This window comes from Rhamphochromis longiceps, linkage group LG18 (genome assembly GCF_057381845.1).
Source record: "Rhamphochromis longiceps isolate RC_006_pf linkage group LG18, R_longiceps_female_GT1.1, whole genome shotgun sequence".
Lineage (NCBI taxonomy): Eukaryota > Metazoa > Chordata > Actinopteri > Cichliformes > Cichlidae > Rhamphochromis > Rhamphochromis longiceps.
Window position 1 is genome coordinate 3,942,657 of NC_140574.1, and position 263,281 is coordinate 4,205,937.

Genomic DNA, 263,281 nt, shown 5'->3' on the forward strand with positions numbered 1-263,281 from the left:
CCAAGCACAATTTTGGGTTGCTGGTACCTTACTTGACTGTTTTGTGCAAAAGCATTTAGCTCAATAAAGTCGTACTACTTCGTCCACTGTGTTCATCATGAAGTACAATCTAAAATCTGAGCTTTCTTGTCCTTCACGTTCTTCCTTCCATCTGTCCTGCTGGTTTTCTTTCACTGTCATTTCTTCCTTTTTCACCTCATATGATAATCATCAAAATGTTTCTACTGTAGTATCAATGATAAAAATCCCTCCTTTGTCTTACCTGGGCCGGTGTATTCTATTTTCACTAGTTTGCACTGAGAGTGCTGCATAACTGCACTGTGCTAAAGACACAAGCAGCATGACGCACATGCACACAGGTTTAGTACAAGACAGAGATTTGGGTTACACTTAACCAGTGCATTTAAAAGTGATGCTATGGGGTCTTTAAACGTCCACATGTGGCAAGTTAGAACTGTCTCAGTATCACCGTAAACCTGCACATGTGTGAATCTGAATGGGCTGGTTTTTGCTGGTTGCTGAGAGTTTAAGGATGCTCAGCTCTGTAAAACGCTGTAATGTCACCTTAACTTTTTTAACCAGGTAATTCATTAGTAGCGGAGGATGGGTGGAGTTAACACCATGCCGAACAACCGCCACGTCCTACTCGCACAAGTGATGAACACGACTGAAAAACCAAGAATGGAGTCAATACCACAACTGCTGCTTTCTAAGCATCCATCTCTGTGCAAGATTACTCCCACTAAAAACCCTTAAAGGTCTCCATACATGCAATTTGAGCCACACTGTGCAATGTGGTTCTAATACACTTGGGTAAGACGTCATATTTGATGCATACTGTTGTTGGCATACCCACTGGATCACGTGCCATTTATGTCTCTTCTACTTTCTTCTATGCTACATCGTCCTCCCCTCGTCCATCGCAACTCAACCTAAGTCTCTCCTTTGCTGGAATCCTAAAGTTTTGCTGTGGAAGTTTAGTCCCAAGCTATTTTTGTTTGCAGGACTCCACTGCCATGACCAAAGATATCATGATCCTTTCAAAGTCTCACACTGTTTACGGTTTTACACCAAAGTGTTTTGGCTTTTAAAAAAAGTTCCTCAAGCGGTGGAAGCTGGGTGTTTTCAAAAGTGTGCTTGGTGTTTACAGTAAAAATAAATTTGGGTGGAGACATCTATCAATATTGCTAGTTTTTAATGTATCAAAGGTGTACTTTAGTACTTTTCCTTCCACCACTGCACAGATGTACATACATGTAACCTATATTTCCAAACAGTAAAGGAAAATGCACGAATGGCGATAATGACTAAATCAGAGGCTCCCTTCCATGTGCAAGGCCTTTCCTTCCAGCCTTAGAAACATGGACCATATTACACTGAATTGGTTGCTGATGGCTCTGATCGTTTGCTGAAATCCTGCCTCCTGCCCGTTCTTCAGTGGTATCAGACTGTTAGTGGTGGAAAGCTACACTGATTCAAAACCCAGTAAATCAGACCTGGGTCAAACAGCATTGTGAGCGCTCTCGCTTAAGGCCTTTTCACTGCTTTGATACCAAAAGGGTGAGGTTTGCTCAACAGGGCAGACTGCTTTAGTGCTGTAAGGTTTGCTCTGGTAGGGCCATTAAACTTGAATATGAAACGGCTCTACTAGTTGGATAGTGTCTTTTTTAACTGTTGAAATTTCCGTGTCAGGAGATTGTATGTGAGCATGTAACAATTTTATTTCAAAGTAAAAGAATCCACTGTTGACTTTTTCAGAAACATATTGTGCTGCTAATACTTGAATCGAAAGTGTGTCTTGCAGTCAGTTTTACACCCTTTTACTTTCGCTAAGGAAATGATTTGTCTTCCAGACAATCACAGGATGTTTGAGTGCCAGTCTTGTCTATTTAGGTTACAAAGGCACTAACTGAGCTCTACCCATGAAGGAGCAAACATCACCTTCTTGGTATTTTAAGCAAGTTCAAACAACCTCTAAGATGTGACCGTACTGTCTACTTCACCCAGGTCAGCAAAAGATATGTCTTTTCAAACAAACAAAAAAAACGTATACGATAATTTTTACTCTAATTTGTCTTCAGATTTTGCTCGAGGACGAGAGGCTTGCATTGAACTTTCTAAGAACATTTTAGAGATCTTTTCAGCGAGGCTTTGCAGATTATCTAAGCAATACAAATGTTAAAAAACCCACTTAGTTTACTAACAATATAGCTAAGGGTTTCAGTACAAAATGTAGAAGTTTATCTGAAAAATCCTACAACTGTTTAATGTCTAATGTTGTTTTTTTCTCTGCAAAGCCCACCTTTACCAACCTTGTGAAATGCCTTAGAAAGCCTGAAAATTCCCAGTCCTCACAATGAATCTCCAAGTAAAAGCTCTTCAAAGAAAGTGGGATCTTTTTAGAGAGAAAAATAGGAAGCAACACAACCCGACAATACCACACACAATCACGCACGACCACAACCACGACTCCACAGCACTGAAAAGCTGGAGGTACCAGGCCAGAGCCAAAATCACAATATTCTGACGAGGAGGATGAGAGGAAGAGGGAGAGCCGAAGAGGGGACAGATTCGACTTGAGTCCAGCTGGTAAGGTGTTTTCTTAACCGCTCCCCTTCCCTCCATCAGAACCCCAAAATTTAGACGTCCACAGATCGAATGCAGGAGCCTTCTGTGGGCTGACGTGGGAATCAGGCCAAACTTTGTGGGACTGTATGAGCGAGAGGAATGGCGGATAAATGGCGAGGCGTATGGCCGACATACACTCGTATCAAAGTTCAAATACTACGGCAGAAAAAAAATAGAATAAAACATAACAATAATAATAGCAATAATCATCTGCAGCGGTGGGAAACTTCTCCAGGTGGTTGCTTCAGTCCTCCTCGATCAACAAATCTTCATCATTACAATTATTATTATTATTGTTATTATCATAATATGGGTGGACTAGTAAATTTCTTTCTTTCTTTTTTAATCTTCATCGTTGTTGAGTTAGGTAATTTATTTCTTCATTTCCGAAAAGTGGCTGTCCATTAATCTTGAACTGCTACGGTTTGATCCTTGCTTGGTGCCTCTGTGGCGTTTGCCTCCTTGGGAGGTTCGGCGGCTGGTGTTGAACTAGGAGCAGGGGTGGCCTCCTTTGCTGGGGCGGGAGCTGCCGCTGCCTCTGTAGGCTTGGGGTCGGGGGAGGCAGCGGGGGCCGCTTCGGCTTTGGCTGCTGGTGCCGCAGGGGCCTCAGTCTTTTTGGCGTCGGCCTCATCTTTGCTCTCGGCTGCAGGGGTGGGTGCCGCGGCCTTAGCCTCGGCTTCCTTCGCGGCCGGGGCCGATTCTTTGGCCGGGGCAGGGGCGGCTGGTTTCTCCTCGGCCTTGGCGGGCTCTGCGCTCTTGGGCGCCTCCGTTTTGGGCTCAGCGTTGGCGGCAGGTTTCTCTGCCTCCTTTGCGGCAGGAGCTGCGTTCTTTTCCTCCTCTTTGGGTGCCGCGGCATCAGCTGCTGGCGCCTCCTTGGCTGCCGTGTCATTAGCTATCTCCTTAGCATCACCGGCAGCTGGAGCCCCGTCCTTGTTGTCTTTCGGTGCTTCGCTCTCCTCTGCTGAGGCCCCCTCTGCTTTGGCATCCTTGTCTTTAGCCTTGTCATCATTTACACTGTACCCCTTCTTCTTTTTGCTGAGCTTGCCTCCCATTTTGTATCACTGGCCTCTGAAAGAGAAGGAAAAAATAAGACTTTTAGTAAAAGTAGATATTATATCACAGAGAATGCATTCAGGTGAAAATGCATTAAAGCTATAGCAAAATGTATTAACAGCATGTCAAACAACCGCTATGGCATTCTGTCTGAGACGTATGTGTGTTGTGTTGGAGAGATATCGCCTTAAGTTAAAACTAGGCTGGGTTGCACTTTCATGTAATACCATGTTAAAGCACTAGGAGGTGCAACGAGTCACATTTCCCAGAAATCCAAAATCATCCGCACCAAGTTTTATTCAGGCTAGTCTTAGCTCAATGTTTGTGCACTAACAGAAACCACAGAACTGCAAATGGAAGAAGCATGGATCTGGATCATATTAGTGAGAGGTGTGAATGGGCGGGAACCCTAACCCTGTAGTGTTGGAAGGCATATAATCAAAGACCTGGAAGGGAAATATGAGGTGTGTAGATGCATTGATTGACCAGCCAAAGACCGGAAGTTAGATCAGATTCACATTTACTTTTTAATTAGAGTTTTTATTTTTAGCATTGAAATTTCAAATATTTAAATTTTCTGAAACTATATTTGTTTGGCATGTGGCTAAAATGCAATCTAACCTGAGTCCCAAGAGATTTGCCAGAATCGGGTGGACATTGAGAGGTTATGAGCTAATCTTCATAAGCTATTGGCCACTGAAAGGTTGTTGTTTTGTTGCACCATCAGTCTTCACTTCTTATTTGAGACAAAAAGTGCAAAATCTGGACCGTGTAATGTGTATGCAGAAGCCACGCATTTCTGGAAAACCAGCTCTCAAATTACATTTTTAATGCATTCTTTCAGCATGACCCACATGCCCCCCAGAGAGAAGCACAGCATGATATTTTCATTTTCCACATATTACAACAGAGAAAAAACTAGATGAAGTAATAGTCATCGGAATAATTGATGTTCACTGTAAGAAAAATGCAGAAGCCTTTAAACTACAAGTCCAAAAAAGAGACCTCGCTCATGTATTCCATCATCCTGGACAACACAGAATAGGCACATCTAGTTTTTCAGCTTTCAGATCAGGAACATCTAATTATAAGTGTACAAAAGAGCTTTCAAAGCTCAGATGCCAGCAGTAAGAGGAAATTCAAATAAGTTACTGAGACAACACTCAAATCAAACCGTCTCTTAAGTTCCTCAAATGGCTGCCGAACATGGCTAATTAAATTCTTATCTTGGTTGATGGGAAAGACTATTTTTGCAGAGAAGTAGACATAAAAAAGATCTGTGTTTGACTGGGTAAAATAATAGTTGCTGTTTTAGTGTGCAGAATGAGATTTCTGGGGTTAAATCTTCTCAGTGCAGAGATTAGTATCCTATGGGTAGTGATAAAGCGAGAGAACCGATACCAAGTATGAGTTTCTGTAATTCTGATTAACACGAATTAGCCATACAAGTTCTGCAGTTTGTCTCCCACCTGACTGAAATGTTTTCAGTCTTTAGAATGACCAATTAGTTCATTAGCCTCATATCACCAGTAGGCACACTCCTCAACCTTCTAGCCGCCTGAGTAAGATGTTATCATCCTAGTGGCTCCATGTTGTAGTGATTAATGCATGCACCTTACTCATGGCAGACAGATCCCTGGTTTAAGACCAGGGAGAGACACAAACCCAGCCTCAGGGGATCACGAGACAGTATGCTCCTGGTGCTGATCCCAAGACCGGAGTAATGGAAAGGTTGTGTTGGGAAGGGCAGCCAGTGACAAATCAGACAAGTTAATCTGTCCCCTGTGCTGACTTCGGAAATAAGTGATCAGCTAAAAGTTAACTCTTTGTAGGATAAAATAGTTTTGAAACATCCTCAATACCTGGAGAAGAAGCTGTCATCTTTTCTTAAACCCAACCAACCCAACCAACCCAAAACCCGATGCAAGATACTGGATGTCAAACCTAATGCAACACAAGCTAAATCCAACAGATGAGCCTTGAGAAAACTATGAACACTGCCTCATATTACAGGTCCTGCATATGAATCAAATGATCACAGCCTCAAAAGAAGGTCACCAACTACTGGTGCAGCACTTTTTTGCCCGATAACAATTCATAATGCGAATACAATATTGGTTGATAATGTATGAAATGGGTTATCTGTCCTTGATCATGTATCTCATGAAAATTAATGATAATAGAATAATAAATAGCACCTGGTAGAGAATTTCTTTCCTTATTTTCTGTCATATATCTCATCCCAACAGTGGATTAATTTGAAAACATGGTCAAAACTTCAATGTAATCCTTTTTAATAAAGCCTGACCCCCTGCCACCTTTAAGATGAATCTTTGGGGCAACAAAACTGGCTGATGAACGTTTTCATACCCAGCATTTCTACATTCAAGTTATTCATGAATAAATGAAAATCTCAAATTGTACTGCAGGAAATTCTATCATCAGGATGGAATATTTCCTTGAAATACTCAACCAGGATGTGAAGCACACAGGGAATCTATAAAAAAGGCTGGTTTGGAGCGCTGTAAATCACCAGTCACTAAGCAGGCAGAGAAATGTGTGTGTGCAGGCTCAGTACACACCCCCACCCCCATAGACACACACACCTGCAGATTCCTGGCTCAGTCTTTCAGTTGAAGATTTTTTTCACGAGTGTCACCATCTGCCTGCTTCATAGGGGAGAGGACTTCAATGCCACAATGAATCAAGCTTATTAGGAGCAAAGGATCAAAGATGGAAGCGTGTCGGATAAGATCCCTCTACGCCGATGATTAAAATAGAGAAAAAGAAAGTCGTAATTTTATTAAGCTATTCTTCTTAAAGCAGTTTGAATTCATCAGTGTATGTGAAATATGCAATTCAGCTGCCTTACCAACAAGGTAACGGATAAAGATCACCATCTTAGAAACTTAAATCAAGAGGCTATGTTACGTTACGTGTGCAGACGTTTGCGTTGCCTTTTGAGTTTTACCTCCAGCAGAATGTTTTTGAATTGGCTGAGCAATAAAAAAAACCCCAAATAATTATTTTCTTTTTAAATGATAAAAAAAACTGCCCTCTGTTACTGAATGTCTCAAATGGGGCCATGTTGACGGACCGACTTCACAAGACCTTTTTATTATTCCTCAGTTATGTGGTTAACGCCAAGGCGTCCTCTTTGTGCTGCCACTTGTAAAAGTGTGAAATCTGTCAAAACGGCTCTGAACGCAGACGTGACCTTTTCCTCCCAAACAAACCCGACCACTGAGAGACTCTGCCGGCTACTCACAAATTTGCCCTGCGAACGGGCCGAGCTGACGGTGAATCCACTCAAAATGCTAATCGCCTTGTCGCCACTGACTAAATTACTCCACTATTCACGCAATGTTCCTGCGGGCGTCCAACAGTTGGCATCTGCCAGGGCCAACGTTCCTGCCGCAGCTTTATACGACCCACAATGCAAGTCTCTCTGCCGCATCACATCATTTGACTCCCGGCTTGTGCTGCCAGTACAATGACTCATGATCATCAGGCAAACAATGGCTATTCACACGAAAGGCACGCTTTCTCACTGCTGGGCGTGTGGTTTTAGTATTTGAAGAGCTGGGGCAGGGCTGAGACAACCAGGAGAAAAGGCCCCCAGCTGACAAAAGACTTAATTTAACCTGCACACTGCAGTCACAGAAGCACAAAAGCAAGTGTGAATGGTCCGTTATGACCTTCCAACATGGCTTTGTGTGGACAATAACATCAGTGCTTAGGAAAGGTGGCCACTTCTATCTTAGTGGCTTGAATGGAAGTAAAAAATGAGCAACTAGAAGGCAGAGAGCAAAGGTCCAAAAAACACTGGACAAACTTCCAAGCCACACATAAAAAGAGAATCCTTTGTTATTTTTATCAGTTCATCTTTACGCCGATTCCTTGACATTTTATTTCACACTCTGCAAGGATTTGGAATCAAGTATCTCAATCCACTTAGACACACTTTCATTGTTACGGTTGTAAGAAGCTAATCTTCTAACTGTGGAAATCCCTGATCTCATCACTGTGAAATCGCTTCTTGTGCTCTGACCAGGGTTGATCTGCATTTCCAAATTTCATAACTGTGTTTCGAGATGAGAGAGACTTCACTGGCTTAACTGAAAATGTGTTTAATAGGTGAAACTTTAACCTTTGCGACAGACTAAAAACGCGACAGAGAAGTGAAGGGTACTCACTACATCTGGGGACTCCTACAGTCGCTCAACAAATTGCCATCATTGGATTCTTTTATCTTTGCCCAACAGGAGTCATCCCAGGACTCTGAATAATCTGATGATCCTTCATGACCAAGAGTGGGGAGTTAAAAACTCATTTTTAACAGGAAGAAGCCTCATGCAGGGGACGGCCATATGCCGCAGATGGTTGGGTGAGGGGAAAGGGAAGAGTGTAATTTTACTCTTAAGTTACTGGAATTGTTCAGTCTTCGCCACTGTACATTTGTTTCCAGAAGATGCTGACAAACAGCAAAAAAAGGCTTTCAAGCTCAGCTAAAGTCAAATTAAAGACGCTATTGAAATCCCATAAAAGACCCGCAGTCAGCATGTTTAAAAAGCAGCCCGTAGAGACCTCAGCAAACGTCGATGCATCTTTCTAAGGTCCATTTATTCTTCCTGAGACTGCACACACCCAAGATTAACACACCTGCGCGTTTCTTCTTCTACTATTCCCCACTGTGTTCAGCAGTTGCCTCCTTTAGCCACAGACTTTCCAATCCCTCAGCCTCTCGAGCTGCTGAGTTAACAATACCCACGATTGATTACAGCAGCGGCGCACGGCGAAAAAGCATTTAAAGATTATTAAGTGACGATCATGTCCGTGTCTGGCGAGTCAAAAAGGCGGCAGAGAGGTTTAGGATGAGCAGAAGTCCCTGAAGGAGCAGATGGCTGAGCTTCTCCAGCTCTCACCATCTCTGGCGAGTCATCTGTCACACCCACACATCGACACCACTGCTCAGCTCTGCTCCACTTTTCTCCACATCTTTGCTCCTTTATGCTTCAGCTACAGTCTCCACATAATGCCACCTGGATCAGACATGTATAAAATGTGGCAGTTCTAAAGAGATACTGTATTCCTCTCTACTAAATATCTGAAGTCCCTCTTTTGTCCCTCCGGTCCAGCAGATGGCGGTCTCCAGGAGGTCCCAGGGTCTCCGTGAATCCGCGCCCTGAGAGCAGCAGTGAACCTGCCGGCCTGGCAGGTTCTGCGTTCCTGCCATCCAAGATGACACGTTAAAGGTTAAAGCTGTCACTGTCCGACGCCCTGTCCTGCTCGGACGCTCACTCTGCTGGGAAATCAGCTTGACAGCAGAAAACAGGAAGAACTGCAGGAGCACTAATGGCAGTTTGGTGTTTTTAACCTTTATTAAAGTGAAGAAAATGAACTTTTTTGTGCAGGATGAAGGACAAAAATGGCTAAGGTACAAAAAAAGTACAGTAGTCCCCATTAAATAGATTCCACTAATTCCCCTCATGTTATGAACTTGTTTCCTTGTATTCCTTCTATTTTTTATCCCTTACATTTCATTAAAAGTTCAAAGAATTCTGACAATTTCTGTTTTACATTAGTCAATTTTTGCTTTGTGATTCATTAAATGTCTTATTTATTAATTTGTTTATTATTTAATTTTTCTCCTCTGCAGTTTATTTGTAGTTCTGGCCCTCTACAGAATATTTTATTCAGTTTTCTTTTAAATTGTATGTACACTGAAGCTAATCAGATGATGCAAAAAAAAAAAATCCTATAAATTAGATACCGTATGTGACACAAAAGGAAAAAAAAACTGACTCTAAGGAGAAAAATGCATTGTAGTGATTGCATCACTTGCTGTTTTTCCAGTGAAACTGACATTGAGGACACAGTTCTGGTTTCACAGGACACACTGACAGAGATAGCATCCTCTCCCTGAGGACAATAACAGCAGCTTCTCGTCCTATGTCACACTGACCTCCATTTTAAAACAGTTCTGCGCCATCAGACTGAACAGATCTACGAGTATGCAACAAGCTGCTGCAGCTATCTAATTCAGCCGGACTGCTGTGGATTTAGACTCTGTTGCTGCTCGTTCAGTCAGACTTTTATTCCCGCCCATGCTACTTTTTTTGTGCCGACAGAAACCTTCTGTAGGGGGTCAAGGGTCGTAATTTTTACTATAATTTGTCACTGGTCCAACAAATGCCCAACAACAGTTTGAGAAATGGGTGGTTTAGGTGAAGTATCGGCCATGTGTGTTCATGAATAAATTTTACACGAATGTAACACTATAATTCACAACACAGGCCTGAGCACTGCCTCCCGCTGCCATCCAGCTTGCTGATTTAAAATGACTGATTCACCAATCTGCAGCAGGAGAGTGCAGGAGGCTGAGCGGACAGGCAGAAAAACTGGAGCAGAAAATTTGGCCCAATCACACACACAGACACAAATAAATGAAAAAAAAGCTCTCTGCGCTGAGATGGAAGAAAGAGAAGGGAGCGGAGGATGCTGGGAGTGCACAGTCAGAGGAGCCTGAGTCGAGGTATTCAAGTGGCTGACAGATGGGAGTCCATGACGAGGGTTTTAAGAGACAAAATTTTCACATTGCACCGATACGATTTTCCCACAGCACTGGGCTATTTTAAAAGCTCAGTACCCCAGATCTTGACGAGTACTTCCACATTCGAGTTAAAGATGTTGCAAAAGTATGTTCTCCCTTCACTCCCACCACACGCTCTGCTCTTTTATTTCAGCCTGAATGGACTGAATTTGCACAACGTGTGTCAAAGCTACAGCAGGACCAGCGGCTACGGCTATTTTTGTCCAACAGTAAACACTTTTCATTTTACTGTAGCTTCCAGCTGTGTGGTTATTTTCATGTGTCTGAGGCAAAATTAAAAAATAATGTTCAAAGGTGCTACATATAGAGAATATATATGAAATATAAGATGTGTTTATTCTAAGTTCTACGAAACTAGTCAAGTTAGCTTCGGTACTCTGCTTAATGAAATATTTTTCTATATGAAGACATTAAACAATTAATTGTTTAATAGAACAGATAGAAGGACAACAGCACTCATACAAGGTACATGTTGGACTCTCCAACAACACCGTAAAGTGCATGACAGTAAAAAGTGCAATTTGATAGTCCTTTACAAAAGTGACCATGCACACTCATTTATGAGGAAAGCAGTGCTTGAATGTCTGATGAGCAAGTATTTTAAAACTGCATTCTTTCTAATGGCCAACAGAGGGTACGACTTGTGGTTGTATAAGTCTATACAGTCTCCTTTGTTCTGTGACCTCAGTAAATACTTTCCTAATGGATTTATGGGCTCAACCTGTACTATATAGCCAACATAAAGTTCACGTTGTAAACTACAGTCCTGATTGTATTACAATAAAACAGTTCTAAGGATTTCAAACACCTTGATCACACTCTGAAAAACTTAGGACCAATTAGTGACATCTTTGTTTAAACAATCTATGAAAAGAACTACAGATACAGTAAAATAGTCAAAGAAAAGTACAAGTCATAACCAAGGTCATCCTAGCACACTAAGACTAAAGTAATACAAGGTCTACTGAAGTTTTTGGTTAAATGAAAGTCAAAGTTAAACTAGAGTTGAGATAAAACTAACTAATAGAAACAATTTTGCTTTAATTTCTTTAAAAAAAACTTGTGTAAGAACTTTCAAGCATATATACACCTGTATGCTGATGATACTGTCATTAATACTCATGCTCACTTCGTACATGCCTTGGACATGAGATACACTGTAGCAGGTGACTTTGGGTGAAAGTCTTTATTCTGTAATAAATGTATTTAAGACAGACATGTATCTTATGTCTTATGAAATTGTCATTCATGCATTTGTTTCATCTCGTCTGGACTATTGTAATTCTTTGTTTATTTGTTTATGTAAAGCCTCTTTGGAGCGTCTGCAAGTTGTTCAGAATGCTACTGCAAAGCTTCTGACCAAGTCCTCCAAGTTTTCCCACGTCACACCCCTGCTGATTCAGCTACACTGGCTCCCCGTTAAATTCAGGATCCAGTTTAAGGTTTTGACCTTGACTTTCAGGGCCCTGCATGGACAAGCACCAACGTATATAAGTGAACTTTTGCATCCATACATTCCCAGCAGGTCCCTGAGGTCATGTGACCAGGGCTTGCTTGCTGTCCAGCACACGAGGCTGAAAACAAAAGGCGACAAAGCTTTTGGAACTGTGGCCCCCAGATTGTGGAACTCTCTCCCTTTGAGCCTGAGATCTGTGGACTCAGTGGTCGCTTTTAAAAAACAGCTAAAAACCCATCTTTTTAAACTTGCTTTTAGTTGATTTTTATTTTTAGGTTTTAGCTTCTGTGAAGCACTTTGTGATTTTTATCTTGAAAGGTGCTATATAAATAAAGTTTTTTACTTACTTATAATTCCAAATTAAAACGATAACTGCAAAACCCAATTAAAGTTTACTAAAAGAGGAATTACTGCTTATTCTAACTTCTGTAATTGAGCCACTGTTTATTTTGTCAGCAGAGAGTGGATCATTTTGGGTTTTAAACTGAGGCAGGATCCGATCTAAACAAAGTCGTCACTTTGTTCTGGAGAGCAGTTTAATTACCCAGAGTACACACAAACTGCCCACTGCTTATTCTGGCCTCAGGCTGAAGACACGCACACAAACATGTGCATTGAAACAAATGATAAACACACATGCGCAGGCATGAATAAACACACACTCACATTCAGTCCTGTTTAGACAATCAATCCTCAAATTGACAGAGCTTGAGAAAACTCCTGGGCTGGAAATGGTTATTGATCAGTGCAGCGGGACCACAGAGGGCCGCTGTGTGTTCAGCTGCTGCTTATGAGTCAGAGGACGCACTCAGCAGAGATTAAAGCCAGCGAGACGCTTTGAGACGCTTCTTACCGAGACGTTTAATACTGAATACAAAATCCATCCCGACGCTTTGTTGGCTGCGGAGGAAAGCAACGGCAGACAAAACAAAACAGAACTGAAAGCGATTATGTCCATCTCTGTGGATTAAGTGGCATTTTGCTCTGCTAAATCCTCTCCTCCTCAGATGTTCACATGACCTCCATGTCTGCAAAAGCTGGCGCAAGTTTGTGTGGAAGGGAAGCGACTCGTCACAAATTCTCTGCTTGTCACGTTCCTGCACATTTCAAACATTTGAATTCGAATGATGACCTTGGAAACAGTCAGATGTTATTTTTCATGAATCTACGAATGAAAATTATTCTTTTCAAAATGCATGACTGAATGTGTTCACAACACTGTGCTGAGTCTCAGAGATCTTTGTATTGAACTGGAAAGATTTGAGAACCTTGATGATCCGACAATCCCCTATGAGGAAGCACCTAGCAGCAGTGGGGAGGAAGACTCCCTTTTAGTAGGAAGAGATCTCTGGCAAAACAAACCTCAGAGAGCCATGGGAGAGAGGCTGGAAGGGGTGTCAGACCTATAAAAAACCCGGCTAACTGTTTTGTAATTTGTTTTACAAAAGTGATCCTGTCTTAACTGGTGCATCGATTACAGTATCAACCATACAAGCTGTATTTTTGGTCATTCCCTTGTGATTTACTCTTCTGTAGAAATAAAAAGGGAGCCCGGGAGAGATAAAAGAAAAACTGCAGCTTCATTTGCTGCTGATGGAAAGAAATATCAGAAGCAGCAAATAAAATAAAGCCTGCAGGCTTGTCTTATGAGCACAATTATTTCCCTGTTTCTGTTTTTGATTTCTCTTCTCATTTCATTCTAAGAAACTATAATACAGACTTGTCCTTTCTGCATGCACCGACCTGTAATAATTTTGTCATTCCATCCTGATTTACTGTGCAACGTGGCAAAGCCCCTGGCCTTGTTTCTCCTGTGAAACATTGAAAAGATTTTACTGCTGTGTGACACATCCAGGTCAGCCTCTCAGGCTCTGTTAAGCGATGAAACAGGTGCTCACAAAGTTTCAGCAGCTCCAGCAAATTACCCACAGCTCTCTGCAATACATACATTTACCAAGACAGCTGATGTAACCACAATTTCTGTTTAGTCACTTCCTGTTTTATTTTGGAACCCAAGTGCTTGATTGCATTTGACCTTTTAATTCTTCTGCTGTTTTTCAAAGTTTGCCGTTCCATTTCATTCACCAACTGTCAGCGGTGACCCAATCAACCTCCCCCCCAGATATACTCTCCCCATTTCCCCTTGTCACTTACCAGATTGTCTGGTGTCCCTCAGAGTCAAGCTTTCAATTAACTGCCAAGTTTGCAGCCTTTTCTCCCCTCTGTTTGGAAAGTGTTACTTTCCATGAGTTTCTAGTCAACGCTCCCTGAGAACGACCTTTTGTCTTTTTCTGGACTTCGCTCTTTCCCCAACGCTTGTCTGTACATTGACTGATAACCTGTAGGCCATTTGATTAAAGGTTTGGTTTGAATGAAAGGCTTTAGTGGCATTTAACCAAAAGCTCATGAATAATTCTGGCATTTTTTTGTTAGCCTCATACCTTTCTGATTTTTTGAATTGGTACACTCCTGCAAGATCACTGAGGTCTGTGGATCAAATGCTCCGAGCTGTCCCGAGGCCCAGATTAAAGCACAGAGGAGACCAGGCCTTTGCTGTGACTGCTCCTAAACTGGAGAACAAACTGCCCCTTCCCATCAGGACCCCCCCAATATTAAATATTTCACATCTTTAATTCTCACAGCTTTTCTTTGTTTTTGGCTAAATTACAAACTGGTCAGGAGAGTTGATTCAAATGAAATCTTGACATAAGTACCTTAAAAAAAATGTCATTTATTGTTTTTCTAACAAATTCCAGTTCAGTAAATCTATGTTCTTGGATGTGCTTTACAAAGACATCATGCTGCGTTGCAGATAAAAGAATGATTCCCACTCTTGTCCTCAAAGAGAGGAATGCAGCTAATTAATTTAACTGTGTTACTCTCTGTTAGCAGATACTTGAAGCCACGGTGTTGGAACTGGCATAGGTTATGTCAGTGCGTCCCGTAATGTGGAAACTCCATCTTTTCTAGCAGTGAGTGAGGCACAGCTTGTTGTTTGTGTCTCAACATCATCTGATTTCCCTTCGTACCCGCTTTGACCTGACTTTGATCATTTGTAAAGTTGTTGCTTTTACACTTTTCACCTCTGTCAGACGCACTGCTCTCAGAAATGATTTGTGTTGCAGTACTGCCACAGGGGGCGGCCAAAATGACTCAGACACAGCTGTTGATTATAGAGTAGAAAAACAAGTCATATCGCTGCAAGAGTATGACAGGAATATTTTACAAAAATCTATCAAGCTATCAAAAACACCAGTAGCCCCAAAAGTCTACTGGTGTGAATGACAACAAATGTTCTGTTTTTTTTGTTTATTATTATTATTGTACTTTATTGAGCCCCGTGGGGAAATTGCTCTCTGCATTTAACCCATTCACTCAGTGAAGCAGTGGGCAGCCATTTATAATGTGCAGAAAGATAAAACTACTTAAGGTGACAAAGCAGAAATGTACTTTCATAGCCTCTAGTCTGAAGATGTTATGAGGTTATTGAGTGCATAACGGCACATGAACACAGCACTGCACCTGGTTACTGAGGCTACTTGTAAAAAGAGTCAGTTCCACCAACCCTGCGGTGAGTATGACTGATTGGATTTGTCAGACGCCTTCGCTGCCTTGGCCACTTGCTCTGTTTTCACAGACAGATAAGAGACTTGAGGAGATCCAAGGACGAAAGACAGCGGCTCGTCACTGAACCCCAAGGCGTGTTTGATATTTACATGATCTCAAATCCACCACCTCAGCAGCCAGACACAGACAGTTATGTCTGACCGGTCTGCCTCAGAGGAGCTCTGCCTGAGTCATTCTCAGCCACACTCAGGACTTCAGTGATTTCTGTATGAATACAAATGACTGTCTTTCCTATTTGGAATTCATTCTGGAGAAATTCATTCATGTGATGGCATTCAAACCAAATGCTGACAATACTAAAGAGCCTCAGGTGGATCAGCCTGTGAGCTGTGATGTCCACAGGGACGTGCTTCAGTCTGCAGCCCGGTGAGGAACTGAGTGAAAAGCATGAACCGACTGCCCCCCGCATGGTCTCTGGGACACAACATGAATTAAGTCTAACTGTCACAACTTGTTGTTGACAAGCTATACTGTTAACATAAAGAGAAAGCACGGAGAATCCTTCATCTGACCAAGCTTACATGAGTCCAATCATTACTCCAGTTTCACCAGTTTCTGCAAGGCCTTCTCATCCCTGGACATCAAATACCGATGTTTTGTCAGACGAGGTCACCTTTTGCTTTTATCTGATCTATCCGAAACATTTAAAATGATATTTCAAATATTTCTGGAGTTAATTTTCTCCACATCAAATGTTTAACTTCAGGAGTTTAACTTCATATGTTGCTTATCCTTACTTTTACAGCTGAAGACTTGGGCCATTTTAAACCTGTTGACGTGTAAGAAAGTCAAATCAAAGCTCCTAAAGACATGATTGTTGAGTACATAAGACCTGAACGAATGACCGGATTGCTCTTGTGAGGTAGCCGCAGCATCACATCGAGGACACGTTCTCATCCCAAGGCGCCAGATGTTGATGGTGTAGAAGAAATACATACCAGAAAGATTTTGGGACGATATTAAACGCCAAAAGATGACAATCGTCGTTTTAATTCCAAAGAACTCTTAATTTGAAGTCTGGAAGTTTCACATTTTATGACCACATCAATGAGTTTGTTGGGTGTTCACCTTCAGTCACTGGTTAGGTTTAGAGATCAAAGAAAGCTTGATGTGTAAACAAAGAGTTTCAGGCTAAGATATAGATGGATGCCAAAGGAAATGAGGATTACTTAGTGAGTTTAAATGTGACACCAATGGTTTCTTTAGGAGTTAGAAGGGACACAATGGCACAAATGCCAAAGAACACCTTTCCGGTTCCAGCTACTTTAACAAACTGGCACTGTGGGAGGAAAGTCTATAATGACCCTCTGTATGTACTGTTCAGTCAGCTCAGCTGCTATAAAGAACCTTACAGTGTGTGTCAATATAAGTCTTGACACTTTCACAAGAAAAACATGTTTGGGATGAGTTTTTACAGAATGTGCATCGATTTAACTTTCCTGCCTTGTTCAAACATCATAACATGCTAAATGGGACTTCAATGATTTAGCAGCGTGGAGAACTATGGGGGCCTACAGGAACAAAGGCGTCTTCAATACACCCTCAGAAATCCACACACAGCAAGTAGAAATATCTTTGGAGATCCTTGTGGATTGCATGAATACCGCCACTCAAACCACTATTGAACTTGAAGCACTCAACACAATCCCGATAGCTGACAAGTAGGGTGCAGTTTCAAAGGTTGTGTGGAACCATAATCAGTCTGGAAAATGTATGTATAACATTCAACCTTTGGTCTCCGGCTTTTGAGTCCAAGTTAAGAGCTCACATGTGAGACTTTAGCTCCATTAGCTCACAGCTGATCCAGATAGTGTTGACTGCAAGTAGGAGATAGTTAGTATGTGTAACGGGAGGTTTTGGAAAGTTTATCCTGAACATAGCATAAAGAAATCACTCAAGGTTGCAGATTTTCCAATAAAAATTGTCAAAGTCATTTCATACAAAGTCTGGATCTTCTCAAAAGGTTAAATGCACTTGTTCTGCTTTTGCTTGTTCTCTGTCATATACATACTGCTATGATGCTTGATACCCATATTAAAAATGACCGAAGTGTATATAAGAGTCATGCAAAACAACTCTAGCAGAATCCAACAATAAAAATATGGATATAGCAATAAGTATAATGAATCACCTTCAGGTGACAGTTTCAAAATGAACAGCTTTATCTTCAGCTTATTTATAGAAGTCATATATAGCAGATATTCACAGTTACAAAAGTGAAACAAATAATCATCACACTTCAGAATGACTCAGTAGGTTTTGGCTTCAGAATAGTCCGAGCAACACGAGAATCTAATGAATGCACTGCCCCTACTATATCTCAAACAGTGGTGGAGCATACTCCAACTCCACTATCTTTACTGAAGCTGGAAAGGGTAGTCCTTCTCCTGGAGATCAGCTGTGAGCCTGAGGGCTACAATAAGCTATCAGAGGTGGAGAACTTGGTTCACTCCGGCTGCAGAGCGCAGCAAGCTCCTCTGTTCCTAGCTGCTGTCTAAGATGGTGGCGCCGAAGTTCATCCAGTTTATAAGAGGCAGCTCTTTGTGTCACAAATAAATATTTGCAAAGGAGAAATGGCAGACATGTCATATAACTGTGAACACTTACACCCCCTTTCTTCTACCATCTCCCTTCTACCACTACAAGCAGAAATCAGTTTTAAATCTGTGGGAAACAAAGTGGACTGACTTTATTGGAGCAAGCAGAAATACAGTATAAAACCACGACAGACTTAAATCATTCAAAACATTTCTGAATCTGTTGCAAGAGAACAAAACTGATCAGGAACTGAGTAAAATGGCTGCAGAGGGAAATGGTGAATTTTATTGGGAATAAAACTGCAGTGCAAGGCTGTCAGAAATGCAAGCGATAACTGTACTCCAGGTCAAACCTAGTGAGCGTACAGGGAGGGATTACAAACACAGGAGTAGGCATGAAACAGCTCCCAATCCAGGGCTTGCTTTAGACTCTGCTCTCAGATGTTGGTCTTTCTTAGCATCTGAAAAGACCTTTTGCAACAATTTTTGGCAGACATGTCCGAGGAAGACATCCTTGAATCGGGTTTTTATGGTCGTGGTACCATGAAACACAATAATATTTCAGTTAGCACCGACAAGCAACCACTTAAACTTGCACCAGTTAAATTAGATCCTTTTTTAATGATAAGATATCCGAGGACAGAAAGGAAAAAAAAAAACTTTTTCACTACAAGTTGAAAAGTGTTGACTTTTAAACACGAGCTGTGCTTGATGGTTTTGTCATTGTTTACCTTCACCTGCGCTAAGTACAACATATTGTAAAGATAAGACACAGGAGAGCTGACAAACATGCATTTCAAAAGCAAATATGCAGCTTATCTATATAGGCTGAAGGCTTGGTTTCAATGGCAAACACGTCAGAGTTAATGCAAGTGCCTCTTTATCATCCACAAATATGTAGGCGAGTGATGGCACATTTCCAAAATTTCCATATTTAGTTCTTGCAGCTCATTCAGTATTAAACCTATTTGACAAAGGTTTTTAGAAACTTTGTATTTTCCCTCAACAGATATCACGAAGTCTCTTACTTTTCTTATATTTGCTCTTTCTGCATCAGCCAGAAATTTTGTCCACAATAAATAAGCAATATTCATGGGAGGTGCAATAAGAAGTATTAAAATAAAAGCCCATAATTCCAACACATAGCATAAACATCTGCTGTTTAACAAAAACTTCATCCTAGCAATCATTAGTTTAAGGAACTGCAGGTAAAAAACACCAAAGTTAGAGCTGGGATAGATGTGGCTGATGGTTAAATGCTTATTACCAATAAACTTGATGAATAATTCATTAAATTATCTTCAATTCAAAGTGCTTTAAATTATACAGTCACTGAAGATGCTTTATATTGAAAGCAAAGCACCCTACAACATAAGACAACCTAAATGGTCAGATGACCCTCTGTGAGGAAGGGTGTTTCTGATGGTGGGGAGGAAGATCTCCCTTTTAACAGGAAGTCTTCTTCTAATGGTTGTCTCTTGCAAAAAACAACAGTTAAACAGCAGGTGGGTGGAGTTCTGTACTCACAACCAGTATGACTGAGATGACCATATTGAGGATATTGACTCTCTGGCATGTGACAGAGCCAAATGTAGAAAGAAATGTACAAACTAATTATTTACAGGCATCTGTTCAATATATCTATGTGACAGAAAATGAATAAAAGAAGTTCCTTTTACAACATATTTTTCAAACCTAGACCTCAAGATAACATCTTACGTCCAACCCAAGTTTCAGTTCATTCTTTTAATTAATGAATTAAGTTTTAAAAACCTGAACCACCATTATAGAACAGAAATTGTCTCCACCCATGCAAAACAACAGTGTCAGCAAAACTAACAACAAGAAAACATACTGGCAAGCGCCAGTGCTACCCTTCAGACTCCTAACAGACATACAGATGATTTCAATTTAGAAATCAAAATTCATAAAGACCTTTGTGTGTGTGTGTGTGTGTGTGTGTGTGTATGTGTGTCTGTGTATGTGATAAAGACCTTAAGTGACTTAAGGAATTGCAGCTTTAGTGCTTGGGAGGGAAATCAGAAGGTCAGAGTGGACAGATTTCAACTTTCAACCTGGTTTCTTATGGCCATGCAGACATAATTTGACATCATTTGTGTTTGGGCCTGTATCTAACCAGACTTGAATGTATAGCAGCTTCAAATCAAAACATTTAACGTTTGCAATTACCAGAACTTGAGACGTTTTATGTCTGGTCCATAGAGAATTAAAAGTTTTTCAGAGGACTTCATCAACTCCTGTTGCTTATATTTCCATAGACTTGCCAAAATGTAACCTGACTGTAAATATGCTGTGATGAACTGTACTCACTGAACTGCATGAACATTAAAAGTCTCCTTATTAACCAGCACAGCTGTCGAGATGATTAAACAACACGTCAAGTTTTACTCTTTAACATGCATGGCTGTTTCCAAGCATCTCAGAGGGCTTTAAATGCGACCTTGTACATTCTCATTATGTTAGTGTTACATGGTTTTTTATTCTGAATGGCAAAACTCATTTCACCACCGTGTAATTCTAATATTTGTGCGTAAATCTGCGTGTGTGCAGGTGATTTGTCGAACTCTGCACACACACATACACACACACAGTGCTGAAAAATGTGTGTGTACTGTTTACAAGTGCATTTACATATATTTATGAGCAGTACCAGCAGCTCATTGCAGATGTGGATAGAAAGACTGCAGTGCAACCAGAACATAACTGCAGTTTATTGGCAGGAAATCAGACTGCTGTATTTCCTCCGACAGGGAATGGATCCAATTTCAACACACACACACACACACACACACACACACACACACACACACACACACACACACACACACACACACACACAGCCATTCGTCGGCATGAAGGTTGCCATAGAGAAAACAACAACCTGCAGCATAAAATGATTAACGTTAGATATTCATGAGGAATTCCCAACAGTCAAATCATAAATACACGTAACCACGACAGTTAAAAATAAGTTTTTATTTTAAAACCAAAGCCAAGCCGCCTCCTTCTTCTTTTTTTAACATTTTAAATTCTTGTTAGAATATTTTTGTTATCCACCCACACGTGTCCTCTCTACACTGATGACACTTACTGGCTCTATATTCCTTTTCTAGTTTTTCACTATCAGTTTCAACATTTACCCTACAACACGTTCTGGACTGTATGCAAAAATACAGAAAAATGACACCTATTGTGTTGACGCTTCTGGGTGTTTCTTATATGGATTGCCACAGCACGTTATGTGCCTCCACATCGCCCTAACTCTAGCACGTTTTTCTGCCACACTGTCCTCCTTCAGCACATCCATGAACCTCCTCTGAGGTCGCTCTTTCCTCCTGTTCAGCAGCTCCATCTTCAACATCCTTTGTCTAATATATCCACTATCCCTCTATCTAACTTAAACCAAATCAATGCTAAAGTTGAGTGTTTAGTCCAGGGGTGTCCAACTCCAATCCTCGAGAGCCGGCATCCTGCAGGTTTTAGATCTCACCCTCGGTCAATACACCTGAATCAAATGATTAGTTCATTACCAGGCCTCTGGAGAAATTCGAGGCATGTTGAGGAGGTCATTTAGCATTTAAATCAGCTGTGTTGGATGAAGGACACATCTAAAACCTAAAGGACACCGGCTCTTGAGGCCTGGAGTTGGCCACCCATGGTTTAGTCCCACAAATATCAGAACCGTATATCAAAGATGTAAGTGGCAATCAAGATATTACTCAGCACTGTTCGCAGAAGTAATCATATTTGGTAGAGGGGGTGGACTGTTATCAGCTAATGCTAGCTGGCTTGGTTAGCAATCTGCATTTATAGACTTGCTGTGCAAAACTCGCAGACACACAAACCTCATTTTTCTCCTCTTATAAATTAGTGCATTAACTACAGAGGACATAGAGGATTCCAATTAGCAAATTTATATAGAAATTAATTTCATATTGTTGTCATAAAGTGAGCTATAGAGACCACTGAAGGTGGCTGTAAATATGTTTATTTGTAATTGCATGCTAGATTTAAATTTTGTGCCCTATTTGTATTTTCCTGTGCGTTGCCAACCTGTCACAGTCCACCAGAAAATTCAATTCAATTCAATTCAATTTTATTTATATAGCGCCAAATCACAACATAAGTCGCCTCAAGGCGCTTCATAGATACAGAGAAAAACCCAACAATCATATGACCCCGTATGAGCAGCACTTTGGCGACAGTGGGAAGGAAAAACTCCCTTTTAACAGGAAGAAACCTCCAGCAGAACCAGGCTCAGGGAGGGGCGGGGCCATCTGCTGCGACCGGTTGGGGTGAGAGAAGGAAGACAGGATAAAGACATGCTGTGGAACAAAGACAGAGATTAATAACAGATATGATTCAATGCAGAGAGGTCTGTTAACACATAGTGAGTGAGAAAGGTGACTGGAAAGGAAAAACTCAATGCATCATGGGAATCCCCCGGCAGCCTACGTCTATAGCAGCATAACTAAGAGAGGATTCAGGGTCACCTGGTCCAGCCCTAACTATATGCTTTAGCAAAAAAGAAAGTTTGAAGCCTAATCTTGAAAGTAGAGATAGTGTCTGTCTCCTGAATCCAAACTGGAAGCTGGTTCCACAGAAGAGGGGCCTGAAAACTGAAGGCTCTGCCTCCCATTCTACTTTTAAATACTCTAGGAACAACAAGTAGGCCTGCAGAGCGAGAGCAAAGTGCTCTAATAGGGTGATATGGTACTACAAGGTCATTAAGATAAGATGGGGCCTGATTATTTCAGACCTTGTATGTGAGGAGCAGGAGTTTGAATTCAATTCTGGATTTAAATGATGCTAACACACTGAATATGAGTGAGAGCCCGAGCCAGCCTAATGCATTGCTTTCCAGAATTGCGGTGTGCTCCAGCCACAACATCTGCATGTAAACAGAGTATCCCCGAGACGCCTGTTAAAATTTAAATACGACTTCACAGTTTAGCTATGGCTATTGTAACCATTTACTTTTCGATGCAGACAGGTTTAATTTGAGGCAATAAGGGGCTGCTGTTTGGCAGGCATCCATTTCCTGGGTGGCCTGATGGAAAAGCTGCTTATGCCAAAACCATAAACATAATAAATACTGTACAAACAAAGAAAAATTAAACTGAAAGGTTTCCAAGAAATTAAGATCAGATGCCAATCCGTTCACACATAAGGAGAACAGTGGTGCACGAACAGCTGATGTTTGGGGCATGTGTGGTTCTTGTAGTGCTAATCTGTTACTGGCTTTGTTTTAAATGTATTTTTAAATGACATTTTAATGTAAAACGCCATTATAACTTGTCAACACAATTCAGTCACAGGATATTTGTTCCCACCCTGTTAAACAGAATAAATTACGCTTGACTTTTCATGGGAAAATGAGATCTAATACAAGTGATTTAATAACCAATCTCAAAACAACCATGATGACTAAGGATTTTAAATCCCAGATTTCAGCAGCGTGCTGCAAACTGGGAGGCCTGCTGGGTCCAAGATGGCCCTCATTTAACCTAAGCATCAGAGATTTCTTTTTTATTATATATTATTTAGACAGAAAAACAAGTTTTTAAATCATCTAATGCATCTCATTAAATAAGAACAGCTCAAAAGAGTCAGAAATACAAAGATGTGAAAAAAGGGAAACCAGAACTTCCTCTTTTCTAAAGCAGCTGTAAGTTGTTGAGGTGATTACTTGTGGTAACTGATATTTCAGCCAGCTCTAACACGCAAAACAACAACAACTATGTGTTTGGGTGCACTGACACAAACTGTCCTGCATCTTTATCGGCACGACTTTTTTGCAGTAGGACGCAGGGATTGTGTCTGCAGCCCTGTGCTGTTGTGTCTTCAGTGAGGATGCATCGTCATGGAAACCAAGAAAATGGAGCTTTGAAACAAGTGGGTTAAAATACAACAGCTGTTAGAGATGAACCCAAACTGTTCACCAGGACCTGACTGTGACAGTACTGCATACATAAATATATGGAAAGTTTCAGGGATTCAGAAACTCTATTAATGTGACAGAGTGTGAGTCTGCACAAGGCCACAGCACTGACGCATGTGCTGAGACACACACACACGCGCTGTAGCAGCACAACTTATATGTGCGTAGATAAACAACACTCGGTGTTTATTAATGAGCTTTGTGGATGTTATGGCTGAGAAACACACACACACACACACACAGCCATCCGTCAGCATGAAGGCTGCCATAAAGAAAACAAGAAGGGGCCCTCCTTCACAAAATGTAAGCTGTATGTTCACATTCAGAGAGATAGCTCTGCATCGAGTTTGGATGTTTTTCAGCAAGTCAGCGATAAAGGCAGGAAAATGTAGACGTTTAAAAAGACAGAAACCCCGGACGATAGAGGCCAAACACAGACTGGGTGCTTCCTCAAAATGTGCCCAACTTCTGTCACCTGATAAGGAGATTAAACCCAGTAAGATAAATAAAATATGTAAATTAAAATTTCAAACAGAATAAATCACAAAGAATGTACATCCATCATAAAGAAACGAGAGTCGTGCACGAGGGTGAAAATAAGACTTGCAGTGTGTTACCTTAAAGATAAATTATTCACAGTCATACTGTAAATTAAATACATACATACATACATACATACACACGTTAAATTAAATTATCACCAGAAACAAACCACAAGCCAAATAAATCCTGATCTGAATCACTGAGTTCTGACTTTAAACGCAGGAGGGTGAATTTAGGCTGTGATGCTAAACCTGTTGACATTTCTCAGCTTCGGGCTGCTCTGAGTCATCGGTTGTTTATGACAAAACATGCGATGTAGAATATGCTCAACTAGACACCACAGGGTGGGAGTTAAAGAGTTTTATTCCTCCCTTTTTGTGCTGTTTGCAGTGCACTGGGTCACCGGTGACCTTGTTTTAAAGCCGTGAATATTTCACAGAGAGGATGCTCTGTATATTTAAGAAACCTCATTTGAAGTCATCCAGCTCCTAGCCATAAGTCAAGGGCGCTTCCTGTGTAAAACAGAAGTTACTTTTCCTCTTCCCCGCCTCTCTCTCCTCCAGCGCGGGCCCAGGGTCACGCCATATTTGGTGTTTGCTTTGAGCGGTACCAGATGGGCGGCGTTTACTGCATCGGTGAGGTTCAGATGGTGTCGAGTAAGCTGTCAGTCGCAAAATAAGGTCACAAAGTCACCCACCTCGTACTGTTAAAATGGCGCAAACCGCACAACTGCCACCTGAGCCGGATACCACAAACCATGAATCAGAATTTATCAGGAAGTTCATAAAAAGGCTAAATCATCTGCTCATGAGACTCCTTCAGGAAGGGTTTAAAGGAGTGATTTACTTACTAAGATGATAACAGATCGTAATGTCCTGGGAAAGAGTTGTCAACAGTAAAGCTCAGCAGTTTACGGGATTTGCAGATACTAAAAGAATCTGTAGTTCATCACAGATGGTTTGAGCCCAAGAATGCTCAGGGCTAATATTTATACAGTTAATAAATATGATGTTATCGTTGTTGTTTTTCAAGTTACTGCTGCACTGATGACGACATCGCAAGTAGAGGAAAAGTATACTTTTAATAAAGGTGTATTTTAATTGTGAACAAACTGTAACATTGACAGATTGAGTATGAACATTAAACGACATGTGAAACTACACAGTACCAGGCTGGACTAAGATACAGGATGACCAGTGACTATCACCTACTAAGGAGGCCTGTACTGTGAGAATAGATGGTGGTTCACCTCTAACCAGTTACATGCTTACAGTGCACACTGGGAGCATATACAAAACCAGCACCTACTGACCAATAGATTTTCTGGAAAACAGCATCACCCTTCATGGAAGATCCTGTGGACCTGAGTGTGCATACAACACTGTCTTACATCACACATGATTGCATGAAAAAAATACATTAACAAAATATATAATTATTTTTGACTCTACCTTTGCCTTAACAAGCTGTGATGCTGAGAAGTCTGTTTGCCTATCTTATTGAATCATATCTGTTATTAATCTCTGTCTCTCGTCCACAGCATGTCTTTATCCTGTCTTCCATCTCTCACCCCAACCAGTCGCAGCAGATGGCCCCGCCCCTCCTGAGCCTGGTTCTGCCGGAGGTTTCTTCCTGTTAAAAGGGAGTTTTTCCTTCCCACTGTTGCCAAAGTGCTTGCTCATAGGGGGTCATATGATTGTTGGGTTTTTTCTCTATTATTGTAGGGTCTGCCTTACAAGATAAAGCTCCTTGAGGCGACTGTTGTTCTGATTTGGGGCTGTTTTTTAAAGAAAAGACCAAAACTAAAGCTTGATTTCTTCCTGAGCAAAAACTACAATCACGGCTGGATGTTATAATTATTTGGTGCAGCTTTCAGCTTTTTAAAACACTTTATCTGCTTATCTGCTCTTGTCGTCCTCTCCTTGTCTCTGAAATGGTTTTAAGTGGTCCTCCCCATGTCACCTGGTAAATGTCATGTTGTGACCTCATCATATCAGCAACACCTTCTACATTTAGGCTTTTAACTGCTGCCCTTCAAAATCCAGACGCTGGCTGAGGATAGTTTTGTCTGTGAGCAGCATTACAGAATCTAGAGGTCAGAGCGGTAGCACCTTTGCAATAAAACACTCTGTAAAGTGACTATAAAAGAATGAAAGACCTTGAAAGAAGTGAGAAAGTCCTCCATTTCTCACCAAGTAAAAGTCCTTTCGTATTTTCATTTCGTTGTTTCTTTCTTTTCTGATTTTGCTTCCCACACATTCACTTGCCAAATCTCAGTCAAACTGACAGAAGTTCAATTTAAATTCCTGTCGGGAGTTTCCCAAAGATAAGACGCATCACGCTGAACTGCGGGGAAATCTACAGACGATGTTTTGATGGAAACCTCCTGGGCTTGAAACTTTCGATCAAGGTAAGAGCGAAATCATTTCAATGAAGTGCCGTAATGGACAGAATAAAGAATAAATGGCTAAAAATAAAGTCAGACTGAGGGAAATGTCTGATATTTCTCCTCTATGTGATTATAAAGTTTTGTGACCCAGCGTTTTGAGTCTGTATTTTTGAGTTTCTTATGTTAAGTTTGTGATTGTGAGTTCTTGTGTAATTAATAATTGGATTTAGCTGAGGTTTATTCTGCTTTTTGTTTCATCCATGTCTTGGTTTCTGTGTTATGTCTCCTGTCCAATCTGTGTTTCATGTCTGTGTTGTGTCCACGTTGTCAAACTCGTGTCTACATCTCTCCATGTTTCCTGTTTTATTTTGAAGAGTCAAGTGTTTCCATGTTCATTGTGTTGTGTTTTGCTTCCCCCTGTGGCGTCATGTTCATTTGTGTCAGCTGTGTCTCCCCAGGCGTTTCTACTTCCCCGATTACCCTCCCGTGTATTTAAGTCCTCTGTCTTCTGTTCTTTGTCGGGTCATCTGTTGTCAAGTCTTGTCAGGTTTTACTCATGTTCACGTTTCTCGTCATTGGTTCGCATGCTCTTAGTTAATCTTAGTTTATCCCAGTATAGGTTTCAGTTTAGTTTTTCCCTCGTTTCTTGTTTAATATATTGAGCCGCATTAAAAGCTTGCTTTATGTTATACTTCATTTTTCTCCTGCGTCTGCATCTTGGGTCCACTTCATAAACACACAGGTGTGTCCCGCCGTGACAAAGATGGACATCGCTTCTATGTGTGAAATGTGAAATCAGAACACAAGTGCCTCAAGCCTGTATTCTTTCTCACGTACAGCAGGGGGCAGCACCTCTGATTGAAACTAACTCAGTCTATAGGAAAATAAAACTTTGTCCTATTTGATTTATGACCTCGGTGGATAAATTTGAGTTTATATTTTAAAAGTTAGATTCAAGATTGATCCCAAAAAGATTTTCATGTTGTATCATATTAGTCCAATGACCCCAATTAGTGGGAAAAGGGATGACAGGCAGGGTGTTCACATTAGGGCGGACCTATGTCCTAAATGTTGCAGTCTGACTGATGGCCGCAGTGACAATAACAATGCCTAATAACAAATAAAAGGTCAAGGCCGCTGGTGTTAAATGTCAAATGGAATTGGAAATCAGGAAGATAAACTGTAACCATGTGATGTGTTTGTGGAAGTTGGCTTCCTTCTTCATTTGTCTTTATATACAAAGTGGAAGCTGGACGCAAACTTCAAGAAGAAGCTGCTGGGCCGTCTCGTAAGTTTGCTTTCTTGCTTCCTTGTTTGGTTTAAGTGATTTCCATCATTTATCCTGGACTCCTGCCAACAGATTTTCACAACACTTATTTTCCTTCCCTGTTCATGTTGTTGTGAACTTTGTGAACCTGTCAGTGTTGGCATTGGAAATAGAAACTCTAGTAACTCTCACATCGAATCCTTGTGAAAATGAAGCTGAAACGTTAATGAGCGCTGGTGGAATCTGGAGCGAGAGAGCGGTAAATAATCTCACGTCCTTCTTAGTGGAGTTAGATTTAATTAATGCAAAAAAATAGAAAGAGAAATGTTTCAATTAGTGTCCTCTGGCTCATTAAAGCTGAAGAGCAACTAAAAAGGGGAAAAAACCCACTTATTTGGCATTTATTCGCGTTTTTATGAAAATTAAACTTAAGTGGATGTTCCCAAATCATTTTTCCAAAAATAGCAGCAAAGTCCTCACAGGCCTCTCATCCTCTGGGAAATCATGGGTCTCTGGGAATAGAAAGTGGAGCGTGTCCACACAAAACAGAACATTTCCTCCTGCCAACACTATCATTAGCTGCAATTATTTCAAGTGAGATTTTTTTCATCAGGAAAAACAAAATGCTGAATTGGTTTATGGAACTCATTCTCAAGAATAATGTGGTGGATGAAACGGCAAATATCAAAACGGCTCAGCTGACCCGTTTTGTTCATGACAAGCCTTAATGTGTGTAATAAAAATGCCACAGGAACTGGAAACCCCCTGTTCTGACTTTAACATGTATTTCCTTCCCATCAAACAAATTCTCCTGGAACAGCTAAAGGCTGAGTTCAGGTTAGTCACTTTGCTTCTTCAATGATTTTTCTGTCACCACTAAAACTTCATAGAAATTTCATGACCTCTGCATGGTTGCCATTTTGCTGCAAGTCTTTCTGTGCATATTCCCCTTAAGTAGCCCAAACCACATGGGTCAATCTGTTTGACTGTGACAGTAATGACCACATTTTCTTTAAACCCCGATGCAGTAACACGACCTGAGAGGACCCTGGGTGTCTCCTGTCTCACAAGAAAATGGCATGGCTAAAAGTAATTATCTCAAAAGGCCAAGGGGATGTAGCACTGTCACCTATAGAAGCTTTTAGCAGGAATATTTTATACAACAGGAAGACACCAGCGCTATTTTTTTAAACGTGTTAGTTTCATGCTTATATTTCATCACCACACTAGAGACAGGATAACTCATCTTTCAAAAATAAAGAAAAGGGTAATGCTGGTTTTCTATCAGAGGAAACCGCTAAGTGATAAGTAAGTCCTATGTGAATAGTTTTTATATTATGTGCTGCTTCCTTATGCTCTGTCTATGCTTTACTGAATTTATCAGCGAAAGAATAACAATCATTGTCTCAATATAAGCAAAAATAATCATAGAATCAATACAAGGGCTCAAAAATTCCTGGAGGGAGATTGTAGAAAGTATTGGAAAACAGTGGAGTGGAAAATCTAGAGAAACAAACATGTTTCCCCTGAAAAAACACAAACAAAACAAAAACAACCCCACAAAGGCAGTACTGATTCACTCTGTTATGCAGATGACACACTGTTACTATAACTAGTAATGACAGAGAAATATAGAGATACTTTAAACAAGACATCTTTTTTTAAAGGTCTAAGCTATATAAATCGAGGTTATTATTAATATTATTGGTGGTTTGGTTAGGTTTGCCTTTTTAAATTATTAGATAATTGTTTTTTACCCCCCCCCCCCCCCCCCCAAATAACTTTACCTTTTTAGCTAGTGCTAAGTGGCAATACCTACATCTAAATATTAATTTCATATAGTTAGCAATATGTGTAGACATGTTTAAGTCTGGCTATGAAATCTAACTAGCTTACCTATGCTAATATTTGCTAATGTTACAGATCTGCAGCATGTCTTTGCACCACCAGCTGGTAAAATTAGGGCGCACAGACATTCACCACACATTTAATTTTGTTTGAAAAGGAAACACATAAGTCTGTAAGAAACATGTATTTTTATTTCAGTGAGACACTGATCAATACTTCTGAGCAGAGCAAGTCACTGTGTCTTTAAAGAGTGGTGACACTCTAAGAGCACACAGCAAACACACAGACCACAGGGAGATAAAGTTGGTTGTGGGTTTAACACCGACGAGTCTTACGCACACACACACACACACACACACACACACACACACACACACACACACACACACACACACTGCAGACAAATAGATGTGACACCGTCGCCTGGGCACAGACAGACATCAAGACATTCGTTCTGGTTGGTTGTTCGGCCTGTCAGAGTGACAAAGAGTCTGATGAGGTTCCTGAGTTTCACTGCTTTCTGACATTACAGCGAAAGGAGTGAAACTGGTTGTGTGCACAGATAACAACTTCCTATATACAGCCTCGTGACTCATCTTTACGGGGAAGCCAGATAGATATCCTTATAGAGGAATTAAACAGATAAACAAGCAAACAAAGAAACAACAATCATCTGCGGCCAGGTTATTGCACATTTTCAGCTCAGCAACATTTTTCTATAAGACTTCTGTTTTAATCATAAATTATTTTCTTTTTAAATTTAAGTCTGCTTTGAAGCATCGATTTGAACATGTCGATTGCTGCCGCATTATTTATTGTAACCACGTAAACCTTATCTTGCCAAAAGGGTAGTGAGCTACAGCTGCTTGTTGCTCAAAGCAGCAAAGCCCTAATAATGCGTAACAATAAGTCTTAATTTAATAAGTTACACAAACATGTATCACCAGTACAGCTGTCATAATGGAGGAAAACAGCTGCAGAGAATATGTGTTGGGCGTTTTTAGCATGTGAGTCTGTGAGGATTGATGCACTTTTGGAGGCAAGGGGCCGTTTGAGGAACTGCAGCTTTCGACACTTCTGTTTTGGCTTCTTTCTTCAGCCCTGGTGGTTACTGCAAGAAAAAAGCCTCAAATGTTCACGCAATTAAATACAAATGGTACCACAACTAAACATATTCTAGGGGTTTCACTTCATTGCCACCTCAGAACTTTGTGTACATGTTTGTTTGTTTTTAGCTGATATGTGAATTTAAATTCAGCTCTTTTGATTTTGTAAACGTGATCTTTAAAGCACTGAGATAGGAACTCACAGTATGAAGCAGACTGCCAGTTTGCGTCCTGATTCGGAGCTTTATATTTTTATTTTGTCTTTCACGTTCTCTCAAATATGCACCTGAAGGCTCTTCAACATGGCTGCAATGGCTGCTTTGCTTCGGACCATAAAAACCACTTGATGAAGTCCAGAAAATATACGCTATTTATATTAAAATACACACATCCAGCGTGTACCGCTGTGTGTATCTCTGAGACACATGGCGTTTTGGCAAAGCGAGCAGCTCAAAAGTGCTGCATTCACTGGCCTACTGAACGTTGCACTCATAATATTTGATGTTACAAAAAGCGAAATTCCAGCAGAACTCCTAAATACCATTTTTAAAAAATGCCCTTTTAAAGAGAAACAAAAAAAGCAGTAATTCAGCAGAAACCCAGCGTGCTTACAATGCAGAATTCCTCCACATGAGCCATTATGGCCTTCACAAATCAGAAATTCCACAGCTGCATCCCCTTCAATAACGTATCAGTGTGAACATAGTGCACGAAGACAGTGATAATTGAAGCGCTGAGCTACCCACTGCCTTTTCCTTTGAGTGGAGCTCTAGATGCTGCCAACTCTCTGAATGTTTTCAGTCTGGCATGCTGCCCCTCCATCTACTAAATCGTGCAATGCACTGCAGTCCACTCAATCTGTCAAAGGCACTGAATCCTCTCAATTAGGAGAGCTACAAAGTGTAGCCAAAACACCCCGGTGTTTTCATACCAGTGAATCTGCCAAAGCAATTTATTTATAATACCAATTTATTAATATTGTCTCTTGGTTTCAAAGGAGAACCACGCAAGCTAAGGAGCGAATCCCCAGGGCCTGTGCTGCCTCTGGGAGCTGCAAACATTCCAGTCTGGAGGAAATAAAAGTCGTTTTATTTTGCTTGGTATGAATCTGGACAGCAACGGATATTCATCGTGTAGAAAAAGCTACAGAATAATAAAGAGCAGTCGGTACATCAGAATGCAAATCAGCTGGTGTAACTGCAGAATATTAATGATTATGTGTCCTTTCCCATAAACTATTCATATAAGCAGTTCTTTGTAGCAGTGTGAAGGACTCCATATGGGAGAAAGAAATCCAGAGTTTAAACTGTAATGGAATCAGGTCCACAAGACCCGGATCTTCAGGTGTAACATGGAATCAAATGTGCAGTTATTTTGAGCATGTTCATGTTTCTTAACGCTCACACCTCTGCAAAGATCTATTTAGAAATGTGTGAACGTTTTACAGCACTTGCATTCACTTGTAACCATTTTTTCACACGCTTGTTTAAACAAGACAAATTAGTTTTAAAAGATCTCCGATTCCACGTCCGCCTTCATGTTTGTCAGCGTGTTATTCGTCTTACAGCTACTTCCCTCTTTACGTTGAAGGTTAGTGTTTATCTGTTTTCACTTCCTACCTTTGTTCCGCTTCCCTCCTTTCCCTCCTTTCTGTTCTTGTCTTTCCCTCTGTCTTTGTTGGATTGTCCTCCTGTTTTTTTTCTCTAGTCTTCGGTGTCCATTCCCTTCTTTTTGACTTTTCCATATCAACTTCTGTCAGACTATCCCGCAGTCTGCCTGTGCCTCCTTTGGTTTCTTCACCAAAGCAGTGCATTAAAATCTCTTGTTTTACGCCCCGCCTGCCTGCATTTGTGTTTGTTTGAGAATTCCAACTTTACAATTAAATAAGTCCATCTCTATTGGGACCTCTAATAAATTACCCCCAAACTACGTTAAAAACCTACACATTCTACTGAGTGTCTGTAAGATGGCTGACTGACTGTCTTGGTCAGTACAAACCGTTCTCACTTCCTACCAGAGCGCTGTCTGCTCCCTCCATGATTTATGGAAAATAGTCTGCACCAACACAATGACCTGTCTTGTATTACTCTTACAGAGACGTGGTGTGTGTGTATTTGTGTGTGTGTCAGGAATCAGCTGTTCTCTGTTGTCTTTGTTAATGTAAATGTTTGACGGCTTTCAGCTAACATAATGCAGCTTGTGGCAGCTATATTGGATGTTCTCAGTCTTTCATAATAAGAACAGCTGAGTGTTTATTCTGCATTATTATTGCTCTACTTTACTGGACAATGCCAGTTTGTGGCGACTCTGACTCATGAGGGAGACTGTGTCATCTACCAATAGAAAAGTTGGCGGTTTGCTTCCTGGGAGAACCTCAAGTCTGCTTTTCAAAGTGTCCTTGGGCGAGATAATGAAGCCTGGCGTGTCCATCAGTGTGAGTGTCAATGTTAGACAAGGTAAGAGAAAAGCACTTGGACGAATCTGTGTGTGATTGGGCTACTAAGGCTTGTAGTAAAAAGCTCTATATAACGGTGGGCTTAAAGAAATGACAGATGTACAGCCCAACATTGTTGTTTTGTAACCAGTTTCTCTATAAAGGTGACAGTGGGAAAGAAAAACTCCCTTTTAACAGGAAGAAACCTCGAGCAGAACCAGGCTCAGGCAGGCAGCTGTGCTGTAAATGTATATACATGTGTATGTACAGTATAATAATTGAGAGGGGAGCTCCCTGTCACTGTCATGTCAGTCACACAACTGGTGAAGTGAGCTCAGACGCTCCCTCACCTGCAGTTAAAATATTCTGTTCACGAGGGGCAGCCAATCAGGAGGAAGTTTGCTTAAAGGCAGGAAGAACCGACTGTAGTAGAGTCTGCTTTCATTTATCCTGGCTTAATATGGACTAATGGTCCCTGGTTAGTAGTCTAGACGCAAATTGAAACAGCATTTGATTCAACGACGTCGGCAGGAAGCTTGACGGGTCGATTGAACTCAGTCGTTAATGGTGTGCAAACAGAAAACAACTTCCAACTGCACTGCTTTGACCTTGTGTCACAGTGGAACAGACCGGCTACAAGGGCATGAAAATATGAATTAATGAGTGAACGTGTTGGAGGAATATTAACGACTGAAGTCATTCATCTCCATAAATATAGTCCGTTCTCTCCTGGGCTCGTCCCACAGAAATTATTATCGAGTCAGACTCAGAAATATCAATGACTTTGTTCAGTTTTATACAAACTTTGTTTCTCATTTCTGGCTGAGCTGGATGAGCTACACTTCAAATGGTCATTGTTTTCTATCTATGGAATATTGTTGCATTAGAGCCCCTCACTGAAGGCCATCCATCCTCTCTGACAGTCCAAATGGCAGCCATTTTAAGCAGGCATGAACGTCGTACACGTTCAATAAGCTGCAAAGTGCACATCATAAACCACAAAACCAAAATGAACCCTTAGCAGTGCTGGAGATGGTGCAGGGTGGATGTGCTAGTCCTCTCTGTCATTTCAAAAGAACAGTTCCCAAACTGTTGTGACAGCCGGCTCTATCTTCCACTCCATCACAGGGTCCTGCCAATAATCCTTCCTCCCAACGCACACCGCCGTCGCCGCCCGGCCTCAGATACACGCTGTTTAGAAAGGAGACTTCAAGAGCTGCAATGTCCTCGGTTTGTGCAGATATTCAAAGGAATCGTGATCTCGTCTCTGCATCTTTCATCATCACTGGTGCCTCTGAATTTAAATGAGACAGCCCGCCTGCCTGGCAGGCTGGGACGTTTCCTGACTCAAGCCTGGAAGAAAAGTGCACCAGCCATATACTTTGATTACTTGCCCATCTGTGGCCTGACATACCTGTGGTGAGGTCTACACAGAGAAAACACTTCACAAATAACAGGAATCATGAATATTCAGTTTTCACATTGAAAACTCATTCAAGTAAGTCCATAAACTCCGTGTCATAACCATTGTTTGTGATATTTCGTAACGAGTAATAAAAACTTTGTGTTCCCAGCTGTGTTTGTATTTTATGTTCATATACTGCGGCTTTGTTCTGTGATTATTTGAATGCCTTCCCCTTTCTTTATTTTGTTAAGCACACATAAAACTGGTAGTGGAGTGCTGGCAAAGATTGTCTCATGCTAATAAGGTACATGGCCAGAGGTTCCACTGTAAAAATGTTGAAATACTGATTATATTATTGCAATCAATCATTGCAAAATAGCTGTGTCTGATTCTGTTCCTGCTGTCACACCGTGTTGTATTTTTTAGATCGACAACTGACCATATTTGGAAAAGACGGGAGTGCTACGATATATCTATAAAGCATATAATAGTCTGCAGAGGTGCAAGGAAACAATACACAAACCTTCTAATTAGTGTTAAGTAAAAATGCTTGAAAGGCACGAATGTCATGTTTAGGCATTAGCTGAGGAGAGGTCACCTATCAGCTACAGCTGCCTGTGTCACCGTCCACCTGTCAAAGTGATAACACCCTTAACTTTAAACTTAAATCGAACAGGAGCGCTACAAAGGAGTAACTGTACGGGTATTATTAGCTAAAGAAAGCTGTAAACAAGCTGACGTCATGACTCGTGCACATTTTAACCTGGTGATCTCTGGGGACCGACACACCAGAGTGTCGGTGTTAGAGGAAGTGCAACATTTTGCACAAAAGTTCTTGTAATCAAGACTTTACTAGTCACTGAGTTATGTCCGGCTGATGTTCACGAAGCAGTTGGCCAGATGACATCGTGGACACTGGCACAAGTTTCACTTATTGTTTTATTTTTAAATGTAGCCAAACTAAACAGGAATGCTTGGATCCACTGATTCAGACACATCACAGACACGATGAACCAGGAAGAATGGAAATCTGGAAGCCCGAAGTTCCATCTCACCGCAGGCACAGCTAAAGGTTACGTTAACCGATGCTACAATTGCTCTTGATTGCTTTGAGATTTGTGCTGATTGAGTACCCAAATTGAGTAATTACATTCACATATCAAGTTTAGCTGACACTGAGCAACTCGCAGTGAACGTGACATTTTCCAGATTTCCTTTATTTATTTATTTTTTGTTCCACATGTTTTTATTTTATTTGAAGAAAGATTTCTTGACTGCTTTTCTCCCTTATTGGTAAGTCACACAACTATAAACTTCACTTCCCATGTGTGCTTGCATGACAGAGCACAGGTGGGCTTTATTTGATCTCAATAAAGGCTCTGAGACAAACATTTGCAATGATGAAGATTTATTTACCGAAAGCTTGACTGAATTCACTGGAATTAAACAGGAAGCAATAACAAAAGTGCCCCGGCTCTTTAATGAACAACACTGAGTAATGTAACCTTAATATAAAGAATTTCAGACACACAGCTGGATTGCAGTATTATTCTGTAAAGAGGTGCTGGATAAGGCTAATTGCTGCTTATCTGTTTCCTGTGACACTTCCAGCTCCAGAGAGACTACAGCAAACATTCTGCTCCTATCACATCTGTACAGAGGCTCCATCTGGCTACCAAAGCTACCCGGGGATTGTTTCGTAGCAGAAGATTTCTTTGTCTTGCTTTCAGCCCAGCATTAGAGAGCTCCATCTCTGGTGTCAATCAATACAACTGCAGCTCTAAGCCCACCACTAGCAGCTCTGCTGTCCCTGTGTCCCACACCATCTTCCTTTCCATCTGTCTGCACAGATCCCTGAGGTCCCTCCTGGCTTCCAGACGGAGCCAGACATGGTCCAACATCAATCAATATTTCTGCAGGGCTGTGCTGATGAGCAGAGCTCAGAGGGTTTCTTTTTTTCTTTTTTTTTACATCGGATCAGAGCCAGGTGACATTTCTGAGAAATTTCTGGGAATGGAATGAAAACTCCTAATGGGAAATGGCTTTTAAAATAGTATCAGTTGTTTTGCATGTTTCAGCTCATTAGCTGCTAATTGGAGACATACTCTTTTACATGAGTGACTATCATTAGATTTTACTTTAGCTTCTTATCTTTTAAGCCCTAATTGTTTCCCATTTATTTAAGCAGGATAAAATTTGGTTTGCAAAGATTACAAAGTTACCTGACAGCTTTAATTCAGTGAATAAGATTTCACCAAGCGATAATCTGACTGAGATATCTCAATAAATATATGATGAAATGTTTACATTCCTTTGATATTTGACCTGAATCTGACCTCAGTCACGAGTGCCAAGCCTTACAGAGCAAAACAGAGAATTTACTGATGGATTCTTAAATTGCCGCCTTCAGGGGTTTTGTGCAAGGAGGTCAAAGTTTTGTGTCTCTTCGGTCATATTACAAGACTTAGAGGGCGGCTCAGTCCATCAGGAGTGAGGACAGAAGCTGTCTGATATAAAAATCCTTTCAATGCTTTACCCCTCCTGCCTCTGCACCCAGAATCGAGGGTAATAACTCCTCGCTGCTTTCTGGAGACTTTTCTGTGATGTTTATGATCCCCTTTACCAGCTAGGCCTGAGTGCACAGGAAAAGCATAAAACCTTCTCCAGAATTAGCTTTAACATCTTGCCGTAAATACGACGCACAAAGAGAGAGGAAGATTCGCTGAGACGTTTAAAGGAGGCAGTGAGTTCACAAGCAAAAGATGAAGTCACTTGAAGTACTTGCATCAAGTAACAGCACATCGCCACATGTGGGTCATGTGACTTTGGTGAACAATCTCCTGCCTGGCTTCAACCAGAGCTCGAACTGTAAAAAAGGAAACTGTGGTTGTGACCTTAAAATGGCATCAGAAACGGGACTCTCTGAGTAGCAGTAAAAGCAGCTTCGGGCTGATCTCGAACAACAACTGCATCCATTTCTAACACTCATAGCAGAGCTGCAGACTCAGACATCCACCCCAGCCTTGTTTTTCTCCGTCTGCCCAGCTCGGCTAAACTGACCCGCTCAGCTTTGGATCTAAGTGACCCCTGTCACCGGCGTGTCTGCGGCTCGCAGCCAAACGCCAGTGGAGTGAAATTTGACGTGGCGGGCGTTTGCTGTCTTCAGCCACAACAGTGAGACAGCGAGAGTGAGAGAGAGGGAGGGGGCAGCCCTGGAGTGAGTGGTGCTGGGTGCCAGGCTAGACATGGAGGCAGGACAAAGTTGACTCTCAACTCCAGCTAACCCCGAGAAGAGCCGGGGGGGTGGGGGTGAGAGCACCAGCGAGGATGCGTGTGTGGGGGGGGGCACCCAGAGTCTGGATGGGGTCTGCTTAAAGTTTCTAGAATAAGAGCCAAATTATTGAATTAAAGACATGATCACGCAGCATCATTACAAATACATTTTAATTAGATTAGTTATAATCAGACTGTTTATTTGATGGTTGTTGTTAAAGCTACATCTAGTATATGATTACATTACATTGTATTAATTAATTATTTTTGAATAAAACACTAAAAAAACAAAGCAGAATACTTTATTTAATCTAATATTTAACTGAATTACTTTATATTTTATTCTTTTTTGCAAAATAAGTTCATAGTTACATGCATGTAATCCAACACATGGCAAAATATGCAAGTAAATTCAATAAACGTTCATATTTATAAAAACAAAATTAAGTCAGCCAGTGTGTTATTTGTTGATGAGCAATAAACACCAGGAAAATGTTGGGAAATAAACAATAAATTATTTAATAAATGTAAATAAATTGTGAATAAACTATTTCTGCTTTAAAAGCTTCAGATGTGGTGAGACAAACCACAAATATGTACAGTGCTGTAAAAATTCTTCACTTCCACCTTGCATGCATTAAAAACACACACATCTCCACCAGCTTACCGACGTCTCACACATCCAACACATGGCTGAGGATTTCAGACAGGCCTTTGATTACGTCTCGCACTTCAGGAAAAAAAAAATCCGGCGAGAGATATTCTTGTAATTTTCTTCTCGTCATCAGTTTGTCTCTCGATGATGGGAGCTGACAGAACTGGGACCGCGGCGCTCGCGCGAAGAGGCCGAACACCTCCGAGTCTTCACTCTGTTGTACCATCTCATTATTTTCAGACTCCGTCCCTCGACTGTTTAAGATTCACGCCAGGAACGGCGTTTGGTTTGGTTTCCAAGACTCGGCGGGCCTTAAAGGTTTAAAGGAAAAAAGAGAGCGACGGGGAGGAAGGAAGGAAATGCTGACGGCCTGTGACGGCCTGTGACGGCTGTTCGTCATCCACAGTTCTGAATAAAGTTGGTACTTTTATATCTCAGGTTTCCTGCGAATGTCAGTCTGTGTGCTTCCTTTATTCTCCTTTGTTTCTCTAATAACTGCCCGTTATTTAAATGCATCACAGTGTTCGTTAACGCTACTTTCAACAGAAATTTCAATTGAAACAGTCTCCATGTTAACATCACTATGCTAACATGCCTTAAATGCACCAGCATGCCTCTGCTTACTGTGTTCAGCATCATCGATAAGAAGAAGGATCCGTTTCATTTTGCTGCAGAAACTGTAAGACACACGAAAAACATCAACAGTGAGGATCTGGTGGGGCCCGGTCAGTGAGCAATCTTAGATTTTCTGCTTTCCGTCAGATAAACACAACTCTGACTGCAGACACATTTGAGCCAGTTGTAGATGCTTCACAGTTAAACGATCTCTACTGGCTGATAATAGTTTGAGATGCTAACAGTTGGTGCTTAAAGGTGCTGCTTTATGAGCATTCAGGAGAAGAATGAACATCATCAGAATCCTTAAGTTTATTTTTAATTAACGAGGCAGACGTGTCCTCGTCTGGCTGTAGAACAGTTTTCTTTTTTTTTTTTTCTTAGTTTATCGCCTTCTGCTCACACAGAAGCAGCTGTGGTATTATCACAACTTTGCACGTGCAGCAACCGGACATCAGCGCGCTGAATCCTCCTTTGGGTTCTTTGCTGGCTGGGTGCTGAGGCAGGAAGCCAATTTATAGGTGAGGGACACATGAAACTAACGGGCACATCAAACACCTTTCAGCTGGTTCTCTTTTAGGCCATTTTTAGTTGTCAAGTTTTTCCTGGCTTATAGATTTTTAGCCATCAGAGCGGCAGCGTTTCTTAAAAACAGCTGGACCTCTGTGAAGAGCCGGTGTCACACTCTTCTCTTTTACAGTCTGACATGAATGAAAGGCCAGATTATTTTTTTACCTTTTCACACTACACAGCAGATTGTGCTCAGTTGCACTTGTGGGCTAAAACAAGATGGCTGCCGCAGACAGAGCTGTGAACGTCTATTACCGAGTTCACACTGGCCTGTAAGTCACACTGAATATCTGAATCTGGAAATTCCTGCAGTTAATAACTGACTCTTGCATAGAAAATCAGAAATGCTTCTGATATCAGTCACAGTCTTTAAATCAGGAATGTGACACTTTCTGATTTCCCCGGGATTTGCTGTTCTGTGTCTGTTGTTTACAAACCTGAAGCCAGAGAGGGAAAAAATGACTTCCTTTCAATGGCAGAGTTATTATTATATAACAAAGCGACATCTCTATATAAATGTGCCCATTTGGCTGATACAGGTGTTAATAGAGCTGGAAATACCTTCACAATGCACTGTCCCTCTTTCATAGCAATTACTTAACAATAACAGGTGCCGCTTTTCTAGCCAAGCTTAAAGTGAAATTGTTGGGCTATTAAAATCCCATAGCTCTGAAAATGTTATCGCCGTCTGCTCCACTTTTAGAATCAACTCGGTCTGCTCTACAGATAAGAGGACAGGTCGTTGGAAGAAATATGGCCGCACTGGTCCTTTATCTGCCCTCGCCAAATGATTCTACATCCACAAGGACACCCGAGTGAGTGAGTGGATTTGGGATTCAGCAGAGAGCGAGCCGAGACGGCCGAGTTCATTCCTGCCCCGTCGGGGTACATATCAGATAACGTTGTCGCTTTCGGTTTGATCTGTAATTTCCTGGAAGACGAGGAGCGATGTGACAGATGGCGCTCACGGTGAAAGAGCTGCCGAGGACGAGGACATGTTGGGGTGCCGTCAAACCTCCAGCGAGACTGGAGAGCGGGCAGGGACACGAGGAGGGGCCGGCCGTCGCTTCTACTTCTAGTTTCCTGCATTTTCGCTGCAAAAAATCCCCTGAATGCAAGACAAGAAGACCCCTGAGGTCAAAGAGTTTAGCATTTGTTGAATCACATTAATGTATATTTTGGAGCCTCGCTCCTGCCAGCTCACATCAGATGTTTCTGCTGCTTTCTTTAATAATCAATTAAAGGAACATGCAGTTTTTGTAAGAAAGACCTAAAAAGCACAGATTTATCCCCAGCTCTCTGTTGGTGCTTTAAAACTGGCAGCACTTTATATTAAGGTAAACCTACTCACCATCAACTCTTTGTCTGTTTGCAGATTAATCACATGTTATTAGCTTTTCATTTGTCGTGTATTACTCCCTTTTTTGCGCAACCCTGTTCTACGAGAAGCAGGTCATCAACTTAAGCATTTCCCCTCTAGTTTCTTATAATTACTGTGTAATGTTACCAAGTTAGGAAACTGCTGAGCATGAATCACAATCATAATGTGTTACTTGCTGTGGGGTTTGTGAGGTCAGGGTGGTGGGAGGGCTCGAGCCAATCCCAGCTGTGATAGAGGCAGCGTGCACCGTGGACAGGCTGCCAATCTGCTGCTGGGCTAACACCGAGAGGCAGACGAGCATTCACACCGACAGCCAAGTCAGAATCACCAATCACCATTTACACTTAGCAAGTTAGCACTTTCATATGATTTCAGTCAATATTACTATAAAAACATCTGAGCTGATAAATGCAGTGTGCACAGAATCCTTTTTCATTTCTGACTTGTGTCTAATCTTTTCATCTACACTACTCTGTTTTACGGTTTTATCTGCAGCTAACCCTAGCATTATCTGATGTTTTTACTGAAACTGCACCAACTACAAAATAATAACGCAATGTTAAATGTCAACAAAAATTAAATGTGAAAAGATTTATCCATAGACCAGAAGTCAGTACAGCGATCAGCATAAAAGTAACCTAATTTTCATCTACAATTATGATGATTTAATTCCCAACCAAGCAGATAAAACACACAGATGACATGACAGATGTGTCAGCAGTGGGGCGTAGCAGAGCTACGAGTCATTTCTTCTCATCACAACATCTTTTGCAAAACCACCACGTCCAACTGCTGTGCTGCACTTCAGCAGCATAAATAAATGGCACCAAAATAAACTTTAAGCACAAGTTTACAGCCATTTGATACACATTCATGCTTCCTTTAACAGGAAATTGAAACATCTGACTTCCTCATTCCTGACAGGCCAGAGGACCACACTGATGGACATCGAGCGCCTATCGAACGGAGGCAGCGCGGCCACACGAAGATTCTCCTCAAGTTCAAAAGTTCCTACTGTGAGGAAGCAACTATTCCTGCTTTCAGTGCAGCTCGTGGACTCGTTATGGAGTCAAACTCTCAGCCAACACTTAGCATTTATACCTCCACACTGTTGTGAGCTGGTCTGTCAAACAACATAAAAAACTGTCTGTTAATGGTGGCTGCTGTCCAAGAAATCCACTTCTCTGTTTTGCACTCGTACAAAAGAAAAACTATGAGCTGTCATCTGCAACAGCTGTTCTAGTGTTATAAACAGAAAACAGAGCATTTAGCATTTCTTTTGTAATTATAACACAGTGGCATTAAACTAAGGGTTCACAAACACTAGCACACTAATGAAGTCCGCAGCAGTGCTGTAATAAATGTTAACTCTGTGCCATTTGCCTTTTATTTATTTATAGCCTTGAATAGAGAATTGGACAGGATATGCCGGGCCAAAGGGAGTGAGGCGCTTCAACAAGTGGCCTAAAATACGCACGGTGACACTGCAGTTACATTTTGTCAATGTCAAACTCCTTTTATGGTGATTTCTGGGGTTTTAATAGGTGGCATTGGGCTGTATTGTACGGTTGCCTTGCAGATGAAAGAAACCACAAATGAATGTTCCAATGGAAAAGATTAAAGATTAGCAGTGGTGGGGCTAGCAGCAGAAATAGTAGCAGTCAGGGTGAGATCTCATCACTGCCCAACAGGAAACGCTCAATATAACATCGAGTGGGAGTGATTATGGTTAACTGGGTGATGGGTTAGGGGGGATGTTTAAAATACTGTATGCAGCAGGTGTCAGCTTAGATTTCAGGTGAGCTGTAAAAGCAGGACCTTGATGTTTTAGGTAGACTACCGTGATCAAAGGGGGATGGGATACAGCACAGGATGCAGATAAAAAACATGCAGCTGACTCAAGCTGACTGCCTGAACTCTTGATCACTTTTAAAAAATATATTTGTGAACTGCGTGAATACTGACACAGGCTTTCAAATCACATGGGACTCTATGGGGGATTTGCTTTCTTCTTTTAGAGTCAGCCTCAAGTGGACATTAGTGGAACTGCACCTTTTGGTACTTCTGTCCGCAGGCTGCTGTAAGGATAAACCACAAAACCCACCACATTAATGCAATTAAATGCAAATGATATCACACGCAACTAAATATATCCTTGAGGTTTCAGTTCACTGTAGTCACGGTAACTAAAACATACTTCCAACCTGCAAAGAAGTTGTCATCTTGCACTTCCTTAAAAATGTAACCCAAGCTGCGTTCAAAGATAGACACAGTGTTGTGCAACACGTAACCAAATGATTTCAGCTTATTTTGAGTCCTAAAATCACATTTTTATTAAGCTGGGTTAATGTAATTACACCATCTTTTCTGAATGTCTGCTAACGCTAAAGCAGACGTTACTCTTATTCTGTCGTGTTTAGAGATGCAGAGAACGAGAACATGGGCCCAGTGTGTTTTTACCTCTCAGACCCAGCTGTGTTGAAATGTTTTTCTTTCCTTCTTTGCAGTACGAGCAGTAGAGACAGTAGTATCAGCAGTGGAGACTCAACCTGCAGCTGTACCCATTACACAGCTTCTCGCACACACACACAGTTGTTCATATGTGCTACACAGCTGCAGCCTCCCATTGTTCTGCTTTATCTCCGCTCCCTTAAGTTAACCAGCCTGTTTCTCCATTACACACAGCATGATGCCTTAATTAAGACTGATGCAGGATTGTGTGAAAGTGATCCTGCTGATCACATGACCAAACAATGAAATAAAAAATAAATAAAAATCATATAAAGAGAGACGGACCCTCTAAGACCTGCAAATTCATGTAGACAAAATGTCCCTCACCCCCTCATTATCAGTCCCTTAGTCTGTCAGGTACACTGCAAGTATGTGGACACACACTGATAATCACCTATGACTCATCGTCCGCTTACTTTTGCATGAGTACACGATGTGTGTAACACAGACAGGGGTGGGTGAGGTATCATTGCTTCGTGTCTGCTCTCCTCTCCGTAACGTATTCACAGTCACACACTGAGCAGCAGACAGCGGCGGTAACCGATGAGTCACCATCCTAACTTCTCATCAGGTTGCCGTTTGTCTCCATCTGGCAAAGATGAATGAACAGAGTCGGGGATGAATTTATGTCAGCCAATCAACAGCCAGACAGGCAACACGCATGATCGTGGCTCAAGAGTTGGGAGTTCGCCTTGTAATCGGAAGGTTGCCGGTTCGAGCCCCGGCTCGGACAGTCTCGGTTGTTGTGTCCTTAGGCGAGACACTTCACCCGTTGCCTACTGGTGGTGGTCAGAGGGCCCGGTGGCGCCAGTGTCCGGCAGCCTCGCCTCTGTCAGTGCGCCCCAGGGTGGCTGTGGCTACAATGTAGCTGCCATCACTAGTGTGTGGATGGGTGGATGTGTAAAGCGCTTTGGGGTCCTTAGGGACTAGTAAAGCGATATACAAATACAGGCCATTTACCATTACTACAAGACCCCCATTACCATGGTGATCCTGCAACACCACTCATGAGGAGGTTGCAGTAGCAAACACAAACCGAGGAGTGCAAAGCTATGAGTATTCAGAATATTTTTACCACTGCAAATGACTGGAAATCTTTACATTTAAATTAGCTGTGGGACTTTCTTATGTTCACAGGGAGGGGGGGGGGATCTTCTTACAGGGAACCTGCCGTAGTGGGCTGCCGTGTTTTCACATGAGTCCAGATGAGCCAAGGCAGTGTCCAGAATACCAGAATATGATGGAAAACACAGCAGGATTAAACGTGCCTCAGGTCTAGATTGTTTTATGTTAAACTGATGACCAACATCTCATTCAGGCTTGGAAAGGTAGAAGTAAAGGAGGAGGAGTCAGTCAGTTTCAATCTACAACTTCACTGCTAGATGTCACAAAGTCTTACGTACTTGTCCTTTAAGCACCGATCACCAATTATTGGGAAAATTACAGAAACCAACCTCGTGTCTGAGATGTTTTCTGTGAATCCAATCTGATTGTAAATCTTAATAAAGGTAATATTTCTCTCAAAAATACCCTCACCTGTAATAAGAGTCATTCAAAGGACAAGAAGTATTCCCAGTCACATTTCAACCAATCAAAATGCTCCGTATCATTTTTTTTATTCAATTTGATTCTATTTAATTTTATTTATAGAGCACCAAATCACAACAACAATCACCTCAAAGAGCTTTATATTGTAAGGTAGACCCTACAATGATACATACAGAGAAAAGCCAACAATCACATGACCCCCTGTGAGCAGCACTTTGGCAACAGTGGGAAGGAAAAACTCCCTTTTAACAGGAAGAAATAGCATTCTCCTATTTAAATATCTTTAAATGTTTTGTTTTATTACATCGCTGGTGCAACATCAGCACATGAAAGCTCATTATTGAGTGTCACAGACAGAAACAACACGAGAGTGTAATGAAGACAGATCACACCAAACATAAAGCAGTGTCTGGGTCACTGTGTAGGACTGTATAGCTGAAATGCACATCTGTATTAAGAGTTTCTACATCCCCTGACGTGGTCAGGGTCTCCTTTTACTTGTATTGTCAGATGGAGGCACTTTTAACAGCACATCTACAACACAAGCAAACACATCACCTAGGTGATGCGGGTCCAGCTCTCTTTTCATGTAGAGGAAGTGATGATTTGTTTCCAAGTGCCTCCGTTGTACATTAGCACTCTGGCCGTGGGCTAACATCCTCAGCCAAAAACAAACACTTCCCAGATCTTGTCTGCTGACATTTTAAGCAAACTGTCAGCTTAGGTAACTATTCATGGTGTGTTCCACACAAAAAAGCAATCAGAGCATTTAATGTGTCACCCTGTAATAAATCCCACCATCCTGAGACTATAATATCAGAATCGATGGGATTCATTTTGAAAAAGGCGTTTTAAACCATCTATCCCTCATCACAAATGTCATTATTGTCTGTTTGAATTCATACTGAGGCCGTGTTTGCAAACGTGCAGAAATAATTAATGACGAGATGAAAACAAATGCTATAAAATCTCTATATGTTAATTATGGAATATCAGTGGATATGATGTGAACATGCTCATCCATATTCTTAAATTCTAATCTCACGCAGAGTTTCGTAAACCCACTCTGTTGATTAACCCCGGCCGCCCACCCACCAAGACCAATTACACTCGCTCCCTATCTGCTATCGCCTTTGAAGCATCAAACTGTAAATCTTCCCATCACTGGGCAAGAGTGGAAAAGACAGTGAGTCAGTTTAGAAATGGAAATTGTCTCTGCATTCATCAGTGATTTCCTACAAACTGCTGCTACAGTAAACTGTTGTTTGATTACGGCAACAATTACAATCACAGTTATTTTGGCCACGGCTGAGATCACAGTTAACGGGACTGTTTGTGGACTGACTGGGTTTATTGAACGCATCTCTTTAACTGTTGCAACGTACCCTTGAAATTTGATTGTAATTCATCTGAAATAGGAATGGAAATATAGAAAGAAATGAAGTAAACACCAACAGGGTCAGAGCACTGTTAGGAAACGCAGAGCAGCACAGTGCGAACGTTATCTTCATTATCTTCCTTTAATAATTGTTAAAGGAGGAAAATGTCAATGAAATCTGAATTGGACTAATTTTACAACCCTAGGTGTGACGCGCCCTCGCTGCACACCTTTACTTGCTGTGTCAGGTAAAAGGTTGATTTCAGCAGTAAGTCAACACAAGCAAAAAACTCCCACAGACTGCAGATTCCTGTATGTTGACTTCAGCTGTTGGTGGGCTCAGAGCTGTAAGACTGAATGTCTATGAATGTCCTAACTATCTGTTGCTACAGTGCATGAACTGTGCAGGTGACAGTTTGCCAGAAAATCATTAAAATTGTCCAACAAAACCTTCTTTAAGCAAATAATGCTGTTTGTCATTTCTGCATCGGTTTCATTGTGATTTCAGGTGAAGTAATTATCATAATTAATCATTACAATACCCGATTAATCAGTTATTTCAGCACATCGCTGCAGCACAGTCCAATTCCGATACAGCACCACCACAACTGAGGCGCCATTCACACACAAACCATCATCCGCACACACAATCCACAGCGTCACATCACCGAGAAACGGAGGGGAAAAAACACGCAGACAACCCAAAATACACGCGCACAGACACACAACCCCTCCTCGTCACATTTTAATCGTTTATTGTCTTTTTTTTTTCACGCAAATAAACAACTAAACCAAAACCCGAAAGACTGTCCGCCTCCTCTCCATCCTATTGATACGCAAGGTGGCATCTCTCCCATCCACACCCTACACCTAATGCGCATGCGTGCCGCGGCAAACAAAGGACCAGGCAATTAACCGGCGGGGTACGGCTAATAAAGTTTGACTCGCTGCGTAAGCAAACCGATACATTCGAGCAGCGGCAGAAACAAGAAGACGAGTGAAAAGATGAACTCTGTGTTTGTGCGGGAGAGAATGCAGCTTAGATTCTCCATCAGCCACCCCCACCCTCCTCCTTTTCATCCTCCTCCTCCTCATCAACATCATCCCACAGAGGCTCCTCAACCCCCCATCCCTCCTCCATACTCCTTCTGAGTGCAATAAAACGAGAATATGAGATCAATAATTCATCTGAATCATGACACGGACTGATGTGGTTAGAGAGTGCATGTGATACGAGTCACTGAGTGCGTGCATGTGCGCGCGTGCGTGTCGCATTCAGGCAGAACGGTGTCACACCTCCACAAAGACAAAGAGGTGGGGCGAGCAGAAGAGCACTCTTCTTATTTCTGGATGTTCAACTGTTTACTGGCTGCGAATTATGAGGGGGGCACCCCCACCCCACCACCGAGCCCCAAATCCCCCCTCCCCTCTGCGGTGCGGAGCAGTCTGTGGAAATTATATAATCATAAACGATATCAAAGCAATCAATAAATAATAAAGAGCACGCTGCTCGATCGCACTTTGAGCGCTGTCGAGGTGATTTTTGCTTTTTTCCCTCAATAAAAGTGAGAAAAACGAGACCGTGTCTGAGCGCGTGCTCTCCCAGACTGTACACACCCCTTTTTAAACTCGTGCACATTTTGTCGCCTGGAAAAGAAAAAGAGAAAAAAAAAGAGCACAGAAGAAAACAGAATTTTACAGTTTCCTAATTTCTCCCTTTCTAAAAAATATTTGATTTCCTTCTTTTTTCACGACATCTCCACGTCCTTTGTCTCATCCCCTGCACTCGCTCCGCGCGGCTGTCCAAACGGAGAGATGGGAAAAGACAAAAGGAATAAAGAAAATAAAAGAGCCACGAGCATGTGAGCGGCTCCGTGGGGCAGTAAAAGAGGAGAGTGGGGCGATGGAGCAGCTCTTACCGTGTGCACTGAAGTTCCGACACGTTCTCTGCGCTCCTGGCAGCTTCAAGCAGCGGCTGCTGGATTTTTTTGCGGCTTCTCCTGCGCGCCCAGCGGCTTGTGCCTGCTACACGGTACGGCTCCGCGGCGATCCTCCGCCTGCGCGCACACGCATCTGAACGCACGTGCACGCGCGAGCGGTGTGCACTCAGAGCAGCAGCGTGAAGAAAACGTACCTGTTCCTAACGACTCGCTTTATTAAAGCTCTGTGGTGCACGCGTCTTTATTTTCATTTATTTCTTTAGGATCATAAAACACTTAATGCTGCTTTATGATCATTTTATCACTGCTGTGCTGCTGCATATGTGTGACCGAGCGGTGTCTCCAAACGTGAAGCTCATTTTTTTCAATCCTTCACACAAAATGATTCATTTTATTTTATTTATGCATTTAGTAAAAAAAAAAATTACTCTGATATTGTTAGGAACGGAAATTTCTCTCTGCGCTTCTTTTAGTTGCAATACTTCATTCTTGCGCTCCGTCTTTCGTCAGTCGTTGCTTTAGAGCGCCCCCTGCTGTTCACTTTATTCACGTATTTCCGAGGACTTGTTGGTAGGCGGGACGCACCTGTTGATTCACAGACTGAAGAAACTGTCATCTGTTTATTGGACCAGATTTTACAAAATAAAAATGAAAAAAAAAAACTCAACTTGTTTCACATTTTAGGAAAAACTGTTGACTCCAAAAAATGTTTACCCGCTTCTCAATGCTCCACTGTTTATGTTTTAATGTTTAATCTCTGAGGGCTTCAGAAATAGTAAGTCATTGTATTTATCTGTATGTGTTTACATCTGTTTAAGTACAGCAGAAAGGTTTGGTGAATGTGTAATAACCATATTTTCTGCACGGCATTACCTAAAGTTTGACACTAGATGGCAATGTTTGCAAAGAGTTGATGCTCCACATAAAACCAGAGCTAAAAAGTTAGTTCATGTCAAATAAAAGGAAAGGGGCGTTTATGTTGTAAAGCTATTAGTTTCTCTTCAGAGACTTGCTCTCCTCTCTGTCACAGGGGAATCTCATCCTTGTCAGTGTCGACAGCAGGGCTGTCACGTCACAGTGTTTGCAGGTGAACTTATGAGCTTTAACAAAAGGCTTTGAAAAGTTTTAGTTTTTGATTCCTTGAATCATTTGAATTCAGGATTTTCATGTGAACTGTTCAAAGTAATCCTTCTTAAAAAAAATAATTAAAGAACAATAGTAATTAGTGGTTGTAACATTCGCCTTATCTGTGAAAGATCACAGATTCAAGAGTGGTCGCAAGCTTCTCTACTTGTAAGGCAGCAGCTAAAAGTATGTTTCTATTAAAGAAAAACTCTTATTTATCGTATAATTGGCCTTGGTGCAGCTCCTCAGTTCATTGTTCTTCTGTGACCAACAGGCTTTTAGTGCTTCTCTCTGTAAGCCAACTTTTCTCTGATTGGCTGCTTCTCATAAGCAGAGAGTCAGAGTTGTTTGCCCGAAAAGATCATATTAAGCAGATCACATGTCACTGGCATCATGCCGAGTGTTTGGCTCACAAGGATTACTTGACTTTATTCTGACCTATTTTATTTGAAAGTAGTTGTGATGGTTAATGTGAGCATCCATCACTGAACTGTATAAATGTCACAGAGAAAAAGGAAAACCACAATAAGTCCACTTTAAGTGCATTTTCATATCCACAACTTAAATGTGTTGTTGTTGCCTCTGCAATGTCACACTGAGACTCAGCAGTTTGTTATCAACATTTCAGCTCCTCCAAAGGGATTCCCATGGTGAAGACCAACAAAGTGCAGCCCCCTCCCCTCCCTCTGGCAGGAAGTGTATTGGGATTAGGGAGAGGTCAGTTTGTTCTGGGAGATGCAGTGACCCGATTTACCCGGCTGTACCTGACCCCTGCACAGAGCTGCTGATAAATCTTGCATGTTCTCAGATGATCCCACTGCCTATGAACTACAAGTGACCCTTCACATCCCATAGTCCTTCCTTTCTTTCCCAACATTATCACATACCACCAACAGGAGGGCAGTTTTAAGGTGGCCTGCACCTTTTGTACATGTACGAACTCTTTCAGAGTCTTTTGTGAGGAATAAAAGAGTATCTATTCTGAGCATCCTTTAAAAAACAACTGGGTCCAGCCAACACTGAGTGCAAGACAAAGAATGCCAGACTGAAACATCGCCAGCAGCAAAGCCAAATTCATCAGGGTCAGGTCCACAAAGGTAAAGGTAGTTGCATCTAGGCATCACGGTTTTGCATTCCTGACTTTTAATTTGAATGCCACATCGCTACCATCTGCTGCTCCTGTGCCACAAGGGGTCACCACAGCAGGTAGGTAGGAATTGTGTCTCTGACAGGAACCAGCAACCTTTCATGTATGACATAAAGCATATTTAGCAAATGGCTAAAATCCTACCCAGCCCTAAACCTACACCTAAACAATTTCCTGGCAACTTGGTGAATGTCAGGAGGTTAAAACTCTTTATTTGCATCATTTTATTTTAATCTCCTCGCTTATAAAATTACCGCACATGTAAACAACTCGAGAACAGACCTGCAGTTCATAACGATGCGTTTGATGATGAGAGGACCAATAAACAGCAGTTTGACAGTATTTGGCTTCCTGTGCCAGTTTTTTCATTTGCAGATGAATCATCCACTTGAGTGCACTTCCACACCTTATCATCTGGGGCCGAGCAGCTGCTCATTGGTGCACAGTGAACTGGAAGATTAACTGAAGTAAAGATATGGCCTGAGGTTAGCAGAAGAAATGCTTTCAAACATCAGAGTCGAGTTCAAAAGGAGCTTTGAAGCATTTGGTTTTGATGATGTGGTGAAGATGAGTCACGACAGTCAAACCGCAGTTAACAGCATTATTTAAGCATTAATTATACAGCACACAGTTTCCTGAATGTTGTTTAAAAACATGATAGAAAATGCTACACGAACTCCTTTTGCTTTCTCAACCCAAATAATAACTGGGGAATATTAAATTCACCCAAACAAGCACTGAGCTTTATATGATTTATAAGAGTCCACTTCTTCAGTTTCAGTGAAGCTAACATAGAACTTCTGAGAAAGACTCCTTAGAGAACCTAGAGGAAAATTTGTGATTATGTTTTACACTGAAATGTGGAGACTGAAATAGTCGTTTTGTCCACATATTTAGGGTTCGAACAGATTAAAACAAAGCCATCAAATCAAACATTTTCAGCCTGTTATGGCTACAGCAAACCTTTAAGTTACAAAATAGTGGGGGAAATTAATTTGCAATCTCTGCTTTTGAAAAGGGCACGGTCTTTAAAACAAACCTGCCAAAGAACTCTTACTGTTTCAAAGCGTTTGCGGGACCTCTGCCTCTTTATGAGGGCTTAATGGTAATAATCAGGCTCGTCACGACCTGCCCGGACTGAAAGAGTTTGCTGCATCATAATTTGCTGGTAAGCAGTTAAGATTAGATTTAGCCTTCGGTATAATCACGAGGAGGTGGAGACAAGCTTGACTGAAAGTAATTATCAAACCCTGTCTCTTTTTCTCCTCCTCTCTCCTTTCTTATTTACTCTCAAGTCCTTCAGAAGTTTCAGGAATCCTTGGAGGAGACTAGTGGTTCTTAAGGCGGTTCCATGTCTGTTTGATGAGGCTTTATGGTTATTAATGGGGGGGATTAGGAGTCACTGAGGCTAGTTTAATAAGATCGAACCTTTTTTTGGTTAACCAAGGCAAAGTGGTCCTTCACATAATACAGCAGTTTGTGTTTTGTGGCCTAAAGTGTGTAAATGTAAGAATATTGATGAAGGTTGGGATTAAAAATTTCATAAATAAAACTGTGTTTACTAAAGATTTCCTCAAAGCACCTTGTACCGTATGTGTGATCGTACCAGGCCAGATAAAAGTTAACCCGGCAACGCCAAGTGCATCGTATTTGTCTTTTTTGTGAGGTTTTTTTAAAAACCTCCACAACATCAGTGTTTTTTTCCCTGAAAAACGTCAAGGAAAGAAAAACATTGTGATTGTGCTTTGTGAGCTTTTGCAGCATTTTTCTATTTGCTGACGTTTTTTGAAGATTCGGTGCATTTGATTTCCCCACCACCGTATTATATGGTTGTTTACTGGTTTTCATTAAAAACTTTTTTTTTTTAATTATTTTGAAATTTGTTAAAGTTTGTTGTTGGTTTACTTTTTTGCTTTTTTTGGGTTATTCACAAGTTTTATTTGTAGGTTAATACTTGTTTCATTGTTTTGTTTTGTTTTGTTGTTTATCTTGTTAAGTTAGTCAGGAAGAACTGTACGGCCATTTTTCTATAAATAAAGAGACTGGTATAGGACCAGCATGCACTGGGGTGGGCCTATGTTTTTTTTCCCCCAGAGCAGGAGAAACAGCAGGAAGCAACAAAAATGGATCCTTGTTATTGCTCGCCAAACTGGATGAATAAACCCTAAAACGCAACTTTCAAGTTTGACAGTGGACTTCTTTTGCCTGCGTACAAAATGTTACCTCAGTGCAGCAGTGGCTTGTAGATTTTAAGTCTCCAGTCTCCCTCGGAATGCTGTTGAAGCTCTGCCGGAGGTGTGCGTTGAAGATCTCGCGGACTGGGGCCTCTGCTAGACGTTCCCAGCACACCCTCACTACGTGTTTAGGTGCACCGGGTCTGTCCAGCGTCCTCCCCCGCCACCTGATCCAACTCACCACCAGGTGGTGATCAGTTGACAGCTCAGCCCCTCTCTTTACCCGAGTGTCCAGAACATATGGTCGCAGGTCTGGTGATACGATTACAAAATCGATCATCGAGTGCACGTGGCACCAGGACCTAGAGCGTCCTGATGCCACGTGCACTTATGGACACTCTTATGTTCGAACAAGGTGTTCGTTTTGGCCAAACTGTGATTTGCACAGAAGTCCAATAACAAAACACCGCTCGGGTTCTGATGAGGGAGGCCGATCCTCCAAATCACGCCCTTCCAGGTCTCGCTGTTGTTACCCACGTGAGCATTGAAGTCTCCCAGCAGGACAACAGAGTCTCCAGGTGGAGCACCTTCCAGCACCCCACCCAGGGACTCTAAGAAGGCTGGGTACTCTGAACTGCCACTCAGCACATAAGCGCCTTGAGGCGTCTTTTGTTGTGATTTGGCGCTATATAAATAAAATTGAATTGAATTGATAAGCGCAGATGACAGTCAGGACCCGTTCCCCGACACTAAGGCGCAGGGAACAAACCCTCTCATCCACCGGGAAAAACCCCAACGTACCGGCAGCAAGCCGAGGGGATATTAGAATACCCACCCCAGCCCGCCGCCTCTCACCAGGGGCAACTCCAGACTGAGACAGAGTCCAGCCCCTCTCCAGGAGACTGGTTCCAGAGCCCAAGCCATGCGTAGAGGTGAGCCCGACTATATCTAGCCGGTACTTCTCAACCTCACGCACTAACTCAGGCTCCTTCCCCACCAGAGAGGTGACATTCCATGTCCCGATTGCCAGTCTTGGCAGCCGGGGGTCAGTCCGCCAGGGCCTCCGCTCCTGGCCGCCACCCGGCACACAATGCACCTGACCCCTATGGCGCCTCCTGCGGGTGGTGGGCCTGCGGGAGGATGGGCCCATGTCCCCTTTTTGGGCTGTGCCCGGCCGGGCCCCATGGACTAAGGCCCGGCCACCAGACGCTCGCCCTCGGGCACCCTCCCCGGGCCTGGCTCCAGGGCGGGGCCCCGGTAACCCTATCCCAGGCAGGGTAAACTGTTCCCTCGATCTTCTCTTCATATGGGTCTTCTGAATCACTCTTTGTCTGGTCCCTCACTCAGGACCAATTTGCCATGGGAGACCCTACCAGGGAGCAAAAGCCCCCAGACAACATAGCCCCTGGGATCCCTGGGACACACAAACCCCTCCACCACGATAAGGTAGCGATTCACGGAGACAAATTTAGCAAACCTTACATTAAAAATTTAGATGCTTTTTATTGGTTAGAGCAGTTCACACAATATTTTTATGCGTTGAGTGAAAAAAAAATCAGTTTTCCTGATTTGTGTGCACAGTTATAGGAACACTGTTTTTATTATTATTACACAGACAACAACAGGGTGCATAAACATAAAAACACATCACAAAATTGATAAGAATTAGAGTGCAAATCAACAAAAGTGACTCAATGACCACAAAACTACTAAATTATGGATTTGAAGGCAAACACTGTGCAGACTGTTTCCTACTTTAAATCTGAGATTACTTAATGAAACAAGTTTGCACAACTACCCATCTCAACATGCAGGTAAACGTACATATAAAAATAAATGATAAACAAACGTAACGTTAAAAAGCTGTGCACATATTTAGAGCACTGTTTGCATTTACAGTATTTAGGACTTTCTCAAATGGCCGGAGTTACCTGATTTTGCTGCTCCTCGTCTCTTCCAGTGTTTTATTTTGCCACAGTCAGTCTTCTGCTCTCTCTGTCTTCCTCGCAGCATGATACCGGTTGGAGGATGTCTGTTTTGGCTTCACCACTGACACAGTCCTGGAAGAAAATAATTCCCAGTCCGGTTATCTTACATCTTTAGGAGAAGTCTAAAAGAGTCACAGGAAATGTTTGTCTTCCTCATCCTGTTTTGGGCACTTTGAAATTTTAAGATGCTGGCAAAGCATCAAACAACAAGAGAAAAAAATGACTCTTATAATCCTGCAGTATTGGTAAACCAAGAGATGATCAGTTCCAGATTTCAGACACATTTCTTTAGTTCCTCTGTCAACATCCAACATTGTCTTCTAATTTGTCTCTTAATAAGTTGATTCTCTAACACTAAACACATTTTTCATACAATTTATTATTGATTTGGTCCCCTTGTCACATAAACTACATTGTCAAATCCAAATCCAGATCATAAATCCAGATTCACATGATGAAAGGATTACAACAATGGACACAGAGAGAATCGCTTCTCTGTTTTACACGAACATCTGCAAATTCTGGCCCATGGCTTCTTCAGCAGCTGGTATTTAAATGCTGCGTAACCTTTGATTTCCACTAATGTCCGACTGAGGTTTCGTTCCCATGAGTTTTAAAATCAATCACAGAAAAATAAAAATAACAACCTGCAGGGCTGAAAAATGAAGTCAACACAAAAACACCAAAAACTGCAGATCCAGGTTCTCGGCGGTCTCTGTGGCGTGTTATAATGATTAGCTTTACAGCAGAAATATGCATATTTTTAACATGGTTTATTTATTTTCTCTATATGTAACTCATGTCAGCTCTTAGCCGACATCAAGCATTGGGTTGACAATGATGGATGAGCTCATCATGACAGCATCACAACATAAACGATCGACACACAATTAATAAACACGTGCTGTCGGAGAAAGTCCAACATTTACACCTGAAGTTCTAAAACAGGTAAGTGTGAGAGTGTATTAGTGAACGGGCTGACACATGCAGAGATTACACCGCTAAGTGCTTCAGCAGCTTCACGTCAGTCAAGAGAAGGATCAGTCTTTCACTCATAATCAGCGCCCACATATCAAATCTCACAAATTCTTGACACAAAGGGTCAAGACCAGAAGTCGAGGGATGTTCAGGTTAGTGTGAATTTGCAGAGGTGGGCTGAGCTCAGTGCTCCCATTAAATCCAGTTTGACCCTGATTATGAAATCCTCAGGAGCTTAAAGACCATCGCTACAGGGAACGAGTGTTACTTAACCTCTGACACGGCCGCAAATTAGAGGTCAAGGGTTGCTGAGATGACAGAGTCCAGACAGGTGACCAGCACCGGCGTCTCTGAGAAAAATAGAAGCGAGAAGGAAGTGAATGAAGAGTGTAGAGCTCGAGGTATGAGAGGGAAAACTAATCCTTGTTGCTCCACAGTCTCATTTGATTTCTTGAAAATCCTCCATCACTGTTCTACATTAACACAGAGAAAACTACCTGAAGGCAACAGCGCAGTTTTAAGTGCTGCCCTGCTTCCATTTACTGATCTTTGGACTCATTCAGACACGAATTACTGAAACAAGTTTTTGTATGTTTTATTTCTAAGTAAGCACTGATTTGACGAAATGGGAGAGTAAAAACTTTTAAGACATTTAAGCCGATGTACATTGCATTGAATTAGGACTCGCCATCACTAATGACAATTAAGAGGGTTAAAGTTGAAAGTAATAGTTTTTTGATTGATGAAACCACATTATTAGCACTATTTCCTTGTTTGTTCCCAGAGGAAATTTTTACCAGACGCCTCTGAAAAGCAGCAAGAGATGTTAATCGTTCGAGGGTTCGAGCAGCTCTGGCTTAGAGGCCTTTTTTAAACCCCTTAACTTCTGGAACTATGTGCAGTACAGCTGTTCATCAATCCACCAACAGCTGAGTCTGACACAACAGACAGACGTGTTAATAGCATTTTGCTCTTTTCAGCTACCCAGAATTTAAAAAATACTGTATCCTAGTACCCAAAAGCTCTTGGTCCAGCATTGGCCTAAATTCATCATGCCTGGCGTTTGTGAAACAGAGTTTCATTTGTTCCAAAGCTTACATTGGCTGGATCTGCAGTAACTCTCAGGCCAGATCAATGTATGAGTCAGAAACCTTAAAATTTCCCAAATCCGGCAGCTTTGCATGACTTCTGGTGCAAGAACACACTCTCAGCTGTAGACTTGCCAACATACTTGGCTACCTTAATGGCCTTTTTGCTGGAATATGTGGAATTAGCTGGTTAGTGCATTCCTGCTTCACCTTATTCAACTTTCTCAGGATGATATGTCAGAAATCTATTTTCTCCTTCTTTTAAACCGCATTATTTCTTCTTCTTTTCTGTGGTTGCCTCACATTTTATTTCCACTCCTACGTGAGCTGCTGACAGTCACAGGATTGTGCACCACATGCATCATTGTGGTTTTGGTATTGCACAAATTTAAAACAAGCACACAGTAATACAAAGAGTCCACAGTGAAAACATTTCAGAAGCACCTTAGAAGTTGCCTGCATCTCACGAGGTTATGATTAGAGAAGCAGCTAAACTCTCTTAATGTAGCCTGAGAAAAAGAAACCTCTACACCAGTGGTTTGCAAACATTTTGTGCCTAAAGTGCAGCCAAAACAGACGAATGCACTTTTGAAAGCAAATTTATTCACTGTGAAACATCGGCATTTTTTTAGCTTTACTTCTACAGCAGTATAGACTTTACCAACATTTCCTGATCAAACACTTTTATATAATCCAGGAAACAGTTTTGCTCCCTCAGGTTCAGGTCCAGCACCATGAAGTAAGCTTTTGCTTTCATGGGAAACGTTTAGTTTCAGTGTGGCCTTCTGCACCAGGTCAGAATTAGTCATCTCGTCCAAAGAAATGATGCTCTCAGGCCACAGGGTTAGCAGACTCAGGTTCGCTTTGGCCAAGCAGCAAAACGGTCTCTTTTTTTAATGTTCTCCTTTTGAGTTTTGGTAACTCTTAGAGTTTAGGGACTGCTGCTTTGACTAACAGGTGCTCTGACATGCAGGTAGGTGTCAGTTAGGCCTCACCACTGAGTTGACTCATTGAACTCAACCTCATCAACTGTATTATTGGCACCTTTTAGAGTACGTTTGAGGGAAATATCTGATAAATGATATGGCTTGTTGTAAAGTACAGACCATTCAACAGGTCCGTGCACCAGCTTCTAGTATATTCTAGTATTTTAATCAGTCTGTTACTAATCCCTAATTAGCAGGTGTGCACCCATACAGTTTATGAATGTGGCTTCTTGAGCAAGCCAGCAGGTGATCATTGAGAGGCTCAACTCTCAGGTGTCAAGGTTTGAGCAGGCAGACCGTGGGGATGTGGGGAACTAGGACCCAAAACAAAGAACTCTTCAAATGAAGCAGTGTCTTTATTTACAGTGTTGCAAATATAAACCACAATAAATCCCCGTGCGCTCTCCCGACTCCCATGCAGTGTCTTTTCCCAGTGTCTGTGCTCCGAAAGTCTGCTTCCTAGTGTTCCTAGTACCCACGCTCACTGCCCTCCTGTCTCTACACTCCTGCAGGAAGAACACAGAGGCAGCCGTTAATACTTCACACTATGACAACCTCACACTAACAGACATCTAGCTGGGAAACTGACGGGAAGTCTCACGCAACGATCCAGCGTCGGAGAGAGCTCAACCACACTGCAAAGTAGCTCCCCCAGCGAGGCTGATCAGCTGCAGGTGTGTGTTATCATCCTTGGGTGTGGCCAGCCACCTGGCAGGGCACACTCAAGCAGGGAAACCAGGGACAGCACAATACAGCAAATATACACAATACCATGGTACGCCCCATCAACATATAAATAAGCACAAAAGCTGCTCGTGGACCCCGGGTCTGATGACCCAAGTCCCTGACATCTGGTCCATTTACAGTCACTTCTGCCTCCAAAAAAATAATGTCAGCAGCCATAACACTAATGTTGACGCTTCAAAACGCAGAGCCCCTAAATCAGAGGGTTGTGGCCATGTCCTATACGTCTATAATAGTAAGTAAATGTCTTCAGGTACAGATAGACTACATTTAAAATTCATCTATTACTTTGTATTTGAATTTGTGTATTGCATTGATAATGTAGCATTGACACAAAACCTCAAAGCACATCTGGGTTTGCTTAAGACGCACCATTTAAAAAAAATACAAACGTATTTTTGAATGGTGGGGTTTAGGACCCTGAACCTGCGGGGGTTAAGGGTCATTTGACGTGGCTATAAGTTAAGGGAAAACCAGACACAGACACAGATGTGAGGGTTGTGTTGTTAACCTGTAGCTGGAATGTTAATGTTTGACCGTTTAGCTCATTACATGTTTATACAGACTTGGTCTACACCGGCTCACAGATACAAAGAACAAAAAGGCTCCTAAACCAGTTTGTTGGAAATGTGACAATTTTCTGCTGTCGAGTATTCGTCATCGCTGCTGTATAAACGTTTTTGCTTGATAAAAACCTTTCTCTGTGTCTTTTGGGCTTCCAGTGAACTCCTTGTTTCAGAAACTGCTGAATATTTAGAAATTTGAATGTGTTTTTGATGTTTAAACATTTCGCTCAGTGACAAATGGTTCTTTTTAACAAACTGGAATATTATCAAAACCTGCAGTCTGACAAATGGTTCTCATGGCTTGGTGTGATTATTATACTGGGGATTTTGAACACAGAGTAAATATTGAGGTGAGATCATTTCTTATATGCACATGAATGTTTTACTTTTTTAAAAGAAACAAACTTTACATTTATTTTTATAAACATTATTTGATTCAGGTGAGTACTAGTGTATTAAATGAATATTTTATGTTATCATCTGATGTTATTTTACACTCTATTCAGTTTCTGTTTCTCAGATGTAGTTTAATATTTAATATTGCTGTTTTCACAGTGGCCACATTTATATAAAAACTTACTTTGAGAGTTTTTGCTACAGGACTTTATACAAATTTCTTATGACTCCTTTGTAGAAATGTACCATAGGATATACCATAATCAGAAAAATGCTCAACTTAATTGTTTTTATTGGTGATAAAGCCCAAGTTAATTACATGGATGGTTACACTATTAAACTGAGTTTGTGTGAGAAAGACGTCCGCAGAGAAATGAGTCATCATAAAATGTATGATAGATAAAGAATTGTTACTTGCTGTAACTCTAATTTTCTGAGTACGTATGTGAATCCAAAAGAGCTTAAGCATGATTGGTCATACGCAGAGTCTAAGGATGTCTATATACTGCAACTGTTTACTGTCACCAGGGGGCGCTATCACAGCCAACTGGTCTGTGGGCTACTTTTGCTTGTGCTGTTTTTGGTTCTTCAGCCGACCGCGGAGAAAAGCAAAGTTATGAAAACAAGGAGCTGAAGTGAAATCAACTGACCAATGAAACCTGTTCATTGCAGCGACTGTCTTTTTTTTTTTTTTTTTTAAATCTGTGATTCTTCTTTTCTCACACTGATGTTATAAGCTTATATTTTATTGATGTTTTTTCTTCTCTGTATGCTGTTGGTCATCTGAAGGACTGCATCCAAACACATCTGCATACACAAATACGTACGCAAAGAATCACAAACAAAGCACTCTAAATCCTGCATAGCAGTGATTGGTGCACTGACTATAGTCTGTTGTGGCCATTGCCACCCCTCGTGCTACTCACTGGCTCCGGCCCTGTGTCTCACAGCAGTAAAATTAATTATATATACACCAGTGACTTTCAAATTGTGGAGTGCACCTGCTGTGGTGAGGCGCGCAGTCCCTTCAGGATGGGTGGATGACCAGTGGAAAAATGTAGAGTTAAGCTATGAAGGAAAATGATTTACAAGGGGAAAACAGAGTTTGCTTAAGTTATAAGCCTTTGTTTTATTTCACTAAAATTCAACTTGAAAGTATTTCTGTTGTTACTGACTGGTGAAAGATATGACATGTTAGGTATAAGCAGGGGCGGAGCCTGGGGGAGGCTTACTGGGCTTAAGCCCGGGTTGTTTTGTCAGAAGCCCGGGGTCTTTTGGAGTGTAATTTTTCATAGTTAGATGTCTGGCTGACAACTGTATAAAAGAAAAAGTACACACAATATTCGAAGCACATAGTGCACACTGTGGGAATTTACGACTGTGCGTGAATCCCCCCTGATATTGGTATGATCCGAGCTCAGGCACTAAGCGACTGAGCGAGGGGGCGGGGCAGCTGCTGCCTGTGAGTGCACTGTTGGAGAAACGGAGCCAGCCATACTAAGGAGAGCTTAAGTTTGAGCAGGTACCAAAGCAAATCATTCGTACCGTACAAATAATGTAAATATGACGGTGCATCACGAAAGATTGATATCAAACTGATCACTTGACCAATATTACGTTACTTGCTCTTCAAGTGAATCAACAAATGGCGAAATGAAAAGCTGAACAAATGCTATTTTTTTAAGAATCTTAGCTTACGTGTGTTTATTTCATATTTTCAGTTCTTACCCTCCCCGACTAAATCGGTTTCAGTTATGTACTGAAATATAAGAATGGACATTAGAGGCTTCTTTCAAAGAAAAAACTCAGGTAAATGTTATTTTATATATTATGCTTTGTATGTTGTTCAGTATATTTCTATGCAAAACAAGAGGGATTTCAGTACACAGCAGGATATTCACATTTGTAACCAGATATTTACATACACTTTAGGGAGAAAACATAAAACATTTTTACTGTACAACATCAATTTAGAGTAAACTTTTGTTAGATAAATATTGAAATATCTTTTGAATTAGTTAAATGTCAGAATAAAGAGAGACAGAGCTGTCTATTTTTTATCACTTTGATCAAATTTAGGAGTACATGTACACTAAGTTTGTTAATTAATAAGAAACTGCAGACGATTCCATTCTGAGCTGAAGAAGCTTCTGATAGGTTAGTAGAGTCCATGTGAGTAAATTGGTGGCACAGCTGTGGATGCATATAAGGCAAAACACAGAGCCTGTTTCTGTGACATGGGAACATCAAGAGATGTCAACCAAAACACCAGGAAAAGAACTGTGGAGCTCCATAAGTGTGGCTCAAGTTTGAATACAATTTGGTGCCATTTAAAATTAAGAAATACAGATAGTTTCTCTCTTTACTCTTAAAGTTAACAAATATGTTTTTTATATTTATCAATCTAAAAAAATAAACATTTAGTTTGATTTGATCTTACAATTAAAAAAGTGTTTGTGTTTTGATCTGAAGAGTACATAAATATGTGGTTTCAACTGTATATTTGATGATTGTCAGCACAAAGAGGGAGAGAGAGGAACAGAGAGGGAGAGAGAGGGAGATGGAGAATGAGGACAGAACAGAGATGAAGAAGAGCAGGTGAGACACACATGTTAGTCAAATGGTTGTTTACCAAAAGTATCACCGTATCATAGGTACTCGTGTATCTCGTACCTAGTGTTTCTTTTTAGGTTTGTTATTTTTCAAATTCTATATTTATTAAGTTATGCAGGCTTGTTTGCACAACAAGGCTAAATAATTATATAAACTTTTCTCAATCTAAATATTGGACTTTGGTAGAATTAAAAAAATAAGTGTAGTGCAGGTCTATGATGATTTTTAGTGCTACTATCATCTAGTTCTGATTCTGGTTCTGTCTTGGTTAAATCCTAAGTAGTCCTGGTTTTGAACTGTTGTAGTCCTGTTTTAATTCTGGATCAGTTCTGGGTCTGGTTGAATTGGGGTTTAGTCTTCGTGTCTTGATACACCCCCGACTTTGTTCTGCCTTGCTGCTTAATTAAAAAACTAGTTTAAGGTGTCCTGCACATGTGATATATATTTTTCCCTATATGAAGTCATTCATTATTGAACAAAACTCAAAACAGAGCCTATTAATCTTTCAGTCATTTCTAAACACCCCCCCCCCCCCCCCCCCAAAAAAAAAAAAAAAATCCCACATGCATACTACCCTTTAGGGCTAAGCCCCGGGTGTTTCAAATGTCTGGCTCCGCCTCTGGGTATAAGCGTTCTTTTTCTGCAGGAGGGGATTTGAATAAAGGTTTGATCCAGTTGTTCAATTCAATTTTATTTATACAGCGACTCAAGGTGCTTTATATTGTGAGGTAGACCCTACAGTAATACATACAGAGAAAAACACAACAATCATATGAATAACATCATCTTTGAAGCAAAAAAAAAAAAAAAAAACTGCAGTTCTTCAATTGGCCACTTGAGGCTGCCCCCAAAAGGGAGTTCTTCTCCAAATGGAAGCAGTTTTCAGCTTTTCTGCGCTCCAGCGCCTTTTCTCACCTTCGGACTCTCCATGTTGACAGCAGGAGGAGTCAGAGAGACAGCGGGGCAGCAGTAGTGGGAGAAGGAGGGAGGTGCTGGAAGGGCTGGAGGTGGAGCTTGAGTATTATTGTCCGCCGGTCTGAGTGACTGGCTGGCCGAGAGAGAGTCTCCAAAGTTTGACCGGGGTGTCGTTTAGTCGCGTTTCCTCCACATTTTCACTGTTGATCAAACAAAGTGCGCACCGAACCACGTGGACCAAGAAGTGACAGCCGGACACGCGCGGAGGACACGCAGAGAGCTCCAACAGGAGAAGCCCCCAAAGATCTGCTTTAAAGGACTCTGTGCTGGATGAGTAACCCAGGAAACAAAAGAGTAAACTTACTACTGTAGCTCCACACTGACCCACGCTGTGAGCGTCCTCCAGCCCGCACACTTTCAGGAGAAAGATGATGCACTGAAGCTTTCGGATCCGCCGCCCCTCTTCTTTCTGGGTTTTTGTTTGTATCCCACTAACAACACATGAGTTGGATTGACCGGACGCGCGGGTGCCATACAGTAAATCCTCGGGGATTAAAATAAATCGTGCAATGGATAATTTCTTCACGGAGGTAAGAAGACGCTCAAGTCTGCAACTGCTTCGTTCATGCAGCGCGCAGCACATCTTCCATATGCTCGCAGTGTTACTTTTCCTCTCGTCCTGCAAACTTTTGGAGAATTGTAAAACAAGGAAACCTCTCCAAACATGTGCAGCTCATGCACAGCAGGCTCCAAATCTTGCTTTATTGAAAGGATGCAAATACTATGAGGCATAAACTTACTACTGAGTGCCAGGAGTAATGGTAAGATAGGATACTTTAAAATGGAAATTAAACGGTGAGCAACGTAAAATAAACCCAGTGGAGTTCCTGCTCATGTCATAAAGATGCCATAAAGCACTTTTTAGATTTTTTAAACGCGCTTTTCCCAAATCCCTATAAGAATATCAAACGTACATCATTAAAACATGGATCTCACAGGGACAGAGGGGGGTTTGGACTGGTCCCAGTGGACCTTTGGTATTTCCGCACCTCTTTTCTTCTTTCCTTCCGCAGAAACGGTCTTGTAAAGATATTGATAGAAGTCTAAACCTGCGGCCAAGGGGAGTTTTGTTCTGGCCAAGATGCAGAAATTCACACTTTCAGTGACTGTAGGATGTTCGGAAGCACGAGTCCTGTGCTCCTGCCTTAAAAGCTGATTGAACTTATTCAGTGTAAGCCAGGGGCGGAGCCTGGGGGTGGCTTACTGGGCTTAAGCCCGGGTTGTTTTGTCAGAAGCCCGGGGTATTTTGGAGTGTAATTTTTCATAGTTAGATGTCTGGCTGACAACTGTATAAAAGAAAAAGTACACACAATATTCGAAGCACATAGTGCACACTGTGGGAATTTACGACTGTGCGTGAATCCCCCCTGATATTGGTATGATCCGAGCTCAGGCACTAAGCGACTGAGCGAGGGGGCGGGGCAGCTGCTGCCTGTGAGTGCGCTGTTGGAGAAACGGAGCCAGCCATACTAAGGAGAGCTTAAGTTTGAGCAGGTACCAAAGCAAATCATTCGTACCGTACAAATAATGTAAATATGACGGTGCATCACGAAAGATTGATATCAAACTGATCACTTGACCAATATTACGTTACTTGCTCTTCAAGTGAATCAACAAATGGCGAAATGAAAAGCTGAACAAATGCTATTTTTTTAAGAATCTTAGCTTACGTGTGTTTATTTCATATTTTCAGTTCTTACCCTCCCCGACTAAATCGGTTTCAGTTATGTACTGAAATATAAGAATGGACATTAGAGGGTTCTTTCAAAGAAAAAACTCAGGTAAATGTTATTTTATATATTATGCTTTGTATGTTGTTCAGTATATTTCTATGCAAAACAAGAGGGATTTCAGTACACAGCAGGATATTCACATTTGTAACCAGATATTTACATACACTTTAGGGAGAAAACATAAAACATTTTTACTGTACAACATCAATTTAGAGTAAACTTTTGTTAGATAAATATTGAAATATCTTTTGAATTAGTTTAATGTCAGAATAAAGAGAGACAGAGCTTTCTGTTTTTTTATCACTTTGATCCAATTTAGGAGTACATGTACACTAAGTTTGTTAATTAATAAGAAACTCCAGACGATTCCATTCTGAGCTGAAGAAGCTTCTGATAGGTTAGTAGAGTCCATGTGAGTAAATTGGTGGCACAGCTGTGGATGCATATAAGGCAAAACACAGAGCCTGTTTCTGTGACATGGGAACATCAAGAGATGTCAACCAAAACACCAGGAAAAGAACTGTGGAGCTCCATAAGTGTGGCTCAAGTTTGAATACAATTTGGTGCCATTTGCAATTAAGAAATACAGATAGTTTCTCTCTTTACTCTTAAAGTTAACAAATATGTTTTTTATATTTATCAATCTAAAAAAATAAACATTTAGTTTGATTTGAGCTTACAATTAAAAAAGTGTTTGTGTTTTGATCTGAAGAGTACATAAATATGTGGTTTCAACTGTATATTTGATGATTGTCAGCACAAAGAGGGAGAGAGAGGAACAGAGAGGGAGATGGAGAATGAGGACAGAACAGAGATGAACAAGAGCAGGTGAGACATACATGTTAGTCAAATGGTTGTTTACCAAAAGTATCACCGTATCATAGGTACTCGTGTATCTCGTACCTAGTGTTTCTTTTTAGGTTTGTTATTTTTCAAATTCTATATTTATTAAGTTATGCAGGCTTGTTTGCACAACAAGGCTAAATAATTATATAAACTTTTCTCAATCTAAATAGTGGACTTTGGTAGAATTAAAAAAATGGTGTAGTGCAGGTCTATGATGATTTTTAGTGCTACTATCATCTAGTTCTGATTCTGGTTCTGTCTTTGTTAAGTCCTAAGTAGTCCTGATTTTGAACTCTTGTAGTCCTGTTTTAATTCTGGATCAGTTCTGGGTCTGGTTGAATTGGGGTTTAGTCTTCGTGTCTTGATACAGCCCTGACTTTGTTCTGCCTTGCTGCTTAATTAAAAAACTAGTTTAAGGTGTCCTGCACATGTTATATATATATTTTTCCCTATATGAAGTCATTCATTATTGAACAAAACTCAAAACAGAGCCTATTAATCTTTCAGTCATTTCTAAACACCCCCCCCCAAAAAAAAAAATCCCACATGCATACTACCCTTTAGGGCTAAGCCCCGGGTGTTTCAAATGTCTGGCTCCGCCTCTGGTGTAAGCTACCACTGAGGTTTCATTAATGGCAGCAGTCACTTTGCTTTGCTCTGTTATGGTGCAGCAGAGTTTGGACTCCTCAACTATTTCTGGTTTTTATTCGTCAAAAAACATTTTCAAACACACTTAAAAGTCTTCATCAAAACAACGACATTAAACACATATTTCAATAATTAAAATGTAAATTAAAAGAAAGCTTTCCAATACTAAACATCAGTGTTGCAGCTTGCCGATTGTTGGCCTACTTTCTGCCTCTTCTTGTCTTGTTCTTTGTGCAGACTGTTGGCTTCACTCCAGGTTAAGAATGGTCATGTTCTGTGTAAGCGGTGATCAGCTGGTGAGCCTTACTGTGCAGTAATGTAATTATTATATTAACAACAAATAAGTACATTTGTTTCATTTGCTTCAGAAGTACATGCGTAGAAATTTCCTGACATTTTTGGATCTAACTGTGACTTCTGTTACCTGGTCATTTGGGCTGCCCTCGTCACTGTTGGGTATGTCAGGTGGTTTTTCTCGATTACCTGAAGCACTCTGTAAGCATGCTGTACGTCCACCATCTAACAGCATGAGCTGTGACTCAGGGATAAAAGGTGTTCATTGCGATACGCTTGCAATATCAGCGCTCACACCTTTTCCTCTGATGACGTGGGCCAGGTAACAGCGGTAACACTTGAGTCATCCCTGACTCATACCTCAATGCTTTCTTTTTTTCCCCTTTGGAAGCCCTCAGGAAAACAACCTGTCATCACTGCGGTTGGTTTCACTAACAGACCTGCTCAGAAAAACAAACAAACAAACAAAAACCGTATGACACTGAAAGTGATTTAAAACTGGTTTCTCTTCAGGTAGCGGCGTTAAAGGCTGGCGAACAATTATAAAAAGCTTTGCTTCCTGGGTTGAAAAAAAAAAAAAAACGAATAAAAAAACACCTGCTTTCCCATTGGTGCTTGTAAAATTTGAAATTCCAGTCTCACTTTCGGCAGTATGAAGGGCCAAAGGTCATGGAACTCACTGAGCTCATAGGTGCATGTGTGAGGCTGAGTTAAACAAACACTGCGAGGCCGAGCCGGTCTCATGACGAGTATGGAGGGCTACATCCAGCAGTTCAGTTCTGTGGAAGTCTGAGGGGGAATAATTCTCATTGCCAGAAGCAGGCAGGCGTGCACAATAGTCTCAAATATCGGCCTGCCTGCCTGTATATCTGCCAGCTAATCACAGCTGAAACAAAGAGCCCAGTCTTCAAGGAAAAGGGCATTTGACAAGGAAGTAAACCGGCTTCAGTCATTTCATACGGAGGCCAACGGTTTGACAAGAGAGGAATGTGAACTGGGAAAGAACCTGAAGTGTTTCTTATTTATGCAGTGTGTACACGAGGGACCCGCAGTCTCCGGACAGACAAAGACATGCTGTTAATAAAGGGCATCGAACCTTCAGCCGGCTGTCTTTGAAAACCTCTTTAGGATGCCTGATTAACTCCATTAGTAAATTCACTGTGTTACAGAATCTTCTTGCTTTGTGGTAATGGTCACCTTTAGAATCACCAGTTAACCTAAACCCATTCATATGTTACTGAGTGAGGGAGCTGGAGAGAACTCGTGCAGACGAGGGAGAACCTGGTAACGCTGCTAACCACCATTTAGCTACATTTTGTGAATATTTCATCTTTAATTGTCAGATTTCTATTGGTTTTAGCCTTGCCATTTTATTTTTATTTACATTTATGCCGAAACAAGCCAGTGACCATTCACTTAGTTAGGATTCATCCTATTATTATTAACTTATTTGGCTTCCTGGGGAGAAGGGAGACTTTTATATGGAGTATTTGTGAGGTTCAAAGAGTTGAAGCAGCTGACAGGCTGAACTGGAGAATGACACATTTAAGAGACAGTGTTAAATGACTGAAAGAATGTGTTAGTTTCAGCACTTAATGGCTGTCATCTTTATGATGACTGTGGTTCAAAGTGTTTGAGGAGGAGTGCGAAGAAGAGAAATCTCACTGTCAACATCACATCTGTTAGGATCATTTTCTCCTAATTTGTGCGATTTATTTAATATTATCCATCGAGTTCTGAAAGATTTTCATATGTGGAAATGCTCGGAACGATTTCTCCAGCCTGACTTAAATTCAAAGTTATGCCTGCGAGCTACAGAAGAGCACATTGTCCTGAACATCAGAGACACGAATGCGTTGACAATGACACATCCTTCAGCAGGAGGTTTCTCATCTCTAATTACTGAGCTGCAGCCAAAACAGTCTGCAGCACTCAGTCCAGCCGCTATAAATAGAGCCTAACCACAAATCCAGACGGCACATTTTCATCACTTGGTCATTTTCTTGAAACAGGAATCGGTCTTGCAGTCCAGCAGCAATCAGAGTCGTTTTATATAGGTTTTTGTTTCACGGGGAGAAAAGCTGCTAAACATAGAAAACGGCTGCATAACGCGGTCACTTATGTTTTAGTGTTAAGGATGAACAAAGTTAATGTTACGAATGCTCTGTATTTGTCACAGAAAAACCCCTTTGAATCCAGCAGAGAGGTTGCATGCTTAGCTTTATCCATTTGTGTTATTTGGGTCGTCATTGGCAGGATGAGGCAGATTTCATTCAGACTTCACTGACCAACAGCCTCGAGAATCCTGTGTCAGTGTCAGTGATTGGCTAATGTTCGGCTCTGTTGTATCCAATAAACTGCAGAGGATCATTTTCTCTTCTGTGGTAGGAGGAACTGCAGTGTGTTTTGAGGCGGTGTGTGTTGACATAATGGAGTCACTAAGTTCAGTCGGTTAGAAGGTTTGTTTTTATTTGAACTGGTGGGCGTGGAGAGAGCTGGGCCTCACCTGTCCACCAATCAGACGGTGGCTGTGCCTCAGGTGTGTGTTTGCAGTGATCGCAGTGTAAATTTATTCAGCAATGGGGGAGTTAAAGAAAAAAAGAGAGAACAGATGTCAGTCAGGGTTCCTGAAGGCAGGGAGCAATGATAGTAGGATTGTACATTTTTGTGCTATAAAGTCCAAGACATACAGAGTTACTTTGTTTTTAATAACGATGGCTGGCTTATGTTTAAAGACCAATCAGAACAAATCATGAAATCATATTTTCTCACGTTGTTTAGGTATAATTATGCCTTCATGCCTTTTCTTGGCTGCTTTGGCTTTTTTCTGCTTTAAAGCAAACGTTTTCTCTCTTTACTGTAGGAGACAGGAAGCAGACAGCAGTTTGAGTTGTAACTTTATTATTTGTCCATGTGGTTTAAATTTTGAATACCAGTATATGTACTGGGCTTCAAGTTCAGGGTTTGCACCAGAAAGGCTGCCACTGAGTGGTGGGGATGGGCAGGTTGTAAGCAATTAGCATACCTCTGTCCACCCACCATAACACGTTTATCTCCCACTTGTAGCATAAAGAGACGGTAATATAGGTCTGTACCAGCTCCAAAGCGTGGTTAGCCTCGTTCACATGCAGTGATGAATGATTCACTGAGCTGGTGAATAAATTATTTAATCTAAATTTGTTGGTTAAAAATGAACATTAGGCTACTTGGATCCGTTAAGCTACAACCATTCAGTTAGCTAAGTTTAGAAAAATAAACTTCTTTCTTCTTTCCCTCTTCTCCACTGTTTTTCCCCCTCTTCCTTTCTCCCTTTTCTTTTCCTCATTCAAGTCTGTCCCGTATCTAGCAAGTGAAAATAAAAAAAATAAAATAAAATAAAATAAACAATAAAAGGTGAATCAAATAGACCACTACGGCAAGGCTGGGATGGTCAATTTGGTAAAGTAAATCCGTTGGGCATCTTTCTTCACCTTTAGACAATAATTCTGATGATGAACCAAACGGGACAGGCAAAAGGAAAATAAATAAATAAATAAATAAACTTCTTAAGATGCATGTCATAAAAAAAACTCCCCAGTGCTTCGACGTGGTGAGCTGCAGGTAGTTTGAGGAAGTGCTGGTTTAGAACAACTCATCTGTAACTCAGGGGCTTCTTCTCCTGATTAACACTGTTATATTTGACTACATGACTACACACCCTTTTGGAGTGTTGCACACAGCACAGATCCTCCGCTCAAACCCGTCTCTGTGTTCATACACTGATGTGAATATATAAACGTCCATGTTGGCAGAGCTCTGTTGCATTCAGTATTGTGTGAAAGTCACATGGACCAACATGCCTCCAAAACAAACCTGTGAGACTCGGGTCCCTGTACTCGTTAACCTGCTTCTCTAGATTCCAAACGAGCCCTGAAAAACTTGCAAAGCTTTTCATTCTTTGAGCCTCTTTTATTTCTCCTCCCAGCAGCCTCAGCTGCCTGCATTTCCCATTAAAACCATAAAAAGTAACAGCTCAATCATAGACATTAATAGGCTCACCACAACAAGCAGAGGCCCTGCCCATTTTATACTGCTCCATTTTAATGATCATTTCAAGCAGAAGGGTCAAACTGCTTCTTCTCCCTCCCTCCGTTTCTCCGGTGCTTATTAAAGCTGAAACTTGACACCTGTGGAGCAGGCAGAAGGAACTGCAATTTAAACAGCTTGCAGATTTGTCATTTTGTCCCCCCCCCCCCCCATGTTGTTCATGTCAGACAGCTGTTATACATACAGCTGAATTCCTGCTCGGTCTGCAGGAGTTTCTTCAGGTCATCTTAACAAGTGACCAGTCAGAGTTTGAAGAGTTCAAGATGCGCATAAGTGACTCATCCCCACAGTCACCCCCAGCAGTGTTCATCACCAGAAGTATGTGGACACCAATATAATGTCATTTAGCTTGCTCGCCCTGGAACGTAGATGAAAAGGCGAAAGATTTACTTACTTTGGGATAAATGATGTTTTTAATATCCCTTATTGATTATAATGGAGATGGTCATGTGTCAATATGGAGGGGGGGGAGCAAAGTGTTCAATATATGATATGTTGTGGCACTAACATGTCATATATGCAAACATCAAAGCCGAGATTTAACCAGATAAACATGAAACTTTACATATTTCTGGTGTAAATGTTTCTGTTTGGAGCTGAAGCCAAACTATCAGTGTCTCGCTACCTTGTCTGTAGCCTTCTAATTGTGTGTATGTGTGGAACAAAAAATATTCTTTTCCACAGTCACATATCGTTAGCTTCATAGCATAATTGCCTAAGTCATTTGACTAAGTCAATGACTTAGGCACTTATGCTATGAAGCTAACGATATACAATCTTTAAACAGGGCTGGTGTCCTATTTCCTACGTCTTTTTGAGGAAAAAAAGAAAAGAAAGGAGTCGAGCTCTGGCTCACAGTCCTTTTTACCCTCCTGCTAAAATAACAACTTCTCAAGCCGGCACACACTCTGGAGACGAGCCAGAGGCGCCTGCACCCGATCCTAAACTGGTTTCACTGCTCTCAACTGACTGCATGTAGGGCAGAGGGGCAGCAGCGACTGTGGGAAATCAAACAGTCTCAGGCTTGCAGTTTCAGACCCGGGCCCAGACAGGAAACCTGTTTATTTTTATTCCCTCCGCCGACTGCAGCAGTGAGTCCGTTCCAAAACGTTCATTTAAGCTGATCATTTTAATGAGCAGCTCAGCAGGCTGGTGGAGCAACAAAAAGCATATCAACGGGCGCTTTTTTTGATGGTGCTCATAACTTTCTTTAAAAGTTCCCATTTCTTTACATCGCCGCTCTGCAGGAACACAAGACAATCAGAGCTCTTAAAACCCTGTTTTTGGGGTTCTTTTTAGCTCAGCACCAGGGGAACCTTTTAGTGAGATACTAATAACCGAAACGTTTAAACATCATGGATATGAAAATGGAAAATGGATCAGCAATAAAGTTCAGGATTGATTAAGCCTTTATTTATAGTGGTTCCTACTGTACCTGAGCAGTGAAAGTGCTCTATGCAACTTGCTTAATTCACAAGCATTTTTTTTCTGTGCATAAGTGTTTCCTATCTGACATTCAGATACATTCACGCTCCGATGGATCCATCAGAAAACAACTTGGGGTTATTATCTTGTCCAAGATTATTTGGCATGCAGATTGGAGCAGCCAGGGACACTGAACCTTTCAGTTAGTGCGTGCCCTACTCTTCCTCCTGAATTACAGCCACCCCAAATGATGTAATAACAATCAAAGTTGGTGAAAATTGCCATAAAGTTGAATTCATAAAACTAAACTGATGCAAGCAGTTTTGTAATTGTTTTTCAGTTAATCATCTCTGGTCAGCTGCTTGTTTCGGTGTCTTCCGGCCTCAGTTGTGCATTTCTGTCACAGATGAGCCGCCTTCATGTTCAGTGTAAGATTTTGTCAGTATTCAGACCTTTCTGAGTTATCTTGGAAGCAATGCAGAGACATAAACACTCAACTTTTTTCACAAAAAAGTTGAAAGCACCAACGTAGCTGATCCAGACTCTTCCTGTGTGATCACATTGGTCATTCACGTGTGAGGGATTGGTTCGTTGAAGATGAGACATTTAGGACTTGAAAACGCTCTAAACGCTGCCCTGTTTCCTCATATTTGCTTCTTGTCTCAGTTTGTAGGTTAATCAATGATCTAGATGCCATTGTAGCAGCTGTGTACATGTATGTCTGTGTTATTGTTATCAAGAGAACCTCATGGTTGACATGACGTTAGTCTTTGTGTGGTTCAGACAAGGATGAGGTGCAGGCTGATCTCACACATATGTTTCGACTGCAAACGCATCAGATGTAGGATTAGGATTCAAGGATTAGCACTGAGGTTGTCTTTGTTTTGTATTTTTTTTTAAATTCATAAACTCTTTAATCTCCTTTAACCTATTTAAGAACATTGACAGCTGTTATTCTATCTAAGAGAATGCATGCAGAACTTGAATAATGAAATGAAACAAGTGGGCTTCTTATTATTTATGTATTGTTGCAGAGAAATGGAGTTTGGTTTAAGGGTGTGGCTGATAAAATGCATTGTGAAGCGGGGGTGGGGAACTCCAGGCCTCGAGGGCCGGTGTCCTGCAGGTTTTAGATATCACCCTTTGTCAACACACCTGAATCAAACGATTAGTTCATCACCAGGACTCTGGAGAACTTCAAGACATGTTGAGGAGGTAGTTTAGACGTTTAAATCAGCTGTGTTGGATCAACAGCACATCTAAAACCTGCAGGACACCGGGCCGTGAGGTCGGGAGTTTCCACACCCCTGCTTTAGTGGCTTCATAGTATAGTGGTTAACACATTTGTCTAACACGTGAAAGATCCCCGGGTTTAAGACTGGAAGGTTGCAAAATCTGCCAAAAGTCTGAGTTACAAAGTAGACAAAGGAAGCTTTTACCATGCTATCTTAGATCAACAGTATGATGTCATCATTTTTAAATGGCTCACAATTTAAACGACTAAACACATACTTGGACTTAGTCCACACTTACATGTCAAACCTGCTGGTAAACAATCACTTTTCCTTTTTCTGGAAATGATCACTAAAACAATTCAGAACCTTCTGTATTGTTCACCAATTCAAAAATAAATTGTCACCTAATTTTATTCACTAATAAAGTCAATGATTCAGATGTGCATGCTGCAGGTTTTCTTTGTCTCTTGTCAAAGATCTTTGTCAACAAAATGAGCCCACAAAATTAAAGAAGCAGAAGATTTTGGTCAAAATCCCAAGGTGCAGAGTGCAGTGTTAAAAGTGCCCAATATCCAGACACAAAATGAACAGAAAAATCATTCCTGTTCGGTTTCTTCACCTTCCTCACTCGTTGCTCGATCCTCCTCTTTTCTCTTCTGGCTTTCTGTTAAGTCTTGACTTCCTGACGGATATTTCTAAACATTCCTCTGGATCCTAACGCTTCCTAACCTCTCCCTCAGTCCAGCTTCCTCCACATGTGTGTTTTATGGAACATTGTGCACAGAGGTTTGCGCAGCTCAATTCATTGTGATTTTTATCTGTACATTAACACTGCTGGGGGAAAAAATCCTGGTGTTTTAATTGGTGACATAACTACAATTTAAACCTCCCAATAACATGAAACTTACATAATCACTTTCTGTCTAACAGTCAATAAAATGCGCTTAGGTGACGTTGAAGGATAAAGCTGAAGTTATCGTGTGCACTGTCAATATTTATTGAACTGATCGTCATGTTAGGTCATTTCAAATAAACTGTTTGCATCTGTTTTTCTTAAATCCTTAAATTTTAATTTAAATATTACCTAAAAATGTCTAAACTATATGGAAAATATGCCCACATGGAAAAGATATATATATAAAGTTTGTATCTGTCTTGTGTGAAACTTGTATGAAAAGCATACAAGAGTGAAAACAGATATAAGATCCCTTGAAAAATGATATAAATGAAACTTGTATGTTTTGGATACTTACTAAAAACAATATATGAAAGTAATGAGAAAGTGGCCACTTTTATGAGTAAATCATGTAAGCCTGATATGATTCACTATATGATGTAGGCCACATCTTATGCAAGTCTTTTATAAGTTTTTACTATTTCTTTTCCATATGGGTGTACTTAGCTGACATCACAGCCTTTGGTTTGTGGACTTGTGGCAGCACTTATGGGTGCAATAATAATAAGTGTTAAGTGAGCAACTTATAAAGTTTTTGCATTTCACTCATCAAAACTATTTTTTAAATGATGACAATTTTTTAAATTTTCAAAAAAGGACTAGCTGCACAAACACCATTCAGAGAGTTATTTCAGTTGCTGTTTTCCTGATCTCAGAGGTCGGAAGAAGAGTGACGTCGCTCCCAAGTTGATTATGTTTCAATATTAAAGCAGGAAAAACACGATTTATTTAGCTTCTTGGCACAATAGAGCGATGCACTCATCACCAGAACGGAGCAATATTTTGTTTTGCTTAAAAACATTGCTGCAGCATGGTCATGGATGGAGCCTGCTCAGTGTTCTGTGAATGGCTCATTTAATGAGTCACAAATACAAACTAGAAGTTCTAGTTTTACTCTTGTTTACTTTCAGTGCTGCCATCTTGGATTATTAACTCTGACTTGGTGGGGCTGCTCTGACTTCAGAAATTCCGACTTCCAAGTGACTTGAGTTAGTGCAGCTGAAGATTAGCACCGCATCACTTAGCATAGCTTAGCTAGTGGCTACATAAGACTGCTAATCCAAACTTTAAGCCTTAACGCAACATAAACATGTGAGTTATAACAAAACTACCACAGTACAGTTATTATGAAGGGGAAACTATTACAACTATTACTAAAAACCATTTTTGTATCAGACTCTAAAGATGTTATTAACATGTGAGGCACCTGGCTCTCTTTTGGAGCCAACCTCAAGTTTTTTTTCCAACTTATTTTTGTAATACAACCGAGCCATCGAGGTACCATCTGTAGGCAGATTTAGTTTCAACTTAAGGATTTTCTGTCACCTGACCTCTTTATGACCCCATCATTGTGTAATAAATCAGACTCCATTAAGTTAATGTTAAAAACCATCACTCCTCTGGTGTAACATGTCTACACACCTTTACGTTAACCTCATGTACAGACTTACTGTACAGTTCCTACACAGGAACCTGCACATCTCTGCATGAGAGGTCATTTCTTGGTTGAGTGGCTGTAGAAGCAATATTTAAGAAGAAAAAAAAAAAAGCAGTAAAATGGGTTTTAGTCTGAGATGGTCTGTTGACACTAATCCCTCAGTGTCCTGCTGAGTCGTGGTTTCCCGCTGGTGAAATGGTCAATTAAAACCAGGAATGGACGACTGTAGATCTGACCCCTTTTGACTTCTTTCAATGTTGCGGCATCACTGTGCTGCAGAAGGAGGCAGAGGAAAGCTGAGGGTATTTTAGATCTTTTCACTGCCTTTCAGATCTACACCGTCTGTTATTTATTTCATAAATCAGTATCCAAGTATAAAAGTCTGGGGGGGTTTTTCTGGAATTTTTTTTCATATAGAGTTTCTCATCTGGTTTTATTTAAATTACCAAATCAGTTGCAAATAAATCCTAAAAGTAAAATGCAAGTTAGAAATTCTGCAGTGGTAAAGATACTACAAGGATTATTTTGCCATTTATTTCTTAATTTTGAAATTAAATATCTTTAACATGCTTGATTCAGAATAACTTCAGAATAAATGCCAAGCAAAACATGATATTAGCAAATATGTCATGCAGTATAGGAGTCATGCTTTACAAAGATGAGTCAGAATTTGTGTTTTATGTACGTATGCCGGCTTTGTGTTTGTCTCACCTGTCACTGCGAGCCACTCAAATACACACCTGACAGGTTAAGTAGGCGAATAACGTTTTGATGTTGTTTGATTCGAACAGTGGTGTGGTTTAATTTAGGATTTGCACATACCTAAAGGCATGTAGCACTTTTATTATTGCACATAGCGCTACAGGGTTTACACATCACCACGCTCAGAAATGATTGTAATAATTTAATGGAAACATCTCCAGCAAGGATTAAAACCAATGGGCTCAAAGGAAGGCACGTCTGGAGACAGGGTTTGGTCATACATGTCAGCGTGTGGTTTGCCTTCAGCCCTTCAAAGGTCAGAAATTTGTGTTGGAGATTAGAGCAAGCTGCATGTTGAATGTGACAAGGTAATTTTAAATGCACTCCAGGTTTCTTGGATGGAAAAAAGTAAATAATTAAATGCAAATAAAGTAAAAAAGAACATCTTTGAGCAGATGACTCACAATGTTCACTTGTCTAGGATAACATTTCTGTTGTTTTCTTCCTCTTCTTTTTCTTTATTTCGACTTGTTGGACATTTGAATTTGATTTTCACTCACCCAGTCAAATATTCTGTTATTGTGCTTTTGTTAATTTTTTGCCTTTTTTTCAGAGGGGGCCTGATAAAATGTGGTTAAACTTTTTTTCTTATTTAAACTTCACATTTCAGACAGGATACAGAAACAGAAACATGGACAGATATGATCAGGGTTCAAACGAGGTCAGAGTATTCCCATAATGAGGAAACCTCCTCTGACTGTAGTTTTGTCAGGCAAAAGCCATCAATGGTCCAAACACATCACGACCCTTGCAAATATAAAAATGTAGACTGGCGCCGCAAGAGTGTAAGAGGGGCAAGATCAGTTCCTTAAAGAATCACTTTTAAAGGCTGATCTAAAGCCTGATGAGTTATCCCCATGTTGCTGTGACTGTAACTGTGACAGGAACAGCCTGAACTATTCATTAGGCTTAGTTTGGGTTTTGTGGCTCTCAGAGAACCACCTCCTTCGACATCTTGGAGCTGGATCTGACAGTTACTCTAAAATTACATCCCCTTCAGTTTGTGATTGGCCCATTATGTTGAGTCACGAGGGAATGCAGGTGTTGAACTCGGTTTATATTGCTTCTCACTATCACTGTGTCCTTGCATGTTTACAACCAGCCGAAACACAGTGATTACCTTCAGGAAACACTTTCAGTCCCAAGGAATATCATGTTTCTCCCTCTCTATGTGGAGGACCAGTGGCTGACACTTTCCTCTCTTTAGTAAATTAACTACATCACTAAAGACAACTCTAGTTCATCAGTTTGACAGCTCTCAATTGTGGAAGAAGATACAACTCAGATAAATTCACTTCACAAACTTGCTTTCTAATGACAGTTGACAACATTTTGTACAAAAAGATATCGGAGCTTTCCATTAACTCGAGTGCTTCGAAGGAAGCCTTTCAGCCTTTTGCAGATGCATTGAATCTTGCATAAGATTTAATCACCAGAACATTAAACTGGACTTGTAAAAAATGAAAAATCCCCTGATTTAAATTGTTTGAAAGATTTTGATTTTCTGAATGTTGTAATTGTTTCTTTTAAGTCGGATGTTGGTTATTGTCTTGGACATCTTTGATAAACACGGTTCTGTTTAAGATCAGATCTGAGAGAGAAGTAGGAGGAGGGTTATCTGATCCTGCACTGTGCTGAATGCAGCTTCCTGGCAACCCCATCCATGCAAACACACTCGCACACAACACCACACAAGTTAGAAGCTAGGCGCAACCCGAAAAGCCAAACATCCATTTCCACTAATTGGCTTGTTCTCATGCGATCCTGTTACCTTGTGAGAGTGCAGGTCCTGTATTTTTGGCCTGTATTTTTATATAGCGCTTTACTAGTCCCTAAGGACCCCAAAGCGCTTTACATATCCAGTCATCCACCCATTCACACACACATTCACACACTGGTGATGGCAAGCTACATTGTAGCCACAGCCACCCTGGGGCGCACTGACAGAGGCGAGGCTGCCGGACACTGGCGCCACCGGGCCCTCTGACCACCACCAGAGGTCCACTCCTCTGAGGCTACTCCGAGTTCTGGAACATCACGCTATTCTTATTTGCTCTGTTAGAGAAGACTAAGAAGTTCCATCGTTTTAAGGATCTCATTTGATGTGATTGATTTCTTTCTTTTTTTCCCTATGCTACAGGAGTCTAAAAGGCAATCAAAGTAGCTCTTTCCTTCAACCTCATATTTACTGCTGATTCTTCCAGGCCATTAAGGGGTATTTGCAGCTTGAGTGGTCAAGATAACTTTTCTATTAATATACTTATAGTATGCTCCGGGGCGGCTGTAGCTCAGGCGGTAGAGCAAGTCGTCTACTAACCGGAAGGTTGGTGATTTGAGCCCCGCCTGCACGCTAAATATCCTTGGGCAAGATACTAACCCCAAGTTGCTCTCTGATGCATCCGTCCAAGTATGACTGCGTGTGAATGTTAGATAGGAAGCGCTTAAGCACAGAAAAAGTGTTTGTATGAATGGGTGTTTTGGTGAATGAGGAATGTTGTATAAAGCGCTTTGAATCCTCAGATTTGAAAAGCAATATATAAGAATCAGTCCATTTACTACTTACCATGCTGTTTTGCTTTGTACGTAAGCAGCAATTAAGTATGCATACTCCCATTGATGGGATGAGAATACCCAGGAGGGAGAGGCCTGAGGACTCTCACAAAGGATATTTTTAAGATTCATATGTGAACAGAATGCGTGACACAATGATGTTGAAGTATTGTCTAAAAATAAAGATTTTAAGCTCCTACTTTACCTTGATTTCTACTACATGGCCTATCCTTGGGTGCCAAACATTGCTGTTCTGCTAGATGCTACTGGTGTTGCAGAAGTATCCACACTGTGTTTTCTTACCTCTGTAACTTGATGCACCAGCCGTGGCAATATTTGACCATATTAGTTACAAAAAGCTACAAAATCTGCATATAGAGTGATAGTAATTCACAAGTTGATCAGGCGGGATGGTGTAGTACATGTTTCATTTGTTGTTTTTGTTGTTTTTTCTGCTGATTTTTACATGGTTCTTATTTTAACATTACTCACTGGTTAGATTTAAACGAACTGGTTCTTATAAAGTGTTTTTCTACTGTACATGAGAGTCAAAGTTCTTCTAACATGTATAAAATTGGTGGAATCCAACAACCAACCTTTCAATTGGTACCCTCACACTTTAGTGGCCACAACAAATTGACTGGCTAACAAACGTCTATGCAAAGCCTCAAATTATTGAATTTATGTGAAAAGAACAACCTTGCATGCTAGTGGACACAGAAGCTACAACAGCACAAGACACCAAAATTACTTGGTTAAGTTTAGAAGAAGATTTGGGTTCTAATGGAGCCTTTTCAAACCCTGTACAATCGAATCGAATAAAAGCTACCCAATCCATTTAAAAGTGACAGCAAGTTACAAATGTCAGTATGTACTGAGTTTGGAGTAAAACCTGAGATTCTCCACCCAGTGCATCATGGGGATCTTGTCCACGGGTTTGACAGAACAGCACCACGTTACACCCTGGGAATGTGAATGTGTCATGTAGCTTTTGATTATCTTTATCAGTTTATGGCGTTCAGCTCTGAAGGGGAATTTACAAGAAAATGAAACTAATTCAACAGATCGGTTGAATTCAAGACTTGACGTGTCTGAAGTCTGAGTAGGACAACATTTATCTAATCTCAAATACCCACATGTCTCATTACTAATGCAGATAGTTATCTGTCATATTTCGATTTTTTCCCCCGATACCTTTGAGCAGTAAATGATGGTTCTTTGCATCTGTAACTAAGCACATGAATCACTGAACAGATTCGTCTCACTTCCTCTGAATAAAATCTTATTGAGCAACAGCAGCTAAAAGAGATGTTCATCTGCCCGCCACGCTCTAGTCCCTATCAGTCTGTCTTGTGTTTAATGTTTCATTTTGACAGCCAGGACTGATGTCAGGAAAAAGGAAGTTGGAAGGTTCAAGATGCTGATGTGGAACATAAAATCTCCAGAATAATGTTTCCAGAGCAGTCGACATCTTCCAGCCCCTGAACATGTACAGTGGTGTAATCGCACAATTGGCCTGCAAATTGTGGCAAGTACAGAGACATTTTTTGATGAACTGCTTTTGGGCAAGAGCCTAGATGAGCCGAGATGGTTTGAATCTGGGATTAGAATGTGCAAAAGCACCCTTTGTTAATGTTGGGGGAAAACCAGTTGGCAGTCTCTTGCCACGTAATTTTTTTTCGTTTTGTTTTCTTTTGCATGATTTCTTATTTTGCTAAATTTGCATCCACCTAATTGAGAACAAATAAATAAATAAATATTCAGTAAATTGAAATCCTCAATATAGTAGCACCTGACTCTACCTTCTAGTGGCCACAAGGATAGAGCGGGTGGTTGGTACGACCCTTGACTTCTATAGTCCTTAGTCAGTATTTTTGAACCCCAAATTGTCCCTGATGTATCTCTGAATGTGTTAGGTTAAAAAAAACCTTTATAAAATACCTTATAGAATAAGTTGTTATATGAAAGTATGTGTGAACAGGGATATGTGGCTTGTAGTGAAGAACCACGTTGAGTTCTCAGTAAGAAAAGTGCTAAATAAATAAATAAGCCAGTCTATTGACAATTTACTTGCTAGAATATGGTCGTGACGATGAGCCAAAATAGCTGAGATGTCCTTGAGAATCTCTTAATCACTGATATCTTTCTTCTGGTTTTTGACAACCATGGTCAGAAACAATTGAGTGCACAGTGAGATGAGATTGCGTCTCCTCTTAAAGTACTCAAGTTGGTGTTTACTGAGGTTAGTGATGGAAGAAGTTGTTCAAAGAACTGGTTTGCAGCAGTGCTGCTTGATAGTCCTCAATTAGCATTTTTTTAATTTTTTTTTTGGTCTGGTTTGGCGTGAAAAGTGCTGATGGGAGAATGAACTGTTTGTTTTTGCTGGTTTAAACTCTGGATGCCTTCAGCTCCAGACCTGGTTTCAAATTATTCCTGAATGAAACAAACGCTGTCATTTGGCTTTAAGCTCATTCTCTTTTGCCTTGAGACATTGAAGCCCTTCTCTGTCCTTTTTCTTCTCTCTCATCTTTGAGTGTTACAAAGTAGACTTAAAATTTTTTAATCAGTTTACAGTTTCTACAGCGATTCAGGCCTGGCAAACAGTTTTTATTCACGCTTTAATGGTTAGCTCTTATTTGTTTGATAATGAATGAAAAGCTCCCTTCTTTTTTTTGTCTTTGGCAATAGACTGCACCCATTTTCAGTGTGCACTTGAGCCGTAAGTAGCAGAGAGTCGGTGTTTGTCTACCTTTGTTCGCAGATCTCTTGAGTTATATGCAGCCTGAAAAATATCCCCATTACACTATGTGAAACATGATGATTTAAACACACTCTCGGGTCTGCTGTGATAAAACAGAGCCCTAAAGTTTGTTTACCCTGCAAAGCAATTCTTCTCTAATTCATTCCTCGCCGGGCCACTTAACCCACTTCTTCTCCATCCAAGCCGCCAGAATCATAGATTGTCTTTGTGAGTGCACTCAGTTACTTGACACTTTTCCAAAAAAGCCATAAAGTCATTAGAGGAAGTTAAAAGCTCTGAGGCTTGAAGCATGTCCCAGAATAAGGCCTTTCTCATGCTCACCAAGCTAAGATGCTGAGACAAAGAAAACAAGGTTATCTCTGCTGTCCAGTTGGTCAGGCGGCTTCAAAGGGGTTTTGTACCTTAAAATCAAGGCTTGTTTCCTAAACTGAGCAGAGATGGAGATAACTGAGAATTTCAAGGGAGAATGTAAAAATGTACGTCAATAAAGTGTGAGCAAGACAGAAAAAGCAAATCGAATTTGAATTAAATATAAGAAGTAGTGTTCTGTAATGACTCTTAATGTCTATTTGAAGAGCATTTGTTGCTGATTTAGCCAATGTTATCTGCAGTCTCGGGATAGCAGCTCCACATTTCAATTGAATCACTCCAAGCAAAATATCCTTTGTAACAAACAGATTAGACATTCTCAAAGTTCAGGTCAGGCCACTCTAGTTAAAAGATTATTTACCTCTGCAGTTATTTAGTTACAGCAGCATGTTCAGGTCCTCCCTGTCTTTGCATGCATAAACATTAAAAGCATAAGCTAGAGAGCAGCAAGACTCTTTTAACGATCAGAGCAGCCATCAGTGACATCTGGAGGTGTGTTGCAAGAAACTTGTTAATGCACATCAACTGTTGGGAAACTGCTAATATATGAGGGCGATCCCAAAAGTAAGGTCTCCTATTTTATTTTTACTTTTTTAGAAATACAAACAACTGTTTATTGAAAAATGATTTCTTTTTCTATATAATCACCATTTCAGTCGATGGTTTTTTTGTAGATGTTTTGGCAGTTTTAGACTGCCCATGTCATCCCAGCTCGCCGTCGTCTCCTTCGGGAAGCATTGAGCAATCCACTCGTTGCCGTTTGTTCTTCGTGAATTTCAGTACGACCGGCTGTAAACTCTCTACACCACTTGCCAACGTTTTTGACATCAATGCACGACTGTCCATACACTTATTGGCGATTAATTTTAACTGGTTTAACGCGTTCTGCATTCAAAAGTCGAATAACTGCACGAACTTTGCACTTGGCGGTAGCATTGAACGGGGGCTCCATTTTCAAGGGCTGCCAAGCCAAGATTGAGTGTCCCAGCGAAGCTGCTCATTCTTGTTTGGGAGTGGAGGAAGCACCAATCACAACAGTGTGGCGAACAGCCGTACGAACTGTTTCTCTACCCCACTGCTCTGGAGACCTTACTTTTGGGATGGCCCTCGTACCTTAAAGAAGGTACTCCGTATAGAATGGGGTTTTCTGAGCAGTCAGCTGATGCTGATCAGCTGTTGTGAGAATCGGGTTAGGGCAGCTTTGGACATTGTCCTTTCTCACATGTAGCAGGAATCCGCTGATGCCACTTTGTCAATGTGGAAAATTGGTTTAGTTGAGGAAGTTAGATAGTGCAGGATGTAGGACACACGACTCCCACTCTTCTGTTGTGAATATGCCAGACAGTTAAGTGCAGTATTCCCACATGAGCTCAATCTGACATCCTGTTTGTTCTGAGGAGCTGGCAGGTTAAATGACATTGACAATGGTATCTGCAGCTTTGATGGGTAATATCTGGAAAAGTTCAGGTCTGACATGCATGTGTGAAACCTTTGGTTGCTCTCCATGCCATCTTATTTTTTGTTGCTGGAAGACTCCTTTCACTGCTTTCACTGCTTATTGGCGCGTTAAATGACTTCAGATGTTTCCAGGTCACACCAAACTGCTACCTTAATTTGCAGAGTCACACAATCTGTTTCTGGGGGTAAATCTGCCTCTTTTTGTATAACAAGACATCTGTTGCTGGTCCCAGGAGAATGGCAGAGAGGGGAAGGCGGTATTTATATTCGTCCGTTTCTCCTTCTTGGAGTCTGCAAAAGCAGCGCCATGCGACCACAGCTGGGCAACACATGGCAACTGTGGCCTCAGCTGCCAACTTGTAGCAAACACAAACCCACACACACACTAACACAATGATGCACAGAACATCCTGCAAACGCAGTCGCTGAAAGCGCCGTTTACAATGAGAGTTATTGTATGTGTGCACGCTTTTTCAGCCGGAATGCTGCACTTGTGCAAACAATGCCTTAAACGTGCACAAATTACTCTCCCATGCTCTCGTGTGCATGGATACTTTCATAGACAAACACAGAAGGAGAAAGTAGGTCAGGTGGGCCCAACAGAAAGGACTCTGGTCATTTCCCTCCTTTATGGTCTAAGTGGTCCTTAGGGATGGAAACCAGTCTAAGCTCAGTTAGTTCAACGTCAGGTCATTGTTGATCCTGAGTTTCACATCTGCAGAAAGTTTAAGAGTCTCATCTAAGTTTAGTTTATTCCTCTGAATTCAGATTTCCTCACGTGAGTTTGATTTGGGCTCAGACATGCAGCGGCGGAGACGAATCGCTTTGCATGCATGCTTGTGATGACTAATGAGTCGCAGACGAGACATTTGTTTAGCCAGAAACTGGTTCACTGTGTTCAGTTTTGTTTATACAGTGTTTTGATCATGTTTTCAAGTTGTGCATTAGATTCATGTACAGTGTAATGTTTAAATCCCTTATTGCCACTAATTTGATCTTCTTTCCCTCCCTGTGGAGCAGCGTGGAGAAAGCTCACTTATTGTTCTTCCTTTGACTGAAAGCTCTCAGAGGAGAAAATAAAATGGCTTTATTTAATATAGAGCTGTGTTTCCTGTGGTCTGGTCCAGCTTCATGAAATCTGGAAATCATGATCTGCATGGTTCTTAGCAGAAGGAGACATAAATATATGCTGAGATAGCCAAGTCTTGTGATGGGATAAACACAGTTAATAGTGGTAGATTGCAGTGGTGTGTTTATATTCACTTCCATTAGGTGCTTAGTGGGGCGAGCTTAGTGTAGGTAACATGATTAAGCAGACACTGTAAAAAGTTTTTGTTGGTGGCAAAACCATGAACCATTTTCGACTGCTGGTTTCTTCTTGTACAAAGTATTTGTTTTTCTACATTTGAAAATTAAATGAATTCATTTAAGCTGCCATTGACTTAAAGTAGCAGCCAAACAGAGGCATGAATCAGAGCTGCAGCAAATTCATGCTGTTTAATTTTTGGGTTGGGGAGTGAAACACGGTGCCATCTTCGCTGAATTCATTTAGACTACAAGTGAATTCATTTAAGCTGTTACTAGTGCTCTGTAAGAGTTTTTTTTTTTTGAGTCATACTTGGCTTTTCTGTTTCCATTTTACATCTGTAGTCTTAGGCTTTTGACATTTTGTTTGTGAATTTCATAGACCAGTTCATTTTTATTCATTTATGTGGAGGATTTCATTTGCATCTAAATGCTGGAAACACACCAAAGCTTGGATGGAAGCAGCGCCCAGAATACCAATTGCAACTGTGGATATATTTCACTGAAATAATGTCTTGGAAAAGCATAATTACGAGAAAGCTGATCACCAAACCAAACCTGCCTTAAATACAAATCATTGTTTTGTTTAAGACCAGATGCAACAAAAGCGACTTTGCTCATGTAAATGAGATGTATTCAAATAAATGAAAAAATGTAACTGTAGAGAAAAATAAATATGCGGACTGGTTGGTCTAAAATCATTCATGGAAATATAAAATTACCACTGACAGAGTACAACAAGGTTGCCAGTTGAAGGTAAAAAAATGTTAGTGTTACAGAAACAAATCTTTCTCTTCGTTGAATGACCACAATAAAAACAGTTCAGTGCTTTTTAGGCAATAAAGTCCCCCCCAATTAAAAAATGTTAAAAAAGAAAAGAAAAAGAACAAATACCTGACTAAAAATGGCACACAAAGCCCCACTGGCTCTTTCTGTTCATGTTGCATGGTTGACTCACTGAGGAGAAAACAAGGAAGCCGCCCAGCAAGCATAACTGAGATTACAGCCTGGGTTTGTGGGATTCACAGTCACTTTGTTCTGCAAACCAAAAACGGCCCAAAAGTGGATCCTCATTCAAAAAACATGAAAAGAGAATTTATTTTTACTTTTGGAGATGCAGGGTTTCGACTTTAAAGCTGCCTCGCTTACCGCTTCACACCTGCAAGCTGCTCTCAAAAACCTATGGTTGGCTGTAATGTAGTTGACCACAATCATTCTCAGAACATTTCATATGGATGAGAAACCACACTGACAACCATCTCACCCGTTGTGCACAGAGGTGACCTGGGCAGAAAAAGAAAGAACTGGGTCAACGAAGACATTAGTCCTCACAGGAAAGGCAAGTCAGAATTTCTTCACTTCAAAGCTGTTTGCTTTCAAAGGACTTCTTCAGATCTCCATTGAACACGTTATGTCTTAGTTGGACGCTTAAAAGTGTCTCTGAGCCAAAGTCGTCTTTGGCTCTTGTGTTGTTTCATGTGGCTGCCTTGAAACGGGGAAACCAGAAGCGTCTTTTCAGTTGTCTGTAGCGGGGCCAGCGACCAGGTGCTGGCACTAAATAACGAGCCAATTCAAAGAAAGTCAGGAGCTGTTTAGCTGAAGAAAAAGAGAAAGGTCACAGTGTGCAGGTGGCTTTGCTAAACTGTGAGTTTTGGATCAGCAGAAACATAAACTTGGAACTATTTTTGCAGTGTGACATGCACAGCTTGGTGGAAGCTTTAAAGAGGAAAGAGGGAGAGTGCTGAACCTCAGTGGACAACAAAAGTAACAGTTACTATCTCCATGTTCTTGTTGGGTGACCACCTGCATATTTTAACACTGTGTGGCATCATGGAACAATCTACAGTATTACATCAAGTCTAACAACTTGCAGTAAGAGCTGTATACAGTATGGGCAAAGGTTGATGTATCTGTAAAGTTACTACAAATTGGGTTGCGAACTGGCTTGCAGAGGTAGACTGACTGCACGCAAACTAAACCAGCTTAAAACTGCGCTCCCAGGTGGATGTGCAGAAGGATCCCGACGGATGCCGTGAATGTTGCGGAGCTTAACTTCCTGGCCTCTAATGCTATGCTCAATTTGGCTCGTTTTTTTCAAATTCCCTCCTTTTTCTTCATGTTGTTGTAATATGTGCCAGATCTGCAAGAAAGCTGCAGCTAAGCTTGAATTGGATGTCTCTTGTGGTGCATGAAGCTCCACACCTGTTTTCTTCATCAGCCAAAACCAAAGTCAATTGCCTCTGTCAAATATTCAGGGGGCATCATTGCATTCCAACTTTCCCACGTCTGACCCCTAAAGACACATTTTTCATGTTTTGTTTTCTCTTCATGAATTGATTCATTGCACATTGTCTTTTTTTTATACATATATTTCTGTCTGTAATTACAGTGTGGTTTCCTAAGTATTTAAGGTCTTTCCAGCATTGGTCTGTTCCATGTTCATAGATTTATTCCCATGCTATTCATTCACATCCTCAGAGGTTCCCAGTATAACTCCAGTTTTGGCAGTGGCTGACGGTCCGCTTCCTCTATGTGGCGGCTGATTGCATGGTTTAAGATAATGTGTTTGTTGCACTGTAAATGTTAACTGTAATGTTGCCTGGATCTTGTTTTTGAGAGCTGCAGTTTAGCACATGTGATGATGGAGTTAGTTTGGTGCTCTAAGATAAATAAGACATCCTCACGTCTGACCACTCTAAACTAGAGATGGCACGATACCACTTTTTTATGTCCGATACCGATACCATAAATTTGGATATCTGCCGATACCGATATGAATCCGATATAGTGTTTTTTAATCAACAAAACTGTTTTTTTAAATATCTTGCTGCATTTTGTATAAGTTCATACTCAAGTTTAAAACAACAACTACACTAAAGCTATTCTGTTATACCTGTATGCAAAAAAAAATGTTTCATAGTTCAGCAATACTGATCAATCTAATAAACTTAAGCCTACACCATCCTCCCTATTCTGGTATTTTAAAGAGTACTTAGCGTAAATATTAAGCAACCTAACTAATAGGGTTCCAACTCCCAGCAACAAAAATAAATAAATAAAAAATAGGGAACCACCCCTCACGCTCCACCTCATGATGCTTAATCGACGTAATCAACCTTAATTTGATGCAGTGTGAAAAAAAAAAATGCACAGAAATCAATTATTTTTCAAGAAATATTAAATAGATTCAACATCTTTCAACAAAATTGCAGACTGCACAGATGGTACCTTCCCAAAGGAAAAAGTACTATAGCTTACTAGGGTATATATATTAGACTTAATAGTCACTATATACAGTAATTGACTTATATTCATTTTACATCAAATTAAAACTTTGGGTGTAAGATAATTATTTATTAAAAGCTAGACATTTTAAATGAGAATAAGAAAGAAAAGTATGTCTTTGTGCCCCCTTTTCCCTGTTAATGCCCTATCGGCCCCCCTGGCTAAACTTTGCTAGATCCGCCCCTGCACAGTTACCAGCGTCAGCTACGTAGAAAAAGATCCTCGAGTAGAAAGTAATATTAAATAAATTCTAACAACAGCTGATCAAGCTTAAACGTGCTGCTGTTGTTCAGCCGCTGGTTTCCTCTTTCTGGTGCAAAGTGGGCCAAAAACAAACCAGAGAGACGGACTCGCGACAGAAAAGCCGATCAGCTGATCGTTAAGCAGTTTCATGATTGAAGTAGCAGCAAGAAGAGGCAGTCGCTCCATATATCGCTTGTTAAGCTTAACGCAGGAATGCTTTACAAACATTCAGAGATGGACTTACACACTTGCTTTACTTCTCTCGGGATAACTTTGTCGGAGATGAAATGCCGGGTTGCTAGCGAAGCTCCAAATGCTATCCAGACCACCGACAGGTCCCGCATGCCACAGCCACTCTATCACGTGATGCATACTGCTCCGACGTGCTAACTTTCTGAGGTGAGTTACAGCGTGTTGCAAGTTTTGTGAGGTGCTTTCGTGATATTTAATGGATCGGATTACATTTTTTATTTTTCTCCGATATCCGATCCAGTAATTTAGGTCAGTATCGGACCGATACCGATACGTGATATCGGATCGGTCCATCTCTACTCTAAACTCGCTAAATGTGTAAAACCCACTAATATGTGTCTTTGTTTGGCAGTTTAGTTAACGCCAAATACACCACTGAGTCATTAACGCAGACTAATGAACACACAATGTCACCTTCATGCAGTGTGACTCAAGAGTTACCAGAACAACACAATGAGAGCTACTGAATAGTTAATGAGACGCAGTGAACCAAACTGTCATCTGCAGCTCACAGGAAGTGCATGGAGACAAACGCTGCTGTCATCAGGAGTTCATTAGAAAGCTCCGAGAAATAAATAAATATCTCAGAGAACAGTTTGTTGGTGAGACACTAAAGGTGGGAACATGTTTGACTTTGAGTCATGGCGTACAATGTGGCTGAGAGACATGTTCACGCCATGTCTAAAGCAAAAAGCAGTCATTGTGGTCTAAAGTCTGGAGGGCGTCGCTCTCATTGTTAGATTTGTATTCTGTTTGCGCTGGCTTTGTTTAGTAATAAATAAACTTCCATGTCATCACTGACTGCATCATTAGTCACTGTGGTTCAGGCTGAACAGCCCGTCAGTCGTGGCTCCTGCCGTCTGCCATATGGACAGTTTCCATCAACGTGCACGCAGCTTAAACATTTTAAATTGTTTAAAGTGAATACACGAGTCTGATGTACTGAATTTTGTTTTTAAATATATAAAATTAGAAGTTCGATGTTATGTCTGAAACTATGAATAGATGTGGATAGATTCTGAAACTATTTTTATAAGCTCCATTAAACTCTGAGCATGCAGCTGCCGGGTTTTTACACATTTTCCGTTTTTAGCAATGAAATTTTAAGTAGTTTTAGCTGCTACTCCCTCCTGATTTACACATTCTCTTTGCTTATTTATTTATTTTTATAGTTTAAAGTCAACCCAAAGTACATTGCATGGAATGATGAAGGCCTTTACAGTATTATATATAGAGAAAGCTAATAATCCCCCCGGAGCAGCACTTTGTGGCAGCGTGAAGGAGAAACCACCTTTTAAGCTGTGACAGAACCAGGCTCAGAAAGAGTCTGCTTGGGGGGGGGTAAAGCAAGCAGAGCTACTCAGTGCATCGTATGAGGTTACTAAGAAGAATGAAGGAGTGGTTTGTAGCGCTAACCAACTTATCAAAAAGGAATGTTTGAAGCCTAATCTCAAAAGTAGAGACGACGTCTGTTGACTGCATCCAAACTGGGAGCTGGTTCCTGAGGAGAGGAGCCTGAAGGCTGAGGGCTCTGCCTCCCATTCTACTTTCACAGTAAAGTTCTCTGCTAAGGATGTGTAGTAAAAAAACAAAGTACATGACTTGTTAAGATGTCATTTTAAGTGTTTAACTGACAGTTTCGACTGGCTGTGATATTACAGTTTTGCCTCAAAGGCTTGTTGTACAGGTTGCGGCACATTTTCAGCCTACAAAGAACTATTGTAGTTGTTGTTTAGTCTCATAACCTGTGCTTATCTCATTCTTGAAAATATATCGGGGGTGGGGGTAAGTTTCAATTACAGGAAATATTGTAACAAAAGTAGAGCTGCATGTTGTGTCTCGGGGTTTTTCCTCATTTTGGCATAAGATAAAAATAATCTGAGTCTGACCATCTCTGTTGGTGGCAGCGGCAGAGCGGTGAAACCTTACACACCCCGCTGAGTCAGTCAAGTTCGATTAGCAAATAATATAAATTCATCCAGAAAGGCTCCCGTCAAACATGTCCAGACACAAACAGCCAAGAGCAAATTTTATTAAGCAACTGCACTTATTGGGAAAAAACAGTTGAAGCCTGTCTGGGAACGACAGTAAAGTATCCACAGATGTTCAGTCATTGTGAAATTCCTGCATGCTTCCCTCACTTTTGCTTCAGCTGAAGATGTCACGGTGTTGACACGTGGTGGGACTGTCAGATTACCCGTTGAAACGACACCCACTTGTAGGAGCAAGATGAGAAGGTAAACTGTTATTAGTGCAGTTACAGGAATCAGCGTGACATCCAGAGTGATGTTTCCTGGGCTTCTGGTTGGCTTGTAACGCAGACTGATTCATCCTGGAAATCTGCCAATATTTCGAAACACTTCCAAATCCGTCTTTTTGTGGCTCCTATGAAAATCTAACCTTTCAAACTGCACGGTGGATCATGCTTACTGAACAGTTCTGCTGCTCTGAGTTTATCCTGTTGGACTTGGAGCTGTTAGATATTGATCAATAATTTCTGTTACTGAGACACTGAAAGAGAGAGGACCTCAAAATTATTTGAGTCTATACACAAAAATTAGGAAATTAGAAAATGGCACATGAAATGTGCCTTAAATCTGTTTAAAATTGACCGGTTATGTTAATCCTCAAATTTATGTGAACCATGCAAAACTATTATAGCAACTTTCCAAGTAACTTAACTTGGAAAGTTACTCGGAAATAATCCGATACTGGTCTTTGTGCAGACTGTCAGGTCTTATTGTTTCTAAAACAAGCCCTTTATGCTCATCTTCTCATTGGCTGCTCCTCGCTGAACCTTCAAACAGAAGGTTTGAACAGCAGGTGGGTGGAGCTTCTGTGCTTTTGGTTTACGTTGATGTCATATACATATTTGATCTGTTTAATGTGAGCTTCCATCACTGCTACGTGTGCATACTGTTTACAAAAAGGTCCAGTTTGACAGAGGGATTATGCACGTGCAAAGCAAATAAAGCAGACCAACCACAGTTGATGTAGTCTGCATTGCTGGAATATGTAGTTACCCTTCCGGAAAAGGTGTATGTCAGGCTACAGCGTAGGTGATTGAACACAGAACTATAAATTAAGCTTTACTGCACTCATCTGTTAGCAGTAACACACTCAGAAGAACACTTATCTGCACTGTCCTAACTGCAGATTAACCGGGTGTCTGACCTACAGCACTGCGGTATATTTTCTTCTCCCTCATAAACTAACTGTTTCCTGATTGGCCCGACTGAAGGTGGTCTTTATTGTAGGCTGGTAAGGTTTCCTCCTGTTAAGGTTAGAAGTAAACTGCGTAGTATTTGGGCATCCGTCCTAGTAAGTACTAACAGAGAACTGTATTTTTATATTCAGACGTCCCTCCACCCGAGTCATACGACTGCACAGTGATTTATGATTACAAGACTTGGTTCATTTTTTTTTTTTGGTGACAGCTTGGCTAAAACAGGGAAGTCAGATGAGACAGCTGATTTGGTCCCTGTGCGTGTCCCGCATCTCACCCCAGAGGAGGTTTGGGGGGGGGGGGCGACTGCTACCCTAGTTGGATATAAGGGGGTAAAACATGAATACAGTAAATATTGTGTATTGCTTGAAGAGGCCTCGAGTCCACTCCAAACTATATTTATTTATTACATTTTTGGGATTCTGTTATTAATATTGACAGTAAGTACACTTATAGTTGGAAAAGCTGAAGTTCTTCAGCACGCTGAGTCCCTAACAGAAAGAAACGGGCAGAAACATATTTAATTGGCATCAGATTCACTGACCTGTGTTTGCTGAGGCATTTCACGACAGTGACACCTCTCTGTGGCTCTGCCTTCTGTCCTGTTTGCAGTGCCCGGCCGAGTGCTGTTTCTTGTTCTCAGCTCATGAAACAGCGTACTTGTGTTTTCCCCCTGGCGGTTTGATTGTCTTCCAACCAAAAGAGGTTCCAAGTCTCTCCCGAGTCAGCTGCAAACTCACATGTATCCACCCTACAGCTGCTCTCCAGATCCACAGCGACATGCCTTTTAATTATCCACCAAGCAGCTGAAGGAGAATACTGAGAGCTTCATCTCCCAGACATACACGTCTCTGAAGCTTTAAGAATTTAGTGTGGGAAAGTGTTATTCATGCATTTATTTAAGGCTTTCTGAAATTTGCCTTTTTAAATTTGGATGAATGGGCCTTTTAATTAATCGGCTCTCTTGAGATGTGCAGTCCTGTTTAGCGAGTATCACTTTCACGAGTGTGAGGATACCTTTTCCTCTCGTCTCTTTGTGCACGTTGTTTTTGATCACTGACAGCAGGAAGACGGTCTGCTGATGAGCAGCTGCTTCCTGTGGAGCTTCCAGTCAACACCTCTGCTCACGCTCACTCCCTGACATCGGAGTATGCTGCGTGCCGGGACCTCTGACCCCTGCTGACAACGGCGTCGTTAATAATTTAAGCCTACCAGGTGTTATGTACAGTTCACTGGGTTTTGAGCTTGTTTTTTCATTTTTTTTTCTCACAGTTTATGATCAGCCTGAAAATTTGAACCATTGGTACCAAAGCTGTGCTTCCTCACACTGTTTACTTTAGAATAGGATTTATTTCCCAGTTTCTTTGCTGCTCTGCTGTCTTGATTTTTGTATTTTATACGGATACATCAGGATATATAGCTATATGGATACATCCATACTTATGGATACACCCGAAAAATATTACTACCATTTCTAGCTCAAACCAAACCTTTACAGAAATGAATGAAAATAAAAACTGCACATAGCTAAGCTAAAGACATGACATCACCTCTTTGTACTTATAGAGCTCAAGTTCGGCTTTAATATTTGTAACAGCCAAAACAAAATGTTCTTGTAATTTTGCACGAAGCGAGCGGACTCCTTCGGGTGTTCTTTTGTGAAAACGAATGCCGAACAAGAAGAAATGGCTCAGCGGAGCCAACCGTGAATCTGCATGACTCTAAGTCTTAATACAGGCGAGGTGTATGCGAACATTTCAGCCCCATCCTGTTGTCATTAAGGGCAAAACTATAGAGACAAAACTATTTTTTGGAGCCAACCTGAAGTGCTTGGCTTTTATGCCGCTGGAATATTATGCCCTAATATTCTTTAATATTTTTAGGTGGGTTTTTTCATTTGTAATAATTTCTGTCTACTTAGTGTCCAAACCTTGAAAGCCCAAGATTGGTTAAGGATGTAACTTAAAACCTTGTTTTTGTATATTTTGGCCAGGTTAAATACAGAATTGTTGTTAGCAATGTGTGTTAGCTGTGTGTTATCTTCAGCTCAGGTACCATCCCACCACAGTCAGAGAGAATTTGTGTCCTTACACATCCTCATAAGCAGAGAGCTTATTGATGTCCTCTCCTGCCTTGTAAACCAAGTGTCCATCTTCATAAATTAAATTTATGAGCTGCATTAGAATTGAGTGAAGGCAGCTCGACTGCAACATGTTTTAAAGTGAAAAACGGGGTAAATTTGAATCATTCCTGATTCCATATGTTTTAAAAGCAGCTAGTTTCTGGCTGAGAAGATTCCCTCTGAGTAAACTGATCCTGGATGAACTTCCACTCGCCTGAAGGGGGAAAAAGGGAAGAAAAACCCACACACTTGCTCTCTAAATGTTTACCATCTCTAAGCTGAGTCTGGACTCTAAGTATATTCCAACCACAAAGCCACTGAGCTATGGTGACGTCATAAACCATAAAATAAGGCACAGGAGTGAAAAGCAAGCAGAGGGAGCTTGTTAAAAGTTGATCCTGTGGTCAGTGAAAGCTGGAAGTCCTGAGTGAATGTGATAAAACAGATTTTCGTTGGCTCATTTTTATATTTATGCTTGCTTTTCCTTGACCATGTATGCAGAGTTCGCTGATATTTATCAGTAAAACTTTCATAAAAGAGTCATTTATGCAATTTCCTCATCAAGATAAAACGGTACTGCCGAGCCTCTAGCACAGAGCTTCTACTACAGTCGGTTCACACTGTTGCTTTTTGTTTTATCTGCTGAAATGTGCCCCCCCCCCCAATGATGTTTGTCACAGGGATAAAAATGCCTGTGGTATTGAAAAGGGTTTGGAGTCTCAAGTGTGTTCTTGGGTATTGGTACTGAGTTTGAAATCCTAAAATCATCACAACCCTAGTCTGCACTGCAGATTGGCCGTAAAAGTTTTGATACAAAAAAGGACGTTTGCTGTGTGCTTGACGTCCAGGGTGAAAGTGCATGTGGAGGTGGTCAGAATGGGATTTCCATAGAATGAGCCAAACATAGCAGCAATTAATAAAACGCAATCAAACAATGTACTGTATACAACACAATGTCTGCACCTCCATCGATTTATAATTTAGTGTTTGGATTTTTACGGTTTGTTTAAATCAGGAGGGCTCGTTTAAATGGTGAAAATGGCATGAAAAAAATAATGTGAGATCGAGTTTGAAATTGGCCGCTGGAGGAAAACGCAAGTGACTAAAACATCTACGGTCATTTTTCAGTGTGCTGTAAACAGGAATGCAGTGTGCAGTAGTTCTATAAACACCTCATAAAAACAAAAAGCCTTTTTCCACAGAGCATCAGAGTCAGAATACAGCCAGCGCTCTGATTACTGCGGTGCATGAAAATCTAATCAGAAACATTATCTAAACTCAGTCAAGTCAGCAGCTCCTCGCAGCATCCGATTGGCCGCTGCGAGCGGAGCCGTGTGTGTTTTATGGCTGCTGCTCATGTCTGTGTAATGGGTCACAGATCATATACGAGCAGAGCCTGTGTGTGTGCAGACTGGGGTTTTTTTCTGTACTTCTGCATATGTCGGTGTGTTTTTTAGTGTGATAATCACAGTTCTCCTTTATCCATCATCATGATCATCAACATTAGTTATCCCAGAAAAAGCCTCTGCAACCTCCGACTTCCTTCCATAATGCACGGGCCTGTTTGTCCTCGTAAATACAGAAAGCTTCAGAACTGTCGATTGAAGCCTTCACGGGTCTCGACAGTGAATCGCTTTACTGAGAAGAAGTTTGTGTCATAGATGAGCCTGTTTGAATAAAGATGCCAGGGGAAAAAAACACACCTTTTCACTGGATTGCGGGAAAAACCTTCAGAATATTCAGTACGATGTGTCTGCAGGGCCACACACATGGTTCCATTTACCCCTGTGCTAGCGAACAGCCATAGGAAGCGGGAATTTGGCTTTTCAGTGTCTGTCTTACAAGCTGAGTGGGTGCGATTTGGCTGTGATGGGACTCTGTTGTTCTGCTGCCACATCAAGGAGCCGCACACAGAGGGGGATATCTGGTGCATTAATAGTTCATTTTTCTCCCTCTTTCTGTCTCATTTAGTTTAGTTTAGTAGTTCTGTACTCATCTTCATGTCTTTTTGAGAACTTGGATAAGTGGAAGACTTATATTTAAAAGCCGAATTCAGACGACAAAAAACAAAACATCTTTAAACTCATAAATAATTGTGCAGTGTCTCTACACATCGTGCAACAGTTTTAGGTTTTATCCTTACATCCATCCAGACTCACCTTCCAAAAATCCCACACTCCCAATTTATTCACGTTAATAAAACTTCTCCGCTCTCAGAAGAAATGACATGTCATGTGTCAGGACTCGCAGGCTTCAGCAGACACACTCAGCTCAGGGCACAGTAATACGTGGCACTGCTCACTGAGCCGGGTGGTTAAGTAACGTCTAATTAAGGTGCATTAAGCACTGGAAATTCAATAAGAAGGAGCTCATGTAAAGGCAGCAGTTATTATGACAGATGAAGTGTATTCAGCGCTGATCGAGCTACCGGTGGGGACGTCACTTACAGTGCTGAACCATTTCCAAGATTTGGTCCATATAGCGGCTTCAAAGAAGACAATTACATTTTCCCCGTGCAACTCTGTACTTCCTATAACTCTTGTGAATTGAGTTTTGCTTGAAGCTAAAGGGGAAAAAAAGGAAAAACAACAAGTAGTTTTGTAGCAGACTTTGATAATGTAAACTTCCATCCTCAGTGAGTTACATAAGAGCGTTCCCTAAACGATAGGCTGAGATTAGACTGCTTTCTAAGAAAGATGGAAGAACATCAAAGCTCGTTAAAGGAAAATTGGTTTCACATGTCTCCAATCAACATAATGAAAAACAAACCGAAGCTTTTAAAATACTCAATATGTAAAGTAACTGTTATTTTTAGCTGTGCTGAAGGCTGCAGGGATGAGTAGCAGTCTCCATGGCTGGAAAACTGGGCCACTAAGTGCGAAGTGATTCATTCCCCATAGAACCCTTTTTCAGCAAAAATGTACGTTTACAGCCTCATACAGTATGTGTATGTATTTGTTTAATATTTGATATGGTAGAGTTTCTTTTGTGTGTAGTTTGTGTCTGCAACGATTCTTTCCACGTCCTCCAGCATCCTCCCACAGTCCAAACACATGGATGTCAGGTTCATTCCCCCTCTCACCATATGACACCTGGAATAGCCCCCCCCCAGTTTTCTCTTTTTATTTTGTGACAATTCTTTAACCGGTGAAGCTTTTCGTGACTCCGACAGACTAATTTCCCCAAATGCATGTTCAGTTGTCCATATTCTTCTTAGTATGTTTAGCTGATCTTGTGTTTGCGTGGTCGTAAAACTGTGTGCGTTTGGATTTGTCGGTGTAAGAGTACGTGTGTGTGTGCGCATGCAGTCGTTGTGCTTGTGCATCTGCAGTTTGTATGATTTGCTTGTTTCCATGTGTGAGTTAATGCACGTTTGCAAGTTTATAGGATGTGTTTTGCATTACAACGTGTTTGTTTATTGATATTACTGCGCGCATACAGTTGTGAGTGAAATGTGTGCATCCGATAAATGAGTTCACGCTGACGAGTGTGTGTATTTCTGTCAGTGTGCTTGGGTTTAATCATGTGTAATTGTCTTTGTGTGTTTGTTTTGCTGTGTGTGACACGTTGTGAGGCTTTCCCAGGCAAGTCAATACAGCGGGCTAATCGGTTCCCACAATCCCCTGATCTCACTCTGTGTGTCCAGTCTTTCAAATCTAAATAACGTCTTCCGCTGAGCTTGTGCTGGTTGGTTCTCCACAAACGCTTTGCGAGGTGATTGGTCTGCACCGCATGCTGGCAAAGGTTCAAGGTCAATTTGTGGACTTCCTCCTGGCTGCATTCCCCAGAGAGCAGTTTCACAGTAAACACCGGTGTATAGGTGTGCATTGTTTCCATTGTTTGTAACTCACTGTCATCACAGGGAAGCACAGGGAGCACATGGTTTGCAAAAAAATAAACTTTATTCTGAAGTGGCTTAAAAATCAAACACTTTCACCTTTGTGGAAATCATAGATTATCTCTCTGCGGTAAAAATGATTTACTCTCCAACTGCCACCGTCACCTCAAGTAGGGGAAACTTCCAGACAATTTATCCATCTCACGTTAAGCTCACAACTCGGCTGACAAACACTCAGAGGCTTTCCTCAGCAGCAGTTTAAATGTCACGTCTTGATAAACTGAAGACAAATTCAAAATCACGTGAGCGTGTGACAGTTGCTAAGTCATAAAAAGTATTTCCCACTAACAGTTAATAATTAATCCATCCAGCAGGTTGCTCACACCAAAGACAAAGCAAAACAAAAGGTCTGGAGCTGCCGTCTACGACACATTGCAGGAAATTATCACTATCTGCTGGACACACAATGTCTCTCACAAAGCCGACGTGATAATAAGCATCTGGGCCTGCCCTCCGTCTGTTGTAATCTCCTGCTATCACGGTCAGAGTAAGACGGGGTGCAGGATCAGCCTCACTGTTTATCTTTACTCTTGAGTGATAGCTGTGCGTGAGTATCAGGTGGTGGAAAATTCAAATTCAAGCCACAGAATAATGTTTTCAGCACTGAAGAGAGAATAATTTAGATTTAGTAAGGTTTTGAAACCGCATGCCTGCTTCTGAGGGTTCAAGTACTCATGAATCATGTGCTCGAACAGTTGAGATCAAAATGGGTTCATAAGCCTTCTAGACTTCAGATAAGCGGTGCATGACGCAGCACTTCTGATCCGTTGTTCGGCTTTGTTTCTATTCGCAGTCGTGCAGAACTTTAAAAAATTACCAGTTTTCTTTTCTTTTTGCTTTAACCCGTCATTCGTTTCTTCTCGGCCTGATGTTTAAGGGGGATGGTGTGATGAGCATGTGGGGCTTGTATAAACAAGGGGCAGATAATCCGCTCTACTCGACTGACTGAGGGGACCTGATGATCTGCAGGTGGAGACGACTGAGGGTTGGAGACGAGATTAAAGTACCATTTGGCAGACTGTATCATATTCTGATGATTAGAGGTAGTATCATATATCAACACTGATGTACGGCTGCTGCTTTGCCAGGTCTCTGTTGTATAACAAAGATTTAATCTAAATGTCTCTCCCTGCTAAAATAAAGGTAAATAAATGAAACTCTTCATTTCAGTATAGACCCTGAACACTTTTCTTCAGTTAACAAAGAAACAAAGATGTCAGATGCTAAATGTTATATGAAGACTGCACACGAATCTTCTATCTTAGATCAGTGAATATCAACCAGAGTGAAAAATAGACAGACAGCGGAGCCAAAGGTCACTATATTTAGTCAAAAGAGCGCCCAGTTATCAGCATTCATAAGCTGTATGGATGAACTGAACACCGTCTAATAAAATAGGAAATTTCACATCTCCAAAAGTTAAGCACAAATCTTTTGGGGTGTCTGTAACACAGAGTAAGGCGTGTTATTTGTCAGGTCAAAATTACTTCAAAAGGTTGGGGACGATGGTTGAAAAGATCAGTTATCAAAACAATTGGACCTTCCTTTATATAACTGAGCTCTCTGGAAACTCCTAAAGCTGTTTAAAGTACTTGTTTGTGCAGATGCTATGCTATGGCAGTTTCTGCCCGGATTTCACCTCAGATATATCGGAAACAAGTGTGAAATCTGGGAGCAGATTTGACATGGACCATAACCAGGTGTTTGAGCGGCCTGTCAGCCGTATACTGTCACTAGTGGCTCGGCCAACAAGTAACTGATGCAGGGAAGCAGTGCAGACATCTCGCTGGCAACGATGCCATTAACACCCACCATAACGTTCAGTTCTCTTTAGAGCTTCAGAGTTGACTGAAGGAATACTGTGGTAGGATAGATTCACTGCAAATATTGATGGAGGACTGCAGCTGTTGGAGATGTGCCTGGTCTCAGAACAACTGGTGTAGACGAGGTCAAAGTTCAGCAGCAGCAACACATTGCATGGATTCTTCTAGAAAACAACTGGACTGCTGCTTCCTCGTTTGCAGATACATACGTGTAAAGGCAGGCTTTTCATTTATTCTAGCTATTTGTTAACAGCAGTTGAACGTCAGAGGAATAAATGAAGATGGAAGAAAATAGTGGCGTTTGTTTGCAGGAGCAGCAGCGGGTCATCTTCCAGAGAACATACCAGCAGTTGTGTTGAGCCAAAGTTTTAATGCTCACGAAAAGATAAAGAAAAAGCCTCACAGGCTTTTGCATTGACGGCGCTGATAGAGGGGGTAGCTGTGGTCAAGCACAAGACTCAGTTTGTTGTCGGAGAGGAAGTGGAATCTCCCAAACAAGGCAGCTGCTCATTCCCGACACCGATGGCGTATGAACGCTCCCAGCCCCGAACATATCCTCGCCCCCCCTCCCCAGCTCCCTGCTGGGAGAGTATTAGCCACACATGTCGAGGTTACTCAGGGAAAATACACGCAGGCGATGGATGACTGCTTCAATTCTACTCCCAGAGCTTTCAGGGTGGGAGGTTTGTGTTGGTGTTTTGGCTCTGGCCACGAGGAGGTGTCAGGATTGAGATAACAGCCAGAAAAGAGCATCTCCCTGGATAACTGAGACATGCGTCCAACATGTTTACAGAAGATATTATACGTTGGAGGATGGATAAAGCTCTAAACCTAATGAATCAAAAATGACTAAAAATAGAAGGTTGAATCTCACTATTATATATATTATTTTTAATCTGATAGGATAAGACAGCCTGCAAAAACACCAAAACCATGCACAAAGCACTTCTTATAACATGTGTCTACCCTCAGAAAACCAATTATGACTCAAAGCTATTTCTTTCTCACTATATCCAAACACTTGTACCTCTTTTCTGGTGTAAGGGGGCATCCAACATAATTCTTCAGCAGCTTCTTTCCCACTGTAATTATCCTGCCTGTTCATACCAGTCATACTCGGACACCTCTGAGTGTGTGAGAGAGTTTGTTCAGGTTTAGCTGGACCGAGGGGCTCAGAGGTCTTTCTGGTGTAACAGCTGGGCTTTGATCCGCAGCTCCCAGTCCCAGTCGAGACTCTCAAGCGTTTCCCAGCTCATGTGTTGACATTAGCTCGGCGAGGCCCCGCTTCCTTTCATGTCAATGTGGTGATAGAAAATTAGTGTAACTGCAGATTTGTACAGGTGTCTCACTTTTCCTAATTTTGGCTGGTGGTTTTGTGTTGATGTGGTTTTGAAAGCTTTTACGAGCTGAAATTCTCTGACTGCTTCAACAGAACTTTCTTTGTAATTTGACGTAGTTTTGTGGTATCTGAACCATTGGTTGGATCCTGAAGAAAAGTTAATTAGAAGAAACTGATGCACTACATGTCTTTATGTAGTCTGCAACAGACCAGGAACACATGTTGTGCTCTTATCAGGTACTGATGCTCTGTTATCAAATCACGAGTTCGTTTTAAAGAGCTCAGAACTCTTATCACTCGTTGCATACAGACCACCTTTATTGCTAGACCAGTGTGTTTGGCTTCAGTTGTGACCCTGATGAACGCCACAAGATGAAACGCAGTAATGTTCTATGTACTGTAAATAATGCTGGCGTTTTAACCTGTTAATGATGTGTTTAAACTTGTTCCTAGCAATGAAGAATTATTCGTTTCTAAAGTATGACTGATGGGCAGAATCATTTACAGTAACAGTAACATCTTTTTCGACCGTTTCCTCTTTTGTTCTCTTTCCTCATTGAAGTTGAGCTTTACTGCTTTGGATGTCCTTTAATTGGCGATGATGAGCTTGTGATTTATTTGTGATTATTGGCGGTATAAGGAGACTCTACAGGTGTGGAATAATTTCAGCTGAAAGGCTTGTACATCAGCATGTGAAGTGATTTTTTGTTTGTTTGCATTGAGTCATGTGTTTGGAAGACTTTACATGTAATCACCAAATGTCTGTTACATGTTTGGCCTGAACACTTTTCCTCTCTTCCGTGCACGTTGGAATTGTGTGCAGCCGTCTGAGAAACCTCTGCTCTGCCTACTTGATCTAATCTAGTAAAAATATGCATTATACACTTAACTTTTGTGGTATTGCTGTTTTAAAAACATTACCTTCTTGACCATTTCCCCTTTAACCAGCCCACCTTATATCAGTTACTGAAGCTTTGTGCAGCGTGGTACGTGCTTCTTGAGTGTTTGCTAGTTTTATTAGCCTTTAACTCTGTGTGGTTTTCATCCATTAACAGATGCAACTTTAGGTCCTTAATTTCTTCATTCCTTTGTAAAGTACCAATGAGATCTTTGATGTTCAAAGTTCAGGCAATCAGTGGTGATGAATGACGGAGAGGAGGTGAAGCGGAGTCTTTTGGCCCAGATCCCTTGTTTAGAAATAGGGTAGTGTGTGTGTGTGTGTGTGTGTGTGTGTGTGTGTGTGTGTGTGTGTGTGTGTTCATGTAGGGATAGAGTTCAGGGAGGAGGAGATACAGAGAAGATTAAGAGGGGTGGGAGAGAAAGGATAATAAGATGTGTGCTGGATGCCTCTTTTTCTTCTCTCAGCAGAGAGAGGATGGACAAACAAAATGAATGTATGTGTGTATTTGGGGGTGGGATGGGGGGTGTCTTTAGAGGTAAAAGAGCCTTGAAAAGTGTGCCAGTGGGTGGAAGGAGACCCTCCTTTTGCTTTCTACATCCAAACTTGGTGCGAGCATCAGATTCCCATGCTGGTGCACACCAGGAATGTCCATATGTCCCGGGCTGGTAAACAGCACACTCCTTCTCTTTGTGCGTGTTACAATGGAGCACCTTCCTTTGTTCGGTTCTTTTCTGGAGCACCAAAGAATCCGACGCCGCTGTCTGCCCAGCCTCTGTTTAGAGCTCTCATTTGTGTTTTGCCTTTGTTTCACTCGCTTAATTTCGCTTTCACTTAGGTTCAGGAATCGTGAGGGTCATGGTTTGGGGTTAAAATGTGTTCATTCATAACACGAACCCAACCCGGTAAATGATAATTTTAAAAAACAGAAAGGGGATATAGATACATGGTGCGATGGGAGAGAGGCTGATTTATACATCATGATCATTGGTAACAGGCCTGGTTAAATATAATGTGAGAACAACGGTACACTCTTGGTCCTCATGTATTCTGAGGCCTGTAAACGATCTTCTGATGAAGATATCAAAATGGATTTTTATCTTCATGTGGAGACGACTTCTTTCAACACAACCGTGAGAGGAAAAGTTCATTCAGACGGTTAAACAGGAGGAGAACATTCAGGTGGTCAGCAAAAGCAGAAAAGCATCTTAAACACTTAAGGTTTAAACTCTTGGGACCTTCCTCTTCTCCCTCTTACCTTTTGTTCGGTCATTTAAGCAGGTCTGAATAATACGGCAGACAAAACCAAAGAAGCAAGGAATGCAAAAACTAGCAACTAAAACAAAGACGAAATTGAGGACTTCATATAACAATGGTTTCATTCATAATTTGCCAAACAAAATAAAGAATGATGAGCAGTTTCTCTGTAAGACTTCTTATGACCACGCTAATGAACAACAGCACATGTGGCTATGCGATTAGGAGGGAATCCACTCGAAGGGCCCCTCGATTCTGTAGCTCAGTCGTATTTCAGGGAGGCTGGTTTCTAGTCTGAAACTGTCCTATCAAACAAACGAATCCATCAATGATCTGCACTGTCTGAACTAAAGCTTTTCTTGATGTGAAGCTATTATTTTTAAAGGTTTCCAAAGCCAAAAGAACGATTCAAACAAAGTTTCAACCGTCTAAACATGCAGTTAAGAATCAGACCTCCTCTTGTAAATTCCACAGATTCCTTGCTAATCCTCCACAAACACAAAAGAATAGGGGAATTCTAGTCATTTCATATCCAGCTGTTAACCCTAAGGAGAAACGCTGTAGAAACCAGTGGCAGTAAACTTGACTGGTCAGCAGGTATTAAAGTCCTCTCAGGAACTCCTCGCTAAAAAGCATCAATAAACATGCAGCTTTACTGGCCTCCTGGGTGACGGCAGGTGGAGACCTCTGAAACTAAACACTGCACAGCTTACCGTGTTTTCATGAAAGCAGAGACTCTGCTTTTGGTCAGAGAAAGGTCATGCCGTGGCAACATGAAAGCCTGTGTCTTTAGCAAAGGACAAAATATACCAACAGCACCACCTCTGAAATAGTCTATTTAAATACTGTCATAAAGTTACGTTTCTCTGTCTCCCTGAGATTTCTAGAGTGCTGTACAAAAAAAACCAGACGCAGAAGTGGATCCCATTACTCAGTTAGCATTGTTGTGTAGAGTCACAAGATTGGATTGATCTGAAACCTAAAAGCGAAATAATTTAAAAGGAGCGAGTTCTAATGTTTTTAGGTTACATGAAGCAGTTTCTTGGGTTTTAATTCAGTTATTTAGATGATTCTGTTATGCAGTAATAGCATAGGTGTGGTTAGGATCTGTTGAGGGTCAACAACAAATTAAGATGCCCTTTGCTTTGTAAATTATCAGTTTAAAAAAAGAAATGTAGTAGGTTGTATATAATGGTCCCATTCATGCAATATCATTGATGACAGAAAATCACTGATTAATTGTTTAGAGACAAATGTATAAATGTCATATTTTGATTCAGAGTCTTCAGCAAACTTTTCTTCTTCCTCTGCAGGGCGACCGGGTGTGGTTACGGGAGGATGAGCAGTTCCTTCCCAGCACCGTGTCCTCTTGCTCCGGAGGTGTTGTTGTCTTTGCCACTGACTATGGCCAGGTAAGAACAACTATAGCAGGTAACACTCGAGTAACTCTACTGACTGTTAGTGCCAAATAATGAGCTTCTCTTAGCAGACATACAGTGGGGCAAAAAAGTATTTAGTCAGCCACCGATTGTGCAAGTTCCCCCACTTAAAATGATGACAGAGGTCAGTAATTTGCACCAGAGGTACACTCCAACTGTGAGAGACAGAATGTGAAAAATAAATCCATGAATCCACATGGTAGGATTTGTAAAGAATTTATTCGTAAATCAGGGTGGAAAATAAGTATTTGGTCAATAACAAAAATACAACTCAATACTTTGTAACATAACCTTTGTTGGCAATAACAGAGGTCAAACGTTTACTATAGGTCTTTACCAGGTTTGCACACACAGTAGCTGGTATTTTGGCCCATTCCTCCATGCAGATCTTCTCGAGAGCAGTGATGTTTTGGGGCTGTCGCCGAGCAACACGGACTTTCAACTCCCGCCACAGATTTTCTATGGGGTTGAGGTGTGGAGACTGGCTAGGCCACTCCAGGACTTTCAAATGCTTCTTACGGAGCCACTCCTTTGTTGCCCGGGCGGTGTGTTTTGGATCATTGTCATGTTGGAAGACCCAGCCTCGTTTCATCTTCAAAGTTCTCACTGATGGAAGGAGGTTTTGGCTCAAAATCTCACGATACATGGCCCCATTCATTCTGTCCTTAACACGGATCAGTCGTCCTGTCCCCTTGGCAGAAAAACAGCCCCATAGCATGATGTTTCCACCCCCATGCTTCACAGTAGGTATGGTGTTCTTGGGAAGCAACTCAGTATTCTTCTTCCTCCAAACACGACAAGCTGAGTTTATACCAAAAAGTTCTACTTTGGTTTCATCTGACCACATGACATTCTCCCAATCCTCTGCTGTATCATCCATGTGCTCTCTGGCAAACTTCAGACGGGCCTGGACATGCACTGGCTTCAGCAGCGGAACACGTCTGGCACTGCGGGATTTGATTCCCTGCCGTTGTAGTGTGTTACTGATGGTGACCTTTGTTACTTTGGTCCCTGCTCTCTGCAGGTCATTCACCAGGTCCCCCCGTGTGGTTCTGGGATCTTTGCTCACCGTTCTCATGATCATTTTGACCCCACGGGATGAGATCTTGCATGGAGCCCCAGATCGAGGGAGATTATCAGTGGTCTTGTATGTCTTCCATTTTCTGATGATTGCTCCCACAGTTGATTTTTTTCACACCAAGCTGCTTGCCTATTGTAGATTCACTCTTCCCAGTCTGGTGCAGGTCTACAATACTTTTCCTGGTGTCCTTCGAAAGCTCTTTGGTCTTGGCCATGGCGGAGTTTGGAGTCTGACTGTTTGAGGCTGTGGACAGGTGTCTTTTATACAGATGATGAGTTCAAACAGGTGCCATTCATACAGGTAACGAGTGGGGGACAGAAAAGCTTCTTACAGAAGACGTTACAGGTCTGTGAGAGCCAGAGATTTTCCTTGTTTGAGGTGACCAAATACTTATTTTCCACCCTAATTTACGAATAAATTCTTTACAAATCCTACCATGTGAATTCATGGATTTTTTTTTCACATTCTGTCTCTCACAGTTGAAGTGTACCTCTGGTGCAAATTACTGACCTCTGTCATCATTTTAAGTGGGGGAACTTGCACAATCGGTGGCTGACTAAATACTTTTTTGCCCCACTGTACATGTTCATTATGGAAGTAAAAGTTTAGCTGGACCTCTTTATATCACCTAGCTGTTAAAATGAAGTCTGTGCCTTTTAGGCTATAAGGTGAGACTTCCTTAGCAGTGGTGGTTCCCTGCTACTCTGATTTGCATTGGTGTATGTCACATGTTATGTCAAAGATTGGCCCGGAGATCCAGTGTTTAAACACGAGTTAGATGACCTATGTAGTACTTTTAAAATATGAAGTAAGAGGTGTAAAGTGCATCAAGGGAGCAAAAACTCACAGAACACAACAGGTAGAATGACCTTTTTGGCCCAATTTGCTTAAACTTAACATTAAATTTGGATGTAGTAAAATAGCACATCCTTAAAAAGCAGGTATAGTCCAAGGTTAAATTTTGGATTCTGAGGGTTACATTTCTTTGAGTGTCCTTCCATCCTACTGGGACAAAACATTAAGTCTATATGCCTGTTTGCTTAGCAGACAAGAAGCATTCCCATCTTTCCCACACCTGTTCTGTTGCTGATAAGAAAGCCCAGGCTTAGCGAGATCTTCCCATAATTTGGGATAAGCTCAAAATCCCTAAACTCCATATGGCTCTGCATAACATCTTTGATCCACATGTTTTCAAAACAGTGGATATGGAGGATGTAGGGCAGATGGAACTGGGTTTACATTGTTTTGGGTTGATTATTAAGAATTAACATGCCTCAATCAATCAAGGAGGTTTTGACGTTAGATTTGAAAACATCTTCTGTGAGCTGTTTTGTTCCATAGATTTGGACTGAAGTGTCACGAGTACCCAAAAAGTTGGTTTCTGCACACAATGGTGGTCTATTGACTCCAAACATTAAAGTAATCACTTTAAAGACAGCCAAAGGTGCCAGCATCATGTGGTGTCAACAAACCAGAGCACATGTAAGAGCAGCATTTGGCTGGCTTCCTGTAGATAGTCACACCTCTGTTCTCATCTGGATTGCTGGGTGTCTAACCAACTTTCTGTTGCGTTTCTTTATATAGGCAGATCGAAACAAAAAGTAGACCCTAATATTATTTTCATTGTTTGTAGTATTAGTTGGGATGGGATACATTTGTTAATGTGAAGGTACCTTTTAGGACAGGAGTGTCGAACTCCAGGCCTCGAGGGCCGGTGTCCTGCAGGTTTTAGATCTCACCCTGGGTCAACACACCTGAATCAAATGGTTAGTTCATTAGCAGGCATCTGGAGAAGTTCAAGACATGTTGAGGAGGTAATTTAGCCATTTGAATCAGCTGTGTTGAATCAAGGACACATCTAAAACCTGCAGGGCACCAGCCCTCGAGGCCTGGAGTTCGACACCTGTGTTTTAGGATGTTGCGTTGGCAGATGAATGAATTTAATTGTATGATTGTTTGAGTAACTGAACTACAGCTTGCAAACTGAGACAACTTCTTATGGCTGATGTCCACATGTTGGTGTGGAGACATCGGTCACGCCACTATTTGGAACACTTAGACTTTACTCCATTTCCCTAATGCCAAATTTGGCAACTGATCATTACCCAATCCACATTGCACCAGACACCAACAGCCCATCCTGCAGGAAGTTGGTCTACAGGAGCTCAGACCCATGCAGCTTATTTGGGGTCGGCTTTTCTCCACCTTTGAGCCCCTCCAGATTGTGTGGGGCCGTGGCATGGCATGGTATCTTGTTCATGCGTGAGGGAAGAGCCAAGTGGGAGACTGATAGGTGGACTGGTGCAATATCAACAGTGATAAAGAGATAAGGTGAGGAGCTTGATCATAGCCAGTTGTGGTGGTTCGGATAATTGACATTGCGTCAGTGATAACTAACTTGACGTGAACTTTCTGTCTTCTGTTAGCTGAATCGTTGACCAGGTAGTTCAGGTATGTCAGCTTTTTTTCAAGAAGGTTCTCGTCCCTCGGACACGCTTAAACTGAAACTGCTTACAGTCTTTCTACACTAGTAGTTCTAACCAGAACCAGCAGCAGGAGAAGAACTAAATGATTTGTCATTTCACTGAACTCACGCAAGTGTGGGGAAGTGAAACTGCAAAAAAAACCTGAATCTGGAGAAAAAAAAGTGCTTAAGAAAAAGGAAAAAAGGTGGGCTTGTCTAAACTAAACCCTAACAAGCCAAACCGTGGGTCACAGAGTCATTATAGAGGAACCTTTTTAGGAATTGAAAGAGTCCAGGATGTTTAATATCTGCAGTCTTCCACATGTTTGTGCTTCAGTGAGTTCCACTGCCACCTATTCTCCTGTTCAACCAAAGCCTTTAAAATCAGGCCAACAAACAATAACCTGTGCAAGCTGTTTGGGTGGATTTACTCTGCACTACCCTCCTGTGCTGACAGCTTTAACAAAGACTTCCTGTGTAGCCAGTGAGCAGCAGAGGGTCACTACCAGAGGACAGCCGCTAAATGTGAGTGCTGAGGGATTTAGGGTCATGTTGAGCTGAAGTATTGTCCTGAAGATTTACTGGCAGATTAAGGCATTCTTATCTCCTGGCCTCTGCTCGTTCAGAGAGTCTGTTAGACCTGCCGTCCACTGAAGCTAATGACTCTCCTCACCACAGTAAAAAATGTCAACTAGAGGATGGAGGGGTCCGTCTCTCTTTACATCTGTCGCCTCAGGAGTCCACGTGAACTTGGCGTTCTTAAAACTTGTAATGTGTTTCCAGCAGGTCAAAGTTTTCTCTTACTGAGTGAAAAATCTCTGCTTTTCCACATCTACATGATAAATTAGCACGAAACCTTAACAAAGCTATCCGTGGATCAGACAGATCCTACAGATATAGGAGACACTTTGGTTTGTTATTTGTTTTTTGTAGTGCCACCATTCATGCTCCCCTCAGGATGAGTTGTAATGGTTTTATATCCAAGTAACTCGAAATCTTTTCTTCCCTCTTACCAGCCATTTTTCATTATTCCAAGTAATAAATTTCAGCCCGTAGCATGCTAACTGACTCGCTGCTTTGGAGCCTCACAGTTCAAACAAATTATGCTTTGTGGTGATAAAGTTGTCTTTGTTAATAAAGTTTTCCTCGTATTACTCATCTTACCTGTACCTTCACTTCCTGTACCTGTTTCTTCTCTTGTGTCTTTCTCTTATTTTTTTTTTCCAATACATCCATCTCTGTTGTCCATTTAATTTTTCTTTATTTTTTAAAATTAAATTCTTTTTTAAATTGTTTTATTTTAATTCTCTAATCATTTGATAATTTAACTTGTTTGGGTTTTATTTTCTCTCATTTATTTTTGGGATTCGTTTTTTTTTTAAATGTTAAATGACTCTTTAATCCTTATTTTTCCTTCGATCTCTTCATTATTCCTTGGGTTCCCACCTGTTTCTTATTTTTCTCTCTTCCATCCTTGTCTTTTTTCTATATTTTCTTGTTATTCATCTTTTTGATTTCCTTTTATTTCTGCTTTTCATATTACTCGTCTTATATCTCCTCTTTCTCATATAGTTTATTTTTCTCTCAGCTCCTTCAGTTGCTGTAAACAGCTGTGATAATCTTATTGAGGATCGTGTGTTGAACGGTTTCTTTTTGATAAGCTCAGAGTTAAGAACATAAAGGCACTACACTCTGCTCAAGAGCCTCAACAATACTAGTAATGGTTACTTATAATCGCTTACTGCACACCACAAACTAGTGTGACTAGCATCAGGAGTGGCCTTCTGTTCCGTCGGCTCTCCTGTAACTAAAAAAAGTGCCTTAAAACAGTATGTGACTGCAGTGTGTGCCCTTGAGCAAGACATCGTACAGCAGCTCCTTTGTATCATTAAGCGAGTGCTGAAGTCGTGATACAAACAAGTGTGTTTGCATGCATGTCCATTGTCCTTTTGTGCATTTGTGTGAACTCATTCTAATTCATAGATTTAAATATGAAGGTGTGTGTTCGTGTGTGTCTGCCAGTTGTCTGTTGTGTGTAACTGGAGATGAAGGTCACCTGTTCAGCTTCAGCGCAAATGCTGCTCCTTGTGAGGAAATCCAAAGCTGACGAGTCAGAAACACGTTACTGCAACACTGTTAACATCACAGTGGCTACAGAGTGAACGCTGTGGGCTCATAAGTTACTGAAGTGCTTCACTAGTACAAGTACAACGCTGCACGCTTTCTGATGGTTTTTAAGGCTTAAAGAATAAAAGTGTGTTATTGGAGTGGAGTTGTATTTAATTATTATTATTATTTCCCAAAATTAGCCAAATATAAAATTAGCCCAACCTGTTGCTTACAGCACTGTGCACATGTGTACACGTGTCATTTATTCCTATTGCACATGGTCAAACAACAATCTTTGAATGTTTCTTTCTCCTTTTTTTGAAGTAATGCAAAGACAACATACTGCGTTTAATTTTCTGTCAGCGTTTAAGCACCCTGCTGCTAAATGTGTCCTTTTTCTGTTACTTCGGTGTCACTTACACTTAGTGACAAACAACAAACTATTGAACTAATTGGAATTAGTGTGTTCAGCCTGAGTGTAATCTAGCTGCTAAAGCCATTAAATCTGCTGAGCTCTTAATCCTGAGGATAAATTTGGTGACACCAGACTCGGGATAAAATTCAAACTTTTATTCCTTCTACCCAGAAAGAATAATGAAGCTTTGAGTGGCCTTCAGTGGTTAAAGTGCTGTTAAATGTTAGAGAGTGTGTGTGTGTGTGTGTGTGTGTGTGTGTGTGTGTGTGTGTGTGTGTGTGTGTGTGTGTGTGTGTGTGTGTGTGGACACCTTTCTGTCAGAGGTTGCAGAGTTCCTCTCGTCTTGCTCGGGTTTCAGTGTTTTTGACGGTGCAGACAGTCTCCTCCTCCTTCACTGACTGCAGGACAATACAGGAGGAGATGAATGGTGATTCAAAGAGCAGCTGCTGCTTTTGATGATGATGAAAGGTGGGGGAGTGAAGCTGGAGGAGAGTGGATGGTTACCTGTTCAACTCGCTGACAGAGCGAGGGACAGCGAGGGGCCGGAGGGCTCAGTTTTCCCTCCTAACAACACATAATGAAGAGTTTCATTTCCCCTCTCCTGACAAACTGATTACTGGCACGAAAAGTCAGAGTGATTATTAAATGTTACTGAAGTAATTAGCCGCCTGCAGCCTTTTGGTGTCTGTTAACACACAGACTCAGTCTGATGTTCAGACATTTTAGGTCCTAATGCTGTTTCATTAAGGCTTTTGTTAACCCACACCTGTTCTAATAGGTGTGGGTGCAAAAACAATATAAATACTAGCAGCATAGAACTACCTGAACTAGCTCTGGGCTAGCTGTTATCTCGGACATTTGGCGGGCACGTCTCCACTCCCCCTGATTTAAAAATTTGTAGATTAAACATCCAAGAAGCAAAATCACCTGAGAGGATTTGTCAGACTCCCCATGGAGACTACATGCAGTAGTATCAAACAACTATAAACACCACAGTGGAAATTCCCTGTTTTATAAACTGAAGCTAAAGATAAGAAGCAGATAAAGGCTTTTAAATTGTTTTTAGTCTGGGAATTACACCTTTGACTCATATCCTTTCATCGTGGTAATTACAGCCATGTGGCTCGCCAAACTGATAGAAAAAAGTAGGAAAATTTCACATAAGCAAAAAATAGAGAAAAAGTAAGTACTAAAGGCTATATTATAAACATATAGCCGGGATAAAATGATTCAGAAGCCCCTTGTTTTGCTTTATGAAAAGATATTGGCAATATTTCAAGTAAAAAAAAGTAGCAAATTAAAAAAAAAAATTATTGGGGTCATTTGAGACTTTCAGAGCGAGCTACTAGCTGATAATCTGACGAAATCTGCACTTCTCTTAGAGAACAGGCCATGGAATAAGTATCACCATGATGGGTGATGGACCAGTCGAGGGGAAAATCCTTCGCTGCTAATTTTAAGTTCCTCTCTAATTGCCTGAACGTAAAGTGAATTCACGTTCCGGATCCATCTAAGCAAAAACAACAGAGTTTATCCGGTTTGATCCAGGAATAGAGCCTGTTGATCCAGGAGTACAGCAGTGACCCCACCCCTGCATCCTCCTCGCGTGCAGTGATGCTGTGTAATGGCTTTGTTTCACTGAGATTTACTCCTGTTAGCATCTGTCACTATAGGCTTAGCGCTCGGGCCCCCGTGGCTTTGTTTTCAAGGCGTGGACCTCCACGAAGACAATTAGAAATCTAATTGGGTCATTGTGGATGAACAATCTGTGCTCTCCTAGTGCTACAACCATAGAATACTGTTCATAACATAAGAGGTTGCCATTTTCCATCCAGGACTGAACCTCTAAAAGGAAAATAAGGAAAGAGATGGTATTTAGAGCCATATATATATGCTCAAGGTTTTTGGGGTGTTAAAAGGTGGATTTTTTCTAACTTCATTGTGTAACATCCTAGTTGAAATAAGTACAAAGTGAAAAGGTGAAGGTGAAGTTGTTACCTGACAGATAAAGGTGTGTAAAAAGTAAATACCTGCCCTTAAGGTTCAGGGCTCGCATGTTTGACTGCTGGCTATAAACAGTGTTTACATTGGACTAGTCTAACAAGACTGTTCACCGTACAACAGTTTGCCTCATAGGGAAAAGCAAATAGTTTGAAATGGCATTCATATACGCATCTTTCTTTCTGGGGTTTCCCAATTCCTTTACTTTGGGATAGCGATGCCTTTTATTGTACACATAAAAGTTAAAAAGCCCAAAGCCCATGCCAAACTGACGTATACCGAGTGTTGAGCTAGTTTAGTCAACATCCTTGAGCAACTCCCTCATCTGAGGCAGTCAGCATTTTAATGTGGCCGAGTAAAGAAGCTCTTGTTTTCTCAGATGTTTGCTGTCAGACAACAAAAACGAAGGGAAACAGCCACATCCCGTTATGACCCATAGAGAGTAGAGCTCTGCACTCCTAAAATCCTGATCTTACGACTGTGATTGTGATCTGACAAACTCACCATTCACACGAGTTATGATCTCTTGGAAAGTTACAGAATGACGAGGCTCAACCTAAACCTTTCTGCCCCGGGAATGATTCTTAAAACTTGGAAATGAGTTCATATTTGTACCTTTACTGTTCTCTCATGTTGAAGTCAGTTTGAATTAGTTTTTGTTGGAGGCCTGAAATAAAGTTTGTTTAACGCAGACCTTTAGACATGAATTCTGAAGCTGCTGTTTGTCACAGAAAAACGTTTTGCTAAGAAGTGGCTAAATTAAATTACTCAGGTTTTTGGGGAAATTTAACATCATGCAAAACACACTAAGGATGCTTCATACATTTATAGCCCAACATTAGTGCTGAACTTATTATGATTAGTGTTGACATTTTGTAAAGATCATCTTGAACAAACCTGACAGACTTCAAGACGACACCAACAGATGAATAACTGAGAAACTTAAAGACAGGAGCGCTATAGCTGAGGGTTTCATATATAGTTTGAAAACAGGTGCTACAGGAATGTATGGGGGGATGTCAGAGACATGTCGAAGTTAGTAAAATAGAAGTCATGGAAACTGCAAGTGAGGTGACTACAGAAGTGTAAACCTCTTTCAGTTTAGCTTTCGTTACCAGAAGTCAAAGTATTTTGACTTATGTGGTGTTCTGACCTGGAGTAATGAACCCGTCTGAACATGCCGGCAGGTTTTGAACGGCTCTTGGACTCGATCACGTTTCATCCATCTAAAGGAAAAACACATTTGAGAGATGAACTGAATCCCCTGAAGCGTCACCGAGAGAGGAATGTGAGAAATGAAGCCTGGCAGGATGCTGAAGGGCAGTTTTGGTGTTAATGTGTGTGTGGGGGTGGGGGGTCAGATGTGATCGACTCCTCAGACAGAGACTTGTTTTCTTCTGGAAGAGTCCCTCGGCCTCAGCGGGTCACCGAATGGCTTCAGGGCCCCTCTGCTGTTTGAGTTTGTGTGTGTGGATACGCTGAGATGGCTGGTTCATAAGGGTCTCATTTTTATTCTTGGTAACAATAGTTTATGTGGACAAAAGAAAGAATTTAAAGTACACGGCATCTTTGTAACGTCTTTCTGTAATTTTCTGTTACGTTGTTTTTCAAATTTTCAAATGATGGAATATTCACTTCATTATTTATGTTTTTTCCAGCCTATTGAAACCACAAGCCAACTTTTTCCTCTTTTGGTATCCTATAAGCTACGGCCTTACCATTTCCCAGAATGACCTTTGGAGTGGTGATTGTTTTAATGTGGTGAATATGCAAACTCTAGCTCGTCTCTAAAGCCGTTTTCACATGAAGTCAGCACTCCCTGAATGTTTTTAGGATTTTTAGGCTTTGGGCTTCATGTAATTCCAAAGTGTACGGTGAAGATAAGGTCTGAAGCAGTTAAAGCACCAGCTACACCTGTAGTGTAAACAGTTTTAATACTTGACCAACATTTTTGAGCTTGTGAAATAAAAGTTCTTCTTTGTACTGCAAGTTTTGTTGTAGCCTTAAAGTTCTTGTTGATTAACCAGCAGAACCACATGTGAGAATGGAAACATTTTTACATTAGCTGGTCTTTAATGTGCCGGCTTGTTCTTGTGTGAAATGTGTTGAAGTCCAGTATTCACTCTTTTTTTTTTTTTAGCTCGTATATTGGTCGGTAATATCTTGAGCTTTTACTGCTAAATGTCTCATTATGTTCAGCACTTTGTTTCCAGTAGAGGCCATTGTTGGAAGAGAGGATGATAAAATGTGCTGTAATGCTCTGTATCCCGAAGTTCTGCAATAACTGAAATGCTGCATTATTTCACCTCGTGTGTCATTGCTAAAGGTTACTGAAATATCTGGGAAATGCCCCGTTCATGTGTGTTGCTGAAAATACTTCGTGGTTTGGTTGTTTGGAGAAAAGGCTGAGACAGCAGAGGGTTTGGCTGCTCTGCATTTTCCATCCCAAAGCCAACTAGACTTAAAGTCAGATGGAGTAATACCTCACTGATGAATTTATAGCAGTTAAATAAAAGCGATTACCAACAGAGTCCAGCAGTGAGGACAGTTTTCTACTTCAGAATCTGATAGTTGTCTTTTGAAAGATGCCCAGACCTTCCTGCAGTGATGGGTCATTATTTTGAGCACATCTCCCTTGGTGATCCTGCAGGCTGCAACTCCCTGCAGAGCAGTGATAATTGGAGGTCTGCCCTAAATTAACCTCTCTGTCTCTTGCTTTTCACAACTGGACCATCGTGTGGCCTTAAACAGTTGGCACTACTGACCGACTGTAGAAAGCTGCTTAGAAGAATGGCCTCTTTGTCGAAATGCTGAAGAGATTTAAGCCTGTTGCATGGTTGAAACTCTAGATTTGTTCCTTCTGTGTTTACTTTTCTATTTGGATTTCATTTTTATTACAAATAATTCCAGAAGACTAATTGGAGGTGAAAAAAGTTAATAAATATAATATTTTAATACAGAAATGGTCAAAAATAGTATATGGTTAATAGGAGAACCTTTTAACGGATTAGTCCTACAGGCACGGACGGCTTTGGACCCAATGGTTTGGATGAAATGTCCTTTCTTTCTGATACTGCTATCAACGTTGTGACTTCTGCATGATGTTCAGACTCAAGTTTGTGGTCTGACCATGAAGGCCAAATCAATTTTTAAGGAAAGATACTTTACCAAAGAACACGGATGAGAAATTGTGGCTTTCCAACAAGCAGAAGTCATGACATCACACGTTACATGTTTCTGCGCTCAAATGTCCGCTTAGTCTTCGTCTCTCTTCGCTATAACAGACAGGTGTGTCTCCGGCTTATTTGCATGCATAAATTCACATTCTGAACAACAAATCTCCACGAGAAGCCTTTGTGGTGGTTGAGGCCTGATGTCCTTAACTACAGTGTAAACATGCATCAGATCTCAACAAACTGAGTCTGTTTGGATTTTGGACAGTTAGTTCAACCAAATAATAATAATAATAATAATAATAATGAAATAAATGGATGGTGGGTTGATCTGTGCACCAATCCTTTAAGGATTTGATTAGCTTGAGTTCTTCAGAGTTAAATGTAGTGTTTGATCAGGCTTTTAAGGCTGTCTGATGATGGAAACCAACAATTTATACATTTATGCAAAGAGTGAACTTAATTTGCCCTCCAAACTGAATCACAAGCAAGATAGAAAGTTGGCTTTTATCTCAGTAATAGTTTTATGAAACACACAGAAGACTGAACATAAGGTGGAAGTAATACAAGTTTAGAAAACTTTGGTAATTAAATGACAGACTGAGTTTCATAATGGTTTGAAAATGCAGTGGGGTATTTAACAGCTATCACTAGTTTTGACGAGACGTTGCAGGACGAGAGTTTAGTCTCAAGAAGCTGTTCGGCCTTGTCCTCAGACACATGATAAGAAGACATCTACTGATGGCTGCCCTTGTCCAGCTCCAGATTTCATGTAGTCTACAGGCTCAGGGTCAGGTTTATCACAACAAGCCTTGAATTATAAGCTGTGAGGAATTACAATACTTTTACATGAAACCTTCCAGTTAACTGCTGCCACCTGCAAAATAATAGCAGCTTAATGGAGGTGTCTTTTCAGCTGGAGGTCTAAAACAAATCTAAGGTTTTCATTTGTTTCTTTGTAGTTTTTCTTTTGATTCACAAAAAAAACTAAAGATCCATCTTGTTCAGTATTCTTGTGCACTTTCTCTTTATGCAAAATAAAAGCACCTGTTTTCAAAAGAAGCAGGGATATCTGACCACTGTGACATTTCTTAAACCCTTCAAGAGATTCTCGCCTTGACAGCCATCTCAAAATGTCTCAAGGCATTTAAAAAAACATTTTTAAAGGAGGTATTTTGAAACATTATCTATATTGACCTTTCAATGGAGCATAGAGACTGCATGCACTGAATCAGCAGTCAGTTCTGATAAATGGCTTGCAGCTTTGTCCCTAAATAAAATGTAAACTGCTTTTCCCCCTGGGAGGTAGATTTCTACCATCATCTTAGCTCTTGTGTAATTCACTCATAGATTTTCAGTGTGCTGTGTCTCTCTCATAGTCTGTGCCTCTGGTATTCCTACTTCTCTACCGTTTTCTGAAGTTGTATCTTGCATGCATTGTGTCCTGTCTTCACTAGAATTCATAATCAGTGGGTTTTTGACACCTTTAACCTTTAACATGTGGAAATTCTACATCAAATATATTGTGTTTGCCTGTAACCACCAAACTTTGCATCTCATCCTTTGAGTAACATAAGATCAAAGTTGTCAGACAGAATACTATTCATTGTAAAAGCATACAGTTATTATGGTTTACTTTTGACATCCATAATATCTGCAATTTGTAGAAAAAGAAGTTGTGTTAAGCTGGACACATCGATATTTCCTGTCATGGTTCAGTCATTTTTCTCAGCTGTTTTCTGTTACGCTTCATCATGACTGAGACATGAAACTATGCACCACAACAATGTTTGCTATGTGTTCTTGGAATTTCATGTTTTTTCTCATTCTAGTTTATCCCTGATAAACGCACGTGAATGCAATTTAATTCTAGAACTTTAATTATGTTGAGTTTCAAAGTAAAAGGGGGAAATGCCGTCGGCTTTGTTCGATACATCTGGGTTTTCAGAAGTCTGAGCTTTTTAACATTTCTCAGAAACTGCTGTGGTCTGGTGCTCTTGCCTTTATCTGTTCTCGTCTGGCTCATTCTCTCACAAAAGAGCCAAACCGAATGAAATTCAAATCTAAAAATGCACTTGTAAAACTTGTGGTAGAAAACTGGCAGCCTGATGTCCACATCTGGCCTTAAACCAGAAACTAAATGACCTGTGACCAGATCAGACTTTAAGAGGAAGTTGACATGGACCAATTCTGCTATAAAACAGCATTTCAGGAAACTGCTCTGCTGTAGGAATAAATGATTTCCTGTGATTTTTAACATGATTGCCTCTTAGGGGATATATCGTCCCTAAAGTTGGGGAAATAAAGTCTGAGTAAGATGAGGGTTGATTTTATTAATTCTACTTCAAAGATTTCCTGCAGTAGTTCTTTGATCCTCTGCTTTTAGAATGTCAATGTGGATTCATGTGATTATCATTTACGTAGTTTACATATGGACTTTTTCCATTTTCTGACCCAGGTGTACACCTACAAGCAGAATACGCTCACCAGGCAGAAAGTGCAACCCATGCACCGTAGCAGCATCAGAGGGGTGGAGGACATGGCGAGCCTTGAGGACCTTCACGAGGGCGCCATCATGCACAACCTGTACCTGCGCTATAAACAGAAGTACATCTATGTAAGTTTCCTCCAAGCAATACTTGATGAGAACAACACAGTGATTGATTTTTTTTTTGTCCCTGGTGAAAATCCTACATATTAATATGAAGACTGACCATGAATTGAAGCTCAGCTGATCTGCACAACAGCTGACGGTTCCACTAATGCCCTTCAATGCAAGTCTTATTAGTCTCACCTAGCATAATCTGTGCAGGGGGTCTGGCTGCTTCTGGGATTCCAAGAGTGCGAAGGAGTTCTCTCCACATCCACATCAGCATGCTAAAGGGCAGGGAGGTTTTAAGCACACAGCTATTCCATCAAATAAAAATTACCACAGATTGAAATAATAATCTTCTTTTGAGTATGGTGGTCCTGACTGAGCTTCAACAGTTCATCAACATGTGGTTTACTTGCTAAATATTGCTAAATTTGCAGTTTCAGTCCCTGGGATAACTCGGCAGAAGTAATATGAGGCAGGTTACAAAAAACAAAATCTGAACCACTAGCATCAAAAACCAGAACCAATCTGAAGTCCATCAGCGCTATCAGTGCTTGCGTTGACAGCTTGGTTTGTCAAGGTACATTACCTTCATCCATCAGCTCTGCAGCATTCTCCCATGAATATCTTGAGTTGCTCAAACATTGCACAACAGCAGGGATAACCATCTAGAAACGAGCAGGTGAAAGAGATGGTTGGGTCAGAGAGCTTTCCTCTGCTTTAAATCAGTGCCAGGAAATGGGGACGTGAGAGAGCTATTGTATCTTTCTGGAGCTTCTTACTGGTCTGTACATGACTGTAGGATTAATTGACAGTGCAATCAAAGCATATCCCTACATGGATCTTTGGCTCCTCTGGGATATCCTGTCAGAAAAAGTTTGGCTTTCCGGCTCAGATTTATTACAAACGGGACTCAGTTTTCAGGTTTACACAGTGTGAAGCTGATTCAAAGGTTTGGTTATTTAACTTCCAAGAAACACATGTAGAGACCTAGCAGGGTATCGATGAGGGGTTTCCCAAAACACAAACCTGCAGGACAGCTTCTTGATTTAGTTCCTAATGTTCACTGTAAATACAACATAGATTAAACTGATATTTTTGGTGGATTATACATAGACTTTTTGCAAACACTTTTATGGCTTAAAAACCTAATATAGTATAGTATAAATAGAATTTTGGGGTTGATTCTGATTTTCTTCTTTCTATGTCAGCTGTAGGTGGATTTGCTCAAATTCACTAAAGTCAGCTTCTGGTTTTAGTCACTTCCTTAAAACATATATATGAAAAAGCATTTCAAGAATAATAAATCATAGTAGTGGCAGTGCTCATTATTTTAACCCTTTCACACATAGTGGCCACTGCAGTGGGCAGCTAGTCAAAGGCTGTTTTCTTGTATTTGTGTCAGTGTTGATGGCACACTTGCACATAAACCACTACATTGGACACCAATGTGTCCCTCCATACCCTGCCACCCACTGGCTGTTTCATGTTACTATAGATGTATGATGTGTGTCATTGTAATTATTGTTATTTAACCCGTTCATTAAGTATTTTTATTCGTCTCTAGGCATGAAAAGATGAATAAAAATACTTAAGCCAAAAATCCTGATTGAGGTTGTCATAATTCATGCATGACAGTGTTAAAGAATGGCCTAATTATAAAATGTTAAAAGAATGTAAAATAGCTGCATAAATGTAACCATAAACAAATTGCTGTTTCCTACTTAAAAGGGTCTGTTTTTACTTTTTAAAATGCTTTGTAAAACCACATGAACACCTGCCATTGTTCTCTGTGTAAGAGCACACATGTCCCATTTCCCAGCACAGACACACACCAGTGCCCTTAAAAAAGCTGTCTCACATTCCCTCAGACATTGGCTCATCCGTGCTGGCACCTAAGCCGCACCCTAACCGCTGCCCAAATGCAGTGCAAGCTTAAAGATTTACACTGTGAGTTACTATCTTGTTAGAAGAGAAGTCTTCAGACCTGGCTAAGGTCTTTGGCACTTCGAAATGGTTTTTCACAGCTTCAAGTTGTATTTTTCCCCTTTTTCTTAGGAAAGGATTTGTGTCTCTGTCTATATAACATAGTGCATCACATCAGCCTTAACATTCTTAATCTGAACCCTTACCTCAAAAGTTGCTGCCTGCTGTTTTTTTTTTTTTTTTGCATTCAATTTAAGGGAGTTAATTTTAAAATGCAGGGCTGGGGTTACACAGTTGGACAGTTTTAACCCTGTTAAACAGTCCAAACACTAAGTTAACTATTTTGCTTGGATCGTTTTATTCTCCCAGAAATGGCGGCCTTGTGACGCCTTTGCAGAGTATTTATGCAGGTGGTTGAATTCTTAAACATTACTGCACTGTGACCAAAGAGCTTCAGATGAATTTAGCCTTGTTATTTGTCCTGTGGTTAGTGTGGTTATTTGCATAAACTTTTACTGTTCCACTCTGTTTTTGAGAGGTTTAAAGTATTGTTGTGCTTGTTTCTGGTGTTTCCATGTTTGCGCTATTGACCAGGCGATGAAAAGCACCAAACCAAATAAGGCGAAGGATTTTGAGTCCCTTTCAATCAGACGTTTGTTAGAAACTGGACGCCACGTAATGGTGGTCCTTGTTTGGCAGCCAAAAACAGAAAAGTGCCAAGTGAGAGGGAACACAATGAGAGTTGGCTGGCTTAATCTCCTGAGTTGTGAGAAAGAACAGTTGAGATGCTAAAGGGACCAAAAGAAGGTGATTTTCTTGGTTAATCCAAGTTAATAAGTCTCATCGTGCTAGTTAGTGCTGGTGTGAACAGTAGTAGCTGTAACCAGGAGTGTTGATGACAGGATGTTACCATAATGTTGATTACTCCTCCTTGAACACATGATATCTGCATTGTGTTATTGTCCTTACAACGTTTTAGGTGTATGCATTGTCCTGCATCGCACAGTGAGCTAGCAAACAAGCAGCTCTGTTGCTGCCCATCCTAGTTAAAGTAAAGAAACCTTTCAAACCCTCCTGCTCCGGTGAAACGCAAAGGAATATGTGGAGCAAATGGCTCTCAACCATTTTGTGCTTATGGTTTAAAGAACAAACCTGAGCCAGCACTTTCTCCAGCGAAACAAGCTGTCAACAAAGGCGGCATTGTGCTCGCTGTACGCAACAGTCGTGCTAACCTTTGACAAATGCCATCTTGTTACTTTAATCACATCTGAATGCTCCCGTATGGTCGAAATTATCCAATCAATTCATCACAGCCACCCAATCTCTGGCCTGACATTTTTTTTCTTTGGGCCAGAAGCTGGAAAGAGGGGAAAATTAGAGGGAATGTTTTAATGGAGAGGGTCATGGTTAACCAAAGGGAAGAGCTATAAACACAATACTGAATTCAGAGTAGCCAACAACAGTTTCTGCTGCATCAAGGATCAAATATGAAACTGGTCAAACCCCAGTTTAAAGGGTTCAGAGTGATTTAGAGGGGTCTGTTACTACCACCACTACTCATCCTCGTCTCCTTTGTTTTCCTCGGGCTTCTTCTTCTCTTTCTTTTTTTTTCTTCAGTTCTTATAATAAAATTTATTTATTGCAAAGGAGCCATATGTAGAGTTTAGATTCCAGGAAAAGTACATGCAGTGAAAAACACAAGCAGAACAAGGTGATGCATAAATTCAGCATATGAATAAAGAGCCTTGGTGGATTTTCTCAGCGGCCCTGTAGCCAAAATATCTTTTTAAGCTCCATATTTTGAATTACATTTACAGGATAATGAAGCAGATTTCAAGGCTTGTTCTACTCGCTGTAAAGGGTTTTGGATAAAACTTAAACTTTGGTGGTGAAGCTTGAAGAACATTACAAAACTCTGTTTTGTTGTTAATCCAAACAGCACAATAAATCTGAAAGCATTCCAGCTGGACAAATCACACAAGTCCTTGTCAAACATCCATTAAAAAGCCAAGCTTGGATGTGGACACGGAGAACATGGAAAGAACACAATACAGTGGGGGAATTTGTGGTTTTGATAGATTTTTCACGAGTACAAACCTGCTGCAATCACATAATTAAATGGCCACAATGAATAAATCTCTGGCCTCAAAGAAAGTTGTATGGTGATGACGATGATGGGGTAGAGGTAGATTTTTCTATCTATCAATATGTGCACACTCAGAACAAAGCAAGCAAAATCTCAATTATAGTTTATACTTTTTGGGGGCACATGTTGATTTTTGATGGTGTAAAAATACAGAAGTGATTATTTTGAGCTTTTTCTGGTTGGTTTGACAAAAAAATATTTTTGTTTCAGCTAAACTGCATCAGAGCTGCTAGCAGCACCATTACATAGACAGGGGATTCGTCTGTAGGCTACCAGACCTCTGTGTGTGTGTCTGTGTGTGTTTAGTTGCTGTGATTGTAACCAGCTGTGCTGTCGACTGGTGGCCTCACTCGTCTCCTCTGCAGATTCCACTGCAAGCGCGTGCAGAAACACACACACACACACACACACACACACACCACCAGAGCTACTACCCGATTTCTAAACAAGGGATCTGGGCCAAAAGACTCCGCTTCACACACACATGCACACATACATTCTTTAACTCAGAAATCTCTGACTCGTCTGTACCCCACGGTCCTTCTTTCAAACACACTGACATTCAGTTTTCTATCACATGCTGTTCTTTTTTTCTCTGTCCCCCATCCCATCAACAATTTTCTGTGACCTCCCGCTCATTTCTCTCTATACACACACACACACACACACACACACACACACACACACACACACACACACACACACACACACACACACACAATCTGCAGGGGAGTTCATCCAATCAGGAACTCTTTATTCTAACCAGGAATGTTTTCGTGTCCCATGTGCTATAAACATAAATAGGACGATGTCATGTGATGGCAGCAGATCCCCATACAGTTTATTTTTCTGTTTACACACAGAAAACTCTGATTGTTGATTGGTTGGAATGAGAAGTTTGACCGAAAATAACAGATCAGGTCCTGAAAGCATTTGAACAATTGCTGGTATATGTGCTCTTTGTGCCTGATCACATGGTCATGGGAACATGGATATAAAGATGAAAGTTTGGACCTTCTTACATGAAAGCTTACATAATACTTTCATACACAACTCTTCATCTTCTGGCCACAGGCTCCAAGGCTCGTTGGATCTGCAGCTACTTTTTAAACTATACAACAAAAGTTTTTTTTTTTAAAAAAAACAAAAATAGAAATGGGTATAAGGAGATGAGACTATCCTCCCCCAGAAATCTTCTTTTATAAGAATCAGAGCACTTTAACCTAAGTGGCTGTAGTTTGCTTTTCTTCATTTTCTATCTTAAAGACACTATGATGTTATGGTGCTCATCCTGAACAGGGCCACAAGTTTGGTTTAGTGTATGTACAAAAATTCAGACTTCAGACTGCTCTAAAATCCTGGTTTCCTAAAGTTGGGCTATATCATCTCAAACCAACCCACTTGGTGTTTAAAATCCTAAGTTTGTGAGGGGCAACCAATCAGACGAGAGGGAGACTTTAAAGGGAGAAGAGCTAAAAGGGTTCATTTCAGTCTGTGGATGAACTGTGGGTCTGCACTGATGCTCAATGTAAGATGCACACATTAGCAAAATTGGTTAGAGGTTTGGAGACGCTGTCTGTTCTGGAGGGGACGATCTGCAGAAAGGGCATTGAAGAACGTTCCTGCAGACCCGAGGAATCCTTGATCATATGAGAATCTGAGAAATCTAAAATATGTTTGTCTGTTAGACTCCCTTCTTTTGGTTTTGAAAAACAGTTTATTTTGACATGCAGACAAAAACAGTCCTTGCAGTGCATGTGAAGAGTTAAGAGAACTAAATATAATGGATCTAATAAAAGAGGCAACTGAGTTTCAAGCAACATTCAGCTCAGATGTCTTAGTGGTGACACTGAGGCTAAGCTACAGCATGTTTGTTCTTTAACATTTTGGGTTATAATAGAAGCAGTGTTTTCTGCCCTAACCGTAACCCCAACCCCGCCTATAGAACTATTAACTGTAACCACAGGGGTGGGAGCAAATGGCCTTTGTAATCAATCAGAATCGAGATGACAGCAGATGGATCATCAGGTAGAGCGGCACAAAAATGCTTCTTCATAGTTCAGAGAGGATACCTGAGAAACAGCTACTAAATCACTCTTCTTCCTCGTAATAGGTTTGATCATAGGCTCTGCCGGCTCAGGCAGATTCAGCACAGAGCAAAATCCGTCTCATCGCTCGCTTCGGTTATTTTGACAAGTCTGCATGTCTGCTGCCGGCCCGCTGACAGACTGCAACAGGCAGCTGCTGCTCCGCTTTCACAAGCTCTTGACTCATAGCTGTGAGGATAAACGGGGGAGGAAGAAGTCCAGAATGTGTAGAAAGTCTGTACTGACAATGAGATCGACTGCTCAAAACCAGATTACAGATGGACCAACTTCTAATGGTCTCATTTGATTATCTGAAGTACTTGCAAACAAAGAAGCTATGGGTGGAATGTGGCTTTATAGCAGTAGAAAGGCTGGTTTGGTGTTTTGAAATCCCGCTTTGGGGTCATGTCTTAATATCTGAAAAAATCTGGATGATGCAAGCTCAGAGAAGGGAGGAATCGAAAATGACTGTTTATGTGGAATTTTCCTTTCAGATCAATAGTTTAGCTGGGTTGGATTATGTTTCACTCGTTTTCCCTCTGTACATATCTGCTGGGTTTGGGATTAAGCCACACACACAAATTCCTTCGGAGACTCTGAAATACAAACCCAGTTTAGTCCTTTTTACATTTTTAGAGATTTCAGCCAAAGCTGAAGAGTTGTGATTACTGTCAGATGTGAGGAAACGTCCAGCGTTATACATGCATACATGTCTATGAATAACATGTGCTGATCTCACTTCCTTTAAATCCTGATTTTGGTTTATTTATTTATTTTTTTTAAATGTTAGCAAAGACAACAACATTAGTGAACGTGGTTTTTTGCTCCATTTTTGTCTTCTTTTTTTTTTTGGTTTGCTAGTTACTTTGTGGCTGAAGTTCGTCCACCCATCTGTTATTTGTTGAGTTATCTTGAAGAGCGAGAAACAGATTTGTCTGGAATCTGGTGTACAGATTACTCCTGGCTTGGTTGATTAGATCTTTCTTTCAGGCTCATATCTCTGACTTATCGTTTTAGCTTCATTAAGATGTGGTTTTGGGCAAACAATCTCGAGTCTAACCACTACTCCTGCGGTGTGGTTTAAACTTACATAGCCCATTTATGCAAAATTAGGTAAAGTGTTTAATTTCTAGTTAGAAAGTTTAATGAGCAGTGCACTGACACGATTGATTCATGAACATTAATGAGACTGATGAACACTTATATGTCGAGTTAGAACTCGGTGGTGTGACTTTGTGTCTTTGAGCAATCACAGGACCTCCGTACAGAAACAACCAGGCCACAAGCTGGACTACATAGCACCTTGCAGCTGTGCAGCAAACTAAAGCAGCTTAAGGAGTCAACTTTTTTTTTTTATCATATTTGCTAATTGAATGTGAAGAATCTGCTGAATCGGCAGATGTCAGTTAATGTGGGCTGGATTTAGCTTAGCTTATCTGAAACTCATTTGAAACTTGTTATTAGTAACAATAAATCTTTTATAATTCATACAGCTACAAAGATGATGCTAAATGGGGACTGTACACCAAAAACACACAGTTTCAGAAGCAAACCAATAAGGTAACTTTCACTGGTTAAAGTTAAGGTTTCTGGCGCCGGTTAAGCTCACTGCACCCTTTCAAATAAAGCCGTAAAAAGGCAAAAAAAAGGAAAGTTGAGGTGTCTTATTTTTTCAACTAGAAAATTAAAACAACTGTTGTTCTCAATGCATCTAATGGCGTTTGTGCTTTAGAGATATGCAGAAGTTGTTCTTTGTCATTATACACATGTTCAGTTTCATTAGCGACAACCCCAACCACAAATGAAGAAAAAATGCATGCTTGACAATTCAAACTGTTTTCCTTCCAAAAATGTCACACAGGCCACATAAAAGTTGACTAACATGAAGGAGGGAATGTGAAGAGGCAATAACTCTGCAACTGAAATTTAGGATAAGCGTCTCACAGTGCGACTTGCTATTCAAATAGGAATGCAGCATGAAATGATGTGCTGGTTAACATGAAGACAAAACAGACTCAGAGCTTATAGATGGAAGTAAAATGCTTGGGATTCCAAAATCCAGTTGAGTTGTGGTAGCAGAAGCTTTTTGTGTATGATGTATCCTCCAGCTGTTACCATGACCGTGCCAAAGAGGACGTAGCGTGGAGACAAATAACGGAGCAATGACAGCCGTGTTGGCTCTGATTATCATTATACAGCAGACATGCATCCAACTTCCTGCCCAGGTTTATTAGATCCATGTCAGCACAGCAATGAACTTGCAAGCTCCTTAAAGTGAGGTTAAGGTTATGGCTCTACTATCACGTTTCTACAGTGATATTTTTTTTCATTTGTAAGAAAACTTTTTATTCAGCATTATAGCTGAAGCAAAAGCTGCACGTTTCACAAGGTGTTGACAGTTTTGTGTTCCCGGGAACTCGGAAAAACCGCATCGTTTCAAAAATAAATGGGCATCTCCTTTCTTTCACGCATGTGCATCAGCAGCAACATTAAACCTAAACAGCGGATCAAGATGCCTTTAAATGCCAAGTATAACAAATGCAAAGGTATGTGTGTCTTGTGACACAGTAATTCTGCAGAATATTCCCTCCTCGCTCCCCTCGCTCGTACATTTCCTGCCGTCAGTAAGGCAGGTTTGCTGATGCTTTTTCTTCTGATCCTGCAGGGTTTTTTCCCCATCTGGACTTCATTTCCTTCTCTGTGAATTTATCTGGCTCTGTCTCAGAGCCATCTTTTTTTTTTTCTTTTTTTTTTTTGGAAGGTTCTGACGCCCTGCATGCCTTTCTCTGCTCTACAGTTACACCATCATCAGCCACTGACGCCTTTCTATAAACATAAAGGCGCTCCAGCGTCTGTTACTGCTATCTGTCAGGGGGGAAAAGATTAAGCGGAGGTCAGTTTGAGAAGATATCTGCATTTGTCAGCTGTTTTTAGTTCTTGAATAGAAGGAACACAATGTCAAAATGTAACGTGATACTTTTATCCGTAATCCTATTTTGATTATCGGGGACTCTGCACAGATTTGTTGGTTGTAGAACGTTTATAGTTTTTTAGAATTGTTCAAAATATGAATGGGATAATGCACGAAGATTCGTGGTAAAAAATCAACCAACATTGCGATCAATACGCAAAATGTTTATGTAAAAGTCATCCGAACATTATCTGTGTAATGCTTTTTTAAAATCAGCATTTTGGATTTTTGGTGAAAAATTAGGGGCAGTGCTGCCGAGCTATGCAGCTGTAGGTGTGAACTGTCTGCTAGTCACAGAACTGGGCGTCTCCAACATGCCTGTGCCTTTTGTAGCCTTTTTAATTACATTATCTTACAAATGAATGTCACCTGCTTTGAGGTAAAACCCATCCACGCAGTCTATGTTCTAGTTTTAATGAGTGGTTCGTTAATCCATTAATTAGCACTGATTAGCAGGTATGTGATCTGTGCAGAGACCCATACAGCTAATGTAGCTTGCTAGTGTTAGCCTATCATCTCTACACTGAGTCTGCAAAAAGAGCAGAGAAAAGAAAATGTTAATCTTATAAACTTTTATACTGGGGCTGCTGCTGCTTTCTTTGGGATTTGGGGAAAGCAGTGTTTCAGAACAGAAGCAGCTGATTTAATCATATTTTTTAAAGAAGCCATTATTTCTCTGGAACACGCTGAATAAAGAGCAGATTAAGATGTATTATTGTTTGTGTAACTGAAAAATGTTTCATTGGAATCCACTGTAATGCAATACATTTGAGAGAAGTCAGTTTTATTTATATAGGCCAATATTCCAAACAGCTGATTTTCCCCTGGGTTTCTCTTGCACACACACACACACACACACACACACACACACACACACACACACACACACACACACACACACACACACACACACACACACACACACACAGTACAAGAAAGGGAAGAAACCTCCAAAGGAGCAACAGAAGAGGAATTCCTGGACAGAGCATGGATCTCGTTTCTTTACACACCTGTGGAGCTTTCATCTTATTTTTCTTGGGTGTCACTTTAAAGCTTATTTCTGCTGCCATGTGTGGGCAGTGGAATAAGCTGACGCAGATGACATTGACATTTATCTTGTTTCAATATTCACTGTGCTCTTAGCTTTTATTGGGTCTCTGCCAACTCATTAAAACGTTTGGCTTTCTTTATTGAAAATGTTTCACTTTGACTGCATCTTGTCGAGTGCAGAGCAGTTTTTGAACTTTAGGCTTAACTGGAAACTTTTTCCTGCTGCCCCAATGAGGCTGATGACAGAAATGAAAATGAACCTGACCAGAGAAAGAGCCAGAACATGCTTAAATACTACATTATACTTTTCTTTTTACCCAGTATTAGTATAAAACATAGATTGTTGGAGATTTAATAATGAGTGCTGCCCAAATACAAATGTTTCATTTACAAATGATGCATGCTCGACCATCCAGGTAAGGAAATCCCAAAAAGTTGATTGTGTTCATCTGGGCGTCGCGTTTTCAGTCGGAGAAATGTTTCGTCACTCATCCAGGTGACTTCTTCTGACTGAACAGACTCAACTTTTTGAGCCATCACGGTGTTAAAAAACTTTGCTTTCACTGCTATGAGTCCCACAGGTTAAGCACTTCAAACAAACACTGTAAAAAGTGGCTATCGCATTACTCGGGTCACCTCAGTGGGATGACTGCAAGTATTCGACACCACACATGCAGGATGAGGGGCCGCAGTTAATCACATCAGCCAGCAGGGCGGGCTTCTGATGAGAGTCACAGCTGGGGTGCTGCCAGGGAGACTGTTACCACGACGGACCAACAGGGGGATGTAATTGGGTCCAAATGTTTGTAATTCATCGAGTTAAGGGCAGGCACAAATTTTCCCTAAGGCTGTTTTATTATTTATTTTTTCTCTAACTTGAAGCAGCGCTAACTGTTTTATGTGAACTTTGCCCTTTAGACTCGTGCTTAAATATTACTTTCCTTGTCATGTTTTTTTTTTTTTTTTTTTTTAAGAAAGGGTTTGAAGGTTTTTTGTGGGGTTTTTTTTGTCCACTGGTCGGTTTTACAGACGATCAGATGTCATTTTACTCGACAGATTAAGGTTTCTGAACCAAATAGAAACGCAAAAAAGACCATTATAAAGTTTTAGTTTGAAAAGTCATGTTTTTAAAGCCTGGGGTTTTATTATCATGGCTTTTAGAAACTAGACACTACAAGTGAGGGACAGATCTTACTGAGAAGGTACAGGCAGGATGACCTGTAGCCATATATGCTAAAGGTCACATGTGAATCACAAGACAGCACTACCCTGAGGTATACGGAGCTCTATTGCCATAGATGGTGACCATAATTTGGAAAAAAAATCAGGCTGTGCTTAATAAGACTTGAAACAAGAGATTGAGACGTGAAAATATTCAGGCGAATGTCTACTGGACTGTTACAGCATCTGTGCTTCCTGCTTCCTGCTGCTTTTTGCACTTATAAGAATCACTCCTCATGACTCCTGTAAGTTGCGAGGAGCTTAGAAAGGATGCAAGTTTAAGGCACGTCCTTGAGTTTTTTCTTAAGTTTGGCAATTTTTACTTGCATCTATAGCTACAAATGATATTCTGTGTAACATGGTATTTGACTTGAAGGTGACTGGATGTCTTTCTTAGGATCAAAAGATCTTAATAAATTCTCTAAAACATGACAATTTCCTATGGAGGTGTGTAAATACTGATATTATGGACAAAGGTTATGGGACAGATAAGAGGATTATTTATTTTCCTTTCTGGGGCAAATAAGATCATCATAAAAACTGCTGACAAATATAAAAAATATTTTCCCCGTGCACCTTTAAACTGTGTCAGAGTGGACAGCAGGGAAAAACTGACAAAAGATACACGGAAATATTGAGCTCATTGTAGCTGGTGCCGTGTTCACCTTACTGTATAGCGTATTGTATACAAGTAAGACTTACGATGTGTTGGACTGTTCCAGCTGTCAGAAGGTGCAAAAGTCCGAATCACAGTGTTTCTCCATCTACTTTCTCCACATACTGTGAATATAAAAATCCCAAACAATACATGACACTACATAAGCATCTGTAAAGAGGTTTACAGGATGGTCTGATCGATGCATGTGAGCCTCAGAGCCAGAGATTAGATTAGCTGTAAACTGTTTACACTGCAGGCGGAAGAAGGACTTCTCTGCTTTTATGTGTAGAAACTGATTCCTTCACCTGAGCAGAGCGCTGCCACATTGTAATAACACTCAGACCTTTATGATCCACTCTATATTATTATGACATACCATCCCTGTACTGTGCTGATTTGCACAGGCAGGATAGCCCAGACCCGGCATTTGTCATGTAAATGTCATCTCAACGTTCATTCAAATGTTTTTGCATCCGGGCCAAATGTAGGTCAGTGAGTCAGTAGGATCTTTGAATAGAAAGATTAATAGGAGGAGCTTAATGAGCAGTGCAGGTGATAAAGATGTTTGTATAGGAAGAGGAGGAGTACAGTGAGTGTGGACTCCTAGCAGACCTCTTCATCACCTTGTTCTTCTGTTATCTTGTCCAGTTATTGTGAAGCAGTGTTTAAGAACATCTCGCCTCTGTTGTTTGGGTTATATCTTATGTCTAGCCAGGAAGGAGTGATAGGTCCAAAAGTATAAAAAGATTGGTTTATGGTTTTGATAGTTTGAAAGGTCTTTTTTAGTTCAAGGTTATTCATGTAGCATCAAATCACAACAAAAGTTCTTTTAAGATAATGTGTACTGTAAGGAAAAAAGCCCGATAGTGTTTGAAAGAGACCCCCAACAAACAGATGATTGCTTAGGCAACAGCAGGAAGGAAAAACTCCCTTTTAACAGGAAGGAACTTGGCAGAATCATATTTGTACTTTTTTCCACATGGTCAGCTTAATTTTTTTTTCTTTTTGTTGCCTGTCCCATTTGGCTCTTTTGCCATCAGAGTTATTGTCTAAAGGCAAAGAAAGATGCCCACGGATTTACTTTACCAAATGGACCATCCCAGCCTTGCCGTAATGGTCTATTTGATTCACCTTTTATTGTTTATTTTATTTCATTTTCACTTGCTAAATATGGGACAGATTTGACTGGGGAAAAGAAAGGGGAGAAAGAAAGAGGGAAAGAAAAACAGCGGGGAAGAGGAACGGTGATAAAGGGCAAAAAACAAAAACCAATAAAATAAGCAGACAAAAAATACATCTATCAATCACCTGGATCAGCTTAATTTCTTGCTGTAAATCGACAAGCCCGTTGCCTTTGCTTGTGTTGCATGGGTGTAATCAGACATTACAGGGGCTTTGTAGAATTAGAGATCAAATGGTCTTTCTCACATACACGTCAGTCTGGCAATGTCTAGAACAGTTCAGTGCTGCAATGTATGTGTGAGCTTCAGGGAGTGTTAGGTATTCATTTCAGTTGACGTGTTTTTTCAAGCAGTACTATGGACAATCAGAATTTTAACAGATTTTTTTTTTAACTATTGGTACATGGTCGTCTAACCTGGTGCCAGAAGACACTCCCACAGGTTTAACTCTTCTCTCAGATCTGTTGGGAGTGGTGATCCCATTCAAATGAATGAAAAAGCCAAAGAGTTTCACAGACTCCTGAAGTCTGTATGATCGTAACCTAATGCCACTGTATCTACAGCACTGCTCCTACAACCATCAGCTCACTTCCTGTGGTGCAAGCATGTTAGCTGACGCTTTTTAAAACATTTAATGACTGAACTACATCTTTTAGCTCTAACCAACGGTTTGGTGTTTTCTCGTATCAACTGTTTGTTGAGGTTGGTCATGACTTGGTCTTTGGAAAATTAAAAAACTGGAAGAGAGAAGCTGTTTTCTTCATTCCTGAGAAACCCTCTGTAAATATTTCCTTTCAGCTTGGATGCTCAGAGTCTTTAGTGTCCGACAGCAACAGACTGCTCATCAGAAACTGCATTTCCAGTGTGATGTTATTGTTGGTATTCTTTCCACGCTCTATACATCGGTATGCCTATTAACCTAATTATGCCTATTATGGTTGTAATTTGAGTTCCACTCCACTTCTGAGCTCTGCGCACGGTTTCACCTCAGGCTGGTTATAAACACACGTTTTTTTTCTGCTTGTCCAGAGCCAATAGTGTTTTGAGGCTTTTTTTCCCCTGATCGACCCCTTTATTGAGGAAAAAGGGCTTTCTGTTTGTAATATGTATGTGCTTCTATGTCCTCTTGGTGCTCTTCTCTAATCTGATTAAAAAGTTTGACTAACTGTATTAAAGGAAATAAAAAAAATACAGCAAGAAAACAGGCTTTAATAAATCAAGATGAAGGAACAGAGCAAATGTCAGACTGGTATGAAGACCGTGACTGACAGAAAACCGACGGTCCTGTTTGTTTTCACATGCTGTTGTCTGTCAGTGGGAACCAGGCGAGATTAACAGGATAGAAGACAGTCGAGCCGTGTAACTGCAGAGGACGTAGATGCTCTGTGGATCGAAATGTCCCACTCTCTTTCTCCTAAATGCAATTCTTTTCCTCCTCCAGGCAACAGACTCTCAGAAGCTAATGTGTGTGTTATGGGAACACTGTGCACTGCTGTAATGAGATTTTCACTTTACATCCAAGTTGCGCCGGCAGAAATGTTGTCGTTAATTTTGATAGTGTGATCAAAAATGTTATCTTTGTCCGTGTTTGCAGAGATTAGAGGGAAAAGTGTGAGGTTTATTATTACTGTACCTTTTAAGTAGAAAATGAGTGGGGATTTCCCCTGTGAAACCTGCCACAAAGAAATATGAGCAGCGAGGGAGCTGCTAACTACTGCTGCTTTCACCTCACTGCAGATTGTCTGTGTGGCTCTTTTCTCGGCAAAAGTGGTTGTTGAGTCGCAGCAGGTAATTTACCTGCAACTCTTGTGCCTGTTAGAAAATGTGTTACTTTTATTATTGACCAAACTTTTGTTTTCTCAGATGATTCTGTTGTTTGAATGAATGTTCATGGTAAGTCAGACTAGTCACATTACATTTGTAGGCCAGATAAGCAGTCAGTCCATTAAAACGGTAATTCACAGATTAACCTGGTGTTAAGGATCAGCTTCACTATTGTTAATAGATGTTTAAAGCCATATTTGAGAAGTCTTAAATTTAAAAAAGTGCTCTAGAAATCCCTTTTGGTTTCCAGAACAGCAGCAGACAGAGACAGTAAGGGTAAAGCTGGTATATTTCATAGAGCACTTAGCAAACTTAACTTTCCTTCAGGAATTCAGAGACATAAAAATGAAATAAATAAAGAGAGGTGAGGTTTAAAAGATCGCCACATTACATGTAGCGATTGTGTTTAGCTCGATGTTTATGTGGCTGTAAATTGTTTGGATTGTGTTTTTGTTTTGTTTTTTCTTCCTGGTTTAAAAACCACATTTTGCATCAGATTGCGAGCATGTGCTGATTGATGATCGCTGACTGATTGTGAAACCAATATTTTTATGACTGCTGCTGAAATTACACAGTGGCATGTCCCGATGAGTTAACATGTGTCAGGATCATACACTGTATATAAAAGATGGACGCTGATGTCACACACTTGTTTGTGAAGTCCCGTTTGGAAGCGATAAGTTAACCATTTTGGTTGTTGCTGCCTGGGACTTTTGAAACTCGAGCAGTCATATCTGAACCAGAGTGTGGAGTGCTCAGTTACAAGCCACAGGCTAGATTACTTGTCAGGTAATTCCACTAAAACAGGTAACATCAACACCACAGACAAGATCAAACAGTCCATTTCAGTGACTCTTATTAGCTGAGGTGAAGCAGCTAGCACCCACAGTTAGCACCTCTCAGTCAAAGCTGACTATGAGTAGTACCAGGCTGGAAACGTGTGTGCTTGTGTTGTAAATGTAGGCATTTGAAAAGTATTTGCGCATGTTTCTTAGGGGTTTTCTCACAAAAGAAGCTTGTTTGGGGTAAACCAACAATGGTAGCATTTCCAAAGTGAATGACCTTTACTGTTCCAGTATTTTTGTTTTAGTGGAAAGACCAATTAAGGATTTAGTTTTCTTCTATGCGGGATGGAAAGCTTCTCTCTGTGGTTACTAGACCTTTTAGAACATACAGGTTTTGACAGTGTTACTATTTTTATGCTGAAGTGGATGTGAAAAATCAGCTTAATGCTTCTCTACCCTTTGCAAATGCTCAGACCTTCACGGTTGAGGACGAGCATTTCTGACAGCATTACCTCTTTTCCTGCCCAGTTCGAGTAACTGTGAGAATCCGGTTAATTCTGCTGTAACCGTTGCAACTTTTCAAACCGAGGCCAGCAATAGGAATATCCAGATGTTTTCTCACAGATGCACGCTGATGTGCTGCCTTTTTTTTTTCTTCCCAAGCCTGCCTAGTTATCCATCAGTCACCACCACATCACTGAAGCTTCAGCCAAGTTTTCTTCTGGCTTCACGAGCTTCTATTTCAGCAGCTTGGTTTGTTTTGCTTTGAACTTTGAAATCTGAAACTAATTTGGAAAATCTTGAGTCTGCTTCTCAGCAGTGAAAATAAAAGCAAAAGGTCAAACGTGCTGAATGCCGTGCTGCTGGGCTTTTTGACAGCCTGAGTGGAAGCTGTAAAAGAGTGTTCATCACTAAGGTCACATGTTTGGCTGCTTGATGTTTGCTGCTGTCCACCCTCCTGGGAACCTAATAAGGGTTTTACGACTCTGTGTTTCTGTCTGAGAAATTGGATTTAAGTGCAGCCTTTGGCCTCTCTGTGCTTCCACCTGAGCAGTGACGGGCAGCAGAGATGATTTGCTCCGATCTTTGCTCAGTAGATGGCGAGTAACGACATGCAGGTCAAGAGAGTTATCATTAGAGAAGAATGGATGCTGTGCAAATGTTCATACTTTGAAATGGCAGTGAGGGGGGGGGGAGCTTCCTCTACAGCACCAATAGCTGGTATCGAATATAATTACCCAGGTTCACTACTTCATGGCTCCTCATGGTGGCACATTTAGTCAAATGAAGATAAAATGAGCAGAACTTTGCTAATTAGCAACACAGAAGATGAAACGGTTGGGGAACAGTGAAGAGAAGGACAGTATGGGCTTATTAATTGAACTGACGCATTAAAAATGTCTGTATTTTAATAAGTACAGTACATTTTCATCGGAGTATGAAGTATTGCAGAATCGTTGAATCTTGTTATCGTGTAATGCATCATGATAGTATTTTTTCATGTTTCTCTTTCACCTTTACTTAAAACATTCAGGTGAAATTTGATTTATTTGCTTTCTGTCTGCGTAATTATTGATAATTTACCTCTTTGATCCACAGACGTACATCGGTTCCATCCTGGCAGCAGTCAACCCTTACCAGCCGCTCCCTGGCCTGTATGACCGACCCGCTGTGGAGATGTACAGTCAGCACCACCTCGGTGAAATCTCCCCGCACATCTTTGCCATCGCCAATGAGTGCTACCGCTCGCTGTGGAAGAGGCTGCAGAACCAGTGTGTCCTGATCAGGTGTGTGATCTGTTTTTGTGAATGTATTTTATTTGTTTTTGAATCTCCAGAAGTTTTAATGGATTTACAAAAACACAGCAAGGAGTTGAAGCAAACTCATGTAAAGTCTAGTGGCTACTAGAGAGCAGAGTGTGAAACGTTGGAGTATTTTAAATATTTCGTTATTGTTTTACAACTTTTGCAGACTTGATGGTTCACATTTAGAATATCAGCACCATTTTTGCCTGAGGTTTTATCAAGCATCCTTATTGGTCCTTTGAATAACCCCCCCACAGAGTACCAAACTCCTTCATCTGGTTTCAAGTCTCCTCAGCGCTTTGGCTGCACCTCTGAGGATCTCTCTCTCTCTCTCTCTCTCTCTCTCTCTCTCTCTCTCTCTCACTCACACTCACACACACACACACACACACACACACACACACACACACACACACACACACGCGCTCTTTCTATCGCCATCCTCTGTCTGCTCCCTTCCGTCCCAACATCCTTCCTCTTTGATTTCAGTTGGACAACTTTCACGTCGACTGTGGCTCCATTGTTCAGTCGACACACACAGACGTTCTCTTCCTACTAAGTTAAAAAGGAGCTATTTTTGTAACTCAGATATGATAATATTTGGCTGCTAATTTAGTGAAGGACGGATACAGGAGTTGTGTCTGAGTTTAAGTGCGTGGGAATTGTTGTTAGTTGTCATCAAGGTATCCTGAGTACGTGGCCATTCAACTTCCTGTTGCAACATTGTATTGTTGGCAGCAAAGTAGTTGTAAAGAGGAGCAAATAAATTAAGAGCACAAAAAGGGTGGTACACTACACAGAGATTATTGAGCCAGAATGGCTCTATCAGCTTTTCCTGTGACAGTTTGCTCATTAGCTGTCGTAGTTAAGAGTTGAGAGCTTAAAATTCTAGTTTCACATTTCTGTTTCTTCCGTTATGAAATGCATGTCATGTTTTCATCTACAAGACAGAGCATATTAAAATGTGTTGAGAGTTGGAAACTGAAATCTCCATATTTCTGAAGACTGTTTAGAGATAGTATCTGAAGCAGAAAGAAATAAACATGGTGCTGGAGAGGTGTCGTGTTCGGAGAGTCTCAGTCTGCTGCTTCAGGCAAAAGTACTGCAGTTTTCTTAGGATTAGCCGGCATTAGTTTACAGCCTTGTTTGGTTCGCTTAATTGGCGTTGGGGATAACGAGGCACACATGTTTCCTTTAAACTTGAACCGGTTTAAGTTTGTGGGGAAAGCAGAAAGTTAAGTAGCTGGGATTTTGTTGTTTGCATTACACATTAATGAAACATTAATTAGCGATTATGTTTAATTCCTTCTGTGTTGCTGATGGTTTAAGTTGCACCTCTATAGTCATCACCATTGAGGGCCTGACCATCTACCACACAAAACATCTCTATGATCCACATCACTCACATGATTTGTCAACCAAAATGTCAAGTGGAAATTTTCACCATGACTCATTTTCACAGCCTTTTCCAAAAGCTGCCACTGTTGCGCCCAAACTTAGAAGGCATGTTGTTCATGTTGGTGTGCTGGGAGGAGATCTCACAAGAAATTGAAATATTGGCAGATGCAGCCTACAGATTCTGTCCGCTCTGAATGTCTTCCCATAAAAATAAAATTTAGCTAAGAATCTCTTAAAGTGTGAGTTGGCTCTTAAATGAGGAGGAAGAGACGGTTCAGTGCTGGCGTCTGCATTGCACTGGTGCTGGTGTCCCATCACCTGGATCATGAGGTAGCATTTCATCTGGCACTCTCTTCAGCTCCACCATGGAGTTATTATCAGTCATTCTATAAATTTAATTTCTATGTCCCAGTAACATAAAGGTTATAATTAAGCTTAATAACTGCAGAGAGACATGAAAAAGATGGTTGCTCCATATAAAAACAGATTTTGGCTTACTTGCTGCAGCACATGTAAACACATCATTTGATCTGTGCCAGTAACCTTGCATGCATTCAAGTTTTTTTTTTTTTATTAAAAACCAATGATGACCATTTTTAATCCTAACTTACAAAATGAATGGGAATACTTCCCTGTGCTTGTGCACGGCATGCAGTCTCACGTGTTCTGTCTGTCGTCTTCTGGTCTGATGATGTATTTGGGATACAGAAATTCTTTTGTCTGGCACGATGTTGGTTAGTGGGAAGAACATGCGCCATGGTGCACAGAGCGAGGCGTAAACACAAACGTTGTAGTGGCACTACAGAAAGTCCTGAGCCACACAATGCTGTCACTTTGTTAACGAGTCGTATCGCTGCTGTGGATCTGCTTTGTGTTTGTCTTCATCACCTTTCGCTTTTCAAGAAAAATCATTTGTTGTTTCTTGTATATTGGACAAAACTGTGGAACATTTTTAACAAAGGGGAACAGAGCTTGTGAAACTTTTTAAATTCACCACAGAAAGTGAAAAGTTGAAAGAAAAATAAAGTCTACAGTTCAGTTGTGTAATTTTTTTCCATGACAGCAAAGCAGCACGTGAAGTCATCCAGGCCAGAGAGGACAGACCGCAGACCACAGCCGTAACCTTTAGCTGTTGTCTCAGCTAAAACACAACCTGATGGTTTTCTGTCTGTTAAAATAGAGTAAATGACACACTGAGCTTTCCAAGGTACACTCTGCACTGCTTGATTATCCTCTTCTAACTCTGATTGGTTTCGTATTCCGAATATTTTGAGGTTCGATGTGGCAGCTTTTTATGCGCTCCATTGTCTTAAGAATTCAGCTGGTTACAATGTTGCGAAATAGGAAATGAGGGTGATTACAATGAAAGAGCGCAAACACTGTCGTCTGACAGCCTGACCACTATATGCTTAAGGTTATACTTAGCAATATACTTAAGTTTACGTACAGAATTTACTACTACTCTTAAATAACTTGTTTTAAACTACGGTACCACCAGAGTTTCTTTCTTTTTTTCTTTTGGACCCCTCAGGCAGGGAAGTTTAAGACTTTCACTTCTAAGCACTGGGTTTGTTTTCTGTCAGTGTTTTACTGCCTCTGAGCTGCTAATTAGCTGCTAATTGTTACCCTGAAGGTAGACTTTTAAACTTTGCAAAGGAATAAAACGCTTAGGTTAAGGGTTATAGACTTGGCAGCGCTTTGTAAAAAACACATACAGATATCTATTTTTCCACTGTGAAACTGTAAAAATCAAACAGACGATCTTTGAATTAAAACAAAATTCAAAAGCTAGAAAAATGTTCTGCACCACCTTGTGTTTCTCCTGAGGGCCGCTGCCGGCTGTGTGGGCCGACTTTTTGACTGAGGATCAGAACTGAGGCTGTTTTTGTCATGCTCTGTGGTGGTCAATGAAAACACATGATGCCCTCTCTGTAACCACACAAAAATAATTCTGAGTCATTCAACATCATATATCAAACGATATCATTTAATTAGTCAACACAGGATCCATTAAGTGCAGTTATTAATGAGTGGCAGTCATGGCAGTGAAGAAAGACCTGAGTGTTTAAATACTCGCCTCTCATATGTGATCTCCCACTAAAGCAGTTTATTTCTAACTTTCTAACCACGTCCGATTGGCTGCAGTGTGTTGAACTGGGTCAAATTAAATGTGACTGAATTACTGACTTTACTGTACTTGCATTTAAAAAGATAATTTAAATGCATTTCAGTGGCAAAGAGTGAGACGACCAATACTTGAAACCAGATCACTGACGCAGTCGTTGCCCTCCATGACAGAGCCGACTGCAGACTTTTTACAGGCAGGTTTTCAGGCTCATAAAGGTCGTATTTTTGATACCCTGAAGTTAGACTTTGGGTGGAGGATCATTTTAACACAGAGTCGAAGTCCTGCCCAGCTGCCGCAGTACGTGGCATGGTTCACAATGATCTCTGACACCCACACACATTTCTCCTGCAGGTCCCCCAAAATCACCAAAGCGGTCTCGGTGCAGACCCTCATAAAACATGTAACATGCCAGCACCTCCACCCATACACAGAAAGGTTCGCTTCATGGTGTGTTTGAGAGAGAGAGGGAGGAAGAAGAGCTATAAATCGCAAGCTGGCACTTTCAGGCGAGGCAGGAAGCTTCTCTCACTGGATTTAGGGATTGTGGGTAATCAGATCCAGTCAGGGGGAGGCGAATGAAACAGAAGCTGGTGTAAAATAAGTGGAAGAGGAGAAGGAGGAGGAGGAAGAGGCCAGCTCTATAACACAAGGCCATCTGCTCATTAATGCTCATAAATGCCACTCTGCATTTTCAATTATGCGGGTACCTGCCTACATCGAGCCACATTGTTTTAATGGAAGCCCCCCCTTTGAGCTGGTGCTGCAGATTTCAGCAAAAATGCCCTCCCCACCGCCAGCAAAGAAAATCCTGGAAAACCTCCAAACGCTCGCTGTGCACAGAAGATGCCACCATGGCAGGTTTAAGTTTGGATAATAAAGCAATAAACCAGAGATGCAGACCTCTAATTCACATTTTATTAGCTAATTCTCTCCATTTCTTATGAACCTGATTTCTTTGTTGGCTCAGTAGCATTCTTACAACTTTAGTGTTGCAGAATAAGCCATGCCTTCATCAGAGAATTGTATTAACCACGCCCTAAATCTAAATATATATACGTCTATATCTAAATCTAAATGGAACACGAACAGGTGACTTCTATAAATTCAATCCTTGTACAGTATTTGGGACTTGCATGTATGGAGGTTACTGCCGGGACAGGACTTGACTGACCTGCAGTAAACACTGACCTTGACCCTGTCCGGCTCTACTGGGATGAACTTGGAATGCAGACTGTGAAACACCTTACCACACAGTAGAAGTGATGGACCTCATTAATGCTGTGGATGAGACCAAGCCTTTGCAGGCAGGTTCCAACATGTGAATGAAAGATTAAAGGCAGAAGAGTGGAGGCTGTTAGAGCAGCTCACTAACACTCATGTCATTGGTTCAACATTTACAAATGGTCATATTAAGCAGACAGCCAGGGTGTTTGAACACTGTAATAATCGACAGTCAGAACAAGTTTGTCATTTAAGAACAAAACAAAAGCTAGCACACTCATGCCTGAAGCTTCAATACAATCAAACTTTTTCATTTGCAAACTTTGGCTTGTTGGGCTGCTTTTTTTATGGCTAGAAAGGCTCGAATTTTTAAATTGCAAAGCTGTCGAGGTGTTTTTCTGCCCAGCCTACAGGTTCCCTCCCCCAGCAGTTTGTTTCTGACCTCCTGACCCATAGGTGGGTGCCGGGTCAAACCCAATAGTCTCCAGCCTTGTTAATTATTCAGGCATGTGGGGGTCACAAAAGCCCTGCAGCAAAGCCTTATGAAAACATACCTGAGAGGGTTTCTCTTGGGATTCAGCAGGATTTCTCTGTTTCGCCTGCTTTGAGTGTCTGACACATAATTTGTGACCAAAGGAAGGAATGGATCACAGCAAAGGAAGAGAGCCTGGTGGAGCGGAAACATAACTAACTGTGCAGATTTAAGTGTAACATGAGACGAGCAGTTTTCTAAATGTGAAATTTTATGGTGTTTGCGTTTTATCAGTGTTTACATGTAGAAATAAGCATCAGTGCCTTTTCATGAGTTTCACGTTAAATAATGACGCATCCCAGGTAACTTAAAATACTCGTGAGATCCTGTTAAAGATGCTCTAAAAGCTGGGGAAGGTTTTAATCATTCTTCACCATCTGTGGGGGACATCCAGACAGGACTGGTGACCTGATCCTGGATGCTGTGGAGGAGGTTGGTGTCACATGGAAGTAAAGGCTGTTGCAAACACTGGTAGGGTAAGAGGCGGTGCTGCTATAGGGGGCATTAGTGCCTGAAGAAAAACACCTTGAACTCAGTCCATTGTTGGATAAGTAAGCAGCAGAGACTGGATCAGCACAGCTGTCTGGGCTCAGATTGAAAACTCCAGCTGTGGGTATTTTGACATTAGTCTGACGCTGGGCTGGAAGAAAAAGGTCTAATCCCTTATACAGGGTTAGATTTTTAGCACGAGTCGCACTTCAGTCTAAGCTCAGGCTTAGCTGCACTTCACTCTGATAATCAGACTAAACTTTCTGAGTTAAGCCCCGCTCCCACTGCAACATCTGCAGACGTCTGGTCAGCCTATCATCACGTCTCTTATCTAATCTCAAACTGTTCACACACAAGAAAGCACTCAGCCAAACAGCACAGTGTAAATATGCAAAAGTTTGTGTTCATACATAGACTGTGTAGTGCAGGAAATGGCTTTGTCTTCATATACGTTCTATTAATACAGTGTTCTCACACCTTTCCCCCGTCACACATCACCAGCAGCCTCTTTTATCAACTTTAGCAACTTTTGGTCTGAGATTTGATTTTGTTTGGATGTCGTGAGCTGTAAGGATCCAGTGTGATCAGTGTTATTGGATGCTGCCATTTATAAATTACCCACAATTTTATGTAATGAATGATGCATTTGTTTTTAATTGGCCTTCCGATTATCAACTCCAAATGGTAATCATGTGTTTTTGGAGTTTCTAACAAGTATTTCTTTCTTGAAAAATGCATTTTTTTTTCATGCAATAACCTGTATACCTTTATCACTCGCACGTCTACACTTCTTATCATTTTATAGTGTGCAATGTTCCAGTAATCTAAAACAGGAGGCTTTGTGTCATGAAGATGAAGGAGGTCCTCACCTGTTTATAAATCTGTGTATTGAGGAAGAACAGAGACTCGCTAAAGACAATAAAACAAAATATTTCCCTCTAAGTGTTTTAGTTTTTATATTTCTGGCTGCACATTATTTCTTATTTTAATTCTCGATTTTTACATGTTTAAAGTGACAAAAAATGTGAAGTGTAGTTAATTCAGCATTGTCTTAAGAATTCATAGTATGATTTACTAAAATGTGCTAGTAGGTCAGTTAATATTTGCTTTACTGTCAACATGTTGGTTAAAGGAATGCAAATGTTCCAGATCCTCTGGACACCCCTAACTTACACAGCAGATTAGAAACAACAATAAAACAATAAATATAGAGTGTGAGACCATCTGAACGTCCCATGATGCAATGTGGTCTAGTTATTTACTGTAAAAGGGTTAATAGGCATAGACAGGGTGAGATATAATCAAGTATCTGTTGAACTCACAGAAGTGTGTAAGTGTGTAGGACATGACGTGCAGAGGTGCCCGTCGAACCTTACAAGGTGCATTCCACACCAGCTCGACAAGTAATTTAATCTTAATCTTCTTTTATGAAAACAGCTTCTATCGGTCGATGAGAACATTTCACCTTTGTGGGGCGATCGTGGCTCAAGAGTTGGGAGTTCGCCTTGTAATCGGAAGGTTGCCGGTTCGAGCCCCGGCTTGGACAGTCTCGGTCGTTGTGTCCTTGGGCAAGACACTTCACCCGTTGCCTACTGGTGGTGGTCAGAGGGCCCGGTGGCGCCAGTGTCCGGCAGCCTCGCCTCTGTCAGTGCGCCCCAGGGTGGCTGTGGCTACAATGTAGCTTGCCATCACCAGTGTGTGAATGTGTGTGTGAATGGGTGGATGACTGGATATGTAAAGCGCTTTGGGGTCCTTAGGGACTAGTAAAGCGCTATATAAATACAGGCCATTTACCATTTTTGTCCCAGTGAAAAGAGCCAGTACATTTCCCAGATTCAATTACTTGTGTAGACAGATTTTTTTTCTCTTCTCTCTTTGCGTGTCGCTCCTCATCTCGGTTTCTCTTCCCTGCTCAGAAACTCTTTCACTCTCTAGCAGAAACTGAGGCTCTTTGCCTCAGTACAAAGAGTCTGAGTGAGGTCCAGAGCTGTGGAGGCAGTTCGTCCAACACAATCAGTCGCCTGGCTGCAGACTCCCTCCTTCCTGCCTGTGGGGGGGCTTTTGCCTTGGGTGGCAACAACACGGGGGGAGCCAGGGATTAGTACAAAAGCAGGGTGCTGTATAGCTCCGTGTGTGTGTGTGTGTGTGTGTGTGTGTGTGTGTGTGTGTGTGTGTGCCTGTTTAGGCATCTTTGTGGGTGTGTGGGGCTCTCTGCCAGAAGTCTTTTAGGTGACTTGCGTTTAACAGGCCTTTTCTGATTGGCCCATTTGTGTAGAAGAAGTTATTCAAATGAGTCACATGTGAAAGCCTTTAAAGTTTGACCTGCTGCTGGTGAGACGCACTGCTGAGATCTGCCGTTTGAATCACTAAAACTTCATTTTCCACCTTTTTTAACTTCAGTCTCTTCTGTCATAACATCGACACTCATGCGCTGCCTGTTCATGTCAGAAGTTATTGCAAGTCACCCAGAGAGTTTATGTTATCTCCAGTCCTGTTCTGTGTCCATCAGGAATGTGACACTGACTTTAAGGATGTGGCCTCTCCTGCTACAAGTTCAACTTTATTTATAAAACTCTGCAAAAGCAAGCAGTGTTTCCCAAAGCACTGTCCAAGAGACAATGACAAGGCTGTCAAAGCTCTGCTTTTTAAGATGACCCACAAATAGGTTCTCTCACTACTTTGTTGAGGCAGTTTCACATAAATAAGGTTTAAACATTATTTCTAGTTGTACATTTCATCAACTAAAACGCTGTAACCCAAACCATAAACTTTTCCTAAAACCAACAAAGACTTTTTAAATGCCAACAATAAAAGTAAAATTAAAAGCATTAAGGTCCAAAAAGTGAAGGTTGCTATGAAGTTTATGCTCTAAATAATTTGAATTTAAAATACTTTAAATTTATAGATCCAAAATATGCATTAAATGCATGTTAAAGGGATTTTATCCCTAAGCTGATAATCACTCATAATATTTGTAATAGAAAATTAAATATCTGAATAATGTTTTGCAGTCTTTAGATGTAAATGAGATGGTATCTTTCCACTTTCCCACATACAAAGTCATCTGCAGACATGTCGAATAAAAGAGAAGTTCAGCAGGATGGCTGTCAGATCACCTGGTGTAGTTGTCGGGTAACAAAGAACATTTGTGCGTTGTCAGATTAGCTGTCAGTGGTAGGCGAGGTGATGTAAAGAGCATGAATGTTTTTCATGGTGCTGTGACTGTGTGGTATGTCCATCAGGCCTCTGAACCACCATAATGCCTCGAGAGGACGATCTGTTGTAATGCAACCCTGTCCATATGTTTCCCACTGCCTCTCTTCAAGTGGAATTTCCTCAATTTGCTGCCAGCGTCATTATATAAAGCATGCATCCAATTAGTTTCCAAGGTGTTGTAATATTTCTGTAGTATCTGCTTGGATTGTGGGCTTATGAGTAGAGGACTTTAGTCGACCTTTAAGTCTTTGCCTCTTCGGTAATGTGCAGATTCTGAGAGGATTATTTTAAATGAAGGAAAGAAAGTCTGTTACAGATGATCATAATGTGAAAAATAATTTTTTGATATATCAGTTATTTAGTTAACAAAGTTAAAGCAGATGTATTCACTTCGAAGTATTCAACAGTGTCAAAGTTTTATACCAAAAAAAGATTAAATTCCCAATTCTTTGTGCCAAAACTGACTCCGCCCCCCAGAGCTGTTGCTGATTGACCTTTTTCTAGTCAGCTAACAAGTTTAGTGGGCTGTTTTAATGCACATAAGATCCAAGTTACAACATCCTTGTACTGAACTCTCAGCCTGACTTATGTTAGATGAGCTAGAAAAACAATAAAAAATGAAAAATGAAAAAGAAGAACGTTACTGAAGCTGAACTAAGGCTAAAAAAATATCCATGAATGTTTTTAGTCCCATCCTTAGTTTCTTTCAGGCTTTTTTCTCCTCCCTGCATACAAACCAGAACACAGAAACACGTCTGTTCAGTGGTGAAGGAGCTACCAGCAGGAAAAACCACATGTCAAACACTGATCTCTCTGAGGGGAGTCACCCAGCCATTATCCAAATGAAGAGTTTTCTTCCTAAATAAAGTCCCATCTACTGTCACCAAATGTTTGCAGATGTGAGAGAAACTCTCATTTTAAAAAAAAGGAAGTTTTGAGGTGTCGTAAACAGGATTTCATAACAAAGGCAAACAAGCGTGCTGTGGTGCTTCCTCCTCGGGGGTTAGGTCACATAGCAATTTCGGCCCGCAGACATTTAATTAAGGCTCCCACCCAACAAAAACACATTGAAGATATGTTGAAGATAATGGTTTTCACATTATTTTCACTCAAATCTAGAAGCAATCTTGTAACTCAGGGGTCATCTTGGAAATGCCTCTGGGCATCTATCTACTGCCTAAATGAACAGAGAGGAAGCCAGAGCTTTCATTTCCATGTTCAGTGGGACGCAAACACTGCGTGAGTCACCAGTCAAATCAGATCTTTTTTTTTTAAAGGCAGCTTAAAAGGTTTGATTAATTTTTCTTTGAATAAAGTTTAAAAGTTTCATCACATTCTGATTTAATTATTCAGCCCAGATCTCCAGCTCATCCCACCAAACTAAGTAAAATGATAAGTATTCTCGCCTATATCTTTATATTGATTTAAAAGTAAAGATGCCAGCAACCCATAGACTGTATATAAAAGATGGATGTAGCCACGGTGCCATCCCACAGTTTTGAAGCCCCTAACTGAGCTTTTCCATTTTAGCTTCGCTGACATTCAGATATCACAAAGGGACACTTCTTACTTATAAAGTGTCAGTTTTTCAGTCAAAAGATTGGCCAGCTGCTTTATTATCCCCATGGATGCTGATGGGAGCAATTCATGATCCAAATTATCCTGATATGTCATTCACAGATCCAGCCCATAAACTCATCAGTGTTTACTGAGGTCACAGTAAATAACTGAGGGTCATTTTTCCATAGACTTCTATGCATTTACTTCTTTTTGCATCCAGAGGTGTCGCCCCCCGTTTGTCATTTCTATAATTGCAGGTTTAGGTCAATTCTACATTTATTTCACAGACTTGCAAGCTGCATCCGTCTTTTACCTACCAGTAGCATATTTATAAATTGAGCTATTTGTATATATCAGAACTATTTTGTTATATTTTGTAAGTTGGAGCAACTGTAACTACATAATTTCCTCAGGGATTAATAAAATATTCTGCTGGTGATTCTGACTTGCATGGATTTCTTTTCAGTCTACTTAGCACGCTCTGATGTTTCCTGACAGTATCACTGGTACGCTTCCTTCGAACCTATTTTCTCCCAGGCTTCCAGAAAAGGTCAGAGGAGCTGTTACTGCTGTAGTTGTCTTACTTATGACCACTAAGTGTAACTTCTTACAGGTCTTTAGTGTGTCTGTTGAATAATGCATTTTTGGGGAGAGTAATCTAACAGTCGGGGGTTGCTCTCGGTGTCTAGGTTTTCAGGGTTGATTATTAACGTGACTCGCCTGAACCTCACACTGTTTGGCTGTGGGTTGCCAGGTTCACGTTAAATGTCACTGTGATGTGCGTGAGGGTATCCTGCTGTGTTTGACAAGAAACTTGTGTTACCGATTACAGCAGTAGAGGTGCAGCTGGACATTATGTTGGGTGATTCTACACCCCTTTCTGTCCATTTCTGTCAGTCGTGTTGTGTTTAATGTACCTCAGGCATCTGATAAATGTCACCAGGTTATTCAAGTGAAAACTTCTAGAATCCGTGTGTGTGTGCGTGTGTGTGTGTGTGTGTGTGTGTGTGTGTGTGTGTGTGTGTGTGTGTGTGTGTGTATACCAAGTCTGTAGTGGGATGAAAGTGGTGATTGTGGTTCAGGCAGATGAAGCTTGTCAGGTGGTTTGAATAGCAAAAATCACAGTCATCAGCACAGCGCGTGGAGAGTGGCTGTTGTAAGCGTTGGCTCTGAGTGTGTGGAGTTTGCTGCCCCATATACACACAGCCCCTGCCTGTAGAATAAAGTGGGGTTATTATAAAGGACTGTAGCTGTTGAATGACTATCCATGACTAAATGATGCTTTTTCTCTATTTATAGAATAAAACTTAATCATTGTTGCAATGGTCATTCAATTGTGTGCTTCATTGTGGCTGCTGTATCCTTACAGGGCATGAGCTTGCTGCATTTCAGTTTTGTCGACCCTCTGTGCTCACCGATCAGTGAGAATAGATTTCCCTGATCTGGTCGCCTGAAGCACACAGTTCTGTCTTTGAGCAGAGAGGTCAAACCCACCTGTTCTGTTTGATGCTCTGTGTTAATCATCCAAAGCTGCTCTAGTAGAGTGTATGAATAAAAATGTGGGGCTAGAAAAAGCAAAAGGAGCCATTCTTAACTATTAGTTACTCATTTTTGCTGTTTTGTTTCCCACATGAATCAGGTTTTTCATCCCGTCATGCTTCATGCCTCCCGTGGCTTTATGTCACTTCTTATTTTTATGATATTGACTTTCACGTGTGATTTGATTCATTGACTGGTTTCAATACAAGAGCCAGGGATCCTAAGTCAGTTAGCAGTGCCCAGTGCGCCATCTAGTGGTTGGGTTTTGAATATTTCCCCAGAACATCTCGATGCCATGAGCTGTGTGTGGAACGCTAATATTAAATTTAACTTATAACCAAAACTATAAGTGTGATTTGAAACCTGCTAAAGAAATCCATTAAATGAATCTTCTTATGACATCACTGCTTAATTTCTGAGGCATCTTCGAGATTGTGTTTATTTTTCTTTCCTTTCCCTCAGTGGAGAGAGCGGCGCTGGTAAAACAGAAAGCACCAAACTGATCCTGAAGTTCCTGTCAGCAATGAGCCAACACTCGCTGGAAGTATCATCCCGAGACAAGACGTCACATGTGGAGGAGGCACTGCTGGAGAGCAGGTAAATTACACCTATCATTACAAATTAACTCCATAGTGCTATGGGGTAATGGCTCAATTGCTTTCCTGGTTAATGATCACGTCCTTTCTTCACTCTAAAGTCCCATCATGGAGGCCTTTGGGAACGCCAAGACTGTGTACAACAACAACTCCAGCCGATTTGGGAAGTTCGTCCAGCTGCATGTCAGCCAGAAAGGCAACATCCAGGGAGGCAAAATTGTCGACTGTATCCTTTAAAACCAACTTGATGTTAAGTGGCCTACGCTTCCTTTCCCTGCTCATTTCCTGCGCAGGCTTAGCATTAAAGGAGGCCATGCTGTAAGGGGTTAGCAAAATTGCTGTCAAGGGTAAAAATACAGCAAGCAAGAGAGAGCCACAGCTTCCTGTTCATTTATTAGCACAAATCCTTCATTAGGAGCACGAGGATTGTAACATTAAAATAAAACTGATTTGACTGTTTTTTTGATGATGTTATTCCTTCATCTTTATTTATGTGTTTATGTGTTCACATGTGTTTTGAAAGTTTATTTTAAAGTCCAGCTACAATTCATGCAACGTTTAACTAGCTGGTAAACACAGAATTGAAATTTTAATACATTTTAATGCTGGTCTTTGCTTAAGTTGTCCTATTTGAACATTTCTGCAGAATTCTGTTAGCAGTTTTGTGCGTGCAGGCTTTTTTTGACTGTTTTGTTCCTTGACACTTGACACTTTTGTGGCTGCAGACCTCTTAGAAAAGGTGAGTGTTCTTCTTCCTTCCTCCCACCAAATCTGTGATTAGGGTTGAATCAGGAGTGCTGGAGGCTGCTGGTTTTCACTTCACATTTTCACTTTGTGAAATATGTTTGTAAAGAAGGGAGGTGCAAGCAGCTCCATGGAGTTTTTGTTATCTTGTTGTAAAAGCACACCATCTTTGGGTTCAGTTTTAGAAGTTTAAACTAACTAAGGCTGCTGTTCTGTGTGTTTGGTCAAATGTGAAAATTAGCATTAGTTTTGATGTGAAGATGTATATTAACTCTCCTCTTCCTCTGCAGAACCGAGTGGTCAGGCAGAACCCAGGGGAGAGAAACTACCACATTTTCTACGCCATATTAGCAGGAACCAACAACCAGCAGAGAGGTGAATGATGGGAAAAAATACCATCATTTAATTTAATAAGCATTTAAGTAGGAAGGTTAACACAGATGAAGTTATGAGTCAGTGCAAACAGACTTCAGGCACAGAAAGAGCAGAAAGCTAACGTGGTTCAAATGTGTCATAGATGTTGTAATTAGTGTGTTTCTGTGTGTCTGCAGAGGCGTTCGGGTTGACCCATCCTGACAGCTATCACTACCTGAGACAGTCCAGCTGCCAGGATGACAAAACAATCAACGACAAGGGCACTTTTCAGGATGTTCTGGTGCGCGTGATTATGTTGCATTTACTGATTTAAGGCTAAAAGTAACAGTTATTTGCACTTTACTGTGTGTGCTGTGTTCCAAAACATTTGGTTTTGGTCAAATTTAAAATGTGGCAAAAACTTAGAATGCACAGACTGCACATACTTTTCCTTTTCCCTCATAGTTTGACATAAATGATATTTCTGTATGCTACTCATGATTCATAATCACAAGTCAGAGTAAGAAACTTTTGATCCTGGTGACTGAAAGCTGAAATCACTGCTGCCAAACCAAAGCATCAGACTTATGGCTTTAAATCAGTCCAAACCTCAAAGAACGCCCTAAAGTCTTTACAGCTTCTCAGGACGGATTGTTTCTAACAGCAACTTCCACCCAAAAGAAATAAAATCAGCTGGTGAGAATTTAAACATGAGGCCACCAGAGGCGACCTGAGGTTTTCATCCGTTCTTTTCTCCTTGTGTGTTTGCGGTTCCCAGAACGCCATGCGAACGATGCAATTTACAGAGGAGAACATCAACGAGATCCTGCGCCTCCTGGCTGGGATCCTCCACACAGGAAACATTGAGTTCGTGACGGCCGGAGGGGCTCAGATTTCCTCCAAATCAGGTAGAGTTTACCCTTCCCCTCCACACATTTTTCTTCATATGGTTACAATGAACTTTGGCGAGCTAATTATGGTCCTACAAACACATAAGTCTGGCACTGTTGTCAACAAAGTAGTTCTCATGATTAAACTTAACCACGTCTGAAACAAAGAACTTTTTTTTTTACTCACAAACAAAATGTTTAAAGTGTTTGTTTGGGAAGATTAGAATTAAATACTTCCACAGCTTGTCATTAGTTTGGTTTCACTTTCCTTGAAAACTTTTCATTCAGAGTAAAATATTCAGACTTCAGGGCACAAACAAACCCAGGATCTAAGCCGTTATTAACATTGTCTCAGCATGTTAAAACTTTAATTTCTGACTGTTTTAAACTTTCATCTGCTTTCACTGTGACTTCACCTTTGGGTTGATTAAAGGCTAATGCATTTCAAGGTCAAAAGCCAAATGGAAAGGATGCTGACGACAGTGATCATGGTGTGAATGAGGACCAGTTAAATAAACACGATGTCTGGTTTCGTGGTTTCCTCCACTTAAAATGACATTTTACGTCCAAAGTCGTTAACGGTGTGTTTCATTTGTTGGCAGCACTCAGCTGGACATCTGAACTCTTGGGGCTGAACTCGGATCAGGTTGCCGAGGTCCTGACGCACCGGTCCATGATCCTCAGGGGCGAGGAGATCTCCACACCACTAACTGTGGAACAGGTCAGTTGTACTTTAAACATCCCAGATCAAAGCCATCCCACCAAATAAAAATGGCTACAGATAAAAAATAACAGCCATGTTTTGATTATAATGGTCCTTCCTTGTTGGGCCTCTAATGCATGTGAGGCCAAATCAAACTGAATCTCAACACCTTGCCACAGCCATGAGTACACTGATACAAAGCAGAGTTAGCAGTGAAGGTGATAAATATGAGATGGAAGGAAAAACCTAACGCTTGACTCAAGGAAAATGACATCATTAATTAACATCATTAATTAACCATTAACAGTATTTGTCAAGAAGAAGTTTAGTTCGAATGTTTGTTCAGGAAAAACTGGCTTTGCTGTTCTTTGGTGACAAATGCAGTAGGACCAGTTCTTATTGGTTGAAAGAGCTTAATAATATTCATGGAATCAGGTGGAAAATCTACATATTATAAACACAGATAAATATGTGCAACAGAGATAAAAAAAAAAAATATCCTGACTTTCACATCGTGAGCAGTCATACTATCTACTGCATCCATCCCATAATGCATCTCCACATTTAAACCTTCAACCTCACAGAGAACAATTCTTCACTAATTTTAGCCTGAAGCAGGTTCCGGCTGTTTAAAGTGAAGGCAAAACAAAACACACCCAAAACCCAAACAGTGTTCGAGCTTTCCGGCTATTCTCTGCTGTTATTGCTTTGTGATGAATGAGGCCTTTGGGGGGCTGAACTTATTTCCTCAGTTCATCAGTCTGTAGGGGGCTGCGCTTGAGTCAAAAGCAGGTTGTTTGTGCCTTTTTTTCACTAATTCATCAATGGAGGTAAAGTAAATGTTACCGGGACCTGAGAGTCCAGTTGCTCTTATGTTTCTCTGAACATGTTAACATGGAGGATGGGGACTGTGTATCCTACTGGTTATGGTTACCTCCACAGTTTAACTGGCCGTCTTACATTTTTCTTTACATATAAAAAAACGTTTTTTTCTCTTTACCCAGTTTCTTGTCTGTGTTGCTAATGACAGAATCTAAAAATGATCGCTTCAATCATCTAAACAGGAAACCAAGAAAATATTTAGCATAATGGATTATTCTTACTTTTCATGAAGATAAATTTCTGTCACTTAACATATTGATTAATTGAGGAGTTGTGGCAGTGTTTATAGTAAAAATATTAAGTGAATTAATAAGAAATTAGAATAAGAGTCAGAAAATGAGGATGATGTTAATTTTCCAGGTAGTGTCAGTTTATTCATTCATGACCTTCCAATAAGCCACTAATTAAAGACTTTAGCTGAACACCAACTGTGTTTGTCCTGCTCCTCTGCAGGCCGTGGACTCTCGAGACTCCATGGCCATGGCACTTTATTCTCAGTGTTTCAACTGGATCATTCGCAAACTCAACACCCGCATCAAGGGCAAAGAAGACTTCAAGTCAGTCAGCATCCTGGACATCTTTGGATTTGAGAACTTTGAGGTATGTTTAGTAAAATTCCCCCTTAAAATGTCAATATAATGACCAAGTATTATGTGGTCCAAAGGGTTAACTCAGGAAAGACCCACGGGTGAGCAGGCTGTGAGTCCACTGTGACATGAGAATGTAATATTCCCTCTGGGACAAATACGTTTATTAAATGTAACTGAGTTCAATTAAATTTCAATCGCTTGTTCAAGCACATTCGAATAAACTTTCCCCTCCCCAAGAATTTTAATCATACTTTGTTTTTAATCAAGAAATCAGTAAATAACCCTCAGGGATTCCTCGTTTTCCAGTTCATTAAGTCTTCGTCTTTGTTTTCTGTGTCTGATAACCGCCTGATTTTCCCACAGGTCAACCGCTTTGAGCAGTTCAACATCAACTATGCAAATGAGAAGCTTCAGGAATATTTTAACAAGCACATTTTCTCCCTGGAGCAACTTGAATACAATAAGTAGGTGGAGGTTGTTTGTTCGTGATGCATCGATTTGTTTTGCACCAAAAGTCTGTGATCTAGTGTTACTTTGCTGTTTGTTAATGCTGCTTTCAAAAGAAGACAACTGTAAAGTTTTCAGGCCGTCCAGGTCAACTCTTTGATAGTTATGTTACCTTTTCATACATTAATTAATATTAATGTATCACATTAATATTTTAGACTTTATTTTAACATTATCAAATTAAACAAAAGATCGACACATATTACAGAACAGATTTTGAGACCAGAAAAGTAGAAGGTACTCCTAAAGATTTTATTTAGTTAGTGTTACAGCAGGAGGTGCATGCAAGGAAGTCTTAAATGAAAATTGGTGAAAAGAAAAGAATCCACATATTATTAATGTCGTTTTTGCTAATTGTGAAACGCTGCCACTTTCAGCCAAGTATTTGTTACTATTATAAACCCACAAAAATGGAACTGAATCATTATCTCATGCTGAAAACTTAATGGAAGCTAGTAGGGGAAATGCTTACCACAGAAACATGGTTTAGCCTACATCTCCACAGAGCTTTGTTTATTCTGGTCTATCTCAGAATATATTAGAAGTTTGTTCATTGAATGCAATGTCATTCAAACATGGGAGATGTATGTGCAATAAAGCTTTTTTTTTCTGATTGTGAAGCTAACTTTACTTTTTTCTGCTAAGCTAGGAGAGCAAACAAAACTAAATGTGTTACACAAAGAAAGTTTAATAATTAAAAAATAAAATTAAAAAGGGAATATGTAGGATTAAGTAAGCTAGCAGTTACAAATGCTGAAGGTATTTTTATTTGATATAGCTGGTTGAGATAGATATATTTCTTATAGCATTTGTTTTGGTTGCTGATGACTCTTTATTAGTTGCTAGCTAATGTTTTTCAAAAGATGTTTTGAATATCAGGAAATTGTGAAGTCATGTTATGTGTGAAATAAGATTAAAGTTTATAGGCCTTTAATATGACATAAGCTCGTTCTTAACGCTGGGTTAAACAGTGCTTTGCATCAGCTAAGCTATCACAGAAAATCTTTGCAGTTTGTACGCTGCCAAATAATTTACATATACTGAACAAAATGTTTTCATATCCACTCATTTTAAAGAAAAGTAGGTTGATGGGATCAATAGGTTGAGGGAAATCAGCATAATCGCCCAGCACCTCCATTTATCCATGGTTTGTCTCTGTTCATGTTTGTCTTGAGGGTTTGTTTTATTGGGAGTAACCCAGAGTAGCAGTGAACCGTGATGCTCCTTTAAAAAAGAACAAAGATTTGTCCTAAAGAAAAATCTTGTCTTATGAACTAAAACACTAAGTTTGATTGCCACCAATCTGTGCTTTGTGCTATAAATGCATAGCATCTCTATGAGAAGAAGTCAGGGATGAAAACATGCTGGTGCAGGTGGCAAAGACTAGAATGACGCATAAAACCAGATGTACTTTCATCCCTGCCTTTAAATGTGTCCGTTATTAATTCGCTCTACTAAATCCTTTTGTTTGTTTTTCCTGCTGCGTCTTGCAGAGAAGGCCTGGTTTGGGTTGACATCGACTGGATGGATAATGGAGAATGTTTGGATTTGATTGAGAAGGTATGCAGATGATTCAAGATTTGTGAAGTGGCAGTCGAATACTGTTGTGTCAGTGATTAAAAGAAGTGTTTCTACGATCCATGCAAACAAATATTTCCAAAAAGTGCAGTTGCAGGTAGTATTAGTTATTGGTTTGACCTCATTGAGACAGCGGTTATATTGCTTGCGTGGTGGTTATATTAATAGTGGTAGACTGATACTATTTTACAAAAGCAAGAAAAAAAGCAGTGATGAGATCAGAGTAGACAAGACTTGAACAAAAAGAGCACAAAGGTGGTGAGTGTAGAGACATTTAAGATGATGATGATGATATAAATCATGGTGATGACTGCTGATAGTAATTAAATCTGTGTTTCCATAGAAACTGGGTCTTCTGGCACTGATGAATGAGGAGAGTCACTTCCCCAAAGCCACAGACGACACCTTGCTGGAGAAACTCCACAGCCAGCACTCAGTATGTCGCGCTTGACTTTGATTCACTTTGGCAGCTGGAGCTTCTCCTTTTAACTGTTGGAAAACAGTTCAGTCCCACACGTGCATCTACTTCCCTCTTTCTTTCTTTTTTTTTTTTACATTGCTTTAAAAATATAAGGTCTATAAAAGTGGTCCCACCTGTCCTTAGTCTTAAAAAGTTTGCTGTTTTCATTTTCACTTGTGAGGAATCTTAGTTTTTTAAATGCATGCTTTAATACTTTAATACTACTAATACCTAGTTGGCACTACAGTTAATTAATAAACACAGACTCCTTTATGGTGGGGTGAAACCCAATTTTAAATATTCGTCAGACTTCTGCGATAATGTTCAAATGAATTTCGATCAGTGCCTCAAATTTCACACAACTTCACATCTACTTTCTCCGTTTCCATCTGATAAATAACTGGTAAACTGGGAACTTCACAGTGTGTCACGTTACATGCTGTGGTGCAGCTTCACGTCTAATGTTGCTGAGAGGATATCGATCGCTTCCAGCAAACAGCGCTGCTCATTTCTTGGTGTTTGGCTGTGGAGCAAGCAGCTTGATTTGATTTGACTTAACATTGATGTCATTGCAAGTAGTAAAGAGGAGTAATACTTTGAGTGAGTGGGAGCTCTTTTTTTAATGTTGCTAAATAATTTCTTGGCTGTGCTTTTAGTGCAGCTTTACAGCCTTGTTATAGAGGATTCAGAGCCAGTAAATGACTCTTAGATATATTAAAACCAGAGAGAAGAGTGTTAAGTGGAGACTCAAACAGCAACGGTGGGACTTGATTTGTAATTTTTAGCATTAGGAACAAATATTTCCCTCAGTTTTCTGCAGGTATGACCTCAGATACCATAAAGCATGTTTTCTCCTGCAGAAAAACCCTTTCTATGTGAAGCCACGTGTTGCTGTGCACTACTTTGGAGTCAAACACTATGCAGGAGAGGTGAGACCATAATATCTGTTTCTGTTTACTGTTTTTATTGTTGTGTTTTTGTGGTTTTAATGGAGCAGCAGATTGATTTAAAGTGAAGCCCCAAAGCAAATCACGTGTCCAGGTGCTATTCGGCTTTTTATTTGCTCCAGTGAAAGCCTCTCTCTGACGCACTGTGGTGGCTTGGCACAGGTGGTGTATGACGTGAGGGGGATGCTGGAGAAGAACAGAGACACCTTCAGAGACGACATCCTGAACATGCTGAGGGAGAGCAGGTAGGCGTGTGGCCCTGCTTTGCATTTTTGCGTTTCTATTGTTGGACCACACATTTATTTAAATGAAATTAAAATAAATTAAATTATTAAATTATATTTCAAAAGGAAATGGGCATACTGATCTCATATTTGTTTAAGTTTTCACAAAAATTTAGACTCAAAAGCATTTTCCTAACCTTTCTACAGCTAAGCTCAATAATGGTTTAAGCTGCACAGCGCCTCTAAGTGGCCTCTCTCGTTTCCTTCAGTTAAATTTTTTTTTCACACCAATAATCAAAAACTGAAAACTAGAAATTGGACAAAAATGTGATTTTTCAAATTGATTGATCAGAACTGACTTTTATTTAACCTTCACTTTGTTGGGGCTGGCACTGTAAGTATTAACTAGGGTGACCAGATCCCAGCCAGCTAAATGTGGGGCAAACACCGTTTGTGTGGGAGAAAGTGAGACATGTCAACAATGCAGAGACTGAATGTCTGAGTTTATTTCACTGTTATATCAGCTTCTGTATTTAGAGATTAAATGACATTTCTGAGCCACATCTGACACGTTTAGCAGATATCATATTTCCCCCTGTGTGAAATTGAAAAATAACTCTAGCAAAAAAGGCAAAAACTTTATTTCTCAGAATAAACAGCGGCTTCATTTCCCATCACATTCAACAAAATCTGTAAAGCTAGAGACTTTTTGTGATTTGTTTTTGTCCCTGATGTGTATCGCATCAGACAGGCTGACCTTCCTGAATAAAAACCCTTCCTTTCATATATACTGGGAAAAAGCTAAACTTTAGAAAAGCACTTGTTCTGCAGAACCACTTAAAATGTGGGACGGAGGCGAAGCTATAAAAATGCTATTCAGTCCCACATAAAGAGGGTCATCAATAGTATTAAATTAGACTTTTACATAACAACACTATTGTCAGTTTATTTCATTTTTGCATTTGCACTGCAAATTCCACATCACACTATTTGCTTCTATTTGTCAGGTTGGACTTTGTCTACGATCTGTTTGAACACGTCCTGAGCCGGAACAAACAGGACACTCTGAAGAGCAGCATCAAACACAGACGGCCCACAGTCAGCACCCAGTTTAAGGTAAGTCGCAAATAAAAAGTGTGTTTACTTTAAAGTCTTCCTGAATTGTTCTCTAGCAGTGCTGAATGCTGCAGCTGATTGATCTGTTTTTGGGAAAGTTGCACAGGTGTGTAGAAACCACCAAAAGCTATTTATTAGCAGCAGTGGGAGTTTTGCTACAGGGGCACAAATCTTAGTAAGAGAGGCAGTAAAAGAAAGAGTGATAATAGGAAGAATTGCATTAGGAGCAACAGCAGAAACATTTGTTAACTAATACCTATTAAATAATGTGCAGTTGTTGTGGTAGCAGCAGCGACTACTTTGAAAGTAATAGAGAGTGCTTGAGTAAAGTAGTTTTTCCAGATAAAGCAAAAACATGTGACTTGGAGAAATAATGGTTGCGATAGTAATTAAAAGAAGGAGACGCTATGATAATAAATCAATTTAAAAGTAGGGTCATTTTTGCATAGAATCCTATACAAAGATTTATTTTGCAGCCAAGGAGTCTCCCCCTGCTGGCCATTAGAAAGAATACATGTTTGAGGTACTTTCTCATAGGCTTCTCTTTACAGACCAGGAAATTGCAGTCTGTGGTTATTACAGCAATAAGAGTTTGAGCTGACATAGTAACAGAAACAGTGGTTGTAGCAGCAATGTTGTACAAGTTGTAATAATACTATAAGGACTGAATGAAATGTATAGAGAGTCGTTATCTCCGAGTGCTTCTGTTGGATGTCACGGTAGCTTCTGCACATGTTCACACACCTTTAGTACTGGACCTGTTGTAAATGTTTGTAAAGATTACAAGTTAAAAAAAGGTCAAAGTGACATAAATTTCATCATCAGACGGCAAACGCAGGGCTTCGTCCTGTATTCGTGTACCCTGCTGGTTGTGGAGCTCACTCAGTAAGGGTACCAACTGTGCCTGCATCCTCAAAGCAGGCTGGAAAATAGTGGAGCAGGAGCATCTCTGTCTATAGTGTGTGACGCTCTCTGTGCTCAGACGGCTGTAATAGTGGCAGTAACTAAAGTGTTTACACCCATTTATTTTCTTACAGGACTCTTTGCACTCCTTGATGGCCACGCTCAGCACTTCCAACCCATATTTTATCCGGTGCATCAAACCAAATACACACAAGGTGAGTGCTCACGAACACACACAGCTTTGCCTTGAGCACACATTCTAGATGTTGGGCCGTGGGGAAGTCTGTGTGGGACTGTCATTTAATAATCAAACAATCCTCCCCCACCAACGAACTGCAGACAGGAATGAACAGTGTATGGCCCTTCTGGTGACCTTTCACCTCCAGTTGCTTAGCAACAGGCAGGAGAAGTGGAAAATGCAGGGTTAATGTACACAAATGATATACTGGGACTAGTGGGACTAAGTATCTCTGCCAACTAAGGATCAACCAAATCTACTGCATATTGTTTTTAATAATGTTAAATGAGTGATTTCAGTTGTTCATATGAAATATTTTCAAATTCTTTGCATGGTTGTGTTTGGCTTTTGGTTTCTTTGATTTAAGGATTGGAGGAAATAGAAAACAACACAATAGAAAATACAATAGCCCATGTGAGCAAAAACAAAGAGGGTTGAGAAAAATAGAGTCAGCATCAGCATGGCATGTGTTACCATTAGGGACCCTGGGAATGTTAGCCTACAGGAACGGTTTGCAGACCATGAATCCAAACTCTCCATTATGCTCTGAGCTGACCATCACCAGGTTGATGCACCTTACCTAAGTTACAACTTGCTGGCTGACAACCAAGAAGCCGTCTTGGATGTAAAAAATGTGAATATGAATTCATATAAGTCTGTTTTCATTTCCCAGCTTGAAGCATATATTTCTGTGATCTTGTGTTTATTTTATTAAAACAGATTTTTTGGTGATTTCCCATCATCTGACTTCCACTAAAATTGTGCATCCTTATAAAAGCCAATTAGCCAAAATAATCAAGGCTAGCTTAGAGTCTGAATAGAAACATATGTAGCAAAAATAACTTCTAAAACACATTTTTTTCAAACATATTTACTCATTTGGTTTTGTAAATGGATCAAAGAGCTGAAGAAGAAACAGGGAACTATTTGGTTTGTGTAGAACTACTTAACCTGTGTTTTCCAGCAGCTGTCTCGATGGATTTTATTTTACATCGTCAGCTTTTTTGTTTTTTTTGTTTTTTGTGTGCACAGTGAGAGTTAATTATGAGCCACAACAAAGGTATAATGTATTTTTATACAGTTTTGGTTCAGAGCTTGTAACTACATGGTTCTAAAACAGTGTAGTTATGTAATATTAAATGATCGGCTTGCTTTAAAATACGAATCAGTCAAAATGACCCAGTATAGTCGTAGATACTTGCTCAGTGCAGCAGAGAAGCTCTCAGCTTTTCAGAAGCAGAGCTGAGCTGAAGCTGGAACCTGAAAATGGAGCATGACATTGGATTGTCGTTTTGTTTGCTTGGTTGTCAGTTTTCTCACACATACTCTCAGCAGCTGCCTCTTTTATTCTGTCTTTTTGCGGCGTATTTATTTCTAGCTCATACCTGCTGCATGTTTATCTGCAGGCTGTGGTTTATAGAAAATGGTTTAAAATTGGCCAAATTTCCCAGGGTGCTCGTGTATTGATGGATATCATCAATATCTGTCTGGATGCCTCGCTGCCTCGTTAACGTCACTGCAAATGTTGAATGTGTCAAGCTGAATTTGAAATACTCTCATTGATTGTTGATGCCAGTGATCATTTGCTGCCCGAGAATTTCCCTCTGCTACTCGACTGTCTGGCAGACGTTAATTGTTATGTTAATTAACATTATTTCTCTAACCACAAGGTCACCAGTGATGCTCAGAGGTCATAAGCATTTGAAACTGTTTTTAGTTCATTTATGAGGAAAGTGTAACATTTTACAGTATTATATAGAATGTGTTTAATTTAATAGGGATTCTTTATACTACCAGTGCTCTTATTCACAGATATCTCTAAATATCGCTTTGACTATTAGTCTAAAAAAAACAAAAACGTCCTTAAATATAGAAAGTATCTGCTTCTCAGCCACACTTTGTCTTTCTTTCATCATTATCTTACAATGGCTTTTAAAAGAAAATGGAAAAAAATAGAAGTAGAAAAAAGTCTGAGAGTAAGACTTTCACAGAGTTGAAAGGTCAGGAAGCCATTAAAAGATGGTCGAGGTATGATTGGATTTTTACTGAAAAAGAAGAAAAGACTTTCAGGGAAGTTGAAAATCTGTGGGAAGTTGCATCAACACACACATACACATTCTCCCTGTTTTCTGAAGTGGGTCCTGTTTCATTGCTGACAAATCCAACTGATATCAGTTCTGAGATTTATGGCACAGCTGTGGTATTTAAAGTGACACTATTCGCTTTATGTTGCTGAGCCTTTATTTCTCTGCTGGGAAGCTGTGGCGAAGTTGGACGTGGATACTCGGAGGTTTGTGACGCAGATGTGGTGCATCTGCACCGTCACCGTGAACATTTCTGTGTATGAAAGTGCCTCTGTCGTTTCTGGAAGTCGTCTGATTCACACACACACAGTGGGCGCTTCTGTGTGTGTGTGTGTGTGTGTGTGTGTGTGTGTGTGTGTGTGTGTGTGTGTGTGTGTGTGTGTGTGTGTTCAAAGAGAGTTTGTCTGTTCTTTGTGCATCAGCAGTACATATGAGATGGTTGCTGCCATGAGAGTTAAGATGCATTTTTATATTTTTCCTTGGAAAACTGTAGTGAGTGTAACTGGAATAAAACCTATAATCTATAAACTAAATAAAAATGTTTTCTTTTTTATTTAATCTTTACTTAATGTAATCTGAGATATTTGAGATTTTTAAACCAGGAAGTAAAAAGCTAATCACACCCCTTCATTCAGTAGTTTGTTGAACCACCTGAAGCAGCGTTATGACTTTTATCAGTCTCTCACATCCCTGTGGAGTAATTTTGGCCCACTCTTCTTCTGTGCTTTCATTCATGCACAGCTCAGGTTGCACCACAGTATTTCACTCAGGTTGAGTCTGTGCTGTGACTGATCTCTATGAGAGTTTGTGCTGATACGTAGGGTTTGGTTTTCACCAAACGTGCCACTGTGCATAATGGAAGGGCGAACATCTTCACCTTGGTCTCATCTGTCTGAAGGAAATTGTTCCAGAGGTTTTATGGTATGTTCACCTCTATCTTTGCACACTAAGCTTGCAGAGTCTGACCTTGGGATGAATTTGCTCAGAAGATCGTGGAAACTAATGGAAGCAGTAACGTTGTACTTTTTTGACTGTATATTGAGAGACATTATATTTGTTATAGAAAACAGCAGGACAAAATTGTAGCATAGAGTGAAAAACCCACCAATTTAAGACCATACTGTTAAACAAATGAACAAATCACAGATCTCTTTGTTGCTTATACCAAAAAACACACTACACGATGTTCTCATGAAAAGCTTTTAAGGTTATATTATACACAAAGATGCAGCGGTAAGAAGCACAGACGGAGTATCTTGACTGTCCGCTGGGAGCCCAGCTGGACAGCCGGCGTGTTTTTATGAGGCGAAACACGAACGTCTGGACTCCTCTTCTGATCGAATGTTAAACAAGGCTGGGTGATGACTCCTGAGTGGAGCTTAATGTAGTGGGGAAACGAGTTGGAGAGAGGATCAGCCGCTCCCCAGGGGGATACAGGGGTCAGAGCACCACGGCACGTGGCCCCTAAAAAGCCCTCGAGAGGCGTCCCTGTCATCTGCCGTTTGACTCAGAGCAGGTGTCAGAGGGCGGTGGGGGAGAGGTGGAGGGATGCAGTGAGTGTGTTCATATGAGCAGCGGTAAAAGTCTCAAACATCTGAAAGTGAAAACCTCATTCTACAAAAAAGCAATTAAATAATAAATTGCTCTTGCTGCAAGACATTCCCTCCCTGTTTCAACATTTAGGACTTTCAGGAAGATTTTCAGGAACTTCCTATAAGTCTAGCTGTAAACTAAGAGCTTTTTTGGCTGCAGTGATGTAATGGTTTGTTGAATAGACCTGCATGGTCAATGGGACTCCTGCAGATGGTGAGTGGAGTCTGTGGAAATATCAATATATAGACTGAATGCATAATGGAAGGGACCGTTGGCTCTGAATACAACGAGGAGCGATATCAGCATATAAAATGCATTTGCATATGCTGGACATTTTCAAATAGACATAATCTTAAGGTTCTTTAACACTTGGTGCTCTGTGTTTGAGTCCAACAGCCAGTATGTTAAATGGAAACACTGGCACCGTGCCACCACAGACTGGTCCAGAGCAGGCGCAGCACGCAGATCTACAAGTTATCTATAGTAAAATGAGGAAGTGTGACCCCAATGAAGATATGGTGTCAACATTACTTCCCTTTTTCAAACAGAAATTGTAACATTTGCATCTCTGCATGAACCGTTTGAAGACTTTGTCAGTGTTGCTGGTGAACTGACAGACTAGCAACTGTGAAAACTTAATTTAATTGGATGAATGCAAAGCAACAAATCTTCAATTCAGTTTGCAGCAAAACACAACATCACCCTGTGTTAAAGCCTGAAACGTGGACACAGAATTTTATTTAAAAGTGCAATGCAGTCACACGCAGCAGAGCTAACATATAAAACTGTTTTGTTTTCCCTGAATACACCAGACCAGCCACTATTTTTGGTGGGTGGGGTCCTTTTTGTGACACCCTCACTGCCTATTAGATGACAGAAGGATTTCTGTTGGATAAAAGGATCGTGTTCAGATTCCAGCTTTCACAGACATATTCCATTTTTTGTCTGTGAGCTGCATCACCTCAAATTCATAAAAAGCTGTCACCCTCATCATCCTCACTCATCAAATGCAGTCGACCGTTACCACAGCATCCCCGCCCCTCTCTGCAGCCAGCTTTATAGTATCTGTGTGTCTGCACTCTCTGTGACAGTGACAGTAATAACAGTTGAAGCTGATCACAATCTATTGATTTTAGTTCTTGTTTTCATCAAGCCTGACCTGTATTGACTGCACATCGCGTGTTTCTTTGACAAATTTCACTCCACACACTCCTGTATGTGTACGTGTATATTGAACATCTTGTAATTACTGGTAGTAATCAGTTTAAACCACAGACTGTGGCCTTTAATGTTTCCATTCTGTAGAAAAATGGGTATCCCAAAAAAAAAGGTGTTAATCCTCTGTATTTTCATAAAGACATGCACTGGATGAACACACCGCCACTCTGTTTCCTGTTTGTCATCTCATTAATTGGGCTTGAAGGCTTAAAGACCCCAAGTTCACAGAAAAGCCTGCAAGTCTTTGCGCTGTGAGTACGTGATGATTATTATTATAATTAATGTTTGAGGGCAAAGCAGTAATACGGTTTGGTTTGGTTAATGGAGGGATAATGAAGAGAAAAAAGCTTGTCTTTTTGCTATGTTTCCATTTATGCCAGAGGAAAACATTGTTACTCCTAGATTTGGAGTTACAGAATGTGTGCAGGCATCTAATGAGCTTTACTGAAGTGGCAACTTCTGGGTCTGAAAAATTAAGGTAATTAAAAAACTGAACCATTCCAGCTTAAAAGAAATGCATAAACACCTGAAGGAACATTTATCATGGTTTGTTACAATGTTACAGTGTGGATTGTGTGACGAGAGGAGCAGAAATTAGAAACACACCATGATTAGATGTGAAGTTTATCATAATTGAAACACTGCAGTGCCTTTGGGTCGTACCAAGGATCCAGTCTGAGGCAGCATCTCAGTGCTGAGCGGACACAAAAGTCACCACCATGTTTGAAAGTAAACAGCCTGCTCTCTCTCCCTCACTCTCTCCCCTTCACACACACACACACACACACACACACACACACACACACACACACACACACACACACACACTCCGTCAGGCCCGACAAGTGGCCCGCACAAATTAGCCTCAGCAGGAGATGCATCACCATGGCAACCGTGGCCCTCCCTCTCTCCACTCACACAGAAAAAAAGGGGGGAGTGGAGTTGTGGGGATTGAAAGCCTTTGTTAGAGTCTGTGTTGGCAGAGTGTGCATGTGTGTGTCTGAGGAGAGAGACGGGGAGACGGACAGCAGCTTTGGGAAGTTTTCTGTCAATTGTCTTTAATCTGAAAAACCCTGAAAGATCGTGGCGTGGAGGAGCTACGATGCAAGGTGAGACCCTGATGCAGGCTTTGAATGGGAAGTGGTGCGTTCAAGTACTTGCTTGTTGCATGGGGATTAAATGTCAAGCGGTGGGTTTTAGTGCTGTGGTATGAGGGGCGATGCATTGGTGTGTGTGTGGCTACATGACAGATGCACAAAGCAGGTCTCAGGCTTTTCAGGCAGATTTCATTTCCACTTTTTGCAGACAAATATATTATAATATCCAGGGACACATGGGTTCAATTCTTGTATTTTAATGTCTAAACTTGTTTTTAGTGCTTCAACTACAGACTTAACCTAATCAGGCAGTGGGGTGCAGCAGCAATTAGAATCAATCTATACATTTCTAAAGTTTGGGTACAAACATGTGAATCTGTTTAGGCTGATCTGTGTTCTTCTGTAGTCCAAGTATCTGTGAGCATATTAGTTACGACTCTGTCCAGAAAAAGATGCAAGCATGCATTCCTTAATTCATTTAAATGCCGGAATTATTCCCATCAGTGTCGTTATTCCTCTGTAACTTCATAAAGCCGTGCACTGGAGGAACACATCGCCCTTCTGATGTTTTCTGTTTGTCGTCTCATTAATTGGACATGAAGGCTGTTAGTCCCTGAGTGATGCACAGTGCATTTTGAGGGGAAGCGACACTGGAGAGGTAAGAGGGAAGAGTGAAAGCCTTTGCTTTTTGAGTGCGTGATGATTGTTAGAATCAATGTTCAAGGACAAAACAATGGTAAGGTTTGATTTAGTTAATGGCAGAATAATGAAGAGGAAAACGACTGTGTGTTTGCTAAGAATGCACTTGTAGCGTGACTCTGACTAGTTGACTCTTTAGTTTGCCTTTTCTACACAATTGACATTTTCTAAAGACACTAAGGTGGGACGTCACTTTATAGATGTTTTCTCTTGTGTGGTGTTACTTAATGTGTCAAGTCGTAGGATTTAGTGCATGATCCTTTGCTTACTTACAATATTTTATATGTGAGCATTTGCTGCTTTTGTTATAATCATATCATTGGAGATTGAGTCCTTTTGGATTTTAGACCAAACAAATGATCTCACCATGAGATTTTGGCCTTTAAACGCTGCTTTCAGACGATGCATTGACCGGGCACTCACCCAGTGAACTAATTGATGGATTAACTGATAATTGAAATGTCTTCTGCATCAGGCTACACATTTTTTTACTGGTTTATTAATGGTTTCTCTTTTTTTGAAGTATATCAGGGCTCTTATACAGCTCAGACCTATTTGCTGGATCTCAGGTTCAGGGTTCATTAAAACTGATACTCACATGAGAGAGGGCTAAGAAGTGTTGTTCAAATCAGCACAGATATTTTCCAAAAGAGGATTTGTCAAAGATGAGCCACTAGTGGAAAAGTTGTTTTATTAGTTTCATTTCAGTTGCATTACCTTTTTTTGTGCCGTTGATATAACCAAGAAATGCAAACCCACAACAATCCTTCTTCAAAGTGCTTTAACTCTAAGTCCAGCAGGGTCAGGGATTTAGGCTGGATTTATGTCCACCTGTGAGTGAAAACATTGTTCCGGGGATTCCCCGAAAACTCTTTGGAGGAGCCCCCACTGAGCAGTGAGTGATAATCCAGCTGGCTCCCACAGGCGGACCTGGATGCTCACAGGAAAAGAGCTTCTGACAAAGAGAGGTTTTGGGGCTCTTGACGCCATCATTCCTCTCAGTAGAGCAGGAATGTTGATCCTTGCAAAGATGGAAAGGCTTCAAATACATTTGGATTGCTTGCTTTAAAGCCACTGTACATTGAATGCTTTTGGATTGTGGACTTTATATTGGACAAAATAAGCTGTTAGAAGGCTTTGGTTTAGATTTTGTCAAATTTGCTGTTTAATCCGAAGAATCTGGACTTTGAAGTGCAGACTACAGCAAATACTGTAACAGCAGTCAGTCTTTCTCTGTCCTATTTTTATACTTTCTGAGTAATGATGTTCATCATTCAATTACTGCTGCCTGTGGCCAATGAACTGCAGCTTTATATCAGAGCAACACAGTTAAACATGTATTACAGCCATACTTTAAGAGGTTCTTCCTTTTTTTTCATAAATATTCTAGAAACCCAACATTTTGTCAAAATGAGAGTTTAATTTATTACCTAAAAACAAACTTGGATTAACAACAAACCTTTTCTCACTCTGGGTCCCATCAGGTATCCACCTGACTTACACCCTGGGCTCACCAAACATTTACGATTTATAATTTCAGCTCAATGGAACCATTGCAGACACTGTACCTGTGTACCTGCACCTACCAACAGAACCTGGGTACATCGTTGTATTGTACTCATATTGTATATAGCATTTGTATTCTATTTTGTACTATTTTATTCGATTGTATATAGTATTGTATTGTATTTTATTCTATTCTATTGTGTACAGTATCTTATTGATATCTTATTCCAGTGTTGCACCTTTGCACTGTCCACTGCTGTAACAAAACTAATTTCCCACGCGTGGGACTAATAAACGTTATCTTATCTTATCAGGAAAACAAATGGAAGCCAGAAGCTTCTAACATCATATTCTGCATGTTCATTTGTGTCTGTTTATAGAGATGAACCTTTTAAACACTAAGCTTTAACTATGAGCCAGTAGGTAACGGTTCCTTTGTTCTATCAAAGTAAACGTCAGATCTCATTCTGTCATTAATTAGATTTTATTTTTTAAAAAGAAACAATTGTAGTTCATGAAGGCGAGAAAGGACATTTTGACATCTCAGGCTTCAGCACAGCTGCAAATTGTTTTGATTTTGTTTTCATGTTTCTGCTGTGCGTTCTGTTTCAGCTTCAAATATCCATATCTTAGCCACATAGTGGTTTTGTGACTTTTACTGCACTTATCCTGAGGACTATTAAAAAAATGATGGAGCAGTCGCTGGTTATGATGAAATGCGGCTCTCTGGACATTGTCACTGGGACTGAAGGATGGACAGCTCATCCTGAGTTTGGTTGTTTTTCCTTGTTTGCTTTTTTAACCCCCGCCAGTTCCCAACCCCCTCGGGAGCCGACTACCACGACTCCTTTTGTCCAGCTGAATGCTCCGAGTTTGGGATCTTTTAGCTGGAAAGTTGGGCTGAGAAAGTTACTGAATCGACCCTTCAGGCTTTTGTTGTCATGCACCTGTGGAGGCTTGGGATGCTTCGCCTTCCCCTGATAGCTGATTCATGTCACTTTTGTTGTTCTAGGCTGATGGATTGTTAGATTCTTGGTAACTCTCCCCAAAACATGTATCCTTATAACTTGGCAGCCTTCTCAAAAAATTTGATGTTTAGTGAATGATTTATTTTATATCCAAGTGAAATTAGGTACATTTCCCCTTTGTTAAATCTAAAGCGTAACAGCCAGCCTCAGACTGGGATGAGACCAGCCTCATATACAAGGGATGGCCATGTATTAAAGTTGATTTAGTAATAAAAACAGTTGGCTCCTGGCTCCAGAGAGGGAAAAATGGGAGAATTTTCCAAACAATTATACCAAACATAATTTGTTTATGTGAAAATGTCCAGACACTTGCCCTATTTTGTGAGACCTAAAGGCTATATTCATGTGTCAAATGCTTTCACGTGATTTTGTGTAATACCAAAAGCTGTGTGAGAGCCTGGTGTATTTTCCTCTGTAGGGATATAATTTCACCTGATCTATTATCTCCTCTCCTTTCCAGCTGTTTGCTTACATTCAGCACTAAAAATACTGACTACAAAGGAAAAAATGAATCTTTCTAAAACAGAAAAAGTGATGAAGAAAGTAGGAAAGTCTCTCTCTGACCTTCTTTCTGATAAAGAAAGAAAAAAAGAAAAAATGCCAGTGGAAACATATTGGAACTTCTTAAAAATCAAAGAAAACAGCAGATTGAAGCTGGCCAGACAGCCGAAGAAGAACAAGACAGAGGAGCATCCAGACAAAGCTGTATTTGACATCCCAGAAGCAGCCAAAAGCTGAGCAAAAAGAGGAAGCGATAGTGGGGCCAAAGAAAGCCAGGAGGCAGAGGGCAGCTTCCCGACACCGCTTGGCTTTGTACCTCCACAGCCTGGCCGTATGCAAATGCAAATTATGCTAATAAGGTGCACTCTGCAACCAGTGGCAGTAAAAAGGGCGCCATTCAATCATTCAGTCAAGATCTGGTGGTGAATTGGCCTGCCTTCATCTCAACTGCTCAAATGGACTATCAGCGGGCTATCAGGGGAGACGGTCGCTGAATAAAGGGGGCATTACGATCGAGTATGAAAGCACCCTCTTATTTGGAGTCCCCCTCTACGCCCACCGAGGTTACAGGGTGAGAGGGCTCCCGGGAAAATGGCTTTCTCTGAATGCACTTCTGTAAGTAATAATGGTATCTCAGAGCCAAGTGTGTTTTTGGAGAGGGGAGGGATTGGTTTGTTGCTGGCTGCTGCTGTCATACGCATTTCTTTGTCTCTGAGTTCAGACTTTTGAATGGCTGGTATGCAGTTGGATGCGTGTACATGAGAGTTTAAAGGGACTGAAGTTTCATGAGGCTTAGCTGCAGACGTCATGTGATATGGGTGGATTGTTTCAGTTATCCAGGATTCATTCTTGGGGATTTTTAGCTTCTTTCATTGCCTAGTTTTGCTTCTTTTTCTGTTCTCACATCAACTGAGTTTGTATCAGTAGACTGCTGTTTCAAACAAATGAGCTGTGATAAGATTGCTGTACACAGTCTAACAACATGCAGCTTCTGAGGAGCCAGATAACCAAAGTCAAAGAAGCTGCATTTGTGACACAAAGTGAAACGTGACTCCAGTGGATGATAATGTTGCCATGTCTGTGATATAAGAAGGTGCTTTTCACAGGGGACAAATCTTCTAGAAATCAAATGTATGTATTTTTTCTAACCTGCACTTCAGTTTATCCATATAGATAGTTTGAATTTTGAAGGCATGGACTTAAAAATGTCTGCCTTTTCTGAACATCATGAAACTTTGGTCAATTTTATCTGCTAGCAAATAACTTAGATGTGAGTAACACACACACACACACACCCCTTCATGTACAGTACAGTACTGGTAAAGTGTGTTTGCCATTGAATGGAGTGAAGGTAGAAATGCATGTGTTAGTGATAATATGGCCATTACCTTTGATAGATTAGTGAAAATCTGAAATTGTTTGCATCTATATACACAGAAATTCCAGTTTCAGACCAGCCTGAAGCTCATAGATCTGAAACAAAAGTAGTTGGGCGGTTAATGCAGGACTGCAGTTTAACTACAAAATGATGTAGATGCTTGGCAACCTTGCTTTTATATAGGAGTATAACCAGAATACAGCCATTGGGCAAACAGGGGGAAGCATGTCCAGAAACAATTATGCCTGTGTGTAGAGCAAGCATGTTATCTCTGATATGTCAAATATCCAAATTTTAGAAAGCCACTGTGTTTCTTTAAGTTGAGCTAAAGCATTTTTCGGTGTGCAGTTTGTGTTGCAATCTATTGTGTAGAATTCATAAAGCTATCTGTAAGTGTGCACATGCCTTACTTACCTACAGCTAACCAAACACATTATACCAAGGTAACACTTTAGAACTAAGTGTTAGCCAGCTTTAGCAAGCTTATGTGCATCGGCTGTTTTGCTATCTGGTTGGCATGGTGTTCACATGTGATGTGTTGCTACTCTTTCTGAACGTTTTTTGCCAGCCACACTCACAAAGCAATGACCACCTCAGTGAAACACAACAAAATACATCAAAATCACACGATGCTGCAAACACAGAAAATAAGTCAGAAAGCAAAATCAATCAAAACTGCAGTGAAAAACATTATATCCCCGTCACCGAGCACCATGCTGAGTGGTAAGGTCGCAATGTGAAAGGCGATTCACTTTGTTAGTATTGTTGTAACAGTGTTATGAAAGCAGCATTGAGTGATTTGTAGGGGAACATCAATAGATGTGCGCTGTGTTGTTAAAGTGTTCTGTCGTCAAAGAATGAAAATCGTTAGCTGTTGCTGCAGGACGCAGGCGGATGCTCAATCTGTTGATGTTTGTTTGTGCTTGATTTTCGAGACAATATTACTTTTACTTGAACACAGAGACATTCATCTGAATATGTTTCCCGTTTTTCTTCAAAGATGCCTGATCATTTTGACCAGACGGTGGTTCTGAACCAGCTCAGGTATTCCGGCATGTTGGAAACAGTCAAGATTCGACGCACCGGCTTCCCTGTCCGGAGAACTATTCAGGACTTCTGCTCGAGGTTTGTACCCACTACGCTGTGCAATCATACATAAGCACTGCTCTACCAAAAATGTCAGACCCCAAAACAGGCGCAGGGTCATTTCAGTTCTTGAAATGCAGACATTAAAGAACAAAGCAATCATTAAAAATCATGCAAAAACCCTTCACCCCTGCTTTTACTTCTTCAGGTACAAGGTGCTGATGCGTGGTTTGTTGAATTCAGAAGACCCCAGAGGGTGCTGCGTCCAGCTGCTCTGCCAATATGACAGCAGCAGTGCAGAGTGGCAGCTGGGCAAGACCAAGGTGAGAGTGTAACCCAGGTTTTTCCCTGTTGCCACACTTTATAGCCGGTCTCTCCTGCACACGGAGTGGAGCAGGCTGGTATAGGAAAGCACTTTAAACTCAGGACTGCACTTATTCAGGGTCCTGGTGGATTGGGTAAACAGTGATTCATGAAGAAGAACAAATTTCTCACATTTTCAGGAATATAAGGTTAAGTCATCATTGTTTCTTTTCTTATTTTTTTAAAGTTTTTTCTTCTTGAACTCCTGATAATTTCGTCTCATTTGAGCTCTCTGCATTTGTGTGGATCATTAAATAGAAGTCTCCAGGGAGGCCTTTGGCTCAAGAATTGATCCAGGTCCAGATTCAGTCCAGGTTATATTGTTGTCCAATAAGGTCCTTTTGAACATATAAGTCTTGCTTAACCATAAAGCTTGCTGTTTATTGGTTTAGTTTAAACTTGGTCTTAAAAGATGAAAGTGTTTCTGAAAACGATACCGTTCCAAACATCTTTTATGTTTAAGGCTCTCCAATACAAATATAATTTATATAATAACTCAGTCTTTACTTACAGGTTTGCATTCCCTTTCTGTCAGCAGTGAATTATATGCCTTCTGCTCAGTTCTCGGTGGCGTAATTGACTTTTTCCTGTCTGAGCTCCTGAATGTATCTGGCTCCATACCGGTTGTTCTGTATTCTCTTTGCTAACTTGGAATATTGGATGCAGACTGAACATCACTGCTGGGGGATGCCAATCCATTTTGGCTGCTCTGTGCTCCCCTCAAGGCTTAATTTGACTTCATACACCGTAGAAACTCAGCTCTATGAAACCATTGCTGTGTGTGTGTGTGTGTGTGTGTGTGTGTGTGTGTGTGTGTGTGTGTGTGTGTGTGTGTGTGTGTGTGTGTGTGTGTGTGTGTGTGTGTGTGTGTGTGTGTGTGTGTGTGTGTGTGTGATATTGAGGTCCAGAGCACCTGAAGCATAGAATCCAACAATTATTGGATCCAGTCTTCAGTCTAATGCTTCCTGCTTCCACTACACCGGATCAGGAAGAATATACCTACTGCCAGGGTGTGTGTGTCTGTGTTTTGAGGGGAAATGACAGATGGGGGATACAGATCGCTAATCACAGCATGACCGTGTGATGCTGCAGGAGGTGACAGCAGTGAAGGATAAGTGTGGTCGTGGGTGGACAGACGAACGGATGAGTGGTCATTAGTATGTGTGTCAGTGTCCATCCAGGACCAACGATGGCACAGGAAGCTGAATTGTGAATACCCCGTTAGAGCGGCGAGGTGGAACAAGTGTGTCTTTGGTTGAATATTTAATGGATCCCTCCACTACATGTAGCCCATTTAAAAACCTATTTTCATGTTACTGACAGTTTTCAACATTCTGTTCATTATTTTCAAGTAAAATTAGCTATTTAGCTAAAAATAAAATAAAATACACACTGAGGATAACAAATGTTATTACAGTCACAGGAATAACAATAGACTTAAAATTGTTAAGTGGACCGGTGCTTATATGGAGCCTTTCTATGACTACAGGTGTCAGTGCACCCATATATATTTTATCTGCTTTCATTTGCATCAGAGCAGATGAGATGGATTCACGACACATATATAGCACAAAAGAGCTGCTGGGCTGATGAACTTCTGTGGCCTTTTCCACTATTCCTCATGTAGCAGTCCACCTCCTGGTATCTCGTCCACACATTTGAGACTGTGCTGACCCAGCAAACCTTCTTTTGACAGCACATATAGATGAGCCGTCCTGGAGGAGCTGGATTACCCGTTCAACCTGAGTGGGCTGCAGATACCGTCTCGCTTTACCAGCAGTGACGAGGACACAAACAAAAAGCAAAAATAGAGAGAATCAGTCAGGAGGGATGAGCACAGTGGTGTGTAGCCATCGCCTGTCAAGCCATTCGCTTTTTGGGGTTTTCTTGTTGTTGCCTCTCCAGTGCACCTGTTATCATCAAAGCAGATGAAATGGATTCATAATGGTTTATGCTTCAGAACAACAACATTTAGATTACCCAAAAGATTCTTGGAGATTATTTAGTCATCAAAAATATCCATTATATTACAATATATGTACAATCTACTATAAATAGCAGTGGTTGCTTTATTTCATATACTTTTTACTAACGTATTTGTAACAGATTTTAAAAGACTGAGAGAAACATGTTTTGTTTTTTGGTTTCTCTTTTGTTTTGGGTGTCTGCCACCTTTTACCAGATTTACACAGCTGTTCGTGACTCACCGCATACTTATTGGTTGGAAGACCTTTTTTGAAATCTCCTATAAAACATTCAGCCTGAATGGCCTCTGTAGACCTTCTAACCCTGAGACCATACTCTCCACTGAACCACGGAGTCGTCCCTGCTGCTGTGACTGCCTGTAAACTGTTAAATCAATTCCATCTCCCTCAGAGGGATTTGTCCACTTTGTCCCGCTGCCTCTCGCAGTGAGATTTACATCGAGGAGGCCTGCAGCTCTTTTCATTCAGCACATGTCCAGACTATTGTCTTAGACTTATGTCTTGCTTTTTTACCGCCTTAAACTTAATTTCCTGGAAAAGATGTGGCTCTGCTTTCTTCTCCTACTGCTTAGTTTTCTCCACGGGCCTGACCTGGGACGGTAAGCGGTGTTCCCCAAAGGCCCCAGCAGCAAGAATCAAAACGCGGCGAGGCTTAGCGAGGCCTTTGTTGCACTAATTAGCATAGTAATGATTAAAAAGGATTAGTCGCCCATTTTATTGGGATGCAAATGTGTGCACTTGTACACGAGGCTGTGCGTTCTGAGCATGTGCAGCTCATGTTGGAGGTTGTTTAATAAAAGGATCAGCGTGTGCACTGTAGAGATTCACAAAGAGCTGCTTTCTGCAGCTTATATGTGTGAGTTTTGTATGAATGCCTGAATGAGCCTGGATAGCAGCACTTCACAGGAAAATTTTAGATTTCTTTCTTTAGATTAAGTGTATATATTATACCCTGCTTCTCTCAATGACTATCGCCCTGTAGCCCTCACCTCAGTAGTGATGAAGTGCTTTGAACGCCTGGTCAGAGACTTCATCATTTCTTCACTACCAGACACACTGGACCCACTACAGTTCGCTTACCGTCCAAATCGTTCCACAGACGATGCCATCTCTCATCTCCTCCACACATCACTCACTCACTTGGACACTAGAAGGGGGAATTATGTTAAAATGCTCTTCATAGACTACAGCTCTGCATTTAATACCATAATTCCCTCCACACTCACCACCAAGCTGGAGCATCTGGGACTCAGCTCATCTATGTGTCAGTGGATCTCCAACTTCCTAACTGGCAGACCACAGGCAGTAAGGATGGGCGGACATGTCTCAGCCTCCACCACTCTCAGCACTGGAGCCCCCCAGGGGTGTGTTCTGAGCCCCCTGCTGTACTCTTTGTACACATATGACTGTGTGGCCACTACCAGCTCCACCACCATCATCAAGTTTGCTGACGACACCGTCGTGGTGGGCCTGATCTCTGATAACAACGAGACGGCCTACCTGAAGGAGATTAGGAATCTGGAGAACTGGTGCCAGAGGAACAACCTCCTTCTAAACGTCAGTAAGACAAAGGAGCTGATAGTGGACTTCAGCACTAAGCAGGAGAGGAACTACCAGACCCCCGTCATCAACGAGTGCCCAGTGGAGAGAGTGGACAGCTTCAAATACCTCGGAGTTCACATCACGCAGGACCTGTCATGGTCCTGTCACATCAACACCGTGGTGAAAAAGGCCCGACAGCGTCTCTACCACCTCAGACGCTTGAGAGACTTCCAACTGCCCTCCAAGGTGCTCAGGAACTTTTACTCGTGCACCATAGAGAGCATCCTGGCGGGAAACATCTTAACCTGGTTCGGGAACAGCACCATGCAGGACAGATGAGCTCTACAGAGGGTTGTGCGGTCAGCTGAGCGCACCATCCGCTCCGAGCTCCCTGACCTGCACTCAATCTACAGCAGGCGGTGCTGGACCAAGGCCAGGAAGATCGTGAAGGACCTCAGCCATCCCAACAACAGACTGTTCTCTCTGTTGAGGTCAGGAAAGCGATTCCGCTCCCTGAAGACCAACACAGAGAGACTGAGGAGGAGCTTCTTCCCGCAGGCGATACGGTCTCTCAATCACACCACCACACAGTACTGACCCACACATATGGTTCTTACACACACACTGGACTTTCTGGACTTTGGTTTTGCACAACACTGGTCACTATATTCTTCATTTCCGGTTAATACTTGTACAGCTGCTGTTATTGTGTATATATTTATTTATATTTAGATTTCTTCATACATTCTTATATAGTTCTATATTGTGTATTTTGTTGTACAGTTATTTTATTTTCAACTTTAATTTATATATTTATCTTTATCTTATTCTTCCCAGTTAAATTTACCCTTCATTCTAATTTGTGTTGTACAGTTATTTCATTTTTAACCTTAATTTATATTCTATTCCTTCCTAGTTAAATTTACCCTTTTTAATTTTTCATATTTATTTCCTATCTTATTCATAGCCTTTTCCTTTTTTGTTTTCTTTAGGTCACGAGCAGTTGTCCAAGCATTTCACTACATATCGTACTGTGTATGACTGTGTACGTGACAAATAAAATTTGAATTTGAATTTGAATTTTGAATTTATTTTATATAAATACAGTGGAAAAACACATTCATGTTACATTGAATCTACTATGAAAGAAATAAGGGTAAACTAGATTTTAGTATTTAGTCCTACAGATTGGAAGTGACTTTAGTGACTTTCTCATTCAACAACTTAACTCTAACCCTTACCACCCAGATTCAGGCTCTGGCTCTAAAGTATAAAATGTGACAGCTGATGTAGACTTCTCTGGTGAATCTTTGGATAGCCCATAAAGTAATCTACAAAAGTTGACGACACCATAACCAACATTCGTGCTTTGGCATGGTGATTTATGTGTTAATTACCACTTAGTTGTGTTCCGGTATTGTATATGCGCTGCAGACGATGATAGAAACAAATGAAATGCTGCGACTTTTTCCCTCCAGCATTGCCACTTTTTGTTCTTTGTTCTTTTTTTTTGCTTTTGTTTTTGTGTCGAAGGCAAACATATTTGTCCATCCAGTTATTCCACTTCTCTGTGCATTTCCTCACAACCAGTTTTGCTCTAGGAGTCTGATGACATATGCAAGTCCTTATATTCAGGCGATTACTTTTATTCTCTTGCTGATGAATTCAAAAATTGTTCCAAAACAGTAGCCAGAAATGGATATAAGGAAGTCGACAGTACTGAGGATAGTTGCAGGCTGTACTGACGCAACATGTAGTTACATTTCTAGGGATGTGCACATAAAGTTATGGCGTAAGGTTTCAGAGGGGTCCACAGTTGTACCTCCCTCCTGTTTGGTCAGGTTTATCCCTTAGTTTATGATTGTTAATGCTCACCAGTGTTATAAAATGAGAGGATAAGGTTGGGATGTGTTCAGAAGTTGCTCTTTCTGCCACGTAGCACCCAGCAGGAGACTTAACTTTAGGTACTTGCACTTCTTCTTTCAGCTGCTCCCTTATTAGCAATGGTTCCAACAACAGTCCACATCTTTCTATTTTCATAGATATGCATATTTTATGTGTTCTATTAATATATAAATGTATTACTTAAAATACTCTCATTTAGGCAAGAGTGCCACCTGGGAAGAGAGTGCAAGAGGCAGCATGTCCACAAGCATGCTGTTAATGAGCCCATTTTTCTGTTATTTTTAGATGAGTAAATGTACTTGTTGGTACTCTTATTTTGCTATGAATATTTTTTACATTTCACATAAATATTAATCTGGTTCCAATCTGCTTCGATACTTAAAATTTTGTCTCTGGGGCTTTTCCAGCCTGAAAACTGAATTCCTGGAGAGACACCAGTGGTTTGTGTGCTTGTCTTTGTATTGCATGTGCACGTGTTCGGCATGTAATGGATGTTTCCCTGTTAATTAACCTGCTCATAAGTGACATCCACATCACCCTGACAAGTTTACATTTCCCCCAAAAAAATCTCATTATTGCCTCACTGCTGAGGATCCAACACTGTCACTCAGCCAACACACACACACACACACACACCATATCAACAGGCAGTGTGTACTCCTGTACCCCCGTAGCACCGTGATATTTCCCCACCGTCACAGTCGCCTGAGACCGCGTCCCATATCTCATTTTCCTCCCTCCCTAATCGGATTAACCCCTGGCGGCTCTCGCTGGGCCCAGTTTCTCTATCAATGGACGACAGCTTGGTTCCTGGAGCAGGCAGCTGCACTAAGTGCCCGTAAGATCGGTCTTTTCATGGAGAGATGTAGCTGAAATCACTCACTGCAGTAATCTGCAGTCTCTAGTAGCAGGAACAAAGGGAGAGGAGGATCTGGGTTTGATTTATGTCGGCCGCTTTGTTTGGCTCTGTTGTTCTTCTGTGAGCGACTGTCTGTTAAATGGTAATGTTATAGAAAAAGAAACGGCCTGCCTCTTTTTAATTCTGTTCACTTGTAAATCTTTTATTCATAAAGTGTGGGTAATACAGCGTAACTAATGGACAAACTATGTTAAGCTGCTGGGACTTGAACATTCTGTGGCTATTAGAGATGGGGCATTTTAATGTGACTTTTGCAAATGTACACCTTCATATTCTCACAAATATGCATTTTTCCCTCTGAATATTAGCACTTCCTTGAACTATTTTACCCCAAAATTGTTTTGGTGTTGCACACTGTAAATATGACACGTTTAAACTCTGCTGTGTATTATGCAAACATGTCATGAGATGTTCTTTAACTCTTAAAGGTCAACGTGAACATGATTTTACCTGAAAAGTAAATCAAAATTAGAAGAGAAAGAAATGAGGAGCAGTTACATTATTGATTTTTCCCTTACTTCCCCTCAGTAACAATAATAAAATAACACTTTTTTTTTGTCTCTTTATCCTATCTATCAGGTCTTCCTTCGGGAGTCTCTGGAGCATCGCCTGGAGAAGCAGAGGGAGGTGGAGGTGCTGAAAGCAGCCATGATCATTCAGGCCTATGTCACAGGCTACATGGCCAGGTACAAACAATGAATAAAAACATCATAAACCTCAATAGGATCAGTTTTAATCTTCATTGAAACCAAAATGCTCAATAGCTCGGTCCTTGTCCTCCAAACAGGAAGCAGTACAAGAAGCTGCTGCGGTGTATTGTGGTCATCCAGAAGAACTACCGGGCTTTCTACTGGAGGAGGAAGTTCTTGCTCCTCCGCTGGGCAGCACTCACCTTCCAGAAGTGTCTGCGAGGGCAGCTGGCTCGTCAGACCTGCAGCCGGATGCTGGAGGAGAGGAGGAAGAAGGAGGAGGAGGAGCGCCGCAGGTGGATGGAGGAGATGGAGAGGTGGGCTACTCAGTTTATTCACCGTGTGGTACTATAGCTACAGCCAAATGAAAAGTTATTGTGCAAAAAGAAAGTAGGTTTTTGCAAATGACTGTTTTTTTTGTTTGTTTTTTTAAATTAAAAGAAAAGAAATGAGAGAGAAATCTGGACTGGAAAATGTGTTTGAAAAACGTGTGCCCACTGTCTTCTTCTGGCACTGGTTTATTTCAGTCAGTTAGTGAGGAATTAACACAAGTCCATCATCTGGGCTGTATTCAGGACTTTCAAATATGATCATGAGTAGTTAAGGAGTACAAATCCCCTGCTTCCATTATTTCAAATGACATAAAAATACTACACGTATATAATAAAAAATGTTCCTAATGCCAGTGTATAATACTGGAGGAGAAACAGAGCATAGCTTTAGTTCTGGCAGGCAACTATTTCATTCTCAGCTGCAGTCATCAGATGAGTGGATCTCATCAGCAGCTAATTTACAAAGCTTATGTAGGACATGCTATTTAAGTAGCTTAGCTTGGCTACAGCTGCTGTGCTTCTGCAAGCTGCTTTGCAACCACCTAAGCTCCTCTTTTAGAGACTACCTCACTGAATGAATCTCACATTTGTTTTCACTGATGCTGGCTTTTTTCTGCAATGGGGGGTCATGCTGCTGCTCCCCATCTTATGCTCACTACATATGCATGTGTAAGGACAACAATGTAAATTGCTACAGATGTACGCAGTGCTCTTATGACGGTAGTCATTCTGACGATTCATGGACGGGAGATGTCATCAGGCTTAAAAAACAGCATGTAATTTGTCTGTAAGAATAGAATGTAAATCCCTCAAATCCCACAATCAAGACTGAGTCATGACCTCCATATCCTCAGTGGTGCCTTTGACCTTGAAGGGGCCACAGCTCAGTTTATACTGCAGATTGATTGCTTTATAATCACTGCTGCTGTCACAATTTAGTAGAGAACCATTGAGTTTGTATAAACATCCTTATTGGACTACATCTGTAGCTTGCATTATGTTTTCCAAAGAAGGTTTCACAGTGTGGTGCAACATTTGTATTTTTGTTGTTTTGATAGATAGTGAACTGCATACTAAATGGGTTTCTGGTATTTTAATCTCACAGTGAGACAGGAAATGCAGTTACTCTGGTTTTGGTACATCGTATCTCCTACTGTGTGTTCGTTCAGCTGATGTCTGTGTGTTTGTGCCCTGCAGGGAGAGACAGAGGCTGGAGGCCGAGAGACTCACCAGAGAGGTATGATAAAACTGATTTAAGTGGAAAACGGTGTATAACTTTTATTGGCCGACTGTCTCCTGAGCAGCCCACTCTCTACAGCCATATCTGATTGGTAAAGAACACAGAGAACACAATTATGTTTTCTATTATGTTACACAGGCTTCTGCTTATTGTAGCAGGCTTCAGTTTATTGTACTGGGCAGTGAAAAACACACTGCCCAGTACAATAAACAGCTTGTATCCTCTCAGGTATTTGTCGTGTATAATTTGCTTATAAAAGTTGGCCCTCTCTCAGTAAACTAAGATTACTTCAGTGTTTGGTTTCTGTAAATCAACTTGTTTTGGGTATTTTGTATAAATTAATGTTGATATCTTGGGGGGAAAAAGTTATGACTGCAGTCTCATGTTTGTGGTTTCAGGCTGAGGAAGCCAGAACACTGGAGGAGCTGCGTCGTGCTGAGGAGCTGGCCTCGCTGGTTTTGACAGAGTCTCAAAATGCAGCAGCAGCTGCAGCATCACCAGACGCCCTGGAGGAGCTGGAGTCAGCAGAAACTTTTGTGGAGGCATCAGCAGAGGAAGAGGAGGCAATACGTCCGCACGAGGCATCACAAGTGGAGGAAATTCTTCGACTAGAGCGGGAGATCCAGGTGCTGCAGAGACAGAAGGAGCGCCAGGAGCTCTCTTTGACTGAAGCCTCGCTGAACCGCCTGCAGCAGCTTCGCGATCAGGAACTCCGGCGGCTGGAGGATGAAGCCTGTAAGGCAGCGCAGCAGTTCCTGGACTCCCTGAACTTTGATGAGATTGACGAGTGTGTGAGGAACATTGAGAGCTCCTTGGGCGTGGGTGAAGAAGATGAGAAGAAGGAGGATGACCAGAGGAGGGGTAACGAGGAAGAAGAGGTTGATGAAGGGTTTGGTGCTGATGATGATGCCTTCAAAGACTCACCAAACCCAAGCGAGCACGGCCACTCGGACGGCCAGCGGACGAGCGGTATCCGAACGAGCGATGACTCATCCGAAGAAGACCCGTACGCCAACGATGCTGTGATTCCGTCACTGCCACCGACCACTGTGCTTCACCACTCTTTGCCAGCGATGCCTTCGGCCTGCCATAGCGCATCATCCAGCGGGGATTCGGCTTACTGCCACCCCCAGGCTTCATCTGAGGCTCAGTCTGATGAGCTGGTAGAGCTGATACCTCCAGATGAGGATTCAGACTACGATCAGGATGACTACGATGAAGGTGCCATCGTGTCTAGTGGCAGCATGGCTTTCTCCAACCCTCGCAGTGGACAGTGGTCTCCGGATTACCGCGGATCTGTTGGCACCTACAACAGCTCAGGGGCTTACCGCTTTAGCTCAGAGGGGGCTCAGTCCTCGGTAAGCTGAATCCTTGTTTAACTTCTGTTTTCAATGACAGGGAGAACATTTCATGCCCGATTTTCTACTCAAACTTAGCTGCTCTAACTCCAAAGTAGTGTAGTCTTTGAAGTTAGCAAAAAAAACGCAGGCTTCAAAAAAGGATCCAGTGAGAGAGATCAATTAAATGGCATGACTTTAGCCATTTTACAACTCACAGGTGCAAAGAGCACCACATTGTACCTTCTCTGTTATTTGTTGAAATAATATGCAAACTAAGGTCTTGCATGTCTTGTTTAATTTCAAATTTTTGTTGATTTGCTCCAGTTTGAGGACAGCGAGGACGACTTTGAGAGGTTCGACACAGACGATGAGTTGTCTTATCGCCGGGACTCTGTCTACAGCTGTGTCACGCTGCCGTACTTCCACAGCTTCCTCTACATCAAAGGTTATTATTTTCTTATAGAACATACTCTTCTTTTAATAAACCCCAACAGGTGAGAGTTACGTGCATCATCTATATGGCTTTAGGATGTATTTTGGTGAAAAAGCATTGTACTTTCTGTGTTACCTTCTGATTTGATTTTTTGATTTGATTTGATTTTATTGATTAGCATTCAAATATCTCAGTGAAGACAAAGAGACAAAGAGCAAGATTCTCCCCTCCAGGTGACGTAATGATGGTGGAGCATTTGAAATCTCATATCTTTCTTCTCTAGGTGGTCTGATGAACACGTGGAAGCGGCGTTGGTGTGTTCTGAAGGACGAGACTTTCCTGTGGTTCAGAACTAAGCAGGAGGCTCTGAAGCAGGGCTGGCTGCACAAGAAGGGCGGGGGCTCGTCCACGCTCTCCCGACGCAACTGGAAGCGGCGCTGGTTCGTGCTGCGTCAGAGCAAACTCATGTACTTTGAGAACGACGGAGAGGAGAAGATGAAGGGGGTGCTGGACATGCACAACGCCAAGTAAGGACAAGAGAACATAACTTTGAGGGTTGTTGTTTTTGCATGACAATACTTTCATTTACAGTAACAACAGAAAAGCTGTCAGTTAATCATTTACATGTAAAATATTCAAGAGATATATGGTTGTGTTATTGAAGAGAGATAAAAACTCAGACCTCTGAAGGATTCATGGTGAAATGGTTATGGAAGGATGTTTGTATATTCAGGGAACCTCACTCATTATTTTTCCTTTTTTTTTTGACCTGTAGAGAAATCATTGATAACACCGGTAAGGAGAATGGAATCGACATAGTGATGCCAGAGAGAACTTATCATCTGATTGCCGAGTCTGCTGAGGATGCAAGGTGAGCTGTGTGTTTGTCTTTGATGTATTGTTCTTATCTTTTCACAATAACCAAAGAAATGAATTGTGATTTGATCTGTAAAGGACCTTTCATGCAAGCATGGAGTCAAAATGACTGAAATAACAAGTAAAAACTAGAATTCAGTAGTAAGTTAGTTTCAGTGACACCACTAACTTCGCTTACCTGGTCTATTTAATTACACTGTCAGAATTAATTACATGGTCTTGTCCATTAATAGAAATATGCATTATATGAGTAGAAATATCTCAGAGTCATTTTTCAGAATAAAAGTGCAATGATTCAAAATGTCTTCAACTATTTAAAGGTTTAGCTTCTTTTGAGGAGTATCTTTAGCAACCTCTAACAGCTAACAGTAGCTATGTGTTAATAACCTACTCAAGTCTTGGTCTTATAGGCTTAGAGAATAGCTTGTGACCCGCTGATAACCAAGAGTCGTGCAAGAGTCCACAGCTGGCTAATGAGTGGTTGCTGAAGATTGTTGGTAGCTGCTAGCATTAAATAGTAGCAAAGAGGGATACGGTGTGACACCAAAAACCTCCTCACGATTGCTTTGGTCAATGGCAGGTTGTCACGGTCCCCCGTAGTTTGCATAGAAGATGCCGAGTTGCCTGTACACACTTGCAAACTTTTCACCAAGAGGTAGTGAAACTGAAAAATGCTAGGCTTACTGGATGTGGAAAACATTTGCCTTACATGTTGATTGCAGCAGTAAGTCAAACGTTGGAGGAAAGCCTCTTTATCTGGTTTACGTCACACTTTTTGAAAAGTGTTTGCAAGCTGGTTTCTTCCATACAAAGCATTGATGGCTGCATCATTTTGGTAGAAACCAAGTCACAGCAACACTCGCTTTGTGACCGATTCCACCCTGCAACCGCCAAAAACCATGACCAGCTTTTCATGGAAACCTCAGCTCTCTAGTGTTATTCATCATTTCTAGTACCTGCTAGCAAGTACAATTGACAAGAAGGCATCTTTACACATTACAGGGTAAATGGAGAGCCATGCACCGTTTCTCTCTGGTGGGCAGGATTTAAATGTGCTCTATAATCTTTTTCGTATAATGACAGTAGTGATTATTAGTCACATTGTTATTACACTCCTAATGCTCCCAGTCCTCCCATTTGTTTCTTCTCTCCTGATCCTATTATTTCCTCAACTGGCATGAACCTGCTCACAGTCTGTCGAAAACTGTATAACAAACAGGAGGTATTGTTGCTATAGGTCAATGTGACGGTTGCCTCTGGCAACACATTGATTTCCTCTCAGACAGTCTACTTCCGCTGTGGCTCAAAAGGGCAACAAGCACTCTGTCTGTCTGAATCTGGGACATAATTATGTTTGCTCTGTCACATTGTGGGGATTTGACCTCCTTTAAGGGAGAAAAATACAAAAGGACAAATCTTAGTTTGAGGTCACAGGACATGAATGCTAGTTAATGCAATGTACTTTGAAGTGAGGAAAACATGGCTGTGGGTGTGTGATAGGAGCAGGTTTGTAAAACCAGACGCTCTCTCAGTGCGAGCCAACATCAGCTCCATGTGTCTGAGACACAATCAGACTGAACCCAGAAGTGTTTTGGATTTTACACACATATAAAACTTATAGATGTACAATTTATATTAAAAGGTACACACATGCAGGTTCACACTAATAATTGCATTCATGATAAAAGTATGGCTAAAACTTTCCTTTCATTTTATTTTTCATTTTTAGTTGTTCTCACTTTGAAGTAGTTTAGTGTTGAGTAAGATTCAGTTTCAAATGAATTTTTGGACGTAGGAGGAGCCGAGATGCTTGTGTCTAACTGACCGGCCTGTATGTCCACTGTTAAAGCTGATTACTGTTTATTCCATGGTGATGATGATGATGTCACCCGTTTGACCGGCTGCCCTCTGGTCGGTGCCTCAGATCAATCAGGTTCATCCAGACTCACAGTTTCTTCCCCTGGACCATTTGGACTGCTAACAAACACTATCCCCACGCCCCAGCCCTGCCCACCAAACTCGCCAATCTGAGCCATGGCCTGAGTAACCCTCATCACTCAGGTCATTTACACACGGAGTCTATTCAGTTCTTTTTGCATTAGAAATATATTCTATATTTCTCTTGATTCTATATTTTTTTCACCTGTTTGCTATTTATTCCTGCTGTCTACTATTTATGTTGTGTCCTGACAATAAAGGGCTATTCTATTCTCTATGATCTCTTTGTTTACAGTCAGTGGTTCAGCGTGCTGAGTCAGGTCCACGGCTCCACAGAGCAGGAGATCAGAGAAATGCACGATGAGCAGGCCAATCCCCAGAATGCTGTGGTGAGTACTGTGAGGAAACAAAGCACTCTGGGAGATGGAGTTCTAATAACATTTCTGTTTAAAGAAAATAAATGTCTTCAAAATGCGGCCGTTTAATGTCGTCCTAACAGCAGAATGTTCGGCACTTTGCTTTAACAGATTTCCATAACACAAACCTTCGTCTCACACCGAGGAGAGGACGTTAGCCTTTAATATATGTTCCTCCATTTCCTTATTCATGCCTCACCTCTTAGTAGCATTTTTTCCTCCTTTAAATTCCAGCTGCAATAAAAACATAGTTAATATATGCATGTATAGCTCTGGGTTTCCCCACAATGGATAGCAATGGCCATTTAATAAATAATTGGAGATATTGTGTACTTTATGAAAAGAGATGACATGGTAATAATCAGCTGCCTCTCCAGTCAGCTCTCAAGACAAACTGGTTAGAGTGGAAGTTCTCAGCAGATTTCCAGAGCAGAACAAGCTCCAAGTTGAGCTGCAGGCAAAGGCTGTGGAGTTGGAGTTTGTCTGCTGGTGTGACAAGAAGCTCACAGAAAAGCAGCTGAATTATACTGAGGATGGCACCTGGTGGAAAAACTGAAAATTAGAAAAAAAGCCCCAAAATCTGTCACTGAGCCTTTCATCCAGCATTCATGCTACCCTAACCCCAACCCTCTTTTGTTCTCCTCTTTAAATTTTAAATTTTGTTGTAATGCTTTGTTTTGAAGTAACAGGACACAGATGTGCTGAAAATGCCACGTGCTTTTTCAGTGTTGCACCTGTGAGTGAAGGCCTTGCTGCTTGCGTGTGAGATAATTGGTTTCCACGGTGCAGCGAAGGTCAAACTCATTATCCACACCCTGAAAACTGTTTGTGAACCTCCCTCCATCTCTCTGTGTGTCTCCTCAGGGAACGCTGGATGTGGGGATGATCGATTCAGTGTGTGCTTCAGATAATCCAGAGAGGTGAGGACCTACATCAAACCATCAAACATCACATCATATATATATGGATTTTCTTTGACAAAGACTAAAGCAAAGAAACCAGAAGGTGTCGGAAAAAAGCCATCAGAGTGAAGCCCGTTGGGTTTCAGCACCTCAGCAGCTGCATTTCTTCACACGGGGAACATTTTAGATCAGTACATTCTGGTCCTGTATTTCTTCTGTTGTGTTCTAACCTATATGTGACAAATATATAATTCCTGCTATTTTATGTCAGTAGCTTTAATTCTTCTTAGTCGTCTGGTTCAAAATTAAAAGTTTAGTTCATATCTCTTAATCCAAGAAGTGCACCCAAGAGCTATTACGGTGTTAGACTATTGATCTCCTTTCTGTCGTCTTATTAATTTCTGAACTTCGACAGGCCGAACTCCTTCGTCATGATCACTGCGAACCGAGTGCTGCACTGCAATGCTGACACGCCTGAGGAGATGCACCACTGGATCACTCTGCTGCAGCGCTCCAAAGGAGACACCCGAGTCGATGGACAGGAGTTCATCATCCGAGGTGACAAATGATTCGTTTATCGTGGCCGTTTTTCCTTTTTTAATTTGTGTTTAAAATTTTTAACTACAGGTTAAAAGTTGCAGGTTAGGAAATCAGATTTTAAATAAAAGAAGTTTCCCCTGTCATATCTACAGCTCCAGTGGTGGGTGCTCATATCAATGTTATAATTCAAGTAATCAAATGTGTATATGTAGAAGCTGTAAGGCAAAAGCTTCAAACGCTCAGTTTTAAGCAGGTTTGATTTTCTCTGTTATTAAAGAAAACCGTAATAAAGCTCTTTCACAGAGAATAAGCTTGACCTTTCTGCATTTTTATAGTTTTGAAAAGTTCAGAGGAAACCAGAGAATACAAAAAGTTATTTAATAATTATTTCCCACCAGGCTGGCTGCACAAAGAGATGAAGAACAGCACCAAAGCTTCGCTGAAGCTGAAGAAGCGCTGGTTCCTGCTTACCCACAATTCCCTGGACTACTATAAGAGCTCAGAGCGTAATGCCCTCAAGCTGGGAACGCTGGTGCTGAACAGCCTCTGCTCAGTGGTTCAGCCCGATGAGAAGGTCTTCAAAGAGACTGGTAAGAGAAGAAAATGGCAAGAACTGCCAACTCATTCTCTACCCAGTAGCTTCAATTTCTCTCCGCCCCTCTTGTCGTGTCAGGATACTGGAACGTGATCGTGTACGGCCGTAAACACTCGTACCGTCTCTACTGCAAGCTGCTGACTGAAGCCACACGCTGGGCCAACTCCGTCCAAAATGTCATAGATACCAAAGCTCCCATCGACACACCCACCCAGCAGCTCATCCAGGACATCAAGGTAGGAAACTCTGAAAGTGCAAAAATGGATGTCAGTGGTCATTTTAATTCTTTCCTTCCAGTAAAGCCTCAGATAATCAGCACTGCACTAAACCCAAGCTCCTCTTCTCTTTGCAGGAGAACTGTCTGAACTTGGAGGTCGTTGAGCAGATCTACAAGAGGAACCCGATCCTTCGCTACAGTCATCACCCTCTGCATTCCCCGCTGCTGCCACTGCCCTACGGGGACATTCATCTCACCAGTGAGTACCACTGAGACAGAATAGGATTAAATTGGGATTGACAATCTAACTTAGTACTAATGTCTTTAAAGTATCTCATTTTTACCATTTTAGTTAAGATATTAATGTACCATATGTACTGATTTAATCACAACTTCTTCCCTGCTCAGCTCCAAGAAGCAGAAGCTACACAACCCTGCAGGATGAAGCCCTCAAGGTGTTCAGCTCGCTGCAGCATTTGGAGGGCGTGGCTGACCCCGTGCCCATCATTCAGGGCATCCTGCAGACGGGCCAGGAGCTCAAACCACTGCGAGATGAGCTCTACTGCCAGCTCATCAAGCAGACCACACGGCCGCCACAGCCCGGCAGCCCTGGGAACCTGTGCAACTGGAAGATCCTCGCCTGCATGTCCTGCACATTCGTCCCGACAAGGAGCATCCTTAGATACCTCAAGTTCCACCTGAAGAGGTGTGCACTAGGCTGCCACATGTTTATAGATAAATTACTTTTATTCTCTCAAGCTGACCATTTCCAAATTGCTCTCTGCAGGACCCGCGAGCTGTTTCCCGGCTCTGAGATGGATCGTTATGCTGCCTTCGCCGCTGATTCATTGAGGAAGACTCGAGCCAGAGAGAACGTGCCGTCTCAGGAGGAGATCCGCTGCATCGTGGCCCGACAGGACATGAGCACCACCGTTCACTGCCACGGAGGAGGGTCCTGCAAGATAACCATCAACTCGCACACCACCGCAGGAGAGGTAGGTTTGTGGAAAACGGGGTTATGTGCCAAAGCATACAAATAAACAGTGTACTTTTTACTCAGCTCTAGTTTTTATGATTTAAGCACAGTATAAAAGATATGTTTGTACCAACAGAACAACCCAACAGTAAATACAGAGCTGAAATGATTGTCAATCATCTATTTTAATTGAAAATGAATTGACAGCTGTTTTAAAAATGACTTTGTATTGTAACAGCCTGAGCTTCTTATCTTCTTCTCTTCTGCTTTTTTCCTTACAATTTTCCTTATTTGTTATTCAATAATAATTAACAATAATTAATTAACAATTAATTAATTCATCAGTCACAGCAATAAAATCCTGCTTTTATTCAGCTCTTTTGGCCTGGAGCCTGTGTAAGCATCCAGGCTTAAATGCTCATACACTGACATGCTTGCTGGAATTTATTATTTTCTGATGCTGCAGAAAATATCAGAATCTGGATAATATGATGAGCTAAGACCCTGTTAAAAGGACATTTTAAATATTTTATAGTTATAGAAATTGTACTTTCCACCTTTATTGAATGGCAGTCCCAAATGTCTGGAATTTAGACAAGAATTCATACTTTTTTTCTTTTTTTTTAATCTCATCTACAGTTTTAAAACCAGTTGCATGTGTCCCTGTTGTATCTCATCGTGTGTGTCAGGTGGTGGAGAAACTGATCCGCGGTCTGGCCATGGAGGACAGCAGGAATATGTTTGCCCTGTTTGAACACAACGACACCACAGAGAAAGCCATCGAGAGCCGCACTGTGGTGGCTGACGTGCTCGCCAAGTTTGAAAAGTAAGCCCCACCATGTTTGATTCTGAAGCAAATGTTTTTGTCTTCTGGCCAATGCTAACACAATCACTCTGTGGTCTGCAGGCTTTCAGCAAGCCCAGACGAAGGCAGCACTGGATGGAAGTTTTACTTCAAACTCTACTGCTTCTTAGACACGGACAACGTTCCCAAAGACAGCGTGGAGTTTGCTTTTATGTTCGAGCAGGTCAGACTCGTGGCTCATTGTCTGGGGATGGGACTAGGAGACTTTTGTAGCTGATTCTGACTGAACTTGGAAAGATTTTTTGTGGAAATTAAAAAAGAAAAAATGCTTAGATCTTATAGTTTTAACTATAATTTTCTCTGTGTTCCCTCAAAGGCCCATGAAGCTGTGATTCGTGGTCAATACCCGGCCCCTGAGGAGACTCTTCAGTTTCTGGCTGCTCTGAGACTTCAGTACCTTCTGGGTGATCACAACTCCCAGTCCACCATCCCTGAAATGTCCCAGGTGTTCCCCATGTCTCGACTGCGGGCCCGGGTGCAGAACTCGGCCAAGACATTCGCTCCGGGGACCGGCTCGGTGGCCGACCGCTCAGGCACGGCGGAGAGGAAACGCTCGAGTTTCCTGGAGGGGACACTGAGGCGGAGTTTCAGGAGCAGCTCGCTGAGTCGGCAGAAGCTTGAAGAAGAGAACAGCCTGGAGGCCTGGATGAGGGAGGAGGCGGCGGCCGTGAGAACCAGCGTGATGGACAAGTGGAAGAAGCTGCAGGGGATGAACCAGGAACAGGCAATGGTCAAATACATGGCGCTGGTGAAGGAGTGGCAGGGATACGGATCCACTTTGTTCAACGTCGAGGTGAGAAGAGAAATCACTTTTCTGTTTAAGCAAAAACTTTGTTCTCCATGATAAAGGATGGTTATGTTCCCATAAAGACAGCTACACAGCCATAGGTGGAAAGATGGGATTGTTTGGTTGGTTTAAAGTCATCTATTGCCAGTTCTAAACAAAACTGATCTTAGAGGGAATGATAGGAGATTTTGATGTTCCATGCTTGCTGTTTCAGTGCCGGGATGGCATGTTCCCCTCCGAGCTCTGGTTGGGTGTGAGCCGGGAGGCCATATCAGTGTACAAGCGAGGGGAGCCGTGGCCTCTGGAGGTGTTCCCGTATGAACAGATACTCTCTTTCGGAGCTCCGTTATCCAACACCTACAAAATCACCGTGGAAGGCCGAGAGCTGGTGTTTGAAACCCAAATGGTGTGTACATCCTCACTCAGTCATAACTCCTGGTCTCCCCATAATTTCAATGCAGGTCATTAAATACAACACCAACATTTACTCCTCTCCTCTGCAGGTGATGGACATCGCCAAGCTGATGAAAGCCTACATCAGCATGATCGTCAAGAAGCGCTACAGCAACTGTCAGTCCGTCAGCAGCCACGGCAGCCACTGTAGCACCTGGTGAACTCCGCCCTTTCACCCTCTGCCTCGCAGCCACATGCAGGAGTGCAGCCAGGGGGCCGAGCGTGGCCGGTGCCGGCCATGCATGGACGCCCATCCTCTGCACTCTGGAGAGAGCAGCTCATACATTTCATGTCAGACTGACTCTGAATGCTGGAGGAAAAAAAGTTAAAAAAACCCCAATATGCTCTTAATGTAAACTAGCTCAACTTATCTTGACCTGGTTTCTTTTAGAAACAGTACACATCCACTCCTTATTCATCACGATAAAATGTAGGCACAGGGCTGTGGATAGTTCTGTAGCAAACATGGTGGAAAGTTATCCATAAAACTCAAGAAAACAGAATGAAGTCCAAAAGTTGACTGAGAAAGCAACATGAGAATGCTTCTTGTTATCTAAATCAACAGATATGTGATAACGAGCAGGGACCAGACTTTAAAAGACTCAAACTGCGGGCAGCTTCTAATTGGTTTCCCTCAAAGCCTGCCAGCTGTCAGTGTTATTTTATTTTTTTATTTAAGATCCTTTAGGGCTTAAGATCAATTGCTCCTATAAATTCCACAAGTTAATTACTATTTTTCATAAAGTGATAAAATGCTTGAAGGACTATCATCCTTGTCACATTCACCTCTGTTCAGCCAACATAATATGAAGTTTTTGTTTTAAAGATGGAAGTTGTGTACAATCTTCACTTTCTTAAATAAGCTAACAAGTGCACATTTTTGCCCCACATTAAAGTAAAGGGGACTTCTAGCTAAGCTTCCTAAACTGACTAGAGAAAACAGAACAAAGGATCAGTTTAATCTGTTAATCCCAAGGCGTACAAAGTGTACCATGACAGACGTTCACCCCCAGACTCTGATTACAAACCACAGTCTCTTAGACCAAAGAAAACTAGGTGGTGGTTATACACAATCATATTTTTATATTAGTCTTCATGAAGTCAGATGCAGCTTCTAAAAGGTGGATGTGTCTTGTTTTGAAAAGAAACAGTTAATTTTCTGTCCGATGGTAAACCTCTGAGGCCCTACAGGGACTGTTTTTGCAGAAGGGGTCGATTTCTCACAGAGGTTGGTAAGCGTGTGTGTGTGTGTGTGTGTGTGTGTGTGTGTGTGTGTGTGTGTGTGTGTGCGAGGAAGTATGTTATTAGAAAAAAAGAAGAGTGTCTACAGGCTGTCCGAATGTATAAAAAAATTAAAGGCAAAGAAGACGGAGGAAAAACAACTACAGCCTACAAGCCTTTTCCTCTGCTTTGAGAAACTCTGGGACTTGACCTTTTCCTGTTCACTGTAAATAAGATGCAACTGTACCTTTACGTTTGTGACTGATTGTTTTGCTTACGATACAAAGTGCCTGTTCCAACTGAAGCAGGATGATATCTAATCAGATTTAGCCTTTATTGGTGCCACACTCGTTCCTGTGTAGCCTGAATCTGAAAGGTGCTCCCACACACATTTCCCTTTAACTGCCAATGTATTTGTGCACTGCAAACTCTGACCAGCAATGGACGTCATTCAAGGGTTTTTAAATCTGTCAGTTGTGAGAAACTAAATGAATTGAGGCGTAAATTGTTTATAATATTAAAGATACTGATATAGGGCAGCAGCCTGGATCATTGACTAATTGAACGTTTGCAAATGTACCCGAGTACGTGAGTCTTACTGACAATGTTGCGTTGACAATATTGGACATATACATGCAGTTGTTTTTATCTTTTTCTCCAAACCTTTTTTCTTTCTTTCTTTCTTTTTTGCTGTTGGGAAAGAAAAAAAGAAAAAAGCTATGTATAATAAAATATTTGCAGATGGGTAATTTGATGTCAGACAATCTTTTACGTCTCTTTGTGATCCACGTTGACATCTGCTGGCAACAAATGTGAACTGCAACACCATCTTTCCCTTTAGAACAACCTGAACTTAAAATGTAAATTGGTTCTTTGGGGGGTAGAAAAGAGGAAATATTGGAATACATTTTTTAAAAACGTGAAATAAGAAGATGTAGATATTTTTTCTGTCTGCTGCCTGTCTACAAAAAGCACTTACAAATTCAAAAAGCTATTACATGATGTGTCTATTACATAATAGACATAAGAATTAATCGTTGTATTTCAGTGTAATCTGTCACGATTTAGCTTGAATGGCTTGTTCAGTTGGACTGTTTGCAGTGTAACATTCCTAAAAACGTTTCACTGGACCTCCGCGGGCGGCAGATCCATCCAAAGATGCGTGTGCAGGTTTCCTCCACAGTGCCTTGTTGTATATGATGTACACTTTTTTTTTTTTCATGTGTGGGTTCTTTTTTTGGTATATGTGCAATGTTATATATACTTTAATCATGTGGCTGTACATTTTATATTGTAAGTCTTTGCCTTCTATTTTTTTTCTCCTGAATCCTGATCAGATGGCAGTTTTCCCAAGCTAACAAATCTTGTATTTTTCTCTAAACAACTATCTGACAGTGGATCTTTGACACAATGTTTTGTGGGGGGGGTTTCCTCCTAGCTGTAATTAGTGTTATGTGCTGAACTGATGACTCTAACAATAAATCGCTACACTTTTGGTCTCAAGTTACCGTTTTGTTTTTCCTGACTATTAAAAAAAAGGTTTAGTTTAAGAAAGTTAATGTGACAACCAACGGCTAAAGCTGCTGGACACACATCCAAGAACCTAAAAAAGGCCACAAACAAATACACCTCACCAACAACAGCTACTTTTTTTCCTTTCTACTTATCATCACCATGTATATATCTCACATCCTCTAGTTGATCTCAAGGGTACTTAACTTCACTAACCAGTCAAGTCACTTCCTCTTACACTCAACTTCCACCACCTTGATTCCTAATCTTGGTTGGGGGTGATGACAACATCTCCCCCCCCGACCTGTGGTCCTGGCTCCCCCTTGCCGTAGTATGTGTGTTGTACCTTGTCAATCTGTAGCTGTGAGAGCCAAATGTTGAATCGAACTTGCGGCTTCCACTCCAAAGGCGTGTAGTCTTACCACTACGCTATCCAGCTGCTAGCTCGCTATATATGTATGTATCTATATATCTATGTAGATAGAGAGATAAGATCAGTATTAAACACATACCTAACAAGAGCAATCTGGAACAGCGCTTTTGTTGCAGAAGTCAGTTAGTTGTGGTCATAGTTCTTCAGCATGTAGCTCACACTGCAGAAGCATAAATGGAGTAAAAAAAATTTAAGTGACAGGTAATTTAAAATGCAACATTTCTCACAGCTCAATATCAGCTAACACTAAATGTTTGTGTAGTTTGTTACACACCTAATTTTGCTAACTGTGGTAAAGTTTACAGCAATGCACTAAGTTGGAGTGGGGCAGAGCAGCTGTGCTGTTCATGGTCAATGTTAAGTTACTGCTTTTTAGTTTTAGTTTGACTTCAAGTACATTTCTGAGCTTGTACTTTTTCACTTTTACTCGAGTAAAGACTGCTATTATTTCAACACCAGTATCTGTACTTAAGTGACGAATGTCTGATATTTCGCCACCTAGGTTTATTGATGTTACACTGTCTGATCAGTGTTCCCATGGATGTCACCAGCCCAGCTGTCATAAATAAAATTTCTGTGATAATATGCAGTAGTGTTCTTTGGTCTAGATGAGCAAAAATGATACCTTTCATCACTGGGGGTTTGACTTCATCTCCTGTAACGATGCCACACACGTAGCATCCTGCAGCAGATACTCAAAACCAATATGACGTTGGGCAAATAACTCGCACAGCTTTGTATCTATAAATATTCTTTATACATTACATCCATGTTACAGTCAAAACAAATAGAAATACAGCCAACAGCAAAAGTCACATTCAAGTCATTTCTGTGCTGCACATTGCAACGTCGACACCCAGCCTCCTAAGGCACCAAAAAAAGTAAATGACTCGTAGGTCAAGAACAGATTAGCCCATGGCCCAAACATCACAGGGCTCATGGAAGCTCAAAAGAATGGTTTACAGACAGGGAAAAACACAATTTCCAATAGCTATATTTATACTGGCACAAACCATCTGAGGATCAGTCCTTTGAGGCAAACACTGCCATGCTGAACAGATGTCACTTTGCCAGCTTATACCAGCACTGGAAATGTTATGAATGACAATGAAATCTAAAAAAGGGGGATCGGGGGGTCACGTTATGGCCCCATGTCATAATTTAAATTGTGTTTATGTACATTGGGTGTCTGCCCCTTCATCCCTGGGTCCAACCATTTCTGCTTACCCATTATGTTGAGTTCTATGTGGCACCTGGTGATTGGACGGGAGACTGATGGTAGCTCCTTTAAATTAGAGACCTATTAGGCTGACCTCTCTCCTCCTTCCTCCTAAGAATCGATAAGCATAGAAAGCCATTTCTATGGACATTATCTTGGACATTCCCTCCAGGAAGCATAGGTGTGGGAAGCATTTTTCTTTTTCTTTGGCCTCGTGCACACCCTGATATTGTCTACATTAATAGATAAATAAATCTCTTCTTTCTGGAGTGCAATTCTGCCGTGGCACTCTTCAGTCCTTTAGATTGGTGAAAAATGCTTCTTTTCACTTTTTATGCTACACCCATGATTCTTCTAGGACTGAGAGTAACATCATGGGGGCTCATCCAGGATTTGGACCTCTTATACCCAAAGCAAGAATCACATCCTTAACCAGCATTAAATGTTTGCTGGATCATTTTTTTCAATATCATTTTGACATCAGGTTTTTGTGCTCATATGAAATGTGTCATAATTCCTGCATCCCTGTCTGTCAAATCCTTTTATCGGCATAAAACATAAAGCAGGACATCTGGTTGTATAGTTACAAAGCTCAGAGACCCTGCTTAAAATTAAAAGCTATACATCATTCCTAAGTACAGCTCTGAACCTAGAACACTTTTGTGTTAGCAGTCCTGCAATGATGCATTAACAATATAACACTTTTGAATAATTCGTAATAACAGTAAATTGTAACACTGATTTTCAGCAGCTGACAGTGTGTCCAAAAATAGCCGACCCAAGAAGAAGAAAAGGAAATAAAGAGAGGGTGATGCCCATATGGCTCCCATATTGGAAGACTTGCTTCTCGAAAAAAGTTCATAAAATTCACTTTGTCTTCAGTCTGATCAACACCTATTAGTTGATAATTTGGTCTATCTCAGCAATTTTTCCTCAAATTTTGAAGAAATTTGAGAAAACTGAGAAAAATGGAGGACAAAAGAATAAGTTGCAGAAAAAAATCTATATACAGCAGACGAACAGTATCTGAAAGCCAAAAACAGGGAGGAAAGGCTGAGGAATGAAAATTACACAAGAACTGGACTGGAAGTCAGTGGCATCAGTTCTTTTTGAGTTTTAAATGTAAAATGTTTGTTTCAAATCATTCAATATTTACAAGGGCGTCTATAGCCGTCTGGAAATCATGGTGGAGGCTCTGTCATAATTTGGGGCTGAATTTCAGCCGGTGTTCTTGGGGGATGTTTTCTAAATGTATAGAAGTCTACCATCAGATTTTAATTCACCATGAATGCCATCCACAAAGCTTCTGATCATTTTCAGACACACTGCCAACACTGTCAGTCATGGACTGACCTCCCCAGAGCCTTGACTTCAACATTATTGAAAGCAACGTTGAATCATCAGAGTAAATGGAACAAAAAGACAGCCAACATCCAAAGAAGAACTTTGAATGGCTTTTCCAGAAGTCTGGAGAACTACTGCTGAATGCTCCTTAAAGAAATTACAAGAGGTAAGTAAGCTTGTCTAAGAAAGTTCTGGCTGTGTTGAAAAAGAAATGTCAAACCAATTATTGACTTTCAAGCTTGTTAGAATTGTAGAAAATATGTTTTGTTTTTGGGGTTTTTTGCCTTATATCCTGTATTTCCATCTATGTTTGCACTTATTTGAATAAATCGCTACACTTATTTCACATTTTCCTAACAAAACCTAATGAAATTAAGGGTGGCTTGAGACTATGACACCATACTGTCTCTATGCCACATTAGAGCAGAGATATATGAGAGCGAGAGAGAGAGAGGATATTGGCTGTGTACAGTATTCCTCAACCTTGAACAGGCAACCCTGTGATCCTACACCATGTCTGATGTTGTGCCTTAGATTTGTAATCTGGATAATCCCATCACTTCCTTCAATTCCACATGACATGAGTGCCACACAACAGTTTAAAAGGAAAACTACAAAAAAAAAAGATTTATGTGAGGGTGGCTCATGTCTCTGTCACAAAATAAACAGTGTTATATCTCAGAGTAAAAACAAAGGCACCAACACAAAAATGTGAGTTACTGAAGGTATTAGATTGGTTTGAGGACCAGCCCCAGACAGCACACACAGTTCAAATAATTAAAAGTATTAAGTTACGGAAAAAAATCTGCAACAAAACAACTTTGCAGCACAGCTCAGACTGTAACTCCCAGATGTAACCCATCAGATGCTTCGTCTCTCCACAAATACTGCTTGGAGTTTATACCGATGTTACACGAATGACAACCTCTCCCGAATCACTGTCCTGGCTGAGGTTGTTTCGGGCTACCATTCTGTGGCAAAAGGGTGCCAAACACAGGCAAGTCCATGGATGTGATCCCAGCTGGGTCGGGTGTAAGGGGCCGCTGGGCCCAAAAGTGGCCAAAGGCAACCAAAGTGTCCTGGGGGCCAGCGAAGAGTGACCAGTGCTTGTGTCCTCCATGTCCTTGGTCTTGTCATAGCTTTGAACATCCCAGTGGAGGTTCACTGCTCGCCAGCGCAGAAACACGTTGTACACTGCTGCCCCCTCGTGGATGATCAAGCCTGTTATGATGACAGCAATTGACACATTTATAGGAATTTTGATTTTAGGCAGTTTGTCATGACCAACTTTCAGGAAATCTTTACTGTAAGGTTTTCTAAGTGCTTGAATTGAAGGCAACTCGATTTCTTTTCCAAGTAGTTGAAGACATTTCACCTCTCATCTGAAAGCTCTAGCAGCTGATGGGAAGTCCCACATATTCAAACTGTAGTGGTGTTGGTGCCTTGCTGACTGTCCTGAGTGCTGTCGATCTACCTGGTAATCATGTGAGCCATTATGGTCACGTGAGCCAAGGTGCGAATTCTTAAATGTCTTCACCAACTTAAAAAGTAGTCCAGTTGCCTTCAACTTGAGCACATAGAACTACCACGACCTGGATGACTGTTAACCTGCACAGACAGATATAAAATATTTTGCAAGTATTTTGTCTTTTTGTTTCCTCTTACATATTTCATCTTTCCTCACTTTAAAGTTGCCCTTCTCTCCTTCTCTTCCAACAACATCTATAAACTATTTGCTGAGAAAGCTGTTTTATTTTTTGTGTGTGGATCTAGAGTAACACCAAAGCCTTTGTTGATTTTAAAGGCTGAACGTGGCTTTTTATATGCATGTTAGAGGAAATCTGAAGGGAAATGGATTTTCTGTATGCTCCACTGACAAAAAACCCCAGTGGAGTGGTAGATGAGTGACAAATTTAGGGATACCCTGCCTCCCTAAATTGGAAAAATACATAAAAACCTTTTTAGTGTTTGTACTGTCTGCTCAGAAGGTGGTATTTTATGTTGTTGTTTTTTCTAGTGATTTATTGTGTAACCCAACCTAAGGTGGCTGTGACATTTCTTGACAACAGAGAGCGGTTGTCAAGAAATCAGTGTTGGAAAGGTTCAGTCTGCTAACATGGCTACAACAAAAGACTGAAGAGAAATACTCCCTTGGATATGCTCAGTACTATTATGAGATAGCATGAAACTGACTGTGAATGAATCAAAAACACAGGAGTGCATTATTTTCTTGGCACCATAAATTATAAAGAGGTCCAGCATTATTCTGAGAGATGAACTTTTAGACTGCTAATCTTAGAAACCTTTCATATTTGTGAAACTAATTTGTAGCACCGACTGCTAAAAAGATCATTTACAGTCATTTATGTCCTGCAAACAAGGGCGGAGCATCGACATTATCTCACCAGTCAAAACTGACACAAGTATGATGGCAAAAAACTGCATCGTATATAAACACATGATGACACAGTTTCAACGTACAACAGACCAAGAACGATCATTTAAACAACCCGTTCATGTGTCTGTGTTAGTTCTCTGTCATCCAGATCACCGTAGTCTTAAGGGCTTGAAAAAAGGAGACAACTGGACTGAACTGGTAACTGAAGAAGGCTCTTGGATGACTCCATTAAGCTACTGGGAAACTTCAGCAGCCTGCCTGATCTGAACCTAAACGGTCTTCTATTGTTGGACTTCTCTGCCAACCACCGATTGTCCATGACACACACCACAGTGACCAATTTTACAATCATATTATCAGACCTGCGCTCATGTATACGTACTGACACTCATTCAGTACAGTGACTCATGGTCTCCGCAGAAAGACACTGTCATTTTGAATCTCTTAGCGATTAAATGGCTTTCATGTCTTCCTCTTCTCACAAGCCTAAATGTTTTATTTCTTTCATTTTGTTTTTGTTTATGAAATGCTAATATAAAATAATTATTGAATAAAAACTTTATTTGTACTAAAGAAGTCCAAGAAAGACAGACACCAAGTCCCTGCACAACTTTTCATTTTGTAATTACTTTTCAGTACATGAAAAATTATTAAAGTTTTGGTACCACGATGCAATAAATAAGCAAACTAGAGATCTGCAGTGTGCAAGCTGTTATTTTTCTTTTCCCACGTATTGACTCATATTTCAGCACAGCACCTGTCCCATTTTCTGGTGTAGATGTGCATGTATCATATCCTATTTTGATATACCTTTATTAGTCCCACAAGGGGAAATTTCATATTATATCCTATTTTAGGAATTACTTTTCAACCAATTTAGATGTTGAGAAAAATATTATTTATAATCCTATTTGACAGAAAATCTTTAAGATGGCAAAGAAATATTTGCTAAAATACTGAACTGATCACTAAACTGTGGTTCCAAGGCTGTTCATACTTTAGTCGATAACCTCAAAGCACAATGCAGTATTTTTTTGCCCGAGATCATACACTGTCCGTGAAGTGTAAAGTGGATCTTGGAGTCTTAGGAAGGATTTATGGTCTGTCCAACGTGTATATTGGATGGTTGGATAACAAAAACCCAACAGCTCTGACTCATAGGGGGAATCATTTCTCAGACTTTCCACACTCACTTCACGTTGTGATCGTCCAGCTTTGCAGAGGTGAGAGGAGACCTGAGCACTGAGTACTGACTGTACTTTCTAGCTCTGTTGCCCTCAGCCAACCACCCCCTCACTCTGTCCTCAGAACAGCTAAACACGTTTAAGAGCATATCTGAGGAATGAGTTTATAAAGACACTGATTTTAAGCACTGAAATTTAGGCCTATGTTTAGGAATTTTTGTTATACAAGTACATTTGAGATCAAATGCTCTGCTTGAAACTAGAATTGTTGCCTTGTGGTGTCATGCCTTTGTCAAAAAGTCAGATACATCCACGTCTGAGTTTCAGGGAATTTCCTAAAAGTTACACATTGCCACGACAGAGAGTCAGCCACATCAACAAAGCACAGGTGTTTGGTGTGCAGCCGCATGCCCATTCTCACCTACACAGACCAGGTCCATGAAGCCATACATGCCGTAGCAGATCTGGAAGAGGACATCGCGACGCTGCCAGGTGGCCTGAGGGCTGAGCGCCGACCAGAGCAGCCAGGAGATGCTGGCTACAAGGAAGAGAGAGCCCAGGAACACCGCAATGATCTGCACCTTCTCCACCAGGGTAATGGTGATGGACTGCCACTGCACAAAGAACAGAGGCAATACATTAAATACACACTTTGACTTTAAAGACTTTGTTTATATTTTAGCAAGAGTTAAGATAAAGTAAGATCTTTATTTATCCCGTGGGAAATTCTTTTGTCATGACAACCTAATCAAAACAGTATTTTTGCTCCATGTCGGATCAATCTGCAGCACCACAAAATTCGGATGCCCGACCTGTGTTAATCAAATACATAAATAAAGGAGGGCCTTTCCACAGTATCATGTCAGTGTGACAAGGCAGTCCGAGTCCCATTTTTATGATTAAAAACAATGTTGGACTTATTAATGCATTATTGAATATATAATTATATCCATCCATCTGTTCATTCCATGCATCTGTCAATCAATCCGTCCATTTTCAGAAAGCAGCAGCCTAATCAGAGAAGCCCAGCCCTCCCTGTCCCACCTCTCGATGATATTAATCTCTTGGTCACTGCTCAAAGTTCAGTGTGAGGGTGGGACTGGAGCTCAACCAGTAAACTGTAGTGAAGCGAGTTCTTCTCACTCATCTGTCTACACTACAACAAACTAGTACAGTGTATATCTAAATAATATTAAACAATATAATAAGTTGTTAATTGTGCTAAAATAATTTTTAATTATTATTATTTTTTTTTTAGTTTGGGCAAAATGACTTGACTTGACCCTTAAATGTCTTACAATGGTTTTGTCCACCTCTTACCGTTCCCTAAAAGACATTGTTTTCTATATCTACCATACAGCGAAGCATAAACAGTCTGGATGTAAGCAGAACACATCTGTTTTTTTGTCACCTCATTTAAATAATCCTGGTAACAGGTACTAGACATAATTGTGCCCACTATCATGTCTGGGAGGAAGGTGATTTTTTCTTTTCCTTTTCTTTAAAAAATGGAAATAACACAGTGGTCTCACTGAAAGCTGAGTTTTCAAGGTATGTTATGGTGATGAGCACTCTGTAAAAACAAAAGAATCAATAGGAATACACTAATCATACACATTTCACTGCAGGTTGAGATGCGCTGAAGCGAAGTGTGTGTGTGTGTGTGTGTGTGTGTGTGTGTGTGTGTGTGTGTGTGTGTGTGTGTGTGTGTGTGTGTGTGTGTGTGTGTGTGTTGGCTTCAATGACTTGGTCTCTTAGAACAGCGGTCTCCAACCTTTTTTGTGCCACGGACCGGTTTATGCCCGACAATATTTTCATGGACCGGCCTTTAAGGTGTCGCGGATAAATACAACAAAATAAAACTAGTACTGGTACCGAAAAAAAGAAAATGTATTCATAACACACGTGAAAAGACCCAGGAAAACAGAGTAAACGATAAAAACGCTAACAAAATAACGCTGAAAACCGATAAAAACCCTGAAAACCCTACATTTCACACCTGAGCCTCAACTCTCGCGGCCCGGTACCAAACGACTCACGGACCGGTACCGGTCCGAGGCCCGGGGGTTGGGGACCGCTGTCTTAGAATACATTTAGTTGTATCTGTGTTAAGGATCACCTTGTTTTATCCCCCCCTCTCAGTCTTCTGACCGTCCATTTCGCCAAGAAACGCGTCTAAAGTTTATTTATACATAAGCATGAGGCCAGCAGGCATGAACCCTGTGGACACTGCTGCGAGGCAGAGAGATTATCCACTATGTGATTGGTGAACTCTGGCAGTTCTTTCAGCTCATATCCGGTTTCTATATTATTGCGGGTCAATACAACTATTCATACCACCAGAATACTCCCCACAGTCCGCCACTGAGCGCAGGGATAATTACTACACTCGTTTTATTTGGCGATAACAGAGGCGGAATTGCACAAAACCACCCTGTGAGGACCAAAAAACACAATGAGAAACCATTATCCCCCTAAATTGTGCTTTTATTTTAGACAACACTATGTGCAGCAGTAGCTGTGAACAGTTCACCAACAACGATTTGAAAACAACACAGCAGTTTATGTTAGTTTATACAGCCTCGTGTGATTTTAAATGATGCCTAACAAAGAAATAGAATATTTTCATACAGCAGAAAAACGTGACGTCATGTTCTGTTCGAAACGAGAAGCCACAAAACGGAGCCGCGAAAACACCTCGAAAGATTTTAAGTTGTCTGGTTGTTGTACACAGAGTTTTTTCGTAGCCTTCCTTTTATTATACAACTATCAGTTAAGAAAAGCCTGAAAGGAAGCGAGAGAAGCGCGCAGAAAACCCTCCACCGAGATGGTAAACACTCAAACACTCCACTCACTAACTTGCTGCATATAACTACTTTTATTAAGTATAACAAAGCAGCTTCGAATGATATCAGTGCAGTGATGTGGGGAGGCTCACAAGACAGACCTGCTAAAAGTGACCTTAAATATGCATCATTATGCATCAGATTCAAACATGCATAACAGAATGCATCAGTGTCGCACTGTACTGCGCTACTTTAAATTGGTCATTTTGCATCTTTTCAAATTTTAACTGCTTTCAAATAGGCTGCACGCTTGAAAATAGCTTGGTGTTCATGCATTGTCAGTATGGTAATAATGCACTGGGGTTTGATCTCAGAGGGCATTTTTACATAACTTGGGACTTTAGGACTGCACCCTGTGCATGCGCAATCTGGTCCAATCTCGGAAACTAAGCATTAGACTGATTTCACAGTTTTAAGCTCACATAGCCTACACACGTGTGCCACAGTCCTGCTAATATAAAAATCTATGTATCAAAATAAAAATGGGCCTCTTTATTCACCCTAAAGTCAGTGCTTTGCTTAGTAGAAAATAAAACTGCACCAAAATAAACCTGCTTTTTTTTTTTTTTTTTTTTACATGGTGCCACATTCCTGTTAATTAAAACATATTTGCATACAAATAAGGTGTGTAGTCAGGTGACTTTAGCTTGTCTTCATTCAAGAAAAATATAACGTTTTTAACTCCATTCATTGCACCTGCATAATGGACATGACTAAATCTCGTTGCAAAGGACTCCGAAAAAATTCATGGATGTTTAACATTCCAATATTGTACACCGATTGTGTGTGCTAATGGAAAACTAAAGTGAAGTTTGAAGGGTTGCAGTTTTAAAACACGAGAATAAAGGTGGTGCACTAAAGCAAATGTAAAAGTGACTTCCACAGAGCCATTTAACAGTAGAAGGAGGGCTGGGGGTGGTCCAGAACGGCACAGAGAGGCAACACATAATACAAGAATAAAATACTCTGTAAAGTTACTCTGTAAAAAGCAAAATTCCTGCGTTTAAAAAATCTTGCTTGAGTAAAAACTTAAAAAATATTATCAGAGAAATAAAATAAGCCTGATTTTATTTATCCCAAAGGTTGGGAAACTACTGTCTTGATATTGTACAGATACAATTACAGATAATTACAGACACCAAAACATGAAAACCAATGTTGCTCAGTAAAGATAAAAAACATATGAATTTAAAATCTAAATATAGTATAATAAGGAGTTTAAATCTAAACTGAATACAGGTAATTTGGTGGTAAAGGTTTTCTTTAAGTGTCCTTGTGGGAGTATAGTGAAAAAAATGATGTAAGAAGATTTAAAATAAGTTAAAAACTGCAGTAGATGTTGTTAGGCAGTCATCTTTGTAGCAACATTCTTGGTAGTATTTGTGATTTGTTATTTATGTTTCTTTGAAGACACAAAGTAGGATGAAAAGACTGTCACTGAGCTGGAGTAAACTCCTGAGCAGGATACGAAAAGTAAGGAAAACACAAGAGGCACAAAATGTAATTAATGTGATGCAACTTCTGCTAAGTTATATATTTATATATATATTTTGCATACATATGTAAACAAAAACCTGAGTGAAAGAGCCTGTCATCTCCTCTGTCCAACAGGCTATAGCCAACCTAACTAGAAGGACCTACACATGGCTGGATAAACACATTAACCAAAACAGGACGAGGAACTCTGACAGACGACAATACAAAGAAATGACCAAACAGTTCAAGACTACCCTGAAAACATGCTACAAGAATGACAAAGTCTCCAAAAAGGAGATGAGGATGGCCAAGAAGCAGTGGAAGGAGGCCATGAAGAAAGTAAAAAAGGAGGACAAAAGGAGGGAAAAACTATGGAGCTCAATCAATAACAATAAGAAAACAGAAAATAGGAGAATGGAGAGGGAGATACCAGAAAGTACAGAATAAACTTTTGAATAAAAATACTTGGAAACAGAAGATTGTTGACAACGAGCAGATGACTGAAGCTGCACGATGCTCATTTCAGAAGAAAAGACTTAAGGCGGACTTTGTGGACAGAAACTAAAGCTCTGCTGAGTCTCAGCTGTGTGTTTGTTCAGTCTGCCAGTGACTCAACTCCCATCTGGAGCAAACAGATATGAAAAGGCCTGAATGTTCTTCAGTGAGAGAAACGATCCAGAATGCAGATATTTTAAGCCTCAGGAGTCTCTGTCTGTTCGGGCTTTTGAAAGAAAGAACGACTGCAGGAATCCTGATGCTCCAAAATGACAGCAGTGACGTGAAGTGGCACCAGAAACACACAGCAGGTTCATACTCAACGCTGCATCCATCTCAAGCTACCAAAAGCAGCCATCGCTGTCTCTGTTTTCATCAATAAAAAATTCTGTACTTGATTACTTTAAGAGAAGAGACATTTTCTTTAAGTTTAGCTGAGCAAAAAAAAAAGAGCAATAGAGGCAAAAATATCTCAGTTATAGATTTCTATAATTCAGAAAGATCACAGCTGTCACTGGATACTGGTTACACATCTTTTCTCTTTTTTTTTTTTTTTGTGTCCCGTTTGGATCTTTAGCCATCAGAATTGTTGTCTTATGGCCAAGAAAGATGCCAAGCGGATTTATTTTACCAAGTGGATCATCATGGCCTTGCCATATTGGTCCATTTGATTGACCTTGGTTATAATTATGCATTTATTTTATTTTCGGTTGCTACAAACGGGACAGACATGACTGGGGGATAGGACAGGGAGAAAGAATGAAAGAAAGAGAGGGAGAGAAAGAAAACCAGAGGGGAGAAGAGACGGTGAGAAGGGGGGGAAGAAAGAAAGAAAAACAAACAAAACACCTGGATCACCTGTATGGAGAAAAAAAAACTGAAGAGAAAGCAAACAAAAAAAGAGCAAAATAATAAATACAGCACCATCACAATAAACGAGCTAGCAGTAGATAACAGTAGATACTAAATAATAAACGATATTGTGCAGCACGCAAGATAGACAGCGCACAATGTGCTTTGAGGCAGCAGCCAAGAAAGCTGTAGTCCGCGTCTGTGAACACCCGTGTGTACACCTACACATCTTTTCTCTAATGTCACACCATCCGTTTGTTAACCAAGCTTTCTCTTAACAACTTCTACTCTGAAACCTATAGGTTCTCTTTATTATTGAGTGCTAAACTTTCTCTTAAAGCTAGCAATCTTGGTTAGCAAGTTGCATCCACACAGAGAATTAACTTCTTCTATAGTCTGTACCACGCAGCAAGATATGCTATTTATCAGACAGTGACACTGAAAATACAAAACACAAACACAGTTCAGAGGTTCAATTCAGCGACTCAAATAAGCAGAGATTAAGCCTACGAGATATCAATGGGCTACAGCCGCCCATATCAGCAGCACATCTGTCAATCAAAACAGCCACATTTCAACTATAGACCAAACTCTAAATGGGTTATTTAAAAAAATATCCTTGTACTGTTTTTATTTAAAAAGCACTGTTGTGGCACAGCACGAAGGTCCTGAGTTCAATTCCACCATCAGGCCGGGGTCTTTCTGTGTGGAGTTTGCATGTTCTCCCCGTGTTTGCGTGGGTTCCGTCCGGGTACTCCGGCTTCCTCCCACCGTCCAAAGACATGCAGCTTGTGGGGATAGGTTAACTGATTAATCCAAATTGCCCATAGGTGTTAATACGGAAGTGAATGTGAGCGCAAATGGTTGTCTGTCTCTGTGTTAGCCCTGTGACAGACTGGCGACCTGTCCAGGGTGTACCCCGCCTCTAGCCCTATGACAGCTGGGATAGGCTCCAGCACCCCCCGTGACCCTGAAAAGGATAAGCGGAAGCGAATGGATGGATGGATGTTTCTATAAAAGGGAAAATCAAAAGCATTTTTGGACCGTGCTGTGTTCAGTTCTGCTGTAAATTTTGACATTTTAATGTCAGCTCATCAAATATATGCTGACATGTTTCAGTCTAAGAACTAAAGTGGTAAAGCAACTGCTTATTACAGCCATCACTAGTGCTCAAGTCTTTCAAATTTCTAGCAATGTAACCGGAGTAAATCTTTTTGAGGGCTACTATTTCAAGTGGATACTGAGATTCAACTAAAGCTAGAAATGTTAATTATGTGCGTCTGTCTGGTGAGGCTGCATTACTTATTATTGACTTCAGCGACTACATCATTGTCATATTTAAACCCTCCATCCAACTTTTTAACTGCTTAATCATGGCAGGCCCGAGACAGATTACACCAGATCAAACCCAGGGTACACCTTCAAACCAAATGCCTTTTTGCTGTAACAGGTACTCCAGTTCTTTTATATTTCTTGGTTTAAGAATACCGACATTATATGTTTGCATTGACCTTCTCTGTTATTTCAGCCCTGACTGCAGAATTGTGTATTTCCAGCTATGGATCTGATGTGTCATTGTGGTTGAAGCTGTGTAACTGCTGCTAAAAAAAATCCGTCTAGTTTATAATCTAAAGTTTTTGCAAAACAACTCTGCATCTGAAGGGTTAAATCCTACTTTGAAAAAGGTCAAGATTCATCCACTTATTTCTACTTTCTGTGCACAATGAGTCACTGAACTGCAATTAGAGGCGCTTATTTAAACGTCAGTACGGAGAAAAGTGTGCATCATCATCATCATAGGATAAGTGCACTTCCACATTTGGGTTCTGAGTATGACTTTAAGCCAACATTTTACAAGAGCAGCTCTAACAGACGCAGGTGGGTTTATCTGTTGTCAGCTTGCCAGTGAAATGGCTTTTTACCAGTTTGGCTCCGTGAGGCTGTTTTTACTCCAACTGAGAAGCTGTGAATATTTCTGAGCATAAATCCAACTGATGGGTCGATAACATCAGTGACTGTAAAAACAATTTCTAGTTAATGCCCCTATAATAATTTAGAGAGCATGCTTAGTGGGGGCAAATTGTAACCTCGACGGTAGTAAAAAGCAGTTAAAAAAAGGCGGACAGGAAACAAATGGCTGCAGTTTGGTGGCATGTGTCATTTTTAGCCTCTTAAAACTACAAATCTCAGAGAGCATTTTGTTTTGGAAAAAAGAGCACTCGCTTTTTCAATCATTGGCAGTTACCAAAAAAATCATCAGTTACTCCATAATGTGACTGTTTGGTATAATCATGCAGAGCAGCAAAGGACTGCTGAAGGTCTCCAAAACAGCTGCTGTTTTCAACATTAATGGGGTAAAAAGAAAAAAAAAACATGACAGGATCTTTTAGCTCAAAATTGTATATTAAAAATAACAGTCATCGAAATGACCCTGAAACATCTGTTTTTTGATGTACTCTGTCCTTTCCACACAGTTTGCAAGTATGAAGACTGAAGAATCTCATTTAGAAATTAGTGAAGTGGAATGACCTTATTAGACAGTTAAAATAAATCAGAAACCACCTTTTATGTGGTTTTTACCTCTGCCACAGAAAACCATGAAAAACCAATGTGAGATATTCTATTTGTTCAGTTCATGAATAGGATTTGGCCATATGTTTTTAACAAGATGTTAAGAATGACTTTGAAACTCATAAGGAAGTATACTTTGTGCATGCAGCACATATGTTGTCAAGAGTCTCCAGGGGAAAGAATATGGAGTTTAGAAAAACCAACAACCTTTGTATTTTGACCCGTATCATGTTCTTTTTCTTACCCTAACCTAACAGTTTTATTAACATGAGGCCGGGCATTGTCGAACAACAGAAAGAACCCAGGACTCACTGCACCCGCATGAGGTCTGACAGTGGGTCTAAGGTTTTCATGGCAGTCAGGTTGCTGTTTGAGCATAACACTGTCCATGGCTTCTCCAGATCCTTTTTATGTCTGTCACATATGCTCACACTGAACCTGCTTTCATCTGTAAAAAGCACAGGGATTTACCAACTCTAGTATTCAACTGGCATTCACAAATGCCTACCTGTGCAACCTCTACAGGGCCCAGGCATTGCCAGTTGACTCAAGGCACTTTAAATTGTAAGGCGAAGACTCTACAGGGGTCTCGAACTCAAGTCCTCAAGGGCCGCTGTCCTGAAACTTTTCCATATGTCCTTGCTGCAACACACCTGAAGACGATTTGTAGGTTATTAGCAAGACTATAGAACTTGAATGCATGCTGAGGTGGCAACAGGGACAAATGGAAAAATTTCAGGACACTGGACCTCAAGGACTGGCGTTTGAGACCTTTCCTCACCAATAATATAAAGAAAACAGAGAAAACCCCCAAAATCATATGATTCCCCTTTGAGCAAGCTATTAAGTAGTGACACTGACCTAGCCAAATGCTAAAACTAGTGAAACCATCAGAAAAGATGAAGAGGGACAAAGCGTCAGTGGCCTCCACCTATTAAACCAGTCTTGCTTTGGCGGTTGTGTCATTGTTGCCCCTGTTTTTAATTTAACATCAAAGCAGCTGAAACTGATTAACAACCCTTAACTGACCAGATCAGACAAGATTGTTTTGTTTTTGTTTGTTGTTTTGAGCAGTGTACGCAAGTGGTCTGATAAAAAAAAAAATGAATTCAGGAAAACCAAAATAATTGGAAGTACTTGACCAAGAATGAAAAAAAGGAAAATTCACATAATGAAACAGCACTCTGCTCTCCTACGCTACTAGCTTATCCCAGCCTACACTAAGCATAGAGCAGGGTACCATGGAAAAGTTGGCAGGGCAAACACAGAGAAACAGACAACCATTTATACTTATATTCACACCTCAGGCCAAAAAAAGAATAACCAATTAACATGTATGTCTTTGGACTGAGGGAAGAAACTACTTGGAGAGAAGCCACACAGGCACAGGGAGAACATGCAAACGCCACACCCTCCAGCAGGTTTAAACCCAGGCTTGCTGTAAGCAAGTCCTAAGCACTGCCCCACTGAACAGCCCTTTCACAAATACATATCAAATTTATTTAAAATGTCACAACACAAAATTTAAACAGTCAGAGTGTAATTATTTATTTATGTGGTCAGCTAACATCTTCCATATCTCCATTGTATATAATGACTGCCACTTTTCCTGAACCTTAACTAAGCAGTTTTAGTTGCACAAATCTACCCAAACCTTAATCATAGAGGTAGAAGTTTAGAAAAGGCAAACAAATCTATTTTGTCATTCCATTTGGAGGACTTTGTATTATTTTTCATAACAAGTAACTGACTCACAAACAGTTAGTGCCTTTCCTAAAAGCCCCTTAAACCCCTTTTGGGTTGTGTGTGTTAAATTTAAAAGTTTTAAAGACACTAAACAACAAAACCAAACAAAAGCCTAGAAAAATAACTCAATTTAATCTGTTTGTTAAATAATCCATGGTTGGACCTTTCATGGCTTTAATTATGCATTTCTCTATTGAGTTATTTTAAAAGTTGTTACTGCTATCATAATAAAGAGAGAACAGTTAAGTCTGAAAGTGAGGCAACCTTCAGCAGAGGGTAAATACTCTGCCTTTCAGCAGTATTATACCTGCCATGGTCTCTTCAGATTGATGGCGATCACCTGGAAACGGTAGCAGCACAGCTCGCAGGTCCAGCAGCCCCGTTCGCTGATCCACTTCAGCAGGCACTGCTGGTGGGTATACCGCACTGAGCCGTCACACCTGCATGGGTTCAACAAGTCCCCCTGGAGACCAGAGAGAGGGCAAAGGTCAAACGTAAACAGAGATAAATTTTAAGGGAGGGGACAAACTGACACAAATACACAAATACAGTTTAGACCAGAGCTGTCAAATTCATTTTACATCGAGGGCCACGCACAACACGCAAGGTCCCTGGACCTTATGTTTGACACCACTGGTTTATATGTTAAATGATTGAGGATGGATTAAAAATCATTCCAATCATGTCAAGGAGATAGTTTAGCTTATCCAGCTGTAGCTTGAAACTAACTACTAAATAGCTAGACTATCTTCATGACGACTGATGCAGAGATGATTTCTGATTAGTCTAGCCTCAATTGTTCATCAATAATACTCACAGTGAAAGAAAAAGCAAGTGCAAGTTCCAAGAGCAACTGTTTATTTACTGTCACTTCCATGCCATGGGCAGCTTGAGGTCCTTTGTCACTTTTTTGAGTTTTATCACCCGTCTCCAAGGTAAATGGGGAAGAGTCTGAAGAAGTTAAAGGTCTGATTAAACTTAAATACCATTTGTAGGCATTTCAGTCTAAAGCAGCTTAGACCGAGTGCAAATTCTAGGAGCAACTGCTGATACCTGTGCTAAAATACTACAGTTTTTGCTGGAGCATTGACTTTAAATGCTATATCCAAAGTTTCATCCTACCAAGCTATAAAGTATGATAAAACTTTGAGACCTTTCTCATTACTTGTGCAGTACTCACTGGTGCACCAGGCACACACAATTTTTGTGATTTCGTCCTGTTTATTAGGACTTTACATCCTCAAACCTCTGCTTAGATATCTGTTATTGCACGGCATCTTTAAGCATGTTAGCATCAGCAAAAACAAATGTGAGGATCAGTGCATAAACTCTAATACACCTCTTCTTTGTAGTTGTGTGACATCACCTTTAATTTTCTTGGTTAGTTATCATGAGTAATGAAACATTTTCAATCTCTGAAATATCATTCTGTGACATCACTGGTAAGAGATGCCACATGATGGCATAACATCATTCCCTAATGATGTTGCCTATTTGAGGTTGAGGCAAGAGGCCCACAGCCTACTGACTGCCTAGCAACAGGTAAAAAGCCCCAAATTTGAACATGCTTCTGCATCCGACCTGAAATCTAACACAAATCTAATTACTCACCAGCAGGGGTCAACTCCTGTGATTGCAAAAACAAGTCATATCTGTTCCACTGACATCCCAAGGACTCACTGACCACTGAGAGATTTCAAAGACAGTCCAAAAGATCAGTGTATCTGATGTCATCCAAAAGTTGGCAATGATTGATGATTGGATCGTTGGCTGCACCAATGACGGCATGCTCATTAGCTAACAACTTGTGCCTTTTCAGCAAACCCTGGAAAATCTTCCTTTCTGATTCGAGTAATGACCATAATTTATTTTTACTAAAAAATATACCATTATGTTTCATTTATATGATTCAAAAACGATGACTGAGCCAATAACGCAACAGGAAAATGTTTACTGAGATCGCAGCCAAAGAGCTATTGTTTGATAGACTTTTATTCATCTGGATAAAAGTTGTATAGCCCATGGAGTCTTCCCTTAAGGCAAACGGGTTTTAGTATTCAAACCTGGAAGCTATGTTCATATACAAAGTGACTTTATCCATTAGTCTGTGGTTGCAGATAATGAAACTGATAGAGCACTTTTCTCTCCTTCTTTGTACAAGGTTCACGATATGAACTTGTGTTTCACAATCACTCTGCAAACCCTGCATATGGTAATGCAAAAGCAGCAAACAAAACCTGGAGCTATACTTGCTTGACATTCATATCTTGTCTCGTGTTCTTATCGTTTTGGCTACTCTCTGTAGTACCAGTGATAAATTAAACCTCAGACTCTTTTCAGGAACGGAGAGAAACTATCTGCTTTCGGTTTAATATTGGAGCTGTCTATCCAATATTAATCTTCTATCCATTTCATGGTCCATGTGTCATCTTTCCTATCATCCAAAAATTCTTGTTTTCAGGCCTCAGTTTGGCCTTTTATCCCAACATGTCATACATCAAAGAAAACACACGGCTTGTTCACCAGAGGCCCTTACCAGCATCGCTCAGATCAATGACCATTTCTCAAAGCTACAACACTTACGGATATTAACGGTGGGATGCAGCCTGACATTAATCATTACAGCCGCATCTATTTGTTCCGATGGGTTCTTTTCTTTTTTCTTCCTCTAGGCATTCCTCAAGCAGCCATTACTGCAGCTTTGACCTGCTGGCTGGGCTGTGAGTGGCATATTAATAGTATATTAAGGTCAGTGGTCAGAGAGCTCATTTTTCATCATGTCATATTAACCTTGTGGGTTTAAAAGGACCTCGGAGGCTTTCGCTTGAATGAACTGATGCAGGTCAGCTATGCACTGAAGCAGAGATTGATAAAGCCAACTTCAAAGATAATTTGAATAAGTCAGAGAATTCTCTAAAGGGGCTCTCTGAAAACAGTGCACTTATTTTAGTAACACAAGGTCGTTCCATTGAGAAGTACACAAGGTCAGAAAATAATGTAAACTATTTGTGTATTTCTTTTCCAGCTGAACATTAAAGAAACATCTATAAAGAGACGATCGTTAATGATGAGCATTGATAACATTTTATTGATTTTCCTTATCATTCCCTTCTTCCTTATTAATTCCTGATCAAGTTTCTCTGTGGGAAACTTGCACAGGTGTTCAGCATCAGTGTTGCGATTTATCAACAACTCACATATTAGTGAATCTGAACTGACTGAAGAAATAGAGCAGAAAAAGGGACTCAGTTTATGAAAAGCTCCATGGTCATGAATATGGGTGTCTGGGTCAACCGATACTGGGCTTGGTGACTAATAATGGCATATTGATAAGCAATCAATTCACCTGTGTTCTAATCTCGGGGCATGCCAGTGTCACAGCAGTCCACACTGTGCCTTAATGCACCGGCAATAACAATATTGCAGGGTCTGACATAACCAATGGTTTGGCACCAGTAAAAAAATTATGTTGGGCGAGTTGATCAGCCAGCTGCTGTTCGGGATTATTTTTCCACCAACTGAAATTAACCTTCACTTAATAGTATTTTCATAGAAAAGTACAATTAAAATCTTTCATCAAGCCACCTATTCATGTTGTTTAAACATGAAAAAGTAACCTTGAGGTGCTCCCGTCCTCTTTGTTCTGCAGAACAGTAGCACAACTGAATTAATAAGATGTTAAAATGTCTATATGCAGATTAAATGCATTATTAGGTTTTTTAAATCATTTGGCAGCATTTGTTGGAGGCTGGCATTAACCACCCCATCGCTCTCTAGAATTAACACCTTTATGTTATGCTGAGTTTGAAGTTGTGTAGCAGTAGTGATCTTTGTGTTTTTCTTTTGTTTCCACTTTCTGAATAATTTCCCCTTTATACTTTCATTTTCATTTTGGGTCAAGGATCAAAAACTAGATGGTTGGGTTCTGGACCAAATGTTGCTTTGTGTTAAAATAGCCTCGTTCACATTGATAAATGATGAGTTGGGACTGACAGCCCTATTTCACCGATGCCATAACCACAACGCCCAAGGACACTTTGTAGTGCACACTAGCAGCTTTGTCAAAGCTGCTAGTGACAAAGTTTTATGTTGAGGGAAGGAAAACGGCCTGGGTGTCAGTGGCTGATATTTATCTGTTTTGGCCCATCCTTTTGCACTGTCAAATATCCTGATGAGAGTTAAGCTTTAAAGCATTTTTATTGTATGATAAAAATTGCAATACAAATTTTCTGTCTGCAGACACAGAGAGAGGAAGTAAACAAGCAGGAAAATATCAGTACTGGGATCTGATACTGGTTAAATTTGTGTTTGTTTTGCATTCAGAAATAAAATTTCACTGGTGCACAATAAACTTACACTTCATTGTTTTACAACGCACAACAAATGAGAATCATGACAGTATTGATAAGAGGAACTGACAAGCTCACACTTACCCCAGAGCAGATTTGGAAGTATATGATCAAGTTTAAAAATCATGTCTCATATTTTGACTTTATCAAATAGCAGTCCATTTCAACAAACTATTACCACTGACCATGAAAACTGATTCATTGGAAATGGAGTGTGACAAAATTTGAAAATAAAAGCATATTGATTACAGTGTTGAGTTTTACTTGCTGTGTGAGTATAAAACTTACACAGAAAATGCAAAGAAAGAGTTACTTAGTGTCAGCAATCAATATAAGCATATAAAAATAATCTATAATAATTTATAAAATAATGTAATAATGCATCAACATCTTGCTTAGCCTGCTGACTACCAGCTGCAAAATCAATTAAATCTCGGGGAGCTGGTTTAGCTTAGCGGATTCAAGATCATTTTAAATGACCTGGAAGCTGCTTCTGCAGACTTACTGCTTCCCCTGTTGGACCTGAGCTAGGTTCACTTATTCTCATATTTCACATTTTCTTAGTTTTGAAGTTTATCATTTTGTGATATCTCTTTGTTGCACACATTTGTGTGCACTGCTGTTTGTTTATTTTTGTGTGTGTATTATAATTGAATGTAACTGAGCTGACAGAGCTACCTATTTTGACCTGGACACCAACAACATCTCAAGAGTCTGACTTTCCAGGATAAATAACAATAAATTGTATATGAGATTTTAAATAAAATGCTCCGCATAATCGGTAATCCATAAAGGACTCGTATATTTTGCTTCTGTGTGCACCTCTGTCTATTATTATTACCATGGGGAGGATAACAGCGAGAGAAAAATTGAGCAGTCACAAATGAAACTATATGAAAAATAAAGCCCACACAGCAGCGCGGGGTGTTCAATCACAAAAAACGATTTAATGTCAAAGTCATCATTAAGGCCTTTAGGGGCTGAAGTGCTCAGTGTGTATATACAGCAGAGTTCAAGTTTTAGGAGCAAAGAGTTTATATCTCCCACTCTGGGTGGATGTTTTATTGCCTCAATACCCACATATCTGAAAGAGGAAGTGTTGCACTTTGTCTAAGTGTACATCCACAGCACTAGATGTCTGTGATAGTGCTGCTGTGTTCAACTGTACAAACTAGTGTGTATTAATCCACACTGAGGTGTGTATACAATGTAAAACTTGCTTAATGTTGTATTTTTTTCCAATGAGTTGGTGGTTAAATGAGTTATAATAGTTGGCAATGAGCACCTGGGTAATTTCCAGATGAGGAAATGTCAGGGTGATGCAGGGGAAGGTCTGCTCAGCTGAGAGGGCCCTTACAGTGCGTTTGAGTGGGCTGAGAAAAACAATTGTTAAGAACTAGATCTGTTTCACAAATAATGCCAGGCTTCTTTGATTATACTCTTCACAGCCTCAAATGCCAGTAAATACTGCGTGGCATAAACAATTCCTTGTTCTCCTTCTTTAGATTTGTAGTGATAAGGTATTCAGCTCGAGATATGTTTAAAAAAACATGAGGCTTTTTTAATCAGAGCCTCTTTGAATCCTCTCTGTCTGAGGCTTTTTTTAAAGCATCTTAGCTTTGGTGTGAAAGACCTCATTACAGATGTAGATCTTGTAATTCTGCTCTGAACCGAGAAACAGGAAGATTTTTCTTAAGAGACATTGGATTATATGATTAAAGCTTTGATACATATAAGCTTGGGGAATAAACACGTTTTTAGCTGGATGAGTGGATTTACCTGATGAGTGAAGATATTTTTGCTATCATGGCCGCTCCTAATCATGTCTGTGTGGTATAGTCTTGCTATTAAATGGTCCTCGAGTTATGATTAATTTGTCAAAAAAACAAACAAACAACAAAATCCAACTTCATTGCAAATTTTCACTCTAACCCTTCAACCATATTGCAAGCTCTGCGTTAGACAATGTATTTCTTATGTAGCTGGACCTTGTGTTAGTAGCTAAACATTTAGAGTAAACCTTGAAGGGGGCTATTTTTTTTCTTACTCTCTGTCATATTCATACTGTTACAATGGTGGGTGCTAATATTAAAAAAAAAAAATGTCCAAAAGTTTGAATAAGGAAGTAAGCACATCAGTGCAAATACACCCCCCAAAGTCAGAAGCTCAAAACAAAAGCTCTAAACACCGTTTTTTCACCTTTGCTGATGTCAGTGAGAGCAGATATGCCTAATGAAGGTAATCTATAGCACTGCTTTGATTGTCTGAGTGAGACCCAGTATAAAACAAATAAAAAGCCACTCTAGTACATTCCAAGAATACACTTTTGGAGTTGGGAATGAACACAATATGCTTCACATTAGAAAATCGTTATTTAAACCATGATAAGAAAAACAGCAATGTTCTCATGTCATTCATGGCACTCTTATAGCTTTTTAGTGCGGCTTTTAAGAAACACTTTCATAATCAAATGGTGTTTACAGTGCAGATGAAAGCTCCAAATAAACAAGTTCATGTCACTGACGATGCCACCTCAAGGCCTGCGTATACACTTGTTGTGCAGACAGGCAAATGCAAATGTAACATTTAAAATAAATGGAAAATCGAGGGCTTTTTATTCAGTTGTTCTGGGGAGCTCAAGTAAACAGTCTGATGATTGTTAAAGAGTAAACAATGCAACAAAGTTTCTTTAAAAAGGCAGTAAATGAATCTAGAGCTTGTGAAAGAACTGCCATAATAAAAGATATAAAACTGCTCAAGGCCTAAAGCTTTATTTGCTCTGGAGCTTTTCACAGGAACACTCGATCTTTAGATTGAGGAATAAGCAATGGAGGAAAAATCTCCAGAAAACTTTAGTGAGTAGACCAAAGGTAAAGAATTTCAGTAATTTGCAATACAACAGCTATAACTCCCTTTAAGATTTTATCTAGTTTTCCACTACTTTGGTTTGATAATTGTGTTTATATATCATAGGCCAACCCTGATTGGCTCGTTTCCCGCTCTGCAGTCCTCTTTTAAACTATACACTCATCAAATTCTATAATTTTAGTCCACCTAACAGCCCTTTGGGGCACCCTTTACCCACTGACGATTGTTATGACATGTGGTTTAAAGCTCCAGAAAAATCCCATGTAGCAGCAGCACATGTCAACTGCTGTTTGAGTGAAATATCAAGCAGATCTATTAAACAAACAAATGAGAAGTTCTCAGTGTGTTCAATACATCTGCTGGTGGATTAGCCCGAAAGCTGCAGAAAATGTGTAAAATTAGACCCCAAGTTGTGGTTGTTTTTTTTTCAGCTCCTCTTTCCAAAATTAAGATAAACTACAATCATTAGCCTGGACTGTTGAATGAACAAAATAGCACTGGTTTCTGAAAGGAAGGTGGTATGGAAGATGTCAGAGTATGGCTTAAACCAATCAATCCAAAGACCGGAAGAGGATTTTTATGGTGTTTACGGCACATTTTCACTCTATCTGCCGAGACATGAATATTTAAAATGTTAAATGTCTGTTTTGCAATTTGCTTGATAACTGGTGAGCTTGCCCAGCCTGTGGCCGTGTATCAAAATCAAATATCAGTCTGGACCCGGGGGCAGCATTATTAGATTAACTCTGCTAATAGGCTGTAGCCCACGTTCAGAAGACAGGATATTCACTTAGGCATTTACTGCCCTTACTCCCCTCTTCCCTTAAGCTCCAGCAGGGATGTATCGTCCCTCATCAGCCATCACTGTCACGAGCCCAAAAGGCCTGCAGAGTGTCAGGTTTCAGAGCCAGTAGGACAATGTCCATTTGTCCCTGCAGGTCCACATCAGTCCATTCACCTCCAGGAAAACATGCAGACAGTTAGACTGATGCATCGCTTCAGGGAAAATATTTATTATTAATGGCCTATGATTCAGTCACTGTCATCCCCCTCTGTTACGATGAAGGAGCTGCAGTTTTCTGTGTACGGGTGGAAGGACTCACCAGTTTAATCTTAGTTTCATCTATAACAGGAGCTTCACTTAAACAATAATAAAATGTAATGTAATATTATACTGGACTTCATTCATGATCTACATGCTGCCTCCACCCTTACAAAAATAATGCTCAGCATGTTTATCTTTTATCTGCTTTTATTTCTCAGTTTATTGTGTTTTAATGCATTTCTACAACCCATTTAAAGCACTGCTAATTTATTTGAGTGTTTGAAAGGCACTTTATACACAAACAGGATGTAAATAGTTTTGGAGCATCTAGCATCTCCTTCAAGAAAGCTGCTCTGAAATGAAGACTTTGATTTCTTAGTGTGTTTGTAAAGGAAGCAGCTAAACACAAAAACTGATTAATAGAAATGTTATTTGGATAAATTAGAGATTACTGACATGTGGCAGAAAGGTGTACTTAGCTGCTAACAATCCAAAATGCTAAACACTTTGAGTCCTTATGGAGGGATCTACCATCTTCTCTGCACTTTGAACAGTTTTCATTTAACCTTCCTGTTACAAAAATACAATAACAGAACTTTAGCCTCTGAACCTGGAACTTTTTATCATCCATTTTTCGTACTTTGGACCCTGCTCAGGATCTTGCATGAAGATCTGTTGATCTTTATTTTTGTAAACAAATAAAAGTTTGCTATTCTGTTGACTGTTTACTAAAATTCAGCCTTTCTGTCTGTATGTTTGGTTGATTTTTATTTATTTGTTATTGATAAAAATCATGGGTTGTGGGCTTGCACTATTTTGGCTTCTGAAATGAGGCATGTCTGAAAATAAACCAACCAGTGGAAATCTATGACATAGTACTAGCAATGTTTAGTCAATGTTCTTGTCTAGATGCACAAATTTGATTTACTTGAATAACTAAAGGTGTCCCAGAGGCTTCCATTTGAGGACATATTTTGTTTTATAATTTTAGAAGTTATCTTAATACTACAATAAAAATTATATTTCAGCAAGAATACATCTCTTTGCTGATGAGACTGTCATTTAAATTACACAAGTATTAGGGTATATGGATAAATGACAAGCTTTTCTTTATTGTACAAGTTGGCACTCTTATTAGAAAATACAATTTATAGATTTTGTTTTAATTGTTGAAAAAACTAACGTGGAAGCTATTTTGAGGATTGATGGTGATATTTGGTGATATAATGTATGTTCAAGCCACCTCCTCACTTTTATTGAACATTGATTCAGCATATTGCTCATCTGTACTTCTTTATTTATACAGATTTATTAGAGAAACAAAATCACCACTCACCACTGCATTCTTTAATCCTGGACATCAGTGACCACAGAGGAAACAGCACCGGTGTGTGTCTGTGTGTGCACGTGTGTGTGTGTCTAAACAGTTGCTTCTGATGTGCTGATGTTTTTGACAGATTTGGAGATTTCAAAACAGGATCTCACCAAACACCTTGGAAATGAAATACTTGCAGAAAGAACCAAACTTAAACATGCTTACATCTGTCTCTGGATTTAAAGGTGCCATGTAGTGAATGTCTGCATATCATGCATTTCATGTTGTACTTATTGCATTTTTAATACAATATGTTTATATTTTGTATGCCTGTCCTTTTTTCCTTGTGAACATTTTATCTCAGTGGGATTTCCTTATTAGATAAATAAATAAATAAAATTAACCCACACATTATCAACATCGTGTTGCCAGTACCACAACAGAGACACATTTTCCTCTAACTAAAGTGTGTGTGTGTATATAAGTACACACACTTTACAGTTATGTTTTTAAGCCTGTAATTCCAGTCAGTGGGATGAATAGTAAGGCTGGGATCCTTCATCCATAAAGGGATGAATTATTCAGTCTCAGTATGTAAAAACTTTAGTTTATTACTTGGTAAAAAGATAAATATTGGCAGCTTCTGACTTCATGTTATAACACAAACAACATTATGTAGGAACAGCTGTGTGCAGGCATTATAGACATGGGGGAAGTGGCATGTGGTTGGGTCAGTGTGATTTCAGGATTTTTTTGTTTTTTTAAACAGAACTGCAACAAGACACTGGGTTGTGTTTAGAAACTGCTTCAACTGCTTCAGCAGTACCAGTCTCATGACCTCAAGACTCCTTTCTAAGGCTACCTGTGCCTGAATTTTGTCACCTGCACTAAAAGTATAACAGTAGATATTGATGCTCACTGAATCTACTATAGCATTGCAGTATAAATGTGCTCTGAAAGCTACTGGAGTTAAGTTATACATCTATTACACCCTCAAAGGGCAAATATTATATAAGAGTTTGTGTTGGTGGGTACAAAATTTGTAAATGATAAATAAATGCCATGGTGGCTTTATCGGTTTTACATATATCATGTAGTCAAAATGTTAAAAGAAAAATGCTTTCTCCAAGTATATGTATGAGGAGCTGGCAGTGAAAATGGTTATGTTGCAACAGGTGTCTCACTGCAGTGGCCCCAGAGGACATCCAGTGCACACATTTAATAAAGAGCAGTGTTTGATGCCCTGATCAGGAATTAATCCTTTACTACTAAACACAGTAAGATCTGACAATTATTAACAAATACATTATAATATATAAAATCTTATACGTCACAATGCAGCTGTACTTTATGAGTTATGATACATTAATTAGTTAATTCATTAGAATGTAATAACTTAATGGAAATTAAATGGAAATTGACATTAATTAACTATGGGATTTAATTAATTACGATATGATTTTTTTTGTATCCACCGGTAAGTCAGTTGATGAATGGTAAAATATGACTGGCTCTTGAGGACTTCTAAAGAAGTACTTGTGCTCAGCTTTGGAATTGCTGCCCTTGGTGATTTCAGCACCACGGACAGCAGCTCTCTCTCTCTCTCTCTCTCTCTGTGTGTGTGTGTGTGTGTGTGTGTGTGTGTGTGTGTGTGTGTGTGTGTGTGTTTCTTTCTGATTGGCTCTCTGCGCTACTGAAATCCGTCCAACCAGGCCAGCCAGCAGGATATGAACTCAGCAGGTTTACCTAATTTTAATTAGAAGAGTTGCTACATTCAGCCAATCAGGGTCAAGCATTGCGAGGACCGAGCCCTCACCTTCAGTTTAATTCAACTTCGACCACTCACAAAACCGGGGCTGTTAATCTGCCAACACTACAAACACATTTGGTAACACAATCTTGGACACACATTGGTTGGCATCAGTAAGCTAAAAACCACATGTACCTGCTCTGCGCCTTGGAAGCAGATCCTGCAGCTGGGAGTGGGGATGCAGGTTTCGCTGCTGCAGTTTGAATGCATTGTCTGAGCCTTGCAAGAGCTCCCCCCGACAGCCCCGTCCTCACTGGAAAAATTCCCCTCGTTGTTCTCCACAGTGAATTTCTCTGTGTCACCCCCACACGCGTCCCTGCAGCTCCGGCCCTCCCGGCAGCCCTCTGCCCCCTCTCCCTCCTCTCCTCCCAAGGCTTCGTCCTCATCGTCGGGGTGCGGACGTCCTTGGAAGCCGTGAGGTTCGCTTTCCTCCCAGGTGTGGCGGTGAGGTATGGTGGTACCTCCACTCGCCTCCCCACACGCGGGACCCGCCTCTCCCTCCTCTGTGCTCATAATAAAATGAAAAGTCGAAAATAAATTGCATAGATGCCGCCCGACACGCTCACACAGTATCCACCACCACTGCGACGCAGGGACGCGATGCAGCCTTCAGGCTCCTTGATTACGGCGCTCTCGGCGAAAATAACTCCGCTCCGTGGCTTCCGAACCGAGCCGTGCACCTCCTGTAACGGAACCTACAGCGTGACAGCCTGGCAGAGCTGCAGTTGAGCCGCAGGAAGCTCACGATGCTGCTGCGGACCGTCGCTCGGCTGGAACCGCCTCATGCGCTCCGGAGACCCGGGGAGCATTTCCAAGCAGCCTCCATGCATCGCAACGAGACTCAGCCGTCCTGAAGCACCCAAATCCCCCTCTACCCTTCCTCCTCCTCCTCCGCCTCTTTAGTCCCCACCGATAAAGCCGATGGCAACAGAGTAGCGGCACGCAAACAATCTTCCGAGCGGTCCAACCCGGGCTGGAAGCCGCCTGATGTGCTCGAGCATTCACCCTGCTGAGGGGCTCTTGGGCACGAATCCACTTCAAGTCAGCTGTAAGTTCTCTGATGAGTCGTGCACTCTCAGGAAGCAGAAAAGACCATTTCCCCCGGGGGATGACCAATCAATCACATTATTATCCCATTAATATGATGGAGGACATAAGTTTCCAGACCCAGGCAGGCACTACTTCAGCACAGCCAGCAGTAAGAAAGAAATGAGAAGCATCATACTCACAGCAGCAGCAACTTGGCCAGTCCGCCCGCCTGCCACAAAGAATATTTTATGTGCTGAGATGTGGCGACCCACAGCAGCCTCCCTGTGTTAAAGGGGTCACCTGCTGGGTTACAAATGCCATCATTATCAGTGGTGGTGGTTAAAATCTTTCTGAAACTTAAAGAGGAACTTCAGCCTGTAAATGATAGACTTATTAAATGTCGTAGAGGGCTGAGCCTGTGGTTCTCTAAAGGTGGTTCATGGTGAATTCCGGTGTCCTCTGCTTGGAACGTGTGGTTAATAATCTTACCGATCCAAAATGAATCTAAAAGAAGCATTTAAAGGGAACTTATGAGTTAATGCTTTAATGAGGTAAAGTTAATTAATGCTCAACGTTTTTTTTCTTATTGGCTGCTTGTCCCAAACAGAAAACTTTGCACATGCAGAGCTGTGTCATAATTTTAAGGATACAACCTTTTAATAACAGCATGCAGAGCCAAGAGCACAAAAAACTATCTGAAACAGAGCTACAGTTTCCTAGGAGGCTGAAGCCTGATCTTAAAGTGGCTGATAATGAATTTAGGGGTGCAACAACAGGAAGCCATTAATAGTCTAAAGAAGGTGTGGTTGTAAGTGTTATTTATGCACAAGTCATTTTCATTTTTTGCTTTGAGTGAAATGTCTTTGGATGGTGTTCTTTAATCTTTCTCACTTCTTGATCTTGGGTTCTGGTGATGATAGAGTCACAAACAGTGTTTGTTTTAAAGGTTTAAACAAAAAACAAGCGCGTCCATGCTCACAGGTGTACACACGGGTGATCACACCCACAAACTACACCCTTTTTGGCTCCTACCTCAAAGCACACTGTGTTCTGTTGATCTTATGTGCTGCACAATAATGTTTAACATTTAGTATTTACTGTCATATTCCCATATATCATTGTGATGTTGTTTATTCTATTACTCTTGTTCTCTTCTGCTTGCTTTCTTTTTTCTTTCTCAGCAGGTGATCCAGGTGATTGATATATGCATTTTTTTTCTCTGCCCGTTCTGTTGGTTTTTGTCTTTTGCCCTTCTCCCCCGTCCCTCTTCTCAGCTGTTTCTCTTTCCCTCTTTCTTTCTCCCCTTCTTTCCCCCAGTCAAGTCTGTCCCGTATTCAGTAAGTGAAAATAAAATAAACAATAAAAGGTGAATCAAATGGACCATTACGGCAAGGCTGGGATGGTCAGTTTGGTAAAGTAAATCCGTTGGGCATCTTTCTTTGCCTTTAGACAACAATTCTGATGGCAAAAGAGCCAAACGGGACAGGCCAAAAAAAAAAAAAAAAAAAAAAAATCTTTCTCACTTCTTGATCTTGGGTTCTGGTGATGATAGAGTCACAAACAGTGTTTGTTTTAAAGGTCCTGATTGCATTTAAGGAGCATTTGACAGGGTAAGGTCATTTCATTAGTTATTCCATGAGTATCCATTATAGGAAAGTGTCTTTTGATGGTTGTTTTGGGGCCACGTGGAGAAGTGTTCTAACAGCCAGCTAATGGTCTTAAAGTTAAACTTCAGTATGTTAACAAGAAGTTAAATGTGACTTATTATACTCGTTTCCAGCTGCTTATTTCTAGTCTTAGGACTCTGGCATTGTAGCTTTGTGTAATTTATAGTTAACCTATTACCTGAAACAAGCCATTTAAACTTTATTTTACCTTTAATTTTATAGATCCACTAAAGCTGGGTTCTGTGAGTTTGTGGGAGACAAATGTTAATTATATGCAGTTATGTGAAAAACTTGTACTAGTATCACAGGCTTCTTTAACACGTTCTTGCACTCTGGTGATCACAGTGATGACAGTAAAAGTATTTGTTTTATGGATCTTTACGTAGACCCTGGATGCCATTTATATACAGGTGAGGGGTAAGATAGCCTCCTTAGAAATGAATAGAAAAGGATACCAATGGGGTATCTGATGTTACAGGAGCAATAAATCTAATGTCTGCTTCAGATCCCTGTAATGCCTAAAGGTTTACCCCATTTCCTTCAACACACTGAGAAATTTTGCAGTTTTAATAAAGCTTTAAGCTTAAAACAAATGTAAATAACGAGCGGGTGGTGGAATTATCTTTAATTACATGCTAAAAACAAACAGCAAAGAAATATCCTCAAATCAAATTTGAGCAAATCACAAATAATGTCATGAAGTTAAGCTGAAGTATTTTACTAGAATTTAGCCAGTTCAGGTTAGCTGAGACTGGTGGGTTAAATGAGTTGGTTTCTAGATATGGTTTTGGAGATGACTTGATATTTGTTCTGTGCAGGATACAACTCTTTATAAATTGTAAAGGGCAGTTATTGATTTAAATCGAACACGGGGTCTTAGTCTACAATCTGCATTATTGCTTACAAGTATATCTGCCCTCCGAGGGGGAGTTTAAATATTTTGGCTCAGTTTCCACAGCACAGATGAAGCCTGGGCTGAGACACAAGCTTTTTCAATACGTTTCTGTGTAACAGTTTTAATCCACTACTGCAAAAATAACAAGCTTTATATAAACCTTTAAATACATACATGCATCATTATTTAAAACAGACATTTTCAAATGTGAACCTCATTTTAATATCTAACCAGCTGGACGAAATTTGAAGAAGTCATCAAAACCATTTCTTCAAAAAAAGGAAAGACTTTCCATATGGGAGAAGCTCGTTGGAATTTCATGCATGACAATCCAGAGTAGTTGTCAGTGTAAGCTCTTTTTCTGTGTTTCATGCCCCTGTGGGAGTGTATTTGTGTTCATATTCAGCATATCAATGTTTCTCATTCAGCAGCTACCCACCCCCCTCTTTTTTTCTTTCTTTTAGTAAATATAGAGCCTTGCTGCGTCACAATTTCCACTCGAACGTGAAGAAAAAGGATCCCAGTGAGTAAGAAGAAACAGGAGAATGAAACAAAGGATGTCACGGTGGCAATGAGTAATGATTCACCCAGCAAAACAAACGCTCCCGAGGAGCTCTGAGAGAGACTCTCAAGCTGAGAATAGTCCTGCTCGGCCTCCGTGGGAGGAAGTCTGTAAAGGTTAAAACTCAGCTGGGATTCTTTCTCTGAATGAATATAATTCTGTGTCTGTATATATCAGCTTTATTTCATCTTTGTTTTTCTTGTTTAACATACGCAACACCCCCAGGCTTGAGAAAAGGACAGAAAACGTCTCAGTTAATGCCAGATCCTCCTTTGCTGTTACCCAGTATCTATTATCATCCTCCAAATGGACCTGATAATAAAGTTCAAGGAGCCTCAGCTGGCGAATCATTTGTCGGAGACTGCTTTTCCAAGAAGAATCTTCTCTCTCATTTTTTTTTTTTTTTTGAGGATGTCTATCGCTTTCCGGGGAGCAGGCCAGTAATGGACTCTAATGCAGCAAAGGAAATTATCCACTCATGTCCAATCACTACCTACGAGACACCGATCAATACCAGGTCCCCAGGGCTCAGAGGGAGACCGGGATCGTGCTGAGAGCAGGGAGGGCCGGGTGAACTGCTTCTCAACACATTGTGTTTAGGAGGGGTGGTGACTTAGGCCGTCTCTGAATCTACTTTTGAGTTTAACCTTCTGCCTGATGGGGCGGCGCCAATCTTCCTAATGAATTCAGACAGAGAAACTGAAATTTTCTTTCATATTTTTAGTTTTGTCTGTAAATATTTTATAATTTGTCTAAAAACAGCAGTTCTAATAATTCAGAAATTCATTAATTACTTAAGCTAAACGAGTTATAGACACAAGGCATGAAATCCTTTTTGTTGCCAGGTTGTAAAAAGTCACTTTTGCTGTCTTGAGGAGAAAGAAGAAAAATAATGTTATTAAAGTTATGATTCAGTCAGAAGAGCTGCAATAAATTCATAAATGAATAAAGAAAGTTTGACAGTTTTAAGTATTGCAAGGGATTTAACAGCTGACTCGTATAGCATCTAAAATAGACAGAAATCGAAACTCTTGCCTTGAGCTGACCTCTGATTGACAAAACTATTTTTAGAGCCATTCTGCAGCCTCAGTATAAGCTTTTAAATGGTTAATAAATGCACTTATGTTTTATTACTATGGTCACGATTTGTGGGAGAATAAAGGCTATGGAGACGATGCTAGGTGGAGCATCTCTAGCATAGCACTCCTGTTGTAGTTTTTCACTTTTTAACACATAATGAACTGTAGACAGTAAGTCCTATTTAATACAATATGGTTATTTTGCAAATTACGATCCATAGAATCAAAAAGGATCAATTCAATTTGTCTTAAAACCACAGTTGTGATAAGTCAGACTTTCATAAACTGCTTCAGTTATGCCAAACAAATTATAGACTGATGCATTTTACATCAGATATAAGAGATCAATATGAAATCCTTTTTTTTTTGTCAGGTTTTTCCATCTTGAGTGTTTTACAGTGTGGCCAAGACATTGTTACCCAATGATGGCATCGGTTTCACTGTCAGGTCCAACTCTAAAAATTCCCAACCAGTAGAGGATGTAATGGTGGCTACATCCATCCTTTATGCAAGTCTATGAGTTTAGCTCCGAGTACGATTACATTTACCAGTGATCATTTCAGGTGAAGGTACAGTGAGAGGATTTTGTCACTCTGCTTTGCTGGGAGGGGAATTTTGCTAGCATGCTTTTCGCTCCACTTTTCTTGTGCAAATCTATACAAAGGTATTCTGAGTGATCATCTTTTATCCTGTGATGAAACATTTCTAGTCTAATAGGAGGGGTCTCATCCAAAATGAAAATGGCTCCAGCAATGGGGTTTGAGTATCAACATAATGTGAACATATCTGAACACAGATGGGAGTGCCCGACAGTGCTCTCCAACTTAAAAGAACTTGAAAGAATATCATTTGGAAGAACTGCGTACACCATCGATTAGAGTTCCAGAGACTTGAGGAACCAATGGAGCTTTGAAGCTGTTATGGAGTTAGGTACTGGTCCAACACACTATTAGGACACCGTATGTTGGTTTTTTTTCATTGTCACCTTTTATATCAACTGAAACACTGTTGGTACTGAAGGGAGAATCATTAGAAATATCCATTTATGAAATAATTATTGGATAAACAAAAATTCTGACCTGATCTCAAAGATAATTGCTACGTTCTACGACTCATCCCGAGAGTGAGAAAGATTAAGGAACACCATCCAATACCAAAGACATTTCACTCAAAACAAAAGATGTTACTCTCACTATGGTGCGAGGGGAAACGTCGGTGAATTGTGAAAGTGGATCAGATTCAACCTCTGTGGAAAAATAATATCTGCATGAGATTTAGTGCCAGTATGATCTTAGATATCTCAGTCTGGACTAAACTGGTGGACAGGCTGATGGACACTGCTGTCCTGAAGCCATGCTGCCAGCATGACTAAAAATAATTATTTCCATGAAAGTGAGGGGGAAGATAATCAAGCCCAGCTATGATCCAATCATTCAAATCTCTTTAATCACTCAATTTTTAAGCGGATGAAACAAAAAACACACCCCCTAATGAAAATAAGCTGCTAATTCGTTTGGGAGGAGGGGTCTTTACATGAATTTGGTTTATTTAATTCCATTTTAATTTCACAAAAACACCCTGAGGTAGATTTGTCACAAAAATGTTCAATGAGACAGTGTTCTATATCATCAGCTTCTAAAACAACCTGTATCAACCATCAGAAAGAAGTCTGTCTAGTTAGCATCACCTCCTCCAATGACTTCCACAGTGCTAACGCTTCTTAGCCATCTGCCCCATCCCTCTCCACGTCATCCTGATCAATTAGTCTCCTTCTCGCCGTCGGCCAGTCTGCATGGCCCCTCCTCCTCTGCTTTTCCTGTCGACTATGTCAAACAGTGGTGTGCTGTACGGGCAAAGAGCCCTAAACCCCTGAAACCATCGAGCCGCAAACACTCTCCCAGCCGACGAAAGGAAGTGGAGAGCCTGCCAAAGATAAAGTGGAGCACCACAAACAAATGGAGTAACTGAGCTCATTAATGTGGCAGTGCGGTGGGTCAGCATCCTGCCGAAGCCCAATCGGCTTTCGATTACATCATCTGCACGAGGCTCAGAGTCATTGATAAATCTGACGTATCTGAAAGCAGCAGAGTGATCATGGGAGGAAAATTGCAATGTCACAGTGAGGAAAAAAAGTGTTTTCAAATTTCTCATAAATGAAAAAGAATAAATATAGTAACAAGCATCCAAGTGTCATTGATAAGAGTAAATACTTGTGAAGTGAGGTGTTGCTTCTCTGACTGTGGTGAATTAAAAATGATAGAAAAACATAAATGGGAAACAAAGAAGAGAAATGTGGTAGTAAATATGTCATAACTGCCAACTTCAACCACTGTTGTGAACTGGACTTAATGATAGTTGTATATCCATCAACCACAACATTGCAATCACCTGTACGATACCACGTAAGTCCTCGTCCTGCAGTTGAAGAAGCTCTGATCTTGAGACTAGTCTTGGGCCTAAGAGGCTGTCTTCAAAATATTTAGGTGAACAGAATTATTTTGAAGTTGCATAAGTGTCCATTTACATCAGCATTTGGCTGAAAGGCACTTTATATTCCAATGTAAATACCCGATTTCTGAGATTGAAAACCCCCAACAATCAGACGATCCCCAAACAACAATTAGGGACGTGAGAGAAACAGAACGCTATTAAGACGAAGAAACCTCCAGACAGACTGACGTTATCACGATATATCATTCTTTTGCCCAACTATAAATATTTTTTTGCTTCAAAATCCACTGTGGTAACTGTACAAAACGTATGCACCTGACTGTATGTCTCATATGAAGGGCCTGTTTCATCTAGTTGGAAGCGAAGCAATCGTCACATTGTTGAAAGGATGAGGAGTTGATTGATTTAAGCACAAACAAAACAATGCTGATTTTAAAGATTCAGTTTTTTTCTATTTAAACACAAAATATAAAAAGTAAGGAAACATTGCATCAGGAAGACTGCGATGTATGCGGTAAATATCAAACATTTATTTAGTTGAATTGGTTCCGATCATGTTGAACGACAAAGATGAAATCCTATCAGTTAAATAAGTTTTGTCCAAAGTATTAAAACAGTTTCTTATCATTTATGTAATGTAGCTTTTACAGGATTTATATAATTTCAAAAAGAACTCATAAGTGTGATTCGTGTCCTTGATCTGTTTTCAAACAGGCTGTTTTCAAAATGAAGTCGATAAGAGCTTCCAGGATCTCTATCACAATTTCAAGGAGATTTACAGAGAACCTGCACTTTGTACAGCAGCATTTGAGAGATGACAGATGATTTTTTTTACCAAAGTAAATTAAAGGCTCTAAAAAATTCAAGAAGCTTTATCGAAGATCAAAGATAAAGATTTACCACATCAAAGATTCCCTGCAATCGTCAACCCTCAAAACTGGCATTAGTGCATTACTTTAAACGCAACAAAGAATGACTGTAATCAGGTTTTCAGTATAGGCTGTACACAAAAGATGGGTGGACCCAATGGAGAAATGCTTGAAACCTGCATTTTTTCACTTTATCTATGACCTTTTCTGATGAGCATTCACTGGTTTCAACTCATATTTAACACAACATTTTAAATTTTGGGAATCTTGGTCGTATTTAGAGTAAAATAGTTGATGAAGAAGAACATAATTTGAGGTCTTGGCTACCCTGTGATAAATAAGGATCCAGAGTATAACCCTGTAGTATCTTTTGGTTTCCTGGTCTAATCCACACATTACTTATGACATCTCGCTTAAAAGTGTGACTGACAATTTTCTGTGTTTGAGGCTTAAAAACAAGACTTCACAAACCAGTGAGTGACACAATGGCCACATCCATCCTTTTCATACAGTCTGTGCGTTTGACGAGCCCGATTTCTGTTCCTACCACTGTTCAAGGACATCTGCCTGATTTCTTGGAGTTAGTGAAGATGTTAAACTTCAGAGCTTGCCAGTCCTTTTCTCATTTAGCTCCGTCCTGTTATTCAGTCCGAGTTTAGAACATAACTTGGGCTCTGAAGTGCTTCTGCTTGATGGTGTTGTGGCTTATGCCCATCTTCAGCATCCACTTGGACTTCATCATCTGTACATACTGCATGTCTTTCTGTTTCTGATTGAGGGCACTGTTACCTAAGAGACAGAAAGATGAGGGAGTTAGTAACATGTGAGCAGTGTGTCAGAATATCAAATCGCAGAGGTTTTCTCAGTTAAAATTTGATAAACAATGAGCACAAGGTGTCACATCGACCACAGACAGCAGCAAATGACACAAATTTAAATTAAAACAGTAAAGCTAACATTTTGTCATAAGTGATTCTTGTGACCATTTTTTTGGTCTTAAAATATACATTTTCATTATTATTTGCAAGTAAAATGTAACACGTTCGCCTTCTGGCCACAGTAATAAAGCTAAAAATTGTTGCCATTATTTAACAGCCCAAATGGGACAGTCTGCGATGAGCTGCATGGAGCAGGGCCACCAAAGTGTGCAGCAAAGAGAGGAGAAACATGCAAAGCCAACGACATCTAAAGCCATCAAACAATGCTCTGTGGAACTCCTTAGAAATTTACCAAAATCTCTCTACAGGAGGGGGAGATACAGGAGAGGTGGAGGAAGATCTCAGCCTGGGTGTTTATTGTCTTATGTAGTCTGGAAGAAGAGTGGATGGTGGGGTGGGTGCAGTTTTCTCTGTGGTGGGGTTGGGTGGACTGTCCTGGGCTCTGTGGGGCCGGGAGTAGGGGTGGGTTTTTATAATCGATTAAAATCGATTCTGGCTTGGATAACGTAAAATCGATTCATTAAAATCCTGAATCGATTTTTTAATATAAATTTATTTTGTCCGAAATGCCAGAATCTCTGGTGACATCTCACAAAATTTCAAGAACCACCAAACAGTAAATGAGAGCAGGTACAGAGATTCTGCACATAGACTTAAACACACAGCGCGACCCGCGGATCAGAATCAGTTAGATGTCGCCTTTCTCACAGTCGGGGCTGAAAGCCGACAGCTCGCTGATCCGGGTCCGCGCTTTGTGTTCACGCCCTTTATGCGCTGATTCTAAAGCTGTTAGTTTGATCTCTCTCCAAACAATATTGACCGAATCAGCAGCAAAAGAAGATCCAAACGCTTCACATAAACATCGTCATGAATTCACTCTTTTACTGTTTTGCTTCCATTGCGATGCGCAGCTCTCTCTCTCTCCCTCTCTCCCTCTCTCTCTCTCTCCCCCCCCCCCCCTCTCTCTCGAACAGTTTCGCTTTCTTCATTATTCGCTTGCTTGTTACACAAGTCTACTGTTGCTTACAGCGCTGTCGGCCGCTGTTTTTTCCCCTTTTACATTCTTCCGAAAAGAAAACCTCATTTCTGCTGTTCAATACTGAACAAATTGAAACTTTTTAAAATTATTCAAAATGCAAAATGCTTAGCCATGTCTCTAATAAAACCGCTGTAACGTCAGAGGTAATGTTCATTAATTAATGGTTTTCTTTCGTTTTTGATGTACTGCAGAATATTTTTATAAAATCCCAGGCCAGGAAAATCACCTACATGTTTTTCTGTGTTTTATCTTCAGCTACTTTGACACAAAGGCATCTGCTGTGATGCTCACACCTTGGATAAAGTCTTGAGAGTGTCAGCTTCCTTTTTATAGATACAAAAATATGTAAATGTCCTGATCTGAATTATATCTCTGACTGTCAAAATTTCCCAGATTTAAATCGAATCGAATTAAATCGAATCGTGGATCGAATCGATTCGGGACCTTGTGAATCGGAATTGAATCGATTCTAGAAATCAGTGACGATACCCAGCCCTAGCCGGGAGGCGCTGCTGCGCTGGGCCCCCGGTCTGGATGGGCCTGGGCCCCCTTTCCCTGGTGGGTCGCGGAGTATGGGGGTGCCTACTGGGGTCAGCGGGGGAGCTGGCCCCAGGGAGGGGTCACTTGCCCCTCCCTTCCTTCCCTCCCCATCTCCAGCTGCCTCCCTCTTCCCGCTCCATCACAACCACCCACCTTGGAGTTAGGGGTATGTCACCAGGGTGCAGAGGAGGCCACCCCCCCCCTCTGTCCCCTTCTGGCTGCCTCTGCCTCAATTTTATCCCACAACTTAGACATTCACATTACTCACACTCTCATTACACATACATATAGGATCTTGGGGGTGGGCACGATACACGGAATCCAAAGTACCATCAGGGTGTACACCCCACCCCTGGCGTCGTTGCCCACCTCTCAATTTTAAATACACGTAGACATTGAGGGCTAGCAGGAGGGACTATGCGCTTACCTGCTGCTCTCTGGCAGGTAGCTCCATGCCCTCCTGGGTTTTAAATGCACCTTAGAACACACATGCATCAACACTACAATGAGCGGGTGGAGGGAGGTTTGGAGTCTTCTCTCACCCCCATTCTCTGCGACCTGCTGGAGCGGGGGGGCTAGGAGGAGGAGTTGGCCGTCCGACTGCGGTCTGGAGTGTGGGGCCTCCCTGCTGCTGCGGAGTCGGGGCGGTCTGCCTCCCCCCACCGCAGGGAAAAGGGTAACACCACCTGGGTCTGGGTGCAGTTCCCCCCCCTCCAGGGGCAAGGGTACCTAGACCCGGGGCTTAGAGTACGCTTGGGGAGTGTGATCGTGTGTACAGCGTCTCTTTATGTCTGTCTCCACGTCGGTTGAGTGTGGAGTAAGTGCATATGAGAGCATGAGGGTGGGAATGGATGTTTGTATCTGTGTGTGCCTGTATGTCTGTGTCTATATGTCAGGTTGGGTGTCAGGCGCCACCTCTCTGGGGACATCTTAGGCCCTCCAAGGTATGGAGGCCTATCTCCCCCTACCACCACTTCCCCTGCCAGTGGCGGACTCCCTCAGACGTCGGTGCGTTGGTGGTTCTTTGTGTCCGGGGATGGGCGTCCAGGTACACACCGGCTCACTCCTTGGCGGCCGCTTATCGGGGCCTGGAGCCTGGGGCTTGCTCGGGCCACTTCGGAGGTGGGGTGCCCCCAGCCTCTCGGCCTGGGGCTCGGTCACTCAGGCACGGCTGGCTGCCGGCGGAGCTCACGGGCGCGTCACTGCAACTCCCCCTGGCTTCTGCTCCGCGGCTGCTGAGTGAGCCCTCATCTGGGACTCTCCTCAGCTCTTTCTGGGACAGTGGCGCAGCTGCCCCTCTGTTGGTCTTCCTTGGTCTCTTGTGTTCTGGGGGCCTCTGGATGTCTGGAGTTTTGATCTCCTCCATACCTGCTTCATGCCCTGGAGGACGGGGCTGTGCCCCCCCCCCACACCCTCTAGCAGATCATTACATGAAGGAACCTTTTAAAAAACAAAAAACAAGCGCGTCCATGCTCACAGGTGTACACACAGGTGATCACACCCACAAACTACACCCTTTTTGGCTCCTACCTCAAAGCACACTGTGTTCTGTTGATCTTATGTGCTGCACAATAATGTTTAATATTTAGTATTTACTGTCATATTCCCATATATCATTGTGATGCTGTTTATTCTATTACTCTTGTTCTCTTCTGCTTGTTTTCTTTTTTCTTTCTCAGCAGGTGATCCAGGTGATTGATATATGCATTTTCTTTTCTTTTTTTCTTCTTTTTTTTCCTTTTTCTGCTCATTCTGTTGGTTTTTGCCCTTCTTCCCCGTCCCTCTTCTCAGCTGTTTCTCTTTCCCTCTTTCTTTCTCCCCTTCTTTCCCCCAGTCAAGTCTGTCCCATGTTCAGTAAGTGAAAATAAAATAAACAATAAAAGGTGAATCAAATGGACCATTATGGCAAGGCTGGGATGGTCAATTTGGTAAAGTAAATCCGTTGGGCATCTTTCTTTGCCTTTAGACAACAATTCTGATGGCAAAAGAGCCAAACGGGACAGGCAAAAAAAAAAAAAAAAAAAAAAGAAATTTACCAAAATGAGTCTCGATGCTAAATAATTGTTCAATATGTCCCTGCAAATATTGAGCAAAAGTGTTTTTTTAAATGCCTTTACCACTCCAAAAAAGGTTGACATTTTATACATTAATATAAATGTTATATGACTGAAATAATGGCAGTTAATCATTTGTGCATGTGTGGCTTAACTTCAAACAGCTAGCACTGTTGTTGGTCCTATCTGTGCATAATAGTCTAGTTTGTTCCACAGAAGACAGCCAAACAAAGCAAAGCTACCAAATCTGTTTACAAATGGGTTTAACTTAGTAAATAAGTAAGAACCACATAATTAACAGTGACTAATATGTTTCAATTCTAACTGATGCTTCGCATTTAACCCTCCTGTTATGTTGGTTTCCTGGAACACCATTTATGGTCCTGGGTTAATTTGACCCGGGGCAAATTTACTCATCCAAAAGTGTCAGAAACACTGGCATTGATTATTTTACAATTTTCTTTTATAATTTTTATTTTTTTTGTTTTCTGTAGTGATGCAGATGACGTGTGACATCTCTTCTGTTCTGGGTCAATCTGACCCGCAACATAACAGGAGGGTTAAAAAACAAACAAACAAAAAAAACCCCAAAAAACCCCAAACAAAAAAAAAAAACCATGTTGGACGACATATTCCATGATTGTGGAAAAGAGATTATTCTGTTTCAGAAGGTTCAAACTAATAGTCTGCATCAAGCAAAGAAAACAATTGAGAAAAAGAATTAAACTACTACAACTGGGATAAGAACTATACATATACATTTGGAAAGTGTTGCTCAGTGTTGTGAACATCAACTACTTCAGCTGTTAGTGAGGGTAGGGGCCGTGTGCCTGCCTGTCTGCAGCATTGCTAAAGGTGGTCCAACAAAATATTAGATTGTATAACAACCACTGGGCACCTACTCGGTCCATCGCCATTTGTGTTTTAAGGGGGGAATCTTTGCATGAATTTTTCTTTTGGCAGTCCTTTCCCACTGGCTCAGTACAAGTCCTGGTGCAGAGCCAGTCCAACTTTGATGCCTAATGATAATCATCCAAGCACTGACATCAGTGGAAGCAATCATATTAATGCTCAGTAATTTGGGGAGTAAAAGCGTATTTCAGAATTAAACTGTAAAGCTCAGTTGCCAAATAGTGCCAGAAGGTGGCGTTTTTGTTTTTTTTGTTGTGTTGACACTGATCTTCTGCTCTGCGATTTATTGTTAGCAAATATATTGCCATTTAGGGCCCGAGCACTGAGAATGCGAAGGCCCTATTGTATCTGCTCCGTTTCTTCTTCTTCTTATTATTATTATTCAGGCAAAACAAGCGCCTTTTTGAGGGCTCAAAAACTCGTGAAATTTTGCACATGCATCAGGTCTGGTGAAAAATTTCGTATTTTAATTGTTTTACATATGAGCACTGGGAAATGGCTCTAGAGCGCCACTTATGCGTTGTTAAATGCAGCCCTACGAACACATCGTTTGAGCTACATGTATGAAATCTGGCACACGTGTGTATCATTCCGAGACGAACAAAAAAGTCACTGGGCCCATTGACGCAAACCCAACAGGAAGTCCGCAATTTAAAAGTGAAGGTGACATTTTGGCTCTAATTTTGCCATTTCCATGCCTCGAACTTCTGCGAACTCCTCCTTGGGATTTGATTGCATAAACTTCATCTTTGGTCAGTGTCAACTACACACCTGGGCCATGTTAAATTGCGGAGATTTTGAGTTTTCGGGATACGGTGAGGCCGTGGCGCCATGGCGAATTTCGATGACTCGCCATGAAAATCTTATTGCCTCTCACTCTGTCATACATTGTCCGATCTGGACCAAAGAGCACACATATGATAAAGCTCCACCCCTGAACATATTTCAACTGCCACATTTGACATCGGGGAGAGCGCCACCTTTTGGGAACAGGAAATGTCATGTTTTACACTTTGGGATACAGTATTGTGATGGGTGACATCTGCAACCTCAAAATTCTCCAGGAAAGCATTAAGGAGTTGGTCTTGGGTTACAGTGAAAGCTGTGAGTTTTCGCAAAAGGGTGTGACCCCAGCAGCATGGCGAATTTTCATGTCTCACCATGAAGAAACAAATTAGTATAACTCAATGAAATCCAGTCTGATCAGTACCAGACTTTACAGACATGATGCCAGACCCGCCCTGAACAGATTGATATGCCCATTGTCAGGAATACGCAGAGCGCCACCTAGTTGGAACAGGAAATGTCATGTCTTACACTTTGTTGTACTGATTTTCACAGGTTCGTCGTGGCCACCTCAAAAGCGGTGAATATCACCATCAGTCCCTCATGATGCTTCAGTGCGAAAATTGTGACTTTAAACTGAACGGCACACCCTGGTGGCAACGCTGTTCACCATGAAAGATGAAGTGGTTTTTGAGGGGCTTGGAAAGTTCAAAAAGTCTTGAAATTTGGCACACAGCTCCAATGTCATGAAAGCTCTTGTTTTGTGATCATTTTCATTGAATAGCGCAAAACTGAACAGCACCCCCTACAAAATGTCAAAACATCAGCCCCTGCTCTGTGTTTCATCTACGAGTCTGAAACCTGGTAAGCTTATGGAAGATATCAAGATGTACAAAAAAGTCTCTTGGAGCAATATCCCAAATCCAACAGGAAGTCAGCCATTTTAAAATTAATGTGTCATTTTGGGGACATTTCCCCTCTTTTCAGGCTCCGTATTTTGACGAACTCCTTCAAGGGATTTCGTCAGATTGACGCGATCTCCAGTGCGTGGAATCTAAAGACCTTTGTGATGTTAAATTGCAAAGCTTTTTACGTTCAGGGAAACGGGGTGGTCATGCGACACGTGGAGTTTCAAACACTCGCCAAAAAGCAGTAATCTGCTGTCACTCAAAAACACAATGTCCAATCTCTCCCAAAGGTCGCAGGCATGATGAGACTCGAGCTCGGAAATGTTTGTTATGCCATTTGTCAATAATCGTAACGCTGCTTGCAGCTTTAATTGTATTTGTATCTGTTATTGCTCTTAATTGGTTCTGTGAAGCACTTTGGCATACCTCTGGTTTTAATGTGCTATATAAAATTGTATTGTATTCTATTGTATAGCTGTGTGTTGTTTGGCTCTCTGTTTTTAATCGGGCTATATAAATGGAATTATTATTATTATTGACCTTTATCACCAACAGCAGCTGAATAATGAAGCTCCCAGGAGTTTCTGGGTATTATTTACAAGAATTGAGGAAGGATTAATAACTGAAAATCATAATGCTGCAGGCTGTAGCATAGCGATACAACAATGAATAATGATCTGGACTAAGATCCTCAAAGATGATTGGATAAACAGAGGAAATTCAGCTCTGCACTATAGAAAATCATGTTTCTTATTAAAAACCTTTCCACAGCCACATCTTTTTCTAAACCTCTTAACACTTAGAATCATTATTTTCTTCTATTGCATTTTTAAGACATAGTAACATCATTGATTAACCATCATCTTCATCATCATCTTGTAGCTCAGCTTGCTACAAAAGAATAGTGCTAACAGTAATGGTCTCCAAGGGTAGAATGACTGCTGAACGGCGCACACAGTCTACGCAGCATGTGGAGGAGTAACAAGCCTAAGCTAACACAGTAAAGGCTTTGACATGGAAACAGGGTCGACAACTCATTGCTGAACAAGCAGGCTGCACTGTCATAAAGTCATAAAAGTGATTCATAAATTGAGCTGCGACAAAACTTACTAACTAAATGATATCATGCTTTTTGACAAGTGTTTACTGACTCTTACCTGTATCTCCTCCCCAGCCGAGGGATTTGTACTGCCGGAGCACTCTGCCAACGGCGTTCTTATTGTGGGTCAGAACCACCGCTCGCTGGGCTCCGAACCGCTGTTTGTAGTACCTCATAAGAGAGCGGTGGCCAATCTTAGCACCTGAAGAAACACACAGCAAAGACATGGATTCTGTTACAACAGAGAAATCTAAAGAAAGACTTGCTCAGCAGTTCTGCAGCAGCAATCAATTCTGCCATGTTTTTCCAGTCGGACAAGGCAAATCAGACAACGATAAAGTGCTAATTATTTTTCTTCTTAAGATAAGATCAACAGGAAATAGAAGAGGCCAGCAGTGAGTAAGCAGTTATCCAAATGTACTGCTGGTGGCTCACCCTTTCATTGATTTTAGTAATAGTTATTTAATATTTTTACTATCCAAAAAATCCCAACAAAAACGGCAAAGTTAATACATACTTATATGTATTATTTTCCAAATTTACTAAACCCATTAAGATGTTGCCTGTTGTTTTTAATAGGTTCCAAATTTGTAAATTTAGAATGTACACAGCATTTCAGACAGGGATGATTATGAAATTATTGATATTATGAGCTGATGCAGTTGGTCTGAACAGGTTATATTTTCATAGGACTAGATATCATTAAAACTACAGAATGTGCCTTAATTCCTTAATTTTGGAATCATCTGAATGTATCACATCTTTCTTGTGTTCTTCTCTTACTAAAACCCCCAAATTCCAACAGCTTGTTAACTGAAAGTAACTTTCATTCTTCAGACGGAGCAAACTATCAAAAAAATCAATGGTGGAGTCTTGCAAATTAATTTATTTCAACATTCCTGACCAAAAGGACTACAAATATTAATTATTGTTTATATGTGATTATTTTACAGGTTGTTGTTGTTAATACACCACAGCATATATCTAAATTTGGACAATCAGCATTGCGGTCTGAATCTATGTGACCCATTACCAACTAAAAACCAAATCGGTGCCGATTTTTATGTTAGCTATGAAAAGTTTAGAGTTATGGCTTATAGAGCAAGCATTCATATAATTCCTTTACATACATTTAAGACTTGACCAGGATTTCCAATTATAAAAACTAATCTCATTTCAAGTCACCTGAAGGGAGCATCAGCTCCATCGTCTCGTCGTCATATTCCAGGTTCTTGTCATCAGCCAACTCTTCATCATCCATTTCAGCATCCTCCCCCTCTTTTCTGTCAGGGTAACTATTCCTGTTGGCAAAAGAAAAGTGAAAATCAATGAGCCTTTGATGGGTTTAACGAAGCAAGATGCATTATATCCATTCCCACTAAACAAAAAAGGACCCTATTTGCTAAACATTAAAGAGAGGCTCTGGTTAAAAGTCTTTATTACCTGAAGTCATAGAAGTCTGCAAACTCCAGGGCGGCATCGCCATCTGTGAAGAGCTTACAGTGGCTTTTGTCTAACATGTGACTCTGTACTGCTTCTGATGAGTAAAATGAACGCCCCTTTTCGTTACACCATAAGCACACGTTCCCAGCACCGACTTTTTCTCCTGTAAAACAAATAAATTTTAAAAAATTGTTAGAGCACAAAAGAAAAAAAACATTCATGTGCAAAAGAATGTTTTATTTTTTATGTATGTGATAATCCTGACCACATCTTTCTGTAACTACACCATTATATTAATACAAGCCTTGCTGCTGCAATTTTACAGTCAAAACTCACCAAGGTAACGGATGAGGCCCTTCAGATCTACGAGGAACTCCACATCAGGGATGAAGAAACTGTGGACTTTGGTCATGTGTGTGACGTTCTTCATGAGGGACTTGGAGTGGTGGGAACAGAACAAGCAGTCAGTGACGGGGATGGAGCCGGGTAGAGCGGGAGGTTGGGTGTCAGACAGAGCAGTGGACTCTCCCTCCTCCTGATCCATCACCTCCTCTTCATCATCTGCCTCCATCTCATCACCATCATCGCCCTCATCATCTTCATCTACATCCTCCCAGTCTTCTGCAACATTTTTATGGAAATACATTCAAACTAAGACAACATGACATTTTCACTGCTTTTTCCCCTCTAAATTTAGTGCAAGTGTTGATGTCAACGTTCAGTTTATAATGTTCTGTGGGTGCGGCAGGACATTCAGACAGTTGAGAAATGCTTTTTATTTCATTTAATCTGCTCACCTTCACCAGCTGTGCCACCTTCTTCTCTTTCTCGCCTCTTGGCTTGCTCCTCCAGCCACATCATCCTGGGAGGTTTATCCAGCTTCTCAGTCCTCTGCTTTGTTGCTCCTTGTGAGGTCTGTGCATGGTCTTGCTTGGCAGGGCTTGATCTCTGCTGTTCTTTCAGCGCCTGTTGCAGGGCCTTATTCCTTGCGTCATTATCCACCTTTTCATCACTAAGCCCCTTCTCCAGGTTCTTCTCATTCATCTTCTCCACTCTCTTCTGGGCAGCGAGAAGGGTCTGCTTTTCGGCCTGTTGGTGTTTGTGGGACTGCAGGTGGTTCTGGTAAGCATTGGCGCTGGAGAACTTCTTGTTGCAGATGGTGCAGTACTCAGTGGCTGATGCATCGGTCAGCTGCTGGTCAGCAGCGGCCCTCTGAGCGAGGACACGTTCCTGGAAGTTTTCAGCAGTGACGGGGGGCATGTCGGCCACCTTCCGCTTCAAGTTGTACCGATGCCAGTCGGTTTTATAGTGTGCACGCTGCACCTCACCATCTGCGAAAGCTACTCGGCAGCTGATGCAAGTATATGAGGCCATGGGAACCTGGGGATTCAAGTAGGTTTACTTTCAGCATATAGCACAAAAAAACCCCAAAAAAACAACAACAACAAAAAAAAAAAAAAAATCACAGGCATCTCAATGTAGAGATGTTTAGCCGTAAACAATTTTATTTAAAAGAAAGTTGGTTCTCTGGAGTTGGTTATGTCTAGTTTGTTAAATGTTTTATTTTGTTTGCCCTTTCTGATGCTTCTTAACGATACCATTAAAATTAGCCCTTAAAATCTGAATTTTAAATGCAAGATTAACTGAAAAAACGACGTTTTCACGTACAAACATTCACCGTTGTTTTATGTGACAACCATAAAATGCATATTTTTAAAAAAAAGAAAACCACGTGTAATGTTTATACATTTCCTTTTCAGACACGTGATGACGTCATTATTTTTAATGACCCGTCTGTATATGGATGTTAGCTAGGAGGGTTAGCATACGGAGCTAGCCATTAGCCGGCTAGCGTTGTGAAGTCACGTGTTTACCTAACCACGCAGATTATTAACGATACTACACGCACACTGAATCTAAAATAGCTGCTACAACATTCAGTGTTTACACGGTGGCGCTGCGCTGTTCCGAAATAAACGTACTGGGCAGAAACCAGCTCGGAAATTTCACGCATTTCACCGCAAACACTGAAGCTAACAGCAGCTAAAATCATACGTTTGTAACGGTGACGACAGCAGCACATTACCACCACCGACTCTCCACCAATATTTACTCACCTGTTCAATGAGATGACTTCTCCGAAAAAGGTGTTTTAACCACTTTCTGGTATGTGCGCACCTGTCTCAATGCCGTAACTACACCACAAAAACACGAGGATGACTTCCTGGTGAACTTTGAACTTCCTTTTCGTGGTGGGGTTTTTTTCTGATCTGGCGCATCACTGCCACCTACCGTGTATAAAACGGTTCCTGTTATACAAGGATGGCTAATCTTTCACAACAAAAAGCTTTTATTGTGAACTGAAACTCAAGTAAAACAAAGGCTAGCCGTTAAAAAAAAATTTTTTTAAAAAAGAGGAAAAACAACTTGAGAGCTAAATATATATATAGAGAGAGACATATAAAGAGACACAGACATGTCTTTGGACGTTTGGATTAAGCAGGAGTACCCACGCAGACACGTGGCCAGCTGGTGGATTTAAACAAGGTAAACCCCAAATATTCTTGCTGTGAGGCCATAGTGCTAACCACTAACTGTGGGCAGATTTTTTGGTTTTGTTTTGTTTTTAAGTCAGATCTGTGATGGTAATCAGTTTAACCTGGGTGATCAACTGAAAGGGTATAGGCTTGAACTGTTGGATTTTATTCCCACTGCTCTCAACACCTGTCTTATCTTCTGGAGGTATCTTGCATCCTGATTGTTATTCCCTCTGGTCTGCCCTTGTGACATTTTTCCCTTGTAGCTGAGTGTACACACTGAATGGATCTTTGGATCCAAACAGGCCATTTATTTTCTTGGCCTCTGCTTCCGTCGTATATTACTACTATAGTTCCCAGAGCTGTCTTTGTTTGGTAATGGTAAATGGCCTGCATTTGTATAGCGCTTTTCTAGTCCATAGGACCCCAAAGCGCTTTACACTACATTCAGTGATTCACCCATTCACACACTGGTGATGGCAGCTACATTGTAGCCACAGCTGCCCTGGGGCGCACTGACAGAGGCAAGGCTGCCGGACACAGGCGCCACCGGGCCCTCTGACCACCACCAGTAGGCAAACACGGGGTTAGTATCTTGCCCAAGGATATTTGGCATGCAGCCAGGATGCAGCCTGGGATCGAACCACCGACCTTCTGATTAGTGGCTGACCTGCTCTGCCACCTGAGCTACAGCCACCCTGGCAGTTTCTAGAGCCTCAGTTATGGACATCTTGTTTTACTTACTTTTCATATGCCTCTGCTTCCCCGAGTTTTGCTTTAAGATTCTAAGTGTTTATTGTCAGGTGTCCAAAGAAAAAAAGGCATTTTTCTGTGCAACGAAATTCTTTCTTTGCTGTCCACACACAGATGCCAATTAATATACAATAGAAATAGAACATAAAAAACATAAATAAAAAAATAAAAAACATCACTCACATGTGCTGTACCAATGTACCTGCACATGTGATGTGACAATAAAAGTGATTTAAAATACAAATAGTACAAATAAATAAATTAAGACAAAAAAGAAGAGAATATTGAACTGTGAAACAGAGATGTGTGCAAAAGAGCTATGAGCTTAATATGCAGGATGACCTGATGTGCAAAAAATTATTATTACTGTTCAAAAATAGATCAGCTGTTCAGAAGCCTGATAGCAGTGGGAAAGAATGAGTTGTTGAGTCTGGATGTTCTGGATTTCACACTTCTGAAGCTTCGTCTGCAGAAGGAGAAGTGTGAACAGTCTGTGTTGGGGGTGTGTGGCGTCTTTGAGGATGGAGGCAGCTCTCCTCTGGACTCTGCGATGGTAGATGCTCTGCAGAGAGATCAGCAGAGTCCTGATGATCTTCTCCGCGGTTGTTATCACTCTCTGTAGGCGTTTGCGGTCCACAGCAGTAGTGCAGTAGTGCTGCCGTACCACGCAGTGAACAAAAAATAGACACTTTTCTTTTGTTCATTTGGCATCATTAGCTGGTTATTTAAACAGGACCATTCATCACTCATTTGATGTCCAGTAGTCAGATTGAAGTTCAGTCTCTCCACATTCTTTATTAAGATTGCATCAATGTTTTTTTAATCCTGCAGATGGCGCTATTGAGCCAAACACCAACACAGTATCAACACAATGTTGATACTAATCCGTCCCCCTGTACTTTTCCACGGCTGGTACTAGCAACAGCAGCGTCCTCTGACTACAAAGGCTTATTGTTATGAATACTATTATTGACAGTTGGTTCATTTGACACATTTGCATTTATTTTTTAGGGGTTTTTTTCTTAATTTTTCAGCTACTTCTTCCACATTAAACTCTGTTGTGCTAGGTGCATGAGCACACAGTGAAGGTAGGGGAGGGGCCCGGTGTTTTAAGAGATTTCGGTCAGGCCTCTTCCGGGGTGTAGGGGGCCCTCGGGCCTTCGGCCTCTGGGCCTGCGGCTCGGTTCACTCTGGCACAGCTGGCTGCCAGCAGAGCCGGCGGGCACGCCTGTCCAGCCCCCTCTGGCTTCTGCTCTGTGGCTACTGGGTGACCCCTCATCTGGGACTCTCCTCAGCTCTTCCCAGGAGGTGGCATGGAAGTAACACGTGCACACCAAGACTCATACAATGACATGAGAACTTTACACTAGGACTGGGGACAAATGGACATGGAGCTATGACAAACTGGGGAGACTGAAGGTAAACAAGAACAGAGATAAAGACCAAACACAGAGACAAAACTAGAGCAGACTAGACATGGAAGGGGAACCAACATAACAAAACAAGAAATCAAGAATTATAAATACCAAACTCAGAGGCACTAGAAAGTAAGATACTCAGGAAGCACATAAATTATCTCTTAATTCCAAGGAAATTAATCACAAGTTCAAAATAAACTCAAAAACTGAGTCAATAACCCAGGACGTCCAGATGAACAGAATCAACTTTCTGGGATGCCCATCAAATGGGCATTTTATATCTTATATGATACTTACATAAATGTGATTTCATACAAGTGGTACTGGCAAGAGGAGGGCAAGAAGAAGAGGAAGGAATTTATACAACGTGTGTGACTTGACTCATTTTCCGTTCACCATCAGCTTCTTTAAGGCTTGACGATACTATGTTCTTCATAAAATTTCTATAAATGTTTGATTGTGGAGATTGTATTCATGAGAGTAAAAGTCTGTTACTAATAGCAAAACGTGATTTAACAAACAGTTGATTACTAACTAATTCAAATGCTATGACCAGAGTTTAAATAAATAAATAGGGTTCAGTTATTCCTTTGCCAATTATTGTTCAGTAATAATGAACATTTTGAGTGCATTCCTGCTCTTTGCATATAATGATGGTAGAAGTACTGATGATACAATCATTCTTTTGATATTTATCGCATTTAAAGAATTATTTAACTTGTCTACAGTTATTGTTTATGAATATAAGCTCAGTACTACAGCTCATACTCTACTGCCTCACACACTACTTAAAAACATGATGTGTGTGTCATTGTGTATAAATTTCTATTCATACACAGGCATAATTTCAGAGCCATTAATTACATAAAGGTCAAGCAAGTACATTTTCTTTTTGGTTCCAGAAAAAGGTCAACTTAAGCTCTGAGTCACTTACTGGGGTAACAGACTCTGAACCCTCTGTAAATGACCTCATTAATATTTTGTAAAGTGTTTTGTAAAGTTATGAGTTACTATTATATTGTTGGACCCAGTGGGTGCTTTTATTTTGAAAGTCACAGAGCTACAAGGTGCCGTAAATCAAGTGGCGTAAACCAAATAGCAGAAGCGCGAGTTATGCTATATGGTTAATGGACGGGAATGGGGAAAAGAACGGCTATTAAGGTGCAACACTGAGTTGAAAGCAGTTTCTTAGCACCTGGTTGATGAGGGAACAAGGTTCGTAACAAAGTTTGTCCTGTGGATATGTACCTTGTTGTTTTACGGAGCATATAGCTGCTGACCGCTACTAAGGATAAAGGCTAAGTTTTCACCCACTAGAGGGCGCTAACGTACCTCGTCATGTTTAGGCAGCGATGCAACGATTTCACTTATATGCTAAATTTGTTTCACTGTTATATGTTATGTAAGGTAAAGATAATTACTTTGTGATTAATGAGTAAGTCAAAAGGTTAAAGGTAATACACTGTTTGATTTACTAATAGTCTTTTATTCTGTATGTTGTAGCTCTTACGGTGTGTTCACATACACGGCTGTTTAATAAAAGGATTGTGAACCATCAGTTTGAGAGACCATCTTTTCAACCGGGGATGCTGCACCCTCTGACTCCTCCTGCTGTGCCTGAACAGACCAATTTAAACACTGATATCCCAGTTAGCACAAGCAGACTAACACCCACCCCATCTGAATGCAGATAATGTAAAATGTGTGCTGTAGTTTTAGGGTTGATTTTCCTCAAATCACAAAGGTGTGTGGGAAGAATACATGGCTGCCCAAAACGATTATTTTGATAGTCGACTAGTCACTGATTATTTTTGCGATTAGTCAACTAATCAGATCATGCATCCATTGGACGTAAAATGTACAGCTTATTGCACCAGCAGCATCTGTTCTTATATAACTATCATTAGCTTACAGCTTGAAGTGTTTAAGGAATGTGATACAAGTCTCCGGCCTCATCCAACTCTTCTGCCTGTGCCAATTCAACAAACACTTTGAAAAACCCTCACCTTACATACCTGTGTTCAAGGATCGAAAGGAGGAAATGCAGCGTCACTTCCTGTATTTATAGTTTGTTATAGAAAATCTTGAATAAACTTCAACAACCAGGGTTATCTTTGAAGTGAGGTTTATTAAAAAAAGAAAACACTGCAGTGGAGAGAATGTTCAGACCAAACACCAAACAATTTTCTGAAGAAGGACACCGCCCTGAACCATTTTATACCTTCCCAGAGCACTCTCAAACAAAGAACATTCCACAGCACATCATATAGCTCTATGCCTTCAATCCAGCTCATCCTTGCCCCTCTCCCACTCTAAGAAAAGTTACGACCACCCGTCACCTCCCTAAAAGCAGGATGTTCTGGAGATCTTCAAGTCTACACCTCTGTGAGGTGTAATAAAACCTGAGGCCCACTTGTGAGAACATTTCACATGCATGTATACAAAGAGGTGTCAGGAGTGATTTTGCCATACTAAAGTGATGTAATTAAAATATGTGATCAATACATAAAAATAAAGAAATTTCCAGTACAAGTTTCCTAGTTAGTCTGAGGTCACCGGAAGAGACCAGGTGAAGAAGGAGGAGAATCCTTGTCACTTATTAAAGTTGATTTTAGAGTGTGTTTATAGCAAAATGGATTTAGTATTGTGATATGTGTTGACTACACCTTAGAGTTTTTATTGCTAGTAAAGAATAGCATTATAGGTTTGAGTAGGGAAATGTTTGTCTTACCTACGTAATGGAATAGTGAGAAAAATCAAGCTTTAGCTAAAATTTTAATATCTACTAAAGCTTTATTTTTCTGGTTGCAATCAGTTATACTTAAGCTAATTGGAGTAGGGCAAACGTGGGATATTAGGACGTAAGATGACAGACAGCTTGGCTGTCATAAGGGATAGTTCAAGAGCGGAACATTCCCCTTTGTTGTCTAGGAATAGATCTGGAAAAAGCCTTTGATAACGTTAACCATACTTTTTTGATGAAAGTCCTTAATAATTTAGGTTTTGGGGAGGGGTTTAGGAGATGGATCCAGGTGTTATATAATAGTTGTAGTAGTGTGGTTGTCGTAAATGGAACACTCACCGCTACGGTCGGAGGAAAGTCTGGAGTACGACAGGGATGTCCTTTGTCCCCTATTTTGTTTATACTGGCGATGGAGCCACTAGCATGTGCCTTAAGACCGAACGAGTCAATTAAAGGGTTAACACCCCCCGGGTATGAAGTGGGGGGAATGAAGTAAAATTTACCATGTAAATGTTTCACAAGATTTTGAGTTGGTCAGAGAGTGTTGAAGGCATGGGGCATGCGATGCTCCCTTAATACACCTTTCTCAGAACAATACCCCGCTGTTTATGATGTAGTAATCCAATCACTGAAGCGTTTCGCTTCCTTTGGGGGGGCCAACATGAAAGAACATGAAAGACTGAGGAGATTATTATGTATAGACCTTTTTTTTTTTGAGGTGTCTGTGGCTTTGATGTATCCCTTTTGTCTGTTCCAGTGTTGAGAATTTGAATAACCTTTCTTCAATGAACAATAAAAATTGGTTCACCCAGGGCGAGGGTGATACCCCTTTGCTTTTTTTCATTCAAAGCTCCCATCATTTCCGCTTTTAATCTCGTTATCTCCTCATTCACGTCAAATCCCAAGAAGAAGGTTATAATATCTTTACAATGTAGCTTGCTTCCTTCTTTGCCATTGCGACCTAAAAACATCATTCAGGTTACCATCAGTAATTACGTTTTCTAACGCACAGGAACATCCCCTCTACCCACAGGGTTCTCCCCCCGCCGGACTTTTTTTCCAAGGATATAATTAAAATATAATATAAAAGACATGCACTTAGTGGGGATAGGTTAATTGGTTAATCCAAATTGCCCATAGGTGTGAATGTGCGAGTGAATGGTTGTCTGTCTCTGTGTGGCCCTGCGACAGACTGGCGACCTGTCCAGGGTGTACCCCGCCTCTCGCCCTATGACAGCTGGGATAGGCTCCAGTGCCCCCCGCGACCCTGAACAGGATAAGCGGGGGATGGATGGATAATTAAAATCCCCCCCCCCATACTATATTTCTTCTACTACAAAGAAAGGGTTGCAAGGTAGTCCGTTGCTTCTTGTCAGTATATCCATAGACATTGATAATCCTAAATTTACTCCCATATTTTTCTGCATCAACAAGTAACACTCTCCCATCCACCACAGTCTCCACATTTTCTATGTTAAAGGTTCTGTTGTTAAATAACACTCCCACTCCTGAAAAACGGTTCTGGTTATCCCCTGACCAAAAGGATTGCCCGTATGCCCATCGTTTTGCAAACTTTACATAGTTGTCCATGTAAGGCAGAGGTTCCCAAAGTGTGGGGCCCGCCCCCTGGGGGGGGGGGGGGGGGGGGGGGGGGGGGGGGGGCAGAGCTATTGCAGGGGGGGGGAGCAGTATGAAAAGAGAAAAAAAACAAAAGCAGAAAACGCTTGGACACTGCTAGCATAATGGACAGGTTTTTGACGGGGCTCCCACACAAACGCAAAGCAGGAGATGAAGCATCGCCAAGTATGTTTCCAAACCTTCTTCATTCTAAGCCAAAGACTAGAAAATATGGTGAAGCAAATCTTCCCTTTGGCTTCACCTGCACAAGTGCCAAGGTAGGTCTCCCCTGCAGAATTTGTTTCCCCTGCATCGGGAGCACGCGCTGGGCTCTCCAAATCACGGATAAACAGTATCCCACATTCTTGATTTTTAGTTCACAAACCTTTCTTGTAAAGACTAACTACTCCTGACATGTTAGCTCTGTATACAGTAACGTTACAGTGGGATACAAATAATATCAGGCTGATCCTGCCACGATTTGTTCCCTCAGTTCAAATCACGGACAAACAGCATCTCACAGTTGTTTATGTTTCTAAACCCATTTTGCACAGAGAGGTATTTTTCGAAAAATGTATTGATAGCAATGTTAAATATTATTACACAGGAAAAAAACAACTACACGTAAAATAATTACACCGTGACGCCTCTGCCTTTCTAAATAGAGGGACAGTAACTGCGTATATAAATGTAAGCGTGTAAAACCTGAAGATAGAGACAAAATACTGTTATTGTTAACCTTACTATCTGTCATTCTGCAATTAATCTCATTTAAACAATAACATGGTGCACAGCGTGACGTGGACCTTTACCTTCTTTTCCTTTTTTAATACCAACCACGCCACGGGTGTTCCAAGTCAGCATCTCCAGCTGAAGATTCCGTTGACGTATTTATTTGCCGCTTTAGTGAACCTGACACATCATATGGCCCAGGTTGTAATACTAGTTCAGGGGAGCGGGGCAACTTGTCTTCCATGGCATGTGCTGGTAAAGGGAAAACCTCCTCGTCAAACTTAACAGTATGTTTTGTCTCCTCCGTTGGAAAATCCGGGAACATAAAATCCAACAAGTCTCTGCACTCTTTTCATTTGTTGGAAGGGTAAGGTCTGAAGTTCCTAGGGAGGATGCCATCTCCTCGTGAATAATTTCAACTCCATTAGGTTCCTTTGATAATTGTGAGACATCGTTGTTTCCTCGTACACAGCTGCTTGGTGGAATGACTTCCCAGCTGGTTCCCCGTCCTGATTAGCCCTTGTTGGGTTCTCAATGGCTTCCAGCTGAAACTCGTTAACTTGGTTGTTACCCTTATCCACATTCATTGGCGATGAAATATGTTTATGTAGCTCAAAACGCACAGCATTCCTCCTGGAATCTGTCAAGGTCATAGTAGCATTTGGTGTCATCATCATGGAGGGTGAACCAATTTACAATTTTCACGATTTTTTATTGTTCATTACAGAAATGTTATACAAAATCTCAAACGTCTAGACCAAGAAAAGGCATCAAAGCCACAACACCTCAAAACAAAAAATTGAAAAAATAAAATAAAAATAATATAAAAGAGGTTCAACAAAGGATCCCATATACCAGGGGTCAGCAACCCTAAATTGGAAGATTATTGTGATTTTGAAATATAAAAATAAAATTATATCTTATTATGTTTTTCCGCTGAAACGCTGTGCATTTATTGAGACTTTCAACCCCAGGCAGGCCAATTATGGATCTTGGATCCACATTATGTCGGCAGCTGTTCTCCACCGTGAACTATGTTAAAAACAAACACCGCTTACGCCTCACAGATGACAGCTTACAGTCCTGCGTAAAGATGAAAGTGACTTCGTACAGCCCCAATTTGCAGACGCTGTGCGCAGAGGTTCGGGACCATAAGTCTTATTGTAAACATACCACGGCAGACCCGACGATGTTTGTATGAACATGCTTTTCAGCATCTCTTTATTGACCACTTTTCACACACAGTTGCTGTACGGATACGGGCTGTAGCTTTTCAGCTCACAGCCCGACAACACAACAGCAGAGAGAGCACAGACTTTAAGGTGGCGAGGCGTGATTGCGGGTGCTGCTCAGGTGCGCCCGACTCCCATGCAGCGGCACTGCAGACCACGCCCCATCACACACATTAACCAGGTAAAATACATATTTAGGCAGAATTTTGCAAATAGCCATTTTTTTTTCAGCAGCATAGAGCTTTTTTTCCAATTACTTTTTAAAAGTCAGGTCAAGGCTCCAAAAGCCCAAAGGCGATATAAGGGTGGCGACTCACAACAGTTTTTGTTTGCTACATGGATCATTTTAGTTCAGCTGGGTATCTTTCCTTTTGTTATATTTCTTTAAGAGTTCAAAATGTGTTAATTACATAAATAAAATGTAATTTTCTCTGTAGCACTTCATGGATTTCATAAGCGACACACCTTAGTTGCTCTGTGGATTCTTTTAAAAAGCAGTTAAAAACTTTTCTGTTCAAACAAGCCTTTTGTTGATCTACGTATTTTATATTCTTTACATTTGATATTTTACATTGTGTATAATGTCTATTGATTGTAGTGTTTATTTTAATATTTGTGTACAGCGCTTTGTGACTGCCTGTCTGTGAAAAGCGCTTAATAAATAAACTTTACTTACTTACTTTAGTTGTTCACACAAAGCGTAAAGGTAAAAAAAACAATATATACAGTGTTATCTTCATTTTAGATTTCAAAAAGTATTTGCGGCTCCCAGTGTTTTCTTTTGCGTGGAAATCAGGTCCAAGTGGCTCTTTGGGTGTTAAAGGTTGCAGACCCCTGCCATATACTAATGTTCAACTAACATCCATACATTTTGTTTTACTCCCTTCTCCAAAAGGATATCTTCCCGTAAAGTAATCATTAAACAAATTAAAGGTACTATTTACTACAACTCTTGCAGGAATTTCATATTTTTTAAAAACACAAATGTTTCTCGCCCTCCATAATGCATCTTTAACACAATTCACTGTTATCCACCAACAATCTTCCCCTCTTCCCCCACTACCTTTCAAAATCCCATACATTATACATTCATATGTTAAATCCCCTTTATATAGCTCTTTCAACTGGTGCCGTAATAAACACCACACCTTATTAGCAAAGGGGCATTCCCAAAACAAATGTCTAACCGTCTCGTCATTTCCACATCTCATTCTTGGGCACTGCGCACTCCTCGTGCACTCTCTTACCTTCAAAAAGGCTCTTGTGGGTAGACATTCTTGAACAGCTTGCCACGCTAAGTCTTTGTGGGAATTTAACAGTATCTTATTATTAACATTAGCCCATGCCATTTTACAGAGGTTTTCAGGAAGTCTCCCTACTGGAGTCATTCTATGCATTGGAAATAATATCTCCTCTAAATTGGCTCGAGTTATCTCCCGAGGTGTGATCTGAGTCAAAAAATGCTTCAGCGATTGAATTACCATATCATAGACAGCGGGGTATTGTTCAGAGAAAGGTACACTGAGAAGGCATCGCATGCCCCATGCCTTCAACACTCTCCAACCCACCCAAAACCTTGTGAAATATGGCCAAATCTTATCTTTAGGGTCATTGAAGCAAGCCCTGAGCACTGGGACGATAAACATTGCATTAAGTTTAGATGCAATTTCTGGGACTGCTCTCCCCCCTTTTTTTACCGGTCTGTAGATAATTTCTCTCTTCAGTCTCTCGTGTTGGTCTCCTCAAAGAAAGTGAAACATAGCCTTCCTCAGCGAGGCTAATATTTTATATGGAATTGGTAGTGTAGTTTCCAGAAACATATAGACACAATTACTTCAGCCTTTAACACCAAAACTTTACCTATAAAGGAAAGTTTTCTGTCCTTCCAACTCAACAGCTTCCCTTGTATTTTTTGTAGTTTTGAATTCCAATTCTTAGTTTGCATATTTTCTCCTATTTCCACCCCTAAAATTTTCATTGTTTCAAAATTTTCAATCAATCCCCAATTCTCCTTAATCTCCTGCCACTTAAAATAAATAACCTCGCTCTTACCCTTATTAATTCTCATCCCCGAAGCTGCCGTAAAGTCTTCACAAACTGCCAGGCTTTCGTCTATCGACTTATTATCCGTAAGCAACAAAGTTATGTCATCCATATACATACACTGAACAAAAATATAAACGCAACACCTTTGTTACTGCTCCCATTCCCCATGGGATGGACGTAGAGACCTAAAATTCATTCCAGATACACAATATAACCATCCCTCCCAAACAGTGGTCACAAATCAGTCCAAATGTGTGGTAGTGGGCACATCTGCTATATTGAGATAATCCATCCCACCTCACAGGTGTGCCACATCAGGATGCTGATCTGACATCATGAGTAGTGCACAGGTGTACCTCAGACTGCCCACAACAAAAGGCCACCCTGGAAGTTTACAGTTTTTTGTTCTATTGTGGGTCTGGGGACCCAGAACCGGTCAGTATCTGGTGTGACCACCATTTGCCTCATGCAGTGCAACACATCGTCGCATGGAGTCTATCAGATTGTCAATTGTGGCCTGTGGAATGTTGGTCCACTCCACTTCAATGGCTGTGCGAGGTTGTTGGATATTCGTGGGAACTGGTACACGCTGTCGTATACGCCGGTCAAGCACATCCCGAACATGCTCAATGGGTGACATGTCCGGTGAGTATGCTGGCCATGCAAGAACTGGGACATTCTCAGCTGCCATCTGCCCTGAACAATGTGAACCATGATTCATCCGTGAAGCGCACACCTCTCCAACGTGCCAGACGCCATCGAATGTGAGCATTTGCCCACACAAGTCTGTTACGGCGACGAGCTGGAGTCAGGTCAAGACCCCGATGAGGACGACGGGCATCCAGTTGAGCGTCCCTGAGACGGTTTCTGACAGTTTGTGCAGAAATTGTTTGGTTGTGCAAACCAATTGTTCCAACAGCTGTCTGGGTGGCTGGTCTCAGACGATCTTGGAGGTGAACCTGCTGGATGTGGAGGTCCTGGGCTGGTGTGGTTACACGAGGTCTGCGGTTGTGAGGCCGGTTGGATGTGCTGCCATATTCTCTGAAACGCCTGTGGAGACGGCTTATGGTTGAGAAATGAACATTCAATGCACGGGCGACAGATCTGGTTGACATTCCTGCTGTCAGCATGCCAATTGCACGCTCCCTCATTGCTTGTGGCATCTGTGGCATTTTGCTGTGAGACAAAACTGCACATTCCAGGGTGGCCTTTTGTTGTGGGCAGTCTGAGGTACACCTGTGCACTACTCATGATGTCAGATCAGCATCCTGATGTGGCACACCTGTGAGGTGGGATGGATTATCTCAATATAGCAGATGTGCCCACTACCACACATTTGGACTGATTTGTGACCACTGTTTGGGAGGGATGGTTATATTGTGTATCTGGAATGAATTTTAGGTCTCTACGTCCATCCCATGGGGAATGGGAGCAAAAACAAAAGTGTTGCGTTTATATTTTTGTTCAGTGTAGAATATTTAACTTCCATCCCCCCACTACCTGGTGGGGTTAACCCTTTAATTGACTCATTGAGTCTTAATGCACATGCTAATGGCTCCATCACCAGTATAAACAAAACAGGAGACAAGGGACATCCCTGCCGTACTCCAGATTTTACTGTGACCCAATTGAGATACATGCACGTTAGTCGTAGGCACTTTTTGTGTCTTTAATAGTTGTTCACTCCCATCCATTAATCCTGTGGTCTCCCCTGTCACCACCGTCGCTGAATCCTCGTGTGTAGTTACTTGGCAGGGCTGGTCATCTACTCGTTCCCCTTCCCCCGCTGTAGGTCGTTTGGCCCTCAATCACTTCCTGCTGGCGCTCGTTGGCTTGGTCGTTACTTGCATCTTCATCAGCGTGTGGACCTCCTCCAGTTAGCATTGGTATCTCCTCTAATTGCTGCAGCTGTGGTCTTTTCACTCTGTTTGCATAGGATTGGGGACATGCCCTAAAATTATGTCCTTCTCCCCCGCAAAGATTACATTTCCTTGCAATGTGCTCGTCACTGTTACAGTTTTTACAAACCACATTGTCGCACTCTGCGGCTAGATGGTCGTTGCCGCCACATTTACGGCATGTCTTGGGTTGCCCGGCATAGAAAACATATCCTCTGATTGCCCCTAATTGGATAATTGGGGGCAGGTGAGTCAAATCACCAGAGTTCTCATCTCTATGCAGGTGGACATAGAAACGATATGCTCCGGTTCGGATTCCATCTTTGTCTTTTAAGTCCAAACCTCTCATCACCACACATTTAAAGGACAACCAGATCTTAATATCTTCCCCTCTCACATATTCCGAATGCATAATCACTGTCACAGCTTTGGGTTCTCTGCCTGATAACGCTGTCCTCTTAATATTCTCCAGCTGAGGTCTTGATTGTTTAAGTCTATTAAACTTGTCAATACATGATTCAAAAAGCGTATTGGTGGCAAAAATCACCTCATAACTTTTCTTTCCAGGCAAGCCGAAAATGTAGTCAATCTGCGTTGGAGAAAATCCCAATTCCTTCTGGATAACAATCCTGCTGAAATGTAGTCGATCCCTTTTGCAATTGCCTTGCATCTCAAAACGCACAGCGTTCCTGCTGGAACCTGTCATATTAGCCGTCGATGTCGCCATGGTGGGTCTGGGTGAACCAATTTCAATTTTCAAAGAGTTTTATTGTTCAAAACCAAAATTACATCAGTTCATTCATAAAAAAAAATAATGAAACATCGGAAATCAAAAACCCAAATGGGGAAACCCACAAAGGAAAAACAAAAACAAAAAGGTCCAAAACAACAACTATTACTCTCACATTATTCTACATACAAATGTTCAAATACTTCCTTGGTACTTTACACATCTTTCTTTTGTTCTCTTCACTTTCCCCAAAGGGGATTCTTATAATATAATCCTTCAACAAACGAATCATGCTGTTGATTACAACTCTTTCTGATATTTCATACTTTTTAAATACACAGATGTTTCTCGCTCTCCACAAAGCATCTTTTACACAATTCACCATTATCCACCAACATGTTTCCCCTTTCTCCCAAGTTGTTTTCAAAAAAACATACATTATAATTTCATGTCAACTCTTCTTTACTTAGATCTTTCAACCACTGTCTTAATAGGTCCCAGACTTTTTTTTGCAAAGAAACATTCCCAAAATATGTTTAATCATCTCGTCTTCCCCACACCGCTTTCTTGGGCACTGTGCACTCCTTGTGCACTCCCTTTCTTACAAAAAAGCTCTTGTCGGCAGACATTCTTGGGCAGCTTGCCACGCTAAGTTCTTATGAGAATTTAGCAGAAATTTATTATTTACATTACCCCAAGCCATTTTAGTGTGGATTTCACGTAATTTTTCTATCAGTGACATACTAACTGTTGGAAACAATATCTCCTCTATAGTTGCACGAGTTATCTCCTGAGATGTAATCTTATTTGGAAAACGTTTCAACAAACGAATCACTACCTTGTAAATTACAGGATATTGTTCAGAGAAGGGCATGTTAAGGGGGCCTGTAACACTCTCCAACCCACCCAAAACCTAGTAAAATATGGCCAAAGCTTATCTTTAGGGTCACTAAAACATGCCTTAAAAATTGGAGTGATAAACATCGCATTACACTTGGACTCTACTTCTGGTACTGCTCTCCCCCCTTTCCCTACTGGTTTATACATAATTTCTCTCTTTGCTCTCTTATGTTGACCTCCCCAAAGAAAATAAAACATAGCCTTCTTCATTGATATTAATATTTTGTAAGGGATTGGTAACATTGTTGCCAATAACGCTATAGAAGCCATTACTTCAGCTTTTAACATCAGAAACCTCTTGGAGGCGACCTCAACCTTGGACTAAATGAAGAAATGGATAGGCTCAACACAGCAGGAACTCAGCGCAATTGGCAACCAGTAAGGAATATACTTTTTTCTCACATGTTCATCAGTCCTACTCTCGTCTGGATTATTTTTTGGTCAGTAGCTCACTGCTGAGTGACATTTCAGACACTGAGATTCAATCTATAGCTGTCAGCGATCATGGTCCTGTATCTGGAGATTTAATACATCGCTGCTTAAAGATGAAGACTTTATTAAATATTTTAAAAAAGAGTGGACTTCATATTTAGACTATCCGGTTGTTCAGTCTGACGTCACTAGCCGTGTCTGGGTCTAAACTCAGCTGCAGGTTCATATATCAAACGATCACTATGGCATTACTGAGAGTTGAAAAACTGTCTAAAGTCTTTCATCTTTAATAAAATGATCAGCGTTCTGCTCTACCAGGTGTAACAATTGAGTTTAACATCCAGGCATCCATGAAAACGGAATTTATGACATTTAACGGAGTTAGAAGTTAGAAGCTAGCGAGCTAACTTCCTGCTATCTAAATACAATATGTCCTGACTGCGGGGTTTTGGAAACAAATTAAAACGTACAGCTCTGCTATCACTTCCAGCATAAATGAAGACAGAAAACTAAACAGCAGTGACGTTTGTAGGGTTACTGAAGTTGGGCTAGCTGGTATATAATGATGTGCTACGTGACCGCTAACGACACAGCTATGTTAGCATAATATAAACAAGCTAACTTTTTTTCCACTCGATAAAAGTTACCGTGAGTGTTCTCGGTGGTCAGGAACAAATGTAATCGCATGGCAGGATGCTGTAAAAGGACCAAACTTCAGCCAGGAGAACAACTGAGATAATCCATCAACAATACGAGGTTAGTCATTCATATACTGCTGCATGGGCTGGGCTGTAGTTACATCGTAAGGTTTTAAAGACTGAGCTTAAATAAATGATTAGTGGTAATAAAAGCCGAGGGAGGTCAACAGGGATCACTGACTGTTTTAGGAGCTTTTTGAGATCAAATAGAAGAAAATACATAACATTAAACATGTTAACAACACAAAAGCCATATTAAACGCAGACTACTTTAGACCCGGAAGTAGGATTCGTCGCGTCATCACTGAACAACCGGATAATGACACTCCTGGAACATCAGCTGCTGTTCTATGGGAAGCAGGGAAAGCTATGATGAGAGGTAAAATAATTTCTTTCTCTTCATATAAAAAGAAAGAAGAAAACAAAAAATATTCAGGAATTAGAAAAAAAAACATCAAATCCTAGAAGAAGCCTACTCGTCCCACCAAGATCAGGAAACATTGAACAAAATACACAAAACAAAACTAGAATTAAATGAGATAATTGATAAAAAAAAAAAAAAATTCTCAGTACAAAGACTACGCTTACAAAATTATGAACATGGTAATAAATCCGGTCAATTTCTAGCAAACCAGCTAAAAATAAATAAAGAAAAAACTACTATATGTGCTGTTCAAGATTCATCTGGGAACACAATATATGACCCGAGACAAATAAACAACATTTTCAGGGATTTCTATAAAAGAGTGTATTCACCACAAATAAACCCATCTAAAAAGGAAATTGATCAGTTTTTAGACAACATAACTCTTCCAAAATTATTAGACACTCAAGCACTGGATTCGCCACTGACATCAGGTGAACTCCAGGAAGCCCTGATAAGTATGCCCAATAATAAGGCTCCAGGTCCAGACGGCTTTCCTGCAGAATTCTACAAAGAATTCTGGATGATTCCAGCACCAGTTTTTTACAGAACGTTGGTGGAAATCAAAGAAAAGGGCAGACTTTCATCCAATATGTTTTCTGCAAACATTGATCTCCTGCTAAAACCAGGCAAAGACCCTGTATATCCCTCAAGCTATCATCCAATATCCCTTATGTAACATGGTAGACTAATGTGCCTGTGTTAATTCAGCTCCATATTATTGTGTGAAGTTGCACTGGGTTGGGAGTGGTTTTGTGTGTGTGTGTGTGTCACATTTTTGGTGAGCCAATGGCTGGAATGGGGTTGGACTAATTAGAGGCAGGTGTACTTGATTGCACTGATACACTGGTCTACTTATAGCCCACACTACAAACACTGCTGTGTCATTTTGTCTCTCTGTGCAGGTATGTAATGTGATAAAATCAGATATGTTTGGGATGGATGGATTTTGTGCTATGAATTCTATAGTGAAAGTGTCGTTTTGTCTCTCTGTGCAGGCCAGGGCCTATTATATGCCACAGCCTAAAGGTAGCAGAGTTGCAGAGGCTGGAGTGACCACTGGCTATATGCTTGCAGGGTGGTGGGTCTCCAAGGACAACTTCTAACCCTGTTACAGGCAACACGTGGAGTGCAACTGGCCGTGTGGCATAGCTGGCTCTGGCCTTGGGACTGTGTGTTTTTTATATAATTCATAAATGGGACACTGGACTGTTTTATCTTTTATCTCTTGATATATTTTTTTTGTCAATAAATTATCTTTTAGAATTTTATTGACTGTCATCTTTTTGCCCACGACAGAGACGGTTGGTCAGACCTAGAATCTTTCTTTGGGTGTGTTACACTTACAAATGTAGACCTTAAAATAATCTGCAAAGCTCTCTCAAAGAGACTAGAGAAAATAACCCCCCTCTTAATTCATCCTGACCAAACTGGTTTCATAAAAGGTAGGCACTCATCAACAAATACACGCAGATTACTTAATTTGATAGACTACTCATACAGTAAAAACCTAGAAACTACAATATTCTCTTTAGACGCAGAAAAAGCATTTGACAGAGTTAACTGGAAATTTCTATTTGCAACTTTACACAAATTTGGTTTTGGATCCTCTTTCATTAACTGGTTAAAAATATTAGATAATTCCCCAACAGCTTGTGTCAAAACAAATGACCAAAAATCCTCCAGCTTCTGTCTCCTGAAGGGCACCAGGCAGGGATGCCCACTCTCCCCTTCACTGTTTGCAATTTTTATTGAACCACTAGCAGCAGCAATTAGACAGAATTCAGTAATTAAGGGCATAAAATGCAAGAACGTGGAACATAAAATCAGCCTTTATGCGGATGATGTGTTACTTTTTCTCCAAAACTCACAAACCAATATCTCTGTGGTGATTGAATTGATAAACTCTTTTGCAAGAATATCAGATTACTCAATTAACTGGTCAAAATCTACAGACCTTCCGAATAATTGCTCCTTCCATAATTCTTCTTCAACACCACTGCAATTGGGAAATATAAAATATTTAGGTATTAATGTTTCCCCCAAGCTTGCAGATCTAACTAAATTAAAGAATATCCCACTTTTAAAGAAAGTAGAAGGTGATCTGGCTAGGTGGAAATGTCTACCCATATCACTCATGGGAAGGGTTGCCGCTATAAAAATGATGGTCTTACCAAAAATAAATTATTTATTCTCAATGATCCCAACTAAACCGCCACAAGATTGGTTCAGATCTCTAGATTCATGTATGTCCAAATTGCTTTGGAAAAATAAACCCCCACGTATAAGCTTAAAAACACTACAAAAGACCAAGGATAAAGGAGGATTAGAACTACCTAACTTTCAGCACTACTTCTTAGCCAACAGGCTTCAGTTTATCTCAGGATGGCTAAAACATACTCTCTTAGATGAACCTTGGCTAGATGTAGAACAAGCACTTTGCAATAATCTAGAGATTTCAGATCTACCATTTATCAGCTCAAACATCCAACGACATGAATGTGTTAAAAGCATCAGCATCAGCTCTTCTCTGACAGCATGGTGGGAGTTTCTAAAATTGACGGCGTCTTCATTAATCCCATGCAAACGTACACCTATCTGGAACAACCCTGACATATTACAAAACAATAATATGATAAACTTTTCAGATTGGAGTGGTAAAGGAATCAAATACTTAGAACATATATTAGAAGGAACAGAATTGATTTCATTTGACAGACTAGTTACACAATATGGGATCAACAAGAAAAGATTTTTAGAATATCAACAAATTAAATCCATAGTAAAAAAGAAATTAAAACTGGGTCAAGTTGAACTACAAACACCACCAAGTGTGGTTCAATTTCTTACTCTTAAAACCCCCAAATTACTATCCAAAATATACAGAATGCTTTCTAAAACAGATGAATCAATATCACTTCCTATTGCAAAATGGGAAGCGGATTTATCAATTAACTTCTGAAGTTTTGGCGCGAGATATGTGAAGACTTATCGAAGTGTCTGAAATGTAACATTCTAACTTCCCCCTTAGTGTGTTTGTTGGGCAGCTTAGATAATGTCACTACAGAAAAGAATACCGCCCATATAGTTTTCACTGCCCTATGCATAGCCAAGAAAACAGTCCTCATGAACTGGAAAAATAAAAATAATCTTAATTCTAACCAATATAGAAATTATCTATTAGATTACATTAGTCTTGATACAGCCTCTGCCACCACATAAGATCAATTGCTCTGGGCTCCTTTGATCAGCTCCATCACCTAGTGGGGGTGGGGGGGTCATAGTTTGGTCCCACCTTCGCTGTTGTGATTGGTGTGGGGGTAGGAACAGGCTTAGGGCGTCGGGGGGTTCCCCAGAAGCATCTTCCTTGGGGGGCTCAACCCAGGGTAGCGGTCATGGCCTGTTAAGGGCTCTGTTGGCTCTTAGGTGATGGTTTCCTTGTGGCTGCGTGCAGCGAGGCTAGGGGAGGGTCTGTGCTGACGGACGTGGGTTACTGACCTGGTAGCCTGGCTGCCCCGGGGTGGGTCCGGGGTGGGTCCGGGGCGGGCGTGGGGTCACAACACTACTACAACCATAGTACAACACACGAAGCCATCTCCGAAAAACTTCTCCAAATCCTAATTTATCTAGGACTTTCATCAGAAAGGCATGACTGACATTGTCAAAGGCTTTTTCTAAATCCAAGCTTAACCCACAAAGGGGGATTTTTTTTTCAAATACAAATTACAACAATTCATCTAAAGTAAAATAAACAACAAATATACAAAGTGAGAAAGCAAAGGGCAAACACCACTACAGGCTGTCACAAGACAGAAATGCTTACATTTGGCTTTATATACAATACACAGGTAATTCTTGATACTTTCCAACTTTCTTCTTATTCTCCTTCTCCGATTGGACTTTACCATTTAATCTTTCCACAAAACAATCATACTGTTTAGATATAATTCTTTCAAACATTCACATCTTTTAAAACACACAATTATCACTCTCCCGAATACCGTGACAGTTCACCATTATCCACCAACTACTTTCCCCCCTCCCCCCAGATTACTTTTAACAAACCCTCCCCATATATATTATACTTTCCAAGGTGTAACACTAGGTCAGTACATGAATGAATGAAACACGGACAAGTTGGCACACAAATGTCATAATATTTCTACGTTAATAATTCTGATTATCTCCCAACCAGGAGGTTTGTTTATATGGCTGCTGAAAAGTCTTCACAAACTGCCAAACTTACTTCAATCGACTTATTGTCCGTAAGCAGCAGAGTTATATCATCCATATACATGGAAAATTTAATTTCCAACCCTCCGCTACCCGGTGGGGTCAACCCTTTCATTAGCTCATTAGCTCTTAATGCACACGCTAATGGCTCCATCACCAATATAAATAACGTAGGAGATAACGGGCATCCCTGCCTTACTCCAGCTTTCACTGCAACTGTAGTAGTCTATACACCATTCACATTCACAACACTACTACAACCAGAGTACAACACAAATCCATCTCTGAAAAACTTCTCCAAATCCTAATTTATCTAGGACTTTCATCAGAAAGGCATGACTGACATTGTCAAGGCTTTTTCTAAATCCAAGCTTAACCCACAAAGGGGGATATTCCGCTCATGGCTATAAAGGTAGCTATCCCTTATAATCGCTAAACTATCCGTCATCTTACGTCCTTGTACCCCACGTTTGTTCCACTCCAACTAACTTAGGCACTACTGTCTGTAAACGGAAAAAAAAGGGCTTCTGCTAAAATCTTAATATCTACCCCTAACAATGTCAGGGGTCTCCAATTTCTCAAATCATTTTAGAACCCTTTTTCCATAACAGGGAAATCACTCCTGTATTCATGGACGTTGACCATATACCTTTATCCCACGCTTCTTTATAAACCTTGCACAACGAAGAGCTAAGTTGTTCCCAAAAGGCCTGATAGTATTCCTTAGGTAAGCCATCCATACCTGGGTACTTGTTATCTTGCATACTTTCCATAGCTCTTGTGATTTCCTTTTGTGAATGAAAAACCTCCCTCTTCTAGGGTGATAGTTTGGTTTGATTGCAACGTTGAAATCTCCAAAAACGTGTAATCAAGCATGTCTCTGCACTCTTGGGATGTCGACGGCTGTGAAATGGTATGAGTACCTGAGAGCACGGCCATCTCCTCCTGGATCTCCT

The 263,281-nt window shown here is 40.9% G+C and overlaps 4 protein-coding genes across 4 annotated transcripts; 1 reads left to right on the top strand and 3 right to left on the bottom strand.

The window, feature by feature from the left end:
* Nucleotides 1-1,601: 1,601 nt before the first annotated feature.
* Nucleotides 1,602-48,855, bottom strand: basp1 (brain abundant, membrane attached signal protein 1). Its single transcript, XM_085389779.1, has 2 exons — nt 48,719-48,855; nt 1,602-3,696 (listed from the first exon to the last, which is right to left on the bottom strand). The coding sequence occupies exon 2, from the start codon at nt 3,678-3,680 to the stop codon at nt 3,033-3,035; it is 648 nt and encodes a 215-aa protein (XP_085245905.1). The 5' UTR covers nt 3,681-3,696; nt 48,719-48,855; the 3' UTR covers nt 1,602-3,032.
* A 14,714-nt stretch (nt 48,856-63,569) lies between these two features.
* Nucleotides 63,570-192,334, top strand: myo10 (myosin X). Its single transcript, XM_085388128.1, has 41 exons — nt 63,570-64,049; nt 105,041-105,139; nt 118,868-119,026; nt 136,454-136,641; nt 149,205-149,339; nt 149,440-149,564; nt 150,064-150,077; nt 150,373-150,457; nt 150,634-150,737; nt 151,215-151,344; nt 151,929-152,047; nt 153,365-153,511; nt 153,865-153,965; nt 155,502-155,568; nt 155,930-156,022; nt 156,907-156,975; nt 157,156-157,238; nt 158,225-158,333; nt 159,371-159,451; nt 171,579-171,703; nt 171,873-171,987; nt 178,958-179,064; nt 179,166-179,384; nt 180,597-180,636; nt 181,038-181,997; nt 182,304-182,424; nt 182,696-182,939; nt 183,188-183,283; nt 185,522-185,615; nt 186,507-186,562; nt 186,960-187,102; nt 187,483-187,674; nt 187,758-187,915; nt 188,032-188,155; nt 188,305-188,602; nt 188,684-188,891; nt 189,562-189,698; nt 189,780-189,900; nt 190,054-190,530; nt 190,739-190,930; nt 191,028-192,334. The coding sequence occupies exons 1-41, from the start codon at nt 64,029-64,031 to the stop codon at nt 191,136-191,138; spliced, it is 6,267 nt and encodes a 2,088-aa protein (XP_085244254.1). The 5' UTR covers nt 63,570-64,028; the 3' UTR covers nt 191,139-192,334.
* A 2,611-nt stretch (nt 192,335-194,945) lies between these two features.
* Nucleotides 194,946-223,385, bottom strand: marchf11 (membrane-associated ring finger (C3HC4) 11). Its single transcript, XM_085389153.1, has 4 exons — nt 221,797-223,385; nt 210,582-210,737; nt 200,710-200,902; nt 194,946-197,927 (listed from the first exon to the last, which is right to left on the bottom strand). Exons 1-4 carry the CDS (start codon nt 222,172-222,174, stop codon nt 197,605-197,607), a joined length of 1,050 nt encoding a protein of 349 aa, XP_085245279.1. The 5' UTR covers nt 222,175-223,385; the 3' UTR covers nt 194,946-197,604.
* Nucleotides 223,386-229,854: 6,469 nt separating this feature from the next.
* Nucleotides 229,855-242,182, bottom strand: znf622 (zinc finger protein 622). The gene is made up of 7 exons (XM_085389597.1): nt 242,050-242,182; nt 240,730-241,312; nt 240,269-240,553; nt 239,933-240,095; nt 239,675-239,790; nt 238,548-238,691; nt 229,855-231,002 (listed from the first exon to the last, which is right to left on the bottom strand). The coding sequence occupies exons 2-7, from the start codon at nt 241,304-241,306 to the stop codon at nt 230,869-230,871; spliced, it is 1,419 nt and encodes a 472-aa protein (XP_085245723.1). The 5' UTR covers nt 241,307-241,312; nt 242,050-242,182; the 3' UTR covers nt 229,855-230,868.
* Nucleotides 242,183-263,281: the final 21,099 nt, after the last annotated feature.

What these genes read in the sequence shown, in the direction of transcription:
- znf622 (XM_085389597.1), bottom strand. Translation starts at nt 241,306, where the DNA reads ATGGCCTCATATACTTGCATCAGCTGCCGAGTAGCTTTCGCAGATGGT. An exon ending in GGGCCTCATCCGTTACCTTG is followed by an intron (nt 240,096 to 240,268) that starts GTGAGTTTTGAC and finishes TTTGTTTTACAG; the next exon opens with GAGAAAAAGTCGGTGCTGGG. An exon ending in GCAGACTTCTATGACTTCAG is followed by an intron (nt 239,791 to 239,932) that starts GTAATAAAGACT and finishes TTTTGCCAACAG; the next exon opens with GAATAGTTACCCTGACAGAA.
- marchf11 (XM_085389153.1), bottom strand. Translation starts at nt 222,174, where the DNA reads ATGAGCACAGAGGAGGGAGAGGCGGGTCCCGCGTGTGGGGAGGCGAGT. An exon ending in GCTTCCAAGGCGCAGAGCAG is followed by an intron (nt 210,738 to 221,796) that starts GTACATGTGGTT and finishes TCTGGTCTCCAG; the next exon opens with GGGGACTTGTTGAACCCATG. An exon ending in ATCTGAAGAGACCATGGCAG is followed by an intron (nt 200,903 to 210,581) that starts GTATAATACTGC and finishes TTCTTTGTGCAG; the next exon opens with TGGCAGTCCATCACCATTAC.
- basp1 (XM_085389779.1), bottom strand. Translation starts at nt 3,680, where the DNA reads ATGGGAGGCAAGCTCAGCAAAAAGAAGAAGGGGTACAGTGTAAATGAT.
- myo10 (XM_085388128.1), top strand. Translation starts at nt 64,029, where the DNA reads ATGGATAATTTCTTCACGGAG. An exon ending in GTTTGGATTTGATTGAGAAG is followed by an intron (nt 155,569 to 155,929) that starts GTATGCAGATGA and finishes GTGTTTCCATAG; the next exon opens with AAACTGGGTCTTCTGGCACT. An exon ending in CGCACACCACCGCAGGAGAG is followed by an intron (nt 188,892 to 189,561) that starts GTAGGTTTGTGG and finishes CGTGTGTGTCAG; the next exon opens with GTGGTGGAGAAACTGATCCG.